The sequence below is a fragment of the Pelodiscus sinensis genome, chromosome 6 (genome assembly GCF_049634645.1).
Source record: "Pelodiscus sinensis isolate JC-2024 chromosome 6, ASM4963464v1, whole genome shotgun sequence".
In the NCBI taxonomy this organism is placed as follows: Eukaryota; Metazoa; Chordata; order Testudines; family Trionychidae; genus Pelodiscus; species Pelodiscus sinensis.
This window is the reverse complement of record NC_134716.1, coordinates 110,417,276-110,664,331: the sequence shown is the minus strand read 5'-3', so window position 1 is coordinate 110,664,331 and position 247,056 is coordinate 110,417,276. Positions and strand designations below refer to the sequence as shown.

General features: G+C 42.5%; 3 protein-coding genes across 4 annotated transcripts; all 3 read right to left on the bottom strand.

The window, feature by feature from the left end:
- Nucleotides 1–39,849: 39,849 nt before the first annotated feature.
- FECH (ferrochelatase) lies at nt 39,850–72,751 on the bottom strand. Of its 2 annotated transcripts, XM_075932626.1 has the most exons (12): nt 72,489–72,751; nt 68,743–68,866; nt 66,794–66,913; nt 66,250–66,398; nt 56,775–56,909; nt 55,520–55,626; nt 50,673–50,771; nt 49,896–49,958; nt 45,780–45,887; nt 43,209–43,373; nt 42,726–42,785; nt 39,850–42,255 (listed from the first exon to the last, which is right to left on the bottom strand). In XM_075932626.1, exons 1-12 carry the CDS (start codon nt 72,550–72,552, stop codon nt 42,121–42,123), a joined length of 1,329 nt encoding a protein of 442 aa, XP_075788741.1. In that variant the 5' UTR covers nt 72,553–72,751; the 3' UTR covers nt 39,850–42,120. The 2 variants fall into 2 exon arrangements, with proteins under 2 accessions (XP_075788741.1, XP_006116631.2); XM_006116569.4 differs by lacking the exon at nt 49,896–49,958 and having other exon boundaries at nt 72,489–72,748.
- Nucleotides 72,752–87,111: 14,360 nt separating this feature from the next.
- NARS1 (asparaginyl-tRNA synthetase 1) lies at nt 87,112–106,460 on the bottom strand. The gene is made up of 15 exons (XM_075932625.1): nt 106,328–106,460; nt 102,746–102,828; nt 102,409–102,474; nt 102,207–102,299; nt 101,283–101,372; nt 100,476–100,554; nt 98,074–98,144; nt 97,712–97,798; nt 94,273–94,494; nt 93,890–94,089; nt 93,373–93,508; nt 92,129–92,242; nt 90,495–90,626; nt 89,285–89,416; nt 87,112–88,621 (listed from the first exon to the last, which is right to left on the bottom strand). The coding sequence occupies exons 1-15, from the start codon at nt 106,368–106,370 to the stop codon at nt 88,490–88,492; spliced, it is 1,680 nt and encodes a 559-aa protein (XP_075788740.1). The 5' UTR covers nt 106,371–106,460; the 3' UTR covers nt 87,112–88,489.
- Nucleotides 106,461–118,208: 11,748 nt separating this feature from the next.
- On the bottom strand, nt 118,209–246,346 carry ATP8B1 (ATPase phospholipid transporting 8B1). Its single transcript, XM_006116564.4, has 28 exons — nt 245,851–246,346; nt 172,868–173,070; nt 168,815–168,912; nt 166,445–166,558; nt 164,435–164,533; nt 164,285–164,346; nt 163,437–163,509; nt 163,259–163,329; nt 158,382–158,464; nt 154,951–155,109; nt 154,552–154,640; nt 151,990–152,180; nt 150,922–151,130; nt 149,241–149,284; nt 148,245–148,401; nt 145,721–145,909; nt 144,464–144,576; nt 143,671–143,835; nt 140,946–141,057; nt 139,533–139,608; nt 135,638–135,770; nt 134,142–134,430; nt 132,297–132,520; nt 129,544–129,627; nt 127,857–128,102; nt 127,430–127,568; nt 124,448–124,578; nt 118,209–121,873 (listed from the first exon to the last, which is right to left on the bottom strand). Exons 2-28 carry the CDS (start codon nt 173,046–173,048, stop codon nt 121,646–121,648), a joined length of 3,759 nt encoding a protein of 1,252 aa, XP_006116626.1. The 5' UTR covers nt 173,049–173,070; nt 245,851–246,346; the 3' UTR covers nt 118,209–121,645.
- Nucleotides 246,347–247,056: the final 710 nt, after the last annotated feature.

Genomic DNA, 247,056 nt, shown 5'->3' with positions numbered 1-247,056 from the left:
ATCCCATCTCATTAGAAAGTGCGATGTACCCTTAATTATTTTGACACAGAAAGCCTTCCCAATATACCTTATTTATTTAACTTATTCAGCATCTGCGAAAGATGCGTTGTATAGTTTTATATTTTTTATTTAAAACAACTTAAAGCACTACAATTTATTTGCTGTCAGAACAACAGAGCGAATTTTGTGGACAAGCAATGAATATTCAACCTATAACTGTGCATTCAGAAACAATAGACAATAGAAAAAAGACACCGATACTTTGCCTAAACTTTGTGGCTTCTGAAAACAAGCTGGGGGGAAAACATATGATGACAAGCAAAAACAGAGAAACCCTTAAACTAGCTGCTTCCAAGAATGAACTCTGTGTGTGGGGGAAAAAAAGAGGGAAAAAAAGAAAAAATAAAGAAAAACCTTTCTATTTCTAGTGAGAACCAAAGAGGCTACCTCACTGACTTTTTCCATTTGTAATTTTAATCGTGTTGATAATACCAAAGATACCAAAGATTTCTTTCTCTGTGCGGTCTGCATTTTGCTCGTGCTCTTTTATAGTTTTCTCCTTTCTCTCTTACATACAGTCATGTACAGCTGCAACTCCGATACCCTCAAAGAAGTTCTTGTAGTGGGACTGCTAATTCTGATGAGAGCATTTTCTGTGTTTGTCTTATTCCTGTCTGCCAGCCAAAAATGTCTCAGGCCACTTTACTTCCTCCACCTGCCAAATTCAATCTGTTGGAGCAACTGAGTTGATTCTTGGTTGGTATCTGATTTTTGTTCTTTGACTATTACCTTGGTAAAATAAATCTATATCCTGTTATTTTGCCACATGCAAACCTTCATCTGTAATATTGGGAGGAGGGGTTGCATTTGAATCTGGCAGAAATTGGACCAGTGTTTTTCTCTTTGTTTAAAAGTGTTATGGGTCTGATTCTGTAGTCCTTATCCAAGCAAAACTCCCATTGATGATCCTTAGAGATTTAAGTGCAGTATAGGGAACCATTAGGAGAAAACCACATGCTGAAGTAAGTACTTCTCTCTGCTCATTGCCTGATTTAATAGATGCTCCACATGCAGAACTTTCATTGATGTGAGGGAGAATTAAATATGTGGAGTTCAATCCTGCAAACTCACAAGTCTCTCTAGTTCACATAAAACAGATTCTGCTGAAACCCAGCACTATTTCAGTGGATTGTAAAGAGGTCAGGAAGGAATTGTTGCCCTAGGCATGGCACTGAGAGGCAGAATCAAACCTGGGATCTCTCGAGCTTAGACCATAAGCTTCTACCAATGAGCTAAAAGCCAGCTGGCTATTAGCTAAAGCTATAGAGCAGACTCATTATGCTCTCTATAAGTGGTCATAGTGCCACTAGATGGGACAATACACTACATCAGGAAGATGGGTTGGTTACAGTTGAACTCAGTATATGTGCATTATGGGATTTTTTTTTTACTTCCTCTAAAACATGGGGCATTAGGTGGTGCAAGAAACAAAATATAGACTTGTTAGGGTATGTTTACATTGTAATTGGGAGGTGGGATTATAGTGTGTGTAGACATACCTGAGCTAGCTTTGCTCAAGCTAGCGTGCGTAACAGTAGCAACAAAGCTGGGGTTCCAGTAGACTGCATGGGCTAGCACCAACTGCCCAAAGCCATGGGTACATCATGGAGCAGTGGCTGTCCAAGGTGCCGAAGCTTCACTGCTTTTTTTTTAATGTCTACATGTGCTGAATCATACCTCTCGACTGCAAGGTAGCCAAATGTCAGTGAATCACAGGTCTTGTACAGTAGGTCTTCTAGACCAGAGGCTCATCTTAATAGCATCAGTATAAACCTGGGTATATCCCAGGAAGTCACAAAATTACATTAGTGAAACAGATCAGAAACAAGCCCTGAGCTTCTAACTAATGTATTAGATACAAGAGAAAAAGGTTCTTTCTTGTTTTTTATTTTTTTTTACAATTACATTTTTCCCATTCTCATCTTTTAATTATTTTTTTCTCAAGTTATCAGAGAAATTAAGGCATATTATGCTCCATTAATAGGATGTGCCTAAGTGATTACTTAAAAGTTAGTTGCTTCTTTTGTCATCAGGGAATAAAGAGTACCCTTTTGTGCTTGTTTCTTTTAGCCTGTTATATGATTGAATGACTATTAAAATCCACTCATCTGCATTGTTTGCATTTTGTATACTGTGTTTAACACTTCACGGGTTTATAGCAAATAGATTTCGACATAGAAGGCCAAAATGCTGCATTCCCTTGGATCCTGCACAACCCCATCGACTTTAATGGGAGTTTTGCCTGAGTAAAGGGAGCAGGATTGTGCCAATATACGCCAATCTGTAGAGAAGTAAATCTAAACACTGAATTTAGATACACAAGAGTAACAGTGTTTGCTGTCTGGCCTGTTGAGTCTATTGATCTGCTCCTGCTCCAAGGGACATAGAAAACTCCTCAACAGAAGGAGAATCCAGCCCTGAAAAGATACAAAGGCCCTAGTTTAGCAACAAGGATTGTACCCATGCAGAACCTTGTGGGTTTCAGAGGGACTCCCCAGGCAGATAAAACTGCTAGGGTCATGGCCATAGAACTGTGTAATAGTCTAATGCACTTGCACATCATATAGTGATACTTGAGCTTTTCAGTAAGGTGTTTGCATCAGCAGCACATTGCAGATTCAAATTCTTTTCATCACCACCTCAACCCAAAAGCTCCACTTCCGTATTAAAGTTGGCTGGTTTTTTTTGTTTCTTTTCAAAATAACAAGCCTTTTCTTTCTAGGACAAGACAGTGGCTTGATATGTGTGCTTTTTATATTTGTCTGTATCCTTATCTATCTATCCACCTTCAACATGGAGCTATAATAATTCTCAGGATGCCTTCTAGGTATGGAGGAGATGATGTATTCCTTGTATTAAGTGAAACCTTCCATACCGTTCCACCCCCTTTCACCTGCCAGTGTATGTCTAAGGACTTTGACAGTTTGAACACAGAAAATAGTCAGAATTGGCAGGATCCCCTACAGTAATTGCATTCTTTACAAAACTCATGCTTCACTTGCAAAGTGTGACATTACCACGGGACGAGTGCCTTCCTTGAACCAAAGCAACGATTTTGCCAGTCTAGACCTCTCTGTGCTTTTTTAAATTCTTGTGAATACCTCAGCTTCAAGTGGGCCGCCATACTATACCTGGTGGGCTTATTGTACTGTGGTGCTTTGCAATGCAACCCCACAAAGAACAATATTTGTAATACCAAAGGTTCTTCTTCTTCTGCTTCTTCTTCCTTCTCCTCTTCCTCCTCCTTCTGTTCTATTTCTTCACGGTTCCAAAGCTTTAATATAAAACTGGGCATGTTGGCAACGCAGACCGCGCAATTCCTTACCGAATTTTCTCAGATATACCTCATAGATAATAGTGTTTAGAGTAATGTTATTATAGCGTATGTAATAAATTATTCACTGTTTCTTTTTGGTAACTGTGATTTAAAGAAAAAAGCTTTATACGTTTTAGGTTGTGCTTTTGTAATAGACAAAAAAGGTGCGCTTAAATAATGTACGTCCGTCTTTTTTCCCTTTGGATTTTTATTTATTCTGGATGGGGAAAGTTGCAGAATGAGCCCAAAGTTTACAGTTTCATATTTTGCTGAAGAAACAATCTGTGTTAATTTGCTCTGTTAAAAAAAATACGATTATTTTCTACATTTGTGCTACTTGGTCTGAACAACTAATTGTTCTGTGTTACAGTGTCGTATTATAATTAGCAACTGCCAATCAGTGCTATAATTTGTATGCATGAGGCAAAAAAAAAGTTTAGCGGTGTGATACATTGTGGTTTTTAATGGCAACTTTTTTTTCATTCAGAAATAGACCTTAACCTTTGGTTTAATGGAATTTATGCATGGGCACCTGTTATCTGTTAGCAGTTGTGGAAAAATTGTGTATACATTTAAACTGTGAAAATATGCACAGTTCTGCTTCATGAAGTTTAAATACTAGTTTATATGAAAAGTTACATCACTTTTAAACTCTATTCTGATCAGTCCATGTTTAAGAAACAACAAAATCAAATTGGATTTCAGAAAATATAAAACAGGAAATTTCATTCAAAGCAAAATTTGAATAATTGGTAGTTTTCCATGTCCCATAAATTTATGAGTGGGTCACTTCAAAATACCCCTTATTCAAAATCGAGTGAACTGTGCATTTTTTCAAAAAAATAAAAGGAGTTATTTTGGCTTTATGACATAGACCTTAGACATAACATGCAATGCCCTCGAATGTAAATGTAGATATTATGGAGCTTCATAAAAATTCCAGATCTCTTCTGCTGATCTTGTTTCTTTTTGTATTTTGTAATAAGGTCAGCACTCAGCATGAACCAAAAACTTCAGTATTACCAGATCTAATATAGTAGCCACGTTGTCTGTCATGACTGACAACAGTTCAGACTGCCTCAGAGATTCAGTCTAAAAACATAGATAGAATCCCCTCCCATCTATCTTGCCTATGCAACTGTGTTTCACTTCACTCTCTAGTCTGAAGTATATATATTGGTTTTATTTGCATTTTACTGAAAGAATACTGAAGCTCTGTTTTCTTCAGTCCCTTTAGGATACTCCCACCCCTCACTTCCCTCAGTTTAGGATTAGTATTTAATAAGATATTTTGTACTCAATTTAAAATAATCTCTATATCCTAATCTCATTTACCTTACAAGAACCCATAAAAAACTAATTTTATATTAGCACTATTTGGCATTTGCAAATGTAGTAGTTTTTATAGTTGGGTTCACTCACCTACTTGCAAACTTTTACATAAACCTAACTCATTGACCATGCTAAACATAAAGCCAAATCAACTACTAATACACTTTCCTTTGCATAGAGAGTGCAATTTAGGAAACAGAAGATGTAAAAGCATCAGTCTCCAACACACAACATCTAAATTAAACATCAGTACAGTGTTTATATTATCTGGCATTAAGAATATATTGAAACTGTGCTTTCATTACTGCAAAAACCATATTTTTATTTGGCCTTATGAAGTAGATTGTGATATGGAAGTTTTGTAATATAGTCTGTTTATTTTCCCCTTATTTATCTGCCAAAGATGGTAATGGAGACAAGGATTTTAAATAGGTTTTTTGTAAGACAGTTAATGATTGTAATAGTGTTTAATCTTCCAAAAAGCTTTATATGTTCTTCCGCAATAAATAGAATCAATATTTGTTTCAGTAATTTCAACTCATGCTAACAGATCCACAAACTATTCCTATTTAATGCAGTTATTATAATACCTATACATTAAATTCCAATATTTTTTTTTCAATCCAAAGGAAAGAAGGGGTATGTGAGACAATGACAATGTCCATTACTGTTTATAACAAACAGTAGATGGTCCAGCTTACTAAGATTTGCCAAGGTACTTGTATTATGAAATTTAAGGTATATTTTGTTATATCATTTTATTACTTTTTTTTAAACTTTGTGGAAGATGATATGTTGAATTGAGTGTAAGCTGAGTTTTCCAGACAAATAAAGTAGCTACAAAGTGAATGTTATTTTATTATTAAAGGTTTTTACTCAATGATTTGTGCCAATAGATGTCCTTTATCTTAAATACTGTATAATTTTCAAATTTTTATTTATAGCTATTGATGTAAAAACCACACACATATGATTTGCCAAAGTTCAATAAAGGAGGAAAACCTGACATATTTGCTTCCTTGTGCAATGAAAAGGTCATTTGTTTTCAGGTGCCTTTTATAGTTATTAGAAACTCACCTAGAGTTTGATCCTGCACCACTGAGGCAAATGGGAGCTTTGCTATTGATCTCGATGAGCACAGGATCAGACCCTGAATATCACATTTTGTAGCAGACTATAAAGCAGAGCTGGGCACATTTGGCATACTGCAGATCCTGATCCTTAGAAATGCTACATTGCATCCAGAATCAGGCCTAATATGAGCAGATGCACTTGAATTATAAAGGAATGAGGAAGATCAGGGCATAAAGAAAAACACCTTAATTAAGCTTCAGACTCTCTCTAATGAACCCTCTTTTCTAAGACCCCTGCAATGACTTACATGTGTCCTTAATTGTGTGCACTGAAAGTGGATCCATTGATCTCAATGGAACTACTCAGAGTCCAATGAGTGTATGTCATTGCAAGCTCAGGATCTACTAGTTAAGCTTGAGAATGAGACAGGTTTGGAGGCAAATTTCATGCATTCTTGTTGGCAGTGCAATTGGTCTTGGTCTTTCAATAGTCCATTAAATGGCAGAGGAAAGGACAATGATTGATGACATTATTGGCACAACTGCTGGAGGAGAGGTGGGGAACATGCACCTTAATTTTTACTCTCTTGTGGATATTACTTTCTACTGTTGAATGATTCACACATAAAGGTGCAAATACATCCCTTTTTTAGTAATTGGAATCCAACCCAGGGAAAAATTTTATCCCAAGATTGTCTTTATAGGCTTTAGAAGCAAATCCCCACAGAGAAGTTGGCCAAAGAAGTCAAGCTGATTCCTTTGTTGTTTTTTTTCCAACTATCTCTCTAGTCTTCACTGTTACCATATTCAGAAATTTCCCAATATTGTGTAACTTACTTTCTCACAAGAAACTGAAGTAAATTATACTCAACCTGACAGCCAAACTCAGCCCTGTGTGAATCTACCACTGTAGCTGCAAGAAGCAGCAGGTGCTGCTGCTGTAGCTGAAGTTCCATAAGTTTCAGTCCCAGAAAGTGAGTTGCCCTTTATCCCAGGCTCAGAAGAACTGTATATCAGTCGTCTTTATCTCCCTGTTTGGTGTGGGTCCTGGTATATTCGATAAGAAGATAAATAATTTAAGGATTGGTATTGGGAAGGTACTTACAACAAATTCAGTTAACGTTGATTTTACTATTGCTATGGGAATTACTTTTCTTCTTCTTGAGTGGTCTCATTCTGAGTAGATCAGATGCAAAAGAAGTAAACAAGGAAAAACAGTTAAAGGTGAAGGTTTCCATTGTTTATCGCTCAGAGTAAAAAAGTAACTCAAAATAGCCCTTTCCTTCCTTGTTCCCTGGGCTGAATTGGAAGCTAATCCCCAGCCTATGATTATTGTCCATTGCTTTTTCTCTGAAGTCAGTTGACCTGTTGTTGACGTCAGTTGTTAGTAAACAGTCCTACTAAACCTGTGCACAGCAGTTCTGCCACTAGCACAGTGGAGGCAAAATGATGGTTCTGAGCTTCAAGATAACTTCCTGTAATAGTGCTGAAAGATGTTTGGTCCGATCCACACTAGCTGTAGAACTGATTGATTGTAATGTGTTGTTGACAACCATTGTCAGCAAAAGGCTTTAGTGTTTAGGCCATTTGGGGGGAATAAAAGCATTTAACTGTGCACTTTGATGCTAATTCTCTTCATGTTCCTCTCTTGAACACTTTGAACCAGATGCTGCCCCCATTCTATTTCATTGAATGTCAGTAGGCCAGCAGCAAAATGTGGCTTTTTGTGTTTCAGTTAAAAGAGCTCAGGATGTTATTTTGAGAGTCTCCTCTCTCTTGTCATCGTTTGACGTCTTGGATGCTTTGAGGCAGATGGGGAGAGTAGAACTGAATTCCCTTTTAGGCATCACATTTCATGTCCACAAATCTGCTGTTCCAAAAGTGCCATAGTTCAGGGCAGGCAGTCAACTGTCTACACTGGCAGTTAGGTCAGTAGAACATGGCTTTTTCACACTCCTGTGTCATGTAGTTGTAGTCATGGACATTTAACCTGGCCTGAGAGCGGCCTTCTTAGATGTTCAGTCTGTGCTGGCCTTCGCTACTCTGCCTTTTCCTGCCACGAGCTCTCCCCTTAACTTATTTTCCCTGTATAATGAAGTGGGTTTTTTTAATCTATTTAACATCAAAACCAATGTCACAGTCATCTTGTTTCAACTTCTACCTTCGGCAGCTCAGCTGGTGTGCAGGCTTTGCCAAACCAGCTCCACTGGTGTGAAAGTAGCAGTTTGTAACTTCTCTCCTCGAAGCACTGCCTCTTCCCTGCAAACCCATTGTTCATGTGCAGCTGCATGACTAAAAGCCATTCCAGTCTGTGAACTAAACAGCAGTGTGGGCCTGGAATGAGAGCACAGAGGGGAGGAAGAGAGACTCTGCAGCTCTGCTTTAAAGCTCTGCATTAATGTATTATTTTAAGAATGAAAAAATGGCCATTTATGGATTGGAAACAGGAAAAAAATACCCTAAAATGGAAACTTCCATCACTACAGGCCTGTTTCATAACCCATTGAAATCAACAGTACATGTCAAAAGAAGACACAGCCAAATTCTATACTATCTCTGTCCACACTGTCTAGACCCATTAAAGTTAAGTGGACAATCTAGACCATTATATCTTTTTAAGCATTTTTGCAATTGTCTCCTATAGACACCACCCAAATTTCCTAATACTCTGTTTTCCTCACAAAACACAAATAAAAAAATGTTACTTTTCAGGCCTCAGCCTTCACTCCTAACACAGGCAAACTCCCATGGGTAATGGTTTCTGTGTTGTTTGGAATAGTAGCAACATGGCTCCATGAAAACTGCAGCTCCATAAAAAGGGAGTAAACACCTCTCAACACAGTACTGAAACTGGCATGACCATCAATGGGAACTAATAGATACGTGTGGGGACAGGAGTGTTCCTCCCAAAAGTTACTAAGTGCTGTTAATTAGTTTGTACACATGCTACTATTAGAACAAAGCATTTTCTCACATACATCCTTTCCTTCACTATAGGAATGCATTCCTGTTCTTTCTGAGCTTTCTTGCAACAGGAATAGTCCATATTCCACATCTGTAGGTCATCAAATAGAAAAAAAAAAAGGTTTTGCAAAATGCTGTTACTGGTGTTATATGTTTCAACTGTTGCATTGACTGAAGCTTGAACATCATTGTAGTTGTTGATACATTGGGGCACTTTAAACGCTTTGCTAAATTCCCAGTCCTTTCAATAATTTGGTTGAGTTTTGAGAAACTATTTTCTATTTGCTGTGTTTTCATCATGATGCCATTATTCTCCCGCCCTGATGATTTTGTCTACAACATTGCTTACACTGGATTCTTTATATTTTTATTCCTATCATTAAATGGTAGTGCTGTAAATTCTGCAATTAATGTCAAATAAACGGCTTTAATTCACCTACAATGGATCACAATGCCTTCTTTTCCTTTATAGTGAGGTAAATGTAGCCAACACTTTCTCAGAGGACAGTTAAGTCACATTTGTGCTACCTAGCCAATAAATTATACTCCAAGGTTTAATGTCTTTGACTAGGAAACAAGACATATAGATTTCCCAAATGGTAACTGTTCTTAGTGAAACCACTGTTTGTGTCATGCTTCATATGGAAGAAATCACCTAAATGCACACAGCCAAAAGAGTTTATAGCCAAATAACAAGCACTAAATAGCCCTGTCAATACCAGCAATGAAGACTACCAAATAAAGTGTGTCTGCCCATGATTGCACCAACTGGAGGTAAGGAATGTGGTTTGTCTGCATAGAAAAACCTTTTAAATAGCTCTCACATGATACTCTGGAGAAACTATAGTGAATTTTATGTCAAGTGTAGTAAGGCTTTTAGTAAGACTTTTGACACATCCCATATGACTTTTTTACAAGCCCGTTAGGGAAAAGTAAGTGGTCTAGATGAATTTCATATAAGATGGATGCACAATTGGTTGAAAGATCATACTTAGAGAATAGTTATCAGTGATTCACTGTCAATACTTTCATTAATAATTTGGATAATGGAATGGAGCTTATAAAATTTGCTGATGACACCAAGTTGGGTGGGGTTGCCAGAATTAGAGTTCACAGTGACCTTAATAAATTAGAGAATTTGGACTGAAATCCACAAGATGAAAGTCAATAAAGCCAAGTGAAAAGACACTAAGGAAGGAAAAGTCAAATGCACAGCTACAAAATAAGGAATAACTGGGTAGGTTGTAGTTTTGCTGAAAAAGATCTGGGAAGTATAATAGATAAATTGAATATGAGTCAACAGTGATCCTGCTGAAAAAAGTTTAATGTCATTCTGGAGTGTATTAACAGGAGTGCCATAGGTAAGGCTCAGGAAGTAATTGTCCTACTGCACCAAGCATTGGTGAGGCCACAGCTGAAGAACTGTGTCCAATTCTGGACACCACAATTTAAGAAAGAGATGAATAAACTGAAAGAGGCAAACAACAAAATGATAAATGGTTTATAAAACCTGACAGTTAAAAAAACTGCATCTCTTTCTCTATAAAAAAGTTTTTCCTGTCACATGACAGAGTGACATCATTAGACTCTATAGACTAACAGATTTATTGGAGCATAAGCTTTCTTGGGCCAGGACCCACTTCATCAGATGCATTACATCTGACATGCATTTGACGAAGTGGGTCTTAGCCCACGAATGCTTATACTCCAATAAATCTGTTAGTCTATAAAGTGCCACAGGACTTCTCATTGTTTCTGAAGATTCAAACTAACACAGCTACCCCTCAGATACTTACCATTAGACTCATGGCCAGAGAGAGGGGGATTAGTGAGCGTAGAGAAATGGGAAGATCTTGAGAAAAAGATCAAGGACAGGGGACCTAATAATAGTCTTCAAATATGTTAAGGGCTGTTTATAAAGCGTGATGATTGTGTCCATTGAAGGTAAGACAAGAAGAAATGGGTTTATACAGAGATTCAGGTTGGATGTTAGGAAAAACTTTATAACTATATGGGTAGGTAAGCTCTGGACTAGGTTTCCAAGGGATGTTGTGGAATCCCCATTACTGGATCCTTTTTTTAAGAACAAGTTGGACACATGTCTATCAGAGATGGTCTAATATTACTTGATCCTGCCTCAGCAAAAGGGCTGGATTTGATGACCTCACAATGTCTCTTCCAGCACTGCATTTCTGGGATTCTGTAAAAATGTATGTCAATTAAACAATGGTTCAGTATTCTAATCAGCAGGATGAATTCATATATGTGGGGAGGGGTTGTTCTTTTAACAGCTTGCAAAACCAACAGCTTACAACAGCAAGGGAATTTGATATTTTAAGTTTAAAAGGAAAATATCATGAAGTAAGCTGCCAGAACAAGCTAAGGGTACCCGTCTTCTTCTGTAGTGTTTGAAATGTGCACATATTTTTTGAATAGACAGAACAGGTAAAAATAGCTTTTGTCAAAATTCTCTCCATCACCCGGGTCATTTAGTTCAAGGGTATGCAGGTTTTGGTTCATCCATAATAAAGATACAATCACTCAGACACAATATGAGTGGCAATAAAAGATATTCCTCTCGGCACTGTTATTTCGAGATAACTAGTGTTATTTCAAAATAACAATGGGAGCGTCTACACAGCCATTCTGTTATTTCAAAATAATTTCAAAATAACAGATGGCTTACTCTGAAATCTGTAAACCTCATTCTACAAGGAATAATGCCTATTCTGAAATAGCTACAGGCAGTCCCCAGGTTACGTACAAGATAGGGACTGTAGGTTTGTTCTTAAGTTGAATCTGTATGTAAGTCGGAACTGGCATCGAGATTCAGCCGCTGCTGAAACTGATCAGTTTCAGCAGCGGCTGAATCTGGACACCAGTTTCCGACTTACATACAGATTCAACTTAAGAACCCCAGGCGTCCCCAAGTCAGCTGCTGCTGAAACTGATCAGAAGCTGATTCCAGGAAGCCCGGGGCAAAGCAACTCTGCCTCGGGCTTCCTGTAGTCAGCGCTGGTCAGTTTCAGCAGCGGCTAAATCAGGACGCCTGGGGCAGAGCAGCTGGGGTGCTGCCGGGTTGGTCCGGTAGCGCCAAGGAGCGGTGCTGCAGGACCAACCGGCAGCACCCCACCTGCTCTACCACAGGCCCCAGGCTTTGCTCCACGTCTCCCTGGTCTGTTGGGGGGGCACTAGCTGCGTCCCCCCCCAGCAGACCAGGGAGACGCGGAGCAAAGCGGCGGAGGACCCGGGCCGGACCCGCGGCGCTTCCAGATCAGCACCGCGGGTCTGGCCCGGGTCCTCTGCCGCTTTGCTCCCCGTCTCCCTGGTCTGCTGGCTCCCCCAGCAGACCAGGGAGACGGGGAGCAGCTTTTCTCGCCCCGGAGGAGGCGGGCGGCGGGACGCTCCAGTCCTCCGGGGTGAGAAAATCCCCGTTTGTAACTGCGGATCCGACATAAGTCGGATCCGTGTAACTCGGGGACTGCCTGTATTTCGAAATAAAGCATACGTAGTCGCTCCACTGCTGCTAGTTTGAAATAGCCTCTCACAAAGGCCATTCTAAGTTATTCCTCCCCAGTGCCTCCTGGGGCTCTAAATCAAGATAGCACATCTACATTAGGGAAGCCTGCTTCGGACTAATTTTGAGCCTTCCCTGCAGTGTAGACGTGCTCATTCAAAATAAGCTATTTCAGAATAACTATTCAGGAAGCGTGTAGTGTAGACGTACCCTGAATCTGAAACCATCCCTAACCAATGTGTAAGAGTTTTGATTCTAGTCCATGTCTAATGACAAGGTGTTAGCAAAGCCCTGCAACTGAAGAGCTTCCATCAGTAAAAGTATCATATTCATATTGGAAAAGAGAAGTGGGTTCCACAGCAATAATCATCAGAATTCCCAAAGAACAGCTGGAAGAAGTGTTGACAACTGGTGAGAGTAAAAAGTGCTTTGACAGCAAAAACTGGAATGAAATAGATTACCCTGAGACAAATGCAGTCTATGGTGGGCCATTTCCATTTCTCTCGCAGGTTTATTCCCCTGGGAAAGCATTTTGCAGGCACTTAACAGTGGCCGCATCTGGAATAACGTGACTGAACCATTTCATTAAGCTGACAGAGCTGAGAGATTACCCAAGTGCCTGGCAGGTTTTAAGTCAGCACTGCAATGGCATGTCACATGTGGAAATCAGGTTGACTTCAGTTGTGGAGGGGTTTATATACACAGATGGGTAAGGTGAGATGGATTCATTGGGTCAGATTGGGCTGAGTTAGCAGTGTATGTCTGGTGTAATTATTAACCTTTGTTGCTGGCTTCAGTGGGAACAGGATTGGGACCATATAACTGTGTGGGGTTTTAATCACTGAAAATATTAATACTACTGGAGATCACAGTTAAATCCTTGCATTTGACTTGGAAAATTCTGCCCTTTATTTGCCCGCTGACTTGTAAATTTGCTTGAGCTCTTATCAGTGGATTTACATGCTCGACTTGTGAAAAAATAGAACTATCATTTTTGCCAACTGAATCCAACAGGAATCACACGTGCTACAGGGGGAGGGGAAATGTAACTCTGAGTGATCAATCTTACTGTTCTTGTCTCTATAGCAATGTACTAAGATACTTTATTTCCTTCAAGAACAGTTTGCACTTACAAAAGGCCTTCCATCCATGGGTGGTAGGAAAAGCTGCTAGTTGAGGAGGCAAGCGCCCCAGCTTGTGGCCCTGACCCATACTCCACTCCTGTCCCACCCCGTCCACACTGTCTCCTCCTTCTCTGAGTTCACTCATTCTAGCCTGATCCTTGAACTCAAATGTTACAAATGACAGTTGAGAAAAAAAAAACTCTAAAAAATTCATTCTAAAGAGAAAGGAGCATGTTTTCAACTGCATGCCATGTAACCCCTCCTGTTCACAATAGGGATGTAAGCGACTAGTTGACTATCTGATAAACAAAAGCTTATGAAATAGTCGACACACTAGTCGACTAGTTGCTTCCCCCAGCCCCACTGCCTCTATCAGAGAGAGGCAGCAAGGGGTGTGTGTGAAGGAAGGGGTGCTGGAGAGATCCGGCTTAAAAGCCAGTTCCTCCCAGCTCCAGCTCTGTGGAAGGGGACAGGAGCGGCGTTCCACCTTTGAAATGTACAAGAGTCCCCGCTGGGGTTCTTGTACTTTTCAAAGCAGAAGTGCTGCATGGAGCCTGGGAGCAGGGGGGACTCAGAGTCCCATGCTGGTCCCAGGTTCCATGCTGTGTTAATCTTTGAAATGCACAAGTACCCCTTTTGGGGCTCTTGTACATTTCAAAGGTGGAATGCCTGTGGCACTTCCACCTTTGAAATGTAGCAACAGCCCAGCAGGCTCTTGCTACACTTCAAAGCGGAAGCACCCATATCAACTAATCAAATAGTCAATGGAAATTCCATCGACTATTCGATTAGTTGATTGATCTAATTTTAACAGCCCTAGTTCAGTAGCTCAATATGAGGTCATTCAGCATAGGGGAAGCTTTGTGACTTCTTACACAATTGTGGGAGACTAGGCCTGAGGCTCCTTGGTGTGCTCTGTGTTATGTATTAGTGTGTGCACCTCAGACCAGACCCATTCAGACAAACCATCAGGAACACCTTTAGTCTGTAAAAAAAAAAAAAAAAAAAAAAAAAAAACCCACAGAACAGGATCACAGTTCAGCAGCCCCTCCTCTCTGTGCTGCTTCCAGCTCAGCCCCTGCTAAGACCCTGCTAGGGGCAAAGGGTACATCCTGGCAAGAACCAGGAAGTTCTCCCAACATGCTGCAGTTTGTAGTCCACAACTTGTAGTTCCCAGGGCTGCTGTTGAGGAACATTAGACCTTGGGCTACAGAAGATTGTGAAGACTGGACATGAAGAAGGAACCTAATTAAAAGCACTAAATTGGAGAATAAAAAATGTCAATCAGAGGGTTTTTTTTAATTATATCCTGAAGTTTGTCAGAAAGTTATTTGCAAAAGCTCTGTAGTAAGGTGTCTGGGTTGTTCCCTACTCTGGCACTTCAAATGCAGAAGATGGCAGCCCACAAGAGAGCTTATATACCTTGCTTCTATAGGCTCTGCTTACAAAAACTCCCCCGAGTCACTGACTTTGGGGAGGGGAGTAGCTGCCACCACCACCAAGTGAAACTCCTTTCTTTTTGAACCTGAGAAAGAAGCATTTGGACTTCCTTCCCTAGGGGTATCCCAAGCTCCTCTGCCACAAGAGAGCTTGAAAAACCCCAACCAAACAAAAAGCACAGAAAACAAACTATATCTCTGATAGCTGGCTTCTCAGGCTAGGCAGAAACACACACATACCTTCTGTTTCTTTCCAGGACACAAGAATTAAATCATTGCCTTAAAAACGGTGATTTTATTAACAAAACAAAAAGATATACTTAATAAAACATACTTGGTTGCTAGGTGTTACAGAGCAACTGAGTAAAACAAATTAAAACACAGAACAAATCTGGGTACTCTTTTAGGGTGTGTTTACACTGAACCCTTAGCTCGAACTAAGCTACACACTTTGAGCTACACAAATTGTGTGGCTTATTTCAAGTTAATTTTGCAATAGCTTATTTCAAAATTTAATTTCAAAATATAGCGCTAGTCTGAAATGTCCCTTAATCTTCATGGAACGAGGTTTATAGGGACATCAGAATAGTGAGCCCGTTATATTTTGAAATAATGGGCTTGCTTAAAAGACATCGAATAGCTATTTTGGTATACCAGAAGTATCCTGAAATAGTGCCACTGTCTAGATGTACCCTAAGATAGTGAATGGGGGAAGGAAGGCATAGATTCACACAGAAAAGTTTAACCAAACAACCAAAACAAAGAAAAATGTCCTGATCGCGACTAAATACACATTTTCCCTTTATTTACTCATGATTCCCTCCTGGTTCAGTCTACTTCTATGCCCCAAATTCCTGGTAGGCATGATAGTCCTTTTTGGGTTTAAATCATTCTGTCTCTCTCAATGCCTGGCTTAACTCCCCCACAAAGAAAGCAGGCATGGTATCTTATACAATTCAAATTTCAGCACTGAATCCTATTGGTTCTTCTGGCTCTTTGCGAACACCCTTGCTAGCTATCTGAATTTAACCCCTTAGTCACCAGGTGCTGGCCAGCATTCCTCCTACCATCACAAAGGGCAAGTCTGTTGTCCTGCTGATTACAACAGTAAATATTATGAAATACATGATGCAGCTCTTGTCTGTTTTAATCTTCTTCATCAGTATTTCTAAGATGAATTTATATTTTAAATATACTATTAAGCCTTCCTAAAGTAATCATTACAGATATATTTAAACTCACTAAAAAAAGACATTATTTTAAATTAATCAGTCAGAGTGGTTTAGTGTGTTAATAACAGAGTTCACTGCTTTTAGAAAAAGGGAATACTAATTTATTTTGTATGATTTTCATAACAAGACGTGTTTATGAAATTTTACTATTTGTTTATGTTAAAATATGTTTCCAAAAATTTTAGGCAGAACAAAGAATTTTGTATCTTATTAAGGTACTGATTTTGCTGGAGATGCCTTTTAAAACCAGTTCATCAGATAGTCAGCAGTGAAAAAGAAAGTAATTTGACTAGCTATCTGGAAGAAAAGGAATGTTGCCTCTTTAAGGGCTCCCTTCAACAGGGGAGTGAAAGGAGAGTAGGGATGGATAGAAAGGACAGGAAGATTTTGGAAGCAAGTTTTTGTACTAGAGCAATTAAAATTAAAATGTGAATTTCATATAAGGTGGTCGTTTGACACATTTATTTTGAAAATTCTGTTTGAAAACCCAGGTATACTCAGATTGTTGCTAAAATTATAAAATCACATCTCTAAAAATCTTGCATAGATATTTAGATGCACAATCTAATGAAATATTTAAAACAAATTTTAAATTACAGTCCTGTAGACATAGTAATGCACAACTCTTTTTGTCAGTAAATTCAGGATTGGCACACACCTGCGAAATGGTTTCATTGCTACTTATTGGCTCTTTCAATGTTCAAGGTTCAGTGTTAATAGGTCTGGCAAGCTGGAAGACATTTCTCTTTTAAGTTAACAACCCACTTTAGGAAAAGAGCAACAGCCCGCTGTGGGAGCCTTCAGGAACAGTCAGAATAAGGAAAGGAAGAGCGGAGCAGTTGAGCACTAAGAAACAGAAAAGGCATTGCCTCCCCTTGTTTTTTTACACTCGCAGCCCATGCTTCCATCCATAGATTTCAAAGATAAACAGCACTGTCCTCCTTCTACAAATGGGGAACTGAGCCATGAGAACTTTTAGTGATCTGCCTCAGGTTAAGTCAGTATGGCAGAGCTAGAATTAGAACCAAGACCTTTGAACTCTCTCTCTCATCCAGGCTACCTTGAGACTATGGTGCCCTTATTTCTGCAGTGCCTTTGAAAACAGCCATTATTTTTTGCATCTTATCCTTTACTATGTGCATGGTATTTAGCAGCATAGAAAGACTGGGTAGTCAATCTTTCTGAAACATGTATAGGTATAATGTTGTATGTGTTATGATGAACCACTTAGGGTATGTCTAGACAGAAAGATGTAGATTAGGCACATTGAAATTGCTAATGAAGCAGGGATTTAAACATCCTGCGCCTCATTAGCATAAACATGGCCACTGCTTTTTTTTCCAAAAGTTTTTTTGAAAAAACGTCAGTCTAGATGCAGATCTGTTGAAAATAAAGCCTTTTTTGACAGATCCTGTAAGCCTCATTTTTTGAGGAATACAGGCTCTGTCGAAAAAGGCTTTATTTTCAACAGATCCGCATCTAGACTGCCTTTTTTTTTTTCAAAAAAATCCCGTTTAGAAAAAAGCGGTGGCCATGTTTATGCTAATGAGGCACGGGATATTTAAATCCCTGCTTCGTTAGCCATTTCGATGTGCTTGATTTGCATAGAGGGATTCAGTCTAGATGTAGCCTTAGTGGAAAGATTTGGGGATCTAGTTACTCTCCCATCAGTGCATATAACTCAGACCTTAGGGCAGCTGAGCAGAGCAGTGAGGGTCCTCTGTATCCTGAATTCTGAGTTTGTCCACTACAATTTAACTGAAAAACTAAAAATATTGAGTATAAACAAACCCCAAAGGAGAATTTTGATCCCTCTTACCTCTCCTACACTTTTTTTTAATCCGCCCACCCAACGCACACCTTACATACCCCACAGAGTTCCCCCAAGAGCTTGGAGCAAGGACCAGAATTTGGCCCTAAAAAGTTTAATGTGCATTTTACATTCTTACTCTATGCTATGAAACCAGTCCTGCCCCCTCGAAGACAACGTGATTTTTGCCATCAACTGCAATGAGAGCGTGCTCATCTTATAAATGTAAAATGGGAGATGATAATCACCATGTCTACTCCACAGAGGGGTTGGGGTTGCAAGACTTTATTAACCTTTGTGAAGTGCTATTAAGATCCTTTGCCCAAAGGCACTACATAGGTGCTAGGCTTTAGTATTAATATTTCCTATGCTGCTTTCTACAGACATTCGATTACATTCCTGAGATTTTCATTCTCGGTGTCATCAGTGCAGTCACACCAACCTATGCCTGGCCCTATGACCTAACCACCAACCACACATAGATAGCAGCAAAGCACTTTACGCTCCTGTACGATCATCCTTTCCAAACTCTCGCTAAATTTCTTTAAAAGCTAGGTGTAAATTATCAGCACAGAAAGTGAGAGGTACAATTTTGATTAGAGGAACTGGGAGTCACATGGTAAAAATCCACTGTCATGACACTGAAAATACCTCTCCTTCCACTCCTGTACTGGCAAAACGTCAATAAAAACCTCCTAAGACAAAAATCACTTTTCTGTCACATTGTTTCTATCCGCTTAAGGTCATGCCATTTATATTCAATTTGCATTTGGTGCTAGCAGGATTAACTTATCCCATGTGCCAATGATTTATTTCAGTGACCTTGCTCTCACCTCTCTACTTTTTGATTTTATCAGGTCTCACATGGTTATTCCATGTTATGACTATCCCAGTTTTGTCCCTGGAGTAAAAAAAATACTCAGAGCAAAATTTAGAATCTCTTGGTTATCAGCAATTCTGAAGCTCTTGGGAAAGCAGCAGTTCTTGCTCCGTGACATGGTCACCACTGTGTGATAAAACATATTTGATATTTACTGTAATGCCAGAGTCCCCAGCCAAGAGCAGAACCCCACTGTGCTAAGCAGGTCTGCTGACAGGGGGGAGGGGTAATTGCCCCAGAGCCCAGAGCTTCAAAGGCACCCAAAGTTCCCAGTGGCAGTGGCGATAGCTCTGGGCCCCTTTGAATTGCCTTTAGAACACTGCTGGGGACAAATAAACACCGTTGTAAAAAAAGCAAATATGATTCTGGGATACATTAAACGTAATGTTATGAGCAAGACACGAGAAGTCATTCTTACGCTCTACTCTGCGCTGATTAGGCCTCAATTGGAGTATTGTGTCCAGTTCCGGGCACCACATTTCAAGAAAGCTGTGGAGAAATTTGAGAAGTCCCAAAGAAGAGCAACAAAAATGATTAATAGTCTAGAAAACATGAGCTATGAGGGACGACTGAAAGAATTGGGCTTGTTTAGTTTAGAAAAGAGAAGACAGAGAGGACATGATAGCAATTTTCAAGTATCTAAAAGGGTGTTACGAGGAGGAAGGAGAAAAATTGTTCTCCTTGGCCCCTAAGGATAGGGGCAGGAAGCAACGGGCTTAAATTGCAGCAGGGGACGTTTAGGTTGGACATTAGGAAAAACTTCCTAACTCTCAGGGTGGTTAAACACTGGAATACATTGCTTAGGGGGGTTGTGTAATCTCTATCTCTGGAGATATTTAAGCGCAGGTTAGACAGACATCTGTTAGGGATGATCTAGACAGTGCTTGGTCCTGCAGTGAGGGCAGGAGACTGAACTCAATGACCTCGAGGTCCCTTCCAGTTCTAGGATTCTGTGGAAGCCTGAACAATAGACGCCAACATTCCTAAAAATCACAGTATTTAATTCCTAGGCCTTAGATTTGGCCCCTGGAATAGATTTGTAGATTCACGACTGAGATGGCCATCACAATTGCTTTGGAGCAATTCTCTTGAAATGTTGTTCTTTTTGGCCTTTGACCATACCTTTTCCTAACAGGCTTTATTCAGATCAGGCTCTCTTTTTCTCCTGGGTGTTACATTGCTGCAAGTTATTTAGCTCTTTTTACATCTAAATGTCACTTTTCCTTCTTTCCGCAGTTCATTGTGTGTTAGAGAATAGAAATAAGGGACAGCTGACTTTGTCTTGTTTAACACTGTCAGAGCTGGTTTATTCAAGCTGATAGCTGCCTGCCACATAACAGGCACCTAGACACTTTTGATATTTTCTACACTCTTCAGAAAATAGGTCTGAAGCATTAGACTTGCTGCAGTCTCTCTGCTTGGAAATGCTATCTATTGTTGCAGTGTGGAATGGCTGATTTGTTGGTTTCTGGCTTGACTGGATTTTGTGCTGTATTTTCCAGGCTGCATTTCAGGAAGTGATTGTTGCTGGACAGTTCACCATTGACACTGGATATATCTGATAGTAGCAAAAATCAGCTTTGGATAAAAGATGTACAGAATAGGTATGCATAATTCCTAAGGCGAACTTTCAAAATCATTACACTTTTAATGGGTAAATCTCTCTCTTCGATCTATTATTATTTCCTTATGGCACAATTCACATCAGACCCCAGTGTTTCCTCTAAGCATCCAGTGTTTTTTCCTTAAGAGTCCAAAACCAGGTGGTTTTCTTGTGTGAATCAGCTTGGTGAATCAGCTTTCTATCTAAGAAAAATACCTATTTTTTCAATGTAGTGAGATATTTGAGTTTAGGAAAAGGCAGTTTCATAGATATGTACTGGTGATAAATGTTATTAGATCTGAACAAAATTCCTATTCCTCCAGTGTCTCTTAAAGCCTCTTGGTGGAATTATTAAGGATATCACTACCATAAATACATAGGTTAGTAGGGCACAATACATATTATTATTCTTTCAGTTAGCGGCAACACTGGTGCTTGTGCAAAAATCCTCATGAGAAGAGGACATATCTCCTGCAATTGCCTTGGGAGGCTGCAGAGATATCCTTATTTGACCCAATTTAAGCATATATAGGAGTTTTATTATTATGCTCTTATAATACAGGTTCTCAAGCATTAAGATAGGGCTGGAGAAAACCCAAAACATTTCAAAAGGGAGTGGGAAATCTGGATAGTCACAAACAGAGGGCTTTTGAAAATCCCTTGGCTGGGGTATCATGTGTGTGAGATATCTTGTGTAGCCAGACAGTTGACCTGATTTACAAGCGTGCATGGACAACTTTGAAAATTCCCCTCTTTCACAGGACACAAAATGAGTTACACAAAAACAGGCTCACTCAGATGAGGCCCTTTGAATATGTGACTGTGTTCCTACATAGTTGATGGGATATATGTTGTCAATCTCCTCCTCCTCCACAGAGGTCTGAAATAGCACTCAGTGTCATCTGTGGAATTTAATAAAATGAAATATTCAAGTCTGTCTCATTAAATAAACCCCTTGTGACGGGGTAGTTCCCTTGTCCCTCACACAGGGGGCACTGTTGAGCCCCTGGGCCTCTTGGCAGCACATCCTGTGCCTTCTGTAATCCCGATACAGCTATACCCTGAAGCCTCTCTTCCCCAGGGCAATATGGCCTAGCAGCTGAATCTCTACCAATGCTCCTTCACCAGGGAAGTGTGGCCTAGTAGCTGGAGTCTCTAGCAATGCCCCTTTCACCAGGGCAGTGTGGCCTAGTGACCAAATCAGAAGTCCAGGTGCAGCATCCCCTTGGAGGAATAAGGAGGCGGGGTCAGGGGACCCGGGCCCTCCTTCTCCACTGGGTCCCAGCCCCTGTCCTCACTTGTGACGTACTCATGGTGTGCCCTAGTAGCCAAGAAGGCTAATGGCATATTAGGGTCCATTAGGAGGAGCATTTCCAGCAGATCTAGAGAAGTTATTATTCCCTTTATTTGGCACTGGTGAGGCCACACATTGCATCCAGTTCTAGGCCCCCCACTATAGAAAGGGGGATTCCATTGGAGAGGATCCAGCGGAGGGTAACCAAAATGATTAGGGGGCTTGTCACGGGTTATGCCCCTGGCATGGGTTGCACCCCCCCCCTTTTTAGGTCTCGTTGCCCCTCTTGGGCCCCTAGCTCAGGGCATCCATGGTGTTAACCATATAAGGTCCACGCCCCTCTATCAGGATAAATACGGTACTACCAGTCTCAATATAAAGTCCAGACCTCTCTATCAGGGGAAATACAGCTTTGGAGGCCTAACCGCCCAGAGAAGCCTCCTTGGGACTAGAGTAAGGAAAATGGATGGTAGAGGGACCCAGGCCCTCCCTCTCCACCGGGTCCCAGCCCAGGGCCCTGTAGGCAGAGACAATGGCTGATACACGCCGAGCCGCACTTTTAGTCCTTTGCCCTGGGCTGTTTCCTACTGTGCCCTGGGTCCCCTGGGGCCCGTTCGCCTCCCAGTCAGTACTTGCTGGGGCTGCCGCTGAGGTTGCAGGGGCGCTCCTGCCTCCCTGGGGTTGGCGGCGGCCGGCTCTGCCTCCGGGTCAGGCACGGGCAGCGACTCCAGTCTCAGCTTCTGCAGAAACACCGGCACAGCCTGGGCTACCCCCTCACCCTGCGGCCTCCCTGGCTGCAGGGCTCCCTCTGCTTTTATACCCAGGCTCTGCTGGGAGCATGCCCAGCAGGGCCGGAGGGGCGGGGCCTTCTCAGCTAGCTGGGCCTGGGCTACCCCCTGCCCTCCAGTGCGGGGCCTGTCTGCCCCGTCACAGGGCTGAAGCACATGACTTATGAAGGGAGGCTGAAGGATTCTGGCTTTAGTCTGCAGAAGAGAAGAGTGAGGGGGGATTTGATAGCAGCCTTCAACTTCCTGAAGGGAGGTTCCAAAGAGGATGGAGAGAGGCTGTTCACGGTAGTGACGGATGGCAGAACAAGAGGCAATGGTCTCAAGTTACAGTGGGAGAAGTGTATGTTGGATATTAGGAAAATCTATTTCACTAGGAGGGTGGTGAAGCACTGGAATGGGTTACCTAGGGAGGTGCTGGGATCTCCATCCCTAGAGGTTTTTTAAGTCCTGGCTTGACAAAGCTCTGGCTGGGATGATTTAGTTGTGGTTGGTCCAGCTTTGGGCAAGGGACTGGACTCGACAACCTCCTAAGGTTTCATCCAGCCCTAGGATTCTATGATTCAGTGGATCATATTTGACTCCGTCACATGCAGTTTGCACACATGACATTTACTTCTGTCTGGCTGTGAATACACATACTCCACCGACCATTTGTGAAACACCAGGTAGTTTTTCCTATTAGTTGGGTCTGTGTAGATGCGCCAACTGTGCATCATAACTTGGGAAATCTGGCCTTTGTATGTCCTTGGTTTCACTGCCTGAGAATGGATAACAACACTGATGGCAAAGGATGGTAAAACACCAGCAATGGCAGCATCTAGCTAGTCATGTAGCCATTCACACAGACATACAGAAGAGCCACAGGAAAATAAGATTAGCACTGCCTATTATAAGGCATGCACATCTGAAAAGTGCCTTTTGGATTCTGCACATATAAAACCTCAGCGAATGGCTCTAGGGTCCATCTCAGAGAAGCTTAATGGCAGGAAGCCATAATATATTAAAACAGTAGATTAAAACAAACAAGAGCATTTTGGATCAGATTACACATCACTTTCCTCACGTCTGACAACAGAAGAAATCAAAGGCAGTAAAAGACAATCGTAGACCATAATGGTCTAATAACTCTGTGATAAAAGTACTTGTGGGAGTAGGCTGCTACTAGCTCAGCACAGTCTTCAGGATACAAAACAATCCTTAAAATCCACAGTGGTGTACTCAAGAGCATTACAGCTTAAGTGCTCGTTTAAGACTTCCTAGAAAATGCAACATGCTCACTTGAGAAACGTAATTAGGCCTCACTTGTGGGTGATGTTCACACATTGTGGATCATCCTTAAAAATGACAGGGGGGGGGAAATGTCCCAGCACACCAAAGTGTTCATTATGCCTCTCTCTCCATCATCCCTCATGGAAAAAAAAATCCGCTAATAATACATTGACTGAGCGTGTCACTCAGGGTGTTGCTGTGGCATGTGACAATGAATGAAAGTAAGAAGAGAGCACATCTCAGCCTCATTTGGCAATTAATAATTTTAGTAATTTAAGATGATAGAGTGCAGGAGAGCTAATATTTTTAAACATTAAGGCATAACAAAAAAAGTTATCACCTACATTAGAATAGACCTTAATAGGCGGGGGGGGGGGGGGGGGGGAGAGGGAGTCTCACTGTTCTAGATGTTGTACAAACATATAACAAAATACAACCTCTGCCCCAAAGAGCATGCATTCTAAATAGGCAAGACATTCAATAGACTAGAGGAAAAACAAGATCACAGATAACGGAAGTAACATGCCAAAAACTCTCACAGCAAGTCAGTGGCAGAACCAGGAATAGAAGCCCCATCTTCTGACTCCCAGTCCACAGCTCTATTCACTAGAAGAACATGCTGCCTCTTGGCTTTTAAGTGTCTGATTCTACAGATCCTTACTTGCATGAGTATGGACAATAAAGTTTTGCTGGATTGTAAACTTTTTGGGGCAGGGATCATATCTTATTTAAGGAGCAATGTGCATCTTTGGAGCTGCATTAATGATGATGATATATTTCAAGCAAGGTAATTCTAGAACTGATTTGGATATTTTTTATGACTTAAGTAGTTTTCTAAAAACACCAATAATATTTAAAAAGAAGCTAACTGCCTTTAAAATATTTTTAACTTTATTTGCAATGCCCTTCTAGCACCTCTAACACAAAATCAATTTAGACCTGAAGTGGTGACAAACTCTTTAAACTATCACATCACAACCAGTTATATTCTGAATGTTGAATTCCATGGAAAATATATTTTTCCAAGGTACCTCCTGTCACAGAATTTGCTTAATGAGGCTTTGTGCTTGGAACTCTGCAGAGTTTCGAATGCACCCAAATCTCAGGCAACATACTACTTATAAGAGCCCTTTCACAGATTCCTCCTCAACATTAAGATCAGAAAACCCCCTTCATTGATTTTGGATCATTGGATTCATGAGTTGTAGATTCAGCGGTCCCTACCCTTGTCCTGCCTCTCCAAAAGGGAAAGGATTCAGTCCAACAGGCAATATCCTGAGATCCCAATTGTGAACTGCATGCATAGCATTTTGTTTTGATTATTTAGCCACTTTGTCAGGTCACATTTCTTGCAAAGGTTTATTAATGTCATTTCATTGCTTGGGGTCTGCGCATTATAGTGGACCATGAGCTAACTAAGACTTAACAGTGTGACATTGTTGGGAAAAAAAGCAGCAAACATGATTCTGGAGTGCATTAACAGGAGTGCTGTGAACAAGACAAGAAATTCTTACTCTCTACTCCACTGATTAGGTCTCAACTGGAGTACAATGTCCAGTTCTGGGTACTACATTTCAGGAAAGTTGTAGAGAAATTGGAGAAAGTCCTTGAGAAGAGCAACAAGAATGATTAAAGATCTAGAAAACATGACCTATGAGGGAAGATTGAAAGAACTGGATATGTTTAATTTGGAAAAGAGAAGTCAGAGGGGATGATATAGCATTTTTCAAAGTATTACAAGAAGAAGGAGAAAATTATTCTCCTTAACTTCTGATGATAGGACAAGAAGCAATGGGCTTAAACTGCAGCAAGGGAGGTTTAGGTTGGACATTAGGAAAACTTTATGTCGGGGTGGTTAAGTACTGAAATAAGTTGCCTAGGAAGGTTGTGTAATCTCCATCATTGGAGATATTGAAGAGCAGGTTAGACAAACACCTGGGCTATGTCTACATTGGCATCCCTTTCCGGAAAAGGGATGCTAATGAGACATCGCAATTGCAAACCCGCGGGGGATTTAAATATCCCCCACGGATTTGCAATTGCGATGTGTCTCATTAGCATCCCTTTTCCAAAAAGGGATGCCAATGTAGACAAAGCCCTGCTGTTAGGAATGATCTAGATCAGTGGTCTCCAACCTTTTTACACCCAAGATCACTTTTTAAGTCTCAGAACAGGCGAAGATCTACTGCCCCGCCCCTTCCTTGAAGCCCCGCCTACATTACATGAGGAAATCTAATGTAAATGTACTGCGCAGGTGCGCAGTTCAGAGAGGGCTCAAGAGCTACTCTTAGAGCCCCTTTGATCTACTGGTAGATCGCGATCTACTGGTTGGTGACCACAGATCTAGATGGTGCTTGGTCCTGCTGGGAGGGCAGGGGACTGGACTCGATGACCTCAAGGTCCCTCCAGTTCTAGTGTTCTATGACTGCACAGTATTTGTCACGACCCCTCAAAAGTTGCTCTAAAGGGATACATTTCATCTGACTAAAGCAGTCATACAGTCTCATCCAAAGCAAAGACCAAGATTTGGTTTCCTTCTCATCCCCCATAGTATTAGAAGATAAGAAAGAATGGTTGCAATGTTGCAGAACTGGAATGATTAAGACTTTATCCCTGCCTTGTTTTAATTCTGAAGTGGAATTAAGTACTTAAATTAATCTTTTAAAATGGGTTGATCCTGGAGTTTGAAAAGTGTATAACTTTGCTCCCTCAAGTAAGAATGAATCCCATTTTTACAGTTTTGTCATGGGGCTGGCTTCTGCGTATTGGTGATGCGCAACTCTTTGTTAGAAAAGGCATCACTTGATCTGGTGGGAGTAGATTAATGTTCACTTCAATCCATCCATCACCGAAGATCTCTGTGCTACAACTGTGAAGTCAAGATTTCCCTCAATTTTCCATAATTCATTGACAAGTCTAATGCACTAATTGATACGTTGCTCAATTTCCATGAGTTACCAGATATGGATATATCAGTGATGGGAGCACTGTTTAAAAACAAAAAAAACCACACCCCTAAAATACAGTTCTTGCACAAAACATGCATTACTTTGGGAGAAACACATCTGGGATGCATGTTCCATGCATTGACTGTTTGGGCATTTCTGTATGTGACATGATGTCTCTTACAGAAGACTTGACAATGTTGCCCTCACTCGAGCAAAACCCATAAAGAAGTCAGTGAGAGTTTTGCTAGAGAAAGTAGTGTACGACTGGAATGACTCCCCCTGGTTTTCATGTAGTACTTTAAATCTCCTTTGAGTTGCGTTACTACTCTCTCAGGGCATGTCTACACTACAAAGAAGATTGACCCTCTCAAGGTTGATCTAGTGTTCAATCTAGCAGGTATAATGTTGACCCCTAAATCGAATGCTGAGGGCAGCCCGCAATGGTGTCTGGTACTCCTCATTCTACAACAAGTAAGGGAAGCCAGGAGGACTGTGTGCTCTTATTGCCACAATGAGGACACCACAGTGGTCCTGCTTAAGGTACACCGAATTTTGAATAGCTGCATGGCTTACCTTAAACTGACCTGTCTGATCTAATATAGACCAGACCTCAGAGTGTAATGTGGAAATATCACTAAAATATATTCTGACCCTAAATAAGTTACATAAATACAGTAATTACTCGTTTAACTTGTGCCCACTTAACACGTTTTCGCAATAGCATGATTTTTTTTAGGGAATGTTTTTCGAACATGACCATCCCCAAAATAACACGAAAATAATCAAGTGGCGGTATAAGTTGGTGAAAACAGTGGTAATACGCATGAGCAGATGAATATGTGGTCAGAGCACTCCTCCGCTCACTCACATGTTTATCTTTGTGTTTTAACAAACCGCATCAACTTGTGTTGCTAGATATTTTGTGCTGGTAGAGATCTAATATTGATGTTGACGACCCAGCACCAACAAAAAATTGACTGTGCCACAACCATCTGAAACGCAACCCCCATCTTTTCCATTATTTGTAATGGGAAAATTGACCCTCCATAGCATGTTTTCACTTAGCACGTACATTTTCAGAAACGCATCTATAGTGTTAAATGAGGAATTACTGTACTAGCCAAACCCTAGTTAAGCACCTGGAAATAAAATGGTTGCCATTTCAGTACACACACATCCCCATCTAACACATCCTACCTTGTGGCAAATAAATGAGAAATATTAATTCAAGTCTGAGATGATATATTATCAATAAATCTTAAATTTAAGATAAGTCAAAAATATTTTTCTACACACCATTTCAAATAAAATTAAACATTTTTGCTTTGATCAAAGTTTAAGCTTTTTTAAAACATTTCAAAACAAATTACATCTTTAAAAAAATTAAATTAAAAGATGTTCAGTTTAATTTTGTTCCCTCCTTCTCAAATCTCTTCTCTCTCCCCTTTTCTCTTAGAGATAAAAGTGAGGGAGGAGACCCTCCCCAAAAAACAATTTTTTCAGTTCAATAGGAATTAAAGTATTTAGACAAGTTTTGTTGAAATGTCACTCCCTTTGAAAATCTATGTTTAAATTAAAAACATAAAAATCAGCTCTATTTAGGACAATGTTGAATGGAGAAAAAATGGTATTATGCAAAGATTCTCAGCTAGTATAAGTCAATGTAACCAATTCACATCAGTGGAGGATCTGGTATATTGGATTATTGCATACAAAGAGATCTTCCTAGGAGACTCCTACTCTGTAGGACAGTGTTTCTTAAACTATGTTCCAGAGAACACTGGTGTGCCACGAGACAGTCAGAGGTGTGCTGCAGAGAACAAGAGTTCAAAATGGCTGCCCTTAAATGAGCAGGCGCCTTCCCCCACCTCATTTCGCCCTCTCTCCCCTCCCCCCTATTTTTTTTTTTTTTTTTTTTTTTGCTCAACAAAAAATCCGTGGTGTTCCTCATATTGTTTGGTGTTCCTTGGTCTTAAAAAGTTTAAGAAACACTGCTGTAGGATATAAGGCCAATGATGTAAGATAAGGATGGATTCTGAATTTCCCTAATTTATTGGCCTAATAAACCAAATAGGATTGATTCTACCTCTGATTTGGGGCACTAATTCACAAGCATGGAAGATGGTTTTTATATCTTTAAGAAAGGTTCATAACAACTATTTGGATGTATTGTTCATGGTTTGAGCATCTGACTTCTCCAGGCCTGTTATAAGAGAGTTATTAGAAGGACAAAAAGACTGCAGGAAAACAGGAAGATTTTTTCCCTCCCAAATATATCAATTCAGAAAATTAATATGCCTCAACATGTTGCTTGCATCTCCACTAATCCTTTTACCATCACAAACTGAAAAGCAAATCCACTCAAATGTATCTCCTTGACTATCATTTTAATATTATTCTTAATCACCTAGGATCTGATCTTCGCCCATTGGCATCAACAGAAATATTCCCACTGAGTAAATGGGCACTAATTTTTTTTAATCCCATTCAATTACATTCCTGTTAATTGAAATTATAAACATTTAAGAGGAAACTCAGGGCGTTATTTACTGAATACTTGAGTCTCTCTCACTCCTAAGAACTAAATTCTGAACCCACTTCAGATGTCCAATTATTTGTTTCAATAGAGATGAGTATTTTGTCATATTGTATCTATACATCTGGTTTTGAGTTTCAATTTGGGTTGCCTTGTGCCCTACCTACCTGTCAGTTCCTTACTAATTGTTATGGGAGCAGTTATTCTAATTTTTATGCCACCATTTTATGGAAGCATCATAATGTTTTTAAAGAGCCTATCTCCTTCAATAAGCATTACAGAAGTCAGTAATGCCAGGTTTTAACATAATATTCATACCTTGCCATTGAAAACTATATATGGTGGGAAATACAGAGTTCTAAAAAATCCTGAGTGACAATCGGAATTTGGTCATTACCTCTGACAGGGCCAGGAATTCACCCTAATCCTCACCAGAGTAAATGATCTCTATGTATTTTGACATCTCCATCTGACATTATAATAATTTCTGGGATTTCTAATTCAGTATCATCTCCAGATCCTTTCTTTAGCCTTCCTATTGTTCAGATCACTACAATTCCATTTCCTCTTTAAATTGTATTCCCCTGTATTGTGGTTTTATACTGTTTTGAGACAGATTTCTGCAACTGCATTAGGTATACTGGCATGTCTGTCTGGGAATATTGTTTGGGGAGAGATTTCTATTTATAATGGCTCTTTTCAGAGTCTGCAGTATGTTTGTAGCTGTGATGCTTTCAGCTCTGTTAAGAGTTTTTCTCCTTTCTGCTGCTGTGCAAGGTTTTCCCTGCCACTAGGGAGTGTAAATGTGTCTTCCCATGCATTTCTGAAAGACCCTTGAAACCTTTCCATAAATCAGTACAAGTTAGCTTTGGTTTTTAGAATATTGTGGATAATGTATTTTTATGTCAAGGTAATGAGGCAGTGCCTTGACTTTTAATTCTAGATCCTTTATAGCAGGCCCAAAAGGTGCTGAACACCCAGAGCTGTCATTAAAGTTAATGTACATATCCTCGGCTCAGCACCATTAAGAATCAAGTACATTATATGTATTTTGAACTCAGCAACTCTTACCTTCCAAATTCATTTTGCTTTGTACGGAAATGCTAACTAGCCAAAAATACAACTTTCCCCTTATTCCAAACAGACTTTCTCCTAATGACATATTGTTCTGAGGACTGGTCACTGCCAGTGAATCTGTATTTTAAAAGCAGTAATATAACTAATATAGCACCTTTTTAAAGTTACTTACACCAGGACTCAAGTTGCAATAATTTTTCCTTTGTTCAATGAAATATATCCTGGAGGAGTCTTCAGCTTTGTTCAACTCTGGACAGGTAACATCTTGTGTATGCACACACACAACCTTATTGTGCCCCCACCCAGAGGGTATAGGTTTTCCCACTCATTTATGTGGATCACACAAATACCTACCCACACACATGCACACAAAAAAGAGGAAGATTATTATTCCTAGAGAGAGCAAGTCAATAGCAATTATCTTAAAACAAATCTGCAATACAATTTGGATACCAACTGGTTCTTAATTGCAATGTGCACCCACTATGTTTCCTGATCTTCCCTTACATTTTTTCACCCTTTCCTATGCCATGAATCATATGATCTAGTCTTAAACTCTTGTCCTTTGAGAACAATAGGGATGACACTTTTAGTGCTTTTGCCTTACTTTATGGCCTCATGATCTCTTGCCCTTTGGAGTTCAAATGTCACATCAGACAGCAGGCAGGCAGTTTTTGATGTAACCTCTGAACTCCAAAGGATAAAAGACTGTGCTGTTCAAGGAGACAATCCATCTCAGTACAGTCACATAAAGAATGCCACTTGATCAAGCAGTAGATGCAAATTACATAACATTTTCCTGGCAGTTACTGCCAAATCCAGATTTGGAGGGGAAACAAAACCAGATTTGAAATGCATTACAAATTTAGAACTCAAAGTGTTTAAAGTGAGAAAGGAAGGTTTGTGAATGTGGTAACGGAAAGGCTTCAAAATCATGAATTATAAATAAGTCACTTACATGTTGTCCAATGGATTTATAAATCAGTCTTTCGTTTTCTGCTTGCTTAAAGGACTAGTGGAATTTGTAAAATGCTGGCTGTGGTATCTTTCTGGCCCTAAGAACTCTTGTGTTAGTGACAAATAAGTGTTAACAGGTGATATATAATGTAAACACTAATGTCACAACATTGGCATAAATGGGAAAAGTGATGTCCTGAAAAAAAGATGGTATCTCTGGGACTATGCAGCTTCCCTCTAAATAGAACATTAATTGCATGGCTCCCACGCGCTACACACCAAAGGTCTAATTAGGGTATCAAATGTAGGAATAAATAATGAATGCTTATAACATCATTTCAAAAGTTTATAATAAAGATAGGCAGCCAACAAAGACTAGTGGGCAGGTTCCAAGAATCTGTCTTCCCCTCGCTCTCCTTGCAGAAGCATTTTTATGAGGGATGGGTAGTGGTTAGGGTTCTGATGTCAGCAGGTGCATTTTGGGGGACTGAAGGGAAAGGTTACTTTGCATTCTTTTTTCCTCATTGCAGCAGTAGGCTCTGGTACCTGACAGGGCAGTTGTGGGTCCAAAGCAGAGTCTTGCCACCCCACTGCCACCACCTGCAGCCTCTCTCATTTCTTGTCATCATTGACTTTCTCCCACTGTGCACACTGAACTTCTGGGATGCTGTCCCAAGGGATTTATGTTTCTCAACATGGCCCTCTTCTGACTTATGTAGCCAATGCAACATGCATCCACATGATAATAAGGTTAACTATAATAAGCAAAAGTTATGATTCACTCAACAGAGGAGGCATCATCTTTAAAAGCACCATGCGGCTCATGGCTCTTGCAATACCAAGTCACATCAGGGATTTTTAAAGGTGCTCTTATAACTTAAAGTTATGGCATGTGGAACAGTGTCCAATAAATGACAGATGTATAGATTTTAAGCCAGCACTCAGATGAATTAAAAAGCCAATGGCAAGGACCTCTGCTAGGCTACGTAATGAGAGGTACCATGTGGCCAAGAAGCACCAAGTGGAATTCTTTCTAGTAGTCTGCCACTGTGTGCTGCTCCAATGGCACGCTGGGGACAGAAAGAACATCCAGAGAAACTCTTTGCAAAGAAGCATCCACAATCAATGCTGAGTCAGAGTCAGGGCTCTATGCATACCTCACTCACTAACCTACAGTCTATGGGTCTTGGGCAGGGCAGGGCACTGACATGGCCTGAACTATGTACAGTAAAACTCCAATAGTCCGGCACTCCTGATAGTCCGGCATCAAAATGGCAAGAGCCTAGTGAGTGAGCTTTGGCAAAAAATGAGTCACAAGGTAACAGCGACAGCAGCTGAACTGAGCAAAAAGGGTAAAAAAAGGCTAAAAAACCCTAAAACATTACAGTATACTGTATACAGTATGTACAATAAAAAAGGTTAAGAATATTTTATATACAGTATATAATGTATACAGTATGGTGCTGTGGTCATTATGAATAAGGCCAACTATAACCAGGAGGCAACCAGACAACTCTCCAACAGCACATTTTACAAAATTCTCTCCTCTGATCCCACCTCGGAATACCAAAAGAAACTACACTGTCTCCTTAAAAGCCTCCCTACAGCTACTCGGGAACAAATCCACACAGAAACACCTTCTGACCCCCGACCAGGATTGTTCTATCTGCTTCCCAAAATCCATAAATCTGGACACCCCGGACGTCCCATCATCTCTGGTATCGGCACACTCGCTACTGGTTTATTCAGCTATGTAGACTCTCTTCTCAAACCCTACGCAACCAACACCCCCAGCTATCTCCAAGATACTACTGACTTTCTAAAGAAACTACAAAACATTGATAACCTCCTCAATAACACCATCCTTGCCACCATGGATGTAGAAGCTCTATACACCAACATCCCACATGAAGACGGATTACAAGCAATTAGAAACACTATCCCAGAGGACACCACTGCCAATCTGATATCAGACCTATGTAACTTTGTTCTCACCCACAATTATTTCCAGTTTGAGAACAACTTATACCTCCAGATCAGCGACACAGCCATGGGTACACGCATGGCCTCACAGTATGCTAATATCTTTATGGCTGACCTAGAACAATGTTTCCTCAACTCCTGTCCTCTTTTACCCCTTCTCTACTTACGCTACATTGATGACATCTTTATGATCTGGACACATGGCCAAGAAACACTGGAGACGTTCCACAGAGATTTTAACAACCTACACCCCACCATCAATCTCAGCCTGGACCATTCTACGTGAGAGATCCATTTCTTGGACACGACAGTACAAATCAGCAATGGAAAATTAGACACCACTCTCTACAGAAAACCCACTGACTCAAAAAGTTACTTACATGCTTCCAGCTCCCATCCAGAACACACCATACGATCCATCATCTATAGCCAAGCCCTTCGATACAACCGCATCTGCTCTAATTCCACTGACAGAGACCAAAAACTTCAGGATCTCTACCAAGCATTTATAAACCTCAACTACCCACCAAGAGAAATAAAAAAGCAAATTGAAAGAGCCAGATGAATACCTAGAAACCAACTACTTCAAGACAGACCCAAGAAAACCAACAATAGAACACCACTTGTCATCACCTACAGCCCCCAACTTAAACCTGTCCAACACATTATCAATAAACTACAGCCTATACTGGAACAGGATACTAAACTCTGAGAGGCTCTGGGAGACAGACCCATAGTCTCCTATAGACAACCACCTAACCTCAAGTTGATTCTTACCAACAACCACAGGACATACCACACCAATACCAACCCTGGTACCTTCCCTTGCAACAAACCCTGTTGCCAGCTTTGTCCACATATTCACTCTGCTGATACCATTAGTGGACCCAACCAAGTGAGTTATAAGATCAAGAACACATATTCCTGTGCATATCCTCTGAACTGTCATTCATGCTTAATTTCCACACTTTACACTCAAATTTGAATAAAGACGCTAATTATCTTACCCATTACAAAGATAGCTTCCCCAATTATCACCTCTAATATCATTAGCTCACAGACATTTACCTCCCCCCCCTACCCTACCCTCCATCCCCCTTCTGTTCTGAAATTTGATTTGTCCTTTTCATATGTGTTCATTTTTTTTAATTGTATCCTTTGGTATATATGGTTGTGACTATTTTCTTCCACTATTTGATCTGAGGAAGTGGGTCTGGCCCACGAAAGCTCATCACCTAATAAACCATCTTGTTAGTCTTTAAAGTGCTACACAGTCCTGTTTTTTGTTTCAGCTGCACCAGACTAACACAGCTACATTTCTACAGTTTATAGTACCTCCTGATACTCTGGCATATCTGATAATCCGTCACCACGTAGGTCCCATAGGTTCCGGATTATCTGAAGTCTACTGTATCCTCTAGCTAGTCTCTGCTTCCTATGTTGTGTCATGATAAGCATAGTACAAAAGTGTAAATTAGATTTCCTCAGGTGTTCATCTCCAGGTTACTGGAGGCATAGAAGTAGTTTAAAGCTACTCCATCTCCCACCTCATGCTGAGTATAAAAACTAGGGAATGATTTCAAGAACTATATTGCCAATATCACCAAGCGGGTGTCAAAACAAGAAAGTAGACAAATATGTTCCCTTGTGCTTCATGACCAATTTATGCAGAAAATAAGTTAAATGCTTCCGTTCTAGTTTGAAAAAGAAATTAGATAGAAGTTCTATTCTGAGAGCCCTAAGATATTATTACTAATTGAGTAAAAATGTGTTTGATGATACTGGCCATTAACAGGAGATTAAAAGTTATCTTCATGAGACTCTGTTTTTCAAACAAACATAAAACCTGCAAGTCTCACTCTTGCAACACTCACCATTTTAAGGGATAGATGCTATACTCTGTGAGAGCTATAATCTGATGTGCTTGAAATTAAGCACACATCTAAGCGCTTTAGGGATTCTGTTCCCTCTCCCCATGCAGAGCTCCCCTGGATAAAGTCTATGATTCAGGCATTCCATGTGTGCCCCGAATTCTGCCCATAGGAATTACAGACATGAAAGGTCCATTTCACTATCTCCCAGCTGGTGCAGGATATTTCCCTATAGTATGTTCTACAGTGCTTTGTTCGGTCTGGTTTTTAAAAGTCGCAAATGATGGGGCTTCCATTTAAAAAAAATCATAATATTCTTCAGAAGCCTGGATTCTATTTAAACTAGTGAAAAAGTCAGTGTCTTCTAAAGATGGAGAATCCCTTCAGAAATGCCCTTGAACTGAGCTGCTAGAGAAAAAGCCTCTGTCACCCCTTTGAACTCTCCCTCCCCCCCAATGTCATTCCCCACACAGGCACACACACAGAAAAGAGATCAGTAATGAGAGCTCACTAATGGATTGGCTTAAGTATAGAACAACATCCCATCACTGTTCTAGAAAATAATCAATCAAGCACTTAATTTTAAACATAAAAAGTAAGCTGCCTAGAGACTGTTAATAGATAACCAAATAAATTAGCAGTTGTAGGTGGGATTTGAAACTAGGTCAAATCTGTCTCTCACCATCTTTTTGAGTCTACTCTTACAAATGGTGTCTTTCAATTTATGCTAAATTTCACACCTTCTCATAATGGGAAATCCTCTTACAAGGGTTTGTGCATAAATTTTATACCTACTTTCATATATTGATCTGTAACTTGGCTTCCTATCAAACACTCAGTGAGGTTATGACAAATGTTAGAGGTGGGAGCAGAGCAGAGGGGAAACCCACATACATGTAAGAAAGAGAAAACACTTATCCATAAGAGAATAGACTGTACATTCATAGCCTACATGGATACTGGGTCATATTCCCCTAGGCAGAAAGTGACACAAGAAAGTGCTGCAAGTGATCTCCTGTGGCTTTGTTGGTTTTTCCTTATCTAAAAGTCTTGTTCAATTGTTTTAGCCAGCATATTATGTGATGAGTTAAGATGCCAAGGCCTGATTGTCAGAGTTGCCAATAACCCAATGGAAATGAGTGAATTATGGGGGTTCACATCTCTAAAAGACAGACCTAGATTGCATTGATTACTGAATGCTGTACAAAGGGATAAACTTCTACCCTAACAGAACAGCTTTGACTACTGGGATTCGTCACTTATCAAAACATGTGGAAATTCTTGCATGTGTAGAGAATCTACTACTCAATCACTGGGGAAAGGAGGAGGGAGGAAAGCACATCTAAACTGATTAGTAAACTTCAATCCTGACATATATAGCATGTACCACTTTCAGACACCATGCTACCCCATAGGTATAAAACACCATTATTTCCACTGAAAAGCAAAAGCACTTAGACTGGCTGAGTTCAATACTGCCGCATGTACACGTTCTTTTTATCACACAAAGAAAAAGGCAGACCATGAATGCTGAATATTGGTTTGTGAGGGGGAAAAAAATCTACCTTTACATATTCAGAACCATCTCAATTATTTCTTTCAAAAAAGTTTAATGCTGACATCCATCTTAATGACAACAGGTACACCAGATTATACAAATAATTAATTTTACACTAAATGGAACTTCCTAGTCAATCTAATATCCATGTCTTGCATTTCAAGCAACTATTGGAACATGTAAGGTATTAAGAAATAAAAGGAACTATTATCTCTTTCACATCTTTTAGTTCATGCTAAGTTCCAACATTTTGGGTAGGATAGAGGGGAAAGTTAAAAGGAGGCCCTGAATACCTTGGGTGAAATCTTTGCCCCAGTGAACTCAACAGCAAAATGCTCATTGACTTTTGTGGAGCCAGAATTTCTCCCCTTATGTATTAAAGAACAAGGCCACACCCCATGTTTGAAAGCTATTGCTTATTGAAGTAAGTCATTAAGAAGACTGTTTGTTTGTCTTATGATTGAATACAATTTCACCATCCAGCTAGACAGCAAAACTACCATGACAGCAATCTAGTCACAATTCTTCCAAAAATGTTGTTTGCAAATTTTTGTAATTTCTGTTTCATTCCTCAGGACACTATGGATTCTATTTCCTTGTATCTCCCTCTGGTTTTTGAAGTGACATGTTGGGATTTAGATATGGGGCTTTTATTAATGAAATTAATGATACACAGCCAAAGCTGGACACACCACCTGCAAATATTTACATCCATCCTCAATAATTATTTTGAGCAATACCTTCTGTAAATGGAGTGCCATTTATAGCCACTATCAAGATAGATTATTATCCAAGGATGTGAGGTTCGTAGGGACCACTTTTAACTCCCATCAAATTCATACAGAGCAGAGAAATTCAGAAACTGGTAAGACTGAGTTCTGAGTTAGTAGCAACAAACCCTTCAAACTTGACTCAGCTGCAGGTGAATGCATTCAAATGCACCAACAGATAAGATAAGATTTCAACCTCCCAACTACAACAGTTATAAAGGATAGTGGCTATTAGAATGTTAAACAATGTCAAGGCACACAAATAGGAAGTTTCCAGAAAACTCTTGGTTATTGCATCCATATATATTTCCAAGTATGTAGTTCAAGAGTCATGTGAATTCCATTGCAGCCAAAGTCATTTTAGTACTGGAATCTCTGCTTTCACAATTATTATTTTAAAATGCAAGGAAAAATGGTTTCTATAAAAGCAATCAGTAATAGTGCTAATTAACTTTAATGGTATTTTATTACAATTTTGATGTGCTGATGCAATCTGTCAGACAAAACAATGTGAAAGAGCGAGAGAGAGTGATACTATACTCTCTGTTAAGTAAAAGGGAAAAAACCACCAACTTACTGAGACAGGATCAGTCTGCTAAAAGCTAGAAAATTAAATGATTTCCACACTATGGGCTAATAGCAACAATAGCCTGAACAGGTTTGGTAATTATCCCACTTGTGGTTAGTGTACATAAAAATTGACTATTTTCTATTACTGGGAATAAACGTAATGCTTCATAATTAATGCCAACTAATATTCCCTCTACATTCTCCAGTATGAAAACAAAAAGCCAATCAATTTGTATAATATTACAATGTTCACAGAGTTAGCCTCCATTTCCAACTTTGAGAACATTTCTAATTTTGCTGGTAACAGTATGTATTAGAAGGCCTATATATTCCAGGCATTTTAGAGGCTTCACGGTGACATTTTATAAATATGTTATATTCTGTTACCCTATAAGAGTCAAAGAGGAGAAGCGGGATTGGAGGCAAGAAATTTTCTGTAAAATGGGAGGTGTAAAGCTAAAAATGTACTCCGAGGTATGCAGCAAGAATTCCCCAAGCATGGCCAAAGGCCTTCCCATTTTAAAAGCTCCATTTTGCTCAGTAATGCTGCCAGTGGATAATTCTCATTGATTCTATCTGAGAGAAGTACTTGGTGGCCTATTCTCCCATCAGTGTGGAGGTTAGATGCATGGAAAGGCATGAACAAGATGATGGAAATATAAACACTACGGGTATGTCTGCACTAGCTTGTTAATTCGAGCTAGGTAGGCAAATCAGGCAACCGGAGTTGCAAATGAAGCCCAGGATTTAAATATCCCGGGCTTTATTTGCATGTGTCAATCCGGTCGCCATTTTTAAATCCCCCTTAGTTCGAACGAACTGCCCGCGGCTACATGGGGCAGTTTAAAGTTAATCCAAACTAAGTCCTTAGTTCAGATTAACTGTTATACCTCATTCCACGAGGAGTAACAGTTAATCTGAACTAAGGATTTAGTTCAGATTAACTTTAAACTGCCGCGTGTAGCCGCGGGCAGTTCGTTTGAACTATGGGGGATTTAAAAATGGCGGCCGGACAGGAACATTCAAATAAAGCCCAAAATATTTAAATCCCTGGCTTCATTTGCAACTCCGGTTGCCTGATTTGCCTACCTAGCTCGAATTAACGAACTACTGTAGACATACCCTATGAGAGTTAGTTGCAAAGAGGAGTTCTGATAATACCAATGCCCCCTTTTAGGGATGTGACTAGTCGACTACTCAATAAGCATATGCTTACCAGGCAGTCAAGTAGTGACTTAACTAGTCGCTCCCCCCCACTTGCTGCCTTTTTCAGAGAGAGGCAGCAAAGTGGGGGGGGGAGCAAGAGCTGGTGATGGGATGGAGCCAGCTTCAAAGCCAGTTCTCTCCCCCCCACACACACAAAGCACCATCTCTGCACAGGGGTAGGGGTGGCAAAAATGCAGCTGGGGGACCAGGCGCCAGCCGGGAATCAGCTCTCCCGGCTTGTGCCTGGTCCCAGACACTGCGCCTCTGCTTTTTGAAATGTATTAAGAGCTGCCGGGCTAACCCTGCTGCAGGTCTGCGGTTTCCCCCCCTTATCGACTAATCGAGTAGTCAATAGAAATTCCATTGACTACTCGCTTAGCTGATTAAATGCAATTTAACATCCCTACCCCCTTTGGCCCTTGATAAGCAAGAGAATAGATTCCCTGAGTGGGACTGAAGGAATGTAAAGGCAATTGGAGCCAAAGACAAATTTAGTTATTCAGTGCCTGGCCATCTTCCTTTCAGTCTCTCCAATACAGACCATGCTAACCAGGCAAAAGGCCAGTATAACAGCATACACAGAGAAGGAAAAAAAGTGTCACAGGAAGTTTGTCGTGGTCTACAGACTATACAAACCTGTGGGCCAGACAGTGTGGATCATGGAGCAAGATGCAACATAAGTGTTGAAAAATCAGGACAGTAATCAGAATGCACTCTAAATCATCTGGCTTCCGCAGGCATAAATCCCAGCACAACATCTCAGCGACAGGGATCCAGCAGGGAAAGAGGGTGCAGAAGCAGACAGCAGAAATCGGCCTCCTTTCTGCTGAAGACCTGGAGGGACCGTAAGAACCTTTCCAAAAAAGTGCAGGCCCATTATAGGATGTACTGATTCAGCCTCTCACCAACAACCTCCTATCAAGCCTCTGGAGAAGTTTAAATGTAACCTTTCCCTTTATACACACACTGGGAGGCTGAAACAGGAGTGGCAGTGGAAACACCTAGTCCTTCCCTCACGGAGACTATTAGGCCTGGGTGGGGGTAAAGGGCTGGCTGGAGCAGGAAGCATAATTTCCATCTCCCTATCTCTAGCCCACTGGCTGATAAACAATTATGCTAATTTATGTCACCAGCATAAAAAATGGCAACTCTTAACATAAAATTGAGCAAAACACAGTCTTATGGCAACAGGGCCATATGTTATCCTTAAACAACCCTGTCTGTGGAGGATGAGGAACACCAACTGTGTACATCTCACAATTACCTGGGCAAGAAAAACAGTCTAATAACCATAGCCCCTGACTTCCACATCTCATGGATTACTTGATTCATCAATTTAAGCAATGCCTACAACTTGCAAAAAGCCTCCAGCGTTCAGTGCTAATTACAGAGGATAAACATTTGTATTCATGAAGATGACAGCTAGACTAGTACCTAAAAAGGCGCTCTCCCATAGAATACTTCTAATGGATTCTTCTGGACCTGGAGGCAATGCCTCCTATACTAAGGGACTGACACTCCAGACTCTATGATAATTCCATTCAGAATGTACTTCAAGCCAAAACTGAGAAAGGCTGTGTAGCAGCCAGCAACTGAGACATTCAAAGACAATGTTAATCTCTAACCCTGGTGCCACTGCTGAATGGCTTCTGCTTTATTTTAGGAAACCTTAACAATTTAAGTAGTAAGGAGTGGACTCTGCATTCCTGGCATATCCAAATGTCCACTGAAGCCAAAGGAGATGTAGATGGGTCAAGGTGCTTGGGATAAGGCTCTAAAGGTAGCCAAAGGACTGTATTAGAGCAGAACTCTGTTTCTGAGTTAGGGAATTTATACCCACAGCAATTGTTAGGATGAGAGGGATCCTGCACCCCTCATCTGGCCCACCAACCACAATGTAAAGACTCCTAATATATCATTGGCATTTTAATTGACAACATGAATTAAACTGGATCGATGGTGCCCATGTAACTCCACAGATATCCCACAAAAACCACAATGTCCTGAATGCATTGGAAAGCACAGAGCAAATCTATAAACCCTCAGAAAAGCCAGTTCAACTTTCTGAATTTGCTTTACCAAACAGAGAAAGCCCTTTAGAAAAATAGAAAAGCATTTGGCTTAAAGGATAAGCCAACCTTTTCAACCAGCTACAGTGTTTGCTATTGACGGTAACAAGGTTTGAAATATATCTAAAACCTATTTAAGTGGAGTGCTCTCCAAAAATATAACTCAGTCCTGGGTCATTTATTTTGCTTCATGCTCTCCATAGAGAGATTTTCCTTCAGACAATGAGAAAGTTTCAGGAAAATGTAAACAAATCTCCTACAAAGCCATTGTTCCAATAGGGCAATGCCTATCTGGGCTTTTGCAGAATCTTCTTCGCCCAGGAAAACCAAAATAATCTTCTATGTTTTAAAAAATATACATATTCTTTTAAAAAAAATCAGAATTCAAAACACATCTGAAAATATATCTGTAAGAACAGATAACTGTGTTAGCAATACTGAACCAGTAGCATAAAAAAAAATAGTACACTCTACCTGGAAGGCTGAAATTAATATATTCAGGACATTAGTGCATATAAAGAACTCCCTGCAAAGAGCTTTAGATGCCAATTTGTATCAAAGATTTTTCAGTGCTTATTTTTGGGCCTGGTGTTATGAAGTGTTCATTAGACCCAGGGGAATGGAGACCTTTCAGCACCTCAATGCATCAGGCCCTTCCTTCTTTCCCTTCCACCCACATCTATCAAATAAAAAGAAAAGAAAAAACTTCAAATTTTCCTGTTACAAAACTGCAACCCCACAAAAGCCACTGGGGCTGGAAGAGTGTACCAGAATGCTAGAGATTGGCTATTTATGTGCAATATCTGATGTTTGCATTGTTGCATCATTAAGAGATTTCCCTGTCCAAATCAAATGTGTTCTTCTATGCAGCACGTCACAGCTGTTGATTAGTGAAGAAGGATTTTGCCTCCCTGCAGACAGGATTTACACAAAGTGGACAGCGGAGGGTTAACTGCTTGGAGCAGATTTCATTCGACTGGATATGTGAATAGACCAAATCTGCCAGTGCCTGAAAGACAGAGTATTAAAAGTAGAAGTGAGTGCGCCACTTGCAGAAAACATGCACGTTACCAACCTACGAGGCAGCCAGACCAACAATCCGTCAGACCAAGGGATGTATCATGACACCAATTTTTTAGTATAAACTTCTCCTTGCTTTCAATGCAGACCTTGATTTTTAAAATTCATTGGCATAATATTGGCACTAATAAGTAACACTTTGCCTACCAATTTGGCAATTAAAATAGAATTCCCTATACTTTGTAGTTCATAGACCGTAAACTATTTTCATTTGTCACTTATTTTTAAATTGATACTTAAATTGATACTTGCTGCTTCTTCGTTTTGACAAAGAAGAGCATTTTTTCTCTCATCATTTTCACTCATTTACTGAGATTGCCAGTAAAGCAATCTGCTAGAGCCTTCCAGAGGACTGCTAAGGTGTATTTTCTACTAAAGCTATAGTAACAATATGGATACCTTGGAGAACAATGGATTTCCATTAAGAGACTCTGCCCTTCTGATGTTTTCAACTCCACACTGAATCAAAAACAAGAGAGGAGACAAAAAGAAAGTACTGTTAAGGAAAAAAAATACCCCAGTATCTTTTTTTGAAGAACCTCATTTCTGTATCATGTCAAGGTTTCCCAATAATGACTGAATTAAATGTGGCAGTATTTTTTTAGCATAGCTAAAATGACTAGGAGACAAAATTTTATTTTGATACCAGGTGTCCCAAACCCCTTATTTATTGATGAGTATGCAGATCATTTATCTTAAATAATTTAAAAAGGGGTGAAATTCAGCTGTCAGTTACATTGATAAAAATTCAAACAGCCAGCCAATTAAGATTAACTCCAGATTTACATCAGTATAACAACGGACCCAAACCCCCTACAACGAGAGCTAAAAACAGGGAGGCAGAACTGCCCAAACAATTATGAGAATTCCAATGATGTTTACCTCATTTGCTAAAACTTGTGCATATTCAATATCCAGTTCATAGAGTGTTTCAATGTGGTCACTGGTAAATGCTATTGGAACCAATAAAATGTTCTTCTTTCCCCTTTTACAGAGTCCTTCAATAGTTTCATCTGTCTGTGGACCCAGCCAAGCCATTGGGCCAACCTATAAGAAAATGGAAGGGAAAAGAAAATCCTTCTACAAATCTTGATAGTCTTTTCTTCAAAAATTACCCTTTGTCATTCTTTAATTAAATGATAAATATTCTAATTTGTTTTATGAAGAATCAAATTTGTCTGTTTATCTTATTATCTTTAGCAGTTTCTTCATCCCTCCCTTTCTATCTATTACTTTTTGATGAAGTAACACTGCCTATCTGTTTAGGCCCCTCGGACAATCCACCCTGACAACCAACAGGCAGAAGTTAATGAAACTGCATTTACTGATATTAATATTAAACAGCACACCTTTTGAATGGATGATTGGGTTTTAGAGAGTACTTTAAGACATTTTAGAAATAAAATAAGTGTCCTTTGTTTTTAATTCCAACCCTCTCCCCTCTCCCCTCCCCCACTGCAGCTACTGTGCAGGATTTTTACTGCCTCTAAAGAATTTTTCCATTTTGAAGACTACCAAAGTAAATTGTGTCCCTTTAACATCCAGAAAGTACAGATGATATTTCACTTGCTGCTTCTTCGTTTTAGAACAACACAACCCTACCCCCATAACTGTACAATTTGAGAAATGTAAATTACTATGCAATTCCGACAAGGTTAACATTTCTTAAAGTTCCCTCATTTCAGTGCACACACACACATGCACACACACTGAAACCTTTGCTATCTGGCACTCTGTTAACCAAAAACTTTGTTAACTGGCATTGACCCCAGCCACAATTCCGTCACATCTTCAGGCGCGCAGGCCTGGCTTGGTTTACCATGATTAGCTTAAAAAAATTTAAGAACTACTAATTATCTTTAACTCAAAATAGAAATGTGAGACCAACTGCCTCACACTACAAAACTACCAATATTAAAAACCTGGTTTTTACTATTATTGTCCATTGTTTTTTCCTAGGTTGATGGGACCCTCAGATAACTGGAATTTTTAAATAATTGGAATGCCCTAATTCCCAAGCTTGCCAGATAACACAGGTTTTACTGATTATTTTTTTATATATATACACACACACACACACACACACACACACACACACACACACACACAGTATACATTATACAAAATATTCTTAACCCTTTTTATTTTACATACTGTATACAGTGTACTGTAATGTTTTAGGGGTTTTTTTAAGCCTTTTTGACCCTTTTTGCTCAGTTCAGCTGCTGCCGCTGTTACCTTGTGACTCATTTTTTGCCAAAGCTCACTCACTAGGCTCTTGCCATTTTGATGCCGGACTATCAGGAGTGCCGGACTAATGGATGCCGGACTATTGGAGTTTTACTGTACTTGCTTTTAAAAAATAAAGGCTTTTTGGATTGGGCTCATGTCCTTAACAATGGACATAACCTTATAAACTACCTATTGGAAGGTCTCTAAGCAGTATTTCAAGAGACTTAATCATAGTTCATTTGCTTCCTCTTTCCAGCTGCTAGTCAGGGGAAAAAAACCCACCACTGATGAGCATATTAGGGGTGCTGCAGATCTCTGAGCTATCAAAAGTTTAGTTGGGAGTAACGCATCAAGAACTTCTGTAAGAGACAAAAATTTGTCACTGTCTGTTGAATATATATAGAAGATATAACCCAAAGACACAAAAGCCACCATCATTTCATTGTAACACAGATGCTTCCAGACAGTAGCAGAGGTAGGAAGTAAGGATGTTAAGGACTAGTCGACTATCCGATAAGCAAAAACTTATCGGATAGTCAGTCAACTAATTGATTACCCTCCCTTGCTTCCTCTATCAGATGGAGGCAGCAAAGGGCGGGGGGGAGAGGGAAGAAGGGTACTTCAAAGCTTTGACACCCCACGATAACATTTCAAAGGGGCAGCCGCTGCACAGCTGATCCTTGGCTCAGCTGTGCAGTGTTGCCCCTTTAAAACGTCATCCCAGCATTTCAAAGAGGCAGCGCCTGGGAACTTGGGGTCAGGTTCCGTGCAGCATTTCAGCAGACCCCGGAGTCAACCCAGGCTCGGTGCGGCATGCTGCACAGCATGGAGCCTGGAGTCAGCGGGGAACTCCGAGTCCCCTGCTAACCCCAGGCTCCATGGCTTTGAAATGCACAAGAGCCCCTGCTGGGGACTCTTGTACATTTCAAATCCGGCACGCCTGTATGCAGCCTGGAGTCAACAGGACTTACCACTGACCCCAGGCTGCACATAGAGTTTTGCATTCCTCCTTTGAAATGGGGCTCTTGTACATTTCAAAGAAGTGCCTATCGACTAGTCTAGTAGTCGATGGAAATTCCATGAACTACTCAACTAGTCAACCGCAATTTAACATCCTTAGTAGGAAGAGGCTGTAATAAAGTTCAGAGAGAAGAGATCATCTTAACTTTGATGACTAAGGGTCTGAAGATGGCTTTTAACAACTTCCTTCTCACCACTCACCTTGGATTGCCACACAAGCCTATAGGGGTTCGAAAAGTTGAGCGTCTCCATGACTCTTTGGACGGTAGCTCCCACTTCTTGAGGGTATGGATCACCACGATTCACTACCTGCAGCAGAGAAATACTAGCCTTTCATTCTTCATGAACGTTATGTTTTCTCATGTCCAAAGAGCATCTAAAAACTTTCAGTCTCAATCACTCATTTTAAATGGAGGGAAGCAAGCAAACCAACACTCCACATGCAAGCACAGTTTACGTATCCCTGCAACATGCTGGAGCAGCAGTGCCTTACACAATGGAAGATTTCTATGCAGGTAACAAATGTAAAAGGTACAGTTCACAGAAATTGTTGTAACAGTCACATATGCCACAGCAAACATGACTCTGAATTATCCAGTAAAATAATAGTAATTTAATGACATTATAAGATTATAATTCAACACACGATAGGCCTGTCTTAACCAATGTAATGGATATTTGCTCCTGCCAGACAGATTTCGTGTGTGTATTTTCAGTCACAAGCTGGTATCACAAATGGTTTCCTTTCAATTACTTTAGCATCAAACTGACATTTCATAAGCCACTTCTATTGCAAGCAGCAACATTTGGGGAATGGAACATTTCATGTCATTCAACATGACTTCTGTTGGCTGATTTAAGGAGCAGTATTCATGGGCTGACAGGATGGCATTCACTTGACTCTACCAGTAAAAAAAAGGATGGGTAACTAGTAAATCAATGCGGGAAAAGAGAAGCAACGAAAGCAGCAAATAAAATGTGTGTCCTTAGAGCTCTGAAAAGAGCAAGTCAGATCTTTGTAGATGCATAAAGGAAAAACAAAAAGCAAGAGAAATGCACATTAACATCTGGAAGCCAGAATGTGTGGCCTTGACAAATAAATTAACTCTTTCCCTTCCTGCCTCTAAATCAATCCTATTAATTTAGATATTCAGCTCTTCAGAAGAGGAACGATCTCTCACAATGTGCTTGGCCCAACAAGGCCCAGATCTCTCTTACGCTGTGTAGTGGGGTGAAGTGGCCGCCAACCGACCCAGAGGGGGAGGAGCCCCTCCTAGAGCCCTGGTGGGTAGTGCCTGACCCCAGCACCCCACCTGACCTGAAGGCAGGACTAGGAAGATAAAAGGCCAGCCTGAGAGGCCAATCATGCCCCAGCCACCAAAGGAGCCAGAAGCCTCCTTTGCATTCTCAAGCAGGGAGGTGAGCCTGAGGGAAGCCCAAGGACTGGCCCAGACTGCTGGGCCCACAGCTGGACTATGGTCTTGAGGGAGAACTATTTAGAAAAGCTAGACATACACAAATCCATGGATCCAGATTTGATGCATCCAAGGGTACTGAAGGAGTTGGCAAATGTCACTGCAGAGCTTTTGGCCATTATCTTTGAAAACTCATGGAGATTGAGAGAGATCCCGGATGATTGGAAAAAGACAAATGTAGTACCCATCTTTAAAAAAGGAAGGACAATCCAGGGAACTACAGACCAGTCAGCCTTACCTCAGCTCCCGGAAAAATCATGGAGGGGATCCTCAAGGAATCCATTTTGAAGTACTCAGAAAAGGAGAAAGCGATCAGGAATAGCCACCAAGGGCAAGTCATGCCTGACCAATCTGATTAGCTTCTGTGGTGAGGTAACTGGTTCTGCAGACATGGGGAAGTCAGTGGATGTGATATATCTTGACTTTAGCAAAGCTCCCACAATATTGTTGCCAGGAACTGAAGGGAATGTGGATTGGATAAATGGACGGTAAGATGGATAGAAAGCTGGCTGGAAGGTCGGGCCCAGCAAGTAATGATCAACAGCTCGATGTCAGGATGGCAGTTGATTTCACGTGGAGTGCCCCAAGGATCAGTTCTAGGGCCAGTTTTGTTCAACATCTTTATTAATGACCTGGATGAGGAGATAGATTACACCCTCAGAAAGTTTGTGGATGACACTAAACTAGGGGGAGAGGTAGATATGTTGGAGGATAGGGATAGGGTCCAGAGTGACCTAGACAGATTAGAGGATTAGGCCAAAAGAAATCTGATGAGGTTCAACAGGAAAAGTGCAGAATCCTGCACTTGGGACGGAAGAATCCCGAGCACTGTTACAAGCTGGGGACCAACTGGCTAAGCAGCAGTTTGGCAGAAAAGGACCTGGGGATTACAGTGGAGGAGAAGCTAGATATGAGTCAACAGTGTGCCCTTGTAGCCAAGAAGGCGAATGGAATATTAGGTTGTATTAGGAGGAGCATTTCCAGCAGATCTAGATAAGTGATTATTCCCCTTTATTTGGCACTGGTGAGGCCACATCTGAAGTACTGCTTCCAGTTCTGGGCCCCCTCACTACAGAATGTATGTGGATGCATTGGAGAAGGTCCAGCGGAGGGCAACCAAAATGATTAGGAGACTGGAACATATGACCTATGAGGAGAGGCTGAGGTATTTAGGCTTATTTAGTCTGCAGAAGAGAAGAGTGAAGAGGGGGGGACTGATAGCGGCCTTCAACTTCCTGAAGAGAGGTTCCTAAAAGGATGGAGAGAGGCTGTTCTCAGTAGTGACAGAAGACAGACCGAGGAGCAATGGTCTCAAGTTACAGTGGGAGAAATGTATGTTGGATATTAGGAAAATCTATTTCACCAGGAGGGTGGTGAAGCACTGGAATGGGTTACCTAGGGAGGTGGTGGGATCTCCATCCCTAGAGGTGTTTTAAGTCCTGGCTTGACAAAGCCCTGGCTGGGATGATTTAGTTGGGGCTGGTCCTGCTTTGGGCAGGGGACTGGACTCAATGACCTCCTGAGGTCTCTTCCAGCCCTAGGATTCTATGACTGCTTACCTGGCTGGAGGTTCAAACCCTGCGAAGCCCAGAGGGCCTGCATTGGAGCCAGGTACATTCCAAGGGGGGGAATGGCAGCAGCCCAGGCATGGCAGACCACAGTGTGGCTGAACCAGAGCCAGGGTCAGCGTGTTGCGTTGGCAATCCCCGCTGACCCAGCAGCAGACTGCTTTGCTGCTGTTAGAGCCCTGGGCGAGGACGCAGTGGAGTGGGTGGGCCTGCATCCCCCCCTGCCACCCTATTCCTGGATGACAGTCTCTTCTCTCAGCTGTTCCCAAACGACAGCCTGCATTTTAATCAGACCCCTGCCTGAGCAAGGGAATCCGACTGTGGCTGTTGCAATTTGGACCTAGTTACTATTATCTAAGTGCTGCTTGTCTGTTTGTGTGCTGCCCCTCCCTGAACCAGGGCCTGGGCCTGAGAACGGTTTATGTGCCACCCTGCCCTACACCCGGGTTTGGGCCTGCTATCAGTGGCCATGGACTGTCTGAAGGCCGAAATCCTATAGTTGATTCCCCAAAAGACACTGAGTGGCATGTAATGGGGTGGAGTGGCCACTCTCTGTCCCAAAGAGGAAGGAGCCCCTCCCAGAGCCCTATAGGACTACATGCTATCTTTGTGCAAAATATATAAATAAATATTGCTTATGTCCACTGTTCGCTCTCTGCCATTAACCACCAGATGGCAGCATATTCCCAAGAATAAAAGCCTCAGGGGGTAGCCGTGTTAGTCTTTAACTTAGTCCTGTGGCACCTTACGGCAAGTTTACATGAGGAAATTTCAAAATAACTTGAAATAACTTCTGAAAAAACTATTTCAAAATAGCATGTCCATACTACAGGGAAGCCTCGAAATTAGTCTGAGGCAGGCTCCCTTAATGTGAACGTGCTACCTTGACTTAGAGCTCCAGGAAATACTGGGGAGTAATTACTCTGAGTGACTCTGGGGAGTAGTTATTTCGAAATAGCAGCAATGGAGAATCTACACTACCACTATTTTGAAATAACTATTTCAAATAAGCATTATTTTTCGAGGAAAGCAGGAGTTATTATTTTGAAATAACGGGCTTGGTACTGTGGATGCTCCCCTTGTTATTTCAAAATAAGGAGAGTTACTCCAAAATAACTCCCTAGTATAGACCACAACTTAGAGACCAACAAAAATAAATACAGTATCATATTTTTGTTAGTCTTTAAGGTGCCACAGGACTATTTGCTGTATTCAAAAGCGTATGAGAGTCTTGCAGGTCTAGGCAACAGCAAAAGTAAAGGAGCAAAGATTACAAATAATGCTTCCAAAAAAGCAGGACCCTGCATCTCACTCCTGACTGGCACTGGACTGACTTTCTGAAAAGAGGCACAGTTTTGAGTTACATAAGTTGACTGCGACATATTCCACACGTTTTTTCATCTGTAATAATAAAAAAATCCACAATGGATGTTATTAAAAAGATGAACCATGATACTCACAAATTGGTTGAACTATGACATTACAAACCATTAGTACTGAAAGGATTTTAAATGCATACCTATGGAACAAGATAGCTTTACAAAATAATTTATTATTAAATTGTGCTTTGCCACATCACCTGATCGTTCCTCTTCACAAATGAAGGTTCCTCTTCAAAAAATGAAGATAGATTCTGCAGACTTCTCTTGTGTGGGACAATAACCTCTGCATTTTTTTTCAAAATGATTAAAAGCCACTGTATTGTAACTTACAAGTTTCTGCCAGCTCATTGTGATAAAATCACCCACTCTAGATGGTCTATTCCAAATGTGCAAAGATTCTAATCTTATTGATCCAAGGAGAGTAATTTCTCTTTGAAAGGTGAGAGAGCATAATTAGTTTTTCCCCGCATTATCATCATGTCAAAGCGAGGGGCAAAGAAGTAGGTTTTATTTCCTTAGTTGGTCTAATCCTAATGGCCTACAAACGACATGCTTCTCAAAACTCTTCTGTTAGAGGTGCAATTCGTGAGACCAATGTGACTCCCCTCCACTCCCCACTCCTATGAGACTGGTTTTTAACGAAATCAGAAATGACTTCATGTTACTTACAGACATTGGCAATGAGTGAGCTGAGAAAAGAATGACAACATCTTTCCTTTTTTCAGGTGGAAACAGATCCAGTTCTTTTTGTATGTGATCTGCAAAGCACTATAAGAGAGAGACAAAGGAGCCTGGATTGGTAAAGGAGATTCACTCATCTGCTGAAAATAATGCTCACAAATTGGCTGGGCAGTGGGCACCCTTTGCTTTAACTCACCATAAGAGCTTCTAACACCACAATAGAGATTCTTTTTTTAGCAGCGTGTCGGTGGAAGTTTGATCAGTAGAGTGTACAATCAAGTGTTCTGTAAATAATGAACTACAGTGCCAAATCAAAACCCACTGAAGTCTATTGATAAGTTCCCAAAGAGCTTTGGATCAGCTACCTGGACCTCAGGTACAGGACCCAAGTTAATATATTACAGCAAACTGATTTAATGTCTGCCCACACGCCCCAGTCAAACTGCTCTCTGAGACAGAAGCCTGCTGTGTAAAATGTGTGCCCTAAAAGGATAACAAACTTGGGCTTTGTGGGACCTACAGGACGATCAGGTTTCACTGCCCTACATCCCACCCAACATTTAAATTTATGGACTGACAGAATGACAGGTGTCTTATGGATCCTTATCTGAGCTGAAGTACCACTTGTCTACACTGGCACGTTTTGTCACCAAAAACTGCCTTTTGGCAACAGGACAGAGAGAATGTTTTGTGATCTCTGCTTCACTGCAGGCATGTGCCCCTTCCCTTTCAAAGCTCCAGGAAGTATATGACATCTGAATGAGCTGCTACTTTGAGAAACAAAGAACAAATCACTGGATTGCGCCCATTCCGCCCTGCTAGAAAGACAGGCAGACTGCTGCTGCAGAGGGAGGGCTGGAGAGATTGCTGTGCTGCTTTGATACTCCTCAGCGCGAAGAGCTCACTAAGGGTACGTCTAGACTACCGCGTTTTGTCGACGGAAGTTTTGTCGACAGATACTGTCGACAAAACTTCCGTCGACAAAGAGCGTCCAGATACATTGAGTTCTGTCGACAAAGCAAGCTGCTTTGTCGACAGAACTCCGTAGTCTGGACGCAACGTTATAGGCAATAACACCTTCTGCCGACAGAGTTCTGTCGACAGAAGGTGTTATGCCTCGTAAAATGAGGTATACCAGCGTCCACAAAACTGCTGAGTTCTGTCGACGTTATGTCGACAGAACTCAGCGGTAGTGTAGACGCTGGTATAGTTTTGTCGACAAAAGTCCACTTTTGTCGACAAAACTAGGTAGTCTAGACACACCCTGAGCTAGAGGGAATCCCAAGAAGCACAGGGATCAGCTCTGCTTTCCCACAACACTGCACTGTGGGATGCTTACCCATATTGCTTTGCTCTATCTGTGGACAGGGTACTAACAATGCAGCCATGAAATAGGAGGCAGAAAAACCGGTTTGGCCATTTTTCACTTTTGGTGACTTTGCATGTTGAAAGCACTTTTGTCACCCAACCTTCTCAATGTAGACATAGGCCGATAGGACAGCATGTGGGGAGACGCATGGATTCAGTAACCATGACATGGAAAACAAAGCCTTATTTACCTTACATGATGATGGAAGAGTAGGGAATGATTGTGACCTTAGAATCATAGCAGTGACTGAGATCAGAATATAGCACTTGATATAAAGGATGCGAGAGGCAGGTAACTGGCTAATTGTGTAGTTGATAGAATTTTTCTCCACTACACGGTTAGTTGATAAGGGAAGGCGCTCAGTCCCAGCTTGCGCCAGGTCCAAGAGCTATCCCTGTTGCGGCTCTGCAGTTTAAATGTACAGGTTGCACCTCTGAAACCAGTACTCTCTGGTCCGGCAACTGGACCTCGGATGCTCCTGGACCAGAGAGCCCCAGAGCCTAATGGCAGGAGGGCCAGCAGCCTGGCCAGGGCTGGAGACAGTGGGGTCGGAGGAGCCTCCTAGCAGTGCTGGGGCCAGGGACTGGAGAACCCTGGCAGTCCATGGCATCAGGGAGCCGGGGGCTGGGGAACTCCAGATGCCTGCAGCAGCATAGGGCTGGCAGCCGTAGCAGCTGTATGGGGTCAGTGATTGGAGAAGCCCAGTCACCTGTGGCAGCCCGCGGCAACTCAGGGTTGGGGGCTGGAGAAGGCTGGCTGCCAGAGGCAGTGCAGGGATAGGAAAATATGGCTGCACGAGGCAGTGCGGGCCAGGGCCAGAGAACGAAGGCAACCTGAGGCTGGAGGCAGCAGAATGGGGGACAGGGAGCCAGAGGCAGGAGGCTGGCTGGCTCAGGGCCTGTGGCAGGGAACACCTTCTCTGGTCCAGAAAATTCTGTAGTGTGGGATGGGTCAGGTCCCAACTGTGACAGACCAGGGAGGTACCATGGGTAGTAGGAGTTGGGCACGCAGGCAGCCTTGCTCCTAGTACATATAAACTGCGGAGGTATAGTGGGAGTAGGTCCTGGACACGGTGCAAGCCGGGATTGAACTGAGCTACCTGTTCGGCTGGAGCAACCCCTGTCTGCTGCAGCCCTTGCAGGCTGCGGGCAGAGGCTGGGACCCTCCACAAACAGGGGGTGCTGCTGGAGCAGCCTGTGCCCACACAAACTTGGGCCGGCGTGGACAGGGGCTGCTTCACAGAAGCCTCCCCTGCTTCTCCCCTCCCCCCCCTTGGCCACTTTTAAGATAGCTCCACCTTCCCCTCCTCCCCCCCCACCTGCTGCCTCTGTATCAGAGGCAGCAAGGCAGCAGGGGGGAATGTGAGTAGTCAACTCGATAAGCACAGGCTTATCAGGTAGTTGACTACTCACTCACATCCCTATTCGATATACATGTCCCAATGGCAAGGAAACAGACAGAAAGAAGAGAAGCTAACTTAACAATTTGCATACTGTGCTAATAATAGGGAAAAACAGTTTGCCATGACTGTCTGCAGCTCCTTAACAGACACATTGCAACAACCACCACCAGACAAGATAAAAACGATACAAAAATTAAACTTTAATTTCTGTTGCAAAGATACAATCGAGCTGAGCCAGCCCTTCACTTACAGGTTCCCTTGGGCAGGGAGAAATGCGTGTGGGTTAGTTCAGAAAACGCAGCAGTCTCTGTGTGCCATCCACCTAATGGAGAGCAGTATTTGGCAGATTATTTGATCACGCAGCAGATTACACAGCCAGATTCAGCCCACTGAGATCTCTCATTGAAAGAAATGAGCGGTGTGTGCAAGCGCCAAGAACTACTGTTCTCTCTTGGTCTCGCACTCTATTCGGTCTAAGACCAGTGTGAACATGCAAACGTTGAAGACAGAGGAGGAAGAAAAGGTCCTAATTCTGTTTGTCATCTCCCGTGGCTCTCTCTTGGACTCACTCCAGCAAAAACAGCCAGGAAAGGAAGGAGCAGAATGCAGCTGGTGCTAAGTGTTTCTGCCCGAGCTACTGCTGTGGCCAGCATTAGCCACCTCTCTGATGCCAGACAAGGGCTTTAGGGTCATAATACAAAACTGGATGTGTGCTATTATTAAAAGTGCAGCACATGCACTCCATCTTTTTAAACTTTAAAAGAAGGGCTCCTCCTTCAGTCAAGTATATTACCTTTTTCCCTCCTTTCTTTTTGAAGGGAATCCGGATTCTGCCTCTACTGAAGTCAATGAGAAGCCTACCATGGACTTCAATAGAAGGATAATCAAGCCCGTTAGTCTGCCAATCTCCGTGTGACATTACTAACATTAGGCATATGGAAGCAATGCCAGCTTCCACACATTAGTCCCGAACTAACACTACCCCCAGTAATTTCAGACCTAGCATATAGGTTCTCCACTCTGTCCTGATTCGGCCCCCAGCTTGCCTGGATCCATCACCTGAGGCTCAGGGCTCCCTGCCCAGCACTGGGGAGCCCATGCTGGCGCTCCAGCCCCCTACTGCCTCCCCAAAGGGCTGAAGCACACAAAATCAACTAGCCTGGGCCCTTCTAGGCTCTGGTGTGCGAGGGGAGTACAGGGAGTGTCTTTCTTCTCAGTCGGGACCCATATCACTGAGGATTTGTTGGATGTTTGCTTGGTTTTTGTTTTTCACTTGTGTGCAGCCCCGACTGATTTTTCTGTGGGCCAGCAGCCCCCGACCCAATAAAGGTTCCCCACCCTGACAAAGAAAATACAGTTTTTATGAAATACAATATAGAACTGAAATATTCCTTTTGTTCTGGGAGATTTTTAAAAAGCTTGAAACAATCTAAACCAGGGAACAATTGTGTGTCCCTTTAAGACATGGAGAAAGGAAGTCTGTCATTTGTCTCAAAGGAATCAGGAATTCCCAGAAGGAAAACCCAACCTGGCATATTCAATTTTTTTATAAGACTGCACTGACACTTAGTTTTAACTGTCCAACCAAAATCCTTCAAATGCTCTGGCTGCAGTCTAAAAAGTCATTCCACAAATGGTCTTGGGGGCACGGAGGTTCCTATGGTTGTCTCTTAGGGTATATCCACACAGAAAAAAACAAACAAACAAGTTCTCACAGCAGCAAGTCTCAGAGCCTAGATCAGTTAACTTGGACTGCCGTGGCTTGTGCTGCAAAGCTATAAATAGAAGTATAGATATTCAGGCTTCTGCTGGAGCTGGACTCTGAGAACCTCCCCCGCCCTCCCCCTCCCCCCCAGCTTTCAGAGCCTGGGCTCCCGCTCCAGTGTGAATGTCTCCACAGCTATTTTTAGCCCTGCTGCAGAAGCTCCAGTCAGCTGACACAGGCTCTGTGGGTCTTCTCTTGCACCACAGACATACCCTCAATAACTCCATGTCAAATCTGCTCAACTGGCAAGCAGAAAGGTATGTTTTCCTCACAGCCGCAATGGTTTGCAAACTCCATACCTGAATGAGGAGGGGATGTGTGGGCCACCTGTCAATGATGCTCCACTTCATCTTTGGCTTCTCCCCCTTTTTATTATAGTAGCGATAAATGGCATTGAGGCTGCTTCCTGAAATGAACAAAGTTAGGATATTAGCAGAAGCATTGGCTATAAATTCATCAGAAGTGTGGATGCTGCTGGACAAAAAGAGTTTTACAACTAGCCATTTCCATATTTCAAAGACTAGGTGTCAAATATATTATACTGCAAATCAGAACTGAGAGCATAAGAGTAGAATAAATACTTAACTCATGAAGTCTACGTAACTAATAGGGCTTTTCTACTCACCAATCCTCAAGATTATTCTCAAGAGTTAAGGGAGCATTATATTAAGTATCACTGTGCTCTACTGCAAACCCCAAAAGAGTGTTATATTGCATGGGGAGGATGGGTCCCTGCATTAACTGAAATGTACAGAAAGCCATTATCACCTGTCAGAGTCAGGGAGGTGAGACACCTCTAGAACATACGCACAGACCTGCAGGTTTCTCTTTTTGTTTGCACTGATAGTGGGTCTAATGGTCAAAACTCCTAGGTCTATGCCACTCATTTGTGTGACTTCAGGACAATGTCCTTTATTGGGCTACGCTTCAGTTTACCTATCTGTAAAATTAATGTAACTCCTCACAGGCACATTATGAGGCATGAACAGCTAAAAAGGCCTATGGGTTTAGAACTCCTTATTGTTAAAGAACAGGGTTCTACTCCTAATTGAGACACCTAATGCAGGCCAACCAGAAAGCTTAAGTTTTTCCGTTAAAAGTATTTGCACAAGAGAGCATCTATACTGGCATGTGCCTTTGGACAAAAGATTTGTTTTTGCGCAAAAGCATCCGTGCCAGTGTAGACACTCTCTTGCGCAAGAAAGCTCCGATGGCCATTTTAACCATTGGGCTTTCTTGCGCAAGAAATTAACTTGGCTATCTACATTGGCCCTCTTGCGCAAGAATACTTGTGCAAGAGGACTTATCCCTGAGTGGGAGAGTCGGAGTATTTGCGCAAGAACCACTGATTTTGTACAGTACAAAGTCAGTGTTCTTGCGCAAATACTCGCGGCCAGTGTAGACAGGCAGCAAGATTTTGCGCAAAAGCAGCTGCTTTTGTGCAAAATCTTGCAAGTCTAGATGTACCCCCTGTGTTTGTATGCTCTGCTGTTTGGATATCTTTGTAATGCTGTTTATCTTCTCTTTTTATTGCACTTTCACAGACACAGTCACCTGTGGTAGAACAGCTGTATTGCGGATACTGGGTGAATGCAATAGCCCTTTCCACTCCATCTTTCTCCATCTCTTCAATTGCTTCTTCTGTCAGAGGATGGACATACCGAAATCCAATATAGTATTTGTGAGGCGCTGCCAGAAAAAACAGAAAAAAGAAATAGCAGCTGATCATTTTATTTGCAAATGCTCTCATTTCAATATCACCTTCTGACTAGCTACAGCCCAGCATCCTCAGGAATACACTCCGCCTGACTGAACAACAGCCAAAATGACAATCACAGTGCTGAAAATCTCTGCCTGGTTTGTGGTAAATTAAGCGGTGGAGAAATAATTGTATAATTTATATGCCAGACACTTACCGTGAGCTGTGAATTCGTTTTTTGGAAATATATATTAATTGCTGAAGAATCTAGCCATAAGAGTAGTAGCATTAATCTGTAAAATTATCCCTCCCCTCCAAGCATAGAGATAATTTAAATATATTTTTACAGGCCAGCACCAGAAGGACAATGACATGTTATAATGGCACGTTCCTGATGACAAACTGCAGTATCAAGAAGGTGTGTTCAACTAAGTTAAAAGGAAATGATCAACCCTGCTCATACCAGATATAACCAACATCACCTTAAAATACAAGTTCACTTAGGCAGTTAGCTCAGAGAGAACAGAGTTCTTGTATTCCAAATGATGGGTTAAGAAATACCAAACATCTTAAGGCAGATTACACAAGCACGTCAATAGGGGAATCTATTTCATATGAACAGCCATACTGGATCAGACCAATAACCCATCTAGCCCTGTATCCTGCTTTCTGACAGTGGCTGGTGCCAGGTGCTTCAGAGGAAATAAAGAGACCAGGGCAATTTATCAAATGATCCATCTTTTGTCACCTCGTCTCAGCTTCTGGCAGTTATTACCAGTGCGCTAAGAGTTACTACCAACAGACTCCGGCTATTGAAGCCTATTGTAAAAAATGCACATTTCTAATGTAAAATAGAAAGCAAGCAAGTCTTTACATTTCTTACATTATCTTAAGGTTCCTGCTTGCTGCTAGAAGAACAAAAAGCTTGAGGGATCAGGCCATGTGTTTTGCACATAAATTGTAAGCTTTCTGGAGTTGAGACTATCCTTTGGGTCTGTGTATATACAATGCCTACCACACAAAGGGCGTGTCTATGCTACACGGAAGTTTGATGGTGCCACGGTCGATCTTTCAGTAAATCAAACTCAGAGGGCGTCCCCATCAGTGCCATTACTCCTGCTCCTCATGAGGAGTAAGGGAAGCCAACAGGAGCATTTGCTCCGGTCAGCCTCCCGCTATGTGGACGACGTGGAAAGAGTCATCAACTCCAGCTACATAATTTACATAGCTGGAGTTGCAGATCTTAGTCTGACCTTCTGATGTAGTATAGACCAGGCCTAAGGTCTTTGGATTCCTAGGGACTGCCACAAAACAAATAGTTAATAAGAATATATACACATGTGCACACCTTTTCCCTCCCTATGAACAAAAAATAAAACAGCACAGTAAAAATAATGCAAGCAGTTCCCATGATTCCCACTGTGCTCTTCCGTGAGTTAAAGTAATGCTGCCATCCCCATAGTTAATCAAGTCCTTTCTTTACGCATTTAAAGAATTAGTGGTCTGGTGCTCCTGCTGCTTCTGTGGAGAACTGGGGGCAACCAAAGCTACTCACCAAAACCTGGATAAATGTCAAGGCCAGAGAATAAGTCCAATAGAGCTGATTCCTCCAATATATATAAATAATAATTTCAGAACTATATTGTTGGTTACTCAGAACCCCTATGGCATAGATTACAGGTAAGTTTTCAATCATACACATTTTTCTTCCTAGAACAAACTTAAGGTATCAGCATATAAAATGAAAGCTAGAGAAAAGAAAAATGCAAAATGTTGTCCTTTGAACCATCAGATCATAAGTCTGTGCTACACATGTGGTAACCAAACCCAAAATGATTGTAGTAATAATAATAATAATAAAAAGGTACAGAGAATAAGGCAGAAAAAATCCTATTGCCTCTAGTCTATACAAATCTAGATGTGGTATGCCTACATCTTGAATACTGCGTGCAGCTGTGGTTGCCTCGTTTTTAAAAAGATATCTTGGCATTGGAAAAAGTTCAGAAAAGGGCAACAAAAATGATTAGGGATTTGGAAGGGCTGCCATATGAAGAGAGATTAAAAAGACTGGGACTTTTCAGCTTAGAAAAGAGAAGACTAAAGGTGGTATATGATAAGAGGTCTATAAATAAATAAGGAAAAGATATTTACTTGTTCCCATAACACAGGAACTAGGGATCACTATGTGAAATTAGTAAGTAGCAGATTTAAAAAAAAAAAAAAAAAAAAGTATTTCTTCACACAATGCACAGTCAACCTGTGGAACTCCCTGCCAGAGGACTTTGTAAAGACCAGGATTTTAACAGGGTTCAGAAAAGAGCTAGATAAATTCATGGAGGATAGGGCCATCAATGGCTATCAGCCAGGATGGGTAGGAATGCTGTTCCTAGCCGTTTTTCAGAAGTTGGGAATAGGTGACAGGGGAGGGGATTACTTGATGAATCCCTGTCCTATTAATTCCCTGTGAAGCATCTGGCATTGGCCACTGTCAGAAGAAAGGTCCATCTTGCCCAGAATCCTTTGGTCTGACCCAGAATGGCTGTTACGTTAAAATAGAATTGCAAGGATGCTGCTGATTCAAGCCCCTGATAAGCAAATGTCTCCAAATAGCAAAAGTTTTAAGGGAACAGAAATTAAAAGATTTGGGAAAAATTATAGCTGAGCTGGGAAAAAACACAGGCACACAGGAAACACAGGAATAGAAATGTCTTACTAGACATAGAGATTGGTTGTGTTCTATGCCAGTGAAGGGCAACCTAGGCTAGTGAGTAGGCTGCATGAGCAGCACTCCTTTGTCTCAGTGGGCTGTAAGACTTGCAACCAAGACAGTCTCCAGGGATAGGGTAGTTTTGTTATTGCGCTTGCATACCTAGAATTTGTGGAGTCTGCCAAATGAACCGTAGCAGCACTTTAACTGGATGCAGAGAGAGCGCATGGCTCTCACAGCCAATGGTGCATGTAATCAGCACGCACCTCACTTGATGTGCACTTGCTTTATGTGCTTATCACTTTACTAAAAGTGGTAGGAAAAAAACAACCCGGATGAAAACCAGCAAAATCTGGCAACAGTGCGTGAGTGTATCAGTATACAAAATGCCTCGTGGAACACACATAGAACTCCAATGGAATGCATGTGGTGCTCTGGCAGCAGGTTCCCTACCACTGTTCTATGCTAAGAATTCATATATGCTAAAAAGATATTTCAGCTTTGGTAAGAAAGCCAGCGTCATTCTGATCAATCAAGCCCAGCTTTGAAAGCATGTGTTATACACATAAGGTGGTTTCATTATATTCATTGGAATTATCTGCATTTGCAAAATTACTCCTGTGCTTATGTGTTTGAGGATTAGGACTTAAAGGGATCTAGGGGTTATAGTGGACCACAAGCTGAATGAGAGTCAGCAGTGTGATGCTGTTGCAAAGAAAGCAAACATGATTCTGGGATGCATTAACAGGTGTGTTGTGAGCAAGACACGAGAAGTCATTCTTCCGCTCTACTCTGCGCTGATTAGGCTTCAATTGGAGTATTGTGTTCAGTTCTGGGCACCGCATTTCAAGAAGGATGTGGAGAAATTGGAGAGGGTCCAGAGAAGAGCAACGAGAATGATGAAAGGTCTAGAGAACATGACCTATGAGGGAAGGTTGAAGGAATTAGGTTTGTTTAGTTTAGAAAAGAGAAGATTGAGGGGGGACATGATAGCAGTTTTCAGATATCTAAAAGGGTGTCATAAGGAGGAGGGAGAAAACTTGTTCATCTTGGCCTCTGAGGATAGAACAAGAAGCAATGGGCTTAAACTGCAGCAAGGGAGATTTAGGTTGGACATTAGGAAAAAGTTCCTAACTGTCAGGGAAGTCAAACACTGGAATAAATTGCCCAGGGAGGTTGTGGAATCTCCATCTGTGGAGATATTTAAGAGTAGATTAAATAAATGTCTATCAGGGATGGTCTAGACAATATTTGGTCCTGCCATGAAGGCAGGGGACTGGACTCGACCTCTCGAGGTCCCTTCCAGTCCTAGTATTCTATGATTCTATGTAAGAAGCAACAGGCATCCAGAATGGTAAAGATCTACATTTTCCACATGCCTAGTGATTCTGAGTTGCCATAATTTTTCTGGGTCCCAAACATGAAATGCCTTAAAAGTACAGATGTTTAAAAAAAAAAAAACAGTTAAAAATGTAACCATGTAACAGTTAAAAATCCTAGTGGTTACACATGCTGCGGGCTCTGCAATACACGCTGTGTAACCGTAACAGAAACCAATAAGCTCATGCTTATCAACTAACTATTTAAACAATTACATTCTTACATCCGTACTGAAATAGGCTGATTTTAAGTAAGTGCTGAGCATCCACCCTCTGAAAATCAGCCCGCTGGAAGGTATCATCCAAGGATTTTACGGTGTTTCAATTCTGGCACCCAAAATTGCTACTTACGTTTGAAAGTTTAGGTTGTTAAAATGCTCCAAAATATTTATAGTGCTTTTAAAAACTGCTTTCTTATACCGTAACTCACATTCTCAACATCAGGAAGACTCAGATTAGTGTAAAACCTTGTCTATACTTACACATTTTTCCACTTTAACTATTATAGTTAAAATGCCATCAACCCCTTTCTACCCACTCCTGTGGAGATATAGTTGTACTGGTAAAAAGTGCATATTTTGGCATAGTTTATTCCTGTTTGGCAAAGTAAAATAAGACATACTAATACTAATATAAAGCGCACGCTACTGGTATAGCTCTATCTACATTTGAGCTTCTACCAGTACAGCTCTCTCAGCAACATAGTTAGCTAGTAAAACTTTTTAAGTGCAGACTAAGCCTAATGAAATTTCAGAGTTCTGAAAAAGACTCCAGAAACATTACATTCAGCTCTGGCTGAAGGTGCACTTTTGGCTTTTCAAGCTATTTTGGAGGCAATGCAGTCGTGTATTTGGCCTCACTAAATCCTCCAAGGTCACCTTTAACAACAGATTGTTAACCCGCCCTACTTCTAAAATTGCAGCTACTGTCTGGGCAGTAAAGTACATCTCTAAATAATGGATACCAATTCAGATGTAAAAGGCTGCACACATAGATAAAGACAGGGCGTCTTTCTTTTGGTGACCACATTGTAAAGTCAGAGGGAGTGATGCACTCTGAGAAGAACAGATAAAGCTCCCTAAAACCATCAACTTCAGGATCTGGTGCAAACCTGCCCCATTTAGAAACTACTTTTATACAAAAAATAAACGACTGCATTAGCTGCTATAGCAGGGTGGTAATTTACAAGTCCATGCTTTGGAGGACATTTATTTTTCGGCTATACTTTGTAGGATTCTAGTTTCAATAGAGTCACATTACAAGGTCTGAAAGAAAGGGCTGAATGCAATCCAAACAAAACAAACTCCTGAGTCAGGGTATGTATAAGAACATACAAACCATTCTTGCTTCAGCAGTATTACCTTTTAAGATTGCAGCTTTTCGCTTTCTAGTGCCAAGTTCTCTATAGTTTTTTTCATATTTAAACCTCATCTACATAAGTTTTAAATGGACCTTAACATTCAAAGAATTACAAATAACTTGGAGTCAAAAGCATATGTAATATTTTCAGACACAGATAGGGGTTTCAGGACATGCCAACTGATTCAACAGCTGATTCCAATGCCAAGAAAATGGGGAGAAAGCTCGTGTTTGTGGCATCCAACCACAGTTAAATTACAGGGCTGGACAGACACGCCTCGTGGACCGAAAACACAAACTTTGTCTAGCTTTCACAGTTTTCCCAGTAATTTTTAGTGCTTTGATACCACATTACCAGGACTGGGAAAAGACTGCTGGCTTTAATCCACAATAAAGGTACTCTATGGAAGCTACAGCAAGCTTCTCCACTGAGTTAGTCTTTAGCCTGCCTACCAACTTTCCAAAGGAAGCAAAACATGTTGTGGAGACTGGCTTGCTTAGAACTAAGGTGAACCCTCTAGTTCATGTCCAACAGAGCAGCCACCAGATGTTCATTGCTTTTTGGCCACTACCAAATGAGTATGACTATAAATGACAAGGAACTAGGAAGGAACTAACCCTGCAGACAACTGTAGCCACTTGCTTGCTGCACTTAATCCCCTCAATGGGCATTGAGGCAGAAATTTTTAGGGCATTTTCCCCAAAAGGTGAGGAACACAGGAAAAGCCTGGCACTACTGAACCTATTCTATGGACACCAAGAGAGACTGGTTTCCCATACTGCCAGACAAACGTTCCTATCACTGCATAACGCTCCCATAAGAAAGACCCATGACTTACAGCATTTCATATGCCCTAGTTCTATTAACCTCACAAAAATCCAGCAGACACACACACACTTCAAATTTCCAGCAGCTACTCACTGTGACCAGCATGGGATAAACATGTGGAAGTCTAGGCTTAATCTACACACAAACCTGCACCAGTTTAACTCAATTCCAATTTTGAACTGATTAAATTAAATTGGTTGTGAGGGAGAAAACTCCCCACACTAACCCTGCAAGAGCTGAATTAGGCCAGGTGGGCCCAATCAATTAGACTGCAAGCTGGAAAGATTGAGGCTGGAGGTGACTAACAACAAGTTCACCTGGACAGACAGGCCCTGTATAAAGCCAGATAGCTTCCTGCAGAGAGGCAGGCTGCTATGGCTTGAAAAAGCTTCAGTCACTCCCTGTGTGAAGAGAGTTGGAGGCTGGCAAACCAGGGAAGAGGGAGGATTGATGCCCTATAGGAAGGAAGCAGCACAGGGAACCAACAACAAAAGGTTGTACTGTATAAGAACTGTGGTTGCTTGTTATAGGGTCTCTGGGCTGGGTGGGCCTGGGTTTCCCCTACCAGCCACTGGGGTGTGGCAAAAGGCATTGGAGACACCAGCCAGACAACTGTCTGGATAGATGGTAAAATATCTAGAAGAGGGGGATTTTGGTGACCTGGTTGGAGGGCTAATGCACGGAGAGAAAGCTGATGATCCAGGAGTGAGCAGAGCAGTAGAGCAAGACAAGATGGGGCAAGACACCACCAGAGGAAGAGCGCATGACTGACAGTGCTAATTCCCAAGACTGCCAGTGGGAAGTGATGTTTGCAACGAGTGGACTCTGTGAGAACTGGTGGAGAACGCAGGCAATGATGGTTTTGTCTACACTTCACAGTTTAACGGGCAACCGCAGCAGTGCTTTAAACTGGAAGTGCAGCCACAGCACGAGGGCTGGGAGAGAGCTCTCTCAGCGCTCTATGTAAACCACCTCCGCATGGAGAGTAGCTAACAGTGCTGGGAGCCTGGCTCCCAGAGCTATAGCCTGGTTCACACCGGCGCATTACAGCCCTGTAGCTTGCTGCACACAGGAATGTATGTTTTCATATCTCTAAACCAGAAACTTACAGCACTGTGAAGGGCCAGTGTAGACTTGGCCTGAGAAAGCCTTCGAGTAGACAGCTGTTTGTAATACAAGGGAAGCAGGAAAGGCTAGAATAGAGACACTTTGTGGCAAAGGAGCCATCATGTATGGAGGTTTTCTTTGCACAAGGCAGGTGTACCTTCCCAGGCTGAACTAGCTGCTCCCAGTGAAGGGGTCTGACAAGCAATGAAGTGGGATACAGGCTCTGATGAGACAGATTCTAGGGAAGCAGCAGTAACAATGGAGGTGCAGAGATACCTGTAAAATTATGAGGGGATTAGCTGAAGAATTGTACTGCTTCCTCAAGATCCTCCGGGAGGTGAGCAGGGCCCAGACAGACTAGGGCAAGCAGGGAGGCCAGAAGCTTGAGCAGAGCAGTGTTATGCCTGTGTGGCAGGCGGGACACTTCAGGAAGTGATGGGGCTGCGAACTGGAAGACTGCCCAGGTCACTGTGGAAGTGAGTGGGTTTGAAAGACTGTACCCTCTGAAGGGAGGAAAACATGGAGTGATCCAGCCAGAGGGCCAGTCAAGAGCAAAAGGGGGCTGCAGGCCAGAGTGAGAGAGACAGAGTGATGGCAGGCAGCCATGGGTGGAAACGTTGACCTCGTGAGCTAATCCCCAGAGCAGCCAGGAAGACCATCCCGAACACCAGCGAGTGAGTCTGTACCAACACTCTTAAAAGGGTTTAAACATGATTTGGATCAATTTGGCTTAAGTTAGTGAGCAACAGTGAAGATCTGGACAGACTGTAAGAAGTTGGTATAAAATCTAAGCTACCTTGAGCGTGGACACAGCCTTAGGGGGCGTTAATCAGAACAAGAGTCGCCACTCCACGATACGGACATCAGTCTCCCGTGATAAAGCTGACTGGCTAAGCTGACAGAGTCCCTAATATTTGGAGGGAGACAGACATTTACATAGAATAACAATTTTATCCCATTATCAAACATTCTCCTAGATGAAGGAGAACTTGCAAAGACTGTATGCACAGTATCTTGTGGATACCGTCCAGGCCAACTGTTAGGCCTTATCTATTGCTCTAGCTTCAGGGGAGGATCCCTCATGTCCTGGGGTGGAGCTGACAGCAATTATCTTGCTTAGTACTGCATAATTAAACTGTAAAATGGCATCTTTCTGTGCCACCCTCTTCCTCTAATGTCTGTAATAAGATCAAGCCTAATTTGTGTTCAGCCTTTTAGCCATGACTGACAGATTCAGGAACAGTTTAAAGGATCCAGACAGTAGTAAATCATAGCTGCGAGACTGTAGTTGGAAGTTATAGCTGCTCAAAGAAGCCACTAGATGGAGTTATAATCTCTCTAACACACAACATGCTCCATCCACTTTGTTGAACTGTTTGTGTTTTGTGTCAGGGGTCTTATCGTTGTATATTAAACAGGAGTGAGAGCGCACCTGCACGCACACGCAAACCAGGGCCTGCAGCAATCAGTCTCCTGGCAACACAACAAGCAGAGGAGGCCCACAGCAGGCCAGGTCAGGAAGGGCAGCAGCAGCAACTCTGGCTGCTCAATTGGCTCATGCCAATAGGTGTTGTGCTCTCGATATCTGCTGCACCTCACCTTGCTTCTGCCCTGCTCCTAGGCCCATTCTTGCCCTGTTTCCCTGCCTGGCTCCTGCTCAATCCCTGCTACCTCACCTATCTCCTAATTCCAGCTTCTTCACCCTGACTCTACCTCCTGATCCCAGCTCTAACCCCTGGTGTGGCTATTAGTTCTGGTTCTGACTCTTGGGGTAGCTACTGGTTTCAAACACTGGCCCTGATGCTTGAATTGGTTCCGCTCACTAGGCGTGACTCCTGCTCTGCCCACTAGATTTTACTACCCATGATTCAATATGCTCTTCCCACACATACACCCAATACAACAAACAGAACAATCTCCTAAACAAGCGTACAGAAGGGTATAAGTACCAGTGTGAGGAGACATTTCATCCAGCAGTTTCACCATGCCTTCTCCCTGCGTTGCTGTCCACTTTTTAATTGGCGACCCTCCTCCGATCCTGCTATATTGTTCTTGGATTTTTGGTGTGCGACGTTTGGCAATAAAGGGTGCCAACTTACTGAAACATTCAAAAGCAGGGTGAGTTAGTAATATATCCTCCATCCCCTCTCCTCTAACATCTTACAAAGCATCCAGACCATCATCAGCCTTCAAAACACAGCAAGCTAATATTGTTCCACCTCATTCTAAGCATGGCTTGTCTTGCATTGTTTTGTAACTCCATTTAATCTAATTCACTTGAATAAATTTGCCAGTTAGCAGTAAACAAGGTCTGATCCTGTAGCCCCCAGTTTCTGGAGGACTACAATATAACTTTTCACTAGCAAGTTCACATGAGACAGTCAGAACAGAATTCTTGCCCTAAAGCACTGCAGACATCTGGAAATCCATGTATAGAGCTTACAACACCATCACTAGCACATTAACGCTCCATGTAAACAAAGTATTTCTTACTTTTGTGCTGGAAGCGTCATCAGATCCCGGTCTAGGAAAAGTCTAAGGAGGAAATCGTGGACATCTCCCAGAGTTTCTGGACCACCCATGTTTAACATCAAGATTCCTGTTTTAGTTTTCCTATTAAAATGAAAAAAAAATTTTTTTGAAATCTTTCTACTTTGCCTTGTAATCTATTGCCATCTTTTACAACTGCAGGTAGATCCACCTGACCCCCCCTGCTCTCATTCTATTTAGGGATGTTAAATTTCATTTAATCAATGAGGCGATGGATTTTCCATCGACTAGTCGATAAGCAGGCAAGCCACAGCGGGGTTAGCTCCCAACCGCAGGAGCTAACCCCGCTGCAGCTCTGCCTTTTAAACGTATTAAGCGCCTGCCAGATCTTAATACATTTAAAAGGCTGAAGTGCAGCAGGGGGATCCAGTGTGAGCCAGGAAACAGCTGTCGCAGCTCACTCCAGGTCCTGCCCTTCCCCCAGCTCTGCTTCTGATTTTTAAAATATATGGGCTCTTAATACACTTAAAAAGCAGAGACGCAACGTCTGGGACTGGGTGTGAGCTGGGAATCAGCCGATTCCCAACTCGTACTTGGTCCCCACTATTCCTCTGCCTCCCGCAGAGTCAGTGCTGGGAAGAACCAGCTTTTAAGCCGGCTCCTACTTCCCTCCCTTGCTGCCTCTGATAGAAGCAGCAGGAGGGGAGAAGCAACTAGTCAACTATCCAATAAGCTTTTGCTTATCAGATAGTTGACTAGTTGCTTACATCCCTATTCCATATCTGCAAAACACTCCACAAAAGGATTTGTTTGCAAAGTCCTTTGAGATCCTTGAATGAAAGGCAATAATTATCATAAACAAGACTGTACTAAATGCTATTTCAAATTATGTAATAACTGCAATATTAAACTGCTATCTCACTTGCTTATACATTATCCTCTGACAATGCAAATAGCTAAACACTAAGTAAGGATATGACAGAGTTTAGCAAATAGCTAAACTCTGAGGGGGGATATGATAGAGGTCTATAAAATCATGAGTGGTGTGGAGAGGGCCAATAAAGAAAAGTTATTTATTAGTTCCCTAAATAGAAGAACTAGAGGACACCAACTGAAATTAATGGGGAGCAGGTTTAAAACTAATAAAAGAAAGTTCTTCACACAGCGTGTAGTCAACCTGTGGAACTCCTTGCCAGAGGAAGCTGTGAAGGCTAGGACTATAACAGAGTTTAAAGAGAAGCTAGATAATTTCATGGAGGTTAGGTCCATAAAAGGCTATTAGCCAGGGGATAAAATGGTGTCCCTGGCCTCTGTTTGCTGGAGGCTGGAGAAGGATGGCAGGAGACAAATCGCTTGATCATTGTCTTCGGTCCACCCTCTCCGGGGCACCTGGTGCTGGCCACTGTCGGCAGACAGAATACTGGGCTAGATGGACCTTTGGTCTGACCCAGTACGGCTGTTCTTATGTTAGGATGGCTGGCTGAGATTTTCAAAGCAGTCACAGCGATTTAGACTCTAAGATGTGTTTGAATCCCACAGACTACTTCAAAAACCTTAACCACTATTTATTTCCCTGCTCCTTTTTCCCTTCTACCCCAAACACTGCACCAAATGTAACAGAGCATAAGGATATATATTTGTTCACATCTATATTGCAGCAGTGCCGATAAGCCCTTGTCATAAGGACCCTTCCCCCTTTGTGCTAGATGCTGTACAAAACACAAAACAAAAAAGATAATCACAGCCCCAAAGAGCTTAATATCTAAACTTCCAACAAGGAACAACAGATGAGGGAAGTGCAAGAAAACAGAGAGATGATTGTAGTGCTTCAAAACCAGCCTTGTAAAGTAAAGCAAATGCCACTTTGGAGAGAGACAGAAAGCAATTATACTAGGACAGACACACAGTTCATTTGCTGACAGGACACATGAGGCCTGTGAATAAGTCCTTACCTCTTTTCAGGCTGAATTTGAGGCTTTGTGCTTTTAGTTTGTGTGGCTGTTACTGTTGCTGCTGCTGACTGACCTCTCCATTGTATTTGGACTCTCACTTGACTGCAGCTGCTGCTTTTGGTGACTGGAGGGAAGGTAAGAGTGTACTGTTAGTTTAATATTGGGTAGAGGGTTTTGTTTATATGACATATGCTGGCTCTCCCCTCTCTCTTTAAATGTGCTTGGTGTCTCTTGATATTTGGCATTTCTTTTCAAGCCCCCTCTTCTAAAGCCAAGCAATTTAAGGAGGAATCATCGTGGATTTCATAAAATTTTTAAAAATGGTGAGTGTCTAACCCTCGTGGTTGCAGAGAAAAGCTGAAAAAACATGTCCTGGGTGCCTTAAAAGCTCAAAAAACAGAAAGCAAAGCAATAGAACCAAAAAACTCATTTTTGTACATTATTTAAAAGTCAATCTCATGACGTTAGGGCCTGACTCATGAGTTTTGAACAGTTGGGGCTGGCATTACTGCAAAAGACACCACTTCAGCCTGAAGTGAAGGCACAATTAAATGGCTGTGCAGTGAAAACTGCAATACTGTAACAATTCTATAGACAGATTATTTCAGTCACCAAGACTAGAACTTTTCACACGCACTACAATGGCAAAACATTAGAATACACCTGTACAATGTTCTAATTTTTTCCAACCACAAATTTTATGTACACTGAGGGATGTGCAAATGTGCATCACCAGTAGAAACACATGCCGTGGGCACTGCAAGTGCTTTGCTAATCAGCTGGGCAGCATATGAATTTCTCCTGGGTGGCCGCCCAAGCAATCAGCTTACAGGGAACACTGCACCTGTCCATATATAAATATTATTCTGATTAAAAAAACATTTAAAAATCAGCCACTGAATTTCAGGGCTTTTGAACATTTGCAGCAATATAGCTTAATGTATTTGAGACTTGGAATGTTCTTAGCTACATCCTGTGGTGAAATATTTTGAATCAGCAATTCCATAGGATTAGTTCAGGGGCAGTTCAAGTAGGGTTCTTTAACTTCACTCTGGGCAGCCATCTCTCTCACTGCTTCTGATAGCTTCTTCTGTTCACTCCCTAGCTCTAGTCTCAGCCAGAGTGTCCATACGCGGAGATGGATAAGAGGACTACACTTGTCAATGGGAGTTATTAGTAGCTTGAGCATTTAGAACCTCGAAATATCAATAGTGAGTTGAAAGATTGTGGTCTAAGCCACTGTTTCTTTAAACTTTTTGAGACCATGGAACACCAAACAATAATATGTTTTTTATGCAGAACACCTATAAACATTTTCTTCAAAAAAAAATTGTTGGACAAAAAAAAAGACAAAAACAAAGAAGTAACAAAAAAAAAAGAGGAGGTTGCGGCACACCTGCGAGTTCATGGAACACCAGTGTTCCACGGAACATAGTTTAAGAAACACCGGTCTAAGTGAGTTAGGTGACTTAAGCACTTTTTCTGCCTGAAAAATTGGGGTGTTTTTTTTCCTTCCTTGAAAATCTTAATTTACTAGATTTATAAAAGTTGTATAATACAGTCATCAGCATGAACCTGGTGAGCTCAGGCAGCTATGACAACAAGCTGCTCTTCCGCTTCCCCTTCCAGTGAGGCCCAGAGAACCCAGCAACCCTAGCCAATAAGCGCCACAGACCGGACAGCTGGGCACAGGAAGGCTTGATGCCCATAGCAGGGGAAGAAAAGGCAGAGGTTGGGAGTCCCTGCTGGACCAGGTGGCTTTGGGGAAGTCCCACCCATGCTGGGAACCCCCAGCATCAACGGGGCCAGGCAACTCTGCACTGGCCGGGGAACCAATGTGTTAGCAGGGCCATGTGGCCAGGGAGTCCCAGCCCCAGCCCGGAATCCCTCGGCTACAGCAGATTTGCCTTCAGCTGGGTGGCCCTGGCCAGGAACCCTGGGAAACCCTTGGTGGCAGGGGTTACTGGGCAGTCTCTGCCAGCAAACCCACGGCTGAATTAGGGCTTGGTGGAGGCAGGCAGCAAGAATCCTCTGCGGCAGCAGGGCAGGCCCTCGCAGCGGGGCGGCCAGGATGCCCCGGCTGGGGAAAATCCCATTGGCAGCAGGGCCAGCGGCTGCTGGGTGACCCCAGCCAGGAACCTTGGGGGACACCCTGTGGCAGCAGGACTGGCAGCAGTTGAGCAGACCCCACCGGGAGATCCTGGGACAGCAGGCGGTCAGCAAGGTGGGGAGCAATGCTGGATAGTGGCAGAGTAGGGAGCCTCAGGGAAAGGAGCCTGGGAGCGGGGCAGCCAACTGGGGAGCACTGACTTCCCCTGATCCCGCAAACTCCCTAGTCCGGGACAGCTCAGGTCCAAGGGTGCCGAACCAGGGAGATCCAGCCTGTACTGCATTAAAAAAATACGTGTTCGCAAGGTTATAACAGACACGACTGCAGTCCTCTCCCAAGGCCACCTGAACTGTGCAAAACCCATTGGCCTCCTTTTATACTGGGGTCAACAAAGCTGTCATTAGATCTACTTGCAGAATTTCGGATTTCCCTGCAAACAGTACAGATGCAAATGCAGCCTCTGGACTCAGTAAAATGGTGCAAGCCCATTGTCTGATTGCTGTAACAAAGCAGAATTTGACTCCCTTTTGGGAGCTGGGCTTCCAGAGACACTTTGAACACCAAGCCGGAGAGCAACACACACAACACTGGTGCTACCACCGGTCTGCGACAGAGCAAGCCCAGGGCCGGCTGTGGCCCCGGGGAAGCAGGCTGTGTCAGGCTGGACTAAGTGCACTAGAAAGAGTCTGACGAGGCGGACACAGGCAACACGAAAAACGGGCAAATCCAGAAAGCAGAATCTTGGGAAACGTCTCCTGAGCTGGGCCCTTCCTGCCAAGGTGGGCGGCCCTGCCTTTGGGGGCTGCAGTGCTGGTCAGGCTACTGGCTGCACCGGTAGGAGACACCAGCTGAACCAGGGCAGGATATTCTGGCCTTCGAAAGAGACCCGCCCGGGCGCGCTGCCAGCTGCACCGACTGCACTACAAGGCTCTCGCTACCTCGCTGCAGCCGGAGCACCACTCCCCCCAGGGCCAGGTCTCCCAAGCGCCTGCCGCTGCTCATCACGTAACATGATGCAAACGCTGTCCCTGGCCAGGGCGCGTTGTGTAACGCGGTCCCGGCTGCAGCGCCCCAGCGAGGGGCGCGTCTCCTCGCTGCCCAGGACGAGGGAAAGTGTTGCACGCGCCCCGCACCGGGGCCGCTCGTGCCCCCCCGCCCGGGCCCGGATAACAGGGCTGCGCGGGTGGGGGGGGGCCTGCGCTCCGACCAGCCTGCGACGGGGACTCTAGCGGGGCAGAGCTCGGCCCCGAAATGCTCCTCCCACCGCCCCCCGCAGAGTTTGCAGCCGGGTGCTTCGGGAGGCGGGACAGGCTCCGCATTGCCCGGCCGGGAGCGCTGCGAAAGCCCTTTATGTAACGCGGTCACGCGCTGCTGTGCCCCCCAGCTGCAGCCCCCCCCCTCTCTCGGGACTGCTGCTCCCCAGCAGTGCCGCGGCCGGGGCACCACTTCCCCGCACCCCAGGAACGGGGCGGCTTGTGGGGAGGGGGAGACGACTCCGACCTCTCCCCGGGAGCCAGCACGTGCAGCCCGCTGCAGGAGAGCCCCCCCTTCCACCGTCAGGCTGGCGGGGCAGGCTGCACTGATGGCCACAGCCCGGGGCATCCCGGCAACGCTTAAAATGCAGTTGGAAACTTACATGGACACAACACTCGGTTTGCAGCTCTGAAGGCAGCAGCCATGTTTGTGTGAACTAAATACATTCCCTTAGTCAGCAGACACCCGGGGAAAAGGTTCCCTTCCCCTGCTGAAAAGTGCCTGAGAGACTAGCTGGAGTGGGCTCGCCTGGCTCTGCTTCCTCTTTCCTCCCTGTCAAGCTCCTTCTGTGGCAGCCCGTTTTCGTGGAAGACATGCGTTTGCTCTGCTGGAAGAGGTGGGAACAAAGCGGAGAGGGAGGTCCTAAAGCTAGAGATCCTCCCTCCTCTTTTGATAGTCAAAGAGCCAACTCCCCAGACACCTTGCAAGTGCAAACCAGCAGTGCGACTCAGGTATCCGAGCAAAGGCAAGAAGCTTCAGGCTGCAGAAGGGGCGAACAGTCAAAACTTTAAGTGACACTAAAAGTTAGAGTAATTTGTAACAGGAAACCTGTTCTTTTGAAGGATTTGCGTCCCACGTGATTTTAAATCAAAGAGATACCAAGTATTCTAAAAAGTGTGGTCAACATTTTCTAACGTGGATTTCCAGAGTTAAGCATTTAAATAGACTGACTTTCTGTGGTACTGAGCCTTGACTTTCTGTGGTACAGAGCCTGGACAACTCAGTTATGGGTCCTCAGCATCTCTAGAACCTATTTGATCCCCAATCTTGCAGATTAGTAAAAAGAAGTCCATAAATATGTGTTTGCCTGTTTGGTGCTTAGGGACCAAACTATAGGCACTCCCATTTGAAAAACTAAACCTTTTATTTTTATAGCTAGTAACAAAGAAATACTTGTTTATACTAAGTTATCATCTATGATTTTAAAATAGAAGATTGGTGCAGAACCTGAAAGAAAACGGTCTCTTTGTTGTATTGTGACATTCATCTAGCTCAGCTGAAGGGAGAAGATGGAGGGTGCATTATTTGAACCAATTTGGCCAAACCCTAGTGTTTGGAAAGCTAAGGACGAATCGAAATATTTCCATATTTTAAACAGGAAAGCTTTTAATTTATAATCATCTGTATTGTTGCAGCATTTTTCTAGAAAAGCAAGAAAATCTGGCACTGAAATTGACTAAAGTTTATGATCCTGTGACAGAATATATTCCTGAACTTGGTTGTAGTAATTTTTGTATAAGGCATATTTTATGAGGTCCTATCTAAAAACCTATAACTTGCTGACCAATAATATAATGATGAACTGTATCTGGTACCTCTGCAGCTTAGTACATGAGCCTCTACCACCTCCTAATCTAAAAGTCAGCTAGCTCTCAGCTAAGTCTGTAGACCAAATTCATTCTTTCTCTCAGTAAGTGGTCTAAGGGTACGTCTATATGCACCCTATACTCAAAATAAGATGTGCAATTTGTACTATGCAAATTGAGTATCTTATTTCAATTTTATTTTGAAATAACTTATTTTGAAATTTGGCCTGTCTACATTGTCTTCCTCATGCAATGAGGTTTATTGGGACGTTGAAATAGCATGCCTGTTATTTTGAAAAATGTTTTGAAATAACAGGCGGCTTGGGTAGACGCAGAGTAGCTATTTCAGGATACCTTTGGTATCCCGAAATAGCCTTGCAGTGTAGACATACTCTAAGTGTGATTATGTGAGACAGTGAACCACACCCAGGAGGGGTGTGGATTACAGCAGCATTATATGTGAAGTTTTAAACATAAATTGAGGCCATGACTAAGCACAAGCACTCCCCAATTTACAAACATCCGACTTACGAACATCCGCACGTACAAACAAAAGCTCACTTGAAGCCTCAGGGGAGCAGGCACAAGGCACAGATGGTGGCAAGCAGCACAAGTGCTGGCTGGAGGACTTGGGAGGAACAGGGGGTGGTTGTGCAGCCAGCAGCTGGAGAAAAACGACGTTTTGAAGGGCTGCTTCTCTCCAGCCATTTACTGCATAGCTGCCCCCTGCTCCTCCAGAATCTGACCCACACTTGCACCACCCCATGCCTCCCGGTGAACACGGGCTGGTGCAGCTGACGAGGGAGCATTGGCAGCCGGGCTGGGGATGGGACTGGCTGCAGGAGCCAATGCAGAGCCTGTTGGGGGGAGGGGTGGTGGCCAGGAGATACTCAGAAGTCCCCTTCAGACTCCACCTACCGTCTCATCCTCCTATAATTAAACTTGCTTTTCCTCAGGCACTGGCATTTAAGGTTAAATAAAAAACTATTGCTACAATTTTTCATTGCAAATAGACAGTATTTCAGCTATATTATGGGTTAGATAGGCTTTTGTGGGCTAAACTGGGACCCTAACTACCATTTATAACATTGTTTCTATGGGGAAATGTATTTCGAATCCCAAACAACTGATTTACTAATGAACTTTTTGATTAGAACCAGTTTGTATGTTGGGGACTTCCTGTATGTTTTCCAGAGAAGTCTTGGGGAGTGGCCAAATCTGTTATTTGGAGACAAAGGGTAATCCGATGCTTCAACCAGGTGTAAACAAGGCTAATGGACCATTTTCTTGATTTTCTTTGACAGGAAAAGAGGTGGGAGGGGGGAAGGGAGGCTACATGTTAGGCTTTGTCAGATCAGCAAGTTTTGTCAAGGAAAAGTGCCTTTGTCTAGTTTCTTATCCACCACAAATCAGACAGATCATAGCAGAGGGGAAGGAGAGTAGGAAGTGCAATACAGATAATGATCAAGCATTTCCAAGAGCCTCTAGTTACAAGCAAGTATCTTCTTCTTCTTTGAGTGATGGTCCCTACTGTATTCCACTGAGGAGGGTGATTAGCAAGCAGTACCTAAGTTAGAAGAGCGTGCAAAGATGAAGATGCAAAGGTCATGCAAAGAACTGCAACACTGAAGGAGACACCAGCTGCTGCTGAGTCTTGTGCTAAGGCATAGTGCTTTGCAAAGGTGTATACAGAACTCCACGTGGCTACTCTACACCTGTCCAGGAGCGACACGGCTTGGAGGGAGGCCGTGGTTGAAGCTTGGGCCTATGATCTTTGGAAGAGGAAGGCCTACTAGTCAATAGCAAAGTTTAATGCAGCCTGAAATCCATTTACAGATTCTCTGGGTGCGGATGGCCTGTCTCCCAATCTTACTGCTACTGCTACAAACAGTCTGGGTGACTTTCTGATGGGTCTTGTTCCCTGTAGGTACAAGGCTAAGGCTCACTGGAGTCAGTGTTCCTCTACAGATGCATGTAGTTTTGGGAAGGAGACACGTAATTGAATGTATTGATGTGAAACTTGGGCGATTACCTTTGGTAAGAATTTGGGAGGCAGGCACAGGGAAACTTCGTCTTGGTGGAAAATTGTGAAAGGCAGGTCTGTCGTAGCTCTGAGTTCACCAACTTTTCTCACGCAAGTGACAATAGCAGAGAAAATGACTTTCAAAGAAAGGAGGGACATAGTGCATGATACCAACAGTTCTAAGAGTGGTTAGCATGAATAGAACTAGGTTCAGGTCTCATTGGGAAGCAATTTGTTAGATGGATAGGAAGGTTCTAGTGATGCCCTTCCAAAATCTAGCAGTTAGTGTGTAAAGACAGAGTGACCTTCCATGGGTGGGCAGTGGGAGGGGCAGGGGGGTGGAGGAGGAGAAATGTGGTAGTTGCCACCAGATAAGGCATGCAGAGAAATGATGAGCTCTGATGCTTTCACAGACAAAAGGTAAACCAGGAGGAGAAGGATCTAATTCTGGGTAAACTCCCTTTTGTTGGGCTAGGAAGTGAAGCATTGCCATTTGGCCTGGTAACTGTCTAGTGGATTCTTTCCTGCTGCTGGAGAAGAGGAGAGGTTGCCAGATACTTTCACAAAAAATCCCGAACATTGCGGGGGGGGGGGGGGGGGGGGAATTGGTTGAACAAAAAACCAAGGCCACAAGGCCACAAATAGGCGAGAACAGGACACCTGGCAATCCTAAGAAGAGGTCTTGTACAGCTGAAGAATAAGTCTATCTAAATACTATGGTCTGAACTGGAGCTGGATTGGGATGTCTTATGTCACAGTTGCACAGTCAGCAGATCAAGGAAGGTGGTACAGTGAACCCTCGCTACTTCGCGGTTCGACCATCGCGGATTCACGACTTCGCGGACTTTTTTCATTACATTATGTATATACGTGAATCCGCGATGGTCGAACCGCGAAGTAGCGAGGGCTCGCTGTATACATGTTAAATATACATGTCCCTACTTCGCGGATTTTCAACTATCGCGGTCGGGTTTGGAACCTATCTACCGCGATAAACGAGGGTTCACTGTAATAGGAATTGGTGCACATGTCATCATACAAAGGAGACTGGAAAACCAGAATTGTCTGGGCCAGCAGAGGGTGATCTGCCTGAGCATTGTTCTGTCTCATCAGATCCTGTGCAACACTGGAAACAGGAGTAATAGAAGAGGGAAAGCACAGTTGATTTGGTCTGAGCAGGAAAGAAGGATATGTTGTTTTGAGAGTGATAGCTGAAATTTTCCCTGGAGCAGTATGGGATGCATTTGCTGTTTATAGGGGAGGTCTTTAGTTGGAATCCCCCTTCAGATGAAGATGTCATGAACTACTGAATTGAGTTCCCATTTATGGTTGGCACAAAATGTCTGCGGGGTGGAAGATAGGTTGCGGATAAGATAAAATCCAGTGAGTGATGCAGCAATTCCAGATATTGACTGCTTCTGTGCATAAAACATTCAATCTTGTGCCCATTTGTGAATGAGTGAAGGGGAGAAAGGATCAACACATTTTCCTTACAGTTTGAAGTTCCAGGATATTGATGTGCATCCCGCATTCTCAAGGAGACCATGTTCCGGGTGCCACATAATCATCCAGATATCAAAGGGGTAGCCATGTTAGTTTGTATCTGCAAAAACAAGGAGTCCTGTGGCACCTTAAAGACTAACAGATTTATTTGGGCATAACCTTTCATGGGCAAAAAAACTCTTTGTCAGATGCATGGAGTGGAAATTATGGAGGCAGGCAAAAATATACTAGCGCATGAAAAGATGGGAGTTACCTTATAACAGGCGTGGGGAACCTCAGGCCTGAGGGATGGAAGGACTACAGCACACAGAATCTACAAGCCTGGGACCCCTACACTCTGCTGTGTGAGGGGGAATATGGGGAGTGTCTCTCTGCTCCTCAGTTGGGGGCCACATCAATGAGGATTGTTTGTTTTTTCTTTTTTTGCTTCTCACTTTGTGGCTCCCGACTGATTTTTCTGTGGGTCAGCAGCCAAAAAAGGTTCCCCACCCTTGCCTTATAAAATGGAGGACCAGTGCTGACAAGGCCATTTCAGTCAGGGTGGATGTGGCCCACTCCCAATAACTGATGAGGAGTTGTAATTACAAAGAGAGGAAAAAATATCAGAGAGGTGTAACTGTGTTTGTTTTTGTGGATACAGACCATGGAGGAGCATAGGTTTTCAGGGGCAAAAATTCACTTTGTCAGATGCATCATGTGCAAGTATATTTCTGCCTGCCTCTGTAATTCTCCCTCCATTCATCTGATGGTCAGGATCAGACTCCTAGTTTGCAAGGCATGCATCTATTTCTCCCCTTCTATGCATGAGGAGAAAACATATCTCCCCTAGAGATAGAAAGGTCCTGGCAGAAGGAGTAATTCCAGTTTCGAGTTAAGGTGAATACACAGTTTCCCATCTCTCTGGTGTCAAAGGTCCCTTCTTTTTACTCAGTGTCAGTGCCAGTGCTGAAGTGGACTTCCCCGGAGTGTACAGATCCCACATCTTATGGCAGGGGTGGGGAACCTATGGCCCGGAAGCCAGATCCAGCCCCCTGGACAATTCTTTCTGGCCCACAAGGGGGAGGGGAGTCCAGCAGCTGCACCGCACCAACCTCGCCCCAGCCTCACCTGCGGCGCCCAGCTGGACACTTCTAGCTTCTCATCCTACATGTAGGTGAGGAGGCATGTGCAGGCGAGGCGGCCAGAGGGGGCAACCACAGCTGACAACCAGGCAGCAGTGCAGAAAGCACTGGAGCCCCTTTCCCACTTGAGCACTCACCGCCCGGAGCCGCACCGGGTGGCCAGGTGGCATCAGGGAAACCAACTGGAGCCTCTTCCCTACTTGGGCTGACTGCACCAGGGAGCCACGCCAGGCAGCTGCTTCTTGCAGCATCCAACCCCAGCCAGATGCTGCCAGCAACTCCTTTTGAAATCAGGTAAGGAGGCATGTGGGAGTGGGAGGGAAAAAGAGGGGAGCGCTTGCATGAGATGCCCAGAAAGGGAAGAAAGGAATGGCCACAACTGGGAAAGCCCCAGAACCGCAGTAAGGAAAAGCAAACAGCCATCACACTCAAATACTAAATTTAAAAGATCACGTTAAGGGTGTGTGTGTGCACGCGCATGCTTGCGTTTCTCAGTTCAGGACTTTTGAAGTGCCAATATTGATGGTACCTCGGGGCCAGCACTTGGTCCACTGGATCTCCCTGATTAAGGGTCGTGTTGTCATATCTGAGATGTTGTGCATGCCCTGTCTCCATGGTTCAAACTCATGGAAAGCGTATTCCCAAGCTTAGGAGCATGCTTTCTTACCTTTCGACTCACCCTGGTATGGCAATTTCTATGAGGTGCTTCCAGAAGCAGAGAGTCTGGACTTCTCGGATGGGGCTGCGGAAAGACCGGCAGATACTGCACCTGCATGCAATGTGAGCATCTCCCAAGCATTAGAGGAAGCGTTGATGTTTGTCACTGATCAAGAAGGTGCACGGGCTGGAGAAGGCACAGAATTTAAAGCCCCTTGTCCTGGGCGTAGCCCAGTACCCACACATGGATATTGGGTGGGACTGGAGGAGTGGAAAGGCAACTCCCACATCTAGCTACACTAATCACTAAAAATTACAATAAACTACCATGAAACTAACTTTCAAAAAACTGTTTACAATTATGTATTTAAAGGTGTGTCAGAAACAATCTGGACCATGTGCTGGTAAGAAAGAACTGGAGATCCACCTTTCCCTTTGTCACCTCAGACAGAAGCAAGAGGTGAACTAGGGCATGCACATGAGCCAACAGACACTACTTTTAAATTACCTGACTACAGACCCCGGTTCATAAACCCTAAATGGAATACAATGGGGCCATCAATCCAAGTAGAAGTAAACCTACTCAATGTGGCCTTCCATCCCCCTCTAGTGGTAATTGGGCCACTTCTAGAGGTTGTTGGGACCTTCACAGACTTGACTAGCAGAGATGAATCTCTTAGCTAAGATTAGCACTGGCTCATGCTTTAAAATCCAGAAGTTCCAGGTTTGATCCCAGCTACTGATAACTCGTGAAGGGGTGCAATATTACATCCATAGTACAGAACTCCACAGGGGAAAAAGGACTACTTTTTGTGAAGGGTCAGGATCAGATTCCTGATTTGCAAGGCATGTATTAAAATATCCCAGCTCAGGTAATGGACTATCTTACGGCAATTATAAAATATTGGTTTTAAAGAATACTAAAATGGTCCAAACAGAGTTTCCTACATTCGAATCTGCTTGTAATAACCAAAACAATTCAAAATTCTAGGCTCTAGGCAATGGATTTTACTGATGACAATAACAACTCAGAATTCTTACACTCCATTAGATCATTCAGTTCCTCTGCCTGTTTTATAATTAAGCAAGCCAATACTCCATGATGTATTTTCTGGGGTCATTAATGCACATTTTGCACACCGAGGTTTAGGCCACAGGCTAAGTTCATTCAAAGGCCTGAGGTGTGTATTAATTGACTCTGTCATGTCTTGGTGGGGGATGTATTGTATTTGGGGAAACTGGCATAAACATGCTCATATTCAAGGATATTAAACAAGGGTAAGTGTGGTGATTGTATCAGGTCAGTAAACATATAACCCCCTCCCAGAGAGTTCTATTGTGTCCAACAGGCCAGAAACATTAACTATTATAGCATAGCTGATGTGTCTTGACGACCCAGACATCAAAGAGCAATACCATAACCTTAAATTCAGACAGCCAAATACACTGTGGAGACATATCAGTTGGTGTTACCTCCATCTAACTTGTCTAGGATGCACTTTTCAAATAACCAGTAAGGATCTAGCTAGCAGAGCAGTTAAGCTGTATCTTTTTTGCTATAAAAGGGAGAGATCAGAAAGTAGCCATATTTCTGAAATGGTCAGAGATTTGCAATTAAAAAGTGTCATCAGAGGGGGGGGAGAAGGGAGAGCGGGGAGGCCTTTTAAGTGTGAAGGATAAGCTTGAAGTGAATTCTTTATGATTTTCCTATTGCCTCATATTGGCTCTTTATTTCATGTTTCAAAGTCTATAAGGGTGCCACATATCTTCCCATTGCATAATGTAGTTGTTTATGGAAGGTGATATGTTTGGGATGAAGGTGAAGATTTGTGTGCTGTGGATGGGGAAACCAAGGCACTGGAGGCTGAAAAGGGGAACTAAATAGTAGGGTTTAGGTAGAAAGTTTTTAAATTTCTTTTTAGGGTTATACAGTCTGACAACCTTAACTTACAGTTAAGCTGCTTTACTGCTTCTTGCAGGTGTCGATCCATCCTTTGAACAGCTGTCACAAAAACAGGAGTGCAGGCTCCCCTGCTAACTTGTCTTAAACCTGATCTGGTGGGACTACTGCTAGGGATGAGAAAGCAAGTTAGTCTCCACATATTAATAAACCTTGGCTTCTCTATTGCTAGTGTCAGTTCTAACAGTGATTTTTGCAATGCTGGAAGCTTATCATGAGGATCCAGAGGTAAAAAGTAAGTGGGTGCATCCTGGTGCACAATTCTGGGAAGAGCTGGCTGAGCTGCGGCAAAAGCCAGCAGGGAGCTATTTGAATAGGGTTGCAATAGGACAGTACCTGTTAAATATTAAGTTACTTTCACCCCTGCGAAGATCGAACTGAGACCATCTGTTCATTTATTGTAAACCTCTTAAGCAGTGAGGGTAGCTGCACATTGCCCATCAGGGTAATCCAGGGTAATCCACTGGTGGGCTGCAAGACATTTTGCTGACGTTGACCGTCCATTGGCATGACGCCCCTTCTGCTCCCGTCTCCCCGCAGATACCATTGGTTTACCATTTGCGATCAATGGGAGCCAACGGAAACAGCAGCCAGCACCACTTTCTGTGGTTCCCATTGGCCAGGAATGGTGTACTCTGGTCAGTGGGAGCTATGGAGGGCCATACTTGTGGACAGTTAGTGTCAGCAAGATCTCTCTGACGGCCAGTGGATTACGTTGATGCATGAGCCGCAGGTTGTCCACCACACCACTGCTCTATTAAAAGAGTCAATAGGTGGTACTGATTTTCAGTTCCTACATCAGGTTAGGTAGATATACCTGACAGACATAAAGCTCTCGATACCATTATCAATCCTTAGGCTTAAATTATCCAGTTTCATGATATTTAGCTAGCATACAACTGTTGGGAGTATTCGGATTTCTTTCCTTAGTCAATAATTATACAATAGACTCTCAGCAATACAGAGGTCATACTACCATGTTCGAAGCTTCCCAGATCTTCCCTCAATCACTTTTCAAACAGGAGAGGCAACAATGTCACTATACTTATAGCTCTCTCATAGCAACACAGAACTTTTTAACAGCCCAGGTCCCTGCCAGACTGAAGTTCACATCAAATAGGCTTCTCTCTTCTGCCCCAATTTGCCATACTATGATTCTTTTCATGCCTCAAGGTCATGTTGTTTAGAAGAAGTTCAATCAATTATTAGAACAGTCAAATTAGCCTATAAAGCTCTAGCAAGTAAATGATAGGGAACAGATAGCTCCATTCTGTTCCTCCTGCAGATACTGAATAAGCTAATTCCCATGACATACTAATTACATAATTAAGATTTCATTAACAAAGGAAAAAATTGGCAGGGTGAGTTCACAATGCTTATTCCTAACAATGGACCCTAGCCTCTACAGCTGCAAATACCCTTGCCAAAGACTATATTATGCAACTGTTCAGATACTTTATGGGTTAGAGCAGGGAGTTGTCCTTCAGTGAAGTGTCCAGTTGAACAGTGGTTCTCAGTCACACTGGTGACCAGGGCCAGATTATGAAAGAGGCTTGGCTGGGAATGGGAGTAGCACCTGCAAATGCAGGGCCCTGCAAAGCCATGTGTTCCTTTTCACAGCTGTACCAGGTAAGCACCTCAGTCCCCTACCCCCTCCTACCCTGACCCACACCACCAACCCACTCCTGTTGCCAAACTGGTCCCTATTTTGTGAGCCATGGAACTCCTTTTTTCGCAAACATTCTAGGTTTACTCCTGCAGTCTCTTACCCACTAGTGTAGTCTTTAGTTACATGAATTCTCCCATTGATTTTAGTATATTACTCATGGAAGATGAGGTTTGCAACATCAGGCCCTAGTTCTACCAGGGGGGTTGGTTGGATCTCTCAGTTCCTGTTTATTATTGCATGACTACTTTATAATTACTACTTTTATTGGAACTGTTCCTTTATAATGTTTAACAAAAGCTTACTACAGTAAACTTCCGATAATCCGGCACCTTTAGGACCCAGGGGGTGCTGGATTATCAGATTTGCCGGACTATCAGAAGGGGGTCTATGAGGGGGGTGGAGTGGGGGGGATGCCACCCCAGACCCCTCATAGCCCCCCTTCTGATAGTCCGGCTCTGCCCCAGGCGTCCCTGATTCAGCTGCTGCTGGTCAGTTTCAGCAGCGGCTGAATCGGGGACGCCTGCAGCAGAGCAGCTGGAGTGCTGCCGGGTTGGTCCGGTAGCGCCGACCCTTGGCGCAGCGAGACCAACCCGGCAGCGCCCCAGCTGCTCTTGGGGATGCCTGGGACAGAGCAGCTAGAGTGCTGCCGGGTTGGTCCCACAGCGCCGCTCCTCGGCGCTACTGGACCAACCCGGCAGTACCCCAGCTGCTCTGCCCCAGGTGTGCTGATACTGATCAGCAGCTGACTCCAGGAAGCCCGAAGTAGAGCTGCTCTGCCCCGGGCTTCCTGGAGTCAGCCGCTGGTCAGTTTCAACAGCGGCTGAATCCAGATGCCTATGGCAGAGCAGCTGGGGCGCTGCCAGGTTGGGTTCCCAGCCCCGAGGGGCAGCGCTATGGGACCAACCCGGCAGCGCCCCAGCTGCTCTGCCCTAGGCGTCCCCGATTCAGCCGCTGGTCAGTTTTAGCAGCGGCTGAATCGGGGAACCTGGGGGCAGAGCAGCTCCAATGGTCCGGCTGCCCGGAGCACTTCTGGGTTCCTGATGGTGCCGGACCATCAGGAGTACCGGACCATCAGATGCTGGACCATCAGAGTTTTACTGTACATATTCTTAGATGGTTTTAAAACCTACAGCAGTCATCCTCCTATCTTACATGGGAGAGAGAGATGCAATACAATGTAGACAGACAGACAACTGTGAGAAAAAAATGTGGTGTGTTTAACCTCTGACATATTTTATGTCACTAACTACTTACCTTCCTTCTCTTGATTAAAGTAAGTGACTTGCCCTATGTCGGACTGCAAATGAATGACAGAGCTGTGAACAGAATCCTGGTCACCTCACTCCAGGTACAATTCCTTATCAGAGAGACTATGCTGCGTCATTCTGGCTACATGAAGGATGCTTTTTAAAGGGTCATGCTCAGTTTAACATAACTTACATGTAGTTTTGGATGCCTGCCTGGGAGTCCCTTCACCAATTTTTGTAGTTTTTTCAACCACAATTTCCTTTCCTTGTTGCTATGTAAAAATATGTACACAAACAAAAGACAAGGGAAACCATAAAATGAACATAGACATAATAAACATAATGGAAAAAAACAAGAAAATATCTTGTTCTCTATCACAGTAATCGTACTATGTAACAATAGCTATTAAAAAGTCCGATTTTAAGTTGATAGTGCCCCTTTAAATACCCAAGAGGCACTGGAAGTTCTACTCTCCTTTCTGTAGAAAGAAAAGTTGTAAAAGTAGATCCCTTCATGGCAGTACTTATTTAGAAATGTTAGTTGAACAATACCTTGGTTATGTGCACTATTGAGGAATAAGGGTTAATTGCTCAAAAAGCAATACCTAATGGTAAAATATACATTTATATGACTATGTGCTTCTCTGAATTTCTATTCAGGTTCTTATGCTGTTCTCACAGCACAATAGCTGAGCGCCTTTCTTTAATACACTAAGCAATGCTTCCCTTAAACTGTTCTTTAAATTACCACAATGAAATCACAGCCCAGTATTTTGTATTTGCTTAAGGAAAGTGGTAAGGGTGGAGGGAAAGGGGGATATTTGTGAAAGCAAATAAGGAACAAAAATTGGAGATTATCAGAAAGCAATAATCTGTGTACAAGGGAATCCAGGGTAAGGGTGGGCGGGAGAGACTTTACTGAGATTGGGAGGCTTAATTAGTAGATAATGCTCCAGCCTGGCACAAATGGGACCCCATATCTGCTATCAGCCTGGAGTCCTAACTAAAATGAATCTTGATTTCAGCTCTGTGCTCAGGGAACAAAATCTGAATCATTATTTGCCATGATTGGCACTTCTGTGCTCTGCAGACTGAAATCTTCTCTAGTGGATAGAAAGAATAGTCTTTTCAAAGCATAAAATTTGCCATTGACAGGGCACTGTAGGGAAGCTTTATATTGAGGCTGCACAGTGCACAGCTGGATACACACTGTTTATTGGATACATTATTTATGATGAGATTCCCTTCACACAGAGCGAGGAACAAAGTCCCTCTGCTGGGTAGCAGAAACCCACATTCTAGATTTATGACCTCTAGCACCTCCGCATACCATTACAGGCCTGGTTGTTACTTTTATATTGTATTCATGCTGTAATATTGTTTATACATGCAGTATATGAATCAGACAGCATGGTTTATTGGATATGGCACTGGACTGGATGTCAGGCTACACTGATTCTATTTCTACCACTGATTTGCACTGTAACCATTCTGTGCCTCTGTTTCCCCTCCTTTCTTTTCCGGTCTTGTCTATTAGAGCGTAAACTTTTCCATGCAATGACTATTTCAGGCAATGACTAGCTGTCACTAGGTTTATGTACCATATTTAGCATAGTGAAACTAAGCTCTCAGCTGAGGTCACTAAGCATTGCTATAGAACAGATAAGAGTTTGGACTTTGTTCATCGGGCACCCTTGGGACCTCACGGGTCCCGAGCGAGGGGATTTGCCAGACCGGGGAGGTCCCTCCCAACAGGGCCCATGCTGAACTCCTGCCTAGCACTCCTACTACCTGCCCAGCTGTGGCTCCCCTGGCTGGAGCTCCCTAGCTACTACTGCTCGATCAGAGCTCCACAGCTAGAGCTCCACAGCTGCTGCCAGACATGAGCTCCCCAACCAGGACTGAAGCTCCCTAACTGAAGCTCTGTAGCTGCTGCTGACCCCTACCATCTCCAAGCCACAAGGGGCAGAACTCTCAGCTGTGCCACCCACCCCTCTGCAGCCCTGCTCTCATGGGGCTCTCAGCTGAGTCGCCTTTTCCCTCCCCCTCCCCCTTCCACCCCACTGCATTCCTGCCCCACGACCCGATCTCCTTATACCTGGGCTCTGCAATCCAGGAACATCTGTGGTCCTGCCGGACCATGGATGTTGCCAGACCAGAGTGTCCCAGTTAAGGGAGGTACAATCTGTAAATAAGGGCGCACACCCAGCTAGACCTACATTTTGCAGCAAAGGGCCCAGGAAACTATTTACATTTGTGTGGCTGAGTGAAAACTCAGTTTCATTTTTTTGTCAAAGCATCGTGTTTTAATTTAAAAAGAAAATGAATGACATGATCAGTACAACTTCTGTTTAGAAGCTTCGGGGGCAGCCAAGTTAGTCTGTTAGGATAAACTTAAACAAATGCTCTGGTACCACTTTATAGACTAAAAACATGTAGAGGGTATCATGAGCTTGTGTGGCCACAGCCCACTTCTTCAGATGACCAAATAAAGCTAAGGATGTTAAGGAGCAGTTATTTGGCTAATTGTGTAGTCAATACAAATTGTATTAGCTACACGATAAGGAGAGCCGCTCTGCAAAGATGTAGTGGGTGCAGCTCCCGGAGCAGACACAAGCCGGGACTAAATAGTCCCAGCTCACAGTGGCTCTGGACCGCTGCAGCTCTGCATTTAAAATGTAGTAAGTCGCCCAGCTCTTACAACATTTAAAATACAGAGCCACAACAGTCCCAGATCATGATGAGGCAGGACTGCTTGGTCCCCGCTCGCACTGGGTCCAACAGCCCGTCTGTGGCAAGCCTGGAGACAATGCAATGCAGAGACAGTGCTTGGGAAGGTGGCGGAGAAACCAGCTTTTAAAGTGGCTCCTCCCAGCACCAGCTCCGGTCTCCCTCCAGTTGCTGTCTCTTATACAGAGGCAGTGGGGGGTAAGATATGGGTGAGAAGTAGAGTACTTGAATCGACTACCTGATCAGCTTAGCTTTACTGGGCAGTCGAGTACTTGACTACCCGATTATATGCCTAGATTAAGCTTAAGCAAATAATGCTGTTTTACTTCTGAGTGAGAGCAGGACGTTTAATGCACACTTTAATTAATGTGCTTTAAATTCTCACCATTAGCTAATTCAGTTCAACTTTCCAGAGTCTTCCTGTGTAGACTATCCTTTGACAAGGTGTGAAGGAAATAAAGTGGCAGTAGGAAACAAATGAGAAGTACAAAAATAAAACCATGCAGAAGTTATTACCCTCACAACATTCTTTATATTATGATACATTTATTGATTGGTAGATTGGACTGACTGATATTGTGCAACATGCAAAATTCTAAAAGGAAAAAAAAAAAATCAAAGGTTTGCTATAGAAATGTGAATTTTAACAGTTTGCAAGTACAGTGTAGATGAAGAGTCCAGACTAGGTCTCAAGGCAAGTATCAAAGTAGGTCTCAAATAATCCACCTACTATTTGTTCCAGTAAAATTTATCTAGTTTAGCACTAAAATGTATTCAGACATTTCAAAGCACTTCATAATTAAATTTGATTACAATCGTTGAGGGAACCTACAGAGGAGCAGAAACAGTACACTAAGCCCCATTACCCAAACTTTAGTCAGTAAAAAAAAAAGCTATCTGGGAGACAAGAAATTACTGACCTAAGAAAATATGTTCCTTAGATTAATTTCAGAATTATAGGCTTTGGATTAACATCCTCTTTAAGAGTTTCAGTTACAAAGTTACAGAACTGTATCAGTGACCATGCTGGTGTATAGGAGAAGCCAGACAGCATTTTAAAACACACCCACCTCACTTTTCATCATGTAGGCAGTACAATGGCTGGTCCTGTTAAAGGGCTCAGTCCTGCATGGTGTAGACCACTGGTCCCTGGCAGACACAAAGCAGTGGAGGGTACTCTGCTCTTTACAGAGCTGAAGCCATCATTTCCAAGTTAATGAACTTTGTCAAAAGACAGAAGATCTTTTTATGTTTGTAAGACTGAGCACATTGTCCTCTCTTACTGACCACAGTGAGAGTTTTGCTTAGGTAAGAGAAGGATTGGACCCAAATGTTCTAACTTTGTATTTCTAACAGATTTACATAATTCCATCTTTATTAATTTCTGCTGCACTCTAATATTCTCACACAATATTTGTAACTTTAAAAGAACTGCCTTTTAGTTTACCAAAACCACCCCCAAAACAGATGGAACATCAACCCAGTTACTTTTACATGAAAATCAAATGCCCTCCAAAAGTTTTACAACACATACATGTTGAGTGTTAAGTCACAGGAGAAATAAATGTTGTGTATTAAGTATTGCACATTGTATGGTTCAAAGGTCAATCTAATACAAAAACTCTAAGCCAAAAGCTGCACTGCCCCTAACAGATGGTGTTTTTAAAATGACAAAGCAGCAATTTTTCTGTAGATTCACATTTTTAAAAATGATACAACATTCCAAATAAGCACAATTTCACCTTCTCAGGTGAAAATTGTACTACTTTAGGGTTCAGGCTTGCTTCAGATGGACTGTAGGATGACATAGAGAACTGTTATTTCTCCCTCATGTAGGATTTTAGAAGTCGCTTTGATTTTCCTGTTGAATTTCTTCTGAGGCAATAGTTAAGGTTTGCAGCGTTGGACAAAGCGTGGGTACAGACATACGTCACGGATGTGATGCCTGTTCAGAATCCATGTTAAGAAGCGTTCTAAGCCCAAGCCGTACCCTCCATGAGGGCATGTGCCATATTTACGCTATGGAACAAAATGCAAAAAGTCTCAGCTTGTTACTCATCTACGTGGGAATGATAAACAAAATCATATTTAGAGGCTCATATTCTGAATGACAAATGCAGAAACTAAAATGGGCTCATTCCACTGAATGTGTGCATGTCTGATTCCCGATATTTATTACCCAGAAAATAAAGGAGTTGGAAAGAGGGAGCAGGAAGGAAAAAGGAAGGTGAAAGACAACTCTTTACATCACATGCTCCTTTATTTTCCCTTTTTATCTTCCACCCCATTCCCCTTCTCCTGCAACTTCTGCTGATAGTGAATTTTAAAAAAATGTACACCTGGAAGCTACCAAGAGGAACTACTGACTTGCAAACAGGTAAAGTAGGGACCGATGACTTTGAGGAAATTACACTCACATGCCTAGCTATTTCCAGACTAAAGGAGCCTCTAAGCAGAGAGCATTTATAGAGGCTGTGTGCAGCAAGCACAAGCAATTTCAGTAGTCTAAATACTACCTTGCCACAAGTAGCAACTACTTGGCAAGACAATAGACCAAATGGCCACAAGGTAAAGTCCTTATCCCTCTAAAATAAACATCCAGATTAATTTACCATCATTTCAGTATGATCTTAAAGAGCCACACCCTCAGTATTTGACATGCAGGGAGTAAAATATACATACCTGATCTGTATACCAGTAGTAAGGAGTGGGGTCAATACCTTCCCGCTTATAACCCGCTAGGAGCTCATCACTATCCCAGATACGCATTGAGCCTCCAACAATCTCACCAACATTGGGCATCAATACATCAACCTACATAAAACAGACAGGACAGGTCACAAACTAGTACATACAAGCTATTTGCTAGAGGAAAAGATGATCCAACCCCAAAACAATCATAAGCTTAAAAATGTAACATGGTAGCACTTCTAAAGCACACTCTGCTGGAGAATCCTTAAGGACATCACAAACATGAATTAATGTACCCTCAAAGGTAAGGAGGGATGGCACTACTGGGACAGACCAATTGTCCATCTAGCACCACTGTCCTGTCTCTGACAGTGGCCAGAGCTAGATGCTTCAGAGAGAACAAAAAGCAGCAATTCTCAATGATCCAACCCCTATTGTCCTTTCCCAGCTTCTTGCATTTGGAAGCTTAGGGACACCCAGAGCATGGGGTTGCATCCCTGATCATCTTAGCTAATAGCCAATGATGGATGGACCCACCATCCATGAAGTAAGCTAATTCTTTTCTAAACCCAGTTATGCTTTTGACCTCCACAATAGCCCATGGCAACAAGTTCCAGAGACTAACTGTACCTCGTGTAAAGAAGCACCTCCTTTTCTTTGTTTTAAATCTGTTGCTTTTATTTTCGAGTGACTCCTAGTTCCCGTGTTATGTGGAGGGATAAACAACACTCCACTATTCACTTTCTCCATGCCATTTATGATTTTGTAGACCTCAATCATATGCCCCCATATTATCTCTTTTCCAATCCCAGTCTTTTTAATCTTTCCTCATACACACTAAGAGTAGAAGCCAGCTCTTTTGAATTCTGGTCCTGTGCTTTAACTGTAAGACTGTTCTTTTCCTCTCACTATTAAACTGAATACGATCTTTATATAGCATTTGTGTGTGATCAGACTAAATAAGAGTCCGAGTTAAATGCTGACATTTTCTCTTATCAGGGTAGGTATACACTTAGCTTTAAAAAGGAAATATTAAAGTAACAAGCCATGCAGAGATATATGCAAAAATATTTCACTGAAACCTATCCTGCTTTACTCTCTCACACAGTCATTTATTGTATTTTTCTGGGCATTCACACACACACAAGCATCCATCCCCTTCCCAGAAAGAAACCATGGGTACTGCGTGATGCAAACTGACAGATTCAGTAAGCCGTGAATCTTCTGGACAACGCTGCATGTAGAAGGACTTAATTTCTGCAGGAAATCGACACAGCAAGATTGGTTCGTTAATGGTGTCAGTCATCAGTCTCTCAGGAGCTTCTGGGATATCCTGAGGATAAACAAGGCATGATTAACACTTATGGCCAAAAACATTGCTTGAGTTCAGCACTAGTCTATGCCTGACATCTATAGGAGACAGAAGGGCACACAGTATGAGAGACATGAAGGTGGCTTTTGAAGGGGGGAAGGGGTGCATGTACAATTTTCATTTTTAATCAAACTCCAACAGGTGAAAGTGTTTTGCATAAGAATATTTACTGTGTATAAAAAGGGTAACAGCTAGGAATAACTAAGACACCGGGCAAAACTAAGCCAGTCCCAGCATGGAAACTGAGAAGGGAGTGGCCCTGAAATCTAGGTGTGCTATACATTGCATGGGCAGTAGGTCTTACTGATGAGACCTGTTTAAGCATTTCCTTTAATGCATATATGTGCAATATATAGATCTTGAATGACTAGACCAATAATATGTACCACTACATCACAACTTCTTAATTTTTAAGTTACTAAGGAATGTTTAAGGACACCTAGCAATATACACTCCAGAAGTTTGTTTTAAACCAATTAATCAATTTTACTATTTAAAAAACCCGACAGACACAGTTTAATTCCCTTGATAGATTACCAGTAAAGAGAAAAGAGATAGGTTGGACTTGTTCACGGAAAAGTTTGACCCAAATGTGTCTGCTTTTCGATCAAAAGCTTTTGGGACCAAAATAATACAATTTCAAAAATTTTATGAAGCCAAAATGTCCTGATTTTGACTGAAAGAATACTATTTTTGCTGCTTTTTTTTTTTTTAAAGCAAAATAAATTTTCTCCAACATTAACTTACTTTTTTAAATACTGTGTACCCTAAATACAATTTGACCAAAATGTTTTAATCACATTTCTCAATTCTCTAAAATATTGACCAAAATTTTTAAATCCAAATTTTGACCTTTTGACTGATATTTTGACCAAAACAATATTGTTTTGCCAAACATTTTATTTTAATTTGTTTTACTAATGAGGCAGGGTTCTTTTCACATCCAGTGGCATCTGTTCCTTTCATTTATTCTGCTCTATCAAGAGTATAGTACAAACAATTGCAGGAGAATGGTAGCACAACACATGAGGAAATGCAAGGGAGAGGGGGTTGGGTGTGTCCACATTAGGTTTCCTGATCCACCCAAGATTCATTTGGATTTCCCTATGGATTCTCAGGCTCAGAGCATCTTATAAGGCCACATTCCCCTCCACGTATCTCCAAACTAGATACAAGATCCTGAAACCCAGTATTCAGGAGGACAAAAGACTTTGACTTAAAGAAATCCTGGCCCTTTGATCAACACTGTCCTTAAAACAGCTAAAAGGCCAGGCCATATATCTTAAAAAAAAAAAAAAAAAAAAAAAAAAAGTAGGTATTTTATAAAATCACTGTTGGCATGCATTGCATTTTGATCCAATCACACAAATTTAAAGAGAAAACACAAGTACAATACACTTCCAGAGTTGAGCTCCAACCTCTTAAGATATCAAAAGAATAAAGGGGACAAAAGAGAGTCTTACTTCTCCAAATTCATAGTAAGTGCCATCTTCCTTCTTCACATTGTGTTCCCTTAGCCATGTAATGGCATCTGTATAGTTCATTCGTTTGAAAGGGCGTTTGGGGAGCTGGAAGTTCTGCAATGGAAGATTAGATAAACACAAACATTAGTGTTTTTTAAAAGGTCATTTCCTTCTCATAAGTGCCATTAGAGTTGGGAAAGTAATCAGGTTAAAAAAAATAAAACATCTTCCTACTCAGATTTATTCCCTGTCTGTATTCAGAGTCCAGCTGCACACTAGATCATTCTTGATAGATGTCTGCCTAACCTGCTTTTAAAAATATCTAGTGATGGAGATTCCACAATCTCCCTAAATAATTTATTCCAGTGTTTAACCACTCTGACGGGAAGTTTTTCCTAATGTCCAACCTAAACTTCCCTTGCTGCCCTTAAAGGTCACTGCTTCTTGTCCGATCCTCAGAGGTCAAAGGGAACACTTTTTCTCCATCCTCCTTGTGATACCCTTTTAGATACTTGAAGTCTCTTATAAGCCTCATCCTGTAGGCCTTGTGTCCCAGTCATTCTTTACTTATGTACCTATTATACATTCATCACTCTTCTTGACACCTTCAAACATATGAATAAGGCATTTGATATGGTTAGCTAACTATAAAAAAGGGTTCCATTACGGGGTAAAAGTGGGAAGACGGAAGGATGAGCTCACCAACCCCAGAAGGAACCATGCTTCCAGTAATGATCTATTAAGAGATCCACTGGACCTTACAAATACCTTTGAGGATATGAGTATGACTACAATTATTGCATAAGTTTGTCGGATTTTTATATGCATAGGTAATTGTAATTTATTGCATAATAAAATCTGTAGTACAGTAAGACTTTGTACTTGAGATCATGTCTATGGTCATTATCCTTGGACTTTGGGTGCTCCTACAACCAGAGCTGAAATCATGATGGTGTATCACCAGATTCACTTTAAATAAAATAAAAAGTCTACATGATCCCTGAATGGGGCTCCTAGGCACTTCTGGAATTCAAACAACAGTTTATCCCAAGACTAAGATACAAACCACCTTCTCTACCAATACGTGATGTAGGTATCAGTCTTGCAGAGGCTAGACACCTTTTGATATCATTCAGTGCAAATAGGTCACCAAAAGAGGCGAGGCTATGTTTCTGAAGGACGTTAAGACATTTCTCACCAAACAGAAGTGACTATTCAGGACTGCTTGCCACACCATCACATACCGGGTTTAGATCATGTAGAAAGGTTGATACAGATGATTTCAAGACTCTATCCACTACATCACACACCAAATCTTCCAAACGGGTCAACAAGTCTTCAAAGGTCATGAAAGGACATTCAGCTTCAATGTGAGTATATCTGAAGAACAAGGTAACTCAATTAAGTCATCCAAATGAAGACACTTCCCCTCACTATTCCATTTTGCTCCCTCCCTAGCTCTGAGCTTATAACCTTATTCTTTCCACAAAGTTACACAATGGCTTCCACAGTATATTTCAGCAGAAGCTCAATAAAATCCATTGACTCCTCTTCTCCAACTTGTTCAGATGCAGAAAGTCACCTCTAATGTCCTGCCTCGCACTTACTGACCTTGAGAACAGGCCATTTCCAAAGTAGCTCTGGTCACAACACTGCTTATTAGTATAACGCTCTACCTTCCTTTTTGTAAAGTCCAGTTATTCTGAACTGCTTCTTTGATCTCTAAATACATGCATACTTTTACTAAAATTATTCCCATACTCTGCCAGGTGTCTGCGTGTTCTGGACTGTTCAGCTCTGTATGATTGGGCGATACAAAATGTGTCTCCTAATGCAGGGATACAAGTCTCCAGGTATAGCTGGGATGACTGGGTCAAGAATGCCTCTTCGCCAAAATAATCCAGCTTGAACAGAGTGGAGCCTCCTTCAACTTGTGTTTGGACAAGTGTCGGCGGAGTGATCTGTTAAACAAAGTTTCATTACTAAGGTGGGAATAATATCTAAAAAAACCAAAGTGGTCTGAAATTGACAAAAATTAGTTTCAGTTCAACATCAAAGTTGATATAGTACATCCAGAAGCACCACTCAGGCTATGAAGGAAAGATTATATAAAACCAATTTATAACAAAGGAACACACACTTACTTCATAATATCCATTGTCAAAAAAGTGATCCCTGAAGCACTGTATGACCACAGAGCGCACCTTGAAGATTTTGGACATGTTCTCTCCTCGGATCATCATATATCTGTTGTTAAGCTGCACATCAACATCCGATTCCTCATTGATCAGGTTATCAGCCCCTCCAGCTGGAGCCAGACCAATAAGTTCCCAATAGTCACAACTTAACTCATGGCCTCCTGGAGCCTATGGGTTTTAGAAGAAACAGCATACCCATTAGAAATTTAATATATGGTCATGGAGAAATGGAAACCTGGTATTCTAACTTAATTCTGTTGCTAATAATTTTGTTTTTGTTATAGATGTTCAAGGCCTACTGAGAAAGGCAATGCTTTTAAAATGTGCTTTTTTGTCATTGAATAATGCCATCTTTAGACAAATGATTTGCAACCTAAGACCAGGTTGGGATCCACTATTGCCGTTTAATAAAAAGTTAGTCAGTGGAAAAGATTTTCCATTGTCAGAATTTGCATTTTCTGAGGTCTCTATGTTCCCAAATGACTGCTATTCTTTGTGAAAACAGTGAAAAATTCCTCCTCACCCCACTGCCATAAAAATACCCACATATGAGATGCTGTATACAAGACAATCATTTATAAGAATCTCAGGCCTTCATCCCATCTCCTCCTGCTGAAATATATAAGCAACCCACTAAAGTCAAGGGGAGCTGCTCAGATTATGGTGAATTTCATCCCAGTGCTTGCATGGCCTTTCAGGGCTTTTCTGAACTTTCTGTATGATGCTGAATTTCTCCCCCAAATTAAAGCAGAATGCCTTTCCCTGATTCATTTTAGTTAACTGCTGAATAAGGAAACAGCAAACTGCTTTTTAAATAAGTTGTTTCTGACCTGATATTTTAATTTGATACTAGCAGGCTCTGAGGACACTGGGGCTGGGTTCTTTAGACAAGTTCTCTTTTGGATACAGTTAGGGATGTTAAATTTAGATTAACTAACTAATTGAATAGTTGATGGGATTTCACTGACTATTCGATTAGTCTATAATGGCACCTCCACCAGACACTCCACAGGGAGCAGGGGCTTTCTTTTGAAATGTACAAGATCTCCACTGGGGCTCTTGTACATTTCAAAAGCAGAAGAGAACATGGGGCCAGTGGGGGACCTCCTTGCTGGCCCCGGCACTTCCTGCTGTGCCTGAGCCTTTGAAATGTACAAAAGCCCTGGCGGGGCTCTTGTACATTTCAAAAGGAAGCCCCGCAGGGAGCACAAGGCCAGCGAGGGAGTCTCCCCACTGGACGCTTGTGCATTTCAAAAGCAGAATAGCAGAAGTGGTGCAAGCGTGGACTGCTTCAGTCCCCACTTGCGCCATTTCCACTGTGCCTCTACCTCCTGTCCCCCACAGAGATGGTGCTGGGGTGAACCAGCTTTTAAGCCAATTCCCCCAGCACCGGCTCCTGCTCCCCCCCTCTTGCTGCCTTTCTCTGATAGAGGAAGCGAGCCGGGGGGGAGGGAGAGGGGCAGAAGCGACTAGTCCTATCACTAGTTTCTGCTTATCACATAGCTGACTAGTCACTTACATCCCTAGATGCAGTCAGTCAATCTCCTCAGAGTGACAGAGGATTATAACCTGTTTTAGACACACAGTTCCAGTTATGTTTCTGCTTTGCCCACTAGTGTGGATACTGCTAGACAACATATTGTAACCTACGTTTTTAAGAACACAACTTTAATACTCTTGGGCCACGTTCAGACACTAGCTGGCAAGAGCATTCTGGAAACAGGTTTACTGAACTGTACTCAAACATGGCTCCTAAACACTGTGAAACAAATAGAGTAGATAAGAAGGAACAAGTCACAATCTCGGCTATTTTCTCTTTTTCCCTTTCCAAACTTTGTAGAATCATAACGTCTAAACAAGTGTTTGTGTAGGAATAAAAATTTCCACTATATAATGAAATTTCTGGATAAATTAATACCTTTAAAAATACTAAACTCTTCTGCAGAAAGGGCCTATAACAACTGAAAAATCTCATTGAAGACTGTGCCATAGTTAATGGGAGCTCACTGAATCAGGAGGCAGAACCCAGTAAACTGAATATCAACAGGGCTGCTGGGAGCTTAAGCTAGGCAGAGTTTGTCCCATTCTGTCTTAACATCAGTGGCTAGTTGAAAAACCTATTTTTTCCAAGTTGGTTCTAAACAGCTACTAGATTTACTGGGTATTGCTTGGGTACTTATCTCAATTTTTGTTTTTCTTCATTTAAATCACTGCTCTGAGGTGGGACTGGGGATTCAGTATGCAGGCTGCCCTGTGGAAAAAGGCTACCCCAGCTCTGTCACTGCAGTAGATTGGGCCAGGTGAGAAACGCCTCTCCATGGCCATTATAGGTGCAGGGGGGTACAGCCAGGGGAGGGTGCATGTCCAGATTCATCCACCCCACGTCCTCCCAGTCAGAGTGGGAAATGCAGTAAACCGTGCACTTTCCCTTTGCTCCCTGGAGAAGCAGAGTTGACAGAAATGTCCCTGTACGAATTGGGGAGAAGAGAGGAGAGCTTCAGGCCCCCTTTCTCTCACTAAAGAGAGCCAGGCGAGTGGGAGGGCCTGGGCTGTGTCAGTCCTGGCTGTTAGGGAGCTGGAGAGCTCCCCAGACAGTCCCTTTAACATGTCTCATGATTGCCTTTTTTCTGTATGGTTTTATGAGAAGCAATCCCATACCAGGCATGCCCAAATCTTACCTTGCTTTAAGTTATGGTAAGAGGAACCTGTATACCGAATTTGCTGATCCTAGCTCTTCCCATTTAAGAATTCTTGAACAAACAGACTGACTCTCTCAAATATATAGTAGAAAACTAGAACACTATGTAAGGATGTTAAAGACTAGTCAATAAATGCTTATCGGATAATCATCAGTTTTTTGACTAGTCGATAGGCACTTCCGCATTCCTCCTTTGAAATGGACAAGAGCCCTCTTGTCCATTTCAAAGCCATGGAACCCAGGATCAGCGGGGGACTCTGAGTCCCCTGCTCACCCAGGGCTCCATGCTACTAGGAGCCCTGAGTCAGCTGGCAACTCTCCAGCTGACCCCAGGCTCCCCGCAGCTGCTCCTTTGAATTGCATAGATGGGTGGTTCAAAGGGACAGCCGCTGCGCAGCTGATCTGTGCATCTGTATAGTAATATAATAAGGAAATACAACTTCAGCTAAAAGTAGAAATATTACCCATTTAGAATGAACGCGCACACACACACACACACACCCCCACCTCTTTCTCTCAGCCATATCATGCCATTAATTTTTGAGCAGCAGCCCCCAGTGAAATCAATTAAAAGGTTTTTCCCCCTACTCTCTACATCACAAATGGCCACATCATGCATTCTGAGAGAGAAATGAGTGGTAAATGGAGGGGGACCCCCAAATTCACAGACACAACTAACTCTCTCACCTGTTTGCCTTCAGGAACAGGGTTTAATGTACCATACACGGCCACACTGCTCTCTGTAGAGAGGATCACTCCATTGTAACACTGACACTACAGGAAAAAAGACCAATCATATTTAATTTACAACTAGAGTACAAATGTCATAAGTGTCCAGAGACACAGAAAGAAGGTTCATAATCCCGTTAACTCATTCTGTGAACAAGACCTCCAATAGTACAAGTGAGAAAAAAAGAGTCTCCTTTAATTCACTAAAGTTTTATGGAAAGTTTAAACTCAAGCTTTCAAGTGGCATATAAAAATGAAGCAACTGGGTATTGACATTTTCTCTTTTGCATTAAAGAAAAAAATAAAACCACAGAACTCACCAGTTCATCTGACAGGACACACTGCAGAAATCCGGTGCCATCTCTTAACACCAGGAACATCAAATTTTTCCCTAGGAACCAAAAACAAAAATCCAGATTCATCAGACAAAAAAACCCTATTATTTTATTCAGCTCAGCAGGTTTACACCCAGCAAATGTTTTCAGTCTGTTGTGGGTTGCTCACTAATGTACCAGAACTACACTCAAAAGCAGGGGTGGGGAACCTTTTTTGGGCTGGGGACCACTAACACACCCCTTCCTCTCTAAAGGCACCCCATGCAGGAAAGGGGCTGAGGAAGGGGTTTCCCTTCTGTCCTACTCCTGCAAGGGATTCCCCACTTTCCCCCCATGCCTCCTTAACTGTTAAGGGGGAAGAAACTGAGGGTAGGGAGGAGAACTTGGCCCACTGTGGCCTCCCCCATGCAAGGAAGGGACTCAGGGGCTTCCCATCCCTCACACTCTGGGGATGGATTTCCCTCTCCCCCTTCCCTCCCAGTCCCTGCATGCCTCTAACAGCTCCAGCCTCTTCACAGCTACCTGATGTGGGGGAAAGGCAGCAAGCACAGAAACGCAGAAGCACCTGTTTACACAGGAGTTCCAGCACGTGGAGCTTTTCCCTGGCATGCTTCTCCTATGTGCAGGAGAGGAACCAGAAGTGTCTGCCTGCAGTGCAGGGGAGGCTGGGGGAAGTTTTTAAAGCAGTCCCCAGGACCCTCGCAGTGTTTCATTGTGGCTGGACTCCCTCCTCCTCCCCCACCCCCGAGAGTTGGTTTAAATTGTTTGGCAGGCTGGATCTGTCCCATGGGCGGAGAGTCACTTCCCTGCACTAAAGCAACGAGTAGACGATAAAACCCTTTCCACAGAACTGTTTTATGCCAAAGGAGTCAGAATCATAGAATACTAGAACTGGAAGGAACCTCGAGAGGTCATCGAGTCTAGACCTCTGCCCTCATGGCAGGACCCAGTACCCTCTAGATCACTGGTCTCCAACCTTTTTACACCCAAGATCACTTTTTAAGTCTCAGAACAGGCAAAGATCTACTGCCCTGCCCCTTCCTTGAAGCCCCACCTACATTACATGAGGAAATCTAATGTAAATGTACTGCGCAGGTGCACAGTTCAGAGAGGGCTCAAGAGCTAATCTACTGGTTGGTGACCACGTCTCTAGATCATCCCTGATACATGTTTATGTAACCTGCTCTTAAATATCTCCGGTGATGGAGATTCCACAACTTCCCTAGGCAATTTATTCCAGTGTTTAACCATCCTTACAGTTAAGAAGTTTTTCCTAATGTGCAACCTAAACCTCCCTTGCTGGAATCTAAGTCATTCCTTCTTGTGCCGTCAGAGATTAAGCTGCATAATTTTTTCCCCTGTGTAACTCCTTTTTAGGTACTTGAAATATGTCCCCTCTCAATCTTCTCCTTTTCAAGCTAAACAAACCCAGTTACTCCAGTCTTCCCTCCTAGGTCACATTTTCTAGACCTTTAATCATTTCTGTTGCTCTTTAGCCTCCAATTTCTCTACTCCTTCCTGAAATGTGGTGCCCAGAACTGGACACAATACTCCAGTTAAGGCCTAATCAGCACAGAGTAGAGAAGAAGCAGGACTTCTTGTGTCATGCTCAGAACATTCCTGTTAATACCCCCCAGAATGATTGCTTTTTTTTGCAAGTGTCACACAGTTGACTCATTTAGCTTGTGATCCAAGATCTCTTTCGGCGGTACCCCTTCTTGTACAGTTACTTCCCATTATGTCATGTATAGGGCATAATCCTAGATGCCAGTCACTACCTAAATGCCCCAGCACAAAATCCTTGGTCCACTGAAGTGAATGGTAAACCTTCTATTCATCTCAATAGGGTCAGGATTCTATCCCCAAAATATGTGATAAGGGGTATTGGATGTTCTCAAGGTTCAGCCCTTTGGACCTGCCATATAGAACTGATATATATAAGTCCTGAATATGTAGGTCCAAGTTACAGCTAATGTGGGAGAAACAATGTAGCCCCTCCCATCCACAAATAAAGCTTTCTTGTGAAAGTTTTTCCTTCTGGAAAGAAACTGTTTACACAGTATGTCATGCAACAGGAATCATCATTTAGGCAGCATAGCCAGCACTACCCTCCAATCCCTAGCTCACACATAGTTTAGTTCTTCTAGGATACCTGACAGAAGACAACAGTGAAGCCAGGATTAGGATGGAAAGCTTTACCAGGTGCTACAGAAGCTGTTCATTTTCCCCACACCTACCAGCTTTTTCTGGTATGAGCAAGGTGAGCTGAATGGGACCGGTTATACTCTATGCCTTGGATCATTACCATCTGTTTCTCTTCTCTACATCAACTTGATTATTTTTTTAAGGGCTAGCTATTTATCTTGTCTACATTAAGGACTGTTTACCTTGTCTACGTAACCTGTGGACCCAGCCAAAAACCTTCACTCTTTGGCCTCTGTGTGCCTCTAAAGCACGAATCTTCGCCTGTAAAGCACAAATTAAAATCCATGAACCACAGAGATTAAATCATAATCTGACATCTAGACAGCCATCTACAAAATGGAACTCAAATAGTGCACTGGCCAGGAAAAGAGATCGACTTCAGTGAGTTGAGCACAATGACTATTTGCCTACGGCGGAGTGGAAATCTCAAAGCAAAATTCTTTCATACATGCTATAAGGAGTGTTTTCAAGACTGATCTGGCAAAATGTTTAATTTTTTCGTCACAATTCCTCTCTCATTTAGACTTGCCACTCTTCACCGACTTCAATGTGGCTGCATGTAGAACTGGGGCAGGCATGCATATATACATATAAATTCAAAAATATGTTTCTCAATCTGTAATATTTTCCCCATCTCCCACCCTGGCAAACGCCTTCTGTTGTAAGATTTTAAAGAAAGGTCTTTTAATCAATTAACAAACAAAAACAAAACTCATCACGCTGTTTCAAACAGAAAGCTCTTTTCCTTTGGTATATGTGCACTTAGAGACTCCAAAATTAAAATCAAGCAGGTTCAGTGAACTGTGAGGTGCATGAAGGAGATGAAACATCAGGATATGCTAATGAGCAGAGAGAATAAAATCTCAAGGAAGGAACAGCATAGTCGTTTTCAACAGTTGGTGATGATGCAGCGTGTTCCTTAGAATCATGCTGTTTATAAAGAAAGATTATTATACAGGTGCTTCTTAAGAGCATTAGATTTCACTCACACATTTAGGCTCTGGGAGACTGGGATCATTCTTGATGGTAATTTTCTTCGCTTCCTCCAGATTCTTCTCTCGTCGCAAAACATCTGCTGCCTAATTTTAAGAAGTTTTTCCATAAATGATATATTAGCATTAATGATAACTACAGTCAGGTTATTTATACCAGTATCATTCCACACAGATAGCAGTATAAAACCCTAACAAAATCTCTAACGATGAATGCTTACACATAATCTCAGCACTGCTCCAACAGGTCTAAAACCCTGCCCTAAGGTACATGGATATGATTCCCAGGGCATGAAACACTTCCTAGAAGTGCTATTAACCTGGTTTAGAGAAAGTTGGAGGAGTTTAGAGACATTCATATATAAAAGTTACAGAAACACATCCCATCCCTGACAAAAATCATTTGCCTGTCTTGATGAGGTGAAAACAACCAACGAACATATTTACCATTTAGGGTTATGCTTACCAATTAATTGGTCAACCATTCAGATCCCTAGTCTGTACTGCAATGTTATCCCAGAATTGAAGGGTGAGCAGAACTGAAGTTCCCAGACCCTGAGTTTGTTAACCTGGAGTTTGAATGTCTACACTCATTTGTAACCTCAGGTTTAGAGATGTAAACTACTGTTTAGAAAGGCAATAGGAGTGAAACATTATACCCAAAGATGAAACAGGACCTATTATATTAAACTTTCTCTGCCCTTCTCTGGCAAAATTACACTCTTTAAGCACACAAGCAATGGGCTTGAAATTGTAATTCCTATGAGTGCACTACAGATAACTTGGCCTGGTACAGCCTTAATTGACCACTTCAACAGTACACTCAGGATTAACATATACCATTTTCAGGGTAAGTAAGTTGGACACAAAAAAATTCTAAATGAGTTGAATGCTCCTGACTTGGCCATTTTCAAAACCCACCTCTTTCTTCTCCCTAGCTTCATTCTTCATTTGTTCTCGCTGCCATGTTTTTTTGACATTCTTCATTTGCGACTTAGAAATAACATCCCATCTCTAGATGGATCAGGGGAAGAGGGGAAGAGAAAGAAGTTACTTGTGCCTTAAAAAAAAATCAAACCTCAACACTCATTTAATTAGAAATATCCCTTTTAAATTGCATCACCTCATTTTCTTTTTGTGAGTCCACATAAATAGTAGGAAATGGTTCCTTTCCTGCAGTTATCAAAGCCTTATAAGGAAAAAATAGGCAAAAGTCAGTTTCATCACAAAAGTACTGAATCCAGACTGTCAATTAGATAATATGGTGGACATACTATATTTACAAAACACATCAATGATGATCAGATGTTAAACAGATATTATATACATTTAAAGAGAACAGCAGCTTAAAAAAACCTTTCAGGTCACATCTATCTCACAACTTGTTTACAACAGTCCCTAAACAACTGGCTGTTTGTCCTGAAATGAAACATGACTTTTGAAATAGACTCTGCAGATACCTTAAGAGCAGTTTTGAAAGGCTTCTTCTCTGTTCCATCACCAGTAGAATCACAGCCCTCACGTTCAGAAACATACATCTCTCCTGTAATAAAGGACAAGCACATACAGGTATTTTAAAGAGAACACAAAACTAGGCATGCTGAAAGGGACTGGGCATTTAATATGGCTATCAAAATATACTCAAAAAAATAATCAATGAAGACACATTTTTGAAGAGACATTAAGCCTCGTACTGCTGGTCTTCAAGAGGGATGTGAAGGACTAGTCGACTATCCAATAAGCAAATGCTTATCAGACAGTCAACAGGCTAGTCACTAGTCGCTTTCCCCACTTGCTGCCTCTATCAGAAAGAGGACTCAGCTGACCCCAGCCTCCATGCAGCGTTTTCACCTTTGAAGTTTAGCAACAGCCATAGCGCTGTTGCTACACTTTAAAGGCAGAGGCACCCTATTGACTAATTGAACAGTTGATGCAAAATATATTGATTAGTTAATTAGTCAATATTTAACTTCCCTAGTCTTCAAGACAATCTCTAACTAGCAGGGCATCTGCACTGCAACATAATCCCAGGGTGAGCAAACTGAAGTTCCCAGACCCTGGGTTTGTTAACCTAGAGCAGTGGTCTCCAATCATTTTACACCCAAGATCACTTTTTAAATGACAGACCAAGCCAAGATCTACCACTCCGCCCCTTCCTTGAAACCCCACCCCTTCCTTGTAGCTCTGCCCTCTCTATTCTCCTCTTCATCACTTGCTATCCCCAATCCTTACACTGCTGCTTTTAAAAAAAAAATTCTTCTGTAGGAAGGAGTTTTTCCAACATTTGGCCTGTCTAGACTGGACCAAATGTCAGAAAAACTCCTTATTTTGGAAGCCCCTTTATTCCTCGTGGAAAGAGGAATATAGGGGTGACCGAAAGAGAATGTTTATTCTTCCACTAAAAAAAGCGGAAGAACAAATGCAACCCTGGATGCAGAAGAGTTTTTCTGGGATATCTCCAGAATCCTGAAAAACTCCTGCAGTCTAGTCGGACCCTCACTGGGTTGAGACAGGAGGTGTAGTCTCTGGGGTGGGAATGAGGGATTTGGGTGTGGAAGGAGTGAGAGGTGCAAGGTCTGGGAGGAAATCTGAATGCAGGAGGAGGTAGAGAAGGGGACACTGGCTTAGGGAGGAGGCTCCAGGCTGGGCAGTGTTGGGGTCAGATGGAGGGTTGGGGTACTAAGCAAGCCACAGGCTTGTGGATGTGAGGGTGCAGGAATTTGGGTTGGGGTATGCGAGGGGCAGGGGGTTCCAGTGTATGATAGACTCAGATCTAGGGTCTGGGAAGAGGGAGTGGTTGTGGCAAGATGGGGGCTTGGCCCCAATTGGGGGTTTGTTGGCCAGGCTTCATTTTTAAATAAACTACTATGTCAAACAGAAAAAGTTTCTGCATTGTCTTTATTTATGAGAACTGAAGGGAATCTGCCTTGAGTCAGGGGTCACTGACCCATAGAAAAGTCAGTTGGCAGCAGGGGACACAGTACTGAAGAGGGGTGCTAGTGGGTTCTGGGGCATGGAACAGGGTGCCAGTGGGGGCAGGGGAGAGGGGGAAGGGTGCCAGAAGGACAGGTTTCTGCAGCAGGGGGACAGGGTGCTGGCGGTGGAGGGGGGGCAGGTTTCTGCAGAGGGGAGTAGGGGGACAGGTTTCTGCAGTGGGAAAGGCAGGGGGACAGGTTTCTGCAGTGGTGAGCAGGGGGGGCAGGGTGCCAGGAGGGCAGGTTTCTGCAGGGGGGGGCAGTTTCTGGACAGACACTGGTCAATGGGAGCTGCCTGTCTGAATAACAGGCAGCCACAAAGCACAACCCTCCTGCTCACTCACTCAAGCACATGGCTGAGCAGGCAGAAACATTTTAAGCTCTACAAGCCTTTAGCTCTGCAGACAGGCAGTCTGGTAAGTCTCCTGGTGAGAATCTGCCTCTGGCACCTCAGCTCCTCCCATCCCCAACCCTCTGCCCCACACTCCTGCCTCACTTTTCCACATGCACCCACACCCCCTCCCAGATCTGGCACCCCATCTCCTGCCCGAGATCACAATCCCCGCCTACCTTAGGTCACATTCCAAAACTCTGCACCGCAGTTCCCTGCCCTAGGTCACAACTACCTCCTTCACCCAAACTGCCTCCCAGACTCCATTCTCCCTCCTGCACCCCAATCCTTTATCCCAAGCTCCCTTCTGCACCCCCAGATACTGCATCTCCTCCATTAATACCATGGAAGAGTGTGGCCCTAGTTCTATATAGTGCCTTCTCTGCACCTTTTCCAATTCAACTATATCTTTTTGGAGAATGGAGTGACCAGAACTGCACACGGAATTAGAAGTATAAACATACCATGGTCTTAAGTAATGGCATTGTGTTTTCAGTTTAGCTACAACCCCTTTCTTAATAATTTCTAGGATTGTTAGCTTTTTTGACTGCAGTTGCACATAGAGCAGATATTTTCAGAGAACTGCACAATGACAGCAGTAAACTCTCAAGAAAGGTATCTTGCAAATTTAGACCTTCTACCATTTTGTATCTGTAGCTAATGTGACTTTTTCTAAGGTGCATTACTTTGCATTTCATCAGCATTCAATATCATCTGCCATTTTGTTACCTAATCACCCAATTTTGTGAACCCTTTTCTAATGCTTCACATTTAGCTTTAGTTAATTAGCTTGAACAATTTTATATCATCATCTAACTGTGCCACCTCACCAGTGATCCAGTTTTTCTAGATCATTAATGAGGATGTTGAATAGCTAGCACAGGCCCCCGGGCGCACCTCACTACTTACCATGCTCCAAAACGAAAGCTGTTCATTTAATACACCTATATGTGGTTGTCCATGTTTTAACCACTGACGTACCACCCAGGAGGCTCTTCCCCTCTCTCCCAGGGCTGCTTACTTTGCTTTAGAGCAGTGGCGAGCAACCTGCAGCCCGTTGGGGTTCTACCTGTGGCCCGCAATGTATTTTGTTACTGTTACCTATGTGCAGTGTAACCACATGCCACTGGTTTCCACCCACTTAGGAGTTTTTTTTTTTTATCCTACCAGCATTTTCTAAAGTCACACACATAAATCAAAGGCACATGAAGTAATTGCACACAACATAGACTGATAGAGCCATGTACTCCCTCTGCATGTAATCCGAGCGCAGCTATGGTTCAAGCCGCACACCCCACAAAGCCTAGACAGGCAAGTGCAGCTAGCAAGACGCCCCTCTCAAGGGAGACTGATTTGCTTGGGACAATCTTGCGGCCCACTGAGATGAAGGGAGCCGGTCACACAGCCCACGGTGGCTTTAGAGCCACGGGTAAGGACTCTGGCAGGCCAAGCGCTTCCCTGCCCTTACAAAGCCGATGCCCAATAAGCCTGCGAACCGCTCAGGGGCCACAGGCCTCGCGGCAGGTTTTGCGGACACAGACGAGCAGGGCCCCTGTGAGTCCGCCCGAGCTCTAGAGCAACGTGCCCTTCCCGGCTTGGAGCCGCCCCGGCCTCAGAGCGACCGCCACGCCGGGGCAGCTGCCGCTCCACAGGGCCCCGCCGCCTCCGGGACTCACCTAGGGCCAGCTCGGCCGCCTCCGGGACGAGCAGCGCGGACATCGCGGCGGCGCCCGGCCCAGCAGCAGGCAGCTCGCAGCGCTCCGGCACCGGATTGCATCAGTCTGCGGCCCGGCCTCGCCGCCACCCCGCCCCAGCGCGGGGAGCTCATTGGCCCGGCTCCGGGAGGGGCCGGCGGCGGGGATTGGTCGGGCGGGCCGAAGCGGGGCTGGGGGCTGGTTCCGTGGAAGCGGCCTTGGGGCGCGCCGCGTGGGGAGCCGCCTTGGGACTGAGCCGGGGGCGGCCGGACATGGGGCCTCGGGCGAGGCGGGCCAGCCCCGGGACCCTGCTTGTTGCAGCCGGAGCTGGGAGCCAGGCTCCCGCCGGAGAAACGGAGGCTTTTCGGTGGCCTGTTTAAACATGGCACCTTTGCAGCCCTAGCTGCGCGCAGGGCGCGTCTGAGCCCGAAGCCGCATTGCAGAGCCGCTGAAAGATGACCTTGCCAACTGCTTGTACGCTGCTAGGCAGCTGTGCTTGGGCCGAGGTGTGTGCCGCAGCAGAGAAAGTAGAAGTCAATGTGGGATAGACTGTGTGAACACCAGCTACATGTTTTGTTAGTTCTTAAGGTGCTGCTAGACTATTTGTTGTTTTTTTTAGTTTTTCCCGTTACAGACTAACTCGGCTACCGGAGCCGTGTGAACATTTTTCATCTCCAAATGAGAAAGTGGTACAAGTCTCCTGGCTGGAGTTTACTCGTTCAGCAGGGGATGCACAGTGCATGTGCAAAATTCCACCCGCCTTAATCAGTTAGGGTACATCTACACAGGTGCTACTTCAGGGTAGCGTCCGTTCTCCCGAAATAGCGTTCTGCGCCTCTTAACAGCACGCCTGTTATTTAGAAATAACGGGCTTCTTATGCCAGCTTCCTTTAAACCTCGTTGCACGAGGATTAAGGAAGATGCTGGAATAGTGATTTATTTAGAAATTAGTGCTGTGTGGCCAGTGCCAAATTTTGAAATAAGCTACATAATTTGCAGAACTTGTTTTGAGGTATGTCATTTTCAGGGCACAGGGGAAGAAGTGAGGCTGCAGGATGGATTTAAATAGTAAGAATTTACAGGATCAAAAAAAAAATGGTTTCCCATCACTATGGAACATAGAATATATTTTTAAAAAACCCTTCACAGACTACCCAGCTACTATACTCTGCTGCTATAAGCCTGGTCTCACCATCACTGATCACAATTGCAGTGCTATAACATGTAGTAAAGGCCTGATTAAGCGACAAATTTCCAAACCCTGTGTAAATCAAAATTGACTTCTTAAGCTACTTGGGGGTTAACAGGAAACTTGTACACAGTATGGAGAATTTTGAGTTGTGCTCACTGCTATACATTCTATTTAATAAAGCAGGATCCTGAATTTTTCACTAGTTTTGATATGGATTTAGAGTGATCTTCAATAAGATCACATCAGGCACATCATTCCATTCACCAAGAAGTCAGATGAACAGAACAGGTTGCAGATATTGGAAGTAATCAGATTACTACTCCAAAATAGACGTATCTACAGTAGAAACAAAAATTGAGTATTTGTTTCTTAAGAAGTTTTCATACCCACAGGGGCAGATATAGGGCAGGGTGAGTGGGGCGTCCGCCCCAGGCCCACGCTTCAAGAAGCCCCGCGCATGCGCTGTGGCAAAGGGGGGCCCCGTGAAATTGTGCTGCCCTGGGCCCCGCAAAATGGTCATCTGCCCCTGCATACCCATTCTATATTATCACTGAAATATTCAATTTGTTATCTATAACTAGGGCCCTACCAAATTCAAGGTCCATTTTAGTCAGTTTCAGGGTAATTGGATTTTTAAAAAATCATAAATGTCATGATTTCAGCCATTTAAGTCTGAAATTGTAGGGATCCTTATACAAAATGGAGTTGGGGGCTGTAAGTTGTACTGCTATCCTTACTTTTGCATTGCTGCTGACAGGGTAGCACCTTCAGAGCTGTGTGCTCAGCCAACAGCTGCCAATCTCTGGCTGCTCAGATCGGAAGTCAGTGCAGAAGTCAGTGTGGCAATACCATGACACTCCCAATCCCCTGCAACTCCCTTTGAGGTCAGAATACAAAGGTCAGAACTGGGAAACACTGATCTCTCTTGTGAAATCTGAATAAGGTAAAAGCACACAAAAGACCAGATGACAGTTCATGATGTGTTTTTCATGACCATGAATTCTATATGTAACACAGCAGGATCAATAATTTGAGGAATTAGGATACAACAGAGGATGCATTAGACACAACTGACAACAAACTAACTTTCGCCGTCTCCGTCTCAAGGAATACTTCCAACACGACACTGAACAGTGCACTGACACACAGATACCTTCCCACCAACAGCACAAGAAGAAGAACTCCACATGGACTCCTCCTGAGGGCCGAAATGGCAGTCTGGACCTCTACATAGAATGCTTCCGCCGACGTGCACAGGCAGAAATTGTGGAAAAACAGCATCGCTTGCCTGGTAACCTCAGTCGTGCAGAACGCAATGCCATCCACAGCCTCCGGAACAACTCTGACATTATAATCAAAGAGGCTGACAAAGGAGGTGCTGTTGTCATCATGAACAGGCCTGACTACCTAAAGGAGGCTGCCAGACAACTCTCCAATACCAAATTCTACAGGCCACTTTCCTCAGATCCCACTAAGGAATATACTAAGAAACTGCACCATCTGCTCAGGACACTCCCCAAACAAACACAGGAACAAATCGACACACCTTTAGAGCCCCGACCAGGGTTGTTCTATCTATTACCCAAGATCCACAAACCTGGAAATCCCGGACGCCCCATCATCTCGGGCATTGGCACTCTTACTGAAGGACTGTCTGGCTATGTGGACTCTCTGCTCAGACCCTATGCCACCAGCACTCCCAGTTACCTTCGTGACACTACGGATTTCCTGAGAAAACTACAATGCATAGGTGATCTTCCAGAAAACACCATCCTAGCCACCATGGATGTAGAGGCTCTCTACACAAACATCCCACATGCAGATGGAGTACAAGCTGTCAGGAACAGTATTCCTGATGATGCCACAGCACAACTGGTGGCTGAACTCTGTGAATTTATCCTCACACACAACTATTTCAGATTTGGTGACAACATATACCTCCAGACCAGTGGCACTGCTATGGGCACCCGCATGGCCCCACAATACGCCAACATTTTTATGGCTGACCTGGAACAACGCTTCCTCAGCTCTCGTCCACTTACACCCCTTCTCTACCTACGCTACATCGATGACATCTTCATCATCTGGACCCATGGGAAGGAGACTCTGGAAGAATTTCACCATGATTTCAACAGCTTCCACCCCACCATCAACCTCAGTATGGACCAATCTACACGGGAGGTCCATTTCCTGGACACCACGATACAAATAAGTGACGGTCATATCAATACCACCCTATACAGAAAACCTACCGACCGCTATACTTACCTGCATGCCTCCAGTTTCCATCCCGGACACACCACACGATCCATTGTTTACAGCCAAGCACTGAGGTACAACCGCATATGCTCCAGCCCCTCAGACAGAGACCTACACCTACAAGACCTTCAACAAGCATTCTGTAAACTGCGATACCCACACGAGGAAGTGAGGAGACAGATCGACAGAGCCAGACGTGTACCCAGAAGCCTCCTGCTACGGGACAAACCCAAGAAAGAAACCAACAGAACACCACTGGCCATCACCTATAGTCCCCAGCTAAAACCTCTCCAACGCATCATTAGTGATCTTCAGCCCATCCTGGACAATGATCCCTCGCTCTCACAGGCCTTGGGAGGTAGGCCGGTCCTTGCCCACAGACAACCCGCCAACCTGAAGCATATTCTCACCAGCAACTACACACCGCACCATAATAACTCGAACTCAGGAACCAATCCTTGCAACAAACCTCGGTGCCAACTCTGCCCACATATATACACCAGCAACACCATCACAGGACCTAACCAGATCAGCCATACTGTCACTGGTACATTCTCCTGCACATCCACCAACGTAATATATGCCATCATGTGCCAACAATGCCCCACTGCTATATACATCGGCCAAACAGGACAGTCCCTACGTAAAAGAATCAATGGACACAAATCTGATATTAGGAATGGCAACATACAAAAACCTGTAGGGGAACACTTCAATCTTCCTGGACACACAATTGCAGATCTAAAAGTAGCCATCCTGCAGCAAAAAAACTTCAGGACCAGACTTCAAAGAGAAACTGCTGAGCTACAGTTCATCTTTAAGTTTGACACAATCAACTCTGGATTAAACAAAGACTGTGAATGGCTTGCTAACTACAAAAGCAGCTTCTATTCTCTTGGAATTCACACCTCCAGATCAGCTGCTAGAAGTGGGCCTCATCCTCCTTGATTGGATCCACCTGGTCATCTCCAGCCTGATCCTGGCCTGCATATTTATTCCTGCCTCTGGAAATTTCCACTACATGCATCTGACGAAGTGGGTCTTTGCCCACGAAAGCTTATGCTCCTACACTTCAGTTAGTCTATAAGGTGCCACAGGACTCCTCGTCGCTTTAACAAACTAACCAGTTGAAGATGAGACGCAGAAAGGTGATAACATTTTTCACTCCAGGTACATTGTAGATGCTGTTTATACAGGCAATGGCTTGGGCCCCCTAGTTCTCAGATGCAACAACCTGTCCCTCGTTAATAGCACCATGACAGTGTTTATTAGTTCTTCAGGCTTTGTGATGGGACAGTCTTTTATCTCCAGTCTATGAGGAGCTAGACTTTTATGGTATGTCTACACTTGCACCCTCTTTTGAGAGAGGGATGCAAATGAAGACATTTAAAATTGCAAATGAAGCTGGGATTTAAATATCCCACACTTCATTTGCATATTTGAAGTCAATACACTTCATTGTATGAGGAATAAGGGTTACCAGTTATTTCGAGAGAAGGGTTTTCTCTCGAAATAACGATGTCTTAACAGCGTCTGTTATTTTGAAATAGCGCTTGACGCAAATATGCAAATGAAGCATGGGATATTTAAATCCCGGCTTCATTTGTATCCCTCTCTCGAAAGAGGGTGCAAGTATAGACATACCTTTATGTATTAGGGTTGTAAAAGGTTAAACAGTTACCTGGTAAGCAGTAGACTTATCATACTGCTTACTCGGTAACTAGTTAGCCAGTGCAGCTGGAGTAGCCCCACGCCTGCAACTGCAGCAGACCCAGCTGAAACAACCCTCCAAGCACGGCCACAGCAAACTTGGCCGTTTGAACCCCTGCCCATGGGTATACCTTTTAGTTTCTCCAGCAGAACTGAGGTCCTGCAGTGCTGGTGTCTGTGTCCAAAAATATAAAGGAACACACTACCTTCACACTGGCTGCTGATTAACTGTCAACCCACGCAGAAGACTTTCCATAAGACTTCCTCTAGATGTTTGCTGAATGTAGTTCTAGATTGGTTATAGATTAATCACTTATTTATAGTTCTAGTTTGGATGAGCCAGGATCACTTGCCAGGAAGAGTTGGTCACCAGGAAAGCAACCCACAGCTCATCTGTCTGTGCTTCCAGCCACTATGAACCAGGGGTGGCAAACTCCCTGACTGTGGGCTGTAACACAAAGAGGTGACATAATTCAGTCTCACTCAAGGGTAGCATTAAGGGCAGCCAAAAGATACTTAGCACAAGCAAGACATAATTGAGGAAGCTTTGTCTTTACACGTATGTGCATTGTGAGTAAGCTAATCAAAGTTATTTCTCTAGCAAAGAAAATTCTAAGGTGCCATTTGTACAAGAGGGCTTATGAAATGAAATAAAATTGAAACGTAACCATTCATTGTGTGAGTATCCACTTGTTCTGTGCTCATTCTTCAGGAATAAGAATGTGAAAAGAATGATTTCCAGAACTGCATAATTTCTAGATGGAAGTCATTACTGGGAACTCAAGCTGTAATTTCATATAATACAAAAGAATTTGGGAGTGTAAGGCAGTGGTTTTCAAACTGTGGGTTGGAACCCCAAACTGAGTTGCAATCCTGTTTTAATGGGGTCAACAAGCCTGTCATTACATTGGTGGGGCCCAGGTTCAAAGCCAAAACCCTAACCCTAAGGCAGGGCTACTCAACTTTGGAAGTTCCGGCGGGCACAATGATACTCACAGCACATGCCGAGGGCCACAGCTTAAGTGTGGTTGCTTATACATGCAAATATATATGCAAATACTTCTTTCACACTGAAGCAAAATGCAGGACTATGTAGCACTTTAAAGACTAACAAGATGGTTTATTAGATGATGAGCTTTCGTGGGCCAGACTCACTTCCTAAATCAAATAGTGGAAGAAAATAGTCACAACCATATATACCAAAGGATACAATTAAAAAAAATGAACACACATGAAAAGGACAAATCACATTTCAGAACAGAAGAGGGATGCAGGGGGGGCGGGGAGGAAGGAAGGTAAGTGTCTGTGAGCTAATGGTATTAGAGGTGATAACTGGGGAAGCTATCTTGGTAATGGGTAAGGTAGTTGGGGTCTTTGTTCAATCCCCCCTGGAGAGTGTCAAATTTTAACATGAATGACAGTTCAGAGGATTCCCTTTCAAGTGCAGATGTAAAAGGTCTTTGTAGCAGAATGCAGGTGGTTAAGTCATTGAGACAGTGTCCTTTCTGGTTGAAATGGCAAGAAATAGTTTTTTCTTTGTGATCTTGTCTGATATCGGTTTTGTTGGCATTAATCCTTTGGCGAAGTGTCTGAGACGTTTTTCCAATGTACATAGCAGACGGACACTTTCAGCACATGATAGCATAAATTATATTTCTGGATGCGCAGGAATATGTGTTCTTGATCTTATAACTCACTTGGTTAGGTCCAATAATGGTATCAGTAGAATGAATATGTGGACAAAGCTGGCAACGGGGTTTGTTGCAAGGGAAGGTACCAGGGTTGGTATTAGTGTGGTATGACTGTCTCAATGACTTAACCACCTGCATTCTGCTACAAAGACCTTTTACATCTGCACTTGAAAGGGAATCCTCTGAACTGTCATTCATGTTAAAATTCGACACTCTCCAGAGGGGATTGAACAAAGATCCCAACTACCTTACCCATTACCAAGATAGCTTCCCCAATTATCACCTCTAATACCATTAGCTCACAGACACTTACCTTCCTTCCTCCCTGCCCCCCCTACATCCCCCTTCTGTTCTGAAGTGTGATTTGTCCTTTTCATACGTGTTCATTTGTTTTAATTGTATCCTTTGGTATATATGGTTGTGACTATTTTCTTCCACTATTTGATCTGAGGAAGTGGGTCTGGCCCACGAAAGCTCATCATCTAATAAACCATCTTGTTAGTCTTTAAAGTGCTACATAGTTCTGCATTTTGCTTCAGCTACACCAGACTAACACGGCTACATTTCTATTACTATTCTTTCACACTGACAGGCATGAGTACAAAGATTAAGGCAAGACTATACAACACACAGGCCTCATTTAAGTCAGTTCTGCTGATATTAATAAGATGCAATATTTATCCGATTTCCATCCGTACAACAGCACTTTTAATGAGCAATGACAGTCCAGGAATTTAACTACTAAAATGCTTATCAACAGGAGACCATTATATTGACTACTTTTTTGTTTTGGCTCCCACCCGTGGGCTGCGTGTTGAGCCCCGCATAAACCCAAACTGCACCACGGGCCACAAACAGGCTGCAGGCCACAAGCGGCCCACAGGCTGTGTGTTGAGTAGCCCTGCTGTGCTTCAGCCAGGGGCGGGAGTGGCCTCAGCTCCAATTGGTGGGGCTCATGTCACAAGCCTCCTACCTGGGGCTGAACTGTTGGGTTTGGCTTCTCCCTGCTGCCTCTTTCTAGGGACAGCAGAGTCCCCGAGTCCCCTCCTGGGGTCATATAGTAATTTTTGTTATCAGAAGGGGGATGGTGCAGTTAAGTTTGAAAACCCCTCGTGTCATTTGTTTCATTACTAAGGGTTTAATGGGGCATAACTGCACAGTTGTATTGCCATAGCTATGTTTTATTATTAAACCAAGCAATCTCCTCTTTAAAGCTTAATTTTCTAAAAACATTTAAGAAATATCTTTACAATTGCCAACTGTTCAATTTTTATTCAAATTTTGCCGTGTTAATTTATCCAAACCCTTTTTAACTCCTCTACTTAAAAAAATAGAGACACTTTTAGCTAATTTTTGGAGGAGTTCTAAACTTATTTGTATGAGTTTTCTTTGCTTTTTTTTTTAAGTTTTGCTTGCGAAACTACACTTACTGAATTAAATCCTTCTTAAATGATAGTTGCTTTCTACATTATGTAAATCTGCAACAAGCATTTCCCCCCTGATCTTTCAAGATTTTTTCCCATTTAGTCTGGTTTTTTTTGGAGAGTGGTGGGTGTTGTATTTTTACAAACTTTAGTTCTGTTAACTTCTTACATTTGTCTTTAAAAGGCAGCACATTTTCATTGTAAATTTTTAGCTACCAGAAATAATCCTTGTGAAACTGCTGCCTTGATCTGGACTCTTTTTGTCTTAGGGGAGAAAAAACCCTAGATTCTAGTTTTTGGAATTTTTAATAATATTTCAAATTAATATTGATATGGGAAATTACCAAGTGCTAGCTTAACCAAATATTTTTTTTAAATCCAGTAACCCGATCTTTATGCAGTTGCTGTCCAATAATTTTCCTATTGAACCTGGGTTGACATAGACTTACACTTGTGTGTGGCAAGAAGGATTATGTTAGCTCATTTTAAGACAGATTCTCTTTGGTTTAAAACCATCTGCAAGCACTTCTGTTGGTCAGAGGCCTTCTTTTTAGAAACTTCTCCTTACTTATTAATCATTCACCATTTTGCAACATGTTGTTCCACTAAAACTTGACAATTCAAAATTTAAAATGACCATTACTACAATTATATCGATAGGTACCCAAGCTTTGAATGACAATCTTCACCATGGATGCAATTCCATTTGGTATACTTATTTCCACCAGCAGGGGCTAGCTAATGTCTGAATTTCCTGTTTCCAGCTGTTAGGATCCAGGCTTACTGGAAGAATAGAATGCCCAAACTTGCTGCTTTTAAAGCATCCTCCCATAATCTGAACTCAGCCTGTAATTTGTATTATAAAAATGGGCATGGAATATTTTTATCACTACAGTGAATGCTGATGTGTAAAACAAAATATTGGCCTATCATATCAGAATAACAATCTTTGGATCTATACTGAAAGAGGATATTTTCAGTAATATTTCACAATATTTTACCATTCCCAGCATAAGCAGTTTTTACTTCATAAACAAAAATTATTTCTTAATAAAGACACTTGATTTATGGCTTGTTACAACAATTAGTAACCTACAAATCCTCCCTCACCATTTTTATCCAGGGTATTAATTGGCCACTTAACCTTGAATTGTTCTTTAGAATACATGCTAACTTCTTATATTGAACTGTCTGTTCAATAGTGACACTCAGAGCACCTTTCCCACACCTGAGTATTGGGTTGCTTGGCAGTTTGTTTCTCTCATGCAGAGGGCTGAGAGCTTCCAAGGGGAAGGCAGAAAGGGTCGGGCTGGGACAGCCAGTCCTCATTGCTGTCTGGACCATGGCACTGACTCTCTAAGAGCTAGAGGAGCATCACTCTGGCAATGATTCAGAGTCCTGGGGCTCTGGCCACCACCATCACCATAGTAGCAGTGGTGGTGGCTGGGAGCCCTGGGCCCCATCTGCCTTTGACTGCCCCTCCCCCAATCCCTGTTGGTGGGTCTGCTCTCACCAACAGAAGTTGCTCCAAAAAAAGCTTCTCTCTCGCCCATTTTGCCTCTTATAGAGCCTGTGGTCATGTTTGTTAATTTTCTGGCCCATATCAGGCTTGTTCCATTCAGGATCCTGCTCAGGTTTCAGACAAGCTAGCTTCAGTGGTGGTGGTGTCAGAGGACTCCACTCTCCTAGAATTATTGTGCCTTTTCTTTCCTTTTTTGCATGGCTTGGGAGGATAGAAGCTCTGCTGTGGCATTGTTGGGGCCTTCTTCAGTTTACCCTCCTTAGGGATTGAAGCCCTTTTGAGAGGTTGGTCTCAAAATCCTTCCCCACCAACAGGCAAGAGGGTAGAACTCATCAGAGCCCTCATGGTTGGCTTGGGCTTCTTTCTCCAGCGCTTCAGACTGATTTTAAAATTTCAGGAGGGGTGGGGGAAGAAATCAAAGTCCTGCAACTTTCCCCCCTCTACATATGTTCTTTCTTACTGAATATTTCTGTATTTAGAAGGCTCAGCTGAGTCAGTTTTGTCTGCATTATTATTTAGAAAGGGATTTATTTTGCCTCCCTCCCAAGATCACCCTAATGAATATTTCTTTGTATGTTTTTTGCTTTTGTCTCAGCATAGATACCCAGGTTTAGGTTTACAGGTAATAAATTGACGGAACAAGTTCCTTCTGAATTTAACACTTTAACAGACATTTCTGTCCAAGATTAAAGTCTGTCTCCTCTTTGCATGTTGCACTCAAGCATGCCCATGAATTTAGAGAACTGCAGAACAAGGAATTAATCTTGATGAAATTCCTTGAGACAGATGTGCCATGAAACCGATGCTACAGTGAACCCTCGTTTATCGCGGTAGATAGGTTCCAAACCCGACCGCGATAGATGAAAATCCGCGAAGTAGGATCCTCAAAGCCTCGGGGGAAGCCGGCGGGGGGGCATCCCAGGCGCGCCTGGGCTGCTCCCCCGCCGGAGCCCCTCCGCGGCTTTCAAAGCCGCGGAGGGGCTCCGGCGGGGGAGCAGCCCAGGCGCGCCTGGGATGCCCCCCCGCCGGCTTCCCCCGAGGCTTTGAAAGCCGCGGAGGGGCTCCGGCGGGGGAGCAGCCCAGGCGCGCCTGGGATGCCCCCCCGCCGGCTTCCCCCGAGGCTTTGAAAGCCGCGGAGGGGCTCTGGCGGGGGAGCAGCCCAGGCGCGCCTGGGATGCCCCCCCGCCGGCTTCCCCCGAGGCTTTGAAAGCCGCGGAGGGGCTCCGGCGGGGGCGCAGCCCAGGCGCGCCTGGGATGCCCCCCCGCCGGCTTCCCCCGAGGCTTTGAAAGCCGCGGAGGGGCTCCGGCGGGGGCGCAGCCCAGGCGCGCCTAGGATGCCCCCCCGCCGGCTTCCCCCGAGGCTTTGAAAGCCGCGGAGGGGCTCCGGCGGGGGCGCAGCCCAGGCGCGCCTGGGATGCCCCCCCGCCGGCTTCCCCCGAGGCTTTGAAAGCCGCGGAGGGGCTCCGGCGGGGGAGCAGCCCAGGCGCGCCTGGGATGCCCCCCCGCCGGCTTCCCCCGAGGCTTTTTAAAGTTTTGGTAAGGATCAATTTTATGTTCACAGTACAGTGAACCCTCGCTACTTCGCGGTTCGACCATCGCGGATTCACGTATATACATAATGTAATGAAAAAAGTCCGCGAAGTCGTGAATCCGCGATGGTCGAACCGCGAAGTAGCGAGGGTTCACTGTACTTTCTTTGTTAAACATTCTCCTGACATGAGAGACCATTCCAATGTAACCATTTGTCTATTGAACAATCATTTATGAGTTTACACTAGTCTTCTCATCCCTGAAAGATAGTACTTGACGTTGTCAACTTTGTCTTTAGAAGACCTTCAACTCCACAGATCAGATTCCTTTTACAGTTATTTCTGATTACTCTCATTAGTTTGTAAGCTGCTCCAAAACAGGGAATGTCCTTAAGTGCACGGGAAGTGCTGTACACATAGTAGATAGTACTGCAAATTAATAATATACCATAAGTGGCAAATACTCATTGGTAGTCGAGTTTGACTCTTGTAGTTCATAAGGATAGTTTGCTGCGGGCTTGAGAAGACAAGAAAAGGCAAGAAAATCTTAGTGTTTATTGGCACTTTTCCCTCTGACAAGGATAGTATGGCTGGCATAGCATAATAAGTCACACAAATGAATTACAGTAATAATGAATCACCAAGTGAAATAGCTGACATGACAAATACAAGTAAATGACAGCTGAAAAATTTATAAGAGAAACTGCTTGTGAAGAATATACACACACATTTTACCTGTAAATCTAGCCTATGAATTCTGCTAGACAGATTCAGACCAGTTTGTAAAATGTGTGCCAAAATAAACCACTCAGCACAGCTCTGGGGTAGCTGTGTTGTCTTTTTACTTCTTGAACAAAAATTATAAAAATTATATGGGGAAAGCAAGTTCTACCAGAAGTGAGAGTAACTCTGCTCTAGAATAAGTTTTAACTCATGCCAGTTTTTTACTCATGTCATTACAGGTTGAACCTCTCTAATCTGGCACTCTCTGGTCTGTCAACATCAGTGGTTTCAGGCACTGCCTCCCACAGCTCTGATTGGTCATGGTTCCCAGCCAATGGGAGCTGGCACCTGGGGCAGAGACAGTGAGTGAAGTCTCCCCGTCCTGGGTTGTTCTAGTACTTAGGGCCTGGCAGAGACCTGGAAGCCAATTCTGAGAACAGCATTGAGCCAGGAAAGGAAGGAAGCTTGCCACACTGCTGGCTGGACTTTTAATGGCCCAGTTGCCACTGGTGACCGCAGCCACCAGGGCAGGGCCATCCTGAGGAGAGTGCTGGACCTGGGGCAACCCCCTCCCAAAGCCCAAGTGCAGGGCCTGGGGGAATCCCCAACCCTCTGCCCCATACCTTCCACAAGTGCCATCCTCAAGTGTGGCATGGGGGAGTATGCAAGGCCTGGTGCAGTGGCAGCAGAGGTCAGACCCCCTCACCGAAGTGGTGCCATGGAGAAGCGGAGGGCAGTGGGCTGGGAGAGAGTGGCAGGGCAGCGTAGAGCAAGCTGCCAGGCCACTCTGGCTCCTGCCGGTGTGGTGCGTGCAGAAGGCAACCTCTGCTGCTGCCCCATGCCAAGCTCCCAGCCCCAAGTAATTCCATGGCTTCTGGGCTTGGGGCAGCAGCCCCCTACTGTCCTATGTACAGCCCAGCTCTGCACCAGGGCCCTTTTTTAACCAGGCATTACATCAGAATGGCCATGCTGGATCACACTAAAGGTCCATCCAGTCCAGTATCCTGTCTTCTGACAGTGGCCAATTCTAGATGCCCCAGATGGACATTCCTGTGCCACTCCTGACCTCAGCCCTGTGGAGGGGGGCCTGGAACTCAGGGCTGAAGCCCTGCACTGCTGCCTGCTTCAGCCACACTAGGAGTGCCAAGGCTCAAGGCATTGTGTTTCAGCAACTGGGCCCCACAGATCCCTTCCTGAGAGTTGCTGGCTTAAAGAAATATTCAGAAAACGACTGAAATGTACTGCACTTTGCAAAAATATAAACTCTAAAATGCTCTCTTCTTCAATTTAGTGCTACCAATTAGCCAGCCCAACACAAGACTTTTTTTTTTTTTTTTTGATCAGTGCTATCTTCTCTTAAGGGGATTCTTACTGTAGGTGGCTAAAAATTCGACTTTCAATCTTTGATTGGACAAGAAATATCTCATATGTTTTCTCCCAACAGAGAACAAATATTTGATTTGTGTATCATTACATAATACTTCAGACCGATTTACAAGTAGCATCAACCTTATTTATGTAGCATTATTTAATAATCATTTAAATAAAACATTAAAATAGTAAAAAAACTACTTAGTTTTCCACATTGATCAAAAGATTAAAATTTAAGATTTTTATGAAAGCATTTATTATCTAAACAAAATATTTTACATATTAAGCTTCACATACATGTAAATTGAATATATTCATATGAATTTGCATATTACAATTAATATTGCACCCAATTTAGAAGATTGGCTGACAAGTGTCATTCTCACATCTCTCAATGAGAGAAACTGAAATTATACATTTCTTTTTATTTAAAATTAACTATACCTCACCCATCCATTTACTTATTAAAAGAAAAGCTGTAAACTTCTTGCAGTTGCTCCATTAAAATTATGAAATGTACACTTCTTTGTCTACCTTTAAAAGATTAGCTGTACACATTATGTTTATGCCCTATTTTAAAAAATTGAAATAGTTATCAATGCCAGTGTAAGTATTATATAAAAAAGTGAAATATTTATACATGCTAAGTTGAAGAAAGTAGGTAGGAGAGGGTGTGTGTGAATGTGTATGTGTTATGTTAAAAAACATGGAGAGACTTCCCCTACCCTATTAGAGGACGTTATTGAACAATTACCAAATGAAGTATGTTCAACTTAAAAGTGGACTGTTCTTCCCTATCTAGTCTTACAAATGGGTGCATTATGAAATAACTGAAATGTTCAAATCTGTCAATTCAAAAGACAGTTTTCTAATAACCAAATAACTTCATAAAATACTGTACAAGGAGGCAGACATAAATTTCTCAGGGAAAGTGTTTCAAAAATCCAAGGTCTTCCTGAGACACAGAGAAGTTACTCAAAGAATAAGTCAACCCAGTGACAGAACTGTAAGAGTTAAAAAAAAAAAAAAGTGCAATAAACCATTAACCATTTAGTAAACAGGAATGGACTGTAACCACACCCATAACTATAATTGTATTTTTATTAAAATGTATTTGTCTGTTCCAAGTATGTGAGTGACTACAACAATCCAAGGTCTTCCTGAGACACAGAGAAGTTACTCAAAGAATAAGTCAACCCAGTGACAGAACTGTAAGAGTAAAAAGTGCAATAAACCATTAACCATTTAGTAAACAGGAATGGACTGTAACCACACCCATAACTATGATTGTATTTTTATTAAAATGTATTCGTCTGTTCCAAGTATGTGAGTGACTACAACATACCACCAAGGAACCTAATTTAATTGTATGAAAGGTCAGATTCTATGGCTTCCTCAAAGGAAGAAAAATATTAGTTATTTAATTCACTTTTACCATTGTATAAATAAAATTGTTTACAAAGTGGCACACACAGTTTGGTTGTTTTTCAGCTGTTCATCTTTAAATTAAGGTATGAAATGTTTGCTGCAATTTTATTTCATTATTCTAATTTTTAAAAAGGGAGAAAAATTGCAGTTCCAACCATTTAAAAAATTAAAACTCTGGGGGTTTAGACCCTAAAATTGTGTATATCCTTCAGTTTCACATTCATAAGGATTTGCACAAGAATAAGGATTTATTTTTTTAAAAAGCCCACACTTCCTGGTTTTTCTATTTTTCAATAGTCTCAACCCGAGCAGTTTTGTAAGAAAATTTTGAAATCTTCATAGCTTTGTCTGTTTTTAAAAAAAATCCTGAGTCTTCCATAAAAATAAACATTCTTTGTGCAATCATTTTGCTAAAAAGCCTGTCTTCTAGAACTTAAATCTTAGACGATCATCAGCTGGCTTCACCAACTTGTCGAGTTTCAGCCACGTGGTGGCCTACCACTGCATCTAAAGGTGCTCGTTTTTTACGTATGCTACGTCCAGAAGCAATAAGATCAGCATATCCCCTTTGATGGGAGAAAGCATAAGCAGAACGACGGCTTGATATCCCTCGACGGAAAGCACTCTGCCTTCGCTTCCACTGTTCTTCAGCTTTATATTTCTTACGGTTCTTTTGAATCTTTATGAAAAGGAAAGGACGTAATGGGTTAATTTAGAGGGAAAACAAGTGCTCATTTGTAATTTCTAGGGAACAATTTTTAAAGCATTAAAAAAAACTCTCATATAAGACTTGTTCTTGTTAAAATTTACCTGACTGAATTAAAACCAGAAGCATATGTTATTATTTTGCATTTTCATTAACTTACTCAATCTAGCTTTGAATACCTTATGTTGTATAGTAAACAAAATGAAAACATTTGACATTTGTATACAATTTATTTTTTTGTTTACAGATAGCAATAGCTTTAAAATAAAATTTAAAAGACAATAGGATTTTAATAATCACAACTGTTCTCACACAAGGAACTTTCATGCCAGTTCTAGGTACTGTATAAACAAACACACAAACCAAAAAAGAAACCACTGCTGCCTCTTGCCATAAATACAAATTAAACTATAACATAGTCAGAAACTAAAAATGGCAGTGTTTTTATTCTGGGAGAGTTTACATTAGCCACTGCTATGCTAATTGTGTATTCAAATTGAAAACTGTAGTACATGGAGGACAAACCTATGGAAGTTTTTTATAAGTCATGGACATACATGCGTCTTACCATGGTAGAATGCTAGGCAACGGGTTTTCAGATAAGGATTATTTAGAAAGTTTTGGATCTACAAATGGTTTCAGCACTAAAATACTTAAGGTCATGATTAAATAAGTGTATATAAAATTCTGCAGGCAACCCAATATTAACAATGAAGATTCTTAACCTCTTCCTCTTTCACAAAACACATGTGCAACCCATCACTCCCATCCACCCCAATTACTGGAAGAACCTCTGGGGCCCTGGAAGGGATGGGGCATCAGGAGGAAGGAGCAAGGCTTGCATCTAGCCTCCCTCATCCAGCCCTTCAGGGGCTCTGGAGGCGATTTAAAGGGCCTGAGGCTCTGGCTACTGCCATTGCCACTGTAATGCTTATGGGAGGAGCCTGGGGCCCTTTTAAATAGCCAGACTCTGGAGCAGTTGTCCTGTTTGCATTTTCTGTGTGATGGCGTGTCGGGGAGCCCCTGACCCTGCACCCTCATCTGCAGCCATATGTGACTCTCAGCCAGCCAGTAGAGCAGAAGGTTTTATTGGTTCCCAGGGACACAGTGTAGCATAGGGTCAAGTATCAGAGGGGTAGCCGTGTCAGTCTGAATCTGCAAAAGCGACAAGGAGTCCTGTGGCACCTTATAGACTAACTGAAGTGTAGGAGCATAAGCTTTCGTGGGCAAAGACCCACTTCGTCAGTGTAGCATAGGAGCGATGTTAGCCCAGACACCGAGAGCAGACCTCCTTATTCCTCTTGGGGAGAAGGGGCTCGCAGGCCCTGAATCCCCCTTTCCTGTTCTCCATCTCCCCTCCTCATCCTACCCAGCTGAGACTAACCCACACTCCCAGCAACTGGTCACTCAGCCCCGCCTCTTGCTTTGTTCAGATTCCTCCACTTAGCCCAGGTGTCAGGTCGGCTGGGCCATTGCCTAATTGCCCCCCCCCCAGCGACCCATCCCCCGCTGGGCACTGCACACAAAGAGTCACTGCAGACCAGCACAGGCAGTAGGGATCACACACAGCACAACACAGCAACCAGTGAATGCAAAACCAGAGCGGATCCAGGTCCACAAGAGTGGACAGCTCCCCCACTACGTCACACAGGGCTTTATCTCCTTTAGTGCAGGCCTGTTGTCTGATCTTCCATCTTCCCTACTGACTCACCCCACTGGAAGCCTGTGGATCTCTTTTTCTTTCTTTTTACTCTTTCACTAGTGACAAGGATTCAGTCACTTCTGACTCTGTGTAGTGGGAGGTCAGACACAAAGAGTCATTCTTTAAACAACAACTAGAGGACTTCCTGAGCAAGGGACGTCTCTCAGTTATTAAGGCCCCTTCTGCTGTCTGGTATATGTGGAGGATCAGGAATGCTCTAACCATCAGTCATTCCCCATCAGCGAGAGACAGAGAAAGGCAGCATACAGATTGGGAAGAAAGAAGATCTTCACTCTTCTATCCCACAGAACACACTGAAGAGGAAGGAGAGAAGAAGAAGAGAAAGAAGGGGAAAAGGAGAAATGTCAGTAGGTGAGCTAGATATGGTAGAAGGAGACAGGGGTATTGGAACCATTTTCATAGTAAGGATGCCGAGAGCCATTAAACCAAACTTAAACCCTGGATATAATGGAAACCACTTAAAACCGTACTCCTAGTTCTAGCACCAACATGCGGGGCAGCTCTTATGGGGAAGACAGCAGAGTGCGGCAGAAACAGACTGGGAGATGACTCAGTAGGAGAGTGTTGAAAAGACCACCTCAAGGCACTGACACTCCCTGTTCCAATGACAGCCAGTCTCTAGCAAGATTACAAAACTGCATGTTGGGTCAGGCTTCCCCTAAGTCGCCATTTTAGACTGCATCCAGGCTCCAGTGGAAGTCAGGTGCACAGTCTTAATGAAATTCTCCTTATAAGCCACTACCAACTATCTTATTTTCTAAACATGAAGAATTCTGACTCCTGTAATTAACTACAGTTCAAATTAACCAAAATTTTCTACTTACTTTATCACTCTCAGAAGGCCAAATTGTCATTGACAAAAATCGTAGTGCAATAACAGGAAGCAAACAAAGTGCAACTGACAGAAGTATTGTCAACCAGAGATATGGCTGTCTGAGAGCATTTGGAGCAGTCCCTGGAAGAAGTAAGGGTGAAAGTTACTTTTCTGTTCTGTTTTCAGTTAAATGTACAAAGCACAACAAATTAATTTCATGTTTCCTGCCTAGAAATGTAAAATTGAAGAATTTTAAGTATATTTGAATATAACTGTATACAAAATCTAAGAGAAGCACTATCAAGAAAAAAAACTGAGTTAGAGAGAACCAGGAAGCATGCCACAAGTTAACATTTTTATTGACATTTTCAAGTGCTGTATTAACTTATGAAACTCTTTAAGGGATAAGTTAGGGTGAGAAGCAAGTATTTGGTAGCATATGTTGTGTTTGGATTACTTTTAATGGGTAAAAACTGATTAAGAGAAACCTCTAAGACCATTGTAATATACACACAATGTAAAATATAAGTGCTAAGTTTTGGGGCCATTGATTAATTGCAATTAACTCATGCAATTAACTCAAAAAATTAATACTAGTTGAAATTCATTAAGTATTTTAAATATATTTCTACATTTTTAGATACATTGATTTCAGTTACAACACAGAATATCAAGTAAACAGTGCTCATTTTACATTATTTTTACTAAAAGTATTTGCACTGTAAAAAGAAACAAAGGATATAGCATTTTTCAATTCACCTTATTCAAGTAGTGTAGTACAATCTTTTTATTGTGAAAATGTAACTTGCAAACGTAGAATCAATTTTTGGTTACATGACTGTGGTCAAACAAAACAATGAAAACTTCAGTGCCTACAAGTCCACTCAGTCCTATTTCTTGTTTATCCAGTCACTCAAACAAGTTTGGTTACAATTTGCAGGAGATGATACTGCCTGCTTCTTGTCGTCAGAATATGAGAGCACGTGTTCAGATGACACTGTTGTAGCTGGTGTTGCAAGATATTTATGTGCCAGAAGCACTGAAAATTCATGTGTCCCTTCATGCTTTAACCATCATTCCAGAGGATGTGTCTATATGCAGGCATTCTCCACCAATAGGCAAAGCACACAGCCACATAGAACACCTCAAAATTTGGGGCACCAAAATTCCATGGTGCCCAGGCATCTGCATATGGAGGGAGACTCTGGCTTCAGAGGCCAGTCCCCCCACCCCCTTCCTGTTCTACCCCCATCTCCAACAAGGACATCCCTGGCGGGTGTGGGGGACCTAGGACGCTACCCCATTCTGCCCCAGCACCACCTCTTCCCATCTCCATTCTTCCTTCTCTCCCAAGCTACACGGCCCAGAGTACTAGTAGAGGTGCTTGGTGCTGGTAGCAGGGGTTGCCTCTGGTCTGCATTCACCAGCCTGTTCCGCCCCCCTGACTTTCAGCTGCGGTGTTCCACTTCATAGAATCATAGAATACTAGAACTGGAAGGGACCTCGAGAGACACCAGACACCTGGCAACTCTAGGAATGGGCAAGAGGTAGGGTGCAAGACTGGTGTGGAGGTGGGGGGGAGGGGGTGGGGTCTGGAAGGAAGGTTCAGGAACAGAATGGGGGTGAGGGATCTAGGTGGGAGGACGTGCAAGAGCAGGGGATGGGTGGTGTGGGGTCTGGCCAAGAAGGATGGCAGTGTGGGCAAATCCGGAGGAAGGAGAGTCGCTTGTGGCTCCACTCAGCTCTGTTCACTGCAGAGAACCACCCCCCACAACATCTAGTGGCTGTGATGTGGCCAATGGAAGTGACAGAGGGTGGTTCTCTGCAGAGTGCAGAAGTAAGGTTGTCAGATACTTTGGCTGAGCAAAAAAAAAAAAAAAAAAAAACCCCCCCACACACAAAAGAGAGGCACTGCACCTTTAAATCCCCATGCTCACACTCACCCCTCCCCCGCCCAATGCAGCAGGGGAGGAATGTCCCAAGTAGCCTTCCGCCCGAGAAAAAACAGAAAATACCGGGCATTTTATATGTCCAGTATTTTCTGTTTTTTAAAACCGGACAGAGGCCGCAAATACCGGACACCTGGCAACCCTATGCAGGAGCAACTTCTTCCCCCCTGCCAGACAGAGCCCGCAGACCGGATTCAGCCTGTTTACCTGGAATGGGCCTGTGAGGATTGGGACTTGCCCCACCTCTCCTGCCGCAAAGAGCCAATGTAGGCACTCCATCCACAGCACCCCTCTCTGCCCTCCCCTTCCTGTGTGGCTGGAGCACTGACTTGCACCCCTGAAGGAGGGGAGGAGCCCCAAGCCTCGTGGGCCAGATGAAGACAAGCCATGGGCTAGATGTATCCCATGGGTTGTAGGTCCCCCACCCCTGCAGGACAGTCGAGTAACATTTTCCAGGTTTTTCACAAGAAAGTAGCCTAGAAAAATGTGCTTGAAAATAGGAATCTTTTTAAAATTATAGCTGAAGTTACAGGAAACATCAAATGTCATGAAATGTGATACAACTGTAACAGTTTCCAACTTAGCTATGCATTTACTTTTGAGCCTTACGCCCACTGGTGTGCAGAAGTAACCTGGCAGCCACAGAGTAGCCTTCAGTGTGGGATCAGTTTTCCCTTTACTCTGTGTTGTGAATCACTTTGTACTTTGCTCCTTTGTGTGCAACACCCTACAGTGCACAACACAGATTTAACTGTTCTCTATTTTTTATGATAAAATAATTAATGAGGAATGATTTCACTGATCACATAATTCAAATCACAAATTCCTTAAGAGTCAGCTATTTCAACAAACAATTTTGATTAAGTCACAAAAGCTGACCCCATGAACTAGACAATGTTTTTCTGAAGAGAGTTAACATTCACCTCCGCTTACTGGTGCTGGGAATCGAATCATATCTGATAAGCTGACATTTGGGTACTATATTTACTCTACTTACATAAGAGATAGAATACCAGAATAGTGAAACAAATCAAAACACTGACCTGTAAACTGAAAGCTAGCTGGGAAGAGAACATGTATTCCAGCACTATGAAGGTCAAACATGATACCAAAGTAAAGTGCAATACTCCCAAATATTGAGAAAGCATTAACAAAAGTCCAGTAAGAGGTATCCAAACCCATCTAAAAGTAAACCAGATAAGTCACAATTAATTTATGATTCAGAAATCAGAAGAATGTAATTGAATATTCTGCGAACTATGTGTTCTATAGACACTTGGTCACACTATTTATTATTTAGTTCTAACACAATATAGAATATTCTGTGAATAGACTACAGGGGAAGATAGTAACCAGGCAAAAGTTTATCAATATGTAGAAAGATTTAAAATAAATAATAATTATGTAATTATTCTCACAAAAATATGCTTTCAGAGCAACAAGAGAGATCATGAAGATAAATGTACTTGCCTGAAAATTGACGGCAACTACGAGAGAAGAGGCAGCAGTGACAGCAAATGATTGGTAGTCTGAAGGTGCCTCTCCATCTTGCCCCATGGTTTGAAGATAAGCTCCATACGGTATGAAGAAAATAATCAATGATGTTATAATTCCATGTATTAAACTTACAAAGAATTTCTTGTAATTAAAAAGCAAGTCTCTCTGTCCAGATACATACAAGCCAGGGAACCGAAGACTAAGTTTGTCACTCACATCCTTGATAAAAGAAAAATTACTGCAATTAGAATTGCTACAATAGAGTCTGAAGCACTTGATGCAAGAAGATTCATAAACACTGAGCTTTAGGGTGAGAGGAAAAGAGGAGCTAAGCAAGACAAGGTAACAAATTGCCTCCACATTAGCCCTCAAAGTGATTAAAAACAGAAGTTTAACCAAATACATAACTTGAATTCATATATGCATACATGTATGCACACTGTATGTATAAATAGTTTGAAAATGGAGAGGGCGATTCAAGAAAAGCAGTGTATTGCTATAGAAAGGAAAGAAATAAAAAGGCACAATAACCTAGCCTTTATATGTATTCATTATAAATAGCTGACAGTAATTTTTTTCTTCAACACTCAAATGATGATGTTGTTTCTATATCTTCCATTCACTCCTATTTTTAAATATTTCCATCATAGTGTGCAACACTACCCAGCGTAATGGGAAGAGTCTACAATAATATATCTGAACGCAAAGAGGTGGTGCTAGCATTTCTGTGGGAAATGCAATTCAATTTCCTGGCCTTTTGTAAATCTCTAATATATACATACTGCATTAATACATTGACATTTCTTTTCTGCTTAAATGCATCGTATTTCTATGCATGCAAAATCTACAGGCAAACCCAATTTGGAAAAATTAAGCAAAAAATCCAAACTAAAATTTTAGGTCCATTCAGATTAAAAATAAAATACTAATTGGATTGAAATTTTCAGCATAAAACATATTGGCAAATTTATTCCCATTGAAAATAGTCTTAAAAATAGAAATACTTTTTCATACTATAATCATTGATAAGTAATGCAGATATACTTCCTAATCTACGACTCCATGGTAAAGTACCCCTACATGCATATTGACCCCGATTCAGTAAAGTACTTCAATATATGATTAACCATGTACAGTACTTCAGTTCTGATGAAGTCAGTTGGAAAAGGTGCTGAAGTGTTTTGCTGAATCAGACCATAGTGAAGAGAACTGGTGGCATTTTAACACTACTGCCATCCAATTCTAGTCTGTACGTATAGAGACGGATTCCTTTCAATGAAGTTATGAGTTAATCCCACCAGTGAGATTAATAGAGAATGCCCTCTAGAAAGTGACTGAACAAACAGTCACAGCAATTGTTATGCTCAGGTATTTCTAGCTATTAATGAAAAGAAGCCCACAACATTTTCCATTAGTTTCATGGAGAAAAACTGTCTGCTAAGACCTACAAATTCAATATTGAACATATCTGAGGTTGATCAGCTTTGTCTATTCTAGCCGGTCACTCCATATTGTCCTCCTATGCTTAGGATATCTAGCAATCTAACGGTGTCAGAGATTAGAAATCAAGTCACTTCATCTATGTTTATTCTGAGCTTTTTGTTTAACAATTGCTTCGAAAATTCATTTAGTAATTTTTCTTAATAGCATAGTACTATACCTGGTCAAGCAAGCCAACCAGAAGAACTGGAAGACTGGAATATAGCACATTGTAAAGTGTGATAAACCAATCTTCGTAAGCAGTCTGCAATAAAAAAATAAATATCAATTAGATATTATTTTATATTTAGTTACATTATTTCACTTTAAAAGTTAATTCAGAAACAATCTAATCTAAATAAGAATACAAAAGGAAGATGATTTAGTTACTAGGCTTTGTGGGTCTGAAGTTATCGTGCATTAATCCACCAGGCCTTTAGGGCAGTTGCCACCAACCGGTTGATCACGATCCCCTGTTAGATCCTTGAGCCTCTGCCAGTTGTCTCTGCCTAGTTGGCCCCACATTGCTCCCAGAACCAGCTGGTGGACTGAATGCAAGCATGTGTCTGTGCTGCAGCTCCATGCTGCAGTCTCCAGTATTGTCCAAGCATCTCCCATTGGCACTTGTGGATGAGGGCCACAGTGTAGCACATGAAGACCCTCTCCTCACTTCCCTTCCCAGGGGCTGCACTTAGGGATGTGCCTGCACTCAGCTAGCCAGCAGTTTCCAGATGCAATGTAGGGCCAGGCAGAGACAGTTTACCTGAGCCCCACTGAACTACTGACTGGGAGCCACTGGTGGTAAGCACCTGCCAGCCACAGCCTGCACTCCTACTCCCTGTGCCAGCCCTGAGCCTGCACCCAAACTCCCTTCCAGAGCCCATACCCCTCACCTCATCCAACACTCTGCCCCAGCCTGGAGCCCCCTCCTGCAGCCAAATTTGCTCACAGAGCCTGCACCCCCCACTTCCTCTTGTAGCCCACTCCTCAGCCCCAGCCAGATGTAAGTAAGTGAGTTAGGGGAGAGAGAGAAAGAGAGAGGTGGAGTGGGCAGGGCCTTGGCGAAGGGGTGGAGCAGAGCTTGGATTGTCCTTAAATTTGATTTTGGACTTATCAAAACATTTAGTTGCAAATTCAGCCTTGAATTTAATATAAAATTGGGAGGAAATCAAAACAAAGCATTTGGATTGGGGAACAATGTTTTGCCCTTTTTTATTTATTTTTTTAAATCCCCATAGCTGTGGTCAAAATAGACATGTTCCCATTAATGTTTTCTGTGGGGAAATATTTTAATGAAAAATTTTTTTTGACAAGCTCCAAATAATTTTTTTAACTAGTTTTTTGTTGTTGCAATATTTATTTTTATTCCTCAGAACTTCTGCATGAAAACTAAGAGGTAACTCAGTAATGTGAGTTCTTCAAGATCTTTTGCCATTATGGGTGCAGCGCACGCCCATAAGACATGTGCACACCCGTGCACTGTGGATAGGAGACTTCAGTCAGCTGTTTCCAGGGCTCCACACCAGCATACTCTACGTCCTTACGCTCTGGGGCAATAGCAGATATGCTTTTAAACCTGATATAGACCTTGAATTTTCAAACAATCACAGAGTCTCAGAAGCAGTGGAGGTAGCTGAAATCCACATCACTGTAGGGGAAACACCTGTGGTAGGGTCTGGAAGGATTTGAAACCTGAGTCTTTAGCATAACGAGGAGTAACGGTAGTTCGGAATAGGAAGCCTAATCTGAACTACCTACTCTGTGCCGCGTGTAGCTGCGGGCATGGAGTCCGAACTAGCGGGGATTTAAAAATGGCAGCGCACCGGCAAGATGCAAATGAAGCCCGGGAAATTCAAATCCCGGGCTTCATTTGCAACTTCGTTTGCCTACATTAACCACCCTAGTTCGAACTAGGGTGGTAGTGTAGACATACCCTTAGAGTGGCAGGAAGGTTTTAGCTGGGCTAGCAAAAGTGGATCGTTTGGGGGGTACATGAAATTTTAATGGATTGAAAAGGGGTCCGTCTGAGTAAAAAGGTTGGGAGGCATTGATCTACAGTATTAGTGGAACACAAATTAGTGCAAATAGTACTCTTGTATTTGCGCTTTCAACTGTGTGATTTCTGCTAAACTCAAAAAATGTACTTGTTTCAGGTGACAACTCCGGATAGAATTTTTTTATTTTAATCTCACTGCCCCTCAGGCATATATAATGTTTAAGTAATGGTACTGAAAAAGAGAAGAGATGATTGGAGCATTCCATTACCTTCCATTTTGATACACAGTAACACCTTTTTTACAGTTCTGACTAAGAGCATATGTTTCCAACCTATTTATTGTTTAGAAATTTAGAACCAAAATTATCTAAAGTCTCGGACAAAAACTACTGAGTATCTCATTAGAAAAAACTTGCAAAGCCCAAGTTGTGCTGCAGCTAGTGTACCCTCGCAGGTCTTCCAAAAAGGGCAGTGGAGATAGGGTATTGTGCAAATAAACAAACTGAGAGATTACTAGATGAGGTGGTGGGAGAGAAACAATGTTCATAATTCAGTCATGTTATTGATTTCAAGATTTATGCTGTAATACCCAACTGCACATGGAAGTCTTATTATCTACTATATCCTTATTTTATCTGCACACATGATAAAAGCATATTGATAAAAAAAAGTTAAATTAGCAAAGATTAAAATACCAATAGTATTATAGCTGGAGATTAGTATCTTTCCCAGGCATGAGGAACAAGGTAAGAATGAATTCCACTACAATGATATGAAAGGCCCCAGTGTGAACCTTCAAAGGTTGCTTCCTTTTAATGCTGTCCACTTAAATTACCTCATCATCACCATCACCACTATTTAATAATTTGGTCTCCATTATTTTGTTCTGTCCAAAAAGTAAGTTTTTCTAGTTCATATTAGAAAGGCGTTTCTCTTACCTGGGCAGAATAGCCATTGAAGAATGAGTACCAGAAGTGTACTAGCGTAAATGCAAAGTTTTTGTAGAAGAAATATCGTAGGAACTTGCACATCCTTATATAGGACCATCGGCCATGAACTAATAATAATCTTTGCAGGTATCTGAATTGTCCAAAAGAATAGTCACTTGACATGACTGCTTGCATGCCTTCTTGTCCACTAATTCCAACACCAATATGGGCAGCTAAATTAAAGAAAAAGTCCCACATAGAACAAGCAAGATTTTATTAAAAGAAGATATACTATTCAACAAATGAAGATGTACACTAACACCCCAGCTTATACAATCATTGAACAATTCCCACTCTATTGTAAATTTCTCCTGGTCCAAATTGTTTTTTATTTACAGTGAAACCTTCATTAAGGACTTGCACCTCAAAGGGCAAACCTTCCGCCTTCATCTAGGGCTACATGAACAATTAGTTCACGACAAGCTAGAGTAACCTGCATTAGCCTGCTACAGACTAATGCACTTGTACCCTGCTGACATGCATTAACAGTTCATTAATGCACTTTAACCAGGAGGACTAGTTCCAAGTGTTCCAAGTGGACTAGTTCTAAGTCACACCTCAGCTCGCTGCAAATTAAATGTTTGTGCAGATAAGCCCTTCACCAGATGTGCGACAGCGGCACAGCTGCATCAGTGCAGACGCACCAATGTAGCGTGGTAGTGCAGATTTGCTTTAAGACATGAACAAATGGGGGGATACAACAGGGAAAGGAAGGGAACGGAAAGTACAAAGGAGAAGCCCATATGACTTTGGAGGCTAATGAGTGTATCTCGAAGGTAGCAAATGAAATCAAATTGCTTTTAATATTTCTAAAAGTGAGTAACAGGGTATCATTTAAGTACTTGATTAAGAAAATTTGGTTTGAGAAAGGACTGAAGGTGGTGTTGGCTAACAGACAGTCATAAAGGGAATTCCAGGCACATGGGTAGCATGAAAGAAGGACAACGCCACAACAGATAAGGAAACATACACCCCATCTGCCCATCGGTAGGGCAAAAAGCAAAAGCTGTTAAATATGTCATTTTGTCACATTTTATAGAAATCAAAATGGGATTATTTTGAGTGTGTATCAACAGAGACTACTTCGGAGAAAGGGATGGTATATGAAAGTTTGCTAAGGTCAAGGTTGGATGAGGAACAAAGTAATAAGTGACTACAAAATATTAAAGCATAGTTCCTCTGGAAAAATAGCAACTTAACAGGTCTTTCCTGGTACATTCAGAGCCATATCTGAACGATGATAGCAAAAGTACATTTTTGCCTGCATTTGACTCATATTAGCCATGCAAAGCCAACAAGGCTAACAGAATGAACTGGACTCAATTATCTCTCACAATCAAAATTGTTTCCTTGGATGTTTATACAGTGCCAGTCAAAATACTGCCTAACTAGTGCTTCAGCATATTTAGTGCCTGTATTCTAGCAGCAAGACAAAATTCCACCCTCTGTTACCTGTTCAGTCCCTATTGTCTACACAGAAGTTGCACAGCGATATTTGAGGGCCGTTAACTTTCAGAATAAATCTTCAGGAATTGATGCAATAAAAAAAAAATGTACTTGTGAAAGTTGTTAACATTTCACCAAGAGTTTCCTTCCCTTTCAAAGGGAGAGTGCACAGAAAATAGTTATGGGCCATTTCAACATGAACAACAAAATAACTTCTTTTCTAAAATATATCTCAATAGCTGCTTCATCTGTTAAAAAGACTGAACTTGGTGAAAATAATACTTTCTAATAAAGCAATGCAAAACCTTCAAAACCAAAACAGCCAGTAAAGTTTTACAGATGACTTACTTTTGATCATATTTACATCATTGGCACCATCCCCAATAGCCAAAGTTATAGCTTTCTTGTATTTCTTCACCAGCTCCACTACCATGGCCTTCTGTTTGGGAGTTACACGACAGCAGATCACTGCACTGCACTCGCATGCTAAATCTACAAAGTTTCTTTGTTGCTGCTCTTTGTTAGCTTCAGCTTGCCTTTTACTCTGAATTTGCTTTTCTCTCTCTTCTTCTGTTCTGGGAAATTTCAGTTTTGGAAGTTTCTTCTTCTTCTTTTTCTTCTCTAAAAGGATTTCATTCTGTATAATCAAAGACCAAATAATTATAGTCCCATCTTCACTATTTAAAGAGAGCATGTTCTAAGGATTACTCTTATAACATATTTAAAGTCTGAAACACCTTGAATCTCAGCTACATTACGTGCACTTTTTTAATACTACACCAATGAAACTTCCCTGAAGAAAGAGGAACAGTGAATACTGTAAGTTTTAGTACAACTTATTTTATGGTGATATTTCTGGAAAAAATCCTTTCTCTATCTTCAGCTAATTCATTTTTGAAGGTCGCTATTAGTTTGGGGTATTTTGTTTTTTGAAAAATAAAAGTGGAAAGCTTGATCCCCCTGAACATTGTCAAATGCAGTGATTTGTACTGGTAAAACTATTAAAAATTCTGAATTATCTCCGAAGCCTAATATTAGCAAAACAATGAAGCTCATCATTGCAAATATAATAATATTTGAGATTTGATTTATGTTCTCCAGTTGAGATACACATTTACACATAGATTAATAGGCACTTCTAAGATGAATAGTTCTAGATTTATTATTTTTTCCTCATTCTCCTCCCCTTCTGGTTTGTATAGAATTCTACCAATAGGACTCTCACTAGTACTTGGATTGCCAACCAGATCACTTTGCTGAAAGTCCTTCTGTGATTTCTGAACTCTAAAAAACATCACATCAGAGTACAAGGTGTCATATGAGCTTGCTTTCTCTTATTTCTGACATTTGGTTCACACTTTTGCTCTCAGACATACTCTCTATTTCTACCACAAGGTAATGATTGCTGTCTGTTCAGAACCCAATGAGGCTTGAAAGATCTAATTTTGCATCTTTCTGATTCTTCTTTAGCACTAGACTTTCAGAGTATCATGTTAAGACTCATTCTAATGTTAGATTGTTCTGTTGATGGGAGAATCTTTTTTGCTTTGATGGTTAATGTTGATAAATTATGAGAGATTTTATTACTTTATCTATTACATGTTTTCCATGGACAGACTTCAAAGACCAGTTTTATAGTTTGACATTTTTATAGATGGAGGAAACTTGAGACACAGAGGTTAAATCTCTTTCATCTAGTGCTTCAGGGTAGCAATCAAGTGAATGGAGTTCTTAACAACAGGAAACAGGATTCCAATTTACATTATTATTATCATCCTTGACATGTTATGAATCCTGGAAAACTCCCCCAATTGAAGAAACAGAAGAGTCTGCGTTACACGTACCAGCCAGGAACCAGTGATTATTAAAGCACGATTTCTACCAGATTGAAAGAATGGCTCATTCGTTCTTTTAGAGGGGTTTATAGTTGATCCCGCTCCGTTATTCTGGTTTTCCAACCTTGTTTGAAGAAGAGCACTGGAAAATTAATGCAGACCTTTACTGTATGTCATCTAAAACCAATAAAAACTATCTGACTATTAGAGTTACTATTATAGAGGACCCTATCAATGGGAAACCTAAATGTAGAATTCAAACTAAGCTGAGTCTGATTTGGTCAGTATTTGGATGGGAGATCTGCAAGAAAGGCTCACAGCACATGCTGTAAGAAGTGGTTAACAACCCAGTTGGTGGCATTTTGAGTCAGCATTGCTCCAAAGTCCTAATACAGGGATGTGCAAGATATGGCCTATGGGCCGGATCTGGCCCAAGACCACCTCGCCAGGACCCTCAGGCACATAGCAGCCAGCTGCTTCAGAGCAGCCCCACACCGCTTTAACTGTCTAGTTGCTCCCTGTGGTTCTCTGCACCAGGTGCTCATGGGAGGGAGATGCTTTGCACACTGCACCCTTCTCCCCCCTTGCAAAATCTCTCAGCTTGGAGACTGGCCAATGGGAGCAGACTGATTTTTCTGGGAGGTGGGGGTATGAAGCTTCTCCCTTCCCCCGCCCTCTCAGAGAAGGGAGCAACCAGCCATTTTGAATAGCCTGGGACTGCAGTAGGCAGGGAGTATGCATCAGGGTCCTGTGAGGCTGCTGGCTGGGAGCCACCTGTCAAGGGGGATGGTCACAGAAGACCCCTTGAGGGTTACTTTCGGGTGTGCCGACAGAGCCATTGACACTTGCCTCTTTGCTCTCTGGGGCTTCTCAGCACCCTGTCCTGCTGGACGGGAACTCCTGGTCTTCCACAGCCAAGGCCTACAATTGAGATTACCACCCTTCCTCCCCATGAGAATCAGTGTAGACACTGAATGCCTTCAGGTCTGAGGAGAATGCAGTTTCAGGCTCAACATCCAGGGAACCCACCTCCCAAATAGGATTAGAACTCCAAATAAATCATTCAGGTAAGCCCGCTTTAACAATGAAAGGAGGATGTATACATAATTGCTCCCCCAAGTAACAATTATTTACACTGGGCTTGATAATAAATAAAAGTGATTTTGTTAAGTGCAAACAGTAGAATTTAAGTGTTTGCAAGTGAAAACAGACAGAGCAAAATAAACTACAAATTTAAAATAAAGGAAAATGCATAGCTAGTTTGATAGAAAATTACCTGATCAGACCCTACCAGTTGGGTTGGTCACATGACTTCCTAAGAACAACCACAGCTTGGGCTTAAAGGACTTACAGATTGTCACCAGACATTGAGGGAAGCACCCCGATGGCTTTCATAAACCATAAACCATTTTATGCCCCATATTTCTAACTTTCCATACAAGAATGATACATACACCAAAATAATATATAGAAATCCAGCAGATTATGATATTAAAATTGATAGGTGACATGAGATATTTTGTCCAAAGCATCTTTGAGTTATACATATTTGTATTCATAAGTCAATTTCATAAAACATGGGGGGGGAACCATCACACCGCCTAAAAGTAAGCCTCGCCTGGGAAAAGCCTGCCTCTGGCATCCAGCCCCTACTTCGCCCAATTCCCTGCCACAGGTTATCACCCTCTCCTGGCCCAGGTCACCACCTAAACCCTCTGCAGCCCCCACCCCCATCCCTCTCCTCCAGGTCACAACTTCCTCGCAGACCATGCACCCCCTTCTACATCCCTCCCCAAAACCAGAATCTTCTCCTGCACCCAAACCCCTCTTGGATCCTGCACCCTAATCCCCTGCCCCAGGTCACAGCTCCCTCCTTTACCCAAACACCACCTAAGGCCCCACACGTCCTACACCCCAGTCCCCTACCTCAAGCTCCCTTCTGCATCCAACCTCTGTCCCAGAGCCTCAACCACTCCATGGAAAAGTGCAGCCCTTGACCACTTACCAAAATCTTTGAGTGCCACCCCCCCCTTAAAAATTATCACCCACCCCTGCACAAAACAAGTAAATTGTATTGCCTTGATACTGATAATGTCTTTTAAATGAAATGAAATGAGAAAATCCTGGCCACTTGTGGTTATTAAAAATTGCACAGCTCTTTTTTTTTTTAAAAAAAACACAAAAGTCTGTTTCACTGTTCTAGACAAATTCCAACTAGGCAATTATAATTTGATATCTTAAATTTTCCCCATTCCTGTAAATCTGTTTAGGGAAAATATCTTCAATTTCTGCTGTAAAACGTATTCTGTTGCTATTTCTGTGAAACAGTTGCTATACTTCCATACTGTATTATAGTAGTGGATAAAGCTACTGCCTGACTAAACTACAGATAGCTTCTAAAGTCTGTAAAGTATGCTAGGATCTTTCAGGTTGAAAAGTGCTATATAGGCATCACTTGTCCTAACTTAATTAAATGCTTTTGCAAGGTGCTGAACTGTAATTAGTTATTGTGGTGGCATCTAGTTTGTAAGGCCAGCATTGGTTGGCCTGTTACCTCCACTGTTCTTCAAAAGGCATGTTTCTTCCTGAGTAGGTTACCTCGTGTAGCCCATTGGGCCAGTTTACCCCTATTATAATCCCTGCTTTTCATTATATTCTGCTCTATTATATTCAGTAGTAATGGAAGAAACCTACAGGTTTGTATCCTGTAAAATATTGGCTTTAGCGGTTAGCATGAGGCTTGAGGCCTATGAACTTTTGCATAGATGCACAGAAGTATTTCAGAAGTTATGAGGAACTGGAAGTAGGATGTAAGGGGGAGTGTTGTGTATATGACATCAACTGACCACAGAACATGAGCTGACACCAACTTCTGTAGGGAACATCTGACCACAAATGTGCCTTGGCAGTAAACTGATGTATGTGATGATGGGGTGAAATCATAAACATACTAACCTATAAGAAAAGTACACCTCAGCACTGGTAAGGGGAGACACACTAATAAGGAACAAGGGCGAATCCCCTACTGAATATGGATTATACATGGTAATGTCTGTATAACGTATTATACAATTTGCATCCCAGGGCAGCAAAGATTGAGGTGCAGACCTTGGAAGCAGCCAGAATGAAGGCCACTGGTGAAGATGAGGAAGGCAACAGTGACGAGGAAGAGACTGGCTAACATTTCAAGTCATTCTGCAAGAAATGGTGTAAGTATGGATGTCCAAATATACTTTCTGTATTATGGTAAAATGTGTAAATAAATTATTTATTTGTAAATATAAACGAGTTCTGTGAGTGTTGTGCCTGTGCACATTGGGCTTCCCAACTATAGAGTATTGGTAATAATTTAACTGGGCATGATCTTGGGGCTAGAACCCATCAATCCTCCAAGTGATAATAGGAATCTTTGTATTAGGCGACACTTGGTAAACCGCAGTTCCATATAGAAACACAAAAAATCAACAAACCACAGCCTAACTGAATGTTGGCGACCACCATAGCTACATCTCTACTACAAACTAGGGGTGTGATTCTCCTTGGTCCTGTACACATTCTTGCACTAGCTTGATGAAGGAAGGCATACTGATAACTTGGATGAAGGTATTTTGCATGGTTCGGCTGCGCCTCCACTGATGCTATCCATACTATTGTGGCTATTTGAACTCACACTAACTGGATGGGAGATAGTGTAGCTCTGCATACAAAAGCAAGGGAATCACACCTGCAGCTCTTAGAGTAGACATACCCTGCATCTCAGTTGCACTGTAAGCACTAATACAGGAGGAGTCAAAGGAGACAGCCAGATAAAGAAAGCTACAGGAACAGTGTGGTTACTTGGAAAAATTTAAAATTTAAGATTTTGAACTCCTTCACAAAGAAAAGTAGTATTCTTATAATTTACCTGATATCCTCTCCATAGCAGATAGTGGTTTCATCTGTTAAAAGTTCACAAGAAAATCCAATGTTTTCAGCAGTTTCTGTAACAAAGGTCATACTATAATTAGATTAATTAATGAATTATTATAGATAGTGAATAATAATTAGCCGTATGTAGGATAATGGACCAACATATGTACAAAGAAAACCCATCTTGTCTCAAGACTCTTATTTGTCAAAGACATTTTAAGATAAAATTTCAAAGCAGAAAAATAAACTGAACAAGTAAATTGGCAGGTTCCTCATTAAACACTAAAGTAGGTACATAAATACAAAAATGTTAAATAATGGCTTAACTTAAACTGATAAGAAAGTGCAGTTGTATCTAATGCAAAAGTTACTTTATGGCTAGATATTTCACAGTTCTCAGTACAGTCGAGTCTGAATTTATCACAGAATCAAAGAGCTAGAAGGAAACTCAAGATGTCATCAAATCCAGTCCCCTGTATTCATGGCAAGCTTAAGCACCATATAGACCATCCCTGGCAGATGTATTTCTAATCTGCTCTTGAAAATTTCCAACAATGTAGACTCCACAACCTGGGCAATTTATTCCAGAGATTAACTACCCTGACAGTTAGGAAGTTTTTCCAAAAGTCCAACCTAAATCTCCCTTGCTGCAATTTAAACCCATTGCTTCTTATCCTATCTTCAGATTTTAAGAATAATAATTGTTCTTCCTCCTCCTTGTAACAACCTTTTAGATAGTTGAAAACTGCTATCATGTTCCCTCTAAGTCTTCTCTTTCCAGAGTAAACAAAACCACTTTTTTTTTTTTTCAATTTTTCGTCATCGGTCAAGTTTTCTAGATCTTTAATAATTTTTGTTTCTCTTCTCTGGACCAGTGTTTATTTTGTTCTATCCCTCTTACTCTTCCTTAGAATCATGAACTCTAGCATTTCATGATCACTTTCACCCACGCTGCCTTCCATATTCAAATTCTCAACCAGTTCCTCTCTATTTGTCAAAATCTGATCTGGAAGAGCCTCCCCTGATCTTCTGAAATAAAAAATGGTCTCTAATACAGTCCAACAAGTTGTTGGATAATCTGTGCCCTGCTATGCTATTTTCCCAACAGATGCCTGGGTAGCTTAAGTCCCCCAGGTGCTGTCTATCTTCCACTTTGAACCATTAGGTCTCATGTTTCTGCTAGTGTAATACCAGCAGACCCTGGTCATGTACAGGAAGAATCAAACCTGGGATCTCTGGAGCTTAGTGTCTGAGCCTCTACCGCATGAACTAAAAGTCAACTGACTGGTAGCAAAGGCTGTACAGCAGACTCATTCTCTCTAAGTTGTCTTTGTGCCACTAGGAAGGACTGTACACCACATCCAGGAGGAGTGTGGGTTACACTAGATTTATAGTAATGTAAATATACCTTTTTTATCACCAGTAAGCACCCAGATTTTAATGTCTGACTTTGCAAGTTTGGAAATTGTTTCTGGAACACCATCCTGTAATTTGTCTTCAATAGCTGTAGCACCCAAGAGCTGGAAATTATTGAAAACACAAGCATTTAATAAGACAAAATCCTAAAAGAAAACAGTTGAGTTTGTAGTATGCAATGAAGCTACTTAAATACAGAAGAATATACAATTGTCTCTTGTCTTATATTTGGGCTGTAGGCACATTGGGGCAGAAACCATCTTTTTGTTCTCTGTACAGCACCTGGACAAAGAGGCGCTATGCATGAGGTAGGCTCCTAGGTAATATGAAAATAATGAACACCATCATTATAGAACTAGATAATTTGAATTATCATCATCATCATCATGTAGGACACCACAAGAAACGTTTTCACCCATACAGGCAGTCCCCGGGTTACGTACAAGATAGGGACTGTAGGTTTGTTCTTAAGTTGAATCTGTATGTAAGTCGGAACTGGCATCCAGATTCAGCCGCTGCTGAAACTGATCAGTTTCAACAGCGGCTGAATCTGGATGCCAGTTCTGACTTACATACAGATTCAACTTAAGAACCCCAGGCATCCCCAAGTCAGCTGCTGCTGAAACTGATCAGCGGCTGATTCCAGGAAGCCCGGGGCAGGGACTTCCTGCAGTCAGCCACTGGTCAGTTTCAGCAGTGGCTGACTTGGGGATGCCTGGGGCAGAGCAGCTGGGGTGCTGCTGGGTTGGTCCAGTAGCGCCGCCGCTCCTCGGCGCTACTGGACCAACCCAGCAGCACCCCAGCTGCTCTGCCCCAGGCGTCCTGATTCAGCCGCTGCTGAAACTGACCAGCAGTGGCTGAATCAGGACGCCTGGGGCAGAGAAGCTAGGGTGCTGCCGGGTTGGTCCAGTAGCGCCCAGAGCGGCGCTACAGGACCAACCGGCAGCGCCCCAGCTGCTGTACCACAGGCGTCTGGAGCAAAGCCGCGGAGCACGGGGGCAGCGGGACAGCCCAGACGCGCCGTGGCTGTCCTGCTGCCCGCGTGCTCCGCGGCTTTGCTCTGCTTTGCTCCCCGTCCCCCTGGTCTGCAGACCAGAAGGACGGGGAGCAAAGTGGCGGAACACGCGGGCAGCGGACAGCCCAGACGTGCGTCTGGGCTGTCCGCTGCCCGCGTGCTCCTCCGCTTTGCTTCCTCTCCCTGGTCTGCTGGAGACCAGGGAGAGGGCCCCGTTCGTAACTGCGGATCCGACATAAGTCGGGTCCACGTAAACTCGGGGACTGCCTGTATATTGAAACCCTTCCCAGTTTCATATAGGATTTGTTTACAAGTAGTTACAACTACATAATAAATCCTCCGGTTCAGATACTGAATTTTAAGTTTTAAAGACATGTTCCCCATTGTGTTAAATAATGTTTTACTGAACTCACAAATAAATATGGGCCACCATGAAGTCTTGGACTATGCAATCCACTACCTTTACCACCTTGTTAGCGGTTTAAGAATGATTAACACTGGTTGATATTAGTAAAAAGAGAGTAATAGATGGTGTTGAGTAAAACAAGCTGCCAGTATGAAGTTTACTCTTTAAGTGGATCCCATTTATAGTCATAATTGTGAAGTTTGTTTGCAGCAAAAAGTTCCAAGGAAACTATGTCCAAGACTTCTTAAGTATAGAAAAATTTACTGTAAGAAAGATTTCCACAACAATACTGTTAAAAGCTGTGTGGCATGACTTAGATGGTATGCCAACACTCTGATCTACAGTCATGTTTTAAAAAAAGCAATTATACACATATTGCAGGCTCAAATAGGAAATCCAGTTAAAAGCATGGTGATCCTAGAATTCAGAGCTGACCAGATCGTTTTAACAATTAACTTTTTCTTCTTATCCTTCTGATGGCCAAGTTCTGCTCTCTAGTTACTCCAGAACAACTAACTCTTTTAAAGTTAATAACATTTGCAAATGCAATAAAGTCCAATTTGTTCCAGGGTACTGGGTTTCTTTTTAAAATATCTTCACACTGATTGTGATGAGAGGCTTTTGTTTTTTAAATGCTATTTGCTATTTTTACTCTCACTTCTCATGAAGTGATCTTGAATTAGAGTTATCTGAGAGATGTATCTAATCTTACCTCTTCCTCCCTCCACTCCTCCTTAAGCCTCCCCTTTCCCCCCACCTCATCAGGCACATTAACCAATACTCAATCCTTCAAAGGAAGGAAAATAAACCCCATACCATACTAACCAGTTACATCACACACAGTGGAGATAAAGTTAATACTAGAAGTATTTCAGAGCTACAAGGAGGAAATGACCTTAGAACAGCTATAGGAAAATTTTCCTTTTGCAAAGTACTTGTAATGCAGTTACTGGTTTATCTACCACATTTTAAAATCTAAGCTTTTTAAAACATAACTTGTTTATTGAACTAGTGTTACTGCCTACAAAGAATTTAGTAATGTTTTTTGAAATAGAAAAAAGTACAGTGAATGCTAACCAACCCCTGCTCCTGCACACACACACACACACACACACACACACACACCACTGATCTTTCTTCGTTCCCTGAAACTCTCTAGAATTGAGGTTCAGTAGTCTCACTAAATCTTAATTAAAATTATACTAACAAATGTACTCATAAGAACGGGCTATTCTGATTCCACAGTGGTCTGCTACAACTTAGACAAGAATAAACACACATTTTACAATAGCTTACAATAAGGTTTTTTTCTATTTCTTCATATACTTTATCCAGGGCTTCATCACGGTTATTTGTAGCTACACTAGCTTCCATGAACTTTTTATTCCATGCTTCATATTCTCTATGACTGATGTCCTTGTAGCAGAGGCATAATGTCCTTAGGGTCTCGTTTGCAAAAGTCTATTGGGGGGAAAAAAGAAATAAGCTGCACAGATTTCAATATTAGCTTAAAATTGAAGTTGAAAAGATGTAGTATGAGTAGGGAATCTGAAAGAACTCAGTCACTGGTTGCTATTATACGTAGCCTTTATGATTAAAATTAGACATTGTATAATATCCCAAGATTAGTTGCAGCCTGCAAGATTTCTAACCATTCACTTCTGGTGTTAAGTAGAAGATTCTGCAGCCATTTGGAAAAATTGCACAACAATAAATCCAATTTATCAATTTATCAGTAAGCTGCAAAATACAAGTAAAATAGAATGCAATAGGAAAGTCCAAAGTGATATGCAAGTTTCTCAAATAATGAAAATCTAATGTCAATATGAACAAAGAAAACATTAAAGATTCAATTCCATACCAAAAAAAGGGGGATGAGAGGAATCCCATTCTGACGTTTGAAATCATAACATCTAGTACCAGCAAGACAGGTTGTTTTAGATGCTTTTCAGCTCTTTTTTTGTTCTTAAGAGTACTATGGAGCTATATTTTTCATAATTATTTAGCAAAGTAGAAATAAATCAAGTCAATGCAGTTGTAGGTAGATGTATATAGCTTAATTTTATCCATTTAAAAAAGCAAAACTTACATCTAGTGCTTCCAGTGTAGTCTGTCTCTGAGGATTTACTGGATGCAAACGTTCATATATTACTGTATCAGCTCCTTTACAATAAAGTCTGACGTTTCCATCTGGTTCTCTTACTAAAATCAGAAAAGGGCAAAAATCAAAGCCAAACAAAATAAAAAAACCAAGGATATATGTAATAAAGGATAAATTTCTGATCTGACTTTTGTGCCTCACTGTTATGTAATCAGATTTCTGGTAATAGGATTTTAAAAAAATTAGATAACCTGAAAAAGAAAAATGAAGGTTAAAAAACAAAGGGGAGGGGGAGCAACCAACATACAACTTCTTAAAACAGTAGGATACATTCAAGGCTAGTACGCCTAAAATTAGAATGACTCAAATTTCTCTCATATAGTAGAAAAAGCTCACTGATGTAATTCAACAGCTTAACTTTGGTTCACAAACACATTATCTTCTCCTGCAGCCCTGCTGCAAATGAACAAGGCACTGAAATGTATATGAACTGTGTTTCTCAGACCATTTTCATAAACCATCAATACACAATTTGCCCACCAGAACAGAAGAGAGGCAGAGTGAAGATACATTGCAGTTTGCCTCCAATCACAATTAAACTAACTAACCTGAATTTGATATCATCTGATTGCCCAATGTTGAAATTGTTTTAATGACTTTATACTTAGGGGTTGGGAAAGATTCTAAAATCAAAATTAAAAAACCTGTTCATTACTAGTAAGTGAGATAACACCTCAGCATGCAAAACTAGATAGTGCCCGTTTACTAAATTTATAAGAAACACTGACCCCTTCAATATATATTAGTGAAAAAAATGTATATAAATCTCTTTTAAAACATTTTATATCATTATAGGGGTTCTCAAACTGTTCTTAGGCTGGACCACTTTAATACAGAGATTTCCCAGTGGGCACACCAATAGCCATTCACAGACCACCTCCACTTCCATTCAAAATTGGGTGAAGCACATTGACAAAGGAAAAAACATCCTTGACAGCACTACAACAATCACGTAAATCTGAAGGGGAAAGGTTAGAAAAGTCTTCTGTGTATTTCAGTTTCATTTAAAGCTATTTTGCAGCTGGGAATACAGAGTAGCCACCATCATATAATCAACCATTTAGCCAAAGAACACTAATAGCGTAGTATGAGAACCTCCATTTTACTGATCTAGAGAGTTTTTCTTTAGGCATCTCTAAACAAAAAAAAAAAAAATTTTTTTTTTTTTTTTTAAGATCAGCTTACCAATAACAGACATTCGTTTTCTATCACTGTTGAAGTCCAAGATAGCAAGAACATCATACGTTCTTTCAATCCCCAACTCACTTATAGTAATAGTATTCTGTGTTCGTGAAAGAAAAGCAAATCCAAAGTTTCTGGCTGCTGTTACCAAGGCTCCTTCATCTGGGGAGGCTGCTTGATAGTTGAGCTGACCTATGTTATTAAAGAAGTGAAAAAGAAGAAAGCCATAGTATATTTTAGTAACTGATGCCCTAGTATAGTAGGGATGCTAGCTATTGGTTAATTGAATAGTCAACTAACCGCATGAATTCTTAGCCATTAGTCAATTATTCTATAATCCCTGGGAGTGGGGCTGGCAGCCAGTGTAATTTGGCCCCACTCCTGCAGAGCTCCCCTGCCACTCTACACAGCTGCCTCTGTATCAGAGGCAGCAGTGCGGAGTGCCATCAGGGAGCCAGTCCACGAGGGGAAACAGTTTTAACTCAGCTCCCCTCTGCCCTTCACTGCTGGCTCTGATACAGGGGCAGCAGCATGGGTCGGCAGCAGACCCTGTCCACGGGGGTGGCAGCCCTGAAGCAGCCTCTGTCTGCAGTCAGCACTGGCAGCATTTTGGAAGATCAACCGCCTAAAGACAGAAAGCTATGGCCATATTAACCATGGGAGGAAATAACTCATTAGCAAAGACTAAGAAAAACAGGCAGAAAGTTACAGTGAATAAGTTCATAGATTTCATGGCCAGAAGAGACATTGTGATTGAGCTAGTCCAATTGCCTGTACAACCCAGGTCACAGAACTCCCCCAAAATAATTCCAAGAGCAGATCTTTTCAGTCATTGATTTAAAAATGGCCAGTGATGGACAGATCCACCATGTGCTTTTAAAATTGCTCCTATAGTTAATTACATTCATTTAAAAAAATTGTTGCCCTATAAACAGTCTAAATTTGTATAGCTACAGCTTGCAGTCATTGGATCACGTTAAAAACTTTTCTTTGCTAGATAGAAAAAAATCCATCAACAAATATTGGCTCTTCATGTCCCCACACAAGTAATTATAGACTGTAATAAAGCCACCCTTTAATCGTCTTTGTTATGCTAAATAGATAGACCTGCTTCAAGCTCCCTATAATGCCTACCTTTTAACCATTCTCCTGGCTTTTCTCCTAAACCCTCTCCAATGTATCTATATTCATAAAGACTTTATTGATCTTTATTTAGTTATGAATACACATAAAACTATGACAAAAAGTGGCTGGAAAATTCAGCACTTTGTCCCCTTCTCTTGTATTTGGATCTAAAGACTTCTATCCACGCTTCCACAGTTCACCACTTCTTCCCCACAGCCTGCCATCTGTACCTTTAACCTTTGTTCATTCTTCAGACTTCAAAGTTCAACATTCTTCATTATTTAGCTTGGTACTCTACTGTACTGCATATATTAGAACCATTAATATATAGTTAATGGGAGGGATAGCTCAGTGGTTTAAGCATTGGTCTACTAAACCCAGGGTTGTGAGCTGAATCCTTGAGGGGGCCATTTAGGGATCTGGGACAAAATCTGTCAGGGATGGTACTTGATCCTGCCATGAAGGCAGGAGACTGGACTCAATGACCCCGCAAGGTCCTTTCAGGTTCTATGAGATAGCTATATCTCCATATATTATTATTATGATGGGAAAAGCATACCAAAAGCAAATACTTAACTGTTTATACAGGATTTGTCCCACTGAAGACTAACTTCAAGGCTACATCTACATTGTCAAGATTTTGTGCACATACACTTTAACGCAAGAGTTTTTGCATTAGAGTATTTACACAAGAGAGCATCTACACTGGCATGTGCTTTTGCACAAGAGATGTGCTTTTGTGCAAAAGCATCCATGCCAGTGTAGACGCTCTCTTGAGCAAGAAAGCTCCGATAGCCATTTTAACCATTGCGCTTTCTTACGCAAGAAATTCATGTTGCCGGTCTACACTGGCCTCTTGTTCAAGAGGGCTTATTCCTGAGTGAGAGCATCATAGTTCTTGAGCAAGAAGCACTAATTTCTTACATTAGAACGTCAGTGTTCTTGCACAAGAACTCGCGGCCAGTGTAGATGGGCAGCAAGGTTTTGTGTAATAGTGGCTGCTTTTGCGAAAAATCTTGCCAATGTACACACAGCCCAAGTGTGTGTAAAATCTGTGCTTATGCCCATGTGTTTATTTTACCCTTTATTTTGCATTAGCACTTTTGAAACTGTATATCAAATATAGATTGTCATAGATGAAGTGTAATACTGGGAAAACACTATGTATTTGTAAAACTTAGATTCAGAAAATATTTATTGAAGCAAGTATTGAATATACATTTATGCAAAAATTGTGACAACTGAAAGTCCAATCTGAGATGTTTGGCAAGAACTAGTCCAGAATTTATACAATAGCCTGGGGTTCCATCTCACTTGTGTGAATTATGTTGAAGTTGAAGCTCTCTGGTGCACATTAGATTAGTGCTAGTCATTGTTTCCTTTACAAAAGCAAAATACTCACCATCCGAAACATCCACCATGACTGTGTGGCAAATTGCCAGCAGAAAAAATAATTGTCGAACTTCAGGCTCCTTTCCACATCTGATTTGTTCTATCAGATAATGATCACAAAATGCAAGTTTCCCATCTGCGTACATATTCCAGCTAAAATCAACTTGCTGAATTAGGAAAAAATGAACAGAATTTGAGGTGAATGCAACTATTTCATGCCTAGATAAAAAAGTCTCTCTTTTATTTTGTGAAAGAGAGAAATCCACTAAATCAGAAGATAAATAAAATCCTAAACCTCAACACTCCTCTCTCACACCTCAGTGTCTTCAATATATTGCTACAAGTTGTACCTCCCAATCTGGGATTTTCTCATCCAGCAACATCTGTGGTCTGGCATGACCATGGATGTTCCTGGATGTGAGAGCCCCGGGGCAGATGGCGCAGCAGCTTGGAGCCCAGTGCAACCCTGCCAGTCTACTAGCAGCAGAGCTTCAGCAGTCTGGGAGGAGAGCAATCGGGGCTGTTTGCTGCCCTGCAGTACAGCCTGGACCACGGCAGCCCAAGAGGGGAAGTCTGGCTGGGCCATGTCAGGCTGGGAGGTGGTGGGGCAGCAGTAACCCGGATAGCAGCAGTGGTTGAGACTGCCTGCCACCTGGAATCAGGGTCAAGACTGCAGCCACGACAGCCTGGCAGAATCAGCACAGCTGGGGCCACATGTGCTGTGTGGTAGTGGGGCTAAGGCTGCAGCAGCCTGATTGGACAACCTGCTGTTCAGCAGTGGGGCTGGAGCTGTCTAGTCACCTGGCAGCAGAGCCAGGGCTTGGGCTGACCTGCAGACAGCCCAGCTGTACTGAAGAACCGGCAGCGAGGAGGGGCAGCGGGCTCAGGTGCTGGCATCAAGGGATCTCCCCTTGTCCAGCAAATTCCCTTTTCTGCGACCGGTCAGGTCTCAAGGGTGCCAGTCAAGAGAGGTCCAACCTGTAGAGAAACAAGTCAGCTGACTTACTTCTTCATGATTTTGAGGTTGTCCAAACTCATCCCTAGATTCGCCTGTAACAGAAACAATAAAAATGTAAGAATGGCCATAGTGAATCCAGACCAGTCATCCATCTAGCACAATATCTTGTCTTTTGACAGTGGCCAATGCCAGGTGCGCCAGTGGGAATGAACAAAACAGATAATCCATCCCTTGTTGACAATTCACATATTCTGGAAAACAGGCCAGGGAAGCCATTCTCTGTGAATTTATCGAGTTGTTTTTTAAAACCCCATTGCGGTCCTGACCTTCACAACATCCTATGGCAAGAAGTTCCATTTTTGTTTGTTTTAAATCTGCTGCCTATGAATTTAATTTGGTGATCCTAGACCTTGCGTTATGAGGAGGAGTAAATAACAACATTCCCTTATTTACTTTTTCCACACCAGTCATTTTATAGACGTCTATCATATCTTCCCATTATTTGTTTCTTTTCCATGCTGAAATGTCCCAGTCTTATAAATCTCTCCTCAGACAGAATCCTATACCTCTTATAATTTTTATGGCCCTTTTCTTAACTATTCCTAAATATCTTTTTGGAGCCGGGCAACCACATCAGTATGCAGTATTCAAGATGTGGGAGTACCATAGAGGCAATATATTTTTGTCATTACAGGCAGTCCCCGGGTTACGTGGATCCGACTTACATCGGATCCCTACTTACGAACGGGGTGAGGGAACCCCGAACTAGCTGTGGCCCCCCCAGTAGACCGCTGAGACGCACCGCAGTGGTCCCACCGCCCGCGTCTCCCTGGTCTGCTGGGGGGGAAGGGCGCGCAGCTAGAGCACCCCCCCCCCCAGCAGACCAGGCTTTTCTCGCCACGGAGGACGCGGGCGGTGGGACCGCCGAGACAATTTTTGAAATTTCAAATATGTTCCTTACAGGAACCAAATTATGCAAAATTTTTATCCCAGATCACTCTGAACAAGGCAGAGTAGGGTCTAGAACCTACGTCTCCCACTTCCCAGGCCACAGTTATAGCAATCAAATCAAATAGACTCTCTCCTCACTTCTCCCTTGACAAAATATTTAAACCCAAACAGCTACATCTCCATGAAATGTTTCAGCTTTGACAAAACTAATAGATCGATAGATAGCTTAACTAGAGAGTCACAGATCATGCTCAAAGAGTCTGGTACCTTTTTTCGGCTACCTCAATAAAACTCCTTCAGAAATTGTTCTGCTCATCCCACTGCACACCAATTAGTTCCCATGAAAGGGGAATTTCTAGAGTGCATCATGGGTGAGTTAATGCTGATTGGATCATCATAGTCATAGCCACAAAGTGTTCTCTTGGGTTAGTGTGCAAAGTGCCCAATTTCCATAGCCATTTTCCCCTGGTCTTGCCCTTCTTTCTATTATATACAAGCTGGGAGCATAGGACAGAGGAGAAAATGTTTTAAAAGAGTCAATCTCATGTTTCTCTCTCAAAGCTGGATCTCTGTTCTTGTAGAAGCAAAAGATACCATACCAGTTATATTTTGGGGGTTGAGAATGTCAGAATCCCCATAGCGGGTATACTTGTGTCATTAAAATGCATTCACAAAAGGTACTTATTAGAGTGGAAACTCAATAGTGTTCACTGCAGTTAAGATTGAAAAACAGTTTCCAGTAGAGGCATAAGAGTTAGCCATAATGACCCAAACTTACCATATGTTTGTCCATTTATGCAGCATTTTTTGAATGTCATGATGTTCTGTGTAAGTGTTCCCGTCTTATCTGAAAAGATGTAGTGGATTTGTCCAAGCTGTTCATTCAAAGTGGTAGTTCGGGCTTTAGCAGCTATATCCTTCTCAGGGTAATACATTTGCAGATCCCAGTTTATAAAATAACTTTGGCCCAAACGAATCACTTCAACACTAATTGAGTAAGACACAACAAGATCTTACTGTTAGCAGGTTGCTATTCATTAAAGTGCAAAGACATTATATAGGTCTATTGAGTTCTGAAGCAGTTTTCAAGGACACCAGTAAATCAAGTAACCCATATTAGCTGAGGTGTTAAATGTTTAGAAATTAGAGAAGCTCATTTATTTTCACTCAATCAATGCACAGGCTACTTAAAACAATCAATGACCGTGGACAGCTCAGTTTAACAACACAGGACAAGTAAGATAAGAGACCCCAAATTGTGCATGTGAAAGGTGACTCCATATTACCATAACTGGAGGAAAAGCTATATTCAGAAGTGAGATTTAAATATGAAGTAGAAAACATTTGGAGAGTCAAAACTCAATGTTCTCCTGTCTAAAACATGAGATGTGAGCCAGTTCTCTCTCTCAAAAAGGCTGAACTTAAAATATATGAAAAATTTCAACACCACTCCTAATCCTGTAAGCAGCTTCTTCTATACAGTTTCACACAGAAACAGCTACACACAGAAGTGAATACCTTCAGGATCTGGCCTATTGCTCAACAGTCTTTGAATATTGGAGTAAAGATTTTTCATGTTGCAAATTTACAACCATACAGTATTTTAATTTACTAGAGGCCAAGTGTTTTTAGCATTAGTTCTGCAATTTCTATTCAAGAATTTTACACTGTAGTTACACACAGTAAAGCTCACCTTTCTTTGCAAATACCAATAAGAGGAAATAACAAAACACATTTTCCTTTCAGGAAGAGGGGGATTGGAGGAAGCCTCATCAAATGGCAATACAGTTAATTTACTCCATATCCACCACATGTTCAACTTTAAAAAACAAAGAGATTCAGTTACCTCACATAGAGAGAAATGGGAACCATGGTGTTAAGAACAATGATATAGCCCCAAAAATTAAGGAAGCCACGGTATGGAGGGCTGTAGTCTTTACCATCATAGAGATACCAAGATGTATTGCCAATTTGCTGCTCCCAATAAGTGTGTCCAATAGCAAGGCCAGCTGACAGGAGGATCAGTAGAATAAAGATCTAGAACATAAAAAAGTTTTCAAGATCTTTCTTTCTAAGTCAACGGCCTCATTTGATAGGCTGGATTCCTAACATTGACCTCTATGAAGAATCACATTAAACATTCTTAGATAGGTCCAGATTAAGACATGCTGAGGCCCTAAGCTATGAGAAGTGTAAGAGGTCCCAAAGTATTATTTTAAAAAGGAGTATTACTCTAACAGAAAGGACAATGAAAATAGAAATAATAAATGTTTTATATTTGCATAAGTACTGGTACATAGGCGAGGATGCAACTACAAACTTGTAATTTTTTTGTATTTAGAGGCCCTTCAAAATTTGAGGCCCTAAACTGTAGCTTACTTAGCTTGTGCATAAATCCAGCACTGTTCTTAGTAGTTAAGAGAAAAAAACCTCATCAACTAGGGTAACCAACCCTTCCCTTGAAAGTTCTGTTTTTTAAAAAAGGACATTGGCCAACATGTTAATTTTTACAAAGACATCGCATCTTACCTGTGTTATAACATATAAAAGATTTGCCTCAAACAGACCTGCATTTGAACTGAAATAAGTTTTTAAAGTCTAATTTTCACATTTTACTATATGTAAATAGCTTAATTGATGCATTTTAATTCTATTTGGAAATGAGGCATGCAACATTGAAGTGCTCAGAGCCTAGTTTGTTTTAGTTAAAGCCTAATTTAGCCCATTAACAATGCAGGTGAACGTTTATTTTTAAAATAAAAAAATCAACATTTGTTTAAAATATTCAATGAAAGTTTGTGTATTCACTTTATAATTGTTTTCTTTTATAATATACTGTTCTGACAGACAGAACCCATCAATCACAGGAAGCCCACTAACTTCATTGAGTGTCTAACCCCCAAACACGATCCATCTATGATGTGAACGTGCAGGGTTAGTGACTAAATTTGGGTCTAAATAGACTTCATAGAATACTAGGACTGGAAGGGACCTCGAGAGGTCATCGAGTCCAGTCCCCTGCCCTCATGGCAGGATCCAGTACTGTCTAGACCATCTCTGATAGATATTTATCTAACCTATCCTTAAATATCTCCAGAAATCGAGATTCCACAACCTCCCTAGGCAATTTATTCGTGTTTAACCACCCCGACAGTTAGGAACTTTTTCCTAATGTCCAACCTAAACCTCCGTTGCTGCAGTTTGAGCCCTTTGCTTCTTGTTCTATCCTCAGAGGCCAGGAAGAACAATTTTTCTCCCTCCTCCTTGTGACACCCTTTTAGATACCTTAAAACCGCTATCATGTCCCCTCTCAATCTTCTCTTTTCCAAACTAAACAAGCCCAATACTTTCAGTCTTCCTTCATGGGTCATGTTCTCTAGACCTTTAATCATTCTTGTTGCTCTTCTCTGGACCTTCTCCAATTTCTCCACATCTTTCTTGAAATGTGGCACCCAGAACCGGACACAATACTCCAAATGAGGCCTAATCAGTGCAGAGTAGAGCGGAAGAATGACTTCTCGTGTCTTGCTCACAACACACTGTTAATGCATCCTAGAATCATGTTTGCTTTTTTTGCAACAGCGTCACACTGTTGACTCATTTAGCTTGTGGTCCACTATAACCCCTAAATACCTTTCTGCTGTACTCTTTCCTAGACAGTCGCTTCCCATTCTGTATGTATGAAATTGATTGTTCCTTCCTAAGTGGAGCACTTTGCATTTCTTTTTTTTAAACTTCATCCTGTTTACCTCAGACCATTTCTCCAATTTGTCCAAATCATTTTGAATTATGACCCTATCCTCCAAGGCAGTTGCAACTCCTCCCAGTCTTGATATCATCTGCAAACTTAATAAACATACCCTCTATGCCAATATCTAAATAGTTGATGAAGATATTGAACAGAACCAGTCCCTAAACAGACCCCTGCGGAACCCCACTTGTTATCCCTTTCCAGCAGGATTCTGAATCGTTAATAGCTACTCTCTGAGAATGGTTATCTAGCCAGTTATGCACCCACCCTATAGTAGCCCCATCTAAATTGTATTTTCCTAGTTTATTTATAAGAATATCATGCAAATCCGTATCAAATGCCTTACTAAAGTCTAGGTATACTACATCCTAAGCAAGACTCGTTATCCTATTAAAGAAAGCTATCAGATTGGTTTGACAGGATTTATTCTTTACAAATCCATGCTGGCTGTTCCCTATCACCTTATTATCTTCCAAGTATTTGCAGATGATTTCCTTAATTACTTGCTCCATTATCTTTCCTGGCACAGAAGTTAAACTAATTTCATGTTTCTCTATGCATAATGATTATTAAAGCTAGGCGCATCAGGACAACATTCACAAGTATACCATCGGAACCCCAAAAATGTAATAGAAAAATAAAAATCAAATCTGTTACCGTGTAAACCATGTAGTTCATCAGAGAGTCAATTTTAGTCCTTTTAAATCTGGTTTTTCCACTGTTTTTCATAATTTTTGTGTCTGCTCCTTTAAAAAAAAAAACAGAAAAGACATCAGGTGTGAATATCATTTTCTAAAAAAACCACTAGATCTTGTAAGCGTCTGATTCTGCCTTGTGCAGAGAGCTGTCAAGTCAGGATTCTGAAAAGGAATCCATGGGAACTGAAGATTCTGCACCCATTACCCTGAGGTCTTCAGGAATCAATTGTTCACACAAAAGCTTCAATTGAAGTTATAATAAATTCCTATGCTGGACAGTTATGGGATGTGGCTTTTACCTTTCACAGAGCGACTTTGATATACTTAATTCAAATACTTTAGTTTTTTAGATAAATACCTGCAAATATGACCAATCCATGGCAGAAGTCAGTATTCCTGGTTTTACAGCCACGCAACAAAATTTTATCAGCATCCAATGAATAACTCATGCCTCTCCAGAATAATGTTCCTGTAAATTTATCTAGTCGATTATTGGGTTCTTCACATTCAACAACACCTAATAATAATATTAAAGTTAAAAAAGGTAAATGTTTAATAAGAGTTGAGATGTTATAAAATATTATACAGAAATTTACTTTAATCCTTTTACAGGAGCAGCACTGGATTCTGCTACAAAAATTACAGTACAAGTTCTTAATGAAATATTAGTTTGAAAATCTTAGTGCACAGATACTCTATACTATTTTATTAAAAGTGTTGAATATGGGGAATCTGTTGGTATTTTGCTTTAATTTCCTCTGCAGACTACAAATACACAGTACGCTGCAGAACTCTTTATATGCTACCATTGGTATATTATATTTGGCCCTCTTAAGCAAACTTCCAGCCAATATCTTACTTACAAAGAATGAAAGTGGCCAACATGGAAGAGGAAGGTAGGTCTCTCTCATATTGGATCACTTAAACCCTAGACTGAGCCCCCCCCCCCGGGTGTGCCAAGATGCTCCCCCCGCATCCCCAGGCACCTGGCATAGCTGTCAGCTCCCCTGACTGTAGCACTTTAATGAAGATTCTCCACGCCAACAGGAAAGAACTGTAATTATGATAATAGGAAGAGCATAGTCTAGGTTGGTAAAACTATATTGCTCAGATTTAGTGCAGATTTCTTTTTTACACCCGGGCAATGTTGTTATACTGATTGTGTAAATCAGACCAAGCTTTTGTACAGCAGCAAAAGGCAACATAGAACAGACTGTTTAGCACAAACAGTTAGCATATATTACAAGGTGGCCCATGAAAAGGTTGGCATATTGGAGAGCTATCCTGATACCCATCGCTGTTCCCATCATTGGGGCATAGTGTTTGTTGGTCAATGTAAAATTGTTATGTGTGAGGATGAAATGGAGGATTTGACAATGTGTTTGGGGTAGATATTTTTTTGTCATGTCTTCAGAGACATTAATAAATAACTCTACTGTGATTGGTGCCATGCATTACGTGCTAACTACGTATGCTAAACAATCTTGTTCCACGTTGCATTTTGTGGTGAAATTGGGAGTACCTTTTCCAGACATGAAGAGGAGCTCATGTGGTTTGTAACCTTGTCTCTCTGTCCAACACAAGTTGGCCTAAAGATTATATTAACTCACTCTCATCTTGTCTCACTAATATCTTGGGACTCACATGACTACAATTACAATGAATGTATTTTAGCTTGTCTGTTTTTTGAACTTTGTTATTTTTACTGCTACTGAGTAAGTTACATTTAGTCACTTGGTATTCATATAGTATTTCTGCTTCTGTCTGAAAAGGAAATTCAAATAATCTTGAAAGTTTGGATTCCAATATGTTTATGAACACATAAAAATTTGTCTCTCGAAAAGTAAGTGAACAAAAAATATTAGTGATTGAATCTGAACTTTAGTCAGATGGTGAGAATTTTTACTACTTTTTACCCCCTATTTACTGTAAAATCTACAGGCAGTCCCCGACTTACGCGGATCCGACTTATGTCGGATCCGCACTTACGAACGGGGCTTTTCTCGCCCCGGAGCTCATGGGCGGCGGGTCGCCACCCGTGTCCTCCGGGGCGAGAATAGCTTCTCCCGGTCTCCCTGGTCTGCTGGGGGGGGGGGTCCAGCAAAGCCGCTGGACCCCCCCAGCAGACCAGGGACACCCGAGCAAAGCCGCCGCCTGGGCGGCTTTGCTCCTGTCCCCCTGGTCTGCTGGGGGGAGTCCAACGCCCCCTCCCCCCCAGCAGACCAGGCTTTTGTTGCGGGACGCCTCGGGTAGAGCAGCTGGGGTGCTGCCGGGTTGGTCCTGTGGGAACCTACCAGGCAGCGCCCCAGCTGTTCTGTCCCAGGCTCCAGATTCAGCAGCTGTTGAAACTGATCAGGCTGTTTCCAGGAAGCTGGGGGCAGAGCAACTCTGCCTCCGGCTTCCTGTAGTCAGCCCCTGGTCAGTTTCAGTGGCAGCAGCTGAATCTGGAGCCAGTTCCGACTTACATACAAATTCAACCTAAGAACACACCTATAGTCCCTATCTTGTACGTAACCCGGGGACTGCCTGTATTTGAAACTTTTTTCTTTGTGGCATTGTAAAGCACAAGATTGCTAGAGAATCTTACTAAAAGAAATACAGGTCTTTCTCAGGTCCCCATCAAAAGAGAATGTGAAATTTGAAAAATAATATAGCGTTTTGTGTTTGCACGTTAAAATTATGTTTAATTTTAAGAGGAATAGACTCTACTCTACAGGATCCCAATATGAAACATTTTCTTTTTCACAAAAAACCCCACCAAAAAACAAAAACAAACAAACAAACAAACAAACAGGAAATGTTAGTTTAGGATTTTCTTCCTCTCCAGTTATCAACGTCACAGAATGTCCATGATACAAAATCGCGTCTTTCAGGTTGTACTGCTGAGCAAAACACTATTTCCAGTCAATCCAGTTACTTGTACTGCGTACAGAACTATATATGCCAGTGGTAGGGAACCTAAAAGCTGGGGGCTGCATGCAGCACCCTGCTTGACTACATCCCTGCGGGGCTGGAGCACACAGAATCTACCAGGCTGGCCCCCCCTAGGCTCTGGTGTGTGAGGAGAATGTGAGGAGTGTATTTCTCCTTCTCAGTCGGGCCACAACAGTGAGGGTTTGGTTTCTTGGTTCTGATTTTTTTCACCCCATTTCTCATTGCGTGTAGCCGGCCTCCCTCCCCCTGCAATGATTTTTCGAGCAAAGAAAAAAAAGAAAAAAGGAACACAGGATAATAAGTACGGATACTCCTCCCCCCCCCCCCCCCGCAGCTACTCCCTCCCGCCCCCGCCCTGACGCGTCCAGAGCAGCGATCGCTCACTCCCAGCCACTTCCCCCACCCCGGCTAGGCTTCTGAAGCACCCAGAGCTGCGATCGCAGTCCCGCCTCCCAGCTGGGACTCCCAGGCTGGGAGACTGTGATTGCGCAGAAGCCTGGCGGGGGTAGGGGGAGTGGTTGGGACTCCCAGCCACTCTCCCTGCACCCGCCAGGCTACTGTGCAATAATAGGCTTCTAGCGCTGATCGTGGCCCCGCCTTTCAGCCACTCCCCCCACCCACGCCAGGCTTCCGTCCAGTGCGCAGCCGGAAAAATCAGAGAATACCGGACATTGCATGTGTCCAGTATTTTCTGATTATTTTTTTTTACCGGACAGAGAGTGCAAATACCGGACACCTGGCAATTCTACCCTGGACATACACTGACATACACAAAACTAAAGCTCAGTCTGGTTGTTGTAAGTTATTCAGGCAACATTTGAACAACTATAATGAAAATAAAGTGTTTGCACAAACCATCAAATTCTGCCATTGCACTTTCTTCTTGGAGATATCTATCTGTTATCTCAGGTGACATTTTGAACTTCAAGTTAGTTTCACTAGAAGAAAAAAAAAAAGCATGTTACCAAAACCTGAAAAAAAAGGAGGAAAATTTAAAGCAACACGAACACATGCACACACACACCTAGCCAGTTGTATCGACCAGTGATGCCCAGGTACCAGGAATTCCTGGTCTGGAGGCCCCGCTCCACCCAAGTTCAGGGCCAGATCTCTCCCCTGATCCCACCTGTCGTCCCTGTTCATTCCCCACCCCGCAGTGCATCCTCCAGCACTGCATGCTGCTCCAGGGCGATTTAAAACTGCCTGGGGGCCTCTGCTACCACCACTGGCAGTGCAGAAGAACTAGAGCAGCTGCCAACATGTCCCTGTGGCCCCTGGATTGGAGGTGAGGCATTTCTGTGAGCTGCTCCAAGGACTCAAGAGCAGCACATGGAGACACACACAACTCTGCCCAGGGGCTTAAGTGCCAGCTGCCACACAGAGTGAGAAGCTGGAAGTCACTCTATCCCTGTTGCGCTGCTGCTGGTGGTGGTGGCGGCAGTTACCCTCCTTCCCCCTCAGGCCTTTGTAAATTGCTCCAGGGAAGCAGCAGGTGTTGGGAGATGCAGGAGACCGGCAGGCAGGGCTGGGGAATGCAATGGGGAGCATGCGGGAGCAGTAGGTGGGGAGTAGAGACTGCACCCTGCACACAATCCCCACACCCCATTCCTCTGTCCCAGCCCAGGCAACTAAACACCCTCCCCCCACAGAGTCTTAGCCACATGGGAAGGGGGAATGAGTTTGAATAGGAAAGGGGTGCAGGCTCTGGGCATTCTGAGCACCACAAAAATTTCTGCAGCTATGCCACCCCTACACACACAGCTATTATCTGCATACCCACTTTGAGAAAATGGTAAAATAGCACGTTTGCAAACATTACAAAAATGCATTTGAAATTCCCAATTCTAACAAGAAATCTTGCTCATTTTTCTCCGTAATGTATATATGGATTGACTCCTGTTCACTGTAAATAAGGAAATGTGAGCCAAGAATCTCTCAATGCCAACTGGTAAGGGGGTGCAGTGTGACTACAGTACTCTTCTGAATCTGATATGTACTTTCTAATTCAAAGAATGTCACTCAGGGTCTCAAAGGAAAGCCAGTGTTGCTCTAATAGCACTGTGAAATCTATGTACAAGCACTGTATAAGGAGTCAGTACAGGTTGGACCTCCCTGGTCCGGCACTCTCAGGACCGGATTGGTCCCAGATGAGGGATTTTTCCAGACCAGGGGAGGTCATTTCAGGCCCCCTGCTGCCTGCCTTCCCCCTACAGGCTTCCTAGCTCCCACTGCAGCCCAGCTGAGCCATGCGCTGGCTCCCCCACCCCTCACCCCAAAGCCCAACTGAGCCAAAGGCTGGCTCCCAGGCCCTGACCTCCCTGCAGCATGCTGGGACACTGATCCTGGAACATCTGAGGTCACGCCTGACCACGGATGTTGCTGGACCAGAGAATCCCGGATTTTAGAGATGCAACCTGTACATATAATTAGAATATATCCCCAACCTCTATATGAAGGTTCTGATCACCAGCAAAGGTGAAAAATAGGTTTTCTATCAGTCAGGAGATGTTTATCTGTATTTTTACAGATAGATTGAGAACTGTCTGGTTCATGAAGGCTCTCCATGATCACTCTGAATGGAATGGAATGAAAAAAAAAAAAAAAAAAAAAAAAAGGATTGTGAGGACTTCAGAGAGAAACTAACAGGAAGAGAAAAGCAGCTGATGGGAGGAAACCTACCTGGAAGTTTATAACAAAGGCTTGCCTGAGTGTATTCAGGGGAGTTGCCTAGGTACCCTTCACTGAGGAAGCAAAATCACTATCCTTTTACTTCATGAAAAAGGAGTCTCAACCACGCTGAGCCAAAAACATTTAGCTGAGAACTTTGGGTGAGATAAACTTCTTTGGGCAAGAGAGAGTAAATTACTGCTAATCTGAGTTTCTAGAAAGCACATTAAGATTGCTTTATAGGTCCCCATATGTTTCCAGTATTCTTATTAACTATCATTCAGGGGTGAATGTAACTTAAATTTTTCAAAGGTACTATCATATCGCATCCCACAACGGGGGGCGCTCAGGGCAAAGAGTTGGGGGGGGGCGGGCGGGTTGTTTGCAATATACCAGTACCTGTAAAACAATGTAAGTGTGGAGTGGAGTGGAGTGGAGTGGAGTGGAGGGGGCTCCAGTGTTACCTACCAGCCCTGTGCTTTTGGGAGCCAGGGAGTGACATTCATGGAAAACCATCACCCCCCCTTCCCCTTAGGCCTCTGCTAGAATCAAAAAGACAAAGCAATGAAAAGGCCGGGGAAGACACACCTAAACTGCTTCAGACAAGCGTGATACAATTAAGGAAACACCCCAGCCTCATTTGCATTAAAGATGGAACAGAGGGACATCTCATTAGCATACAGAATGGAGAGCAGCTCTTCCAAGGCAAGAACTGCAGTGAACTATGGGATACCAAAAGCAGAGAAGCACTGCCTGATGGGAAATCCCTGCTCCAGATGCTAATGAACCTAGGCCTGCTCACACCCAAATTAGTCATTATCAGACCAATTCTAGTAACGATCCTATTGACATCGAAAATACTGAAACTGCCTAGTTGCATTGTGTTCAAGGAACATCACCCATAACCAGGGGTGATCAGTCTCTACTGTCTCTCCTCTTTCTCTTTGAACTATCCCTATAAAAAGTCTATCTTTGCCCCAAGAAAAACTGTTCTGATACCTGGACTTAAACTGCATCAGTTCCATCGAGACTTCTTCATCTCCTGTCTGATCGTGCTGGGGGCTCTGTCCTGCTTGTCTCCTGCCCTCTGGCCCCCCGGCTACCATCATCATCTGGGAACCCCGATCAGTGCAAGCTCCGTGGAGTGGTGAGGTGTCTCTCTCTCTCTTTCTCTCTCTCATCAACTATCTCTCTAAGCATAGCCTCCTGACCCTGCCCAGTGTAAACTGTTATATGGTTACCTAATGTTTGTAATCAGTTTCAATTTAGATTTAATATTGTAATTGTTAGATTTAATATTGTAACTTTTTGATATCTATTCACTACTCAGAAATAAATCACTTTCATTGTTAAGATGGTTGCTTCTCTCTCTTTCCTTCTCTTTTGCTCACTCTTCCTTAAGGGGTGTTGTTTTGGCTTCCCCATTCGCTCTGCAACAGCGCTTCTTGTACCCAAGCAAAAGATCCATGTAGTGCCCAAAATCCTGTGGGGTTTGCTCATCATGTGGTTTACCAGTGAATGACTGTGGTGTGAAAGTGGGGATAGGGGGTGCTGAACCTGGGGGCTTATGAGGATGGCAGCTTAAAGTGCTGTTTAATCCAGCCCACAGAGTCCAAAGGCACATGAGGGTGCAGTGTGGCATTGCTGTGAAACCCAGCCAGCTGAGTCCAGTGACATATGAGGGGGTCAGCTTGTGAGTGCTGAGTACCCATTCCTCTCAGACGTGCTCTGATTAGTGGGAGTGAGTGTCTGTATGTGTTGCCAAGGTGGTAAGAACCCTATCCTGAGGAACCTAGTTCCTGCAGGAGAGCTCCAGTGGGAGGGGGAATTGGCAGCAGGGAGAATTCAGCTCCATATGAGAGCACAAGTAAGCACCAACCGCACACTGATAGAGTTGTTAACCTTCCCCCAGTCCCATAAGGGTAACCCTGATAAATGAGTATACCCCAGAGTATTGGGCAAATCTGGTAACACCGGGCAGGGGATTGGGTGTGTGCGTGTTGGGGCTCAGAGCAGGGAGAGGGAATGGAAGGAGTCAGGATTGGGAGAGTAAGGAGGGGCTCAGGGCAGGGTGTTGGGATGTGTGTGGAGGGGTGCAGGGAAAGGGGTTGGGGAGGGGGAAATCAGGGCAGGGGGTTGGAGTGTATGTGGAAGAAGGATCTCAGGGGGCAAGGGCACCATTCAGAGCGGGAGGAGGGTGTGAGATTGGGGGAAGGGGAAGGCTGAAGCCTCCCTCCACCCCACCCTTAAGATTGCTGCCAGGATGCTACTTGCTTTTCTTGCCCTTCCTGTCACTCTCTGGGAGTGAGAACAAAGTGCAGCAAGTAGTAATTGTAATTTGTACATTTCCATTTTTAGACGTTCCCTGTGTGTTTCTTTTTCCATTACATTTAACAAAGTCAGTGCAGATGTAACTTTCCACAGTATTTTGCCTATGGCTGCTCAGCTCTTAACTGTTTTGATTGAGGGAAAGGGGGGATGGAGAACAGAATATTCTGCCAAACAATAAAGATAGCGGTGTGGACATAACTGCTCAAAGCCAATGCTTTCCTGATGCAGTAGTCAGGCTAGAGAAAGCTGTTGTAAATGAAGTAAAACCTAAAGTTAAACAACAACTGACAAAATTATGAGCTCTAATGAAGACGAGAAACACACACTCTGACTGCAATGTCTTGTAAACCAAATGGACTCTATATATGATTTTATAGTTTTAATGCAGGGAATAAACATGTGGCCCTCAAGATCAACAGCAGCTGTATGGTTAAGTCAATTACTAGACAAAACTTTACTCTGTGATATGTCACTAGAGAGCCATATTAGGCCGAGTCCGGGTTACTTGGACTTCATAAAGTCATTTATATTAGAAAGAGTACAAATTAAGGTATTTATGAAACAGTAATGACAAAATTCCTACAAATGAATTACTCTAAATTTGCCTGATCTAATAACCAGGGCATATAAAGAATTTCATTACTTTGGAATAATATTTCTGCAACGCACATTTCTGACCTTTCATCATAAACACCAAAAATGACATGTAAGAAATCCCATAAAAAGAGCCTTACCCATCTAGTTCAGCTGTCTCTACATAACAAAGGCTGTTTGGTTCCGAGCTGGACAGCAGCAGAATATCAGCCTAATCAAAACAATACACTGAATAAATGAGAGCCAAACAATATTGTTCCAGAGACAAACTCCATACAAACAAGGAATTTATTTTTTTAAATAAGGCTGTTTGCTTACAGGAACAAAGGCATTTTTCTTCAGACGAATTACATCTCCAACTTGAATATCTTTCCATTTTGCAGTTTTGAACCTAAGTATAAAATATTTTTAAAAATTAGTATTAATTTAGGATAGACATAAGCTATATATCATTTTGAAGTAAACAACATCTTCCATAGCAGACTTCCACAGTGTTAGAGCAGAAGAGCCTTATATCTCAACAGAGAAACATTCCTTATTCAAACAGTTTCTGACGACACAGGTCTGGTCTACACTAAAAGGAAGACAGTTGCTGCTGTGACTGATCTTGCAGCTATGTATTTAGTGAGTTTAGTTAAGACTCAATAAATTGAACTCAGAGGGCATCCCCACTGGTATCCAGTACTTTTGTGAGGTAGGAAAACCAACGGGAATGTTTGTTCCCATCGGAATCCTACTGTGAGGAGACCACAAAGCTCAGTTTCAGGTAAGCTAACTCCAGCTACAAATTCTACATTACTCGAGTTGTGCACCGTAAGCTTAGCTGCTTGGTCTAGAGTAAACCTGGCCTGAAATCATTAAAAACTACAACACAGATAGGCTTCATTCTTTAAACACAACTGAATATTTTTACCTCTTTCACCAAAACGCACACTTTGCACAGATTCAATGTGTTTTTTGGTTTTATGTGACTGTTCTTTCAAACCACAAGAGATTGGATGTAGGCAATTAACTTTAATTGTTAATAGGAGTTACACATGCAGGTAGATAAACAGTGCAGAACTGCAATTTAAATGTACAATATAATCTACAATTTAAACTTTGCAGGAGTAATCAGTAACCAGTGAAAACATTACTTTCAAAGTTAAGCAAAAACTTTACAATACCTTCCATCCCTAATAACATCACATGTTCGGTTATTAATCTCATTATCCATTCTATGCCGAGCCTTAAGGGGACAGGAAAAAGAAATATGTTTACTTTTACCTATGTAAGTAACTGATCATTAATTTTAACATTAAGAAAATATTTCTTACAATATCATCCACTAGATCTTTGATTGCAGTTACACCAAGCACCAGCAGTAAAGGCACTAGAGTTGTATACCAGGATAAAGTGGTTATCTGAGGAATTGTCTGTGAACGTAAACAAAAATCAGAGAACAACTTGGTGAGTCACTTTAGCAGCCAACAGATCATCAAGCCTGACCTCCTGTACATCCAACACTACCCAACCAAAATTAGACTGAAATATTATAGCCCTCAAAGAAGCTACAGCTTGAACCTCTGTAAATCTGAACTCTCTGGTCCTGAAACATCCAATATAGCCAGACCAGAGAGTCCTGGTGGAGGGTTTGTGGCTGGACTTCCTGCAGCTGGGCTGCCAGGCATGACCCAGCAGGGCTGCCCGTAGCTGGTGAGCAACAGCAGCACTGCCTGGCACACCCCAGCAAAGCTGCCCAGCAGAACCAGGAGCCCAGCATGCGTCAACAGAGCAGCTCGGTGCACTGGGAGCTGCGTTGCCTGGCCTAGCAGGTAAGATGGACTGGCAGCACAGCAAGGCCAGGCCAGGCCAGGTTGTGAGCGTGCCGGACCAGGGAGGTCCAACCTGTACATTATTTTGTGCCAGTCAGAGAATATGAGGGACTAAGGTGCATCCCTGCCTGTGCCCCTGAAATGGCAGGGAAATGATTAAGTGATCATCCTGGCAAGCACCCGCACGTTGCCTAGGAAGAAGAAAAGTATGCAAAGGCACTGTCAATCTGACCCGGGGAAAAATTCCTCCCTCATCCTACGTATGGTGATCAGTTGGATTAGGAGTGGGCAATAAGTGGCCTGGACATGGTTCACTGTTCCCAGCCAATAGGAGCTGTGGGAAGTGACGTGGATCAAGACACCATTTCCTACAGTTTCCATTGGTAGGGAAGGTGATCCGTGGCTGGGAGAGGGCTGCGAGTGGCTGTACCAGCAGATGCACAGGTAAATAAAGTGTCCAGCAGCTCACCAAAGGCTAACTGGTGAACTGTGTCCAGCCTCAGGCTGCTTACTGCCGAGTTAGACATTAGGCATGTGTGCAAGAGCTGGCCAGCCAGCACCTAAAGCCACTACAAAATGATCTAAAAGCAATAAAATCAGTAAAACTCTAAAAAACTAACTATAGGCAACTTTTTTTGTGTGCAAGTATGTTACTGGCAAGTCGATATGGAGCTCTCTCACACAGACTATTTGACGGTGAAAAGGAACTGAGACACAGCCTGTCTGTCCTGCCATTCATTACCTCAGATGAATCCATGAGACAAGGCAGGGTTCATGCGTGGACCCAGACAAAATTCTCTGGCTCGAAACACAGAGTGCATATACATAAACTCTCAGTGGACTAAAATAGGGACCATCATCGGAAGAAGAATGCAAGTTATCCAATTCCTTGATTTGAGCACATGAAGTTCTTCAAAAGGTGTGTTCTTCAGTCAGGTTAGTTAACTCAGGTTAAAACAACAGTGAAGACACAGCAAATCTTAACGTATGTTTGCAGCTTGATATAAAGTCTCTAAGGTATCCAGGGATTGAGTGTTGGCTTTTAACACAAGCTTGCTATATTGCCATTCGTTCAGTACTTTTTTGACCTGAGTTAGCTCTGTGAATTAAGAATAAACTTTTTTTTGGCAATGAAGAGATAACCTATGAGCTCCAGTCATGGACTGGAACCACACTATGCTAGGCACAGTCCAGACATCAAACAAAAAAGATGCCTCCTACCCCAAAGAGCTCACACTCTAAGTAAATAGTTGTATTCTAAGAGGGGTGTACACAGCATACATTTAAACAAGCATACATTTAAGCTAAAATGATTAACACAAAGTGTAAGACTCCAAGTTCATATAAAATGTGCTGAATTTTAAAAATAATTAGTCTGGAGTTGTTTATGAAGTCCACATTAGTCTCATGATAGCAATGTCACAAAAAGTACTAATATTCAGCTGCACTGCAGAGTAATTCAACTTATATTAATTTTATCATAATTATCTTTATTGTGTAATCACATCTTACCTGTAAAATAAGAAGAACCAGGAAATAGAAGTTGGCCACTCTTTTAAATTGTTCTAACAAATTCAATGGTAAAAAGGTAATCGGATTGTACTTGTAGGTCTTAATTGCATTCCCCTGTTAAGAAAAAAATTAAAAATAAATCAGTCTAAATAGCAATATACTAATGGATACTTCTTCAATCCAATTTGCATTTCATGTAAAATGTTTTACTTTATGGAATGCCTCTCCACAGATGGCATGTAAGTTAAGTGTATTATGCACACCAGTTTAACAAGGGTCACTGCCTTGGTTAAATCAGCCAAAATGACTGCTGGCTTTAACGTTCTTTTCCTTTTGTTGTTTCCAACTTCGACTAGCAATGGCTGAAAATGATTGTCTGGAGCACTGTGTAAATCAAGGGATTGGAAACAGGATACTGACTTTTTACCTCAAGGCAACTCCTTCTAACTGAACCTATGTCAGTAGCGATTGAAAAATCATTCTTATCTGATGGCTGTTCTATGGACTAATTACTAGCAGAAGAGCAGGAGAAAGGACTAGAACTAAATAGATAACCTATTAGGAACTAGCAATTCTAAATTATTTGGTCTTTCTCCAGGACACCAGAACAACGGATATCGTTACAGGCAGTCTCAACTGAGACCAGACATACACATTTCTCAAGTGTAAGATATCCTCATAAAAGCAGGTTTTTTTATACTAGAATATCTACACTGACAAAGCTCTCCTAATGTGAATGTGATAAAATCATGCTTTTGCCAACGAAACTTATTCCAATCCAAGCCCTATCCTCACTCTCCAAAATAGTATAAAAGCAGTTTTGCCTAACTCTTGGAGTATTTTATAATGAATTAACAAATGTTCCTCCTGCTAAAAAAGCTACACCAATCCTAATCTATAAAGCAAAGTCTTGGCCATTAAATGGCATCTACACGATAGGGCTGCAGCTATATCAGGTCAGGAATTGTGTCTTTTCAAAACCCTGACCAACATAGTTGTGTCAACAAAAATGTATAGCTGAGACTTGTCCCAAGGAACTATAAAGGTTTGGAAATAGGCACGATACTGATCACTCATCCAAAAAGGCTGTCCCTTTCGAGCAGGACTGAGTTACAAAGCACAAAGCAGGAGGGGAAGCAATACCTATGTTTTGAGAATGTGTACTGACTACACATCCAGCACTTTTAACAGATACTCATCTCTAACTTGAATTAGCTAAAAAGATGAACCAGACTCTGCAATGTTGTGATCAGAAGAGAGATAATGAAGAATGGCATCTTTCACTCTACACATCTCTTTCTTCTGGGTATTCATATTACACTTGGCTGCTTTTCTCACAAAAATAGTTTACAACTTTTCACTTTAGTTAGCAAGGCAGAGACAAGCACCTTGTTAGGTGACAAGTAGATTCTTACACTGAAACAATCATTAGGATCAGTAAGAAGGATTCTGACTCCAAAATCTTTATTACTGATGTTCATGTATATGAAATAATTTTTTTTTCAGATACTGGCAGAGGGTGCAGGGATCACAATTAAAAAAAACATTTTATTTGTAAAATAAACAAATTATGCCATGAAAGTAATCAAGGCTGGCCAGTGTGAAGTCTCCTGATACCACTATTTGTTATGTAAAACCTGAACTACACACAAGCACTACTACTTGATTAATTTATTTTAAAATAATCCTACTGGTTTTTGGAAATGTATATTTTAAACACAATTTTTAAATAAAATTATTTATACATCCCTAACATGGAATCTTCTCATTGTTGACTCTAAACCAAACCATTGTACTTAAGCATGTGGCGATAATCATTTATTTTGAAAATGCACCAAATTCTGACTTGACCAGGATGCTGTCTGCCTAAAGGTAATTTTTTTTAAAAAAAATTACACATTATTTGATTCAAATGTTAGTGATAGCCATATCACTAACATTTGATGCATGCAGCCTTGGGATTCAGGAAATCAAAATTCTAAACTGCTTTTTGCTCATTAGTGTATACAGCAATTTAGTGCATGAGAAGCCAGTTATGAATCTGTAGCACACAAGCTAGCCATGCACTAACTGACAATACAGACCCTGAGATGGTGAAGTGTACATTCCATAGTGCACTTTGATATAGATTCACCTGGCTTGCCACACAGCAAATCACCATGTGGACAAGCCCTTCATCAAATCACTCTCTGCCTCAATTAATCTGTTCAGGAAACCGGGATGATATTACTTACCCACCTAGTAGACTGGAGAGGTATAATAGTACATGTACACTGTTTAATTCTTGCAACATTTTATCATGAATTAACAAGTTTTCCTCCTGACAAAAAAATCTACCTCAACCATTATATATAAAGGAAGATGGCTTACGGCATATTTGCTTTTCTTGATGCATAAAAATGTTGTTTTCTTAAACTGGGGTTGTTCATGGAAGTTTCGATCATTTGCCTTAACTTGCCAGCTGCAATCTGGGAAGGGAGAAAAATAAAAAAGGGAGTGCCACACACATGCCAAAATGAATCACAATACCTGATTGCTCCAACAATGGGGAAACAAGTCTGCAGATTTAAAGTTCACCCCGTCTCTCCTCTGATATCTTTTAAGGCAATTTGCAATGTTAAAAAAAAAATCAAGCAGAGATTCCAAACCCTTGTTTATTTCTGTATTATTGATAAACAAGGCCTCAAAGGATTTCATTAAAAAGTCTTCTGTATAAGCAACTAACTGAACTCTAAGCTACTTTAGGAGACAACATCTCTGGTACATGGAGAGTTAAGAATGTTATATGAAAAAATGCTTGAAATTAAACAACTGAGAGAAATGATTTTTTGTTTGCTTTTGCTCCACCCATCTAATTCCACTACTTAATGAACAAAGAAAGGGTGTGTTTCCACTCTTGCCTTTTGAATGAATGGGAAAAGCCATAGTGCACCTCTAGGACCACCCAAGAAATCCTCTAGCAATTCTAGGCAAACCAGACTTGACACCCCAAAAATATTTCTAAGATTAAAAAAAACAAGCAAAATCTAAAAGTTTACCCATCTCTGACCATCTGTCTAGATCTTAGAGAAGAGCACATCACAGTTTCATTAAAAATCCTACACAGTTCATCATGGAAGTCCAACTCTCAGCTAGTTCTAATTCTGTGGAATTGCTCACAATAACCGAAATTTTAGAGCAATAAAAGTTCATTTTCCACAACGAAGAAATATTCCATCTGCTGATGAGGTGCCCTGTGTCCAGCAAAAAATTGTCAAAAAATTTAAAAAAGGAAATCCAAGGAGCTTTGTATATGTCAAAGTGGCAGTATGCTATCTTTTTATAGGCCTGGACACTATGGTGTGCCTGAGATGCCCAGACCGGAAGAAAAACTGTAGTTCAGTAGCTTTTCTCTTTCACCAACAGAAGTTGGTCCAACAAAATACAAACTCATCCACTTTGTCTCTGGGATGCAGATGTAAATTTACAACTGGTCAAGTAGTTCCTCTGAGAAGGGAATTGGCTGAGTTATGTGCACCACCAATACCTCATACAGATGCTCCTTGTCTTCCCTCCATGCTGCCTGTGCATTCTCACCTATATACTCCCTGCCCCATTGTGTCATTTTGTCCCTTTCCCTTGTTCAACTGCCTCATTCTTCCCCTTATTTGCCCAATCCAGTTTTTGCACACCCAGTACATTCTACACCCTCATGTTATGTTTATTCACATTCTAACCCTTTTCCTCAACTATTATCCAGTTTCCACTCCTGCCCTCAGGCCCATATTGTTGGTACTACTATTTACTTCACTCCCACACCTAAAAACCCAGTCATTTAGGCCCTGTGCACACTGGAGAATAAACTCTGCTTAACTTGTCTGACAGGTTTTTTTTTTTAACTGATTTTCACATAAATTTGCCTTCCCACTGAGAGTGAGGCTACGCCACTTCCGAACACTGCATTAGACCAGTTTTCTAGATTCTTCACCTCGTCTGTCTCCCTCTACACATAGTCCCACAGGCTAGACCACAGCATCTCTGATCAAGATCATTCTTGCTCTAATTATTCTTCATGTTACATGTGTGAGCTGACACAACAAGGATGCTGAACTATACCCACTAGTACTGGGAATCCCACAAGCAGGGGTATGGTACAGTGACTTAACTGAACCACCCCCACACTATCAGGGAATCCCAGCAGGATGGCCCCAGAGGATGGGGAATATATGCTTTTTAAAAGCAGTTTTCTAGTCAATAGTGAGCCATGTTACAACCTGCCTTACCTGTTTAAAATAGAGAAAAGATTGGAGATAACTGCAGGATATATATACACACCAGCTTCCAGTCTGTTGTCTTAATCCTTTTTTCTCATTAACTACTGTTAATCATTATAGCACATACTGAGAAAGAATTATAACAAGAGCACTGGCAATGTATGAGCACCTTATGTTTCTGCCATTTAGCAAAGGATTGGATGTTTTTACTAAGAGATCTGCTCTTGAAATTAGTTTGGAGAAGTTCTGTGGCCTGTATTATACAGGGAGGTCAAACTAGCTGATCATAATGATCCCTTCTGGCCTCAGAATCTATAAATCTATAAACCTTACTATTAGAAAACTGAGGTTCTAAAATAGATGGTCTCACTGAACAGCCAAAACAGCTGCAAAAAAAGTAAGTGCCAGGTGACCCGTTTATGAGATGCTTGTCCCCTCACATGATTAAAGTGCTGTCCTCAATAGTAATGTGGTGTTTATATATGCGCTTTTATGAAGCAGATCCATTGACAATTGCATGTACATGGACCCTAATGATAACCTAGATTGATGCAAATGCTGGAACCCTATGGATGACTGCACAATGTGCAGAATTCTGAATTAATAAGTGAGTGAAATTTGGCTGAGGGGAAAGACATTTTCCAGACTACTTGGAAGGGTTCTTATTTAACACTTCACTAAGGAAGAGAAGAGAAAACCTGTTGCTGTTCATTAAATATTCAACTTTTACGAAAACTCAACAAATCTTCTCTTTATGGAAAAATCAATAAGGATGGGATTTCTATAGCATTATCCGACAACAGGCAACCACTGGACTAATCTAGTTCTAGTCTTTGCACAGATTCTGCAAGTAATGCAAGTAAAGCAGAGAGAGTTGACTTTTTTATCCAGAGCCATGGAAACAAAGATAAACGTAGATTATCACTGCATCTGTAAACAGACACACTTGTACCTTGTGGAATTTCCAGTCAGACTGAAACATCTGAAGACAAACTCAAGAAGCACATACTTCCCATTGATCATGAAATTACATTAGCTTTGAAGCTTAATTATTAAATGCTTGAATTAGTTACCAACATTGCTCACCATGTCATTGCGGAATGACAAACTAAAGATAGCCATCAAAGTCTCATTTCCAGTGCTGCTAGAAATAGCGTCCGTATACCGACATTCCATCAAAAACTGCTGCTAGAATATATTCTAGTAGCAAAAGTGGCACAAGAGTGCTGATTTATGGTTTTGTCTCTAGAGGCCACAAAGAGAAGCATAAAATCCACCAAGGAGATTACTCGAATAAAAATATTTTTGAACTGCTATTTTTAGTTTAAGTGTCCAGCTGCCAATGACAACTTGTTTTATTTAGAAAACAGTTTAGCTCTTGAAACTCCAAGAATGTGCAACTCTCATTTACACTGGTAAACATTAACATCAGGATCTACACGCTTTGTTTGCTTCCATTATGTATAAATTATTTAATGAATAGAAATGATTCAGAAGTAACTTGCTTAGTGAAAAAAATGTTTGAAATGCTTCTGTTTATTTTCTCTAGTCATAATAGCATGAGAAATCAGACACTAGCAATTCAACTTGACAATTTTTGTGCCATTCTCCCAGTATGACAGGTACTGGTTTATTTCATGTATTATTTAAAATTGTGAGGGCACCCAAAATGTGCCAGATACTTTCCAAAGAGCAATCCCTCTTCTTAGGGCACCTGATGTCAGCATCCCCCATAGAAGTTTATCAAAGTGACATTTCTGTGCTAACTCAGAAATAAATTTAAACAAAATAACTAGAAAACAAGTAGAAGGCTAGAAATATGTCTGCATAAAGGTTCAGGAGTAATAGTCCAACAACCTGTGAACATTTCTAAATAAAAAGCCTGGATCTGCTCAAACTCCTATTTGATAATGGTGTGAAGTCACTTCACTGGGCCCAAATAGCTATAGTGGGATCTGATTTTGTTTGTAGGTGACAGTGGATTGACTTTGTAGTTGACATTGGTTAACAGCATTTTCTATTAATCTATGTAGCTCTGTCCAGGGAGAAAGTTTTAAGTTCATTCTTAAATTCAGCAATCTATGCATATCTGGTACTCTTAACAATCCTCTGAACCTTTATATTTCAATAGTAACTAGTTATTTTGGTACAATTGCTGTCATACTATTACCTTTCTTAACTGTTTCTCTGCTTTCCTCGGCCTCTCTGTTGATTCGGTTTTGCTCTGGTTCAACTGGAGGCAGCTGACTCTCCAGTTCATCTTCTGTTTCATCATCACTGTAGGGCATCACCTCATCATTTGGCTGAGAGTCCTCCTCAAAGGTTGTCTCTGAATCCCTGTCCGAATGCATCCTGCCAGCAGTCTGCAGCTACCTGACAAAGGTAATTAATTGACAATTAATATAACAAAATCATTCTAAGATCTTCTAAGAACCCCTTAACCTGAGTTCAGACTCCAATTTCAAAGATAGTTCAGAGCTATGGAACAGGATTTCTAATCCAAGATCTTTAGCCTCTCCTTATGATCTTTCTGAAATTTCAACAGACTGATCTAATGGTAATTGTAAATGACATACTAATCCTTGATACACCCACAAATTCTAGCAAGAACTACAATATAGGTTGAACCTCTCTAATACGGCACCCTCAGGACCTGACTGTTGCTGACCCAGAACATTTGCCAGACCATGGGAGGTCAATATTATCTAGCATCATTACCAACACTTCCACACCTTACTGGGCTCTTACAAGACATTTAGGGGTAAATTAGAGCTAAACAACAGCACAGAACACTGAAAGCCAGGACTGGTGGCTGTAGACAAACTTTATTCGACTGTGGGAAACTGGCCACACCCATGATAAGTGACCATCCAGCTAGCTAAAATCATGCCGAACCATGGATGTTGCCAGACTGAAGAGGTTCAACCTGTAGTATTACTAAAGTTCAGGACCACAGAGGGATTTACATGCTGCACTTCAGGTCATCTTAAAAAGGAGAGAGAAAGAGGTAGAATTCAGATCCTTCTGCTTCAGAAGCACAGGCTCTTACCTAGAAGAGAGTTTTCATTAGCAGTGACTGGTATAGGCTCTGATAATGCCAGTTCCATCCATTAGCAACAGAACAATGGGAGAAGCTCTCACACAAGTAATTTCTTTTGATAAGCTTAAACGAACCTTTATTTGTCATGTCATGTGTGAAGTGTTTAATGATTTTTAGAAGATATTTGGAAATCACATTCTATTCTACTAAAAACACATTAACGACATTCATATTATTGCACTGTAAAATGTAGTATTCTGATAAAGTAATAAGAGTAATGTACTTAGAACTGATTACAAATACAAATTATTTAAATTGGAAGCTTATCCTAAGGACAATCGGTCTTAAAAAGCCTCAGCATTGAGCATGTTATTGAACCTACATACTCTCATAAGAAAAGCACTTAGCCTCTACACGAAAACACCCTTTAAAAATGTTTAACTTTCAACCTCCAAAAAGTAAAAACAAAAAACAGCCCACAGATTTGTGGTCTCTGTTTTCAGTAGAAAAGTTTATGCAAATGTGAGAAAAAAATTCCTTTCATAATATTCACTGATTTGGCCAGCTCTCAATTTTCACAATCCTGGACATGAGCAAGATTTCTAACAGTAAAGCGAAGTTACTCACCTTGGCGCAGTAACTGTCATTCTTCGAGATGTGTGACCCCGTGGGTGTGCCACTGTAGGTGCTGGGCTTGCCCCAGCGCCGCAGGATGGAGATGTTCAAAGCCGTACCCGATCAGACCGTGCATGTGCCGGGGGGGGAGGGAAGGAGCATCTTATGGTGATAGCGCTCTCCCGTGCTATGCGATACGGTCTTACCAAGTTCCTCGGACCCGCCTCAGGATCTGCAATAGACAGAAACAGACTCCGAGGCGGGGAGGCGGGTGGGTAGTGGAACACCCACGGGGACACACATCTCGAAGAATGACAGTTACTGCACCAAGGTGAGTAACTTCACTTTCTTCTTTGAGTGATGTCCCCGTGGGTGCTCCACTGTAGGTGACTGAGTACCCACGCATGGAAAGGAAGGTGGGATTTGGAGGCTATTATCTATTAATGGATGAAAGCTCAGCAGATGCTACGGAAGTATCCGGAAGCCATCTGCGCTGGATAGCATAGTGCTTGGCAAACATGTCGTGAGAAGCCCAAGTGGCTGCCCTACAAATATCAGGAAGAGGGACACCTTTCAGGAAAGCAGTGGAAGTCGCAGAGTGAGCTCTAGGGCACTGCGGAAGTGGCACATTTCGTACAGCATAACAGTGGGTTATGCAGGCAACAATAATGTTGGATATCCGTTGGGATGATAGAGGCTCTCCCTTAGAATGTTCAGTGAGAGAGACTAGTAACCTGTCTGTTTTCCTAATGGTTTTCATGCGTTCTATGTAAAAGGCTAGTGCTCTGCGCACGTCTAATGTGTGGAGAATTGCCTCACGTGATGATGCATGTGGTTTCAGGTAAAAAGCCGGTAGCACCACTAGCTCGTTAAGGTGGAAGTCCAAAGAGATCTTAGGGATGAAGGCTGGGTGATGTCTCAGGATCACACAGTCTCGGTTAAAAAGGGTGCATGGAGGTACTGCCATAAGAGCTGAAATCTCACTCACTCGTCACAGAGGTGATGGTGATGAGAAAGACCAATTTCATTGTGAGGGTGTGGAGAGGAATCGTAGCTAGAGGCTCAAAAGGTGGTGTGGTGAGAGTCCCAAGTATTAAGTCCAGACTCCACAAGGGAGAGGGAAAACGTGTAGGCAGGTTTAAGTTTATTAGACTCTTAAGAAATAGCTTAGTGACAGGGTGGGCAAATAACGATGCGACATCTATTGGGTGCCTAAAGACTGTCAATGCCACGAGATGGACTCTCAGAGATGCTAAGGACAATCCACTCTGTTTTAGGAGCATCATGTAGTCTAGAATAAAGTGGCTGGGAACTGTTTGAGGACCCATCCATATTGTGTTGAGAGCACCAGGAAGTGAATCATGTCCCGGTGCAAGGTAAGTAGATCGTGTGTTCTGTTTTCTACTATGGATGAGAATGTTCTTGACCTGGTCAGAGCAGAGAGGCTCAGAAGCATATAGCCAACTAGGTACCATGCTGAAAGGTGAAGGATATGCAGCTGCGGATGCAGGAGAGAGTCGTGATTCTGAGTGAGGAGGTTTGGGATTAATGGGAGGTGATATGGCCGATATAGGGCCAGTCGTAGGAGGAGTGGATATCAGTGTTCACGTGCCCACGCAGGTGTAGGAAAGATAGAAAACATGGCAAAAGACCAGATTGGCTTAACAAGGAGATCTTGCATGATCTCAAAATAAAAAAGGAGTCATATAAAAAATGGAAACTAGGACAACAAACAAAGGATGAATATAGGCAATCAACACGGGAATGCAGGGGCAAGATTAGAAAGGCAAAGGAACAAAATGAGATCAAACTAGCTACAGGCATAAAGGGAAACAAGAAGACCTTTTATAAATACATTAAAAGGAAGAGGAAGACCAAGGACAGGGTAGGCCCACTGCTTAGTGAGGAGGGAGAAGCAGTAACAGGGAACTTGGAAATGGCGGAGATGCTTAATGACTTCTTTGTTTCGGTCTTCACCGAGAAGTCTGGAGGTGTGCCTAACGTAGTGAATACAAGCAGAGAGAGGGTAAGTTTAGAAGATAGGATACACAAAGAACAAGTTAAAAATCACTTAGGAAAGTTAGATGTCAGCAAGTCACCAGGTCCTGATGAAATGCATCCCAGGATACTCAAGGAGCTGATAGAGGAGGTATCTGAGCCTTTAGCTATGATCTTTGAAAAATCATGGCAGACAGGGGAGATTCCAGAAGACTGGAAAAGGGCAAATATTGTGCCCATCTATAAAAAGGGGAATAAGAACAACCCAGGAAACTACAGCCCGGTCAGTTTAACGTCTGTCCCAGGGAAGATAATGGAGCAGGTAATTAAGGAAATCATATGCAAACCCTTGGAAGGTAATAAAGTGATAGGGAATAGCCAGCATGGGTTTGTGAAGAACAAGTCATGCCAAACTAATCTGATAGCTTTCTTTGATAAGATAACGAGCCTTGTAGATAAGGGAGAAGCGGTGGATGTCATATACCTAGACTTTAGTAAGGCATTTGATACGGTCTCACATGATATTCTTATTGATAAACTAGGCAAATATAACTTAGATAGGGCCACGATAAGGTGGGTGCATAATTGGCTGGATAACCGTAGTCAGAGAGTTGTTAACAGTTCTAAATCCTGCTGGAAAGGGATAACAAGTGGAGTTCCTCAAGGGTCTGTTTTGGGACCCGTACTGTTCAATGTCTTCATCAATGATGTAGATATTGGGATAGAGAGTACGCTTATTAAGTTTGCAGATGATACCAAACTGGGTGGGGTTGCGACTTCTTTGGAGGATAGGGACATAATTCAAAATGACCTTAGCAAGTTAGAGAAATGGTCAGAGGTAAACAGGATGAGGTTTAATAAAGAGAAATACAAAGTGCTCCACTTAGGAAGGAACAATCAGTTCCATACATACAAGATGGGAAGCGACTGTCTAGGAAGGAGCATGGCGGAAAGGGATCTAGGGGTCATAGTGGACCACAAGTTGAATATGAGTCAACAGTGTGATGCTGTTGCAAAAAAAGCAAATATGATTCTAGGTTGTATCAACAGGTGTGTTGTAAGCAAAACTCGTGAAGTCATTCTGCCACTCTCCTCTGCACTAGTTGGGCCTCAGCTGGAGTACTGTGTCCAGTTCTGGGCGCCACATTTCAAGAAAGATGTGGAGAAATTGGAAAGGGTACAGAGAAGAGCGACAAGAATGATTAAAGGTTTAGAGAACATGACCTATGAAGCCAGGCTTCATGAACTGGGCTTGTTTAGTTTGGAAAAAAGAAGATTAAGGGGGGACATGATAGCGGTTTTCAAATATCTAAAAGGGTGTCACAAGGAGGAAGGCGAAAATTTGTTCCTCTTGGTTACTGAGGACAGGACAAGGAGTAATGGGCTTAAAGTGCAGCAGGGGAGGTTTAGATTGGACATTAGGAAAAAATTCCTAACTGTCAGGGTGGTCAAATATTGGAATAAATTGCCAAGGGAGGTGGTGGAATCTCCCTCTCTGGAGATATTTAAGAACAGGTTAGATAGACATCTGTCAGGGATGGTGTAGACAGAGCTTGGTCCTGCCTTGAGGGCGGGGGGCTGGACTCGATGACCTCTCGAGGTCCCTTCCAGACCTATTATTCTATGATTCTATGAATATAGAACTTAGAGACTGAAAGGGGGGTAAATTGGCTTCTAAATGCAATTATGTTTTTGTAGTATCCTTAGTCTTTTGTAAGGCTTTTGATTTGATACCATATTACATTTTGATGAAAAATCTAGAATGATTCAAACCTAACATGGCACACATTAAATGGGTTAGAAGTCAGCAAACTGATTGGTCCCCAAATCACCTTTGAGCACCTTTGGCCCTATGCTTAGAGTTGCCAGATGGTTTAACCAAAAATACCGAACACTCCTCTCCCTCCCCCACCCAAAAAAAACCCACCAGGGAAAAAATTCTTTGGGGGGGGGGAGGGGGAGATCAAAGTTGTTGAGGGGAAAAAAAAAGGACTCAGAGTTATTAATCAATAAATAAATAAATAAATAAATTTCAGAGTGCCTGCAGAGTCAGAATAGGGAACAGGGGAGTGGTTGAGCACTAAGACCCAGGGAAGGCATTGCTTCCCTATGGTCTTTAGGCTTTTTGCTGGTGGTCATTTTGTTTTCATGATCAAGCCAGAACGCAGCTTCCCTGTGGAACCAGATAAGCAGTAAGTCCGGGTGCAGGGGCTGGGCCCAGTTGCCAAGTGTGTCATAGGGTTGCCAGGTGTCCAGCATTTTTGCCTCCTGGCCAGGAAAAAACCCAGAAAATACCGGACATTTTAGGTGTCCGGTATTTTCTTAATTTTTTTTTAAACCAGACAGGAGGCGAAAATACCTATCCGGGGACTTGGCAACCCTACCGATGCTATTTTGCGTTTTTAACAATGACACCCCTCCTCCCAAAGAAAAGTCAATGGCAGTTTGCAGATGACACAGAGATTAGGGGAGTAGTAAATAATGTTACTGACACACAGCAATATCACTTGGTGAACAGCCAATATGTACATCAATATAGCCAAACATAGTCACACCTCTAAGAGCAAAGAGCAGTGACTCTCAAAGAATTTAGGGGTTATGAAGGAGAATTAGCTGTACCTGAGCTTCCAGGACAACACTGTAGTTAAAAGGGTGAATGCAATCCTCAGATATATAAACAAGGAAGTATCAAATGGAACAGGGAAGTGAGATCACTTCTCTGTTTGGCATTGCTGTGAGGAGCACTAGAATACTGTGTCCAGTTCTGAAGTCTAAATTCAGGAAGGAAATTGAATAGGGTAGAGAGAAAAGTCAGTAGAATGCTCAAAGGATTGTTGAATATGTCAAGATAAAGGTCAACCTCTTCATCTTAACAATCAGAAGATTAAGATGTGACTTGATCACAGTTTATAATAGTTTCCCTACATGGGGAATACATCCTTGATAATATAGGACTCTTCAATCTAGCAAAGGTATAACAAGATGGAATGGCTGGAAGGTGAAACTAGGCAAATTCAGACCAGAAATATAGTTATCTTTTTTTAAATGAGTGTAATTAACCACTGGAACAATTTATGAAAGGTTGTGGAGAATTCTCCCGCATGGGTCAATTTTAAATCAAGACTGGAAGTTTTCCTAAAAGGCATGCTCCAGTTCAAATAGGAATGAATTCAAGGAAATGCTATGGTCTTCAGTTTACAGGAGGTCAGAGTAGATGATTACTATGTTACCTTCTGACCTTAGGGCTTGCAGACACTTACAATGGCACAGAAAGCTTCTCTCATCTGCAGAGTTACTCCAACCTCCCGGAAAGGTAACAGCTATGTTAATGATAAAAGCACTCCTGTCAGCATGGCACTGTCCTACAAGGGGGGGTTAAATCAGGAAAACTGCATCTTTGAGGGATATGGAAATTCCACTCTCGAGTGATGCAGTTAGACTGTTATAAATTTGTAGCAGAGACCAAGGACTCAGTCTGTGAAGTTGTTTCCATTTCCAATAGCCATGCTTTATTCAGTATTTTTCACACTCTGGACTTACCAATGCTAGCCTAATCACAGAACGCTGGTTTAAAAATGGTCCCAAATCCTGCAGCTGTCATCATACAAGCACACTATTGGACCTTCACCAAGGCCCACAATCTTCATTAGGCTCTAAATACAGCATCCCACTTGCATACTTATAGTTTCAGGATCAGGGCCATGTATGCATCTCTTACAGTATTGCATATGTTTGCCAACGAAACTCCGTGAATATAAACGGAATACAAGCATTTAAACCAAATTTAGAACTCAATTTAAACACATGCTGTCTTCTTGGTAGATGGAGGATGCCAGAGAAAACTAATAGGTAATATGAGATTACTACTTCTGTCTTTCAACTCAGGGACAATGGGCATTTCTTTTAGTGCATGCGGAGTCACATCTCCCAAAAAAGCAATTTCAGTTGCAGAAAATGAATTGCTGATTCCAATTTGTAATTATTTTAAAACTACAAATTTTCCCACCAAAAACTGTGCAGAAGTTTTCCTGTGTTGTGGAGGGAGCCATTTTGAAGTGTGATCATAGGATTTTCTCCAATTTGCTAAATAGAAGATTGGACAAAAATTCATTTTAAAGTTTTCTTTTTTTACTCCAGGAGTTTGGGGTGGGGGGTAGGGGAAATCAGACTGTGGCCACACATGCCTTTGTGGACAATGAAAAATCATGGCAATCGAAAGGTCAAATGACATAACATCTGTACTTATTTTTCCCCTCTGTTCCAGGGCCTACATTTGTAAAAAGAAACCAAACCCTACTCCCATCACTTGAATGCTGAAACATTAGAAATTTGCATTATATCAGTTTTCAAACCCTAGCTTAACCCTGAGCAATGAGCTAATAAAACCTCTGTGCCCAAGGTCGCCAAACTAGCAGCATTTATACAGATAAAATACAGCTTGCGGAGCCCCCCCACACCCTCCCCTCCATTCTTCACACACCAAACTGGGAGAGAGGTGGAGAGATCTATAGTGGAGTGATAGGGCTTCAGACCCGGGGGGCACACCTACAGCTGCTCAGGACTTCAGACTCCGTATGTGCCTTGTGTAGGGCTGAAACTCTGAGCCCCAGCAGGCGTACCAGGCTCTCAAACCATCTAAAGATTATTGTATGTGGCTCAACAGGCCATCAAGTTTGCCCACTGCTGCAATGTACCATAGCAGGTCTATGACAAACTCTAAATGGGTTTCTTTGAACCAGATCAATGAGCTGCTTTTGTCTTAAAAAAAGGTAGGAGCCACTCTGCAGTAAACTGCTGGAGAGCACACAAATTCATTTCTTTACCAAATGTAATATGCTCACCAATATAGTTGCCCGCTGAGATGGGAAAAGATAACCCTCCAGATCCAGCTGAAACAGAACACAACGTTCTGAGAACACAACACAAGAACCTAGTGGATGAGAAGCCAGGCAACTGTTGTGTAGAGCAGAGAGTGAAGCCATGAGCAGCCTCTGGTGGGCAATGACCAGCAGGGGATAACCTGTACCAAATTAATTAAAAGCCCTACAACAGGTTTTTCAGGTATGGACTTGGTAGGATAGGCCTGGTGAAATTCTCTAAGCTGATCAGATGTGTGGATATGACTGGTAGGTTTCCATGACCGATCAGCTGGCCTATGAATTATCCAAGCCATGGTACTTCTCATTTTGCTGTTGACTAGCTGGCAGCAAAATATCCACCATATAAGAAATCCAACCTGCCCCTGGATGTTGACTGGCAGAAGCTTGATTTACCCAGGAAAGGGATTGAGAGTCTATGGCTTTAACAGCAAAACAGGTTCCAATGGAGGGGAACAGGAAGGTGGCTAATTTTACATGAACCCAAGTAATAATGATCTACTGTACAAAAGTCAAGCCATGGTCATGTATGTGCAAGATGGGAAAGCCTTCAAAAATTGCACTGAAGGACAATTTTATACATGTATGCAACCTACAGAGTTCTCTCTACTTATGTTCTTAAGCTGTTCCCATCACTACCATATCTGAATACCAAAGTGAAATTCACCCTAATGCAGAACGCTGAGGCAGGGCTGTCAACACGGACAGAGATTTCCATTCTTAATGTCAAAAGTCTGTTAATGCTTAATTGACCTTAGTTTAAATACAGAAACAGCCTTGCTACACTATACTCATGATGACACAAAATTTTACCATGCTGCAGTCCATCAGAAATCTATTTGTTCACGTACCAGGCACAGAAAAACTAGCATCCATTCAGTTTAATTACTGTGAAGCTCAAAAGAATGATTTTGTATTGAATAAAGATGCTTTTCCAGTTCTAAAAGCAAAACATCACAAGTGCATTGTTGTCATGTTGTAATAAACTGAATTATAGGGAATGAAATTAGGAGCATGGAGTAATTTTTAACATCCCAATGAACACTGATAAATAGGAAGGAGAAAGCCCAGACACCTTTTCTCAGAGACCATATCCCTTTTTCTACTAAAAATAGCTTCCAAAACCCTCTGCCACATTTTGTAGCTTTACAATCCCATATAATAGCAGATGTACCACAGGACCCCTATGTAAGGGTGCAGAAGATCCAGAGAACAAAAATCCAGAGAATAAAACTGAGAACCCAGGAGACAATCATGAATTGACTATACAAAAATAAACTGAAAGGATAAGAAATCTTGAACATTAATTGATTCATTAGTACTTTGTACTCCCTGTATGTGTTTTCTTAAATCCATTTGTTAGCTTTCCTTGCAGACTGTACATTCTTTAGGTCAAGAACCATCTTTTTGTGCTAATTATCATACAAACATGACAGGGCACCAACTGATGTCTCTAGCAGCTACCAGAATACAATGAAGCAGGCAGGTATATAATGCAGATAAATCATGCATTTTTAAGTTGACATTGTCTCTAATTTCTTTCACCTTAAAGTACCTAATACAAATGATAGAACTACTATGGGTCAGTAAGTGTGGTTGTGAGGGTTTTTTGGGAGACATCTGGGAAGATGTGTCACATGAAACGATTACATTCTTGACTTGAGCGTATGCCATGAACATACCAGAGAAAACTGGCAACAAGGAAGGGATTTTTAAAAGAGCTTAAAAGCCATAGGCAGCCATTTGATCAGTAGTGGTGGTTTACCATTTAATTAAAAGAAAAAAGAGCTGGCAATATATATTCAGAGACCTGAGCAGTATTTTTATGCAAATTCTATAGCTGCTAATAAGAGATGTTTTCTCAACATCGGTGGGGAAAACAACATTTACTGTTCTTAAAAACCTTGCATTTTTCACTAGAATCTAGTGAACTAGAGTATATATAGAGTACGTAACAGGGATCCTAATTAAACATTATGTGCCTACCTTTTTTTTTTAATCCAAAACAACAGACATGTAATTTAAGAAAGCAAATAGAAGTAGTAAGAGTCTGAATATTTGGCAAGCACAAACAGAGTCTGCTACTGGTTGTTCTGGTAATTTTCTTAAAGAGGATCTGAGAGATCGATTTATTTTTGGAGTAAAACACTCTGAATTAGATAGAGGGGGGAATGAGTATGGTAAATAAGAAGCTTCAGGGGGTAGCCAAGTTTGTCTGTTAAAGGGAAAAAAAACCCTAAATGGTCTGGTAGCACTTTATAGACTAACAAAACATGTAAATGGGATCATGAGCTTTCGTGGGAACAGCCCACTTCTTCAGATGATCGGAGTTATGAGTTTGGGATATGTATGCCTGAAATAAATAGGAGAGGGGAAGGGGAGGGAAGAAAAAGCAAAGGGGGTGGGAGACTTTCTATCACAGTCTATAATAAAAGTTTTCATTCCTCAAAACAAGCCAGATTAGCTGTACTGAATTAAGGTCAGTATTAGCACTACGCAATCCACCTTTTAGGAAACAAAAGACAGGACTATGCAGCACTTTAAAGACTAACAAGATGGTTTATTAGGTGATGAGCTTTTGTGGGCCAGACCCACTGATCTAAGGAAGTCCTGTCTTTTGTTTCAGCTAGACCAGACTAACATGGCTACATCTCTATTACTATTCCACCTTTTAGGAGTCTTTCAAAAAGAACTTACTTTGTGAGTAGAAGAATAATTATATCCAAAAGCATAAATTTGATTTCTCAAGTAAGGGTTTATATCCTTTACTGAAAAGGAGTACAGAACGTGGGTTCCTGGTTTCTCTTACCCAAATCAGAAGAACATAAAAGATAACATACCGTATTTTCCGGCGTATAAGGCTACTGGGCGTATAAGACGACCCCCTAATTTTTTAGTTAAAAGATAGAGTTTCGTCTTATACCCCAGCGCCCCTCCGCCTCCCCGGCTTTGCTCCCGGTGTCCCTGGTCTGCTGGAGACGGTCCCCAGCAGACCAGAGGCACCGGGAGCAAAGCCGCAGCAGCGGCGGGGTCCCGCGCCTCTGAGGCTTTGCCAGAGCAAAGCCTCAGAAGCGCAACACCCCGCCGCCGCTTCGGCTTTGCTCCCGGTGCCTCTGGTCTGCTGGGGACCGTCTCCAGCAGACCAGGGACACCGGGAGCAAAGCCTCTGAGGACGCCCGGCAGCGGGACAGCCCCAGCGTGCCTGGGCTGCCCTGCCGCCGGAGCCCCTCCGCGCGCCTGCGCTGCCCCGCCGCCGGCTTCCCCCGAGGCTTTGCAAAGCCGCAAAGCTGTATACCCGGCGTATAAGACGACCCCCGATTTTTGGGGGATGTTTTTTAACATCAAAAGTCGTCTTATACGCTGGAAAATACGGTAGCATATGTATATTCTGACAACTTCTGGGCTGAGCTAGTACCCAAAGTCATCTCCATGCTCAAATGTCTAATCTAGAGAGTTTTCACTGTTTCTGAAAAACTTGCCAAAGAAAATCAAAGTCCCTCTTTGACCAGAAGACACTCCTCCTTGATTTGGGATTTAGTTTTACATCAGGAAGGGTTTACATTTTAGAATATATTCTTTTATTAGCAGCAAGTGTTATTTAGTCTCAATTCCTCCATTTAAAAAAGTCTTGAAATTGCTGTCTTCTTAAACAGGAATATTTGGTTGCAGACTATGCAGGAAGGCTTTTGTAATGACCAAACTGTCAGGGTATTTAAGTACTAGAATAAATTGCCTAGGGAGGCTGTGAAATCTCCATCATTGTCTGATCTACTCTTAAATCTCCACAAACACATCAGGGATGGTCTAAATATTAAATCCTTCCATGCATGCAATGGACTAAACAAGATGACCTCTTGAGTTTCCTTCCAGTCCTACAAAATTCTAAAGTCCTACAATATTTTGAAGTCAGTCATACTGTCAATTCTGTCTTTAACTTACTGTTAAATTCATCTAAGACATTCTGTACTTATTCACCTCTCCTCTCCCACTTCCCCACCACTATCCCCAACATATTAATGCAACTACATCAAGTTCTACAATTCCTTTTTCAGATAAAAAATGTTGTATGTGTTTGGACATACATTTCCTAACATGTGCCATAGTTCAATTCTATAAACTATGCTTGTCTTTTTGGAACTCTGCTTTCGAATCACTAAGAAATCTGCTGCCTACAGATCTAGGCAGCATTTCTCCAGTCTCTTGCAGAGCCATACACAATATGCTGGCTGGCATAAAGTGGTTTGTGGTTTCCTTCAAACCAAGATTTAAAATAATTTAGACAGAAAATGTTTGATCTTTATTTTTCCAGGCACAAACTACCAGAAAACCAGGCAAAAACAAAGACATGTGAGGGTACGGAAGGTATATCATCATAACCTCTGTCATGTAGACATACCTCCAGTCTCTTCACACCTAGTCCCTTTTTTCTGCTCAGGCCTTTCCACTGTGCTTCCCTGCAGAGAGATGAAGGAAATAGCTTCCTGCTGGCTGCCGGTCATTAGAAGTTAATGTCCACTCATTGTGTCCTCCATTCATAGGTGGTGAATAGTTTTTGGTGGCTTGTTCATCCCCAACAGATCTATTGTCTGACATCCAGCTATGCTTCCTTCCCCCTCATCCCAAATTAGGAATTGAACTCTTCACACTCAGGGCTTATCTTGTACAGCACTACAATGGCACAGCTGCTCCATCAATGGAAGACGTTCCAGTCAGTATAATTAATCCACCTCCCTGAGCGGTGGTACTATGTCTGTGAAGAACTTTCTCTTCAACACAGAGCTGTCTGAACAAGCATAAATGTTTCATATCCCTGAGCCGTGTACTTGTACGAATAGAAGTCTGTAGGGTAGAGATGGTCTCAGTTGGCTAGCAATGCAAAATGGGTGGGTAAAGTGAGTCGTGCATATTGTTCATAAAATTATCATAAATTCCCATTCTCCACAGCCTAGTACTCTGTTTATTATAGTGCCCATTGCTGTTTCATTATGAACACAAAAAATAAAAATAAAAAAGCTGAATACTCCCAGAGGTTGCCTCTCTGTGGTTCTGGTGTTAAATGCAAAAGCTTGTCCCTACAAGAAGTCAGGCACTCACAGGGCCATCATTAGGATTTATGGGGCCCTACATAATGCTATTAAAATCTTCCCAATGGCAGCCCACTGTGTGTGTGTGGGGGGGGGGGGGGAAGGCGGGAGAGAGGAAGGCAAGGCATGATTTTTTTAAAGAGGTGCTATTATAATCTTCAACAACTCACTAATGAAATATTTTTTAAAAACACATTTTTTTACTAAGGTTGGCAAATGCCTGTTAAATGGCTTCATTATCACTTGAAATGGCCTTTTCCGCCAAGAGGTGTGGCCAGCTTTTATCACTTTTACTAGATCCTCTCTGGAGGAAGCAGAGAACAGGGATAGGAAGAAGCAAGTGAGTGGACATGAAGACCTAGTGGTTCCCCAAATCTTCAGGTGCCCTATGCAACTACATATTCTGCTCTGGGCACTTATACCAAGAGTTAATATATGTTTTTGCTGCCTTGGGAATAGCAGAGTTGGTACCATCATCAGGTGCATTTACTCAGAACATCTCAAACATCATTATACCCCCTTCTGACAACAAAAATTACTATACGACCCCAGGAGGGGAAACCAAAGTCTGAGACCAACTGAGCCCCACTGCTCTGGGTGGGGGGCAAACCCAAACCCAAAGGGCTTTAGCCCCAGATAATGGGGCATGTAACCTGAGAACCAAGACTCAGGTTTGAGGCCCTCAGGCTTCAGCAATAGACCACAGGAACTGGGCTTTGACCACAGCAAATCTAATTCAAGTCCTAGTAACCCCATTAAAAGAGGACTGTGACCCACACTGCAGCCCTTTCCAACACCCAGTTTGAGAACTGCTGTTATAACCATCTCAATCTAAATCCCAGTCCATTATTGTGTATGGAACCGTCAGAGTCTGACTGCATACGCAAAGTCAACAGGAATGGTTTTTGACTGGACATTAAGAATAGTTTCCCCACTGTATTCTGCACCTACTGGGGAGCCATCAGAACACGGTTTATTTCTGGAAGTCTTTAAAATAAAATAAATATTATATATATATTCAGAGAACAGCATGAAAATGTACATAAAAAACATGTACTGGTTTCATTTTCTTGTTATGATAAAAGATTTAACAAAGGAGCAAGTATAGGCAGTCTCTAATGCTGTAGTATTAAATGGACAATGAAGATGGGAGTAAAAATATATCAAGGGTTTCAAAGAAAGCCAGAGTTATTGCATGTTAATGTGCATGATATAAATATCAAGCACATTGTATACTCATCAAAAACCTGACAACAATACACTCAGAGGGTCACAACCCTAGCTAAATAATTTAAACAATTTAAAAATTCAATTAACACAGCTACACGGTGCCAGTTACTGTCTGCTCCCTGAAGTTAAACATGCACGCCTTTAATTTTACCATCAGGACACAAAAAGAACAGCTCATGAATACATGCAAGAACTTGGAGTGACACACACTTATACAAAAGGGTGTTCCAAGTTGTTCCACTTCAATTTTCCAGAAGCAACTGTATATGTTGCAGAGTTTATCCTAAGAATGAATCTTACAAAGTAACAATTTACTGAAATGTAAGAACTATTCTCTTATTCAGTGGATTAGCATAGCGATTACACACAATTCTAAAATCATTTTAATAGAGCTCAGTTTACTCAGAGCATTATCTTACCATATAATGTGTGACAATAGAAAACTTTTAGTCTTTGTAGATATCAACTCCTGACATTTGAATAAATACAAAAGGTGTGTGGAGAAATAAAAAAAGCTCCTTGGTTTAGTAAAACAAACAGTGTTTTGATAGATCTTGCATGCCAGATCTTCTATTTACACAAATCTGTATTGACAATTTTTGTGAATGTATTGCAATTTTATCTTACTATAATTCATAGGTGGGTTTTTTCTTCCCTGAGCTCCCAAATTAATGTGAGGATGCAAGAATCCCAACTATCATTTTAAAAGTTTCTAGTCCTTCTAGTTGGGGAGAAAAGCTTGAAAGTATGATCCAACTGTACCCCATGCCCAAATTAAAAAAAAAAAAAACAAAAACAGCAAACAGAAAACACTCAAAAATATTATTTTAAATTGGGGGGGGGAGTCTGATTCATGCTTTTTGGACAGTTGGAGTTGACAATTTTGCATTGAGACAAAGGAACATTTAGTTTATGCAGCACTGAAAACTGCAGAAATTCAAGAGTCTTTTCTTAGAAGCTGTTACGGTTTTTAGTCTGCCCTCTTATTTTTGAGCTCCCCTTCCCACCTGCAGCTGATATGTACAGTAGTGCCAGAGCTCAGAAATGTATAAAGAATAAGGAGATTGTGGCCCTAGGAGCTCTTGCTAGAAATCTAACAGATTAAATCACATAGTGAAAACAGCTTCTCCAAACCACCAAAATCCCAGTTAATGCTGTGCCTTCTCAACTCCATATTCATTTTCCCCAGACCAATTGTGTCCCCCTCAGCTCCACATTTGTCCCTTGTCCTCTGTGCACCTTTGCTTTTCCAGCCACAGTGGAGGTGCTTTGCCCTACCTCTCCCAAGTCTCAATTTTTGGGAAAGTTTAGGAAGCACTATTACTTCACTTCCAAGAATGAGAGTTACCTGTGATCCAACAGGTGGTGTCTCATTTCTAATCTCTTTTTTAAAACCTCCAATGATAGCAATTTCACAACCTGACTTGCAAGCCTATGCCAATGTTTAACTATCCTTATACCTAGAAAGTATTTTGTAATATCTAATCTTAATCTCCCTTGCTGCACATTAACCCAAACACTCCTTTTCTTACCTTTGGTGGACAGCGAGAACTGATTACAGTCATCTTTATAAAAGCCATTTACATATTGGAAGATTTATGAGTTCCCCCTCCCCTTTAAACTAAACAAGCTCAGGTTTTTTTAAAACCTTACAGGTTATGTTTTTGAAACCTTTTTATCATTTTTATTGCTCTTTTGGACTCTTTCTAACTTATCCACATCTTTGCCCAGAACTGGACACAGTATTCCAGCTGAGGTCTCACTAGTGAGGAGTAGCACTGAATAATTGCCTCCCATATTTTACAAATGACTCTCCTGTTAATACACCCCAGATCTTTTTCAGCAGTACTACTGCTGAGCCAGTTATTCCCCACTTTTATTCTTTGCGTTTGTCCTTATTGAATTTCATCTAATTTATTTCAAATCAATTTTCCAATTTGTCAAGACCATTTTGAATTCTTGATCCTTTCCCCCAAAGGGAAGCCCCTCCCAGCGTGGGTGTCTTCCACAAATTTTATAAGCATACTCTTCACTTCATTATCCACATCATTGATGAAAATATTGACTAGTACTAGACCCAGGAAAGGATTCCTTTTGGGAGCCCACTTAATATATCATCCTGTTTGACTACTCTTTGCATATGGTTTTTTCAACCAGTTGTGCACCCATTTCACCTAGACTACATTTTCCTAGTTTGCTTATGCACTGTTATTATTGCTAAGACTTTGTCAAAATCTTTGCTAAAAATCAAGATATATGGACAGCTTCCCACCACCCCCACCAAGCTATTAAACTTGTCAAAAAAAATTAGGATTCTCAATAAATCCATGCTGGTTATTCCTGAGAAACTTCTTATCCTCTGAGTGCTTACATTGACTCTGATAATTTGTTTCAACATATTTCCAAGTACCAAAATTAAAATGACTGTCCTAATTACTTGGGTCTTTTTTGTTCACCTTTTTAAAGTTACATACTAAAGTTGCCTTCTCCAGCCTGAGGAACCTCAGTATTCTCTGTGAATTCTCTAAGATCATTGCTTCAGCTAGTGAATTTCACCAGGTCCTGCTGATTTGAACATATCTAAATATTCTTTATCTGTGGATTTTCACATGCTATGGGAGTTGGGGAAGTTTGGCAACTAAATTCTCCAAAGACTTTGTCTGCATTGAGCATGCTCTAGTCCCCAGGTTGCATGGACTGAGAAGAACTTTCCCTTCGGCTACCTATTAAGTGCCACAGGCACTCTCCCCACAGAGCAACTGAGAAAATGCTCAGGAACTAAAAAGGCCAAGTAAGATTTTACCAGCAACTGATCCTCAAAGCATCCAGAGGTTGCTATGGCACCAGGCATAAGAGGAGAGCACAGCAATTCTTGTGCTTATGTAACCCACACCCCTAGTGTGGTTCACTGTCCCATGCAGTAGCACTTAGACCACTTACAAGGAGAAATAAGAACAAGGGAGCTCTACAGCCTAAGCTAAGAGCCAGCTGGCTTTATAGCTCAAGCTGTGGAGGCTCCTACACTAAGCTCCAAATATCCCAAGTTCAAATCCACCCAGGAGTGGCTACACCTTAGAGGTGGTGGGGGAAAAAGAAGAAGCAGCAGCCATGCTGGAATGAAGTAAGCCCAGGGGAGAGGATGAGTAGAAGAAAACTAACAGGAGCCCAGAGAGAACAAGGGCAGATAACCCAAGACATGGAGAATTAAAGAAGAGGAGAGGGGAACAGAGACAGTCTGATGAGATAGGAGCAGAAGACTCCAACACCACTAGAGAACATTCCCCTCTAAAGCTTAAAGCTGAACTCAAGAAACCTGAGAATCTGCATTTCATTGCAGATGTAAGGGGACTGTTACCCCTTACTAAAACTCTGTGGGAGTTTTTGGTTTGCCAGCTCACAGTATCTGAAGGGGAAGAGTTCATGAGACTGACTGACCCCAGAGACAATGGAAAGCAGCCAACACTCCAGCTCAGCCTGATTGACAGGCTGGACAGGCCAGTGAGGACAGTGAGAGGCCAGGCCCCGTCCTCCCTGTGAGCTGGGATTGTTCTGGCTCTCTCTCTGAACAAGCAAGCTGTGTGCAGAAGTGGTCCTGCAAAGACAGAGAGCTGAAATAGGAGTACAAGCTGTGTGAAGAAGTCCTGCAAAAACAGGGAGCTGATAGACAGCCCTAGCAAAGCAAGCTGTGTGCTGAGGGGCAGTTTTTGCAGCAGCTGAGCCAGACACACACATCAAGAGCGCAGACCCTGTGTTGAGCAGCAGACTGGCAGTGCTCAGAGAGCCAAAAGGAACAGAGAAGCAACGCAAGAAGCTAGAGACTGGCCACACAGCACAGCCTGCAGCTGGATGTGGTGAGCAGCTGGGAACTGCAAAGTGTGGGGAAAGGCTCTGGACTGGGAGAGGGGTTTGGCCATTTCGAGCTTGAGGCTGTGTGGTCACTACCAGAGCTAGCATGTCCAGCCTGTAGCCCCCCCTGCAGCATATCCAGGGCCTCTAAGGAAAAGACTGTGAACTGTCCTTACACTCTGCAGACTGCTGTTTTGATGTCCCTGTGCTACAGAGCAGGGCTGTGTGTTCTCATTTAACCATTTCCATTGTTTCTTATTCTATTCCCTTTAATCAGTTGTTGTTTAATAAATTGTATTTGCTTTGAACCTTATGAAGTGATCACTGGGCCAAGAAGGCCTGCAGTGTAAAGAGAGCACCTCGGAGTGGGGACACCCTAACTCCTGCCCCTTGTGACTACAAGGTCAGGAATTAAGCCCCAGGAAACCTGGGCCCAGCCTTGTTGGGGTTTCAAGGGCTCTGCTACTCAGGAGAGTGGAGGGGGAGCCCTCAGGATCAGGGAGCCGTGGGGTAAAGGAAGTGGGAGCGGGGACTCAGATCCTTTCGCTGGTTCATTTCACCGGGGTGTATAGAAGCCAGGAAAGTTCCCCACAATAGCGGGATCATTCCCCCGCTTACACAGAGAGCAAATTGCAGTGAAACCCCATGGCAAAGTGCATGCCTCATACCTTTTTAGTGGCAAGAGTACATGGAGTATAATGGCCTCCTGTCAGTCACTCTGCTAGCTCAAGAGGCAGAGGTCTCTGCAGCAGAAACTAAAAGGTTCAAACCCCACTAAGGACTCACTTTGAAAGCCAATAGGATTCAACAAGACAGAATTTAGTTTTGCAATTTGTTTACATGTACACACACATTCTTCCAAGAATGTTGCAAAGTCATGCACTCAAGAATTAGTAAATGCCAGAATCTTCCCAGGCAATCTTAATTTACTCAATGCAGTGTGTGCAGAGTGAGATCCCATACTATCTGAGTCCACAGGACCCATATGTCATTCAATGAACAAGACAGACTAGTTCTGTGAATGAATCAGCACTATGTAGGGAAAGAGGTGGTTGCCTGAAGAACCCTGCCTCACTGGATAAGGGAGTTGAATGCAGACCTGGAGAACTGAACTCCAGCATTTCCTCTGCCACCTAAGTTCCTGTCATGGTCACACAATGCTCAGGTGCTGTTCAGCAAATTACACACACCATAATGTTCACAGTTGACCACAGATTAGGTATTCCTCAGTTTCTAGGTGACCTCCTTGAGATATCTGGGGCCAGGTTTGGAGAAGTGATGAGCTCTTCCAAATGAAATCAATTACATTCCAAGCACAGCTGCAAAGTGCTACGAAAATGCTAAGTTCTCTTCAAAAGTAAATACAGGCAGTCCCCGACTTACGCGGATCCGACTTATGTCGGATCCGCACTTACGAATGGGGCTTTTCTCGCCCCAGAGCTCACGGGCGGCGGGTCGCCACCCGTGTCCTCTGGGGCGAGAAAAGCTTCTCCCAGTCTCCCTGGTCTGCTGGGGGGGGTCCAGCAAAGCCGCTGGACCCCCCCAGCAGACCAGGGACACCGGAGCAAAGCAGCCGCCTGGGCGGCTTTGCTCTGGTGTCCCTGGTCTGCTGGGGGGGTCCAGCGGCTTTTCTGGACCCCCCCAGCAGACCAGGGGGACAGGAGCAAAGCCGCCCAGGTGGTGGGGGTCCTGCCCCCAGGCGCTTGGGCTGTCCCACTGCGGGCGTGCTCCGCGGCTTTGCTCTCCGTCTCCCTGATCTGACCAGCAGACCAGGGAGATGGGGAGCAAAGCCTCGGAGCACGCCAGCAGTGGGACAGCCGTGGCGCGCCTGGACTATCCCACTGCCCGCATGCTCTGTGGCTTTGCTCCACGTCTCCCAGGTCAGCAGACCAGGGAGACGGAGCAAAGCTGTGGAGGACTTGGGAGGTCCCGCCACCCCCGTCTCCCTGGTCTGCTGCGGGGGGGGGGGGGGGTACAGCTAGTGCCCCCCCCAGCAGACCAGGCTTTTCTTGCCTACCCCTGGGGTAGAGCTGCTGGGAGCTGCCGGGTTGGTCCCGCATTGCCGCTCCGGACCAACCCAGCAGCACCCCAGCTGCTCTGCCCGAGGTGTCCTGATTCAGCCGCTGCTGGTCAGTTTCAGCAGCGGCTGAATCAGGACGCCTGGGGCAGAGCAGGTGGGGTGCTGCTGGGTTGCTCCAGTAGCGCCGAGGAGCCGTGCTACTGGAGCAACCCAGCAGCACCCCAGCTTCTCTGCCCCAGGCGTCCCCAAGTCAGCCGCTGCTGAAACTGACCAGCGGCTGACTACAGGAAGCCCGAGGCAGAGTTGCTCAGCCCCAGGCTTCCTGGAATCAGCCGCTGATCGGTTTCAGCAGCAGCTGACTTGGGGACGCCTGGGTTTCTTAAGTTGAATCTGTATGTAAGTCAGAACTGGCATCCAGATTCAGCTGCGGTTGAAACTGATCAGTTTCAGCAGCAGCTGACACCAGTTCCGACTTACATACAGATTCAACTTAAGAACAAACCAACAGTCCCTATCTTGTACGTAACCCGGGGACTGCCTGTACCTAAAATCAGGGCCTTGCTGTCAAGTTGAGGACCCCTCAAAAAATCAGTGAACACTTCATATGGTTTTAGCCTTAATGTCTCTACTTTACCATCTCAGCTATAAAATGGGGAGACCATCATCACTTGCTCTCACAAAGGCAGTAAGATTAATTCATAGGTATTTGTGAAGCACTCGGATACTACGGTGAGAGCATCACTCAAAAAGAAGTTAATGTGCTAGTCAAAGCAGGTCTACTCTACAAATTTACATTGGTATGGTAGCAACTTCAACTCATACACTACAGCATCACAGCTGCAGCTTTTTAAGTGTAGAACATAAGAATGGCCATACTGGGTCAAACCAAAGGTCCATCCAGCCCAGTACCCTCTCTGCCAACAGCAGCCAATGCCAGGTGCCCCAGAGGGAGTGAATTGAACAGGTAATGATCAAGCGATCTCTCTCCTGCCATCCATCTCCACCCTCTGACAATCAGAGGCTGTGGACACCATTCCTTACCGATACTGGCTAATAGCCATTTATGGACTTGACCTCCATGAATGTATCTAGTTCGCTTTCAAACCCTGTTATAGTGCTAGCCTTCACAGCCTCCTCAGGAAAGGAGTTCCACAGATTGACTATGCGCTGTGTGAAGAACTTCTTCTATTTATTTGTTTTAAACCTGCTGCCCATTAATTTCATTTGGTGGCCCCTAGTTCTTATGTTATGGGGACTAATGAATAACATTTCTTTATTCACTTTCTCCAAACCACTCATGATTTTATAGACCTCAATCATATCCCCCTTAGTCTCCTCTTTTCCAAGCTGAAAAGTCCCAGGCTCTTTAATCTCTCCTCATATAGGACCTGTTCCAAATCCCTAATCATTTTAGTTGCCCTTCTCTGAATCTTTTCTAATGCCAGTATATCTTTTTTGAGATGAGGAGACCACATCTGTACGCAGTATTCCAGATGTGGGCATACCATGGATTTATATAAGAGCAATAAGATATTCTCCATCTTATTCTCTATCCTTTTTTTAATGATTCCTAACATCGTGTTTGCTTTTTTGACTGCCGCTGCACACTGCGTGGATGTCTTCAGAGAACTATCCACGATGACTCGAAGATCTCTTTCCTGATTAGTTGTAGCTAAATTAGGCCCCATCATATTATATGTATAGTTGAGGTTATTTTTCCCAATGTGCATTACTTTACATTTGTCCACATTAAATTTCATTTGCCACTTTGTTGCACAGTCACTTAGTTTGGTGAGATCTTTTTGAAGTTCTTCAGTCTGCTTTGGTCTTAACTACCTTGAACAGTTTAGTATCGTCTGCAAACTTTGCCACCTCACTGTTTAGGCCTTTTTCCAGATCATTTATGAATATATTGAATAGGATTGGTCCTAGGACTGACCCTTGGGTAACACCACTAGTTACCCCTCTCCATTCTGAAAATTTACCATTTATTCCTACCCTTTGTTTCCTGTCTTTTAACCAGTTCTCAGTCCATGAAAGGATCTTCCCTCTCATCCCATGACAACTTAATTTACGTAAGAGCCTTTGGTGAGGGACCTTGTCAAAGGCCTTCTGGAAATTTAAGTACACTATATCTACTGGATCCCCCTTGTCCACATGTTTGCTGACCCCTTCAAAGAACTCTAATAGATTAGTAAGACATGATTTCCCTTTACAGAAACCATGTTGACTTTTGCCCAACAAATTATGTTCTTCTATGGGTCTGACAATTTTATTCTTTACTACTGATTCAACTAATTTGCCCGGTACTGACGTTAGACTTACCGGTCTGTAATTGCCGGGATCGCCTCTAGAGCCCTTTTTAAATATTGGCGTTACATTAGCTATCTTCCAGTCATTGGCTACAGAAGCTGATTTAAAGGATAGGTTACAAACCATAGTTAATAGTTCCACAATTTCACATTTGAGTTCTTTCAGAACTCTTGGGTGAATGCCATCCGGTCCCAGTGACTTGTTACTGTTAAGATTATCAATTAATTCCAAAACCTCCTCTAATGACACTTCAATGTGAAACAAGTCCTCAGATTTGTCACCTACAAAGGATGGGTCAGGTTTGGGAATCTCCCTAACATCTTCAGCCGTGAAGACTGAAGAAAAAATTCATTTAGTTTCTCCGCAATGACTTTATCATCTTTAAGTGCTCCTTTTGTATCTCAATCGTCCAGGGGGCCCACTGGTTGCTTAGCAGGCTTCTTGCTTCTGATGTACTTAAACATTTTATTATCATCTTTGGAGTTTTTGTCAGGCTGTTCTTCACACTCCTTTTTAGCATTTCTTATTACATTTTTACAGTTTATTTGGCAGTGTTTATGCTCCTTACTATTTACCTGACTAGGATTTGACTTCCACTTTTAAAAAGACATCTTTTCATCTCTCACTGCTTCTTTTACATGGTGGTTAAGCCACAGTGACTCTTTTAGTTCTTCTATGTTTTTTAATTGGGGGTATACATTTAAGTTGGATCTCTATTATGGTATCTTTGAAAAGTGTCCATACAGTTTGCAGGGATTTTACTTTAGTCACTGTACCTTTTAATTTCAGTTTATGCAAAAATGAAGAGGTTAGTTAGTTTCCGTTTTTGAAATTAAATGCCATAGTGTTGGGCTGCTGAGGTGTTCTTCCCACCACAGGAATGATAAATGTTATTATATTATGGTCACTATTTCCAAGCAGTCCTGTTATAGTTACCTCTTGGACCAGATCCCGCACGCCACTCAGGACTTAATCGAGAATTGCCTCTCGTGTTGTGGGTTCCTGTACCAACTGCTCCAAGAAGCAGTCGTTTAAGGTATCAAGAAATTTTATCTCTGCATCTTGTCCTGAGGTGACGTGTACCCAGTCAATATGGGGATAGTTGAAATCCCCCACTATTATTGAGTTATTTATTTTGATAGCCTCTCTAATCTCCCTTAGATTTTCATTGTCACTATTACTGTCCTGGTCAGGTGGTTGATAATAGATCCCTACTGTTATATTCTTATTAGAGCAGGGAATTACTATCCATAGCGATTCTATGGAACATGTTGATTCATTTAAGATTTTTACTTCATTTGATTCTAAATTCTCTTTCACATATAATGCCACTCCCCCAGCCACACGACCAGTTCTGTCCTTCCATTATATTTTGTACCCCGGAATGATTGTGTCCCATTGATAGTCCTCACTCCACCAGGTTTCTGTGATGCCTATTATGTCAACCTCCTCCTTTAACACGAGGCACTCTAGTTCACCCATCTTATTTTTTAGACTTCTAGCATTTGTATACAAGCACTTTAAAAACTTGTCACTGTTTAGTTGTCTGCCCTTTTCTGATGTGTCAGATTCTTTTTTATGTGAATGTTTTTCATCTGATCTGGCCCATACTTTATCCTCTTCCATCCTCTCCTCCTGACTAAAACCTAGAGAATCTCTATCAATAGACTCTCCTCTAAGAGATGTCTCTGTCCGATCCACATGCTCCTCCGCACCAATCGGCTTTCTCCCATCTCTTAGTTTAAAAACTGCTCTGTGACCTTTTTAATGTTAAGTGCCAGCAGTCTGGATCCACTATGGTTTAGGTGGAGCCCATCCTTCCTGTATAGGCTACCCCGATCCCAAAAGTTTCCCCGGTTCCTTATAAAGCTAAACCCCTCCTCCCTACACCATCGTCTCATTCACGTGTAGACCTGCCCTATGTATTTGAATGCACTGTAAGGGAGTCCTGAGGCCACACAATGAATGAGAAAGATACAACAAATACTGATTACTCATTCACTAAGGAAGGCAGCTGTCCGGTGGAAAAAAATATCATGCAACCATTTAATTAGAACAACTGTCTCATCAGTCATATGCACATGGGAAACTGAAATAAGGTTATACTTAATCAGACCTAACTTTTAAAGTGCTCAGCTTTACAACCGTACCCCTCTTTTAAGCTACAATTTTAATCTGTAACCCACAAGCATCCCTATCCCCAAATAAGCAGTTAACCACTCTTCAGTGTAGCCTCATCACAGTTTCATTTGTGGGATAAGCCTTCTACTACAGGTCAGCTCCAGGAGCTTTTTGGGAAGTGTACTTATGGGGGAAAGGGGAAAGGTTCTCCTGCTGCATTCAGAGGCAAATTTATAGGGAAGCTATGCAAAGCACACTTAGCACAGTTTCCTTGCTAGGAGACTGTAAAAAGCAGACACTGATAGAGATGGCCCGTAAGGGTTACTGGCCCAGAGGAGAGATGATGAGCATGCTTGTACTTTTCAGGCCACAACAAAAAACAAAACCATGTAGTTTATTGGCAGCTGAGTTTTTCTTAGCCCTTCTTCCCCTCCGCCCCCAAAAAGTAACTTCAGAGACTTTATTTAAAGCTTTACTGCTGCTTCAGATACTTTGATCCCTAAACAGATCTTTTTAGTCTCTCTTTAAATCCAGGGAAAACTTTTGTGAACAGCTGTCTCCCCCCATTGAGTTGTCTTCATTGAAAGGTAAACTACTGAAATCTTCAGCTCAGTTGCAAATGTCAACAAGCAATCAAGATATACGACACAGTTAATTACTTAACTTATTGAGTCTTGACAGTTCCAGAACCAAAAAATTAATTTGGAGAGAATTTAAAGCTAGCTAGCTATATATGAAAACTGACCACATTCCCCTTTATCCAAGTCCAAAAAACGCAGCATTGGAAGTGTACCTTGATAGCTTTATTCTTAGCTCAATTCCTTCTCCATGACCAATGGTCCATAAATACTTTCTCCTACTTTCAGTTGACATGGTCTTGCTATCTCTTATCCCTCTTTCCATTTACACTGCAGTGACCTACACAGTTGTCCCACCTGCTGCAAATGTAGGGACAACAGACTTTATTACCTAGAACAGGGAAAGGCACAATTAATGCCTAACTGGGTGATAAAACAGTTAACCTCCCCCCTTCACCAACTCCTTTATATTGTAGGTATTTAGCTGTTCCCTGCATTCCCATAATCTGGGTATACAAAAAGTTTCAACTTTGATTATTAATGAGTTTTCCTCCTTTTGAAATACATCACAGAACCCACAAAGTTAACAGAATTATAACTTCAAAAAAGGAATGATAAAACTCAAGAACTTCACTCTGGTGCCATATTCCCCTCCACTTATGAATGGAAACCTTCAAAAATTGCCACACAAGCCTGGACTATATCCTGGTGCAGATATAAGTGCCCATATCAAGACCTAATCCTCAATCCCATTTCAGGTACAGTGGAATACATATGAGAAGACTGGTGTATCAGATTACAAACAGCTTTTTGCTGGATTAAGCATTAGGCTAACAATGCTTCCAGATTTACCAGCAGTTGAGGGCTGACTACCTGCTGCTGGTGCATATCAGACTGAAGGGCTGGTCTGCCTTAGAAAGTTACACTGCTATAACTATTTGTTAGGGGTGTGATTTTTTTTTAGTCCAATGCTGCTATACTAGTCTAAGTTTTAGCAAACAGAGCAGCAAATGGGAGTTTTGAGAGGGAGTTCTCCAGGTGAAGGGTGAGTGACTGTGTGACATTTGGAGTGAGTTTGTAGTCTGTTGTTGCTTGACTATAGTATGTTCTGTTGGGGCAGCGTGCTGCTGAGCCTAGAGGCCTGATTCTTCACAAAGGTTTGATATCTAATCCCTTTAGGATCCCCTGAAGTTGGGGTTACTCAAGGAAAACGGGTTCCAAGAGCCTACTCCTAAACAACCAAAGGAGCTAGCAATCCACGGGAGTTCTGCAAGGGAGTATCAGAGCCAGATACATTTAGAGAATATTAGGTGTATGTCTGCACCACCACCCCCACCCACCCACCCACCCACCCAAACAAAACCTTCAGGAGAAAAATGAACACAAATACAAACAGAAGATTAGCAGCAGAGTGGGGCTATCCAGGAGGGGCAGATGACCATTTTGCTGGGCCCAGGGCAGCACAATTTTGCAGGGCCCCCCTTTGCCATGGCGCATGTGCGGGGCTTCTTGAAGCGCGGGGCCCGGGGGGCCGCCCCGCTCGCCCTGTCCTATATCCACCCCTGTTATCCAGGTTGTTGCAGTATGTATGATTACCTGCCTTGGGAGCAAGTGGCATGTATGCAAGGAAAACATACCTTCAGAGACCAAGTACTGCTCTCAGTCTCCCTTAGTTCCTCCAGTTCAGCCAGTGGTACATAATATGAAAGATTCCAAAACACCCATTTCACCCCCATCTGACAGCCTCTGTGAAGTTGAGGCAGATAAAAGTATCTGGGAAGAAGACATCACAGTTGAGCAGAGAGAAATAATTCCATAGTTAGGACCCTCTTTCCAGATGAGCTCCTATTATCCTCAGCTACTATGAAGAGACCAGTAATAGTAATGATGGATTTGATCATAAGAAATATAGATAACTGGGCTCATGAGGACTGAGAGGACAGTATAGTCAATGCCTGCCAGGCACAAAGGTTTCAGATCTCTTGAAACATCTAGACCAGGGTTTCCCAGCCTATGGGTCGGGACCCAAATATGGGTCACCATTACATTTCAAAAGGGTCACCAGGTGTCTCCCCAGATGGCTTTTAAGGAGCCATTCACACATTTTTTTAATTGCCCTGGGTCACCAAGTCTTCCTGAATTGTCAAAATGGGTCCCCATCTGGAAAAGGTTGGGAACCACTGACTAGGCAGACACATGTGCAGGGTGGGGGAGGAGATGGTGGCCAAAAAACACAGATATCAATCAATCACAGAGGCTGAGGCAAATTTGGGGTCCAGAACATCTTCTAAGAGGATATGTTTAAGATTGAAGTCCAGGTCCAGCATGGTTGCCTCCTCTGAAATTCTTCCAGTTTCACAGGCAGTGCTAGTTAAGTGAAACTGCAGGGTTGCAAAGCGTGGATGAGACGATGGTTTAGGAAGGAGAATTTTAGGTTTATTAGGATCCAGGAAAACCTCTGGTGAAAGGAGGACCCCATACAGGAAGGATGGGCTCCATCTAAACAAAACCAAAGTGCTGACATGTCACATTTTTAAAGTTATAGAGGAGTTTTTAAAACTAAGGATTGGGGCAAGGAAGATTGCATGGTTCAGACAGAAACGTCTAATAAAGAAAGATCTCTCTTAGTAAAGAGGAGAGAATAGAAATTGGCAGAATATAAATGGGAAAGAATGAAATGAAGACATCCATTCAATCACATCACATGGAAGCAGATAACTAGAAAATTAAGTATTTTATAAGTCTAAATATTGAGACTGGTGAACTTAAGTTCCTGGCATTGAATAATCATATAATAGGCATCACAGAAACTTAGTGAAATTATGACAAAAATCAGTGGGACACTAAAACACCAGAGTATAAAGAATATAGGAATGATAGAATAAGTGGGGGAGTGGCAATATGTGAAAGAAAGCATAGAGTAAAAAAATCTCAAAACAGTATCATAGAATCTCTCTGGCTAGAAATCCCATGCTTGAATAATAAGAAAATAGCAATAAGAATATACTACCTACAGCCTGACAAAGATGGTGATTGCAAAGCACTGAGGGAGATTTGAGAGACAATAAAAATAGAAATCTCAATAATAATGGTGTCCTGTACCCTGTATTGACTGGGTACATTACACCTCAGGACAGGATGAAAAAAAAAATCTACATATTATTAAGGACTGCTTCTTGGACCAGGGACACACAAGGTGAGAGGCACTTCTTGATTTAATCATAAATAGAGTACAGGATCTGGCGAAGAGGTAAATATAGCTGAAGCACTTGGTAATAGCCTCCATAATAAATTTAATTTAATAATTTTGTGGAGAGTGGGAAATACCAAAGGCCATCATAGTAACATTTAACTTCAGAAAGGGGACCTAATCAAAAATGAAACAGTTAAATTAAAGGAATAGTCAGAAAAGTGAAATGTCAACAAGCTGGAACTTTTTTAATACACCATAAGAAAGGCTCAAATTAAATGTATACCCCAAATTAAAAAACTACAACAGAACCCCAAAATACCACCTTGAGTAAACAGAGAAAAAAGCAGTTATAGATAAAAGGCATCCTTTAAAAATTGGGAATCCAAATTCTATTGAGGAAAATAGAAGGGATTATAAGATCTGGAAAGTCAAGTGTAATTACGTCAGCCAAAAAAGAACGTGAAGAACAATCAGCAAAAGATTAAAAAACTAACAGAAAATAAAGTGCAGCAGAGAACCTATGAAACAATCAGTGGGACCAATGGATGATCATAATGCAGAAGAAGTACTCCTGGAAGACAAGGCCACAGCAGAGAAGCTAAATTATTTCTCTATGTCAGTCTTCACTGCAGAGGATGCAAGGGAGGTTCCTGTATCTGTTAGCTAATCTTTTTCAGTGACACATCTGAGTAATTGTTCCAGATTAAGGTGTCAATAGAGATAGTTTGGGAACAGATAAATTAAACAGTATTTACCCAAGATTTCTAAAGGAACTCAAATATGAAATGGCAGAACTAAACACCTGTGGTATCACTGTGGTATCACAACCTATCACTTAGCTTCTGTATCAGACGGATGGAGGATAGCGAACATGATTCCAATTTTTAAAAAAAAATCAACGCTTCAGAGGTGATCCTGGCAATTATAGGTCAGTAAGACTAATTTCAATACCAAGTAAATTGATTGAAACTATAGCAAAGAACAGGCATATCAGACAGATTAATACTAGCAAACTTACTGGCATTGCCCTGGTAATTCAGGGCAGGGAGGCTGGTGGTGTGGGGAGTGCAGAAGTCAGGGTAGAAGTCAGGTCCCTGAAGATATGGGGGTGCAGGGCAGGAGGCTGGGGACAAGGGGGTGCAAGAGTGAGGGTGGGGAGGATAAGAAGGGGTTCAGGGCAGCGGGTCCTGGCTACCAGGGGCATTCTCTTCCCTCCCTCCCCCCCCCAGTGCTGCAGCTGGTAGGAGTAGGATTTGGGTCAGGGGCCTACTTACCTGATCTGTTAGCAGGCAAGATGGTGAACCCCAGCCCTGCTGGCCATTCTCTTGGTGGTGTGGCTACCCCCAGTGGTCTCTCTGAAGTATAGCTCTCCCCTGTGGGCTCTCTGCCCGCAGTGGCCCCTCTCAGTATCACTTCCCTTATCTCCCCTCCCTTTCCCTGTTATGGAAAACACAGTCCCATTCCCAGCACTTCCTGTTTTTTTGGCACAACCGAACCTTGACCTTATTTTAAATTAGGATAAGAGGAAGATTTGGGTGGTTCTAGCTCTTACCATTTAGGAGAAGTTCTTGAACAAGCAGACTCACAGACAGACAGATGCACATTTCTAAATTATATAGACTGAGTATTTCTTGGGGGAAACAGTCAACACGGCTTCTGTAAAGGGAAATCATGCCTGACCAATCTATCAGAATTCTTTGAGAGGGTCATTAAACATGGGGGCAAGGGTGATCGTGTAGTTGGATTTTCAAAAAGCCTTTGACAAAGTCCCTAACCAATGACACTCAAGCACATTAAGCAGGCATGGGATTAGGGAGAATGTCCTCTTTGGATCAGTAACTCGTTAAAAGACAGGAAACAGGGTAGGAATAAATGGTCAGTTTTCAGAATGGAGAGAGATAAATAGTGGCGTGAAGTGGGATTATTTTCCATAACATGGAAAGAGAGGGGGCTGATTTGAGGGAGTGCTATATGCAGAGTGACCACTGGGGGCAGCGAATGTGGGGTTCAGCTCTTGAATGCAACTGGAGTAGAAGGATGTAAGAAGAAGATGACAAAGGTGTATTGGGTTTTGGAGGGCTTGTTATTATTAAAAGTGAACAAATAATGAGCATTAGATTTGTTAAGCTTTTTCTAAAAAATACAAAATAGGTCACAACTACAGTTACCTCTTTATGAAAACTGGCATGGAAGACAAATGACTTATTCAGGATGCTCAACCATGGAGAGTTATTTTCTTTGTCGTTTGTGCAAGATGAAATCTAAGGTAATTTGATGAGTCATTGTGCTTCTGACAAAGATAAAAACTGAAGTTTCAAGAACAGCATCAGCTGACTGTTGAATACTGATTGACAGTTTAGCTGATTATACCTAACAGTATGTATTAAAATCCAAGGAGTTCAGGTTTAATATTGCAAAATAGAGAAAATGTATATTGCCATCATAACAGGAAAGTAACACGATAGATAAACCCAAGTTAAAGTACTTTACTAGGGAAGTTGAACATTAAGTGGAAGCATGTCATTCAGAGCAACACCCACATTCACTAGTCATCATACTTCACATTGACAGGCTGGAACGTTCAATTATGCATTAAGATAATGGCACTCCTTCCAAGAAACAAACATTGACCAGGTCAATGGTATGCATTTCCTTCCCACTGAGGACGCAATACTGCAACACAATAAATGAAAAAAATCTTGTTCAGGTTAAAACTAGATTGTTATTTCAGCCCACATTAAGATTTTTGTAATTGAATGCATTCAAATGTTTTAGATTGCAGAACAGCTTTTGACAGAGGTACAGAAAGGCTGAATACAAACAGAAAAGAATTCATGAGCTGTTTAGGCAATCTTTAAAAAAACAACAAAAAAACAAAACAAAAAAAACCACACAGACATGTGCACCACTTGTTTCTTAAATTATAAATACACAGGTGGCTGTGAAGATTTGTTCCTTCAAAGAGTTTGGTTTTCAACAATACCCCCCCCCACACACACATATACCTACACACTACCCACCAGCCCTCTTTGCATTTCAGAGTAAAAAGGGCATAACCTCAATTATTTTTCCTTTTCAAAGCACTTTTCATTACGTTCAGTCACTATTAGAGAGAATATACCTAAGAATCAAACATTAATCATTCAAGTTGGTTTCCTTTGATGAATCATTAATAAAGGGGATGCCTGGAATGTAACACATTGGCATACAGCACTAACGAAGCTGTCTCTCTCAATGTTCAAGTGACATTAAATATTTTACTCTAATAGCTGCTCAGAACACAGCAAATTGTGTATATATGTCCACATTCCAAATCTGTGTATGGGACAAAGTGTCTCTCATAATATCTGGCTTTATTTTAAGGGCTTCCTAACAGATATGTTATAATTAATTATGTTTTAGTCCCAGGACTAAGGAGAAAATTATTTTCAGGTACAGCCCAAACGGTATTCTTGTCAGTTTCACAAATGCCATTATTTCACATTTCTTCTCTGGCTCCAGCTGTCAGCCAGCACAGGGCTTACAGTTGGGGCTGTCTGTCCTGGAGCATTTGTGGGCTCCAGCTGTTATGTTAGCCCCTCATGGATGTCAGTGCTCCGCAATTCCCTGCTTTAGTCTGTGCGACCATTCCTGGTAAGGATGTGCACAACCAGGAGGAGGGTAGCATATGGACACCAACAGTCAATTTAATTACTGTGATGGCAGTAGGTCAAGTCAACCTAATTTTGTAGAGTAGACAAGCCCAGAGGTTGTTCAACATCTGTCTACCCTGCTGCTTTATTTATATATTTGATAGCCTATTCATGATCATGGCTAACAAATTATCTTGTACAGATTGAATCTCTTGTAGTCCAGCACCCTCAGGACCTGACCAGTGCCAAACCAGAAAATTTGCTGAATCACAAGAGGTAGTTATCGTCTAGCAGCATTACCAACCCTTCCACTACTTATTGGGCTGTTTAGAAGACATTTAAGGGTAAATTAGAGCTAAATAACAGCACAGAACACTGAGAGCCAGGACTAAAATCATGCTGTACCACTGAGGTTGCTGGATCAGAGAGTACTGGACTAGAGAGATTTAACCTGTAGTTTAATTGGATCCACATTTAAAAGACTGAACTATAACTCCACCACAACCCAATATTTTTCAAGTAAGATTTTCATGCCAGATTATAAATACACTTGTGAGAATATTTGGTCAACATTAAACTTGAAAAGAAATTTTTAGTTTAGTATGAAAAGGCATGTTTATGAGTCTTTCTGGCATAGAAGAGAAAATAACTAATCATAACTCAGTCTGCATTATTAAGGGCTAGTCGAAAAACTATTAGGTCCACAACATATTGCTATTGAGTATTGCACGACTTTGTGGTCCTTCTCCCTGTTGGGTTAGCACAGAGAGGCAAAGTTCTCCAGAATGAGACAACACAGATGTGAATTTAGTAATCACACAGCATTTGTTATTATTAGAGTTGCCAGGTGTCCGGTTTTCTACTGGACAGTCCAGTATTCGCACCATCTGTCTGGTAGAAAAATCAGAAAATGTCCGGTATTTTCTGAATTCCCAGGTGGGCGCCGAACTGAAGCCTGGCGGGGGCGGGAGAGCAACTGGGAGGCGGGGCCACGATTGGTGCTGGGAGCCCTGTGGTCACACGCAAAGGCCAGGTGGGGTGAGGCGGGGGCCAGGACTCCCAGCCACTCCTCCCGCCCGGGTTCTGCATGCAACCAGAGGCTCCCAGCACCAATCGTGGCCCCACCTCTCAGCTGGGAGCCTCTGGTTGTGTCCAGAAGTTGGGCCGGGGAGTGGCTCACAGCCCCTCCCCCACCCCCGCCCGGCTTCTGCTCGCAACTAAAGGGAGTGCCTGCTGGGGGCGCAGCCCAAAGGACTCCGGCTGTGGCCAGTAGCTGCAGCCCCCTCCCTCCACCAGGTCTGCTTCCCGTCCCCCTTCCTCCGGGCTCCCCTCTTCCAGTCCAGCCCCACGGCCCCCACCCCTCCCTTCCTCCCAGCCAGTCCCGTAGCCCCCGGACACCCGCCCCCCGCCAGCTCTGCTTCCCACCCTGCCCACCTCCCAGCTAGCCCTGCCCTCCCTCCCTCCCAGCGGGTTTTTTTCCCCCCGCCCCTGCCCTTGCCCCTGCCCCCGATCAAGTGTGTCCGGTTTTCTGGCGGGGTCTACCTGGCAACCCTAGTTATTATAGGAGGGGGAAAGCAGGGCTGGGCACGATGCAGCCTGGGGGCCAGATCTGGACCGCCTAACAGTTGGATCTTGCCCATGGACTGTATCTAGCCGCTTTCTATTTATATCCTGCTGTCCATGCCACTAAACTTCCAGGTAGTGGCTCAGGCAGCAGAATCCTATTTAAAGGGCTTATGGTTCACAGTCGTGGTACTACCCTGGCAGGGGCTGGAGACACAACCCCTTTAAATAGCTGCAGCAGTCCCGGACAGCTGCCAGGCAACCCAGTAGCAGCAGGGCCAGGAGCTGTGAGCCCTTTGCTGTGCTTTTAGTTCAAAGCTTTGGGCCCCAGACAACTCTGGGGGAGGCTTGTTCCTAGCCTTGCCCCTTCTGCCCTAGGCCCACCCCTTCTGCGGATGATGCCAGCCCGTGACCATGTACCAAGATTCATTAAATGCCTCCCCCACATAAAAATTATTGCCCACCCCTAAAATAAAGGCAGCTCCCCTTCAGGTGCTAAGTCAAAAACAAAAAACAAAAAAACCCCAACTGAAAACAAAACAAAACCTTTTCAGAGTTCAGAGAGACATATGCCTCCTGCCTAGGTGAAATGGAAGTTACTTCCTACGTCAGGAGTCTTTCTGCTCTGCAAGGAGCGGCTGTGAATGTGCCACACACAGACCCAACCAACATGGCAATTCTGTTGCACTACGTTGTTTTATTAACATATACTGTCTTGGGGAGAAAGCAGATGATTAAAATTGTAGTGTTATATAGATAATGACACTGTACTCAAACAAAGGCTATATATTCATTGCAACAAAAATTGTAGTATTTACATCGTTAGTTTCTCAAGATAAAATCCTTCTAGAGACTAAGGATGTTAAGAGGCACGTAAAACCACTAATTGTGTAGTCAATTAGTCAATAAGGGAAGGCTGCTGCGGCTCTGCAATTTAAATGTAGGACGAGCTAGAATGCAGGCAGCCCTGCTCCTATTACATTTAAACTGCAGAGAGGGACAGTGGAGGTAGGTCCTGGACCCAGTGTGAACAGTCTCCGGAGGGTCCCAGTATTAATGGAAAGTCAATACTAAATCTGAAGTCAAGTGCAGCCTTTCGAACCATTCAGAGATGACTAAGATACATGAACAAGGGCCATATTCATAGTAAAGTGGCTTTTTGATTCCCCTTCTAAGCTGTTTCGTGCCATGAGGAAGTCAGCAAAAATATTTTCAGATGTTGGGACTTTACATTCTATAAGGTTCAGTGATCTATGGGCAAACACAAAACACTAAAGCACTTCCTTGGCATCCCAAGCACAACATATTTAAGCTGTCTGAAAAAGTTTTCCATGGCTAATTTTAGTTTTTTTGGCCTTCGGGCTTTCTTTGTTTTGAGGGGGAGGGATAACAGAAATACTATTAGTGGCAACATAGGCCAAAGAAAAAGGAAAATGTGAAAGACAACCTCTACTTCCTGCTGTTGAAAATACCTCTAATATCAATAGAATTATTTGAAAGAGGCACAAACTGAGTATCTACCCTATGGAACTATAGAAAAAGTGCTGCTGGTGGGATTCCCCTCAGTTCCAAGATAAGCTCCCCATTTTCCCAGGAATGGAATGAGACGTTGCTAGCAAAGACTAGAGAATATATAACCACATCACATTTGGTATTTTATCATTTATTCTGATCAAGCAATATCTACAATCTCCTTAGTCTTCAGGCCATTTTACATGAATTATGCTTGTGTACTGTACTGTTTTGCCCAAAGGCAGGAGCAATATCAGTTATAAGGTGTTTTATATGGTACAAAGGAGAAAAATCAAACAGAGCAGAAGGTAAAGGCAGATATAAAAATATAGGTGACGTGGATTTTAAAAGCCCGTTTGTATTGTGCAGAGAGGCTTACAATTCAGGATATTTATTTAAGGTTTTATGCTATGGCAATTGGCCCAAAATACTGCACAAGTAAAATATACTTTTGAGAATTCCCAGTGTCTATAAAAGAAGCTATGTACTTCAACAGTCCTATGATACTGCTTCATAAAGCATGAAGTCAGTCAGTCATATAGGGTGTGGAAGTGTAAATACATTCTGGATTCCTCTATTGCTTCTGACACAAACAGTCATTGTAAACAGAGGTAAATACTGAGCTTTGAGTATCTCCTGCTCATGTTGGCAACGTTTGCCATTTGTGCGGGGGGTGGAGGGGGGACGACCAATGACCCAGCACAAACTAAAACAAAAAGTTCTAGCAATCTGCATTCTGTAGAAAAAGATTAGCAATCTAGACCAAAAATTGTATAGTAGTAAAAGTCTGGAAGTATAAATAGTTTTCAATTTCATACTTCTTATAATAGGGGTGGGTTGCAGGGAAAGAGTTATAGGAAATATTTAAGATGGCAGCACCCTTTAAAATTACTATCAATACATTCAGTGACATTGAATATCACAAAAGACAGGACTATGCAGTCCTGTCTTTTGTTTCAGCAAGACCAGACTAACACGGCCACATCTCTATTACTATTGAATATCGCAGCATTCATAAAAGTACGTAATAGAACTAAGCAAATCAAAAGTTATTGTAAAAGTGGTTACGTGGATACAGAGGGAGATGTGCCCAGTCTTACCTCTGGATAGCTCTCAAGTTACTTTCATAAGATACTTCTGATAAATGAAGATAGCAAAAAATTCCTCAGAACCTCCAGTTCATAAACCCATCCATACACTACATAAAAGACCTTATTTCAATTTGTTTTTAGTTCAGTTTCAATATTCCAACTCCCTATTATCATAGTACAGGGCAACTGTACCTTTATTCCCCCTCTATGGCCCCTTAAGGTTATCCATTCCAAGCTCCCAGCTTCTCAGCCATCACCTCTATTGGGCAGAGACCCATGTGTTTCTCCCTCCAGATCAGAGGTTTTCCTGCCTACACTATGATGTTCCAAGCAAGCCAGAGCACCTAAACAGGTCAGTGTCTGCATTTTATTTCTCTCCAGAGGCTGGTAGTTACCTTGTTCCTAGCAAGTATAAGTTACCTTATAAAGGGCTGTGTGGTAACAAGCATTATAGAGAAAACAATACAAGAATTTACACACATGCCCATAACCTTACCAGAGATAACACTTCCAACACCAACAAGAATTCTGTTAGTCTTTCCAATGCTTCATCAGGTTTTACCCACCCCCCACACTTGGATAGGTGGTTCTGCCATTTGCTGTACAAAACAAAGGCCACTTGTCATTTTAAACTTAGGCTATATATTCAAGAGTCCCTTTTGTATGTTGGTCTCTGGGGAATCTATTTTCAGCTAATATATGCAAATCTCTCCAGGTGGTAGCACCTCTCTGAGAGGTGTCACAACCAGAGTAAATTTGCCTAATAACCCCCCACCATTCGTAGTTCCTGGAGGAGCCATGGTCATCCTTCCCCGTTGAATTACATACAGTCTATTACCCATGATGACACACAAACTTAATGCAATTGGATCACCAAAATATAGTCCCGTATCCATCCCGACTATTAAAATATCACAGCTAGTAGAGTTCAAAGAGTTACTTCCACTCTTCTGTGCAAATCCACCAAAAGTTCATATTTTGGAATGAAATGATTCTTTGAAGAAGTTAATTGATCAGATGTGTCTAGTTTCAAAAGAGCCTTAAGTATTTTAGTTGTTTCTCCTCAAAGATTGCAAGAGCTTTATGAAAGCAATCATTTTCATGCCCATTTGCCAAGTGGAGAAATGGAGGCAGGGAGGGTTAACCAAAAGGTAAAAAAACTTAAACAACCAATAGTTCTGCAGCACCTTAGAGACTAACAAAAATGTAGATGTTTCAGGGGTTAGTCTGAACAGAATAATCTTTTTTTTTTTTAAATGGTCTGGTAGCACTTTATAGACTAACAAAGCATGTAGACGATAGCCTGAGCTGTCGTGGGCACAGCCCATTTCTTCAGACAAAGTGAAAGTCAATTGCAAAGTCTGGCAAAGGACCCAAGTGACACACTATCTGTAGTGGCTCACAACTATGAGTGCCCATCTCAGGTCAGAATGACAGAAAACAGGGCAGAAACCCCAACTCATGATTCTCCAGCTTGTCTTGGCACCCAGTCAAACTAGATTTAGTGATAATGGTGACATAAGCCAAAAACAATCACACATCAGGTTGCTCTCTATCCCAAGGATAAGCCAGATCTAATGGTACTAGCCCCAAATCAATTGGTACCCCAGACCTTATATGAAAAGACAATGCTGGCAATCAATTCTATAGTTAACTACAGGTTTATAGCTAAGAATAAGAAATTAGAGTTATTGAGAGATTAAAGGAGTCAAAATATATTCACAGGTGAGTTACAGCTTCTAATTCCACATGATAAATGTGATGTTATAAATTGCCAGTTTCCCAGAGGTCTTTCAAGGTAACTCAGAACATCTTTAAGGATCTCCACTTTGCATCTGGCACACTTCCCAGCAAGAGTTCAAACAGTCATCTCTTGAATCCATATTTATAGCTTTTTTTTTTTTTTTTTTTAAACACACACAAATCTGGCTTTTTCTTTGATGACAGATAATGAACAACACACTTGGAGTCCTCGAAGTGGATCACCACACACAATGACCACTTGCTTTGAAATTAGCATTTTCTCTTAAAATCCTTTGGTCCTTCATTAGCATTTCACAAGAGTTCTTTGATGGGGAATTTAGTTATATAGTCTCAGAGGGGCATTGGTGTTAGTCTGTAACTTTAAAAACAAGGAGTGGTCCTGTGGCACCTTAGAGACTAACAAAAATATATAGGATAAACTTTAAAAAACAAACACTTTTTTTAAAGTCTGGAAGCACTTTATAGACTAACAAAACATGTAGATGGTATCATGAGCTTTCATGGGTACAGCCCACTTCTTCAGATGACCGGAGTTTTTCCATATATAAAATATATAGGATCATGAGCTTTCATGGATAAAGCCCACTTCATCAGATGAGTAGTTATATAGAGAGTATATAGAATGTGAATGTTTGCTGTTACATTATAACATACAAGTGAAAACAGTGCAAGTGACAACTCAGTTTTCATGACGTTTCAACACCAAACACTCTTCTATATTCAATAAATTACTTTGATCTATCCTAGTACCAAGTGATTTGGCCTGTGACCTGATCTTGATTACCATCAGAGTGCAAGTCAGTGGCAAAGTCTGAGAAAGGATTTAAGTCTCTCCTGAACGGCAGAGGTGGACTCTAATCCTTCTGATGAAGTGGGTTTAACCCACGAAAGCTCATGATCCTACATGTTAGTTCGTCTCTAAGGTGCCACAGGACTACCCATAAAACAGCAGCACACATCACAGATAGTACAAAATATATTTGGCTTCTTGAGTTACATCAGTAATTTGAGTTAATACTTGCCTAGTTAATATGTTACGATGGAGAAGACACATGAGTAAGGGAAATTTCTGTCCAAAATTTTTTGTCCAAAAAATAGAGTAATGGTCATTGCACACAGTTCTTTCATTTTATATCCAAAATATCATGAACACATTTTCAGGAGAGAGCAGACTTTCCAGATGATTTCTTAGAGCATTTATCATATATGCTGAAACTTAAGTCTTATGCTTCCCCAGAACAATTATGTTTTTGTCCATGTCTTATGTTAAGAAACTCGAGAAAAGCATAAAAGAATTAAATAACCTAATTTTTCAGATTTTGTGTCATCATACATGAAATCACTTGAAACAGGAACAACTGATATAAGGGTTAGTCTAAATTGGGGTAACTTTCTGCTCACAGTTTTAATCTTTGAAGAACAGAATACTCTAGAGAAAAGTTGGAGAAGGCAGTCGTAGAAAAAAGCAGTATATGGATCAAAATTGTAATCAGGCATCCTGATTTAGTTCAAGTGATGAACAGTAAAGATTTTGTTCAAATCCAGTGATACTTTTATATTCAGAGCATGCTTTCTCTAGCTCAATACAGAAAAAAAATCAGCAACAGTTAAGTTCATAAAAGCAAAATTCAAAGATTTCAATGCACTTTAGAGTTAAACCTTACCCGTTTGAAGCAGGTTACATATTATACATGTCTTGTATTAGAGAGATTGAGTAAACTTGCCTCTGGCTTACCGTAACCAAAGAGAGTAGAGAACAGAAACCAGATGCTTTGGGTTCCAGTAAATGACTCCTGCCCCTAGACAGCATTTTTTTTTTAGAACAAACCCCCTACTTATTCAGTATTCATTAGTTCGAACAGCCCCCTAACGATGCCTCTTCAGCACAATTCCCAGTTTTACATCTCAAGAAGGCTGAATACTGTGGCATCAAGAAAGGGGAATAGAACACTCATATTTCAGAGTTTAGTTGGAACAAACTGATTTCAACATCTTCGCAATAAACACAAATAAAGCAAACCTTATAATCAGTGGTGACCATCTTGTAATCTTGGCTCTGACAAATACATTAAGTATGTGACTGGAAAAAAAATTTAAATATTTTATAGTCATCTGCCAAAGAAGTTTCTCAATTCAAAACTCAGTAGTCTTAGCTAGAAAAGTATGTTCTACAGGGATTTAACATATACATCATATTTATATTTCTTTGTCAAAAGGAATTTAACAAGTCATTTCTATGCAAAACAACTTGCAAGGACCAGAAATCTGCACTCCTAGTATATTTTGATTTATCGTGATGGCCATTCACTGTTACAAAATCCTGTGGCATTTCAGAGGCTTGCTAGTTTCTGAAAACAGGTCTTCTGTTACCTAATATGAATATCATCCATGCATGGCTGGAGAAAGAAAATCATGCCTAGGCCTTATCAAGGCTGTGACTCGTTTTGGTTACACCCACAATGTACTAAATGCTTTCCAAAAAACAAACAAAACAAAACAAAAAACAGTACAGGCTCTGTCCTGAAGAACTCTTAATTAAAAAGACTAAAAAAAAAAAAAACCAGAGACTGAGGGAGTAGGAACACGCATAGGGCAAATGTTGATAGACCATGTCTTCTTAGTACAAAGTAATTATAATCCAGAAGATGAGGCAGAGGTGATTAGGTTAGTGTAGGGCCCCAGGCCAGAGCAAGTGAGCACCCCTCCCTATCCCTTCCACCTGCCCTTCCCCTTGCTCTTCCTAGGGAACTGGGGTTGGGATGCAAGGGCTAGCCCTGCTGTGGCAGCCCAGTGCTCCTTCTGGAGGTTGGAGCTTCCCCTACTCACCACTGGAGCAATGGGTGAGCAGATGGAGAAGGGCTAACCTGCAACCCACTCCCCTCTAGAAATGCCAGGTGGAACAGGAAAAGTTCCAGTGCCTGATTCTGATACCCAGCAGGAGCACCAAATGGGCAGGGAGCACTGGGTCAGGGTGCAGGAGCACCCATTTTTCTAGGGCCCTCCAGGCTGGGCCACATTGGCTAATCTGCCAGAGGAAGGGTTTTTGGAAGAGGGTATGCCATCACCAGAATGATATAGTCTTTCCCCAATAATCCTGCAGCTTCTCTCGGTTATCATCTGGCTAGTTTTTGTTAGGTGTTGTGATGGATAGGAGAAGTGCTGGCCAGCAGTCAGTGAATAAAGGGTTAAACTCACGTAGCTAGAGGGTGTTGGCAGGAAGCCAGGAGAGACAGAGAGGGTTTTTCTTTGTGGGAGTTTTTAAGCTAGGAGCTGGAGAATTGATCTGAATTGGCAGAACTATCATGCCATACTAGGCATGGAAATGGACCTTGAAGCTTGGATTGTAAGTAGATAGGGAAATGTCTATAATCACGATCAGGTTATTTTCTTTGTTTTGATGTTTGGTTAAATTTCTCTGTGCTAAGTCCATGTGCCCCCTCAACACTGTATTTAAGCTGTATTTAATACCATATCTCTGTTTTAATCTGTTCTCTTTTTAGTTGCTCTGTAACACTTGATTTTGTTTTGTTAATAAAATCACTTTTTTTTAAGGCGATAATTTGATTCTTGTGTCCTGGAAGGTAACAGGAGGTCTGTGTATGCGTGACAGACTGAGAGGTCAGATATCAGAGCATGCAGTATGTTTTCTCTTTTCTCCACCCTCCCTCCCCCAAGTTCTCTTGTGGTAAAAGAACTTGGAGGTACTCCTCTGGAAGAAGTTGAAATTATTTCTTCCTGGGTCCAAGAAGGTGTTTTTTTTCCCCCCACTTGATAGTGACAGCATATCACCCAAGGCCAGGAAATCTGTGATGCTGGGCAGTTTTTTTTAAAAGCAGAAGTCTAGAGAGGAAAGGTATTTTAAGGTCTCTTGCGGGCACCAACCTTCTGCACTCTGGAGTGGCAGAGAAGGAAACAGCCTTGACAGTGTCTTGAGGGATCTGAACAGGAGTTAATTGGCTTTGCAGAGTAGGGCCATGTCTATAGTTAAAGCACTACAGTGTCATAGCTGCATTGCTATAGTGCTTAAGTATAAAAACACTGTCACAGGGAAGGGTTTCCTGTCACTATATAGTTGATCCACCACCCCCACCAGTACGTAGGTAGAAGCTAGGTAGATGGAAGAATTCTTCATTTGACCTAGTTCTGTCTACACCAGAGGCTATGTTGACTCCACTATGTGGCTCAGAGGTATGGATTTATACCCCTGAGAGATGCAGCTAGGTCAATGGGAATTTTCAGCATAGGCCATTGATGACTCCGGAAGGGCACGTCACAGCTAGGGAGCAGCATGAAAGAGGGTAGAGATGTTTATGAGAGAAATGTCACTGAAGGATGGCATTCTTGGAACAGAAATGAGGCAACTTTGGCTATTAGCCAGGATGGCTAGGAATGGTGCCCCTACCCTCTGTTTCTCTGGAGGTGGGTGACAGGGGAGGGATCATGTGAGAATTGCTTGTTGTGTTCCGTCCCTATGGAGCATCTGGTGGCAGACAGGATACTGGGCTGGATGTACTGTTGGTCTTACCCAGTATGGCCATTCTTATGTAACTAGGAGGACCTGAAAGACGAGAGAAACTCAATATGGCAGAAAAGAAGGAACTAGATGAATGATTCAAAGAGAAGGTGATGTGGTTTTTTGGTGGCAGCATTTCAGAATTTAAAGTTATTAGATTAATATACTCCATGAATTTAGTTATGTCAGGGATTAATTTTACCTTGAGGAAAGAGGTAGTAATAAGATAAACTGAGAACACTGATCTTACAGGGAATACTTAGTCCTGCCATGAGTATAGAGGATTGGTTTGGATAACCTTTTGAGGTCCCTTGCAATTCTATGATTCTATGTATCTTCGAATGAATTCTAATTATTAGGGAAGGAGTGAAATGTGTTTTTAGTTTGTAAAGAGACTACTTCTGTGGCTGTAGAAGTAGTTTCCAGCTAACTCTCCACTGACGCAAATCGCAAATCAGATCATCACCATAGAATCACATAATACTAGAACTGGAAGAGACTGGTCGGATCCAGTCCAATCCTTTCCCTCACAGCAGGACAAAGCACCATCTAGATAATGGATTCCCAAAGTGGGGGGGGGCATGAAGAAATTCCGGGGGGCGGGCGCAAGGCAACCCAGCTTCCCCTGCCCCCATCAAGTTTTCCTGCCCCAGTCAGTTCCTTTTTTTTTTTTTTTTTTTTTGCTCAACAAGTTTTGCTGCTATTTTGGGGGGGGGGGGGGGGGGGGGGACAGGAGGGTTTTTCAAAGATCAAAAAAGGGGCATGATGCCAAAAAGTTTGGGAACCACGGGGCGGGTGGTGGAAGCAGAGCTGGACAGGGGCAGTGGGGCTGGCCAGGACAGATCGGAAGGAGAAGCAGGAGGGCAGGGGGAAAGCAAATCGGCCAGCAGGAAGTGGGACTGACCCGGGCACATGCAAACCTGGGCACACAAGTGAGTCCGGCCCCGGGGATTCCATTTTGCACACCCCCCCCATACCCTCCATTGAGTAGTTACGAACTGCCTGGCTGGTAGACACACTCGGGCAGCGTGAGCACATCTATCAGCCAGGCAGTTCTCAGACTGATATACCTAATAATAATAAAACTTACCAAATTAGAAAATACCAGACATTTTATGTGTCCAGTCTTTTCTCAATTTGTTTCCTAGATAGAACCCTCAAATACTAGACTGTTTGGTACAAAACCGGACACCTGGCAACCCTACCCCTCCCTGCATCCTCCCTCCTAGCCAGATACCCTACCCCCAATCTGCTCCTGCCTCTTGGAGTGCCCATGCGGCACCAGGTTCCCAAGCCCTGGCCCAAGCTGGGCGGAGGATGCAGCCGGGTAAAACACTGAAAATTTATTCATTTTTAATTTTTTTGTATTAAATATGCATTTATATTTTTGGGCTGCAAAAAACAGTACTGAAAAAAAACTGGTTCCAACTAAAGTAAAAAGTTTGGGAAACCCCGGTCTAGCCAGCTTTCTATCCATCTTACAGTCCATTTATCCAATCCATATTTCCTTAACTTGCTGGCAAGAATATTGTGGGTGACCGTATCAAAAGCTTTGCTAAAGCTGACACTGGGGGCTTTGGGAGGACCACAAACAACTTATCTGAATATTCATCATTTGCTTAATGAATATGCAAATATGCAAATGAATGTTACCGGTCCTCCAAAAGCTCATGAATGGATTTACCGGTCCCCGTGTCAGAAAGTTTGGAAACCCCTGGTCTAGTTCATACCTGACAGGTGTCTGTCTAACCTTCTCTTAAATATTTCCAGTGATGGAGATTCTACAACCCCGCCAGGCAATTTATTCCAGTGTCTAACCACCCTGACAGTTAGGAAGTTTTCCCTGATGTCCAATCTAAACCTCTCTTGCTGTAATTTAAACCCATTGCTTCTTGTCCTATCATCAGAGGCCAAGGAGAATAATTTTCTCCCTCCTCCCTGTGACAACCTTTTAGATACTTGAAAACCGCTATTATGTCCCCTCTCACGCTTCTCTTTTCCAAACTAAACAAGCCCAGTTCCTTCAGCCTTCCCTCATAGCTCATGCTTTCTAGATACGTAATCATTTTTGTTGCTCTTCTCTGGACCAATTTCTCTATATCTTTCTTGGCATGTGGTGCCCAGAACTAGTTACAATACTCCAATTGAGGCCTAATCAGTGCAGAGTAGAGCAGAAGAATGACTTCTCATGTCTTGCTCACAATGCTCCTGTTAATGAATTCAGGAATCATGTTTGCTTTTTTTGCAACAGTGTCACATAATACAGGATCTTTAAAAGAGTTGTCACCTTGGGACACTGCATAATAGTACATTTCACAGACTGATAATCATCAAACAGGTAACATGGGTTCAGTTAGTAGTTCTACAATTCCTGCTAGCCATTTATCTTACTATATTTTAGAAATGTCCTTCTTTCTCGCCTTCCTTGAATCCATTTCTCCAAGAACTCCTTCTAAATGGCAAGAGCTAGGACCTCCACATTTAATATGCAGCTTCCTCTTAGGAAGGGGTTTGGTTGTGCCAGGATAACGTGATGTGCCTGGAATTCGATTGTTTCTCATAAAAATGGAGAGAGAGAGGGGTCTGGTAAGAAGGATAGTTATACTATAGGATGACCCCAGGGGGCAGCAAGGGGCCAGAATGGGGAACAGGATAGCTATAATGCCATTGGACCAGCAGGGGGCAGGAGTGAGGAAAGGGACAGCTACGTAGTATATATTTCAGAAAGTTTTTCTGTGTATCTGTCTGTCTGTCCCCCTGCCTGGGGACATGCACCCATCCCCCTGCTATGTCCACTGCAGTTGCAGTGGCCATGGACAGGCACTTCTCACCTGGCCCCAAATTGCTGCAGTGACAGAGGGCTGAGATCGTCCTCTCTCTCTGGGGCAGCCTGCATACTGAACTCCTCATTCCCAGTTCCACACCAGAACAATGATTTAAATGAAGAAAAACAAAATGTATTTGAGTTAAGGACCCGAGCAATGCTGGGTAAATCTTCTAGTTCTTTATCAAAAGAACAGTCATACTTAAAGCTCTTTCATAATAGGATATTACTTTCCTGTATTACTTCATATTGTCAGTGGTCCCAGTCAGGCAGCCTAATGGAACAGTATCCTTCATTAAAGATTTAGTAATCAGTTTATCCCCTGTAATAGGAGATTCTGCATGGACGTAGCCAAATATAACTAGATATGCTTTCAAAATATAAAAGAGTTCAGATAGGTCAGATGCATTTTATAAACATGTTGTAAGAGATTCAAACTCAGAAGGAACTTCTAATGAGATTGGCACACACAAAGACATTGAGGCAATTAGAAAAGACATGATCATGTTTAGAAGAGATCTATGTTTCTAGCCAATTTTAGATTTAAAAGTTTTTAACAAAACGTGAATTGGGTTAAAAAAGGAATAACCAATATTGGGACAAAAATAAAGACATAGTTCTGACCGCCACAAAGCTTTGAATTGAAGTGTGAGCTGTGTGACTTGGACTTCTATTGAGAGAGAAGGCAAAAAAAATCAGTTTATACCACTATTCCTTACAAAATAATTCAACTCAATTCAATAAACTAGTAATGTAAATCGAGACATTCAAGTAAGAGTGCTTCAAAACCAAGATTATATTTGAATGTCTAAGGAACATGGGACTTTGGGATGTTCCTTTTATCAATTACACTAAAATTGCAACCCAGGCTCTGCTGGGGTCCACCTCATGCTGGAAAAGAAATGTAGGGCAGGTCTATGCCGATTGTTTGTCTGTCACTAGTTCTAGTGATGTGAATGGTTAACCACTAAGCATCAGCCTGGCCCTCCTGTACCCCAAGTTCTCTGCCCCATGTCAGAACCCCAGCCCAAATCCTAATTTCTTTTTGGAGTCCACAGCCCTTTCCATGTTCATAACCCTTCCTGCACCCCAACCCCCTGCCGCAGCCCTGAGCCCTCTTCTGGAGCCCATACTCTGCACCAATGTTCCCTCTAATTTTTTCCATCCATGTGCAAAATAAATGTTATGTACATCAAGGCAGATGGGGATGTGCACCAACAGTAGAATCACCTGCTGCTAGCTACAGGAACTCTTCTAATCAGCCTGGCAACATCTGAATCTCTCGGTGGGGGTGGGGGAGAAGACAAGCACTTAGCTTAAAGGAAACACTGCCCTGCAACACCTCCCACACCCAAATCGGTGCCTCAGGCTTGAGCCCCCTCCTTCACTCCAAATCTCTCATTCCTAGCCCCACCCCAGAGTGCACCCCCTCTCCTGCATTTCAAGTGCCTTGCCCCAGCCAAGAACCTGTACTCCCAGCCGAAGCCCTCACACCCCAACGTGGGGGGAAGTGGGATGGAGTTGTGACGGCGCGTTGGGGGTTCCCCGTCTCCTGCACCCCGAAATGGCACAAACAGACTTCACCAGCCGGTGGAATAGAGGAAGTTTATTGCCTCTCCAGGATACAGCACAGCACAGATGTAGTCTGGTCCCAGAGCTGGGCTAGGATGCCTCAGGCCCCCTTGAGATGGGGGAGACTGGGCCCCTAAACTCCAGCCCCTTCTCCTAGGCTCTCCTCCATGCTCTCCCACAGTAACTAACTAAATTCCCTTGCAGCCCTGCCCCCCAGTCAGGGCAGCATTCCACCTTCCTTTGTTCCTCTCCATGGGGGGTGTCTGGCCACTGGTTCAACCAGTTTGGCCTTACCTCTGCCTAGTGAGGTTTTCCCTGCTGGGTCTTGCTCCAGACAGCAGGGGTCACCACAGCCCAGCAAGTACCCCCACTACGTCACAGGAGTGAGTGAGGGTCTTCATTTTTGAATGATTAGAAGGTTGGCAACCCTACCATCCATAACGATATCTGTAAAAATAAGTAAAGTGGAGACACGTTGAAAGTGCAATGTACATGGAAACAACAGGTAGCCTTATTAATTGGCAGGAAGATAAATTTATTTATAGATTTGAGAAAACAGAACAGGAAGGACACCGTGAAGTAGCTGTGCCCTCCCTCACATGCTGAATGGTGTTAAAATGTCCGCTCCTCCTACCCTAAAACACCATGACTGCTTTGATCCATGGTTAACAACAATCCTCATCCCTGCACACAAATTCACAGTTATCAGAAAACTGATGTAAAACCTCCCCTCTAGCACTTCACTAACCATTGTGACGGTCCTTCAGGCATCCAGTAATCTACCTAAAGCATTGTGAACATCAACATAAAATGAAATAATATGGGCAATTTAACAGGGCAAACACCCTCTTTGGAACAATCACAAACCAAACGGTGTTATACTGCAGAGATGCCCTGCCCCAATTACCTGTAATGAGTCATTACCTCAACAACCATCTAATGACTTGGGGGTGGGGAAAGAGGGTGAAATGATGCAGTGAAACACGAGTGAGTGGAGATTGTTCCCTTTTGCACTTTTTACAGCAGCTGCATGCTTTGTGTGGGACCAGGCTGATGTCAACCTCTACCCCACACCTTCACTGTTTCAAGACATAGACACAAGTTGGATCCTGGATTTCTCTAGCCCACTGTGATCTAGCACCATTCTGAAAACTCACAAGATCAGCCAGTCCATAAAAGCTTTGTGTAAGGGGACTGTTAGACCCTTACTAAAACTCAGTGGGAGTTTTTGGGTGGCCAGGTTCCAGTACCAAAAGGGGAAGGGTCCATGAGAAATCAGGGCCCTGAGACTGACAGACCCCAGGGACAATGGGAAGAGGCCAACACTCCAGGTCAGCCTGATTGACAGGTTGGACAGGCCAATCTGGGAATTAGGAGGCCAGGTCCTGTCCTCCGTGTGAGCTGGGATTTTCTGAGTCTGAGAGAAAAGGAGGGAGAGCTAAGAGGAGCGGCAAGAAGAGCAAGCTGTGCTGAGACACAGACCTGCAGCATCAGAGCCAGACACACACACACAGCCCAAGGAGCGCAAGCTGTGCTGAAAGGCAGACCTGCAGTGACCAGAGCGCCAAAGGGGTCAGAGAAGCAACACAAGGGGCTGGAAGCTGGCAAAGCAACAGTCTGCAGCTGGGTATGGTGAGCAGCTGGGACCAGCAAAGTGTGGGGAGAGGCTCTGGGCAGGGAGACACTACCAGCCAAGAGGCCCTGCAGGCCAGACTTGGAGAGAAACTCCAACTGGGAGAGGGGTCTTGCCACCCTGAGCCTGAAGTCATGTGGTCACTGCCAGATCAAGCATGACCAACCTGCAGCCTCCCTGCAGCACAGCCAGGGCCTGAGAGAGCACCCTGGGACCTATAAGGAACACACTGTGAACTGTCCTTAAACTCTGCAAACTGCTGTTTGTGATGGTCCCGTGCTACAGAGTGGGGCTATGAGTTCTCATTTAACCTTTTTCATTATTCTTTTCTTTTTAATCAGTTGCTGTTTAATAAACTGTATTTGCTTTGAACTGTATGTAATGATCACTGGGTCAAGAAAGCATCCAGTGTGAAGAGAGCACCCCGGAGTGGGGACACCCTAGACCCTGCCCTAAGTGAATACAAGATTAGGGATTAAGCCTCGGAAAACCTGGGCCCAGCCTTGTTGGGATTTTGAGGACTCTGCTAATCAGGAGAGTGGAAGGGGAGCCCTCAGAGTCAGGGAGTCCTTTGGGTAAAAGAAGTGGGAGCAGGGACTCAGATCCTTTCGCTGGTCCATTTCACCGGGGCAGTATAGAAGCCAGGAAAGTTCCCCACAATAGCGGGACCATTCCCCCGCTTACATTTGCAAGCTGGCCTGGTCCTGTGTCCACTCTGTCCTAAAGTGCTCACCTTTTATCTCACAAGTGTTACGAAGTGCACCGCACATCACAATAATGTGGCTGGTATTGGCCACAATGGTACCCAACTGGGTTCCTAGATATTGCCAGTTAGAGAAGGGGACACTCCGTTGCCATCCTGCAGATGCTTAGTTGATAGCTGAACCTTTTATGTTGGGGAAGGGTTTCATTAGCCAAGCTAACAGCAGGTATGCAGGGTCCCCCAGAATACTTACGGGTATAGACGCCATTTCTAGGGAATAAACTCCATTTTTTCCTTCAAAGTATAGTCCTGATCTCCTCAGTATCTTGGGATGATAAATCTTCTCTTGAGCACATTAGTGCTCAAAAACCTGTCTCTGTGGTCCACTGGGCCATGAAAAAATAGTGAAAACTACTCTTGCCAACTTACATACTTATTTGTAGCTTGAGAGAGGTGGGTGCAACCATTCTATTTGGAAGCCCCTGACTCTAGAACCCAGCTGTAATATGCAGCATTTTGGGGATGGCAGCCAACCAGGGGCAGATGAGAGTATCAATAGCTTTGCAACCCCTCACCGTGACGCCCCCCAGCCGATTTCCTCGCACACAAGCCATCTAATATTGCCATCTTCCAGTGAGCAATAGCCACCTGCTTTTGCGGGTTTCTGGAATGAAATCTTCTGCTTCTGTAGAATTGGGGCCATCTCCTCACAGAGTTTCAAGAACATCTCTTCTTCCTTCCAAAGCTTGGCAGCCATTCATTGCTCATCATCCCAGGTTTCCATGAATATGTGGTCCCACCACACTGTGCTGGTTCTTTGAGTTCAGAAGTAGGATTACATCCAGAGACATACAGTCACCCCACCAATAATCTCCTGCATCTTTGTGTCATAGGGCAGTCACTTATCTCACTGCTCAAGAACAATTCCTACTGCTACACTGACATTTGTCCCACAAGAAGGCATGTATCTGAGGTAGCAGTGGGGTGGGGGAGGGTATGTTGGAGGGTGGGAGCCAGTACACATGTGAAGCTAGGAGCACACTGGCTGCCAGCCCCACCCCTGGGACTATTGAACAGTTATGTAACCGCTAAAATTTAATGCAGTTACACAATTATTAAATTAGTCAATAGCTAACATCCCATTTTTAAGTAAATGTTATTTTCATTAACAGAGTTTTGATCCATTGAGCCAATAGTTTAGCGCCAGCCTGTTTTAGGGCCTATAAACAGCAATTAGAGTTTAATGAGGCTATGTATATATTGTGCTCTAACTTTCTCACCCTGGGGTGTGAATCCCCCCCACCACTAGTGCATCAAATGACAGCACTGCAAAGCACCAGTGTCAGCAGGCTCCCAGCGCAGTTAGCTACTCCCATTGTGAAGGTAGTTTTCCTAGAGCGCTGGGAGAGCTCTCTCCCAGAATCGATGCCATGACCACGCAGCCACAGCAGTGCTTTCAACTCAGCGGCATAGACAGTCAGACTTATGCAGCACTATGGGCAATGATAAAGCATTCATTACCAAGTGTGAGAATTTTCTCTGTAATGAGGAGTATTAGAAACTTTCTGTTTATATGGAAAGCTGTTATCACACCCATCCTCCTTATTACAGGGAAAAGCTTGAAAACAAAATCATTGATGGTTTAGACCAGAGCCAATCAATTCTGGAAGTCCCAGGGGCCACAATGATACTCACAGCACATGCCAAGGGCTGCAACTTAAGTGTGGTTGCATATACATGCAAATAGATATGTAAATAGCTTCTTTCACACTCATGGGCATGATTATGCCTTAAGCCAGTGTAAGCCAGTCAGCACCTCTCAGGTTCTGTCCACAAGGCTAAGCTGCCTGCACTTCCCACAATGCCCCAGCGCTCCCGACATCTCCTCCGGGGGGCTAGAAATGCCAACACCCTGTACACTTCTGTCCCAGGCAGCCCATCCACTTGCATCGTTCAATGCTCACCTTGCCTGGGAAATGCCTGGCTGTTGTGAAGAGTGTTCCCAATGGACCTTGTTCAGAGGATCCTACCTGCGGGCCACGTGTTAAGTCCCCTGTAAACCCAACTGCACCGCAGGCTACAAACGAACAGGTTGCAGGCAGCATGAGACCCACGGGCCATGTGTTTTGTAGCCCTGGTTTAGCAAACAAGGCAAGAGAGAGAGAACCCGCTTTTTTTGAGATCTCATCATTTTGTGGGTCTGGATTTACAATTTTGGGGGTTAACAATTTAGAAGCAGTAGGAGGCGCATCCTTCCACTGATCTCATGGATCCTCAGTAAGACCATAACATATTTAGACACCACTGGAAGTTTTAAGCAGGGAAGGCTGCCCAGTTTATAAATCTACCCAGAAATGTTTTACATGAATAACAACAGTTCTCAGAAAAGTAAACTTTTAGTTGAATGATTAATTTTTAAAAATAGCTATTAAAAAAATCCAGCTTCGGCACAGAACACTGCATTCCAGAGCGTGTCTCTATCAATGCTCACACACCTCTCCTATGTCACACCTTACCCCAAGCATGTTTGTACTGATTGGAATGTACTAAGCTCCTGTTTAGGATTATAAATACACACACACACACACACACACACACACAAGTAAAATGAGTGAAGTGAAAATGTTCTTGTCACCATGTTCAATTTGCTACACTCACAAAAAGTGACAGAGGATACTCACGGAGCCTAGACCAGGGATCACCGACCTTTTCAAACCAAAGAGCCAAGCTCTTTCTTTCATCAACATTCACAACAAGTCATCAACAAAGAGCCATATAAAAATGCTCATTTGCATGTCTGAAAACATACAACTTAATATTATTGATAATTGACATGATGATTAACAACAACATAAATGAAACATTGTACTCACAGATTTTATTTAATGGGACTTCTGCTGCTTCATCTTTTCACACATTTCTTTGAAGTTTATATCATAACTGTCAAATTCAGGTTCACACACACATTCAAGCTACGTGAGTAATTACATGTTTTTAAAATTTTGAATTAATTTTTCATTTTAATTGAAAAAGTTGCATGTATTTTGGGAATGAGAAGAGAGCCATATTTGGTTTCATACTGAGCCTTATTTGGCTCGAGAGCCATAGGTTGCAGACCCCTGGCCTTGGCTGTACTTGGGGTTAAGCATTTCTACTTAATGTGTCACACGGCTAGGACAAGACTGAACAGGCAGAGGCGGATTGCTCTGTTTATGTCTCATTAGAGATCTGTTCAGCTGTTGATTGTACCCTGTTCTTAACTAAAGGAAGTGTCAGCTGAAGAAGCTTTTTCTATAAGCGAAATCATTTTCCATTAATTTTGCAGGGAGGGCATGAGAGACATCTCTTCAAGGAAGTTTTAGACAAAGTTTTATTGAACTGTATTAGGGTATGTCTAGACTTCATGCCTCTGGCGACAGAGGCATGTAGATTAGGTTACCCGGTATAGGAAAATGAAGCGGCGATTTAAATAATCGCCGATTCATTTAAATTAAAATGGCTGCTGTGCTGAGCCGATCAGCTGTTTTTTGGCTCAGCGCGCTAGTCTGGATACTCCGCGGCCGACATCAAAGGCATTTGTCGACCGCCCCGGTAAACCTCATCCCACGAGGCATAACAGGGCGGTCGACAAATGCCTTTGATGTCGGCCACGGAGTGTCCAGACTAGCGCGCTGAGCCGACAAACAGCTGATCGGCTCAGCGCGGCAGCCATTTTAATTTAAATGAAGCGGCGATTATTTAAATTGCCTCTTCATTTTCCTATGCCTGGTAGCCTAATCTACATGCCTCTGTCATCAGAGGCATGTAGTCTAGACATACCCTTACTGAGAAAAAGCTTACATGGACAGGGACATTTAGTCAGTAACTTAAGTGAAATAACATCTGCTCCATCTTCCAAAAGATCACACTGAACTGAACTGCATTAAATATTTTGTGTATGCTACAGTATATGAAAATGGCATTCTACCAAGACAAAACAACATCATATCACAGAAAAGGCATGTTTTTAGAGAGGAAGATGGTCACAAAGCATTTACATATTTTCTCTTTGCCAAAAGACTAGCAACTTGCAGAACTAGGCAGGTTGGGACAGATGATTAGCAAGGGAAAATGTGGCTTTCAGCTCAAAGTTGAGGTTGTAATTAAGGTCAGCACTGCTGAAAAAAGATCAGAATGTTTAATTCATATTATGCTATTATAATATTACAGTCACCTGCCTTTAATTGTACAAGATCCAAAACTATGTTAACAGTAACTACAAAGCAAATATTTTGTTGGCAACTATAGACATGTTGTAGCTCAGATATTCCCAGGAATACCCCAAAAACAAAATGGGCTATTTTGTTTGGGAGACTGCTCATCCTAGATGTACATTTTTCTATACCTAATATTGTAACAGATTAGCAACTGCTGTTCTGTTCTTTAGTTAAAAGGTAACTTTTTCAGTTTTGATGAGTCGTGAATGCACCTTACAGTGCTATTAGAGACAGCATGAACTGGACATGCACAGGGCACTGGACCAGGAATCAGAAGTCCTAGATCAATGGTTTTCAATCTGTCCCAGTCAACAAAGTTGTGGCCCATGTGACATCATCAGGGTCATACAGGTAGTATTGGATGCGGCTCACAATAGTCTATCAGTTGAGAACCACTCCTAGATTATATTTCTGAAGGATAAGGCCTTTTGTGTAGTCATATTTGGAAGGCCTGTAGCCATACTGGAAGGCCAAAAGACTTCATCTGCAGCCAGACTGAAAGAGCAGTAGCCAATAGCTGAAAAAGCAGGAAGTCACATACGCTATTTCAATACAATCTAGATATATCTGCCAAGAATCCTGTGCACAACTGTAATATGCAGCAGCCAGAGTCCAGATGAGACTGACTTTGCTTGGCCAACAGGGGAAGTTTGCCTGCCTGATCAGGATTGGTGAGCATGGCACTGTATGCTTAGCATCAGTATTCTGCTTGCTTGTAATTGTTAATAATAGAAACTAAGGATACTATGGTGTAAGGCTCTTTCACTGGTAAAAAGTTCCTACAAATCTCCAAGACATTGCTACTTGAGCCCTAGGAACCAGGTAAGAGTAAGTATTTAAATTGAACAGGGTTACACCTTGAGGTTAGGAACTGGGTGAAGGTTTATGTCCCTAAAGTGTGGGAGTGACAGAGAATTTTGCGTGGGTAACATTTCCAATTTTGCCTCTGACTGACTAAGTAGCTCTGGGCAAGTTACTTCAACCACTCAGTGCCTTATAGTTTCCCCAACTATAAAATGGAGATAACGATCCCCTTGTAAAAGGCTTTCACACTTACACTACATTGTCACTAACTATTATTTCAGAGCAAAACATATCTCCAGGAAGGACATAAGCAGCAAAAGTAATAGGAATACACTAACATAACGTTTATTTACTTAAATTGAAATCCTATAAGACACAGTCAAAATGGGTCTTCAACATTTTCTTTAGAAAGTAGCTGCAGAGATGGTGATGCTGGGAGCATTTAGTAATCCTGGTCTTCAGATATGAGAGATATCTTTGTCAATGGGCAGGGCCTTATCAAATTCACCGTTGTGGAAAAACATGTCACAGATCATGAAGTCTGCTCTCCCCCATGAAATCTGGTATTTTGTAAACTTTCATCTCTAATCTCTGATTCTATGAAAGAGATCTCAGGAAATCATTTAGTCCAACCCTTGCTCAAATCTTGACCAACCTCAACTAAATCATCCCAGTCAGGGCTTTGTCAAACCCACCCTTAAAAACATCCAAAGATGAAGATTACACCATTTTCCTAGGTAACCCATTCCAGTGCTTCTTGTACTTGTTCTTCAGCCCAAATTGTACTTTTACCCTGTACTACGCAGATGTCACAGGAGATACTCATGTTACTCAATTTGGGGGTCCTAACCTAAAAGACAGTTGTAGGACAGCCTCAAGGCTATTGTGTGCATGTTGGCGAGGGGGATGATATTGTTGTTTTCATTTCAGCTGCCCAGCTTTGAAGGCAGCGCAGGAGAGTGGTAGATGTTAGCCAGCTACCCATCTCTGAAGGCAGTGGCACAGAAGTAAAACTGGCAATACCACATGACACCCTTACTTCTGCACTGCTGTTGATAGCAGTGCTGACTTTGGAGCAGCCTTCCCAGCCAGCAGCGATGGAACTTCCTGCAGAGGGGGCAGGTTCCTGGAGGTGGGTCTGACCCAGTACTGGGAGTGGCCCCTGGAGGAGAAAAGGAAGTCCCATTCCTCACCAGCCTGACCAGGACCAGCAGCTGGAGCCTAGCATAAGGTAGGATCCCTAGACTAGGTTGTTCCCAGCCCTAACCCACCCGGGTTCCAGACCCAGCACCCCAGGACTCAGGAGTTAAAGGGGCCTCGGGTGGGCTGTTTATCTGTGGGTTGGGCAGCTGACCAACAGAACCCCACAAACATTGCAAGCTAGGCAATTGCTCACCTATAAGGCTGGCCCTGCTCCCGAAAAATGAAGAACTCTTCCATACCACGCCTTCAGGTCTGCGTGCCCAGCCAGGAGTCACTGCTCTCTGGTCACCCAGCTCTGAAGGCAGCACAACTACTAACAACAGGGCAGAAAGTAAGGATGGGAACACCATGACCTCCCTCCAATAGACTTACGACACCACAAGGAGGAAAAAGACTCCTTTTTGGATGGGACTCCCAGAGTTACAACATCATGACATTTCAGATTTAAGTATCTGAAAACCATGATATTTACAATTTTTAAAATCCTGGTGACTGTGAAATTGACCGAGAGTTTGATTGGGCCCTACTTATGGGTGGATCCCGGAGATGGAAGGGACTGAACTAGGGATCTCTGGATGTTAATAATTTAAGCCTGTACAGATAGATTTGTAAAACTAGACACCCACATCTGAGCAATTAAACTTATGGAGTTGAGTTAGAGTCTGACATCATTTCAACTTTATAACATACTTTGCATGCTGTTTGATACAATATTCCGCAAACATGTCAGTAACTGGGTTAGTTTGAGAGTTGATAATACCATCAGTCATGATCAGGAAATATATAATATTCTCTTCACAGAATCACAGAACACTAGAACTGGAAGAGACCTCGAAAGGTCATCGAGTTCAGTCCTCTACCCTCATGGCAGGACCAAGCACTAGATCATCCCTGACAGGTGTCTGTCCAGCCTGCTCTTAAATATCTCTAGTGATGAAGATTCCACAATCCCCATTGGCAATTTATTGCAGTGTTTGACCACCCTAACAGGCAGGAAGTTTTTCCTGATGTCCAACCTAAACCTCCCTTGCTGCAATTTAAGCCTTTTCCTTCTTATCCTATCCTCGGAGGTCAAGAAGAACAATTTTTCTCTCTCCTCTTTATAAAACCCTTTTAGATACTTGAAAACCGCTATCATGTCCCCTCTCAGTCTTCTCTTTTCTAAGCTAAACAAGCCCTGTTCTTTCAATCTTCCCTTATAGCTCATGATTTCTAGACCTTTAGTCATTTTTGTTGCTCTTCTCTCTTTTGTTGTTATTCTTTGGACCTTCTCCAATTTCTCCACATTTTTCTTGAAATGTGGTGCCCAGCACTGAACACAATACTCCAGTTGAGGCCTAATCAGCACAGAGTAGAGCGGAAGAATGACTTCTCATATCTTGCTCATAACATTCCTATTAAAGCATCCCAGAATCAGGTATGATTTTTTTGCAACAGTGTCACACTGTTGACTCGTGTTTAACTTGTTGTCCACTATGACCCCTAAATCCCTTTCAGCAGTACTCCTTTCTAGATACCGTATATTCCGGCGTACAAGACGACCTCTGAAGTTAAAAAACATCCCCCAAAAATCGGGGGTCGTCTTGTACGCCGGATGCCCCGCCGCCGGAGCCCCTCCGCGGCTTTGAAAGCCTCGGGGGAAGCCGGCGGCGGGGCATCCCAGGCGCGCATGGGCTGCCCGCCCGCCGGAGCCCCTCCGCGGCTTTGAAAGCCTCGGGGGAAGCCGGCGGGGGGGCATCCCAGGTGCGCATGGGCTGCCCGCCCGCCGGAGCCCCTCCGCGGCTTTGAAAGCCTCGGGGGAAGCCGGTGGCGGGGCATCCCAGGCGCGCATGGGCTGCCCCCCCTCCGGAGCCCCGCGGAGGGGCTCCGGCGGGCGGGCAGCCCATGCGCGCCTGGGATGCCCCCCCGCCGGCTTCCCCCGAGGCTTTCAAAGCCACGGAGGGGCTCCGGCGGGGGGGAGCCCAGGCGCTCCTGGCGGCTTTGCTCCCGGTGCCTCTGGTCTGCTGGGGACCATCTCCAGCAGACCAGGGACACCGGGAGCAAAGGAGGCGGAAGGGCGCTGGGGTATAAGATGAAACCCTATCTTTTAATTAAAAAGATAGGGGGTCGTCTTATACGCCCAGTCGCCCTATACGCCGGAAAATACGGTAGTCACTTCCCATTCTGCCTGTGTAAAACTGATTGTTCCTTCCTAAGGGGAGTACTTTGCATTTGTCCTTATTAAACTTCAGTTTACCTCAGACCATTTCTCCAGTTTGTCCAGATCATTTTGAATTTTGACCCTATTCTCCAAAGCACTTGCAACCCCTCCCAGCTTGGTATCATCTGCACACTTAATAGTCATAGTCTCTATGCCATCATCTAAATCACTGATAAAGATATTGAACAGAACCAGCCCCAAAACAGGCCTCTGTGGAACCTCATTTGTTATGCCCTTCCAGAACGATTGTGAACTGTTAATAACTACTCTTAGAACGGTTATCCAGCCACCTTATAGTAGCTCCATATAGGTTGTATTTGCCTAGTTTATTGATAAGAAGGTCATATGAGACAGTGTCAAATGCCTTACTAAAGTCTAAGTATGCCTCATCCACTGCGTCTCCCTTATCCACAAGACTTGATATCCTATAGAAGAAAGCTATCAGCTTGGTTTGACATGATTTGTTCTTTACAAATCCATGCTGGTTGTTACGTATCACCTTATTTTCTTCCAGACATTTGCAGGTGAATTCCTTAATTACTTGAGCCATTATCTTCCCTGGCACAGAAGTTAAACTAACTGGTCTGTAGTTTCCTGGGTTGTTCTTATTTCCCTTTTATAAATGGGCACTATATTTGCCCTTTTTCAGTCTTTTGGAATCTCTCCCGACTTCCATGATTTTTCAAAGATGATAGCTAGAGGAGGTATCTGAGCCTCTATCAGCTCCTTGAATATTCTAGGATGCATTTCATCAGGCCCTGGTAACTTGCAGACATCTAACTTTTCTAAATAATTTTTAACTGGTTCTTTTATTTTAACTTATAAATCTACCCCATTTCCACTAGCATTCACTATATTAGGCATCCAGTCAATCTTGACAAAAATCGAAACAAAGTAGTCATTAAGCACCTCTCCAATTTCCAAGTTTCCTGTTATTGTTTCTCCCTCCTCACTGAGCAATGGACCTACTCTGTCCTTGGTCTTCCTCCTGCTCCTAATATACTTTTAGAACATCTTGGTACCCTTTATGCCTTTAGCTAGATTTATCTCTTTTTTTGTGTGTGTGCCTTTGCCTTTCTAATCTTGCCCCTGCATACTTGTGTTGTTTGCTTATAGTCATCCTTTGTAATTTGACCTAGTTTCCATTTTTATAGGACTCTTTTTTGATTTTTAGATCATGTAGGATCTCCTGGTTGATCCAAGGTGGTGTCCTGCCATATTTTTTAAATCTTTCCTATGTAGTAGAATAGTTTGCTTTTGGGCCCTTCATTATGTCCCTTTAAAAAAACTGCCAACTCCCTTCAGTTGTTTTTCCTCCTAGTCTTGCTCTCCTTGGAACCTTACCTACCACCTCTCTGAGTATATTAAAATCTGCCTTCCTGAACTCCATTGTCTCTATTTTGCTGTTCACCCTTCTACGATTCCTTAAAACAGGGCTACTTGACACGCAGCATGCGGCCTGTTTGCGGCCCACGGTGCAGTTTGGGCTTACAAGGGGCTCAACACACAGCCTGCAAGTGGGAGCCAAAACAAGAAAGTAGTTAATATAATGGTCTTCTGTTGATATGCATTTTAGTAGTTAAAATCCTGGACTATGATTGCTCATTAGAAGTGCTGTCATATGGGCGGAAGTCAGATAAATGTTGCATTTTATTAATATCAGCAGAACTGACTTAAATGGAGCCTGCATGTTGTGTAGTCTTGCCTTAAAATTTGTATTCATGCCTATCCGTGTGAAAGAAACTATTTGCATCTATATTTGTATGTATATGCAACTACACTTAAGTTGCGGCCCCTGGCATGTGCTGTGAGTATCGTGACCCCAGGACTTCCAAAGTTGAGTATCCCTGCCGTAGAATCATGAACTCTATGATTTCATGGTCACTTTATCCCATGCTGCCTTCTACTTCCAAAATTTTCAACCAGTTCCTCCCTATTAGTTAAAATCAAATCAAGAACAGCTTCCCTCCAGTAGCTCTCTCAACCTTCTGAAATAAAAATTGTCTCCAATGCAGTCCAAGAACTCGTTGGATAATCTGTGCCCTGCTGTGTTAGTTTCCCAACATATGTCTGGATAGTTGAAGTCCCCCATCACCACCAAATCCTGCACTTTGGATGATTTTGTTAGTTTAAAAACAGTTTCATCCACCTCTTGTACCTGGGTAGGAGGTCTGTAGTAGACTCCTAACATGACATCACCTTTATTTTTTTATCCTTTTTAACCTAACCCAGAGACTCTCAACAAGTCTGTCTCCTTTGTCCATCTCTACCTCCGTCCAAGTGCATACATTTTTAATATATAAGGCAACACCTCCGCTCTTTTTAACTTACCTATCCTTCCTGGGCAAGCTGTACCCTTCTATACCAATATCCCATTTGTGTATTTTCCCACCAAGTCTCTGTGATAACAACTGTGTCGTAGTTGTATTTATTTACTAGCACTTTAAGTTCTTCCTGCTTATTCCCCATACTTCTTGCATTTGTATACAGGCATCTAAGATACTGATTTGATTTTGCCCTCCAGTTCTGCCTTCTCCCTCCTTTATCTCTGCTATTATAGCCAATGCTCCCTCCCATTGCTGACCTATCTCCCTGGTTAGGCATTCATCTTATATTCATCGAAGCTGTTTTGTGTACAACAGTGAGAAGAACTTTAAGGAATTGGATTGCACAAATAAACAAACTTGGTACCAAGCCCAATTTTGGGCTCAGTTTCACTCATGTAACTCCACTGATATTACGGAGATTGGTATAAGTGAGGGCAGAATATGGCTCAGCAGGAATCTATCACACGCTGCAGTCAAGTCAGCTGAAGCATGGAATTCATTACCACAGGCCATTATGCCAAAGAGCATAGCTGAATTTTTAAGCAAGACCGGATAATTATATTGCTACTAATGATGCTTAAGGATAGGCAAGCTACTGTAAAATAAGGGTGATCAAATCATGCTTAAGGGTGTAATCTGAAGTTTTAAGGAAGTACCCATCTTTTTCATTGCAACTACCTAGGAACATTATGGGAGATTTCATCGTCCTCAGAACAATAATGGAAGAGATTAAAGAAACCCAGAAGTTACCATTCCAAGAGGTAAAATTGAAGAGCCAGTGTGTGTGGCCATGATGAACTGTAATCTAATTAAAGTATAATTAAACTTTAGAATTCAGTCCAGAATGTTTCCAGAATCAGAGCATATAGGGAGGCATTTTTGTTTGTCTTATTTTTTTAATTAAAGTGGGGGGGAGGGGGGGGGGGGAGAGAGACTGACATGTAATTTCCTCAAAACAATAGTTGCTGGAAATTAGAAAGCTCTTAATGTAATTTTAAAAAATGCCATGGGAACAACTGCATCTCTTACCTCACTATTGTGGAAACTCATGGTAAATGTAGATAAAGAGTACTTAGAACAGCTGCACTAGACTAATTTGTTACGGCAATTTAATAGCATGACTTCTGTAAAATAAATGTGTATCACTCACTAACCTGTTAAGAGGTTTCCTTCCTTCCCTAAACAAATGCTTTAAAACAGTAGTTAAAGGTAGACCGAGGAGACAATTTATCTTTTAAAGACTTTTAATGAGACCCTTCCTAAAAATTAAGAATAAAACCAGAATAAGAGGCAATATCTTGGTAAGGATTAAAAGCGTTGAGAAATGGGAAAGTCAGTAGGCAACTACATACATGCTAGTATTTGAAGACTATTAAGAGACATATGCACTTAAATATATTTCTGCAATAGAAGGAAAACTTCTGGGTGTTTGCTAGATATCAGGGGCTCTCTTTCATTTATACAAGAAAATATCAGCATAACTACATTGCTCAGGGGATGCAAAAATCCACACCCCTACATTATCTTATCTACACTTCTCAAGTCTATATGTAGACAGCAACAGTCAACCTAACTACTGCCCCTTGTGGAGATGGATTACCGGAGACAGGAGAATAAATTCCATCAGCATAGCCTGTGTCTACACTGAAGCTTAACAATGGCACAGCTATACTGCTATAGCATTTTAAGTGTAGATACTGTCAAAACAGGTACAGTCAGAATCTACTTATACAGTTCCCCAGGGTGCTACACTGGAAGCAATAATTTAATTTATTTTATATTTTAAAGGATAAAGCAGACCTATTTACAAGTGAATTTATTCAGTAAGATGCACAGAATTAAAAGAGGCTCCAATCTTAAATTCCCTGGGGATGCTAGACAGGAAAGATGGTTCAGTGGTTTAGGCACTTGGGAGAGCCAGGTGCATTTCCCTACTTCACCATCAACTTCCTGTATGATTGAGGGCAAGTGAGCCTGGACTACACTGGGAGTTTAGGTTGAACTTAAGCACTTCAGGTCAAACTTTTTTTTTTTTTTTTTTAAATGAAGTCTCGCTATGGCTCACTTTCCCTACAAAATGGACAAAATAGTATTTTCCTACCTCTCAGGGATACTGTGAAGAGAAAGCCATTAATGATTGTGAGGTGGTCTCATACTTCAGTGATGAGGGCTATAGAAGTATCCAAGATAGAATACACAACATAGCAGATGTAGCTTAATTTGGATGTGCCTAATGTAGTGAACAGATGGCATAAATGGACTCAATTTATAACATTCTGGGAAAAGAGACTTGAGTCATTGTGGATTGTTCAATGTAGCATTTGCTCAGTGCACAAGTAGGATGGATATTAGGTTTTTCTTTCAATTTATGCCAGAGAAGAGCAATTAAAGAGCACACTTTAATTTGGCAAGTTAAGTTAAATTCTCAATTTCACCTTAAGGAAAATATAGTTAAAACTGACAAGCAACATGCATACCAGAGAGATTACAAAAGCTAGGGTTAATGGAAAGGAGAATCATTAGAAGCTTATTGTATCACCATCAATCAGAAGCAAACTTACAATATTTTCACATTTCTCTTACTCTTCAGGTAATGACAGTGGTCTGATCCTAAGTTCCCTACTACAAATCACTGAACAGCAGGGAACCTTTGACATTGAAAGCGCTAAATAGCTGGCACAGCATGTACTCTACAAGCCAAGTTGTACTGGTATCTTTAAGATCTCCAACTTCAAAAGGAATAAAAATGGAGCATCCAGAGTCTGGGTTATAGTACTCACCCAAGACACAAGAACTGGTGTAAAGTGATATGGCTCAACTGAAGTCAATTAGCCCTTGATGACATTACACCAATTTATACCAGCTGAGGATAAGGAGCTCTGGTGCTTTCCTTTAGTATTAGAATTCATTCTCTGGGGAGGTTCAATTTTCGATCCTTTGAAGTTGTACTTATATCTTTGAGAAGCCCAAGTACAAGTTGTTTAGTCCCACATAACTTATTCCACAGCAACAGAGGCATTTTAGCCAATTTGTTTGGTGCTAAACAATATATTTTGGATACCTACAACAATATACATGGGAAACCGAACCAAACCCTCGGCATAGCTGCAAAACTCATTAGAGAAGTGTCTTTCAAGATGATCAGCACTGAATTGCCACAGACTCAATTTGGTTAACAAACGTATTCAAGTGATGGCTGAGCGGCTCCCAGTATGGACAGCGAGTGAGCGGCTGGGTTCCCTGAATGCGCAGGGCCCAAGGCAACTGCCTCACTCTCCTGGCCCAACGGCTGGGCCTGCCACCAAGGCAGGTGAATAAAACCTGGAAAGATTAAATTGAGTCAAATTCTAGATGGTAAGACCATTCTCTCTCCACTTTAAAATCGCTCTTGGAATCAATATTTTCAAAAGTATAGCCAGAAAGTATATATCCGTTATGCAAACTGTTGTACACATCAGCTGCACATGCAAAAATAGAGACTACCTTTTGGAAAAAGCAATCCATGGCCCACACAGATTTCACTAAAAAAACCAACCCTCCCCCCACAAATTAGTCAATATGATGTTTATAATATTTAGCTTACTAAACACAGCAATAAGAAAATTATAGCAATGGTGTAATGCTAACTAAATAGCAATAAAAAAAATGATTCTCTCATTAATTCATGTAGATAATAAAAAATCCAAACATAGGTGTCTCCGAAGCAATAAAACTCACGATAGTCTCACACTATAGAACTAATACCTTTGTAAGAAGAAGAGTAAGACTCAGTCTACATTCCACCAGGAAGTGCAGAATTATTTTTAAAGGATGGCATTTCCTTGATCCTCAGCATTACAGAAGAGTGACTAGATAGTTATTTTAAACAGTCTATTTCTGAACCCTTGCATACATATATGTACGAATTTGCATGAGGGCCATGAGAAGGCATTTTGGAAATTCCTAGAATTTCTTACAACCACTCCCTCTAAAACTGTTCATCCTGCTTTGATGTCAGAAGGAGCTACCTAGGCAATATGGTCAGAAGGAAAAATGAAGGTGATTTATGGCACTGATTTTCTGTATGGACTTGTACAAGCCAAGTTTCTCCCACTGCTCTTTGTAAAATGGAGATATACTTGCTCTAACAGGAAGGGCTAGAAATAAATTAGTGCCTAACACATAATCACTAATTTCTTAAAACTTAAAATTGAAAAACTGTGCATCTCTGAACAAATTTATATTGAAAGGTTCAGAGGTAACTTGGTCATGTTGAAACACACCTAAATAGGAAGAAATTTCCAATAGCAGAGAGCTCTTTAATCTAGCAGTGAAGGGAATAATGAGATCCAATGGTTGGAAGTTGAAGCTAGAAATAAGATGGAAATTTCTGGCTGAGAGATTAATTAACTATTGGAACAATTTAATTATGGATGTATGGATTCTCCACTACTTACAGCAGTGGAGGGCAACGTGTGGCCTAATGGAGTTCTATGTGTGGTCCATGACACATTTTGCTTACTGTTGACCATGGGCAGGGTTGCCAGATTCTGCAGTTTTCCATGGCTTCCCCCCCCCCCCCCACCAGTATACTAAAGTGACACACACATAAAGCTAGGACAAGTAAAACTGAGGTGCTTGCTGATTGCTCACAATACTAAGCGCTATGCGCTCCCTCTGCATCCAATCTAAGCACTGATACGGTTCAATCCGAACACCCTGTAAATTCTAGATACACAAGTGCAGTTTGCACAACTACCTTATCCCAGGAATCCGTCTTCTTGACAACAATCTTCTGGCTCCTCCAGATGAAGGAGGGCTACTCATGTGACCCATTCATTAGCCTAGGTTGCCAATTGCTGACTTACAGTTTTTAAAGAAAGGCTGAATATCGATCTAAAACAGTGATTCTTAAAAAACTGTTTTACCAAACCATCCTTTTTTGTTATTGCTTTTAACACACAGAGCCACCCAGCTCTGAAGAAAGAGCAAAGAACAGTAACTGCTGGCCGAGTGCCCAGCGCTGAAGGAAGAATTGCATCAGCTGCAGCAGAAGCAAGGGAGGCCATGAGAAAAATGATATATTTGTAAAAAATCACTTTTCACAGCAGAGTTTAGCTCCCTATTGCCACCTTTACTTCTGTGCTGCTACTACCTCTCTGGGGATAATAGGTGGAGCCTCACCACCTCCAGGTGAGGGTATTTAGGGGGAGGAGAAAAAGGAGAGCCTAAGTTAACCCTTGATGAAGGATTGAGGGAGAAGAAAAGAGCCGAGATGGCAGGGGTTCAGCTGTCCCCTTTATACCTGCCTTCCCAGGTATACATGGCCCTTCTGCATAATTCCCAATCACTCCAGGGCTGACTGTCAGAGCTCTTGAATAAATAAATGAAGCACAGCTCCCTTTATACATTTCCATGCCACTCTTGGGAGGCCCACCCACAGTTTGAGAACTGCCTTTCTAAAAATGGTAGCTTTTCATGCATACAGAAGTTATGGGCTTGGGGCAGAGTTTACTGAGTAAGTGTCTTAGGTTATGGAGGCTGTCAGATTAAATGATCATAACAGTTTCTTCTAGTCATAAATTCTATGAATCTATTTTTCACATGAACAATAAAACTACTTATTTAAGGAAAACCACAAACAAACAAATCAAGTCAAGATGCAGACAAATTGGAGAAAAGCAGAAAAATATGATTAAAGATCTAGAAAACATGATCTATGAGGGAAAATAATTTATTTAATCCGGAGAAGAGAATACTGAGAGGGGACATGATAATGGTTTTTAAGTACATAAAAAGTTGTTAAAGGTTGTACCATCTTTAACCAGGACTCTCTGGTGTTCCTGGACCACAGAGTCCAGGTCTAAGGAGGTTGGGCCACAGGGCAGGAGCATGGGGGTGGGGGAGTGGAATGACTCAACCAGGAGCCCAGTGTTGAGGGAAGGGCAGGCAGTACAGCAGGGAGTTCTGACCCCTGCTACCGTGGAGCCTCGGCCGCTGCGGAGCTCTAGCCTGGGGAGCCACAGCTGGACAGGCAACAGTGGGGCTCAGCTGGAATCCTAGCTGGGGAAAGCATGGGACACGTTAGGAAGAAGCCCCGCCTTGTTCAGCAAATCCCTTTGTTCGGGACCAGTCAGGTGCCAGATGAGGGAGATCCAACCTGTACAAGGAGGAGGGTGAAAAATTCTTTTCAACCTCCAAGGACAGAACAATAAACAACGATCTTGAATTGTACAACCTGAACTGCCCTTGCTACATTAGGAAAGACTTTCTGTCAAGGTGGTTAAGTATTGGAATGAAGTGCTTAGGAAGGTTATAGAATATCATTCATTATCTATTTTTAAGAACAGATTAGACAAAAACCTGTCAGAGATGGTCTAAAGCAGAGGTGGACAATAATTATTGATGGGGGTCTACTCTAACATTTCCTATGGGGTAGGTGCAGGGTCTGGGATGGAGGTTGGGTACAGAAAGGAGCTCAGGGTAGGGGACTGAGGCACAGAAGTGGGTGTGGAGTCTGGGAAGGGGAATGGGTGCAAAAGAGGATTATGACCTTGTGGAAGGACGTAGGAGGGGGTGGAGGATCTGGGAGAGAGTTGTGACCAGGGCAAGCATGCAGCAAGGGATGCAGAGGGTTTGGGTTGCGACTTAGGGCAGGGAGTTTGGGTGCAGGAAAGGATGGGATGCTAGGATCAGACTCTGACTAAGAAGCACTTACCCCAGGCAACTCCCAGACAGCAGCCCAGCGGAAGCTCCCTGCCTGCTGCACTCGCTTGCTGCTCAAAGCAGTGAGCTGCTGGGGCTACGTGTCCATAGGAGGGGAGCAGGCTCTGCAAGCATGGCCCAGGCAGTTCCCATAGGCTGGAAACTGACAAAAGTGAGCTGCGAGGATTGTACTGAGGGTGGGGGCAGTGTATGGATCCCCTCTTTACAGAGTGCACAGTATGCAGACACACACAGCCTGGCTCTATTAGCTGGCTGCTTTGAGCAATGTGCACTGCACGGAAGGCAGGGAGCCTGCCTCTGATTCTCTCTGGACTGTGGGACATCAGCAGCCCAGAAGATTTGGCCTGCCACAGTTCTAAGTTTTACCCTGCCATGAGGTCAGAGGACTGTGCTACACCTCTCAAGTTCCCTTCCAGTCTTATGAAGTCCATTTTCTATTAGACGTGTCTTTAAAAAGCTTCTATAACAGGAAAAAAGTACTACTTTTGACAAAAAATAAAATATATACTATATTCTGCTTGCAAATAAAATCAGAGATTGCAGTTAAGCATATATTACTAAACTTTAAAAGCCATGGGAAAGCAACAAAAAAAATCTATGCTATAAAATGTTCTTAAAATGGTTTATTAATAAAATTTTACACTTATGAATGAGAACGTTTGACAATGATTATCTCTATAAAATGCTCAGTATGCTCAAATTTATATCATTTTTCCATAATCCTTATGACTACACACACACCCTACACCCCAACCTCAAAGTGGGCATCGCCCACAGTAGAGACCATTAAAAAAATCCTATAACAGTTGTCCTTCCCACACAGATGTGTATACACTACAAAGTTTAAATGCATGTCAAAACTACATTCTAGGCAAATAGTAGGGAAAGGATCTCATGCCACCGTGATACTAATGCAACAGGTAACTGTTTGTGCTCCGATTTCCTCTTCCCTTTCCCTCCCCGAATACACACATACATACTCACACACTTAAACTTTACTCACATTAACTATTTGAAGGATCAATTTTGGGGGGAAAAACACCTCACCAGGCAGAAAGTGATTCATGTCACATTGTGAAAGTCTTCTTCTGCATTTCAGAGCACCATCACCTCAAGTAATAAATTGCATAGTGGACTTCTTATTTGGTCTCATTCTCCTTGTTTAGTCCAAATATCTATTAGCATTTGTGCATCACCTCTTCTGGTCCAAACATATCAAGCTTTTGGAAATACTATTTCATCCCTCTAAGGTGCCTGTATTGGGTTTCGATTATTATGAAGCAGAGCCCTTAATCACTCTGGATGCATATACCTTTGGAATGGTTGAAGCATGAAGGGATATATGAATCTTAAGCGCAATTGTCATGTAAATATCTTGCAACACTGGCTACAACAGTGACATTGTGGACAAGAAGCAAGCAGCATTATCTCCTGCAAATGGTAATCAAACTTGTTTGCCGGAGCAGTTGGCTGAACAAGTCAGACAACTGAGTGCACTTATAGGCACTGAACTTTTACATTATTTAATTTTTAAATTAAGTTTTATTTGAACGTAATTCTACATTTGTAAGTTCAACTATCACGATGAACAGGTTGCACTGCAGTACATATAGCAGGTGAATTGAAAAATACTATCTTTTGGTTTTTTTTTTATTGTGCAAACATTTATAACCAGAAATGTGAGCACTGCATTCTTTGTATGCTGTGTGGTAATTGAAATCAAATATTTGAAAATGTAAAAACCTGCAAAATATTAGAATTTAATTTAATTACTGTTTACCAGTATGACTAATTGCATGATTAATCATCATTACTTTTTTAATCACTTGGCAGCCCTATGTTAAAGTCTGATAACCAAGGCTGCATAAAAAACTTTAATTAGAAAAAAATTTACAAGTGTCATAAGGAGTTAATATCAAGGAATACTTGTTAGGTGGTATTTTTACCTCTTCAGAGCATTGACCACACTGACTAATTCATCCTATAATACCCATAAGAGATAGGTAATAAAGGCTTCTTTGCATTTTACAGAAAGAGAAACAGGGATGGAAAGGTTAGGATATTTGCCCAAGGTCACATTGCAAATCACAGGCAGAGATGAGATTAGCATTGAAGAGTTTCTGGCTCTCAGTATTTTGCTCAAATAATTAGGATCAGACTGTCCCATTTAGCAGATGCTGGTTAAAGAAAAACAGCCAAGGATACAGACCGGAACTCTTACGATTCCAAAAGAAGAATTTAAACCTATAGCAGACTGCACAATCAGGACTAACACAACTAACATACTGTCAAAATAAAGGCTGCATAACTACAGTAAAAAAAATAGCAAATGAGTGTAGGCTAATTTGAATAGAAGGCAAAGACATGAAGCAGGCAAGTGGCTCATCCAATTTAGTATTGCAAATTGCAAGACTAGGGACCAGAATACACACAAGAATTCTCATAAGGGAGAACAAGCCAAGAGAATAGTTCAAGTTACTGAAATTAAGGCCACATGCATGTTTAGCTCAGTTAAAAAACAAAAGGGGGGGGGGGAAGTTGAAGGAGTTGAGACATACATCTGTGAGTATGAGGTATACGTTACTCTGACACCACCAAAGTGCTCAATCTTTTATTGCCAAGAAAATTCACATTTGGAAACTGCAGAGACGGAGATAAACAGAGAACAAATGACCAAACCATCATGTTCACCACGAGCTTGAGTTACGATTTTAAAATAAACTGACTACCAATCATGATTTGACACTACACAATTTGACACTCATAACCTCACCTCAAAAAAGTTAAAGCCTGGAAATCTAATAAGAACATGTGCAGGATATATGTCAGAATCTTGTTAGCTAATAGTCCACTTGGTTTGTACTTGGCTCACTTTTCCCTTACACTTTGCTGTAAATACATTGCCCAGTCAGCAGATGGTGATCACAAATCTGAGAGCCTCCAATATTCAGAAGTTCCTGGTACTATATCTATGAAACTACTTACACAGTCCTTTTAACACTAGCATCAGAGCATATTCAAAATAAAAAGTTAGGATATTGTTTCGATAACTAACTAGTTCGATTAAGCAATACTTTTAGAGAAAAAAAGCTAGCGTTTTGAGGACATTTTAAATCTTACTAAGTAACAGCCATGTAGTAAGAAATCTGAATCACAAAAACAATTAACCAAAAATCCAGAAAAATTACGACTAAATGTCTTTGCTCCACTTTTACATTAGGAGTTCCAGATAGTGACAAACCTAATGGATGATATTCTTACACAAGTTTTATTATATGATTATAAATGTTCCTTAATAAATACCAGCTTCACTTCTTTAGAAGACTGTGTAGAACTGACTCACTCCTGCAATATATTTACTACCATTTTCATCAGAATTCACAGCAGTCAATGTTTTCTTCAGATCGCCCCACCATCACAAGTAGGATGCACCAATCATTTATTAAACACTCCCTAAAATATAGTGAAGAGCTGCTATTATCATTAGAGTTTGAACTTCCATTTCTACATTCACTGTATTGTAAAGTCTTCTAGGTAGGGACTATCTGCCTATGGCTGTACAGCACAAAATTACACTGTTGACACTTAAAATACCACTAATAAAAACTGTTTGTACGTAAGTGAAATACACTACACTTGTGACCCACAGAAAAGTTACATGAACCCTACTAAGAGATTCAATTAAAAAAATGACTCCCCTCCTGTGAAACTAATTATTTGATAATGTAATATAGTTATTTTATTAGAGAATATGACTTAGCCCAGTGGTGGGCAACCTGCCACCTCAGGGCTACCTGTGGTCCCTCAGGTTCTGTGTGTGGCCTGTGAGACCTTATGTTTACCGTTACCTATGCACAGAGTTGCCAGATCCCGCTGGCTGGGTAGGTTTTTTCCTTACTTGTATTACTGAAGTGACATGCACATAAACCAAAGACACATGGGCTAACTGCATACAACATTGACTGTGAGCTTCCTCTACATCCAGTCAAAGTGCTGCTATGGTTTAACTGGAACATCCTGCAAATTCTAGGAATACAAGCGCAGTTAGCAAACTACCCTATCCCAGGAGACCATCTTAGTTACAACAATATGCTGCCCATTCACTAGTCTAGGCTTCTCATCGCTGGCTTAGCCTGAAATTCATATAATGTGTAAGCCTTTATATAACCTTTACATTTGGTCAAAATATTAAACATCGTCACTCCGGGATTTCTCATTTCCTTAAGTGAATAAAAAGGAAGAAAACAATCGCTTAGTCGACATAGGAATTAATATCCTGTAGCATTTTCTTCCTTTGTTATGTTGTTGTGCTTTATATAAAGTTGTGCAGATCAAAATTGCTGCAGTCACAATGGAATCAGGCAATCCTTTTCATATTAAAAGAAAATGAAAAGTTATTACAATGAGCTCAAGAAGTAGAGAGTCTTTAAAAAAATAAAATAAAATGTAATGGAGCATATACAGTTACATACAAACAACAAATTCTGGAGTCAAAGCAGTTGCATCATAATTTGCCTTTGTCCACCCAGTACAGGGAGGAGAATGACGTTCATTTCTCTATTGTGCAGGCAGACGGGATTGAAAAGACATTTGAAAACAAACACCAGTTTTGCTTTTTTTTTTTTTATTTCATTTCCTCCTCCACTTAGGCAACATATCAATGCAGTGCGCTTCTCCATTGAGTTAATGTTTACTTTAAAATGTGATCATTCTGAAAATGAATCAGAACTGGCAGGTGTACTGGTCATTTACCCAATCACGCAGGTCTGTGCGCGCACTGGAGGAGATTAGTGAATTACACCCAGGGAAAAAATAGATATTTTGGCATTACACTATACAAGCTCTATTAATACAATACAATAATAGAATACTAGAAATGTAAGTGATCTTGAGAGTAAGTCAATAGAATACTAGAATTGTAAGTCTTCAAGTCCAGTCCCCTGCCCTCACAGCAGCACCAAAAAGGGTCTATATCATCCCTGATAGCTACAGATCTAACTTGCTCTTAAATATCTCCAGTGAAGAAGATTCCACAACCTCCCTAGGCAATTTATTCCAGCGTTTAACCATCCTGACAGTTAAGAAGTTTTTCCTGGTATCCAACCTTGCTCCCTTGCTGCAGTTTAAGCCCATTGCTTCTTATCCTATCATCAGCCGTCAAGGAAAACAATTTTTCTCCCTCTTCCCTGTAACACCCTTTTAGGTTAGTTAACTATTATGTAACGTTAAATATCTAGTTTAGTTTATGAATGGCCTCCAGACATCCTCTGTACCTTAGTTACAGAAATCTGGGAGATGTAGATAACTAGCGCACATGTCTGGAGAGAGAGATAAACGCTGAAGGGGGACAGCCCTTGCACCTTGAATCTGGCTGGGACCTGTTTGGATTCCTGTCAAAGAGCTACCAGAACCAGTTTGGCTTTTCTCTCGCGGTGGGCTGCGCGGCTCTAAAGTTCAGTTAGGGAATCAAGCAGAGCCACCGCTTGGCCTGGGAGCCTCCAGCCTTTCCCTGGCACTCCTGCCTTGGCTGTCTCAGGTCCGGGCAAGCCAACGGGAACAGCACTCGGGGAAGGCAGCCAGGGATGCGGAGAGCCCTGGAACCAAACAGTGACCCCGCCTGGGAATCGCTCCAATCCAGGGAGGTGCTGCAGCACCTAGGAAGCGAACCCCGCAGGAGCTCTAGGAAAGTTAGAGCCACTCGCCCGGGGTGGAGCTCTGGGGCGGCAGGAGCAGGGCCAGGTGCTCAGGCGGAGCGTGCTCCGGAGCGCACAGCTGCTGTGGGCTCGGGGAGAACCGCCTTCCCCTCTCCCCCGGGGGCTCGGTCCTCACGCCCCGCACCCCGCCTGGCGAGCCGCCGCGCCTGCCCCCCAAGCTACCCACACCCCCTCCAGCCCCGGTGCGAGACGCGCAGCGCCCCGCCTCCGCAGCCCCCTCACCTCTCGCTGGAACTCGGGCCCCGGCCGCTCGGGGCAGCTTCCCGCCCTACACCTTGCACGCTCGCCCCGCTTGCTGCACGCCAGCTGCTCTCCCCAGCCCTCCAATGGCGCGCGGCTCCCCGCCTCGCTTGGCAAGCGGGCTCAGCACCGGCCAAACGAGTTCCTCAACTCTGCACAAGGTGCCTGGCCGCGCGCAGGAAGGTGAGCGCCGGCTGAAGGTGTGTGGCGGGGGTGGCTTACTCCTTGGGACTCATCCTCCCTTGGCGGGGTGGAGGGGGAACCCACCTCTGCCGCAGCTGCCCTCACTAAGCCCTTCCCCTAGCCCGGGGACAGCCCACGTGACTCCCAGGTACTAACAGCGGCCACCGGGGCAGGAGACATCCCCCTTTCCCCAGCCCCGTAGCCAGGGGAGCGGCCTGCGCTCGGGTTACACGCTGGGAGCGCTCCCCCTGGAGAGCGGCGCTAGCAGCTAGGTAGAGCCATGCCCGCTCCTCCTGGGCCCACCTTATTGTCTGTGCCTCAAGGTTCTCAGCCGCGCTCAGCCTGGCCTTGAGCCCTGCTTGGTTAGAAATCCGGACAGCGCCAGAATCATCCGAGGCATTTACTCATCTTTGTGTACCCCACTCCCTCCACCTGTCTCAGTTACCTCATTCGGGACTTTCTTGTAGGTGGGAGCTGCCTGGTTTTTGTTTCTCTTTGAAAGAAGGGGAACTAAACCCCGGGCTCTCTCTTTCCCAAGGTTTTGTTTTGGTTTGGTTTTTTACATTTGCATCTAATTATCTGCGGGGAAAGAAGCGAGGGGTTGTTTTGTTTTAGGCTTTTTTTTTTTTAAAGGTCCTTCAGGTTTCAGATCCAGTGAAACGTGTGAAGAGCTACATCCGTTTGATATTAGCCCCAATCCTGTACAGCCTGAAAATTGTAATCTTTCTCTTCAAAAGCACCCTTCTTGAAAATGGTTTTGGCAAAAAGCAGAGTGTTGGCTGAGCCAAAAATACAACTCGGTTGTGTCCTGGTATCAGAAATTTGAATGTTAAAGGGGCATGCAAAGAAGAAACAGAAAGAATTGTGGGTATTTTGCTTTTCTATAATGGTTTCAATAGCTCTGGAATTATTTTTTCAAAATATTTTACTTACCTGGTTTTTTCCCCTTAGAAATATCAAACCTGGTCTTCCTTACTTTTTTTTTCCTGAAAGACTTCCCTACAT

What these genes read in the sequence shown, in the direction of transcription:
- NARS1 (XM_075932625.1), bottom strand. Translation starts at nt 106,370, where the DNA reads ATGTCCGCGCTGCTCGTCCCGGAGGCGGCCGAGCTGGCCCTAG. An exon ending in ACACGCAGACACCTGGCAGA is followed by an intron (nt 93,509 to 93,889) that starts GTATGGGAATAA and finishes CTTGTTCTTCAG; the next exon opens with ATATACTCACATTGAAGCTG. An exon ending in ACTACTGGTATACAGATCAG is followed by an intron (nt 88,622 to 89,284) that starts GTATGTATATTT and finishes TTTGTTCCATAG; the next exon opens with CGTAAATATGGCACATGCCC.
- FECH (XM_075932626.1), bottom strand. Translation starts at nt 72,552, where the DNA reads ATGTATTTAGTTCACACAAACATGGCTGCTGCCTTCAGAGCTGCAAAC. An exon ending in ATACAGCTGTTCTACCACAG is followed by an intron (nt 55,627 to 56,774) that starts GTGACTGTGTCT and finishes TGTTCATTTCAG; the next exon opens with GAAGCAGCCTCAATGCCATT. An exon ending in CACAAGTTTTAGCAAATGAG is followed by an intron (nt 42,786 to 43,208) that starts GTAAACATCATT and finishes TTTTTGATTCAG; the next exon opens with TGTGGAGTTGAAAACATCAG.
- ATP8B1 (XM_006116564.4), bottom strand. Translation starts at nt 173,048, where the DNA reads ATGCATTCGGACAGGGATTCAGAGACAACCTTTGAGGAGGACTCTCAG. An exon ending in GAGACAGCTGAACTAGATGG is followed by an intron (nt 158,465 to 163,258) that starts GTAAGGCTCTTT and finishes TTTTTCTTCTAG; the next exon opens with TGAAACTAACTTGAAGTTCA. An exon ending in TCAATGGCTATTCTGCCCAG is followed by an intron (nt 129,628 to 132,296) that starts GTAAGAGAAACG and finishes TTTTTATTGCAG; the next exon opens with ACTGCTTACGAAGATTGGTT.